General features: G+C 41.9%; 2 protein-coding genes across 6 annotated transcripts; both read right to left on the reverse strand.

Annotated features, from left to right (window-relative positions):
- Window positions 1-45,691: 45,691 nt before the first annotated feature.
- Arhgef12 (Rho guanine nucleotide exchange factor 12) lies at window positions 45,692-180,949 on the reverse strand. 3 transcript variants are annotated; one of them, XM_038321724.2, is made up of 41 exons: window positions 180,289-180,949; window positions 125,291-125,314; window positions 124,153-124,238; window positions 121,977-122,033; window positions 106,957-107,055; window positions 106,128-106,177; window positions 102,769-102,826; window positions 100,427-100,605; window positions 99,162-99,239; window positions 98,865-98,984; window positions 96,634-96,774; window positions 90,688-90,762; window positions 88,408-88,500; window positions 86,195-86,305; window positions 85,891-85,989; window positions 82,150-82,192; window positions 81,779-81,884; window positions 81,088-81,225; window positions 80,118-80,150; window positions 79,730-79,844; window positions 78,860-78,965; window positions 77,095-77,307; window positions 73,443-73,575; window positions 73,123-73,158; window positions 72,473-72,627; window positions 71,058-71,204; window positions 70,036-70,121; window positions 67,177-67,302; window positions 65,695-65,809; window positions 63,385-63,485; window positions 59,833-59,910; window positions 58,528-58,603; window positions 57,909-58,076; window positions 55,917-56,004; window positions 55,116-55,202; window positions 54,934-55,007; window positions 54,440-54,673; window positions 52,345-52,815; window positions 51,315-51,631; window positions 49,926-49,995; window positions 45,692-49,396 (listed from the first exon to the last, which is right to left on the reverse strand). In XM_038321724.2, the coding sequence occupies exons 1-41, from the start codon at window positions 180,318-180,320 to the stop codon at window positions 49,386-49,388; spliced, it is 4,629 nt and encodes a 1,542-aa protein (XP_038177652.1). In that variant the 5' UTR covers window positions 180,321-180,949; the 3' UTR covers window positions 45,692-49,385. The 3 variants fall into 3 exon arrangements, with proteins under 3 accessions (XP_038177652.1, XP_038177653.1, XP_041910584.1); XM_038321725.2 differs by lacking the exon at window positions 121,977-122,033; XM_042054650.1 differs by lacking the exons at window positions 106,128-106,177; window positions 106,957-107,055; window positions 121,977-122,033; ... (1 more) ...; window positions 125,291-125,314; window positions 180,289-180,949 and having other exon boundaries at window positions 102,765-102,783.
- Window positions 180,950-186,261: 5,312 nt separating this feature from the next.
- On the reverse strand, window positions 186,262-188,813 carry Tlcd5 (TLC domain containing 5). Of its 3 annotated transcripts, XM_038323894.1 has the most exons (3): window positions 188,600-188,813; window positions 186,823-186,895; window positions 186,262-186,465 (listed from the first exon to the last, which is right to left on the reverse strand). In XM_038323894.1, exons 1-3 carry the CDS (start codon window positions 188,796-188,798, stop codon window positions 186,357-186,359), a joined length of 381 nt encoding a protein of 126 aa, XP_038179822.1. In that variant the 5' UTR covers window positions 188,799-188,813; the 3' UTR covers window positions 186,262-186,356. The 3 variants fall into 3 exon arrangements, with proteins under 3 accessions (XP_038179822.1, XP_038179821.1, XP_038179820.1); XM_038323893.1 differs by having other exon boundaries at window positions 186,262-186,895; XM_038323892.1 differs by lacking the exon at window positions 188,600-188,813 and adding an exon at window positions 187,360-187,480 and having other exon boundaries at window positions 186,262-186,895.
- Between the last annotated feature and the right edge of the window lie 14,337 nt (window positions 188,814-203,150).

A 203,150-nucleotide genomic window follows, 5' to 3' on the forward strand; every position in this document is an offset into this window, starting at 1 on the left:
AGCGAGGAAGGATGACGCCCCAGCTTTGTTCTTGCTACTCAAGATTACATCTGAAGTTTTTTATGGCTGTCTGCAAATTTTAGGACAACACTAATTCTTCTACTCTCTGAACACAAGATATCCGTCCCATATATTTTTCAACCAAACACCATTTTCCCTGGTACCTACATGCTGTGGCTCTCCTGGGGGAAACAGTTTATTCAGGTCAATTTAGCAAATGCCCCTGAGGCTTTCCTCAGAGGGCTGGCTTGCAGATGAGCCGGACTGCCTGCCTTCAAGAAGCACCAGCTCCTGTGGGTGAAACAGACACAGAGATAAAAGCCTCACGGTGCCACGGTAAACGCATGTTAAGGCTGTGCAAGGCTTGACGCTGGCAAAAGGGAAGGCAGCTTGGAGGAGCTCGCTCTGTCATGGAGGACTGGGAGGAAGTCAACAAGGCAAATGCAAAGGTAGCACAGCCACCAAAATGGGTCCCACAGCATCTCCTTCACACAGGTTAATCAGGCCCCTGGCTGGCAGTGGAGAGGGAGGAGTGACATATGCTGCAGAGACGGGTTAGACAGCAGGCACAAACCAGATCCTGTGTACTCTGTGAAAGCACAGACCTCTTGGAGAGTCTGAAGAACGTTGTTGACCTTGCACTCGGAACACAGATAATCATGATTCCGTGCAGAGCTCTGGCCTCTATGCTCACCATCACTAACCCCAGGTCTAAATTTTCTTGAGCATCCTCAGGAAAAAGAATGGAACGCCACTCCTTCCTTCTCCCAGACTCTTCAGATGGCTCAGACCGTGCCCTCAGGACCTTGATTCTGAATCTCTTACACAGTACATATTAGGACTTGTTTTTTCAAATCCAAACAGCCTGGCCCTTCGTCAGTCACTTGCTGGTGCTGTGAACCCTCACTGTGTAGGATCCCTCCTCTAGAGTACTGGAGCTCTCCTGAAGGCCTGCGGGAGGCACTATGGGTATCTTCCCCTTCAATCTTTCCCCATCCATCCTCCACTTGGCCCCCTTGTCACCAGACAGCTCCTCTACCTGTGACAAACCTTTGCCCCAGCGCCACTTCCAAAGTACTGCTGGTATGCAACCTGAGAGGGGCTCCGAGGGCCAAGCAGATAGAGTTGCTGGCTCCCCTTTAACTGGCCTCCCTCTCTCTCCTCCAGGAGCCCCCTCAGGACATGAGGCTCTGTACAGAAACCCACCATCCAGCTCCTGCAGGGGCAATTTGCTTATGTGTTTGGTAACCCTGTGCAGCTGAGAAACGCTGACGTTGTTTTAACTATTTAATCATTTTAAATACCATGGTAATGATAACTTTGCTGGTAGTAGCTCAAATTAAGGTCCAGATCAAATAAGACTCGTTGAACCTAAAACACTTCTAATTAACTCCCTGGCCAGTTTCCTTAGCAACAGATGGCCACAAGGGACAGCTGGGGTTCCTGGGAAAATCACAGGACTGGGAGTCCATCTGGAAAGAGGAACAGTAAAGAGCACTTGCCCTGTTGCAAGAAGCACAGAGTGAGGCCACATTGCCACAGTACACCTTTCTGTGACCTGTTACCGAGTAGCCACAAGTGTGAAGGAAACACACTTAACCTGGACAAGGAAAACTGGCTGCAGCTTGCCTTCAGGATGTCCTAGATTTTGACACACTTCTTACACAGAGGTAGTTCAGGACAAAGGGGACCAAATGGGATGACAGGCCAACGAGAGCTCCACAAGCCCCAAAGGATCCCCCAGCTTCAGCATGTGAGGGAGCTGGTCTTCCAAGAGCTCCCATCACCAGGAGTAATCCTTCATGGCTGCCTTCTGGAGTGTCCCTGACAACTGCCCCTCACCTGCTCTGGAAAGAGAATGGTCTATGGTTCACTCAGAAGCTTCCGTGTCAGGCATCAGGGACCCTTATCCTCCCTTGCATCAAACTGCCCCATGTAGAGATGGAGGAGAGATGCCCTGGCCCAGGGAGGACACTGGTCCTAGGGAGAGATCGTCCTATCACTGTCAGCCATGCAGGAATCTGCAGCCCTCCAGAAAACAATGGCAGAACTATCCTGCTGCAAGAGGCCACTTGTTTATTTTCCCGGATGCCCAAACTCCTGGAATAATCACACAGACGTGCAGGACCCACAGAGAAATCGCTGCTGAACTTGCCTAAAGGTGATATGGGTCATCAGGGTTCCTGCTTCATGAAAGAGACTGCCAGACATTCTACAGGACACAGAAGTAGGTGACTGACAAACTGCCAATATATATATAGGCGGAACTGTCTTTGAAACTTCCTGCTTCATGGAAAAGTCTGCTGGATACTATGGGCCCATATACTGAAGATGGATGCCCCAATGGTACAGAAGAACTTTGGGTAACTGTCCAGGCAGCAAGATGTCTCTGTCAATTCTAGAATTTTGGAAGTTGCATACAATGCACTTCTTGTTTACTTAGCTAATATTATATACTTCTGGAGCCTTTGATGGAGTTGAAGAATATATAATTAAAGTTTCCCTTAGTTATGATAAAGATAATATATATATAGCAACTATAATTCTTCCTTGATAACTGTTTTGTTGTATGTAATTTTACTATGTTAAAGTTAAAATTTTCCTTTTTATTTAAACAGAAAAGGGGAGGTAATATGGGATTTCCCTCTGTATGCTGTGAATACCATTGGCGAATAAAGAAACTGCCTTGGCTTGTTGATAGAGCAAGGTAGAGCTAGGTGGGGAAAACTAAACTGAATGCTGGGAGAAAGGAGGTGAAGTCAGAGAGAAGTCATGGACCCACCGCCGGAGATAGATGCACAGGAACCTTGCTGGTAGGCCACAAGCCTTGTGGTAAAATATAAAATACTGGAAATGGGTTAATACTAGATGTAAGAGTTAGTTAGCAATACGCTTAAGTGATTGGCCAAGCAGTGATTTAATTAATACAGTTTCTCTGTGGTTATTTCAGGGCTGAGCAGCCAGAAACTAACAAGCGGCCTCCTACTACACTATCCTGCAAACTTTCCTGTTAATGTATGATCCCAAAGAACCTGTCTCTAAAATACCTGACTATTTTGGACTTTTTCCGGATTTTATATTTGCCTTGTCACAATAAGATATTTGAGGGAGAGGACCCAAGTCTACATGTGAAATTTAGTTACGGTTTGTATACAGCTTACACACACAGCCCACAGGCAGGGAATTTTATACAATATTTCTAATAATCTTGTGTGTTTGGCTGCATCACATCAACGATCCAGGGCAGAATTTCCAGCCTGGACTGTTGTGTTAGCATTTCAAATAGTCCTGGATTTGCAGGTTAAAAGACGTTTAATATTGACTTGGCCAGTCGAGGAAACTAACTTTTTTCCTCCTGACCTCCCTGCTCTCTAGGAACAGGAGTGGCATTAATCAGAAGGACTGCCTGTTTCAAAGTCTCACACAAGCAACGAATTTGAGTCCCTGGCCCATCTCTGCACTTGAGACTGAGAAGGGCTAGAGGCAGTCTGCCCAGGCAGCCTGAAGCCACAAGGAAGTAATGGCTAATGCAATACACACAATTTCATTACTGATGTGAAAAGTGATTCTAACTCACAGAAAAAGAAAAAGGAGATTTGACCGGAATGCTCAGTCCTGAGGAGATGGGATGGTTGGATCCCACGCTGTGCTCTTTACCGGGAAGTTACAGGCAGGGTATCAAACACTCAGAGTGAGAGCTGCCTGGACATTTTCAACTCTCCTAAGCATGCACTGCCTTATCAACTAGCTCAGAAACCCGCCCTTTCTCATTGCCCTGGTGTAAAAGAATGGGCCTTCCCAATTGGAAGAGGCAGCTTCTGGCTTCTTATGAGAAGGTACAGCATGGAACCAGTGTCTTTCTGACTCTGTAGACGGGCTTTTAGTGTTCTATATGGAAGTTTGTTTGTGACACCAAAGCCCACATTTGCTTACTAAAGCTAGTTAATGTAGCCGCTTTATTTAAACATTGGCCTTGACTGTCAATCGCAGGCTTGCAGTTTAGAGATACACACCTTTGCTCTCTACTGCAAGTCTGCCATCCCAAAAGGGAAAACTCACTTGAAGCTTTCTTGCTTTGTGATTTTTTTTTAAGAACAAGTGAGTGTGTGTTCCAGCAAACATGGAAGAGTATGTATTTATCCTACAACAGATGCACTCATTCATTATTGAGCATCTACTTTGTGTGTGGTACGGAGCCAAGGCTGAGACTGTGAACAGCTCCCTGGAGCTCCCCGGTACAGCAGGGAAGAAGGCGCACACTTTGAAAATACCCATCTATAATGCACATGGGTGAGAGAGCTAATAGAGACAGGGACTAAGTGCCTAGAGAGGAAAGAAACACAAGATTACTTCTGTTCTGGTCTGGGGAGAGCTTCCAGGGAGTGTGTATGGTGAATGGCTTTGTATAGGGCTCCCCTAGGCAATGCAACCTGGAGAAACCCTAGTCAAACCCACCTGCCTTCCCCTCACATCCAACAAAAAAGTGGCAAGACATCCCCACCCTTCTAACCCTCCTGGATGGCTGCGGCGCTTCATAGAACCGAAACATCTCTAGCCCAGCTGCCCCAGCCACCACCCACATACTGCCCTGCTTCCCCTGCTGTCGCCCGCTATTCACTTGGAAACCAAGCCAGAAAAGGCTAATGAGAAGAGAAAGGGGTTCTGCGTATGCACTGATGGGGCAGAAGCAGGAGACAATCATTCAGGACAGACTGCTGCCGCCACCTGCCCTCAGACATACCAAGGCTCCCCTACCATCTTGCCAATGCTCTCCTCTCAAGAAATGTGGGTTTTGTCACAGGTCTCAGCATGGAGTGGCCCTGGACACAGTACCTATTCAAGCATGAGATGCTCAAACTGCAGTGGCACAAACCTTCGGGTCTCCTTCAGCTAGCACCAATGTTCAAGTCACCTGCCTTAGTGAAGCTGAGTGAGGGCCTCCCGTCCTGGGTTTATACAATTGGTGTGTGTGTGTGTGTGTGTGTGTGTGTGTGTGTGTGTGTGTGTGTGTCCATGCACATGCCAGTGGTTAGCATCATGTGTCTTCTTCGATCACGTTCTATCTTAACTGGAGCCTGCCAGTTCAACTACACTGGTTGGCCAGTGAGTTCCAGGAATTCTCCACCATCTTCACCGTTTCAGCACTGGGATACAAGTGCACAACGCCACACTGTTCCTCATGATTCTATGGCAAACAATATCCATCGGTCTCTGCGGCTGATTTTTGAAACTCAGATACAAAGCTCTCTATGTGCTGGAAGCTAATCCCATCTTGTATGTTGGGACCCTTTGTTCTGCCCGTCTACTCTACATATTGATGATGTCATCCTTCAGTCTTGCCGGCCTGGCATCATGTGAAGTGGATAGTCAGCTCATCCAAGACATCAACAAATGTGTCAAACATCACATGCCCAAGGATGACTCCTTGTGGCTCCCAGGACCTACAGGAAGAATCTAGTTAGTGTCTGCCACAAGGAGATGCAAATGAAATTCTGCCTTTCTATATCAGATGTCTATCCACCTCAGGTTGGTCATAGTTCTTCTTTTTCTCACAGATGGCATGGCTCATATGGGACTCTAAAACTGGGGTGCCAGATTTGAAGATGCTTAGATACAGCAGGCTTTCAAAAGACAAAGGAGTCAATGAGTTGACCCAACCTGACCTCCGGGAACTGCTGTCTGCCTTACTGTGCCCTGCTGTGTTTTGCAGGTGATGCAAACTCATCTGCTTCCAATTCTCTTGTGAGGCGTTGGGAGAAAACAGCCTCACTCTTGCCGCTTTAGAGTATTTTTTAATCTACCTTTTTCTTTATTGCAACAACATCTGCCTGCCTCCGGCTTTCTGGTGTGCCTCACCCTCTCCACAGCTTCTCAACAATCCACACAATGCGTGCAGAATTGCATTCATCACCTACTGCTGCTGCCCGGGGGGATGCCTGCATAGTTACCTTTGTTTGTCCTGGCCTTGGTCTGTGGGTCTGGCTTTGGCCCACTGTGGTCCGAACACAGCTCTGTAGCCAGGAGGGACCAGGCAAGCGTGCCATGGTATCTGAGTACACTCAGTTCAAACCGTGCCCACCAACAGAAGGCAGGGTCCTGCCTCTCCTCCCCCTCCTTCCTTCTGTAAGGACTGCTCTGCTGTGGATGCCGGGCAGAAATGTGTGTTTATGCAAATGTGCAAGTGTGTATGCACAGAGGTATAAAAAGTCCAGTGGGCGGCGAGTGGCGGCTATAATCATAATAGAGTTTATGTCACCTGCTACACTCGGGAGTAAGTGCTTCATATAGTTAACCTATCTAATCCTCACTAGAGTCCTGTGTGGCAGGGACGGCCATCCTCCCAGTTTGCAACCAGCAGAAAAATGCCCTCAGCCACAGTGAGTCTTCGCTAGTGTGCCTACCCACAACAGCGAGACCCCATCCCAAGCTTTCCCCCTCCCTCCTTCTAGCCCTCCAGCAGACCCTACATTCTCTTCACAGCCCTGTCCTTCTCAATATTCTCCGAAAAGTTCCAGGGGCTTTCATACCACTGCACCTCTCTGTTCGTGATACTGGCTCTGCCTAGAACATTCTTTTTCATCTTGTGCACACAGAAAACTCCCTACTCATACTTCAAAACTTAGTCACTGCTACCTGCCTCGTGAAGCATGCCCATGCCTATGTCAAGGAGAATGCTCTGTTCCCTCCCTTCTGGGTCCTATAGAAAATTGTTTGTACTATTAGGTTAAAATCAGCTTTGTAAACAATAGAAGTTTCTGGAACAAGGATCAAGAGGCCAGGAAACTGGCATAAAGTAGCAAGAAAAAAAGTATGCAGGGCCTTTCATTTTATCATGAAAGTATTTGATGCCTTCTGTATACCCTGTATACTAGGCACCATCCTAGACACTGGGGACAAAGGAGTCAATAAACACATTCTCACAAAGCCTATGCCATGTCAGGAGAGATGGAGAAAACATAACAGGTAAGAAACACTTAGAATGCACCAAAAAGTGGTGTGTGCCCTAGGGAGGAACAAAAGAGGCCCAGAGCCGAGGAGAGGGTCAGGCTTGCTTTGACATTAGATCCTGAACTCTGAGTCTTAGGCTCAGTTCCTAGTGAGGTACCAACCATGGCTCCTCCTATCACCCCAAGAACTTCCAGGACTTCAGAGAACACACAGGGTCATTCTGCTGCCCAGTGTTTACCTTTACCTGTGGTGGCAATGAGCAAGGTCCATCACACGAGGACACGTAGACACAGTGGGGCTGACGACACAGCCAGAGTGCACTCACATCCACGGTGATCATGAGCACCTGTCCCTCAGTCACATCTAGGCACATGGCATGGTGCCCACCCCTTCCCACAGGCTGTACATCTATATCTAATCTAGCTCTCCCCCTCCGTGGATGAAAACCCTACGGTTTGAAGAGGCTCTGCACCTTGACCAGTAGCCTGCAGAGCTTTAATCGCGAGCCCAGGACTCGGCTAAGTCTGCTTGACACTGGACCCACAGGTGGACCTCCATTAAGCCCCTGTAACTGGTTTACTAGTGAGTAGTGTTGTCTGAGTCCTCCCTAATCCACTGGGAACTTAGAGCCCTGTGTGAAAAGGCGAGGCAGCCTGGAGGGAAGCCTCGCTCCGCCGGGCAGCCGAGGAGCCTGCAGTGAAACTGGGAAAGACCTCATCTTAGCTTTCTCAGCAAGAACGGAGCTCAGGACACAGGGGACTTAGCTGAGGGCTCAGGCTCCAAACCTGGCACCTGGTCCAGCCTGGCCCTTCCCTCCCAGAGCTGACTCATGCCTTTCCTGCTGGTCCTGGTACCTTCCTCCTCTTCAGTTCCTGCCCCACCTACTCTACTCTTCTGCTGAGCAGAGCCTCCGACACCCTCCCCATAGGTCTTAAGTCTACAGCCAATGGCTGAGCCATCCTGCTTCAGGCTCTTTGATCACTCCTGCCTCTAGCCTTGCAGTATGGGGACCATAATGCTGAAGGTTGGGAATAGGTCCTAGCCTGCTCCCTTCCCTTACTGCCCCTTTAAGCCCCAAAGTCTCCCTTTTATCATCAATGCCATGGGATGGCCATGTCCTCAATGTCACCTATCACCCAGCATGGTCCGCATTGGTCCACCATGCGCTTGTCCCTCTGCTCTCCATACAGGGGACCCTCCTACCTCCAGAACACCTAACCTGACCCCTCTGCTCTGACTGCAAACTGTCCAGCAGGGCTCGGCCAAGCTGGCACAGGGCTCAAAGCAGGTGGCAAATCTCGTCCTAGCTCTGCATTTAGTGAGGTACGTTGTTGGCTGAAGGCCGACTGTAGATGTCAGTCAGATACCACATGAGAGCTCACCACACACAGGGGGGCTGCACGCCTAGGCTGGTTAGCCTCAGCTCCGCCTTGGGTCAGCCTGGCTCAGCACAAGAGCAAGGAAGAGTCCTGCATCCGAAGCCTCTCCATCCCGGGCAAACAGGAAAATGACTCACCCCACCCTTCAACCCTACTGAGTATCCCCTTGTTCTATAAACTGCTTTCCTTCCCCCCTCACTGCTGAGATAAACCCCCCCCCAGGTTTCTCCTAGTCTCTACCCAGCCCATCTATCTGCCTGATGTGCCCTCCAGGCCTTCCCGCCATTGCCCAAGCCATTGGTGTCAAGCATTATTAAAATCTGTTTAAAAACTCTGTCTGCACTAACAATAAGTTTTTTTAAGTATTTCTTTGTGAACACTCCTCATGTTTTCCTACAAATAAACAAAGTGTTGTGGCCGGGACAATCTAACTTGTCAGTGGCTGCTGGACCTACTCTCGCTGCTGAGGCCATCTTTCAGCAGAAAAATTGTCAGTCAAACAGCCAACCGCTATCCTTAAGCCAGCATCAGCAGTACTGAACATTCCATGGACACCTTGAAACAACTCTACAGAGCTGAGCACCCTGGCTCCTGAGCACACAGCTCCAGCCAGAGTTATTTCAAGCACTCTGCACTGTCACAAGCTTCCATGAACTCTAGATGACCCTGCAACCATTTCTATCTTGACCAAAGGGGACTGCTTCCCCTGGTGGTCGGATTGCTGGGACTAAAAGGCAAGGCAGTATTGGTCCAAAACACAAGGCTCGGTGTGCTTGGTGCTAAGAGGCAAGCCTGCAATTGGTCCAGACAAGTATCCCTTCTCCAGCTATCTAAACAAGCTGCTGAGCTCACTCAGGTTCAGGGGCACTCTCCCGTGGACCTCCCTTGGGTTTGTAACATCAGGTGGGATAAAGCCCAGGGGCTCTTCTGTGCCTATCTTCAGTAGCCGGGCTACCCTGATACAAGGCAGCAGCAGATGCAGTGGAAAGCTCAGAATTCAGGAGCTGCAAAGGCCGCCATCACAACAAAGAAAATAGTAGTGGCAGCTTGACTGCTGAAGAAGTCCCAGTGGCCCGAGAAGAGGTCCCAACGGCTCTCACCTGGCATCTAATACCTAACACCAGGCTGGCATCTGGTGTCTAGTTTTCAAATCTCAGCCAAGACGTCGGGGCCCAGCCTACTGGGAATGACAGTCTGACAGCTGAAGCCCCCTGGCAGCCCCCACGGCCCATGCCTTCCCAGCATTCCTAGGGGCAGCTATAGACTTGAATACATGCAGGGGCGGAAGGTGAGGCTGCCCACCTGGTGCTGGGTGCCCCATCTCTGTGATTCCCACCTATGCCTGGTACTCTTTCTCCTAAAGGGTCTCTTGGGTCTTGAGTGGCACTGGCCACCCAGGCTCCCAAACTCAGCCCCAGGAGAGGCAGACACCACCAAGTCATCTCCATAGCATCCACTGAGCTGGTAGCACAGGTGAGTGTCTCCCAACCTATCACTGCAAGAGCCCCAGCACCCTGTTGATGTAGCCTGAGAAAGGGTAGGATTTGGATCAATCAAGGTCTTTTGTTTAGGCCAATCACAGTCAGGAAAAGCAGCTGAACAATTCCAAAGCAGCCAGGGCAGACCAGGAGAAAAGACAGGGCACTTACTCAAGAAGCAGAAAGACCTCAAGGATACAGAGACAAGAACCCCTAAATCCTAGAAGCCAAAGGCATGTCAAGTCCACGGGCCCAAAGGTCTGAGATTCCAAGCTGATGTCCACTGCAAAGGACTCAGGGTCTCAATAGCAGAGACCTGAATAGGAATAGAACACCGGGCAGCACCGATTGCCTCTGTTTCTGCCTGCCCACTGCCTCTGACAGCTTGCTACTGCCAAACCTGGGGGGAAATGAAGCATAGAGAAGAGCTTTCTTGCATGTCTACAACTTACATCCGGGGAAACGAAAAGAACCCTTGAGCCAGCTGATTGCTGACAGAGTCACACATCCCTGTACTCAAGAGTAAGAGGCAACCATTGCCTCTTAGTAGCCAAATTCACAGACAGTGTGCTGTCCCAGTCTATCTACCAGGCCCGACCGTAGCATCTCACCCTCGGATTTAACGCCCACATCCTCCACCATCCTCCTCTTCCCTGGGCTCCTATGGTGCCTCCATCCCCTGGCTTTCCTATTGCAGTTACTACTTCTGGCATCTTTGGAGTTTGTTTTGTTTCGTGACAGGCTCACTATGTAGCCCAGGCTGGTCTCCAACTTGCCATCCTCCTGCCTCGGCCTTAGCATCCCAAATGCTAGAGTTATGGGTATGTGCCACTACGCATGGCTCGTCCAGTCTCTAGTGAACTCAGACCCCAAGCCTGAGCGGTAGGAGAGCTCTATGAGCAGTTCAGTTCTGACAGCCAACTTCACTCCGCTGCATCCCAGCTCCATCTACCCTCATTCTAGAATTTGCCTTCTCACTGAGTATGTTTCTTGGGCTGTGGCATGAATTCAGTTCCAGGTGGATGTCCCCCAGTTGCATCAAACTCAACCAATCTTAATCAAAACCGAATCTGCCACCTTTTGCTGTTACCTAGGTCCCCAACTATCCTGTCTTAGGTACTGAGCGTCAGCTGCTCACAGGAAGAATCTGAGAAGCATTTAAGGCTGGCCTAACACCCACCACTCTCAACAGCACCTAATAGAGCCCCTGTCCTGAAGGTTCTCCCTCCTTCCTGACTCCCAGGGCTACAGTCCTCTGTGCGCCTCGACACAGGCTTACCCTCTCCCCTGCAGGATCATACCAGAGCCCCAATCCCTGCCTCCAGCCTGCATTAGTCTTGCCTTGTCTTCCAGACAACACATCCACTCAAGTTAGCTCTGCTTAAAGCCTCCCAGTGGCTGCTTTCAGGATGAAGCTAAAACATTTGGCGCACACATGGACAAAACCTTTGGCGTCACTTCTTTGGGACACACGAGAACTGTGTGGTGGAAAGGGAGATGGGCGAGCCAGCACCTCTGAATTCAATAGCCTGAGATCATACCTCTAGTCCTCCACCAAAGAGACTTCCTGAGTTCTGCCAACAGAGCTTGCATGTGACAAGGAGCAAACCAGACCACACAAGAAAAGCCCCTAGAGTAAAGACCTGTGTTTGGCAAGGGTGAGCATGCAGTATACTGCCCTTCTGATAAACACTGCTAGTTGAATCGCATTCTCTACTACATCTGATTCTGGAGGTGAGTTAGTCACATGACTGCAGCTTCATCTTTGCTAGGAAGGTGCCTCTGCTGGGGCAGCTCCATCTTTTCCTCTCAGACTTAACCCAAGCCTTCCCAGGGCACCATGCCTCCTCCGGGAAGTCTGTCCTGTTGCCCTGCTGAGGTGAATGCCCTCTTCCATGTCCCCATGTCCTTTACATTGATCCCTCCATGCCACACAGCTTCATCTATCCACTTCTTGGTTAAATTCAGGAATTTTTCCTTGATGCTGAACACAGAGCCTGGCAGAGAAGTGCTCCCACCCTCCCCTTACCCACCCCCAGAAAAAAAAAATCCCACAGACTAGATGAATTAATGAAGCCAGCAGCACAACCTGATGCATTCTGGGCCACTGCCCTTCCCATACCCTTCCAAGAAACACTCAGAACACTACCATCCCCCCATAGAAAGGCAGTGGCCACTTCTGGTTTTTGTCCTTGTACCCCAAGACCTCAGAAAACTCTGTTTAAGGAACAGCTCATGGGACTCTACTTGGGACCATTGCTGCAGGGAAGCCAAGGCTGGAGCGGGGAAACAAAAGGCATTAATTACAAAGCTGGTGGAATGAAGCGGAAGTTCACAGGTGCAAAGCCAGAGTCCACATTAGAAGAGAAACAGGGCAGAGCCAGCAAGCTTTTCAGTGTCTTGGGCTCCAGGGGAAGGACAGAGTAAATCAAACCTCTGACAGACGATCAATGGACATCCAATTAACCGTCACAATATTACTAATTTACACAAAATGTCTAAACAATACTCTTTCTTCCTTGGAGGAGACCTTGGTTCAATGCCTCCCAGCTGTTGGGACAGTCCCTCCTTGCTAATGCTGAAAAGCTATTGGAACTGTGCCCCAATCCAGGGGAGGCCCAGGGACTCAGGCAGTCGAAGGTATAGAGCCAGGCACCGGACAGACCCAAGTGCCTACCAGAAGCTCAGTCAGGGCATGGGAAGGAAGGCCAGAGCAACCAGACTGAGTCACTGGGGCCACCAGGGGGGGCCACTGAGGATTCAAAGAGGCCACAGTCAAGAGCAGTCGCTCATTCTGACATGAGGAACCCAGGGGTTCCAGTGGCCAGTGATGCCCTAGCATACGTTTTGGGGGTGTCGCTCCCTTCATTCAGCAGCTCATAGAAGGTAAAGTGCCTTCTGGGTGGTCTGAGGTTATCCATGAAAGCAGCCAGAGACGGAGGTGGGGGATGGTCTCCACTTGGGAGTAAAGGGGAAGGATGGCATGACACTTGATCAGTAGTGACACCCAAAAATTACTGGCTAACCAACCTCCTGTGACATCCAGGGACCAAAACTATCAGCTAGCAGGGACCCCCGAGAAGCTAAGCTGAACTCGGTTCTAACAGTGACTTTGGACTGACCTGCTCCTTGCTTCTGTAAAATGTGATGGCACCGGCATTCAAAGAGAGCCTGGTGCTCATACAGGAGGACTGAGGTCTGCGCAGGTGTAAGGGAAAGGTGAGAACGCTTTGCCTTCTTCCCGCCTTCTTCCACAGACAAACCACACAGGAGCCACAGCTTGGCGGTGCAGCCCTGACAACAGAACACGTTCAAGGATGCTGCAGGTCCCTTCGCCACAGATCCTTCTCCCAGTGCCATCTGAACACCAAGCTCTAGGCAAAGTCAAAGCTGGAGGGGAGCAAGGGCACTGCCTTCCGGTATCTGGAGGGATATCAAGCCAGACAGTGCGATCTCCTAATCTAGAAATGCACCAGGCATTTCTCACCATCATCGGTTCACAAGCAAACTAAGGCACCAGGAGCTGAATTGCCTCCCCCAGCTACCCAGCAGCAGGTCCCTTCTCTTGTTTGAGGAACCAGAGTCTCGTGTATCCTAGGCTGGCCTCAAACTTCCTATACAGATAAGGGTGACCTCAGGTTTCTATTTCTCCTGCCTCCACCTCTCAAGTACTAGGATTACAGGCAAGGCATCACCATACCTGATGACTGAGGATCAGGATGCTGGGGACTGAACCCAGGGCTGTGCCACCTAAGTGCCCACCAGCAACCATCATCCTATTTACATGGATATTCATCCCAGTCCACGATACTCCAGCTGGCAAAGTGCTGTCTGCTATAGGCAAAAGCGTGTAGCAGTGCCCCTCAGTCTCGTACCCTGCACTTCCAATCTTCCTGTATCATGGAACCCACAGAGCATTCTTGATTTCCTGTGACCCTTACTAGATCTCCGAATGGCATTCTCTACCCTGTGTGGCAGAGCCCAGTCTGTCCTAGAAGCCTGTCACGGCAAAGCAAAGGAGCTTTCTGGTGCACAGGGACAGACTTCGGAGGAAACTGCTTCCCGAATTAAGGATTTTAAGCACAGATGTCTGAAATAGATATTCGGGAGCTATTCACCCAGACAACAGCCACCTCCTCAGCCTGCATATACGCAGCCACCATTGGCAAATATGCTTTCCAGCAAGTTCTGCCCTGCCAATGAACTACTCCCCATTCTAGACATTTAGGGGAGCTGTTCCCCCAAAGAAGCCATGGCAGACTCTGCAACAGCCAGGTCCCCCGCCACTCTGTTCATGAAACATCCTTCCCCTGGCTCCTCTCCCCGCAGGCTATCCACCGATTCATTTACTCCCCATTATTTTCAAAACTCAAATTGTATTCGCAGTGGAGCACGAGTAATAAATACTAATACACTGTTTGCACTTGAATTAGCCTGCATGTCCTGGGACCACAGAGCGATTTGTCAAAGGCAGACGTCCCACCCCACCTGCATCTACAGGCTCTTTCAAGGTCAGACTCTTTGAGCCGTAGCAAGGATAAGGCGTGGAAGGCTCTAGAGACTCACACTTAGGGTCCCCTGATTCCTAAGAAGGCCACTGAGCTGCCGGGAAGGATAGGTGACATTAGGAAACGCTCCATAACCTGGGCCCACAGGCCTAGCCCTGGCCTCTAAACTTATGCCCAATACCCAGCAACTGCAAAGCAGGGTGACCAGCAGTCCAAGGGGGGAAGGGCTGGTAGTTTCTGGAAAGGGATTCGAGTAGGATGGGGGAGGAGCCTTAGGAAAGTAAAGTCACAGGAACGCCAGAGCGGGAGGGGAGATGGAATGAAGGATCCCCAGCTGTCTGAAAGGATTCTGAGTCAGAAATCCAAAGCTACCCTGGGAGCCAGAGTCAGCACTGCGGATGGGTTCTTTTTCTGTTTGTTTGTTTTTTGTTTTTTCCAGACAGAGTTTCTCTGTGTAACAGCCTTGAATGTTCTGGAACTCGCTCTGTAGAGCAGACTGGCCTCGAACTCACAGAGATCCACCCGCCTCTGCCTCCAGAGTGCTGGGATTAAAGGCGTGTGCCGCCACCACCCGACTACAGGTTCTTGCCCAACGGATGAGACCCCTTCACAAGAGAGGTCGTTAGAGTGTGTGGAGTGCGTGTAGTCAGCCAGCCTCCAGCCAAACAGGAGCGATCAGAGTAATAAACAGAACTTAAGCCTAAGACATAAACAGAACTTAAGCCTAAGACATAGACCACCGTACACAAGCAAGATTGCTTGTCACACAGCATTGTGTGTTCCTGCTGAGGGCTGGGGTTCGAGACACCCAGAGTGAAGGGGTGAAGAGAGGCAGGCCTCTCAGGCAAGGTGAAGTGAGGCTGCCTTAGCGGGGGGGGGGGGGGGGGGGGGGGTTTCTCCAGCACCAGCCCCCCCCACACACACACCTTTTCCCACCTGCCCAGGAATCTGGAATAACAATGCAACATGCAGCGTTGCTTGCTCTGCTAGTTGCATACAAACACAAGATACAATGCCACCACCTCTTGCCAGACAAGGCCAAACATCAAATGTGCCTTTGTGTGGGTGTGAGAAAGGTAGGTGCCATGCTCCTCCCAACCCCAGCCCTGCCCCCACCATCTCCAGGTGACATGCTAGGTGTCTGTAAGCTGTAAATCCCCACGCAGCAAAGCTCTGGAAGACAGTGAGGGAACCCACAGAGGGAGGCAGCAGCTTCCTCCCTGCCCCAACCCCTCCCCCATGGGATAAACACTACAAGTCTTCCTCCCTCACCTGGTAGGATCTGCCTAGATGGTTACAGTTGAGCATCCTTAGGTACCTACAGCCTCTTCCAACTCCAGAGACCCCCACACCTGGTTTAGTGTGCACACTCCCTCCTGGCTCCTGCTTCTCAACAGTTCCATTCTGGAAGTATCTCCGGATTGGGAACAGTACAGGAACTCAGGATACCCCACACTTTCCAGGAAAGCTGCAACTGCGCAGGACCTGGAGCCAGGACTGCAAAGATGGCGCAGATGTGGGGAGAAACACCAGTTACCCAAGCAAGGGGTCAAGCCCATGCTACACGGCAAACCGCCCTGCAGACTCCACTGGGTTGAGAATGCCAGCTCTCTGGGGCAGGTCTAGCCTGAGCCACACCTCTGCCATCGGCTGGGTAGGTGACTTTCAGCAAACTCCCTGAGTCACACTTTCCCCACTTGTCAATGTGGTTTGCTCTAGGATGGAATAAGAAAATGCATGTGACCCACTGCATAAAATGTTCAAAAACTACCACCTAGTGTTTTTATTAGTGCCATCTCATGTCTCCTCTTGAGTATTCTGTCAAGTGACCATACTTCAGCAATAAGGCCCTGGCCATTATAATAATTATAAGCACTTAAGTCTCAATTTTTGAAACTGAAGTAGAAGGCAGGGGCAGAAAAGCCCACCTAAGTGTCAAGCCAGCTAATGAGTGCCCATGTTAGCCATGCTCAGATCACAAAATGGGGCACGGCTAGCATTCCAGCAGATCTCGAGGGCCCCTCCACGAGTATCAGCTACCCTGGCTTCTGTTACCACACTTTGATATTTATGTGAATAAAATCATACCTGATGTTCTGAATGAACTTTATGATTTAAAGAGGCTTGTCATCTTCATTCCTCCCTTTGGATGTGACCACCGGCTTATCCTAGGCTGCAACGTAGGCAAAAAGAGGCTCTTGTACGGGATGTCCAGGCCTCTCTTTGTGATTCTCATGGGATGAGGACCACACCTCCCAGAAGGATCAGTTTCACCCCGTGGACTGGAAGACTACATTTCCCAGAAACACCACAACGGACAACCACGCCTACGCAGATTCTTATATATACCAGTGTTAAGTCCATCTCCTTCCCTTTTTCCTCCCTCCCTTGACCCGTCCCACCCGCACTGTGGAGCACCCCCTTCCCTTAATAAACAATCCTCCCACGCACATGGTCGCGTCCTGGGTCTCCCTTCCTCCGACTCCGCGATACACACCACGCGGAAAAGAACAGCGCTCTTGTCTCCTCACACACGTACCAAACAGCTCCCTACAAATCAAGCCTGCCCCTCCCAAGGAAACGAAGTCCTCCCTTTCCACGGGTCCACTTGCTTTTGGAAGTTTCTTTGGATTGGCTAGAAGAGAACCATCAGCTTGTCCTGCCCTGCCCATTCCAACCCAGAGGGCACAGCCAAGCGGGGCTCGGATCTGATGAGTGTTTCTGTTGCCTAGGTGGATTTATACATGTCCTATAGTCTCTTCTCCATGTGCCTCTCAGAGGCTGGCTAGCAGCTGGGTTCTGATGGGTAGAAAACAATGCAGCCAGGCAGGCAGGAGCAGGGTGGCGGGTCTCGGGCCCTCTCTTTTTTCATGAAAGGTTATATGGGAATAAATCTGATGCAATGTATGGAATCCTGATTCTCCAGAAGGCAAGTTACTTCCCCGCTCTGAGCCTCAGTTTCCCCGTTCAGAGGAGAAACAAAGAATGGCACTCTGGGCTCAGGTCAGATAGCACAAGGTGACCTTTGCTGACCCATGGTGCCTACACTAGATCCCAGGCTTCCTTCAACCCCGCCCTGCAGGCATCCACATCAACCAGCCTGAAAGGGTAAAGGAGGGGAGCCAATCGTAGCCTTGAGTAGTGCCAGGAGCATTGCATTGTCCACAAGGAGAGTCACGGTACAGGCCCACTGGGCTCAGGACTAGACGATGAAAGGTGACACCAGACGAGCAGTCTTCCTAGATCCCTGAGCCTTGTGTTCCTGTACTGATGGGCCTTTCTCCTAGGACTCTGCTCCTCTGGTGCCCAGTCCCCATGCTGCCAATGACCTTCATATAACCAACTAGGCTCTAACTAACTAACTGGAGTGCACATAGGCCCATGTTACACCAATCACTTGTACTAACACCCCTAGATGTGGCTTCTGTCCCCAGAGCCTACTCAGGACTCCTGGAAGCTGTGGACCCCATCTTGATCTATAACCACAGCTGTCACCCCAGATGCCATCTCTGCCCTCCCTAACCTCCCTTGAGTCCCTGGTGCCAGGACCAGTTGGGTCAAGATCCAGGCAGACCCAGGATCACCCCTGTACTGGTTTATCTCACTTAGGGCTGGGCTAACCTGTGAATGACAGCACCATGAAAGATGAGAAAGGCACTTGGAGATCTACACAGTGGACTTCGAACCCCACACGCCTGTGTGCTGAAGTTCACCTGGGCACCCCCAGGCTCACTGATCATCAGGGGTCCTAGAATATGGCTTCTACCGACAAGCACCTCCCAAGGAAGCTGCTCGCTCACTAAGCGCCTGTCCCCTGCTGGCACTGGCCTCAATGTAGATGGCAGGACATTGAGTACACCCCACATCTACAGGGTTGACAGATAATCCGTGGACCCCCTCCTGAAGCTGGCCTCCCCCTGCCACCATCCTCCTGGCTACACCGAGATATCCAGTCCCTGCCTCCTGGGAGGTTGTGTCTCCAATACACACCCCCCCCCCAGCTCTCCAGAGAGGTCAGGGTGGTGACACAGAGGTAGAGCAAACGGGGTGGCATTGCAGTTCAGCTATGTGACCTTGTACAAGGGCCCAAAGGAGGGCTAACAGCGACAATGTGGGGCAGCTGTGCGGGAGCACACGGTAACATTTCAGGATAGAAGTAGGGAACAAGAAAAACACTGACCTGGGAGACAGGTCAAAGGTCAGCTCTACCCTCACCCCTCATGTCTGAGGTCAAGCTCTGGACATCTGAGGGGAAATGAAAGCCCCCCACCATACTAGCTGATCTGTCCTGCCGGTGGCCCAATTGTTTTGTTTATGTCCATGCACCCCACCTGCAGAAGTGTCCAGCCACCTCTTCTTTTTCTAAAAATGGGTGGGGCTGTTTTAGCTCGAATAGACTGGTGGTCTTTCTGCCCTAGTTGTCCCATTCTGGTGCTCTTAGATTTGGGATATCTGAATTTGGAACCCTTAGATGGGGTGTGTGCAGCATCTCCTAACTACAAGAAGCTCACAGAGCTGTGGTCCTTCTGCCCAGGACTTTAGGCCCGATGAGGAACCTAGAAGATCTAGCAGTTTGTAGGACCCCGCCTTGGAATGTACCTTCCTGCCCCACTGCATGTCCAGAAACTTATGGTTGTAAATGGACACATGGCATCCTTGGCATAGCCCCGAGGGATCAAGGATCAAGCAACTATGGCCTCCATCAGGTAAGTATATGCCTTCAGTATGTCTCATCCTCCTATCTCCCACAACCGCTGTCACCTTCCTGGCCAAGGTGTTGCAGTGTAAGGGGAAAAGCCTTGGAATTTCCAAGTGGAATGAAACAGAATGCTGGCTCCATTTCTTGCATATTGGGAATCTTCACATCCCAGTGGGTTCCCATGGAGGGAGGTGGAATAAGGACCCAAAGCACAAAGACTTGGTTGAGCATAAGGTAAAACCTAGTAAATTTAGAAGTCATTTGCACTGACTGAGCATGCACCTTATGCTAGGCAGTTGGAGAGGGGACCTGTCACATCTTCCACATTTGCAACCACCCAGCAAGGTATTTTGGCCTCATGAAGACCAGGAACATGGACCAAGCTTTATCGAACTTGTATTCTGGCTCGAATCGCTGCTGGGTGCCATCTGGGGCAAGCGATATACCTATGGGTCTGCTCATAGGGAAGAGCACAGCAGCACCGACTTCCCAGGATCCGGAGGCCAGCTCAGGACACACTGTGCACGCACAGCACCACCCAAGACACGCGGGGACTCAACGATGGTGGTTCTCAGAAAATGAGGAGCGGGCAGTGGCTGGATAGTCATCCACAGCAGCACAGCCTCAAGACATTCCAGGAACCAGATCCTGGGATTTGTTTAACCTCCTGACTTTAGGGTTTCCAGGCCATGAAACAAGCAGATGCTGCTTTGTTCTGCATAAGATCCTCAGCTTCGTGAGGAGCAGGTGCTCCTGACGACCACTGTCTCACCCTTGGGGCAGATGTTAGGTGGCCTTTCATCTTGGTCCTCAGACAGAGACTAGGCCCAGGGCAGGAGTCCTGACCCTGACCCAGCTTACACTCAGATGACCTGTGCTCACCGGATAATGGCTGCCATCTAAGCCCATGATTCCTTCTGGATCAGTCGACAAGTCCTGCGTGTACCTTAAACAGGTGGCTCCTTGGACCCCAGGGCCCTCCATTCTCCGTCTCTTTGAGTCTAAATCCATTGGTTTAAAAAATTAAGGAAAGGAGAAAGGAAGGACAAATGGAGAAGCTCCATCACCTGAGTCTAAATCCAATGTAGACTCCATTGGTTTAAAAAATTAAGGAAAGGAGAAAGGAAGGACAAATGGAGAAGCTCCATCACCTTCCCAAAGAGAATCGCAGGCCACCCTCCTGTCAACCTTGCTAGGGACACTGCACCTGCAGTCTTGAGTGACAAGCTCTGAAATGGAAATATGATCACCCTGCTACTGAGGACAAGTGCAGCCACTGCTGGGCACCTCCCTCACCTGCTGAGGCCCCAGGGGCCACTTCAGAGCTGATTCGGACTCTGCCCCCTGCACCCCATTGCTGAACCTGGAAGATAGACACTGTCAGCTGCAGTGCTAATCACTGTACTGCCAAGCCTTAACGGGGCAAGGGAGGCCTCCAGACTTCCTAACCCCCAGAGAGCCAGCAGATGGCTGCCCCTCACCTTGGGACCAGAACCTCCATGCCTCCACCAGGAAAGAGTAGGGCATTCAGTCTAGTTCTCCGCCCGGCTGTTCCTCCATCTTCCCATCATCTGAAACTTTTCTTTTTTATTAAGTGTGCCCTGCAGCCGGCCTCTCACTTACACATCTTAACCTCCTCCGGGCTATTGATTTCTCATTCTATTAAATCCTCCTCTTTAACGCCAGCCCTTAAACTCCTTTTCTAAACATGTATTTACTGCTAGTCACCTCGTCTCAGGCCAGCACTAGGCTCCCCAGTCCTGAGAGGTGGGCTTCTCCTTATTTCCTCTGGATGAAGGGCTGGGGTGGGGCTGTGGGAGGTCCTCTACCGTCCCTAGCAATCCTCCTTCCCCTAGATGCTCTGGGTGACCCTAGGGGTACCCCAACTTCCTTATCGGTCTCTCCATATCCAAAACACCACACAGGATTCTAAACACAGCCTGAAGGACAATACCATAGCTGTCTGGTCTTCCTTCTCCCACTGAGAAAACTGCTTCCTGAGATACAGATGAGGAGGGGGAAACACCCAGAGAGGAGGAGGGCTTACGGGGCTCACAGTGACAGGGTGGACTTCTCTCACAGGCTTTCTACTCCAGCCGTTAGATACAGCCCCGAACTCAGGAGTGAGAACCTGAGGGCCAGCTTGGGGGTCTGGCAGCCCTTGGGGCTCTTGTCTGCACAAACCAAGACCTTCTGACTGGTGACAAATAAGAGGAAAATCAACAATCAGGAAGTGTGGCCCAAGTATCGAAGCCTCAGCACCGCGGCCCATGCATTCTTCTCTGTGGCAAACACTGAATCAGCCTGAGCTGAAGCCCCTTAAGTAGGACAAATATTTACTTGTACCTGGTCTGTCACACTTAGGGACATCTCAATGAGCAAAGATATAGTGACTCCGGCCTGCACAGACAGAAACTCCACTTGGTTCCAGGAAGTAACAGATACTGAGATGAGCTAGCACGGGACACAGGGCCCATGGGTCATGAAGGGATGCAGCAGAGTTGGCAGGAGGAGGGAGGGTGAGATCCTGGCATCAAACCTGCTATGTGACAGTCCCCTGCTATGTGACAGTCCCCTGGCAACACACGGTCAAGGCCCAGCTCTGCCCTGGACTGCTCAGCTGCTAGCTATCCAGGAACTCCATGGGCCACCCAACCCAGTCCCCAAATGCTCCACACAGTCTGGGCAAAGCCGGTCCCCTTCTGGCTTTCTTATTTCTAAAAGCTGCATCATCCTTCTCTCCGGGCTCCCGGGCTAGAAATCTCAAAGTTATCCCAACACTTCCTGCTCTTTCATCTGCTGTTACCAATCTGTCCGCACGTACTGCTGCGCCTTGGAAATGTCATTCAAGTTCCCCCTTCCTGTCGCCATCACCCCCGCTTAGCCCTCAACCCCCTTTTCGGCATAACACTCTCTGCCCAAGAATCTTCAACAACTCCCCCAGGCCCGCGGCAATCACCTGAGTCTTTTTTCCCTCCTTTTTTCCCCCCTTTTTTCAAGGACTTCTTGGAGTCAGTTAAAGTCTCCAATAGCCACACCTTCTCCACCAGCCCTGTTCTCTCTCCCCTTGCTCTGCCTGCAGGGTTCCTGCTCAGTCTCCTTACAGTGAAGTCCTCCAATCCCTGAGCCCCCTGTCGGCTCCAACCTGCACTCACCTGCACACAGCTTCACACGGTTCTACACACTCACAATCAGGTACCTGGACCGCTTTCCACCCAGATCCTATATGGGTGGAAAGAAGGGTGGCTGGAGCCCCGCCCCGCATGAAGGGACTCTTCCAGAACCCCAGGGATGCAAGGAAGTCAATGGAGTTGTTCAGCTATTCCTGCTTTTGGAAGTACATGTTGCTCAAGTGTAGGGAGGAAGGTGGCGTCTGAAGCTGTCACTGGTTCATGTCACAGGAGAGAGGATGGAACATCGTAAAACCCCCTGGGACCTCAGCCCTCATTTGTAAAGACCCAAACGCTCAGATCTAACTCACAGGGCAGCTGGGTGATTGAGTGAAACAAGCAAGTTCTCAGCTAATACAATATTAAATTGATTCCTTCCTTCCTTCCCAGAATTGAGCCAGCCTGGTTCTGTGGGATAATCCTGTTTTTTTGTGTTGGATTTGTTCAACATTAGGTGTCCTCTATTTTACATAGCAGAATGTTATAATCAAGTACCATCCAATTCTTATGTCCACACTATGAACAGAGCCAGGTAACGGGGGCTGCTCTGCTGGAGGATGGAGAATGGGAACAGGTGTCAGGCAAAGGCTTTGCCCCTCAAGGGAGTCACTGTCTGGGTGGGGACACTTACAAGGCAGATCACTTTCAATACCAGGCAGGGCTAAGAGCTGACCCAACCCACCAAGAGAAAGTGAAGAAGGGGCCACACAGGGAATACACCCTAGATTCCCACCTGAGCTCATGACAAATCACAGCCCCGTGTCCTCACGTCCCATGGTATCAGGCCTCTGAAGCGGAGACTATCCTACTTTTACAGGGGAGGAAAGTCAGGCTTAGAGAGGTGAGGCGGCCCAGCCAAGGTCATGCAGGGAATGATGTGGGGCTAGGAACTCAGGTGTTTCTGGATAGCAGCTGGAACATGCACCCTTCCCTGCTTTGGATGCTTCTAGCTGCTCCATGAAGGCTGCTCAGGAGGTTGTGCAGAGCAAAAAGGAGGAAGGGCATGAACATGAGGTGCCTGTGCTGAGGGGCAGGCAGTTCACTCTAGAGGCCATGGCATGACAAGATGCTGGGAGCCATATACCGAGGGCCTTCATTCCAAGCAAAGTCCTTGGGTGCCAAGAGCTCCGGAGATGGAACAATCTGTGAGAACCGCACTGTGGGAAGCCCAAGTGGTCAGCTATGTTGATGCCAAAGAGAGTATTAACAAAAGGGTGAAGAGAAAGAACATATGCTGGGGAGCGGGGGAGGAGCTTTCAGAGCAGCTAAGAACAAGGCAACAGGAACTTGCCCAAGAGCAGGGTGCTGCAAACCAGAGTCTGGGAAACATGTATATCTCCGCACCCAGGTTCCTGTGGGTCAATCCATAGGCCTTTTCCCGGGGCTGTTGGCAGACACAGCAAAAGCTGCTGAGGCTGAAGTGGGCCCCGTGTGCTGCACTCAGAGGCCTGCAGAAGTCTGCCACTCAGAAGACATGAGTTCTCTGAGGCAGCACACGAGTGCTCTCTTCCCAGGCACAGCACACAGACACCCTCCTCAACAACCACTCTAGCCTCCTTCTGGGCTTTCCATTTCACCCAGGTCCCCTGGGAGCAGCTGAGCTCCCCAAGATCTCCCACATCTCCGAGAGAAGAATCCATTTCTCTGGAGCATACAAAAGTTCCCTCTGCATTCTAAAGGAAGCCAGACTGGAAAGCAAGAGCTTTAGAACAAACTTTCAGAGCCAGAAAGGCTTCAGTTAATGATTGAGATGTCTAGAGGAGAGGGTGGGAAAAACACAAAAACTCACACACACACACACACACACACACACACACACACCCATCAGATCTGCTGCCTTCTCTCCACTCCTAGAACTAGCCCTGCCTCGAGGTCTCAAGTGACAGATTCAGTCAGACACGGGGGACGGAGCTGGAGAGACAAGCGCAAAACTGGTGGGCAAGCCCAGGCCACAAAAAATGAATATAATCTGGAAAATTAAACAAAGCCAGTCACTGTAACGTGTGCGTATTAGATTAACTCTCTAAAGGGTCACGACCTTGAGGAACACATCCAGCCAGTGAGGAAAATAATAAACCTGATTAACGATGAGGCATGAGCTGCTGCTTCTGCAAATAAAGCCAGCCTGAGGATGCCCCGTGGAATTCCAGGGGCTTCCTTCCCTGGTGGAGCTGGAACAGAGCCCACCTCTTCAGCCCCTCGCCACCACTAGGACATTCCAGGACTAAGGCAGAGCAGGGTTGCTCCCTTCCAAGCCACACCCCTGCAGCTCCATCCCAGGGGATGCAAGTCTAGCCAGGTGCTCCAGGAAGGGTCACTACTACCAGATGACTGGTGGGAGCCAAAGAGAAGGTAGTTCTCTTTGTCCCTGGCAAGGTTCAACCCTCTTGGCCAATCCTTAGCTCTCCTGTTCTGGTCTTTAAGAGATGTCTACTTGCCAGGAACAGTGGCCAGGCCCAGCCAGAGTTCCCCTCCTGTTTCCAGACAACCCAGGCCCCTGGGAGACATGCCCAGAAGAGCCACTGGAGGGAGGCAGGGAGGTGGCACCGCGTGGCATCACCAGACAACAGCACCAGGAGGAAGATGGCAGCATCAAGTACAGATGCCAAGAACCATACAGCCCAAGGTCCAGGCGGGGACCAGCTCAGCCTGCATGGCCCGGCCACTGCCAGGCAGCCTGGCTAGAGGGCCTTTACCAAAATCCCCTTGGTCGCGCCTTCCCCCCACCCCAAAGCCCTAGGCCAACTCTCCCCAGGCTCCACCTCCTCCCTCACTTTCCTCAGCTCCAGGGAGCCGGGGGAGGGAGGCACAGGTGCTCTTGGCGCCTTGGACGAACCCCCGTCCCAGCCGTCACCAGAGCGCCCTCAACCCCCAGCCAGGTCGTAGCCACTCAGGCACTGCCGGGTCCTCACTGAAGAACATTTCCTGAGCTCCCCTCCCCCTCTACCTAGCCCCTTTCCCCCTCCAGCGCCCAATGCAGGTCTCCAGAGTTTCTCCCTCACTTCCCACTCGGGTGAACTAGGGTGGGATGGCTAAGAGACCCATTAGTTGCAGGAAGGAGGGTCATTTCTGATAGGACGTTGGCTTGGCCCAAAGCAAGACGGCGTTCAGGGTTGGGGGTGTGGTGGTAGCCAGAGTCCAGGGCCCGGGCAGGGGCGGTCAAGACAGATGGCAAAGGGGGAAGAGGGAAGGGGACTCGAGAGTCAGGCTGGTCTAACCGGGAACTGTGACAGGGAAGAGCGGCCCGCAGGAGAAGCCGAGGGTGACGAGGCAGGGGAGAATCGCCAGTGTCAGGAAGGGGCCGTCATCCCTGCAGGGGGCAGAGGCTGGGCTGATAGTTGGACTGGGAAGAGGGAGGATCACAGCGGGAGGGTCGGAACCGAGGAGAGGTTGCGCAGGGGCGGGGGGGGGGGAAGCAGGTGGGGAGCAAGCGAGACTAGAGGAAGTACGGGGCAGGGTGGCGGGGTCTAGGTAGAGAATCGGGGGACACAGGCATCGGAGTGCAGGGGACTGGGCAGCTGGAGGCGGGAGCGGGGCCAGGCAGGGTGCGGGCCGCGGCCCGGAGGGAGCGAGCGGCGGAGACGTCAGAAGTCGGGGTGCGGCGCAGCCCCGGGGGGCGCTGGGGACAGCGCAGGGCGCGGGCCGGGGGCGGCGCGGGGGCCGCTGCCCTTACCTGGGCGGCTCCGCACTCCGGGCGCCGAGCCGGGGACCCGACGCTGCTGCTCGGCCCGCGGCCGGGCTGTTGTTTTCCTTTTTTTTTTTTTTTTCTTCTTCCGCAGCAGCGGCGGTGGCTCCAGCTCGATCCGCCAGCAGCCGAAGGCAGAGTCTGTGTCCGGCTGCGAGCGAGCCGGGAGCGGGCAGCGCGGGAGGCGCGCGGAGAGGCACTGGGGCGCCGCCCGGCGGGCAACGAAGGAACTGCGGCGGCCCCGCAAGCGGCGGGCCGGGGAGGGGGCGTCCCTTCGGGGCTGCGGTCGCCAGTGTCTCTGCTCGCTGGCGAGGGCTCTCGCTGGAGACCGGGGCCTAGGTACCTGGGCAGCGGAGCGGCGGGAGACCGAGCAGCACGGGTCAAACTTGCAGCTGCCCTGGTCGGGTCGAGCAAGAGACGGCCGGCCGGGGATAGGAGCTCCGGGTGGGCGTTGCAGAGGACTGACCCCAAGAGGGGAACTGGAATACACTCCAGAGCCCTGCGCCAAGGGGCAGCCCGCCCCGGTCCGGAGGAGTTATTAGTCTGGCCCGCTTCCGCGGGCAAAGGGCGACTCCTGGTGGCGTTTTAGGGACCAGACGAAGGACGAAGTGTAGAGAAGGTGGCCTTGGTGGTGGCGCGGACCCGGGGAGGCTTTGCTTTAGAAATACCAAATAAACCACAGCGTTTCCGGAGGCCGAAGAGCAACAGCTCACGTTTGGTAGACCGCCAGTTTAGGCACACACACCTCCTGGGAGGAGTTGGCGCTTCGTGCTGCACACAAGGAAATCCCGACCAGGAAAGGCGAAGGGCCCAACCTTCACCTGGAGCAGGGGCAGGACCAAGAGGTAACCGAACATCTTGGTTCGGGGACCATTTAACTACATCACAGCTGCTTGCAAAAGAAGGCTAGAAAAGGCGAGGACAGAATAGAAGGCCTAGGATCACGTGACTTCCTCAAACCCAATGTCTCAGCTTTGGACAAAACCAGAATTCATCCATGCCAGTTTTCCCATCTTCTACCCTCAGCTCTGACACTCAACCACTAGCATATCCCAAAGTCTTTGTGAGGGGGTCGTTCTAGAGCAGTGGTTCTCAACCTTCCTATTGCTGCGACCCTTTAAAAGATTTCCTCACGCTGTGGTGACTCCCAACCATAAAATTATTTTCATTGCTACTTCATAACTGTAATTTTGCTGCTGTTATAGATTGTAATGTAAAAATACGTGTTTTCTCAAGTCTTGGGAGACCCTTGCCCCCTTCCCCCAAGGGTTGCGGACCCACAGGTTGAGAACCACTGTTGTTGACCTACTTGACTGGTTCTTGGGACTACTAGGACAATACACAATACACAGACTGCCTATGTTGAGAGAGCAGCAGGGCTGAATCAGCCCCGAATTACCTGCCAGCTGGGAGAAATGTGGTTACAAGATCCTGTTTCTCCCTCCTCCTCTTCCAGAGCAAGCTTTATGCGTGCTCTTTTGGCATGAGAGCCACCATATTGGACAGGAGTTTCCACGTTGGATAGGGTTCTATTTCTCTAGTCCAGTATTATTTAAAACTTACTGTATGTCAAGACTACACTACTCAAATATCATTTCCACAACCCAAAAGCTTTTTTTTTATCAGCTTTGCAAGGTAGATAAGGTAGATGTCAAGGTGAACCTAACCCCATCTTTCTTTCTTTCTTTTCTTTTTTTTTTTTTTTCAGGAGGGGAAGTTCGAGACAGGGTTTCTCTGTGCTTCCTTGGCTGTCCTGGAATTTGCTCTGTAAACCAGACTAAGCTTGAATTCATAGAGATCCATCTGCCTCTGCCTCTCAAGAGCTGGGATTAAAGGTGTTCACCACCGCTGCCCAGGAGACCCTAACACCACCTTATGAATGACCTGTGGGACATTCCCATACTGAGGTGAATGGACTCCAAAGACCTGAGCTTTAACTCCAGCGCCTTTCCCTGCCTTGGAATGTTAGAACTGGTTTGCGTGGCTGGCAGGACAGTAACCTATGCAGTACCTGCCCTGGGATGACAATAGTGAAGGGCATCCCTGTGACCAGGACAAGCCACTTCACAAGCCCATGGCTTCCAGTTCCCTCTTTAAAAACAAGGGAAGCGGACTGGGTGACATCTGGTGACTTCAGAGTGACATGCATGGTCTACTGGAAGAACTCAAGACCAGCACAGTAGACACTGTGAATGAGGAAAGGAAAATACTAGGCATGAGAAATGTTTCTTCTGATTCTTTGGCTTTGGAAGCTCATTTTATGAGCCAAGGAAGGTGTGATGCAGGGGGAGGATCTTTGGCACAGTTCCACAGCTATTGGTGGCTAGAGGTAACCGTAGTTGTCGCCTTGTGAAAACCCCAATCTCTTCACTTCTTGCAAATGTGGATTGTCTTTTTTAAGTCTTCGCCTAGAAGGAAGGAGCCCTGCAAATTGGTGCGGAGAATCCTGCCCTTAGCATTACCTTGGCTACCCTCCCAACAGCCCCACCCCCAGGATTAGCTGAGGAGGTGAGATACTCAATATTCCTACTCCATCCATATCCCTCATAGCCAGTGCCGCTTGTGCAGACTCAGCCCCACACAAGGTAACTTCTAGAAGTTGGGAGAGATCAGAAGACAAGAGCGAGCCTCTCATCTTAAAGGGTAGCGCAGAGGAGACTGGAAATGGGGCCCTCTTGCCTGAAGCATCTCTCGCAGCCAGCTCCCATGCTGTCCTAGACAGACAGGACTCTGTGTACCTGGCTATCATGATTAGCTGGTGGATCCAAGTTCTCTGGTTGCTGGAGCTTGCACACATTTGCTCTCCTGTGTTTATTTTTAGCTCATCTCGTTTTGTATTGGCCGCAGGTACAGCCACAAGAAGTGCTTGCTTTGCATCACCTAGTGCATCTATTCCAAAATCACCTGGGAAGATTCAGAGCAAGTCGGTGATAACCTGCTTGCAAAACTGGAGCCAACTGAGATGCCCAGCCACCAAGTGACTTGTGCATACATCACCTGCCACTCATGCCTACTGGCTCCAGGCCTGAGGGACTGGCTCCCTTCAGTCTTTTTTCAATCAACCGCCAGAAGGATGGTGATAACGTGGGTTACCTTTCGTTCCACTGACCCCATATGACCCATAAGGTAAAACTGAGTCCAAACTGCCTTAGCATGGGTCAAAGGTCCCTGCTACCACATCTTCCCACTGCATTCTTCAATACCAAAGTAATTTGAAGCTGGGGATACTACTCAATTGGTAGAGGGCTTGCCTCAATCCCCAGTACCCCATAAACGGGGTATGATGGCTCATGCCTGTAACTCCACCATTAGAGGAAAGTTAAGTAAGTAGAGAAGAGAGGAGAAGTTCCAAAGTTAACCTTGGCAGCACAACTAAGTTTGAGTCCAAGTTCTGCACCACATGAATTCCTGACCCAAAACAAGACAACAGTGTTCTGATCCCTCTGTTCACCTTATTTTATGCCACCAAGTCTTAGCACCCTGAAATCTGCCTGGAATTCCCCATAGACACACAAGTACATGGGGTGAGTGTGTGTGTGTGTGTGTGTGTGTGTGTGTGTGTGTGCGCGCATGTGTGCAGTTGCCATCTCCCCACCCCACAAGTGTGTCTTTACCATTCAGGGGCTCCTCCGACCTCACCGTCTGATCCCTTCCCAGCAGAACTGTTTCATCTGGTCTTCTCTTGTACTCATTAGAGTTTGTGCTCACTCTTTGTTTCGTGTCTGCTCTAACAGCCTATAATCGTGTTCTCTCATACTTACATTCTCGCCTCTCTCCCCTCTTGGTATCTTGCCTCAGCTATACCCATGAAGGAAGCAGAATATTTTATCTTCAGTGGGAGATATTGGTTTCTCCTGTCTCCAACTGGGTTCTTGTCTTGCCCCCTTCCCAAAAATGGCGTGGGTAGACAGTGAAGGGTAAACAAATATGGGGGAATTTATTAACATAGGCATAACCCTTGGAATAGGATAGAGGGTTACCACACAGGAGTGACAGAAAAATGCAAGATCCAAACTTCTTGATGATAGCCCAGTACCAACCAAGAGGTTGCCAGGAGGGGTTACAGATCCAGGCTCCAGCAAGCCTTGGAATCCAGCCGAGAGCAGTGACCTGAAGGCCAAGTCTGTGGAAAGCAGGTGTCAGGTGTGACGGGTCTTGGACACAGTAGGTCAGTCCCTAAAGCTGGAGTCTTGAAGTAGACTGTCCCTGTGGATCTTACGGGCAAAAGCAGTTCCTCCTTTCTTCTCCCGTCTGGTTTGACAACAGATAGCTCATGAACCTGAGTTATAGAGAACAAAGTGGGTTCTGATTGGTTGGTTGTGTCTATGCAAATGAGGCATAAAATAAGGACCAATTGGTGGGGGAGCTGACAAATCTGGTGGACAGGACAGAGCAAAAGCCAAGCCTGAAGAGTTTCCAATTGAGTCAGGGGCTCTGACCCCTTTCTTTCCACACAGGCTATCAGGAAGTCATGTCTTGGCTGGCAGATGCTCACAACAGAACAGCTTGCACCTGGGCTCTTGATTCTGTTTCTTGCTACTGAGGATCTTCACATGTGTTTCTGGCAGCTGCCACCTTTGCCTGGCGTCATCCGGTGGTGGATGCCACTGCCTGTTGCCGGTTCTGATTGTCAGTCATCTCTGGAGAGTTGCTCAGCACAACCTCTTCTCTGCTCCTTGCTCCTTAGGCTTGAGCTGGCAGCTGCACCAGTGAAACTCCTAACCTTGCTGGGAGCTACTCCTACACCTATCAAATGTACCTGCAGTTTATTTCCCCAAGGTTCCTGTGGAGGTTTGTCACACGTTCACGAAGAGAGTACAAGCTATATAGGATAGGAGTTAGTGAGGGGGATCATAATTCTGGCATATTAGACTGGCCCTGGGTCAGATGAAAACTATCTACCCAGCAACCATGGCGTAATGGGCACTTGCTACATTTGATGTCTTTGCAAAAATCTAGGTTTGAAGTTGTTCACATTGAAGAACTTGAGGTTGGAGGAAGCAACATCCATATTGTGGTGTTGTCTATTGACCCTATCAGAGCGTAGCTCTCAAATCCCAGATGGAAAGAAATCCTGTGACCTTGCTACCTGTTGGAAGGAGACATGGTTCACTGGAAAAAGATACTGTCTAACAAAACTAGTTTGTGAACAGAATTGCTGTTGGAAAAAAATATTCTTTAACTTTTACTCAAGCTTTAAAAACAAGTACTGGCCAAGAACAAATGCATGTGGCATGTAAGGTGGACACGTGTAGTTCCCACGCCTCATGCCACCACTTGGCTCAGCCGAGCTGGCTGCAGAGGCTCCGTGGAGTGCTAGAGAGATTCTCCCCACACTTGACAGCTGTATTAGAATGCAGCTCACTTCCCCCAGCACCTCTTATCTCCATTTCATTAGCCTGGGCATAAAGATTGCTGCTCACACTAAAATAAAAATGAAAACCCAAATTGCCCTCCAGAGATGCCCAAGTGTCTCAGCTCCGTGGCCCGGCTCTGGCCGTCAGTGTGAAGCCCTGACTTACCCCCATTACGGGTCTCACTTTTTATTTCTACTCAGCCAAAGAGAGGAACTGTCATGGCCATTAGCTCTTCAAGAAAGCCCTTGCACTGCTCGGCAGTTCAGAGTGCATCCTGCTCTTCCAGAGGACTCCAGCTTGGTTCCCAGTGCTCACACCAAGCAGTTCTCAACTGCGGGGTACCTCAGTTCCGGGAATCTGACCTCTCTGGCCTCCTTGGGACCTGCACTTGCACACATACACACATAATTTAAACATTTCTAAAACAGAATTTTTAAAGGGTTTTTAAAATTAGCCAGGCGGTGGTGGTGTACACCTTTAATCACAGCTCTTGGGAGGTAGAGGCAGATGGATCTCTGAGTCTGAGGCCAACCTGGTCTACAAATTGAGTTCCAGGACAGCCAGGCTACACAGAGAAACCCTGTCTCATAAAACAAAATAAAACAACAAAAACAAACAAACAAACAAGCAAGTTAATCTTTTGCCAGGATCGGAAGTAAAGCAGAACCAAGGCAGAGCCCTAAATTGCCCTATGGAGTTGGTCATGGGTACTGTAGATGGAGCGTCACTCCATTCCGGCTTCAGATGTTTGATCTGCTGTGTCCCGTGCGCAGCTAACTTGGGTGCATGATGTCAGGTGGCTACTTCCTTGCAAAGACTCAGAAAACAAGCAGAATCTAAAAGGCTCAGGAAACACACAACCTTTAAAAGGAAGTCCTAAAATGCACACGTTTCATCTGCTCTGCCCTGGATTGGGTAGCGATTGCCAAAGGGAGGAAATTCTGATAGGTTACATGTTGTTCACCTCGCTCCAGGGATGCCGTTTTGTGGGTCGGGGTGACACTCGTGGGGTGATACCACATAAGTAACCCTCACAAACTCACTAGAATCATTTCTTCAGTCTGTCTGGAGTGGGTATTTGTTCACATTTACTGAAGAAAAGTCACACGGACACAGGGCCATTGTCCAGGCTGGGAGGATGGGCAAGAGTCGGGAAGGGGAAAGCTATTTATGGAATTCAACATTGTGGCTGAGGGGTTTTAGCATATGGCACGGTGGGTTAAAAACTCAGAATCCCCTTCTGCCCTGGGGCTGGAGGTCTACTGCACAGCTGTGCTGGTCTGGGAACAGGATGCTAGTCCATCTAGTACCACCGTCAAAGGGGTCTTTTGTCACAGCAACCTCTCCTGATGCCATGTCCCTCCTCATTGGTTCCATTAGGCTAGTGATTCTGCCCCATTAAAGAAATAAATTACCCCAAAAGGAAGTGACAGAACTGGCCTAAGACTCGGACTGTCTGATTTTTGGCCCAGGAAAGAAGCCCAGCGCCTGAAGTGAGCTGGGCAATAGTCACAGTGAAGTAGCGGGTGATCTTAGCTCTGATGGGGTAAAATGTGAGCACGGATTAAAGAAGCTCCATCTCCCCGGCCTCTGCTGTCTTCTTTCTCAATTCTCCAGATTGAGAGGAGAGGCTTCACACTTGACCAGGACCAGGAGGTAAGACGGTGAAGAGCTGGGCAGCATTTCTACCCAGCAGCAAAGCTTGTCACTTGAACAGAGGCCAGGGTCTGTCATCCCTATGCAATGACCTGTCCCAGGATATCAAAAATAAGATGACAGTTCCTTTATTACCCAAGGGAGTTGGCATCTTGAATTTATGCAGGTTACAGTTCAGTCTGAGTGGTAGCATTAAGTCTTCCTGGAAGTGACACGGGGCTGTTAGGAAATTATTTGAAGGTTTGTAGTGCTCAAATGTGCATAGCAGGCTAGAGATTATCACTCACTTGGTGGAATGCCTGCCTAACACACACCAAGGCCTGGACTTGATCCCCATCACTGCATACATCAGGGATGCTGGTGCTCACTACAACCCCAACACTTGGCTGGTAGATGAGGGAGGATCAGAAGTTCAAGGCCATGGGGCTTTATCTTTTCTTTAAAAATGTGACGGTACATATATTATATATATATGTGCATGTGTATGCATTGGATATATGTATCTCCTTACATTTCACATGGACATTTTCCTACATGTTTGTGTATGTCAACAGAATGCTGGCCAGTCCTTTCCGTCAGCTGCTCTGAGCATCTGGGTAAGGTGTTAGGCACTAGGAGACAGAAGGAAAAGGTGGGCATGCTTTCTGCTTCCAGAAAACATAATGGGGTGCGACACCCCAGAGAACTGAGAACAGCAGAAAAAAAAGGACAGTTGGACTTCTCTTCACCTGGCCAGACCTGTTCATCCTAGCTGAAGGGAGGACCACTGAGCTGTTAGGTATTGGGCAGTGCCCAGCTTTGACATGCTAAGAGATACTTCACCAGCTAGCTGAGCCTGCAGCAAAAGCTTCATGTTCAGTGTTATAGAGTCTAACGTGCAATCATTCCTGCACTTGTCCTTTTAGATTCCAGCTCCCCCCAACACACAAAAAATCTCAATTTTCAAAGAAGTTAATTACCTAAATTTGGAAAGAAAAAGTCACATTAAAATATTTAAGATCTTCCTGACCATGCTCCAAACCAGGACCAATAAATCAAAGCCATAGAGGGACTCATTTTAGCTCAAATAAGAAAGAATTTATGAGTTGTCTAGGAAGATAATGAGCTCCCCAGCACTGGGAGTATACAAGCAGATGGATGGCCATCTGCCAGGACTGTCTGAGGAACAGGGCATTCCAGAGAAGTAGGAGGTTGCATGGAGCATCTTCCATCTTGAACTCTTGGATTCCCAGTTTCTCCTTAGCCCAAGACTAAAAAGCATATGAATCTTTGGAAAATATGACACTTCTTGTGGAAAGTCAAAAACAAACAAAAAAATCCAAAAAAACAAACAAACAAAAAAACCTCCTCTATATGGCCCTGGCTTATATTCCCAACATCCCTCTCTCCGAAACACCAGCAGCAGCCACTCACTTGTGTGTTTGGACCTTGTTTTGAGATACATAGGTACTTTTCCTTAAGTACAGTGAAGATGCTCAATACTAGAGCACGCAATAATTACCTAAGTGCTCTATTGACCAAAGCAATAGTATTGACAAACTCAAGTGTTACCAGGAAAATAGCATTAATGGCCTTGTTGAGAAAGATCACATATCCACAAAAGAGGATGACAGTTCTAAAATAAGACCAGTGTTCATTTTTAAAATGACACTTTACAGGACTGGGGTGATGGCTCACTCAGTAAAGTGTTTGCCCTGTAAGAACGAGAGCCTGAGTTAAATCCCTGGAACTCATGACAAAAATAAAATTGGGTTGTGATTGGCATTGGAAAGGTGGAGATGGTCAGGTCCATTGGCTTTTTGGTCAACTGGTCTAGCCAAATCAGCAAGCTCCAGACTCAGTGAGAGAACCTGTTTCAGAAAAATAAGGTAGACAGTGATGGAGGGAGATACCCAGGGCTGAGCTCTGACCTTTGCAGGCATACATATACACATGCACACACACGCATACACACACAAACATATACATACACACAAGGAAGGAAGGATAAAAGGACCCCTTACAAACACTCATGAATACACACATGTGCACAGTCTCACACATATGCAAACATGTGCATACATACATGCACACATGAAGAGACCTCTGAGGAGAGAAGAAATCATGTAAATGGATCAGGGAGAAAGGAACAAGTGAGGGTAATGAGGGGTAAAACACAAGAACATTAATAAAAGTGGACTAGAAGACAGAGTCACCCAGTGGGAGCATGTACTTACCATGGGACAGGCCCTGAATCCAATGCCCAGCACTAAGTCTATATGGCTCCCACAAGAAAGTGTTCAGATGGAACAGCAAGAGTTCTCAGGTAAGGACTTTTTGGCTGTCCTTGTGTTATCCCAGCTCCATCTCTGTGCTGGATAAAATTTTATGACAGCTTGACATATGTTAAAGTCATCTGACAGGAGGGGACCCCAAATGAGAAAATGCCTCCATAAAACTGGGCTGTAGGCAGGCCTGTAGGGCATCCTCTTAATTAGTGATTGATGGGGGAAGGCCCAGCCCACTGCCAGTGGTACCATCCTTGGGCTGGCAGTCCTGGGTTCTGTAAGAAAGCAGGCTGAGCAATCGATACTGGGCCACGAGGAGCAAGTCAGTAAGCAGCATCCTCCGTGGCCTCTGCATCAGCTCCTACCCCCAGGTTCCTTTCCTGTTTGGTTTCCTGTCCTGACTTCCTTTGGTGACGGACTACAATGTAGAAGCATAAGCCATGTAAACGCTTTCCTCCCAGCTTGTTTTTGGTCATGGTGTTTCCTCACAGCAATCATTGCCTGACTGGGACACTCTAACATCTAACCTCCATGGCACTGCACGGTTTACGAAGGGCTTTCACAGACACCGCCATATGTGGCCCCATCTATTGCCATGGTAGGGAAGTACCTCACTTAGTCAATTGAGAGTCTTGGAGCGGCATCTTCTGCCTGTAGGTGAGAATGGTCTGCTTGAAACGCAGTTCCACTCCACCAGCAGTTGCCAACCCAGTGCACACACAGGCTCCAGAATGCCAAGTGCCACATGGAACCAAGCTGTACCACTGCTTTTAGTGACCCAAAACCCCAGCTCTAGCTCTTTAGGTTCCTGGTCCCTTTCTGGAGACAGAGCCATGTCTCCAGCCTCACTTGGTGCCAAATGAAAAGATCAAGACCATCTTAGAGGCATGAAAAGTATAGTAAAACCCAAACAGCTGGAAAATCTAACCCCATAGTGGAGGTCAAACACAGGTGTGTGTGTGTGTGTGTGTGTGTGTGTGTGTGTGTGTATGTGGGGCATCCTGCCATATCTTTCTTCATAGATGCTTTATTTTGTTTGCACCTAGTTTCAGAATCAGCTGCCCTATGGGCAGGATCTCATCTTAATAAAGTAAGAGAAAATATTTGGAAAATCATCTCCAGGATGAAGCACACCACCCATGTTGTTTCTAGTTGTTCGCGGACTCAAACTTAGTCCAGACGGAATCACGCTGTGTTTAATAGAGCACATGGTTGGCATTTAATAAATGCTGGATAATAAAAAGAGATGAAGTGCTTCAAGCTCACAGTGTCTGTAAAGTCTCATCAAGCACAAAGTAGGGTAAACAAGCCGCCATCACCCTTCTGCACCATACCGGAAGGTTCCTTCCTCTGGGCTGTCATTAAAAACATGGCTCCCATTTCTAACCGGATACAGAAACGCCGAATGGCGAGTCTCACCAACACCATGGTGAGAGAAACGGGGAAGAGAGCTCTTTTGTTCGGCCCCTTCCTCAATTATAGCTTGAATCTAAATAATGAAAATAAAGCACATGGGATCTGAAATAAATTTAGAGTAAATGAAAAGCCATAGGGTGGGGGCGCTAATCACATTATCGGAAGCAGGATCAGACAGATGAAAGCCCCAAATTACCAGCAGATGAGCAGGACAGGAGAGATGTATCCAGAAATTAAGCCCGGTTTCCATGCTAATTCGGAACTGTTTGTTTGGGGGCTGGAGGAGGAAGGAAGCAATGTAGTTTCCAGTAGAGAAACCGCTCATTAATACCCGAGCAAAGCAACAACCTCAGCTAATGGGAAATATTGTGATGTCTCCAGAGAACAGAGGGGAAATTCAGATTTACTCTCCCCTCCACGCAGCTCAGTGTAATACAATATATTCAACAGAGTTGAATAAATACCAACGAGAAGGTTAAAACATTGATTAGGAGAACTATTTCACCGAGCTGACATCTGGAAGCAGCAAGACAGACCAGGCCGGGACATGGAGGTTGTTTGATTTCTATGAGGTTTCACTGCTGATCTGTGGCTGCCCCACAGGGAGTGAGGCCCGGTGGGGAGTGGGAAACCAGGAAGTCAAGGAAGGAGGGGCAGCCCTTGGTGCAAAGCTACAGAGGGCCGTTTCCATTGGGTTTATCACAGTGCTTTATGAAGCACTACAAGAGACATCTTCAGCCAACACCAGGATTGTAAGAGACACATAATATAACAAATGGCTTATAAAAGGTTATGGAATCTTCTAGATGACTGAACCTAAATAAATTGTCTCCTGTCTGGGCTTCTGGTATCATATCATTTCATAGTGTTTGTCTAGTCAGTCCAACCAAGGAAAAGATATTAAAGGTTAGGATGACAATCGGCGGAAACAGCTCCTTGCTACTTTTGCACTTTACAGACTGGGTTCTAGTTGTACTTTCCAGTTGGAAGGCTCACCTGATGCTGAGCAAAACTACCCTTGACTCCCTGAGTAGCATTGGATCTTGGTTGGGGATGGGGGCTACAGGAAGCTCCCGGGGCTCCTGGCTGGCTAGCATGAGTCTGTCCACATCCAAGAGTACCTTGGATCTCTTGCCACACGGTGCACCTGCCTTTTACAGGGCAAAACAAAGTCACTGGCAAACTGACCTAAAGTAACTGCATCCGTAGATCTTAATGAGATCCTTAAAAAGCAAAACAAGCCACACATTTTCATAGCTTACTCCAATTCCATTGTTACCTGTGCTCCTCACCTTGGTGCAATAGACTTTTGAGGCTCTCTGGCAATTAAGAAAATGGGCATAATTGAGCTCTCAAAAGGTATTTTGTGCTGGGAGGAGTAGGTAGGAAATAATAGAATGCTAACTGCTGCCATTCGTCAAGCAGTACTCTGTGCGCGGCTCTGCACACTTCCAGCGCGTCGCTGATGCTTCAGAACTCAGCCAGCAAGGTGGCTGCTGTTCCGTCTCCCCGCCGTGCAGAGGACGCAATTAAATCTTAGTGAAGTTACCGCCCTGCCCCATGTCACACGTTAGGAAGTACCAAAGTCAAGACTGTCTGGTGTCCACAACCTAGAATCTTTATACAACTGGAGGCCTTGAGACAATGGAATTGCCTGCTGTGCTGTGCTGTGTGAGTGTCAAGTTGGCAGCTCAGCAACCCCAGTGTCACAGATAAAGGGTGGAACACTGAGTCGTCACTTGGGTTTGGGTCAGAGAAATCCTTTCTTTTCCTCCAGATTTTCCCCTTCATGCTGGAGTTAAACAGGGGCTCTCACACACGATAAACAGGTACTTTGCCACTGAGTAATGTCCCTCAGAACCAGTGTTGTTTACTCACCTGCTGGTTTTCTTATGCTGACTCTCATTATTCTGCCCGGGCTGGTCTCAAACTTCTGGACTCAACTCAGGTAATTATGTCTCAGCCTCCCAAGTAGCTGAGCCTGCAGACATATGCCACTGAACCTGGCTCCAGCTTAATTCATGTGCACACACTCACAGATACACACACGCATATGTGCATTCCCTCACATACATATACTCACACATGCACATACACACACCCTCACACACAAATACATATACTTGCACAAGCACATGCACTCACACAAGCCCACACTCTCATGCAAACACACATACATATACACATACACTCACAGACACATATTCACACATGCACGCACACAGACACATACATACACTCACACATGCACACATTCACATATATACACACACTCATGCACACATAGACACTCACACATGCACACCCTCACACATACTAATACATACACTCACACATGCACACTCTCACTCATATACATATACTCACACAAGCATGTAAGCATGCACACACACACACACACACACACACACACACACACACACAGTCTTACAAGACAAGTACCTGCTTTACTTTCCTGCCATCCTTCCTCCCTCATCTGCTGCTATCTAACCAGAAATTGGTTAGAAATCCTTAACTTTCCACTTCATCCCAAGCATCTGATCTTGGGACTGGCACAGCTAGACTTTAGGAAGATTGACTGAGCAGCTGGATCCTGCTGAGTAGGACAGAACGGAAAAGGAGAATGAAGAGGAGACCCATGGACGGTTACGGTAGCATCTAAACCAGAACTTTAAATTTGGCAGAGTGAGGAAAAGTAGCAGGTAATCCCAGGACATAGGCACAGAGGCTGACGCAGCATAGTGGAGAGGAAGGGGCTGAAACTAACTCAAAAACCCAAGAGGATGAGCTTGCCATTAAGAGGAAGGAAGAGTGGTGGGGGAGGCCTTGAAGGTAAATACAGTTCATTTATGGCCAACTTGAGGTCCCGTTAGCAGTGCTGAATCAATTCAGGTATGCCCATCAGGAAGCTGAGAATATAGCAGCAGGTGGAGAACCACGTGGCGCGTTGGTCTACACATTCCAGCTGGACTCTCGCTAGGAGCGTTGGGATTCACAGAAATCCGCAGCTGCAAGGGCTGTATAGAATCAGTAGGTGAAGGGGGCCAGAATGTGGTGTATCCATACAATGGCATATTAGTGAGCTGAAAAGAGAGTGACATACTGATACATGAAATATGAACCTTGATAACTTTATGCTGGGAAGCTAGTCATGAAAGGTCACAGAGTATGTGATCCATCTGCATGAAATACAAATAGGTCAGTCTGTGGGCAGAAAGCAGTTGCTAGAGGCTGAGAGAAGAGGAAAGGAGAGGGGAGGGGAGGGGAGGAGAAGAGAGGGGAGGGGAGGGGAGGAGAGGAGACGGGAGGAGGGGAGGGGAGGAGAGAAGAGGCTAGTGGGATGTGGAGAGGAAATGACCTAGAATTGCTATTATAGTTGGAAATACGAGAGTATATAAAGAGCATTGAAATTTCTACTTCTAAGTAGTGAACTTTATGGAACATGGTGTATGAGTGTGTATGCGAGTGTGTGTGCATGTGTGTGTATGCATACATACAAGTCTGTGTGTGACACACATGCCTGTGTGTGCTAGTATACATACCTCTGTGCACATGGCATCTTCCTCTATTGATTTCTACTTTTTTTTTCTCTTTTGTTTCTTACTCTCACTGTTGTGTGTTTGTTGTGCTAACATTGGGGAATGTCAGAAAACCACCCTGTGAAGTGCAGGACTGAACTGAGGTCACCAGACTTAGCAGGCTGACTACATTTATCTGCTGAGTCAAGAGCTCCACATTTTTTTTTTTTTTTTTTTTTGAGACACGTTGACTCAGTGAACCCCGGGCTTGCCATTTTAGCTAAACTGGCTGGCCGGCAAGACTCTAGGATCTGCCTGCCCCACAACCCCCAGCACCAGGATCACACATGCCACCAGATCTAGCTTTTACATGGGTGTTGGGGATCTGAATTCAGGTCCTTATGCTAGAGAAACAAGCACTTCACCCAGCCAGTCACTTGCCCAGCCTCGCAGGACATTTGATTTGCAAACACTTCAGTTGTTTTTAAAGGCTGGGTGGCTCAGGCTAGCCTCATGATTCTCCTGCCTCAGTCTTTGGAGGGTTGAGATTATAGGCTTAGTGCACTAGTGTTTAACTGGCTGTACATTCTTTTAAGGAAGAAACCATTTCCACAGCCAGTAGCAAGGACAAAGTCCTGAACCCTGCTTCCATTAGGGTGTACATCAGAATCGCTACTAGCTTCAGGAGTCTTATCTGTGAAAAAGGTGATATGCACTTGCCTCCAGGTCCCAAAAAAGATGACAGGTAGTGTCTGTCAAATGTACAGTACCTGAAACATTTTATACTCAGTAAGTTGGAACTGATATTTTTCATTCTTGTGTCTGAGTCCTCTACAAAAATGTGATTAGTTACCTTTCACAGAATAAGCACCCAAAAATACTAAGAAGAGGGTGTCAGAAGGATCACAAGGAAGACACACGCAAAGAGGGCAGTAACTGGTGGTGACAGGAAAAGTCTGAGCAGGACCTTGACAGCTGGAAGGAAGCGGTGCATTCAGATTTTGGGACACGTGGAGTGGAGGCAGGCAGGACCTGAAAAGTCAGGCCAGGGAGACAGGAGGCGGCTAAATTTCCTCCAGAGAGATCACAATGGGATGTGGAAGAAAATAAAGCTGGCTCGGTAAATTAGAAACCTGTCAGAGACTGAGCAATTCAGTCTCACTAGAGTGGTAACCAGCGTCTGTGTAGTTTCTTGGGCAGGCAAGTGGCATGGTAAAGGCTGGGCCTTTGGCACAGTCAAATGGGTAGTCGCATGTGTGGCAGACTGGAGAGCAGAGGAAGCAATTTATGCAGATGTTAGTGTGGAGCTGTGTGGGAAAGTGACCTGGTTCCACAGGAAATATAGCAACGGGAACCTCAGGCAGTTGAAGAGAAAGATCATAGGGCCTGGTAACAAACACTCCAAGGATCCCGAGGCCCATGTTTCTTTTTCCTTTCCTTTTTTACCTTCTTCAAGCTATCATCAAACACTCAGCAAGCCCTTGTTTTCAAGAACAAAGCTAGGAATAAGTTAGCCAATTAATCAATGGCCTCTTTAGTCACTGCTGCCCAGCTATTCTGGCTCCAGATAACAAGATTTTTATTTCCATTTCCTAGGTCTGCCGGGCCTTGATTGCAATTCCGCTCAATGTATCTTTGAAGAGAGATGAAGGAAAAAAAGTTGAGCATGTAAGTTAATCATAACTCATGTTTAAAGATCCTGAACCTTCCCCCACATGATCCCATTAGAAAGCAAATCCCCCCCACAGGGAGCAAACATTAGACTCCAAATGTATTATAGCTGAATAAATGTCACTGACTGCCCGAGTTAGAATGTATTCACAAAAGAAGTTTCTAAAAAGGCAGCTTGGGAACATAAGACTTGAGTCTTTGCTTTCAGGAGCAGGACATTAAAAAAAAAAAAAGTTTATCCCTCGCCCGAGCTGTAAGTTTGTAAATACATGGTGGTTTTCTGAGTTCCCTGGGGCTTATTCTCCACGCCAGAACCATCATTATGGTGGCACATCAGCTGGCCAACTCAGCAATCCAGCTAGCTCATATTCTGGGGGCTCAGAGTTTAACCCCTGCATTCCAAAAAGGCCATGGCTGAGGACAGAGCTGGGAGGGAGACGGGACTTCACTGTTCCTCCTCAGACAATGCTCGACCATCCTCCCAGGAACCAGCAATCAGCTCTTCTTCCGCTAACCTGCCAGCCTTTCATACAAGTGTAAAATAACTTGGGTCCTCATGTTTATCAGACTGTCATTTACTGAGCCATCCTCCCAATCCTAGTAAACTGTGTTTTTTTTTTTTTTTTTTTTTTTGTTATTTTGAAACAGGTTCTATGAAGGCCCACAACTCACTATGTAGAGCAGACTGACCTTGAACCTACAGATTCTATCTTCCTACCCCTCCCTCCTGGTGCTGGGATTAAAGGTGTGTGCCACTACACCTGATATAAACTGAATTTTTAAAAATAAAATTACCCTGTAGGTTTGTATTTAACTCTACCTTTTCCAGTTATGCGTGTATATTTTATTTCCATCAATAAATTCTAAATTGCAAGTGTTAAAGCAAACCTCCTACTTTACTAAGCATATAAACTACATTCTGGGACACAAGACTCATTGAGGTGGTACATACTTGTAAGCCCAGTTTGGGGATCGGAGGATCATTAGGGCTCACTCACCAACCAGCAGTTCTAGGCTGAAGATAAAACATGTCTCAAAGGAGATGGCCAGAGTTTATGATACCCAAAGTTGTCCTCTGGCATCCACACACATATGCACTGCACATATGAACACGAACATACATAGGCACATTTTTGAAAAAAGATACCAGATGTGTTGATTGGAAAGCCACTATAGTTCCCCTTTCCCAGTCTCCTGATTGATGAAGTGTGTCTGCATGCATGCGGAGCTTGACAGTGGAATTATCGCCAATCATTCCTCTACCTTACTTACCGCAGCAAGGGCTCTCAATCAAGACCAGAACTGTGATATGGCTAGTCTTGCTAGCCAGCTTGCTCCGGCACATGTCTCTGCCTAAGGCTGAAATCACAAGCAGACTGCTAGCCCTCTTGGCATTTATGTGGGTTCTCAGAAGCCAAACTTTGGTCTTCATACTTGGCCAGCAACTGCTTAATCCAAGCCATCTCCCCAGCCATCTTACTGCATGTGTGTACCGACTGTGCATACTTAGTTGATTGTCTTTTAAGGTTTTTTGTTTGTTTATTGGACTTGAGTTTAAGACTGAGTATCAAAAACCTGCATGAGGTCACAGAAATGGAATTTGGTAGATTTTAATTTTCCATATAGAGAGAGTTGTATGAAATTTTAATGCTTTTACAGTTTGTATTGCCTTACCTGGTAAGGGAAATCTTCTTTGAATGTATAATAAATTGGCTTTTTGATTCAATATTACATAGGCAGTTGTTCCATGTGAGAAAAGAGGAAACCTGAGGGTTACCCAGTCAAGATCATGTGACAAAGATGAAGATGGGGTGGAACTGGATCCTGATGCTGTGTACCTCTTGATCATGTCAAGGAGTCAACAGTTCCACCCTGCTGACATCTGCACTGATGACAAGAAGCAATGGTGAGTGGTAGTCTTGGTGAGGGAAGACAGGGCCCCTAACTACAGTCAGTGGTTCCTCAAGGCTGCTCACTGCAGCGCAGGCTAGCTTCCCTCAAGAATGCCCCGGATGACCAGCTGAAAACCTGTCACTTTATGAAGCCTCAATCCTTGACATATATCACCACCCACACACCTACACCCACACATACGCAGGTGATGACAGGGACTGAACCCAGAGCCTCGAGTGACACCCGGTCTAGACATCTTACCTTTTATATCAATATTAAATATTTGCTGAAATAATCATAGGGTATGGAAGAGGAATGTAAAAAGCACACCTAAGTGTTTATATGACAATTGTTTCGTTTTCTGTATTTTGAAAAGAAAGCTGGTTGGGAGCAAGTGGGGATGGTGTTCAAGTTATGTCCTGATGCATGCATGTTTGCCACTGGAGACAGGAGTAAGGACTTATTTCTTTTTAAGACAAAAATTTACGTATGGGGGAGGCTCTTCCATGAACACATGTTTAGTGCCCACGAAGGCCAGAAGAGGGAGTCAGATCCCCTGGAGCTGGAGTTACAGATGGTGACAAGCTTTCTAGAACGGTTCCCAGGAACTGAACTCCAGTCCTCCAGAAAAGCAGTACACGGTCTTCAACTGAGCAGTCTCTGTAGCCCCTGTCGTTGATTTCAAACAAGGCTTAGAGTATAGTGAACTTTTATTTGGAGAGTCTAATTTCCAAAAGGTTTAAAAAATACTTCAAAATACTAATCAAATTTTGTTAAGCATCTTAATAGGCTTTTCAGCTGCTGTACCCCAGAATATTTGTAACTACTCTCCCATGAATAAGTGAAATTACACCTATACTTCAAAATACAGAAAACAGCAAAAGCCAGTCAGCATTCTGAATGAACAGCATCTCTGAACAATCAAAACTGCTGCCCCTCAGAAAGTCAGCACTGGCATGAGAGATAGAAGACATCTTTTCACCCAGGACAACAGTAAGTCACTTTCTCTAAGTAAAAAGCTCGTGCAAGAACCTCACCACTCAAAAATAGCAAAAAAACCTGCCAGCTTTTACCAGGCGAAACACTGCACACACCTTTAATCTCAGCACCTGGAAGGCAGAGGCAGGCAGATCTCTGTGAGTTTGAGGCCAGCCTGGTCTACAGAATGAGTTCCAGGACAGCCAGGACTACCTAGAGAAACTCTGCCTCAAAACAAACAAACAAACAAACAAACAAACAAAAAATGGTGAAAACAGCAAAATTAATATGTATAAGAGTTAAAAAAAAAAAAAAGACAGGGTCTCACCATGTAGCCCAGGCTGACCAGAGCTCACTGTGAGGACTAGGCTGCCTTTAAACTCAATAGATGTACTTGCCTCTGCCTCCCAAGTGCCAAGTGGTATCAAAAGTATGTGCTGTCATGCCCAACCCACCACTGCTTAAAATCCAGGGACAAGGCCTCGTTACCTGTTGGGGCAGCTGGCCCAATCCCTGCGTTCAGGGGTGTGGCTGCTCCAGAGGAGTAGCATTCCCCTTAAATAGGATCGGGGCGCCGGAAGGAGCCCCGTCTTGATTCTCCCCTGCGTACCTTCTGCTCCACTGGACCCTTGGATCTGTAAGTTCCCTTATTTTCCCTTGTATTAAAATTGATTTATTATAAAGGAATACCATGGTTATTTCCCTAAACCCTATAACCGCTGGTACCTTGCCGGTACAGTTACCAGGGGGATGTCAGCCGCCTGCACCGTTGCAGAGGTTTGCACTTGACAATGATCCAAAGACCCGTCCACCAGTAAAGATGTCACAAGAAACAGGACAGACATGTGAGCCACTGCCAGGGAGACTAGTTAATGGCTCCTCGTCCACTCAATTTCTCAAAAATAACTTGTTTAGCCAGGTGTGGTGGTGACACCTGTAATCTCAGCACTTGGGAGGCACAGGCAGGGAGGGACTCGAGGCCAGGCCAGAACGAGACCCTGTCTCAAAAAATGAACAATTTGCACAAGAAAAATTGGAATTCATACAAATAAAAAGTCACATACTTGGTTCTTTTAAGCTTATTTAATATTTGAACTCTTATTTTCTATTTTCCCAGACCCCAGAAAACAGAAAGTTTTAGATGACCCAATATTTTGTTCCAGAAACATACAGCCTTATCAGCTAATTCATAAAAGAGCTTTTTACAAAGGTACATCTGGATAATTAGAGCAATAAAGTCTTTTAGGCATTTCAAAATGTGATCAGTAAAAATACATGATTATTAATAAGGTTTTTTTTTAAGATAGTTCCAGATTTCTTTTAAAAGCAATTTCTGTTAAAGAGTACATGATTGTATGGTGAACGAGGAAAGTGAGACGCTCTAGTGGGAAAGAGGCTCATTAAAAACCAACAGTGTGCACACTATGGTCACCATGCTGTAGTGTCTGCTTAGCGGGTGGCACCTGGAAATGGCGGGGAGGAATTGGTTTCTAGGAGTCCCCCTTTTTCCTGATCAGTTTATTACCCAAACCCTCAGTCCCCGTGGGGAAGGCAAACAGGCAGAACAAGAAAGCTCCTTTCTTGAAGAAAGAACAATTTTATAGATCACACTAAATGGGGGTGAAGTGTCAGAAAAACAAAACCATGGTCTACGAAATACTTCTGCAAAGTCTTACTAATGTTGTAGTTTAAGGTCCTATGGTGCCTTCTGCAATAAGGAGGGAAGGAAGTACAGAGCATGCATAAGTGGCTCTAAGCATGTTCCCACACCTGCAGAGAGGAGACTGCTTGGCTGGAATACAGGCGAAGGCACCAGGCCATCGCCACTGCCAAGGAGCAGAGCAGAGAGGAAACTGCCGCATCTTAGGAAGCATACTTACAGTTTTTTGCTCCTAAAAATAGGCAAAGAAGGACTTTTCTCTTCCTCCCTCCCCCAAAGACAGAGAAACAAAACACTTTCTAAAAGAGGGCTTGTTCTTTCTAGAGGTCATTAGAAGGTGTTTGGAGAAGACAAAGGCGAAAACACTCATGTAATAACCTCCCATGTGATACAATAAATAGTTACAATTTGGGTTGTGAAAGCAGCAGAACTCCAACAGTCCAGTTAGCTGCTTTGAAACTATACAAAATACATGGCCAAAGCCATCCTTTTAAATTACAGTACTTTGAAGGTTTGCTGGTTTGGCTTGATTACAGCTTTTCTCTGGAAAGGAGACACTCCACACATAATCTGCCACTTAGCGACAGAAGAGCCACTAAGCTCACAAGAGAGCAGTGTCAGGGGTTGTGCCCATGGCACACACGACTTTCTGGCTCTGCAACAAGATGCTGTGCTCCTCTTGCTGGCCTAGTACTCCTCAGGACAGAAACAGACTGCACCTTCTCGTCACCCAACTCGGAGATAACTATGACGATGATAACCTCATTCCAGAAGAGGAGGAATACCTACTGTCACCTCCATGGAAAGGATATGTAATGCCAAAGTCAAACGGATGTGATTATAATGGCCAAAATGAAATGGAAGGCACGGGAGGCCAAAAACGGAGGGACAGGCAAGAAGTAAGGCTGGTAAGAAAAAGGAACTCTCAAAAAAGCGGGTTTTTGTTTTTCTTTTCAGATTTCACTTGGTTTTGAGGTTTCACCTGAAGATGTAATAAATACACATTTATTTGGAAGTACTGGAACAATGCCAAAGTACCTTTCCAGTTAGCCCTGCTGTAACCCTAAGAGAGGCTGAGAGTCAGGAAAAGGAGAGCAAGCAACCAGGAGAGCAGAGTTCAAGTTGAGCTGTGCTAGAGGACCATGGAAGGACCTGTAGCGTTGGAAGCCAGCAGAGCGCTGCTGTCTGGCTTTCTCCTGATGAGCTGCCCAGATGGTGTAGTGTGAGAGACTGCCTGGAAGACGGCAGAACCGTTTGGTCTCTACTTGCTTCTCCTAAGAGATACGGGGAGTTCAGATCCAAACTTCACTTATAATGTTCCACATCAACATTTCAAAGCCCATTCTGAGCTATGCTTGACCTATGACTCAAAATACAATTCCAATTTAGAGATGAGGTACAAGGATCCAAGCTGATCGATCTAAGAACATAGAGGAGTCCTCAAAGGGCAGAAACGGGACTCTGGACCCAGACAGACAAACTTGTTAAGTTGTAGGGGTGTTCATAAAAGCAGCTGGGGGACCATCCACAGTGAGAAAAACCTGGGTTTGAGGGATACTAAGGGGAGAATAAAATTACATCCTGACTGCCCCCAGACTTCAGGGGGCCCTCCTGCAAGATGTGAGTAACATGTGAACTCCTTGTTTATTAACAGAATTTAGATTTGACAAATGATTTTTTTTTTTTTTACAGAACACTTCAAAAACATATTTACCAAATACACAAAAAAAAAAAAAAACACTGAAAGCCAACACAAGTAAGGAGTTCTCAGGCCACAGTTCTGACTAGCTCACCCTCCACAGGTGCTGCCTGCACTGCAGCTATCACCAGCACCTTGGTGGCTGCACTGCTCACCTCTGGTCTCAGTTCCCAAGGCCAGTCACAGCACCATGCAGGCAGGGCTGTGGCAGTGGGGTGATGTGAGCAACTCTCCGCCACACCTTCCTCTGCCCACTCTTGGCTCTGCTTGTGACTTTGAAGAGCCCTTTGGCACAATCAGTGCAAAAAATTAGAGTCAAACATCCAGGTACTCATTTTTTACTGGCCTTATAATCAGCAGTACCCGTGGCTAGTGACAGCCATGGTTCAACTCAGTAGTGATTCAGTTTAGAAAACCAGAAGACTCTCCCCCCACCCCTCCCCTCCGCAGCACCCCACCACCACTGAAGCATTCCGTTTCTTTGTTCTTATGTCCTGCTCACTCTGCAGGGAACATTTCATACAAGTGCCAGTCAATATATAATTATACAAATTCAACAATACCAAGAATAACAAATTTATAATCAAGAAAATAAAAATTTGTTTTCTTCTCTCCCAAATCCCAACTATCAACAGAAAAGACAACAAAGGAAATACACCCATTTTCAAGTGCCTGCCATTTAGTGTATTGAGGATTCCTGTTAATTGGGGTGGAGGCCAGTTATACAGAAGAGATGCTTGTCTTGGGATGGGAAGAGGTTCACCTGCTCTGACCAACTGCACAGCACATAGCTCATGTCATCTGCATCCGCACACAGGAGTCATGTAGCATGGCTGAGATGACCCCCAGAAAGGCAGTCTTCTGGACAGAGAGGCTGGGGTTACAGGTTAGTGAAGGTCAGGTATTCCTCTCTCTTCTGCATTGCCTCTCTGCTAACTTCCCCATCCCCCACTGACCTTGGTTTCAGGAACAATTGATCCTTGGGTGTGCTAAATACAAAGGGCTAAAACTCCCACTACTCAATTAAAACAAAACAAGGCAAAGTAAAAATTAAAGTGTGCTTTCAAATATGGAATGAAATCAAATAAATACATCTGATTTTCTCTTTGTCTTACCTACGTACAATTTTATATCCTACACCCAAAGCTCTATACATTTGGTTTTTATTCTGAATCAAAATGCATTTCTGATAGTGAGGAGAGGAGAGCACTGACAGACTTGTGCAGCTGCCAAACTGAAGAACTAGTCCCACTCGGGACACCCTGGGGCATGGCCGAGCCCAGGTGGTTCCAGGCAGATCCTCTGTCACACTCTCTCTGTGTCCACACTGGAGCCGGGATGTGGTTGATATAGGACCGACACTCAAAATCCAACAGCCTGCAGTCACCTCCAGGACACGGGCTCTAACTTTTATCTGAGAAGAATGAAGATATGTGGAAGTCCAATTAAGAGAAAAATTAATATTGTGAAGAACACGTGTACAACCGCAGACATGGTCCTGTCCACTTCTAAACCATAAAGCATACCCTCCAAGTACACAAACAAATGAGTATGAGCTGGTCCATGAACAAAGGCTGAGCTGCACCAGGGGCCCTGCTGGCCTCGGTGTCAGAAGAGGCACAAAGTATGGCAGGGCTCTTCACAAGGGAATTGAAGCAGCACAGCACAGGTTCTACTACTGAATTTATGGTTCACCAGGCTTCCTTCCACTCTGCCTTCAGCCTGGAAAAGGTGAAGAGAGAGAGGAGGGGCTGGCACAGGAGCTGACAACCACAGCTCTTCTGAGAGCAGGAAGGGCAAAGTCAGCAGCCTTGATATATGATGTTTAGAAACAAGCAGTTTCTATGGACAGGAAAGAAAATAAATCACAGATTTTCATATTAAAAAATAATAAATCACATGTCCATGAGCTGTTAAGCAAGACGAGCCACCATTTCACATACCTGAGAGCTTGTCAGGGAGGGCTGAGCTAGCCAGCCTTTGGCAAAGAAGGGCGTAACTTTCTTCCACCTTCTGCAACGTCCAAGATTTTCCGTGGGGACGGCACAAGAAAAATAAAATTAGTTAAAAATGGGGATGAAGGTATTCTCTGTTATAGGTGCATGACCCTAAATTTCAGCATTAACACTGAACACTGAAGATGCTGCTAGCCAAGAAGGAGGTAAATTTCCTTCTCCCATTTCTCACCTGAACAAGTAACAACTTCCTATGTAAAATACTGGAGAAGCAAGTAAAGGTGACTTGCTCATGGTGGAAGTCACCCAAGAAATGGTCTCACATCATGTGACAGATGAACACAGAGGCCTTTTAGATACCCCACCTCGCTAGCCACATAACGATAATATGTGAAATAGACTGAAAAGGGGAAAATCTATTTATTATGTGGAGTTGAAAGAAAACCAAGGGAGCAAAGTCTTGAACACTACATCTCTCAACTAAATGATGTCATGAACAAAGTGCGTGGGCTCTAGTAGCTGAGTCTACCAGAGCCAACGTTTTTACCTTACTGGTCTTTCGCTTCTGTTATGGTTTCCAATTTTGTGTTCATGGGTTTTGTTTGTGTTTCTCTTGCTTTTGTTTGTTTGTTGTTGTTATTGCCTTTGCTTATTCTGGGTTTGGTTTTGCTTTTAGAAAATTGCCTACTTGTTTTCTAATGTGAGAGAGAGAGAGAGAAAGAGAGAGAGACAGAGACAGAGAGAGACAGAGAGAGAAAAAGACAGAAAGACAGAGAGAGAGAAAGAAGGTGTGGAGTTGGATGAATGGTGAGGTAGGGAAAAGCTGTGAGAAGTTAGAGGAAGAGAAACCATAATCAGAACATTTCATAGAAACCACCACAGTTTGGTCTTTAATGACCAATTTCCAAAACACTCCATTCATACTCATGTGTCTGGATAACAGAAATTGGCCACTGGAGCCAATTTCTACCTGTCATGGCCTCTGGGCAACTACCAACACTACTCCACGAGTCACAGATAATTAATAAGCTACAGCAAGTCACAGCATTACCTGGTCTTGATTCACACCCACTTAACTCACTCCACATCATCCAACATGATGGAGACCAACTTCCCCGAGTACTTTTAGGTTAAAATTAAAAAACCCAAACAGACATGTAATTAGCTACATACCTACAACTTTCCTGGTCTTGTAATTTTGTCACAAGACAAATAGTGTCACTACCAGCTTTTAACCAGGCCTATTCATGACTAATGGCCAAAAGAATTAAAATAGGTAGACACAGAACCTGGACATCAGGATTCAGGATTCCATCACTCCAAACACTCTGCTGTGCTCTTAGGATCAAGTGCTAAGGAGACTGAAACATGACATACCTTTAAGTGTTCGAGGTCAGCCTCTATTTTATGAATATACTCCAGGATTTGGCTTTGTGAATCTGTACAAGAAGAGGGACTCTGGATCTCAAAACAGGTATCCTCCATAGCTCTCCAGCGTCGATGGACCAGGACTTCTGGGGTGAATGGTGAAACTGCCCCATCAGAATGAGCATTCTGAGGGGAGTATTGCTGCTGGTGGGTGGAGTCCACAGAAGGGATGCCTGCTACAGAGTGCAGGGTGAATGAGGAGGCAACCTCCTCATCTGTGGAGCTCTCCTGCACTGCATCATAGCCATCAAGGATCAAACAGTTTCCTATTGGTGGAGACAGGACAGTCTGATGAGATTAGCACTGCCAGCAGAATGGGGTCATGTGACAACTTGAAAAGCAACTACAGTGGGGAGCCACCAGCTCCCAAGTTTAGCTTCAACTCCACCAGAGTTTACTTCAGATTAAAGCCAACCTCAGTAAACTTTCACAATAACTCCTGACTAACTTCATATTAGTCAACGCTTACATAACAACCGGATTCCACTTCACTACCAAATACCCTTTCCGCCTTTGTCCCCTAACGACAACAGCACTCTTTCCAGTGCTCGCTGCTGAACACTCTCTCCAGGTATCCACAGAGCCTCTCCCTGCACTTCATTCGCTTCTTCTTAGACCGATCACCACACGTGCCCTCAGTGTTCTGCTCTGGCCATAGCTGCCCTTATTTTCTTCCTAATCCGTCTGACCATCTGACGCTTACCACTTGCTTTTTATTCTCCATTACTCTTTCCCTTCAGGCACTTAAGCTTCTTAACAACAATGGAGTTTCCGGCATTTTTCACTGTTCAATCTCCCAGTCCCTATGACAGGGTCTGGCAAAGAACAGATTCAGTATTTATTGTTATGAAGGAATAAACACACACACACACACACACACACACACGCACGCAATTTAGATATTGAAACAACATTCATTCCAGCAAATAAGACAGTTGACAATAACCAAAACCAAAGTTGAAATGTGAAAGCCACTTGCCTGAGATGCGTAAATTAACATCCTTCTCTTCCTTTTTAACTGCTCCATCACCTTCTGATGGATTATCATCACTATGTGCTTCACGGGCATCAAAAAAGTGCTCTCCACTGTCATCCAGACCCCCTTCTGGCTCTGCAGTAGGCATCTCTGGGGTCAGGATCATGTGGTCCATTACTAAAATGTTACTTGCCTGGCTGTCTTGGGATGCCAGTATCACTGAATCTTGTGTAGCACAAGACTCAGTTGAAGTCCGTGGACTGTCACAAGTTGCAAAGTCACCAGTTCCAGTTTTAAAAGGCATCTGTCCTTCCCCGGCATGACAAGCCTTAACATTTTCAGAGTCCTGGATGCCACTCTCTGCCTGCCCCTCTTCAGAAGCTGACCCGTATCTTGAGAAGGACTGCCAGTCTTCCTGGGTGCTCTTCTCAGTCAGACCAAACTGCTGGGCCAGCAGCTGCTTCAACAAGCCCACTAAGAGTCACAGTGGGGTGAAGAGAACAGAAAGGAAACTGACTATCACAGACTGACTGCCAGCTGGAATCAGGCAGCTGTTTAACATCATTTCTAAAACTAAGGACACATAACAACATACAACCAAAATATGAATCCTACACAATTTTTTGCTGTTTTGGTTTTTGAAGACAAGGTTTCTCTGTATAACAGCCGTGGCTGTCCTTGAACTCTCTCTAATAGACAAGACAGGCCACAAACTCACAGAGATCCTCCTGCCTCTGTCTCCTGAGTGCTGGGATTAAAGGTGTACACCACTACATCCAGCCTACATAATCATTTTTATCTTGAAAAATGCAATAAAAATATGATATTCTACACAATATAACATTAAATTACACAATATAAAATTAAATTAAATTACATGTGACCAGAGCTAAGCATTCTGAGTAGCGAGGCCCTCCTATTTAAAAGTTCTAAATACAATTAATACCAGGTGTCCACTCCAGCAGTTAGACCAGCAAAGCTAAATGTTATGCTTTTTCTTCTCAAGAATAGACAGTATTTTTTTCTAATAAGTTTCCTATATGGTAAAGACAATAAAATTGCATAATAAACTGAAACTCCAATAATTTGGTGGTAGTATATATAAGTTCAAAGGAAAATATTAATTAGGTTTTAAAATTACCTTATTCACTATTGGCATGGCCTCTTTAGGATGTTAAAAGTTAGATCCAGTTCACCCCTGGGCTAAATTTATGCTGAACTCATGCAGGTGGTGGCAGTTCTAGGACCATGCAGTAAACTACCAGACATCACTAAGTCTGCCACTTTAGAAGAATCCAGAACAAATGATTTTAAATAACTGTAACTCCCTACTTCCACCACAGGCTGACCCTCTTCTTCTCCAAGTAGAGTTCAGGTCTAAGAAGATCTCCCTCTTTCTCAAGTACCTTAATCTCTCCCCAAAATGGCAGTATAACGCCACCTCCCACTACCGCGTCCCCTAGGATGGTTGGCATGTAAGAAGCTATTGTGAAGAATATTAAATCTCTACATAAAACACAGAACATATATAATTTGGGAAAGCTCCTAAAATTCTGTGATGTGTCTGTCCATCAAATATGGAGGATGCAACCTGGCATTTAAAATTCATAACAGCAAGACTTCTCAGTCCATCTTCCTGATTCCTAAATCGATCTCCTACATTCCTCTAAGCTGTACTGTGTGTGCAGGCCAGTTGTCCATTCACTGTTCTCCAAGCACCCTGGGCCCTGCATTCACTTTGCATCCTGCTATTGCTTTTGTCTGAGTGGTTCTATTTTACACATTTATTTCAATTATTTATAATCACCCTTCAAGATGACAAGCACATCTGTCTTCTCTCTACAGCTTCCCTTCTCTGACCATGCCAACCCAGACAGATCTGACAAAAAAAGCCTATTACTCCTGGAATGTTTGCTTTTAAAAGTGGCAGGGGGGTGAGACGAGGTTCATATCCCCTTCTGAATAAGACCATAAATTTCTTAAAGGGAAGATATCCATAGTTTAGACTTTTTTTTTTCATGAAAACATGTTGCTTTTTCTCTCTAAAAGGCTTTCCAGTACACCATGCACTCTGCCAAAAGTTAGGAATAAAACTTACAATTTCTCAGTGCGTCTAACGCCCACCGCTCCTCTGACACAGGCAAGTGTGGCTCTGGGACTGGGATTGGATAACTGCCATTATCTTCCTTCAGTGTCCCATTTGCATGCTGCTCCTTTGCAAACTGTGTTGCAGTCACAAAGAGATGTTCTGCCTCTGATTTGCCAGGGGTACTCAGTGAACGAGACTGAGGTTTTGATGAAATTAAGGGCGATTCTAATCCCAAAACTCTGTCTGTCAGTGGAACAGAAAAGGTAGAGTATACCTTAGTGGACATTTCATTCTCAACATGAGACAATCAGGAAACTCTGGGAGCAGTGTAAACCACGTAAGCTACAGAGATCACGCACTGAAGAAAGCACTCAGCACAAAGCAATGCAACACTGGCACAGAGGGCTCACAGGCAGCACTGTTAAAGCTGGTGCCAGCACAGAGCCTTCATGCTCACAGGCAGCGGAGTACATCCTCCAGGAAGCCTTGCCTCAGCAGCTCACCTGGGCTCTGTAGACCAGTGACTGAAAGGCCATGGTGCTCCACTTTTGATGGTTCTTCGTCGTCATTGTCTCCTCTGCAGAAAAAAAGAAAGAACCCCTGAGCATCAAAAGATGTCCAAACTCCATGGCATTCTAATGAAGAGCTTCACATGTTTTCCCAACAAGCACAACAGTGCACTTACTCGCAAGGTGGCGACTGTGGCAGAGGAATGGGCTTTGTGGACTGCTCCTTCACTGAAGCAGCCATTCGACAGATGAGGTCCTGCCAGCTTCAGGGGGTGAGAGGGGCCCAGAAGGCAGGAGGAAAGCAGAAACACCCCATCAATACACTCAAGGAAAAGGAGAAAACACCCAAACACCACCCATGCTGCCAGAGAACATCTTTATTTTGGCACCACCACTCATGTAGAGACTCTAAAATATACTTCAAAGAAAACTCTAGCAAGAACACAGTACTCATTTAAAAGAGTAATTTGGCACTTCTGAGAATTTTTCTTTAGAAAATTTATTTTCAGTAGAATAAAATAAAAAACCATCAATTTCAAAAGAAACAAATTCTTAGAGGAATATTTGCAAGAGTACAAGAGGAATTACTTGATTTCTAGAGTGGTTTTCATAATCTTAGTACAAAGGCAAGTTGCAGGCTGGAGAGATGGCTCAGCAGTTAGGGAACATTCTTGCTCCTCCAGAGGACAACCATCCAGTTCCCAGAACCCTTGTCAGTCAGCTCACAACACCTATAACACCTATAACATTAGCTCCAGGGGATCTGACACCTTCTTCTGGCTTCTGCAGGCACCTGGACACATGTGCACAACTCTCTCTGTCTCTCTCTCTGTCTCTTTCTCTCTCTCTCACACACACACACACACACAAGTACACAAACAATGAAATAAATCTTAGTAAAACAAAGTTTGTGAAACATTTATACTTTGAATAATAGAATATCAATCAGGAAAAAAGTAATTAAATCTGATACATACACCGTCTTTTCAGAAACTGTCTGTGCTACCAATTCATAAATTTGGGCTCCGTTATCTGACATAGAGATGACAAATAAAGCTTTGTTATCTAGAAAAGAAGAAAACAAATCTTATTCTACCACTATGACCAAGGAAGCTATGAGATATTTCCAGATGCAGATACAAATATTCTACATCTTAATTTAGATAAAAGTTATATATGTTCACTTTACAAAACTTCATCAAGTTTATAAATTTAAATTTTGTGAAACTCACTGTAAGCTACATTATCTATCACTTAAATAAACTAATTTATAAAAGTCAACACAGTATTTCATTAGTAACAAAAATAAGTCATAGTTTACTGGACTCAATGAGTTAAAAAAAAAGGAAAAACACATTAAGTTGAGACAGAAAATTAGTGGAGGAGACATGGAGTGTATTAAACCAAAACTTTATATTATATACATATATGAAATTCTCAAACAATAAAAAATAATTGGCCTCATACAAGTTCTGTCTTAATAACGATTATGTTCTGCTCAAGTAGAATGTGCTTTGGAGTTCTATCAAGCCTATAATTCTGAAATTAAATGCATACATGAAAACACACACACACACACACTACCAACCCCAATGCTATTCCTTTCACATTTATTTTAAACTGCTGTTTTTCCAAGTTGTTAAGATTATTTGAGAAACACTGCAAAAAAGAGGTTACAAAGTTTGCTGTCACGAAATTAAGTTACATAAAGGATCTCATCCTAATACAACTAAACTATAACTTGTCAACCTAAACTGCTAGAAAAAGCCCAAACTCGGAACTGAGAGATGGTGCAGCAGTTAAGAAAACTAGTTCCCAGCACCTGCACAGCAGCTCAGAACTGTATGTTACTCCAGTCCCAGAGATCCAATACCTTCTTCTGGCCTCCAAGGGCATCAGACTCAAATGTGGTTCAGAGACATACATATATGCAGCCAAAAAAACCCATACACATAAAATAATAAAATTAAATAAAACAAAAAAAATTCACCGACCTCTTCAATTTTTACTTTTTCCCCAACAAACAAACATGCCATTTTAAAGAGGCAGACTTCTCACTAGGGTTACCCTCAAAGTATTCACTACCTTTCCTGACATCTATCACCAATTTGAACAGAATAAACACAAAAGTAAATGTATTGAAATTTTTAAATGCAGAAAACCACTGAGTGTAGCATGATTAATAAAAACCCAGAGGCAGATATTGGGGTTCAAGTTGAAAATCAGAAAAGCAAAGCAGCCAAGTCACTAGAGAGTCCTCACCTCTACCAAGGCTCAGACAAACAAAGGGGCGATTCTGTCCTAGCAAGACTATAGACTGTAATGCTCTCCACCAAACCTCAGACTGCACCGAAACTGGGATTAGGGCGCATCATCCCAAGTGCTAGAATCAATGTGTGAAATGTGTTTCTCTTGTAGACTGATTCACTCTCACGTAGCCCAGAGTGGCCTTGAGTCCTGGGGCTAAAGGTGTGTGCCACTACTCCCTGGCCTCTAGTGGCTTAGTTCTGCACTCTTATCTTCAGGCAAGCTTTATTTATGAAAACACAAATAATATACCACTATAACTGAGCTAGTCTAACTGTCTTTAAATAATTTGGTGGTGTGAAATTTCAATTAGATGTCTAAACAATAAGCAAATTTCACTTAAGTTTCTACACATATAAACAACTAGGGTTTATACTATAAATAAACTAGGGTTTATATAAATAAACTATATAAATATATAGTTTATAAATATATATAGTTTATATAAATATAAATATATATAAATATAAATATAATATATATAAAATATAAATATATATAAATATAAATATAGTTTATATAAATATAAATATATAGTTTATAAATAAACTAGGGTTTATACTGAAAAACTACTGAAATCGCTGTGCTGCTTGCGCAACACCGAGTATCCTGTAGTTTCCCAGTCTACCTGGAAGCTAGCATCCTTCAGTAGACACACCCACCTGTTGCCACCTGTCGAACCAACACTGTGCTCAGCTTAATGACAGGACTGAATGTGTGTTTGCTGTCGGCTGTGGATGCCAGAATCTTACTATGGCACCGTAACACCAGTTTGTCATCCTGTTTTTGCAACAGTACAAGAATGTCTTCCAGTAGCAGTGTGTAAAGATCTAGAAATAAAAATGTAGAGAATCCGTTAAGTACAGAAATTTAAAATAAAGGAAATTATTTCTGGAAAACCTAGCTAATTTTAAAAACTGATCTGCAAACTATCCTCTTTAATTTCATTTTTAATAATTCATTTTAGTATGCTTTGTGGAAATATCATCTGAGAGTTACAAGAACTAAAAGTAATGCCCCCTCACTGCAAGAACTCAAAGGATGCTAGTCCACAGAAAGCTCACTGCAAAGACTCCTCAGGAGGTGACGACAGAACTCAAGTGGGATAGTTTTCTGCTACATTCCTAGATGAATATGTAACATGGTTTACACTTAACAAGCACACAAGCAGAGCTTCCACAAATGCTCAGATATTGTAGAATCGCACTGCTAACTGAAAACTGTGAACGAGTCTGCTTCCTACCGGCAGACTTCTCCACTCTCTTCTCTCCAGAGACTTACCGATGCTTTTATCTCGATTCACCTTCCAAACCAAAGGCCCTTCATGAATCATCTTTCTTTTTGTTAAATCCAAATTCTGCCAAAGTAAAAAGAAGAGTACGTAAATTACTTCCAAGATTATTTTATCGGTGGGGTTACAGCCAACACAACTAGTATCTTTACAAAACAGTCTTAATACAAAAGATATCATTTACATTCAGACACAGTATTGCTATGTCTTGAAAATGAAACAGTCCGTGTTAAAACAGCCTGAACAAAACCTTCTTAAAGAGAAGAATTCTACAGAAAAGCAACCCTGCATATTCTCTGCAAACTCTCCAGATGGGTAAAAGCTTATGGACGGCATTACAAAGAACCACAACATGTCCCCACTCCTTAGCTGCAATAAACCAGAAGCAGATGGTGGGTGCTGTGTGTGTGTGTGTGTATCTGAACAAGGCTTCTGAGTTCTAGGGCCCTAATTCCTAACATTTTCCAGCTTCCCAAAGAAAGTTTTAAATGGCAGTATTTATTAGGAAAATGCCAATTACTGTCTGTGCCAGCAACTTATTTATTGTTTAGAAACGCCATGTTTTAGCATTAGCATCTTGAGGGGAACTCTCATGCTTTGGCAGGTAAGGAAATACATACATTAGCATGTTTTCTGATAAAACTATTATATATGGTATACAACTATCAGTAAACTGGTATTTAAAAAAAAGAGTTAAGGCTGGTGGTAGCTCATGACTTTTATCCCAACACTTGGGAGGCAGAGGCAGGTGGTGAATCTCTGAGTTCAAGGTCAGCCTGATCTACAGAGTGAGTTCCAGAACAGTCAAAACTATACAAAGAAACCCTGTCTCAGGAAAAAAAAAAAAGACTTAATATACTAAAAGGTTATTAATACTAAAGCCTAGGCATAGGAAATAACAATTTAATAAAAAGTTAACTATTCTTATATTGGTTTTACCCCTCATGCTTTTCAAAAGTGTCATGGAAAAATTATCTTGACTCAGTGATCTGAAAAGTTCTTATAATAAAACAGTAAAAAGTATACAGCAATTAAAATCTGGTAATAGCTAGTGTTCCCAAGTCTTCTAACAATTCCTGCCACACAGTTACAGGATCTCACAAAATAATCTCTGATAAAAATGAAACACCCTTGACACAGATCAGACATCAACAAGCAGAATGTAATCATAAATGTAGACATCTACAACACAGAACTCCTTCAAGGATGGCTATTCCTATTGAGAAGTTAATTGCCTGCCAGGTCTTTAACACATTTTAGTGTATGTTTTTAATTATGATTAGAACATCTCTCACCCTGAGTTCATCAACATTTGGGTACTCGGACATCTTGAGATTGGAGGTGTCAAGGCGACGCTGATAATCTTCTAAACGCTGAAAATTAAACAGGATAGAGCCAGGATTAAGGCTTTGGGCATCAATGACCTCTTTGTTTCTAAATCACAGAGATGTCTTGAATCTGCATTTTATCAAAGTCACTGCAATATCAGACATAACAGACAGCCCACTCTTCCTTAGCACACCTTTTCCCATCATTATCCCAGTTTCCCCTTCATCTCCAGCTGTCCCTTCTCAATATTCTTTTCAAACTTGGTGACCTCTAAGTACGCGTATACCTATTTTCTGAATATGTAAACCATGTACAGAGTACAAAATTCAGAAGGGAGTATGTACATAATAAAAAGTATGTCTCCTCCCACTCTTGGCTCCCCTCCTGTTTTCTTTAAAGAGTAATTATTAATGTTCATTTCTTGGGTGACTTTTGAGAAAATCCTATGCAAACAGAATACACATGTATATGAGTATGCTTGTCTCTGTGTGTGTTGTGTGTATATATAAATCCCTTAAAGACAAGATGTGGGAGCACAACACTGGCATTCCTTTAGCCTCCAGTATACAACCCTCTTATCTGTCCATATGATATACTGACTGTTGGCTTTGTTTTTTGTCAACTTGACACATCTGGAATCTAAATTGAGAATATGCCTCCATCAGACTATAGACAAGTCTGTGGGGCATTGATCTGACTAATTATTGATGCAGGAGGGCCCAGACCACTGCAAGTAGTGCCACTCTTGGGCACTGGGTAGTATCTGAAGGCAGGTTGAACAAGTCATGAGGAGTAAGCGAGGAAGCTACCTCCATGATCTCTGCTTCAGATCCTGCCTCCAGGTTCCTGCCTTGGCTTCCCTCACTAATGGACTGTAATATGGAAATGCAAGCCAAATAAACCTTTTCCTCACCAAGATGATTCTGGTCAGTGTTTTATCAGAGCAAGAAAGAAACCAACTAGGACACATAGGTATTCCTCTTTCTCTGGGTACAGGATTTACCAGTATATTTTGGAGATTGTTTTACAGTAGCATATAGAGAGATGAGTTTTCAATAGCCACACAGCATTCAAACTTCAAACTCTGTGAATCAACTATAGTTTATATCTTACTAATGGGGACTGTGGTTACTTCCAATGTTAAGCAGTAATAAATAATACTGTAATAAATGGCTTTAATCATATATGTTGAACACCTTTATAGATATATATGTAAGATAAATTTCTAAAAGAACTATTGCTTCAAAGGGTTTGAGCATTTTTCTTTATCATAAAAGTTCCAAATATAAATTTGTACACCACACTCCACAACCAACGTTCACCATCTATTACAGGCTGTCCATTTTTACAGACTGTCTCTTCATCTCCCATCTACTATCAGTCCACCTTATGCTGTAGATGCGTTTCTAAATAATCAAGTATGAGCACATGTCCCACTAAATACTGCAGTATGCATATCATTAAGTTCAATATTTATTAATGATGTCTACGTTTAAGCTTGTGTATGCAGAAGTGTGTGTGTATGACTCTGCACACAGTAGGATCCTCATGTGGCAGTCGGGGAAAGCTGTGGTGGATCTGTTCTCTCCTTCCACTGTGTGGGTGCTAGGGGCTGAACTCAGGTTGTCAGGCTTGTGCAGCAGGTCCTTCATCTGTTAAGCAATCCTCCCAAACACTGGTTCTTTTTAAAAACTTTACACATAGTAAGACGCATGCATTTTAAGTGTGCTTTTCCATGAATGTGGACAAATACACTTGTATAACTCAAACTCCTACCAAAACATTATTAGTATGGTCTCAGAAAGGTTCCTTGTATTTTTTCCCAGTTTATCTCTACACTATGTCCCCAATGGCAATTGCTTTTCTTATTTGTTTTCCTATCACAAATCAGTTTAGTTTCTTACAAGTTTACACAAATAGAATTATGTGTGTGTGTTCTTTTGTGTCTGGTTTCTTTCACTCATTATAATGTTAATTAGATCCATTCTTGTATATGTCTGGTAGCCTAAGTTATATTCTACGAGGTTTACCTACTCTCCTGCTGAATTCTTGAGTTGTTTTCAGTTTGAGAAGACCAAGAATAAAGTTACCATAAAAAAAATTCTTGAACAAGTTTGTTTGTAGGTATACATCTTCATATCTCTTCATTAAATTGCTACAATCAGAACTTCCAGGCCAAAGGACAGAAGTACAGGTACAGGCCCTTTTATACATAGACAGTGCCATATTCCTCCTGTGGGCTCACCATTTTGGACTCCAAACAATATTTTTGAGTTGTACAGTTTTTCTAAAGCCTCTCCAATAAAGCTGTCACACTCAGTTCCTAAGAAATAAAAACCATGTCCACAAATGTGAAGAGCCTCTCTATGTGCACAATATCACATTCTATCTTCAGCTGACTCTAATTAGAGTTGGGTCCCTCTAGGAAACTGCTCACTACATATCTCCACCTGCTGCTCCAAACTGAATTCAACTTTTCCACAAGCCTGTGGCTTCCCCATGCCTCTTCTCTATCCACACATGCAAGCAAGAAACCTGAGCATCTCTGCTGGCCATCATCTCCCTTCACGCCCTTCTCAGTCAGTTAACAAGTTTTGCTAATTGCGCTCAAAAGTACTTCTCCAGATCCCACCTTGCTCTACACCCTTGTTCCACCACTGTTGATCTTGAACTACCTTCTTCCTTCAGCCCACTCTTCAGAGAGCAATTTGATTCATGCCTTTAGAAACAAGGTCCTATCGCTTTTAAACAAAACTTCAAGTTTTTAAAGAACATCAAACTAGCAACCATGACATATATGCAGAGGTCAGACCCACACAGGGTCTATGACTGTCAGTGGAGTCTCTGTGAGCCCCTATGAACCCTACTTAATTGATTCTGTAATGTATGTGAGAATAATTTTTAAAAATTTTTTTAAAGAAAACAAAACCTCAAACCTTTAATATGGCAGGAAAAGCCCTGTATGATTTAATCCTCATCTAATCTTTTAATTACTCCTATTGCTCCTTCTGCATCTACCTTGCTCTTCACACTGTTTTTGGTTCATTTCTGTTCTTTGTTCAGAGTATATGTGGTTCAATTGTTAATTCTTCAAACAGTCTTTTTCTGAGAGCCACCACCTGACATGTCCAAACTAGGCTTGGCCACAATCAGACGCTCACAGCACCTGAAGCTCTCCTTTCTAACACATACTCACAGCCAACACGAGACATGACTATTGTAACCTCCTGCTTTTAGAAAACAAGCTCCATTCTCTCACGCACCCAGTCCTCTACAGTTGGCATACAGTACATTTCCCACAAATACCTGCTAAGTAAACAGAACATATGAGCAAAGGGAGCTCGAGATGATCAGCAGTCAAATGCATCTCTGATCATCTGGACCCAGCTACTACATTAATAGCAAACAAATGTTCTGCATATCAACTGTATAATGATACTTTCAGTTACTTCAGATTTCAGATATACTACTTTAATTTTCTCCAATCCCATCCTGCATATCTTGTTTTTCCTTTTTACCTGCTTGTTTTCTGCCTCCTTGACAGCCTGATTTACATAATTTAAGATCTGACGACAATGATCTGCAGCTTTCTTCACCTTTTCCTTTTCTGGTGGCCATTCTAAATATGGCGAAGAGACAGAAAATGGAGAAAATCAGGGAAAAAATATACACATGCACATACATGTGCACGCACACACACGCACACACACTTCCATTTTATTCAAATGAATGTAAGAAGACATATACTACTGCCTTGGACATTTCTATAACATGTTTAACCTATGGCATAGCCTCTATTCAGATAGTTTTTGAACAAGCATGGAAGTACATGCTACTTACAAAATGAGGCATGAGGATTGCAAGCTTGAGGCTAGCCTTGGCTACATGCTAAGACCTGTCTCAAAATAATTTTTTAAAGGGATTGGCAGTGGGAATGATTGGTAGAGTTCATGCCTAACATGTGCAAAACCCAAGTCCAATCCCCAATACAGAAAGGATGAAAAAAGAAGAAATCACAATACTGAACGCTAGATGCACAAATGCTACCTTGTACAATGAATTAAAACCCCAATGTTAGACACTTCCAAGAAAGGCCTCTGTAAACTGAACAAAGAAGGGGCCTCTCCTCCCCCTGGAACTGCAGTGCATAACCTAGATGATTATGACCACTGGGTTTCATATGCAGTCTTCTCATATAATAATTCTGAAGAATCCCAGAATAAGTTTTGTATTTGGAACCATATTTAAAGGAAGGAACGATTACAATGCTAGTGGTGCTAAAAGATTAAGTTCACCAACACCATAGATGTTATCATCTCTACACTAAAAAGAACAAAACTAGAGTCAAAGCAGTAATCTTCAAATGGTGTGACAGCTTTATTTGACAGATACACTCAGAGTAAAACTCAATGAATAAAATGCAAAGCTACATTTCTGCCAGGTAGCATAGTTAGTGGCCCCCAGCATGCATTCCTAGTCTCAGGTGTTAAGAAACAGGGGTGTGACCAGGCAGTGGTGGCACGTGCCTTTCATTCCAGCTCTTGGGAAGCAGAGGTAGGCATATCTCTGTGAGTTCAAGGACAGCCTGGTCTACAAAGCGGGTTTTAGGACAGCCACGGCTGTTACACAGAGAAACCCTGTATTAAGAAACTAAAAAAAAAAGAAAAGAAAAGAAAAAGAAACACAGGAGTTTGGGACATAAAACTCAGAAATCATTTCATGTTTCAAGATGAGAAAGCTGGAATGATAATTCATTTGGCTTCATAAAAGTACTTTCAGATACAAAACATTTGACCAAGTAAGAAGCCTCCTCAAAGCAATTACACATGCTGAAACAAAAGTGGGTGGATTTTTTTCTATGCAGGGTCAGATGACAATACTACATACTCTGCAGGCCAAATGACCTCTACTCCAAATTCTCAGTTCAAAAGCTGGCGGTGTGGCGCACACATCTTTAATCCCAGTACTTGGGTGGCAGAGGCAGGCAGATCTTAGTGAGTTCAAGGCCAACCCGGTCTACAAAGAGAGTTTCAGGACAGCTAGAACTGTTACACAGAAAAATCCTGTCTTGGAAAGAGAGAGAAAGAGGGAGAGAGAGAGAGGGAGAGGGAAAGAGGGAGGGGAGAGGGGAGAGGGGAGGGGGAGGGGGAGGAGAGGGAGGAGAGAGGAGAGAGAGGAGAGGAGGATGAGAGGAGAGAAGACGACCGATACCGGAGAGAGCAACGGAGGAGAGAGAGAGAGAGGAGAGAGACTAACTGTACAGAAACAAACATGTCTGCAATCCCCTCACCTAGGAGGTGAGGAAAGAGGAGTGTCAGGGGTCCAAGGCAACCACTAGCCACATGGAGTTTCAGCATGAGCCTGGATCTCTGGGAGACATTTTTTTTTAAAGAAGATAGTATTTGAGATTAAAAAGCAGGCAGTGACCTTAATGCGTCCTGTGCAGCACAGTATGCCAAATTCCACGCCTAAACCACTACTAGAGGACATAGTGAAAACAGGTCAGAGAAGACTGCACTATGTCTAGTCAGAGAATTTCTGCCTGATCACTAACAGAAATCAATTCTACACACCAAGATGCTACGAAAGATTACTTATTTAGCAGGACATATTCTTATCTTTTGTTCTTGACTTTAAGAAAAACACATGTGTGTATATCTGTATAAGAGTCTATACATGTGGGTGTGCAGAGGCCAGAAAGGGTGTTGTCGGATCTCATGGAGTTGAAGTTGTGAGCCACAAGTGTGGGTGTTAGGTCCTTGCAAAAGCACTTAACCACACAGCCATTTCTCTGATCCCCTATTTTTGTTTCAGCAAAAATATTGTACCTGTGTATTTGGCAATATTATCCAAAAGAAGTGGGTACTTGGTGAGCCTCTGCATTTGGGTGGGAATGATATCTTTCAGCTGAAGGCGACGACACAGGGGGTTACTCTCAGCATCCTAAAATCAAAGAGAAAGAAGTTACCCAACTAGCTTGGAAAAAAAGCAAAAAAATCCATCAACCACCTGTCTGAGAGGCTACAAGGAAGGGAGATGGGGTATTCCCCAGAAGCTGGGACTAGTTCCTAGCCAACAATAAGCAAGAAAGTAGGACCTTGTCTTGCAATTACCAAAAAAATAGGAGAAGGAAGAGGAGGAGGAGGAGGAGGAGGAGGAGGAGGAGGAGGAGGAGGAGGAGGAGGAGGAGGAGGAGGAGGAGGAGGAGGAGGAGGAGGAGGAGGAGGAAGAGGAAGGAAGGAAGGAAAAAAGGAAGGAAGGAAGGAAGGAAGGAAGGAAGGAAGGAAGGAAGGAAGGAAGGAAGGAAGGAAGGAAGGAAGGAAGGAAAAAGAATTCTAACAAGCACCACTGGGCTTAGATGAGCTTCAGGTGAGACTGCAACTCAACTCTACATTTTGATAAAATACAAGGGAGAGGATCCTGTTAAACTGTAGCCATACTCTCTTAAAACTACAAAGGCCACGACTGCCACTTAACAATGCAGCAAAAGAAAATGAATTTATTGTGTCCAAATAACTTTATAAATCAGGCAGGTGGATGGAAAAGGCCTGGGAACCACAGTTTCAGACTCTTACCTATTCCTATCCCTACCTCAGCACTGCTGAAATCTTCCCAAGCCTCATAAAAACCCATCTCAAACTTGAGCAATATGCTAAGTGAATATGAGCCAGGCCTGGTGGCACAGGCCTGTAAACTCAAGGCCAGCATGGCTACAGAGCAATGAGCAATGTAATGAACCTGGGCAATTTAATAAGCCCTTGCCTCAAAAGACTATAAAAAGGGCTACAGATCACTGGAAAATGCCCAAAGAACAACTGAATATGGCTTTTTCCTAATTAAAGCTGCTATGGCAAAGTGGATATCTATGTCAAGTATTTCAGTCTTTATATGTGTTTTTTTATTATTCATCATTTCCAAATCATCTTTATTCCTTCCAGTAATTTAGGAACTAATGTAAAGCTTTTTTAAAATGTCAATATATCGGGTGGGGCTGGAGAGATGGCTCAGTAGATAGAGCACTGACTGCTCTTTGAGGACCCAGGTTTGATTTCTAGCACCCACATGGTAGCAACTCATATCTATCTGTACCTCCAGCCTCAAGGGATTCTTTTGGCCTCTGAGGATGGTGCACATATTTGGTAAGAAAAACATCCATATTCATAAAATAAAAACATAAACAAAGGGGAAAAATTAATGTTAACTTAGATGAAACATTGTAAACCAGAATTCTTCAAGTTTATTCTATAATTGATATAAAATTTGTGGCTTTTTTTTTTTTTTTGAGGGGGCACATAACTTCCTCAACTTACCTGCACAAAAGTCTGGAATCGAGAATCCTTTTTCTGACGAGACTTGATCATTTCCAGAGCAAAAGGCTGGTTACTGCAGAATGTAGCAGCAGCATGTTTCAACTTCTCTTCTCCTGGTCCACTGAACTGTGCCAAGAAAGCAAAAGAGACAAAAGAATAAACTCCTGGGTATTCTTAAGGCCAAGTAAGATGATAGACAACTGCAGTCCTTTAGACATTTCAGGAAGCATTCTCAAAGGACAAGAGACAAACCTTTGTACGTATATGCAATATCAATGATGCCCAGTCCCAGTTGGTATACCTACAATACAACACCTGCACCAAAGGTCAGCGATTGAAGGTGGGGGAACAGATTATAAGAGAATCATGACACCTGCTACTAAACATAGTCTTTTAGACATCAAAGGGATGCTGTATCCATAAAATCACAACAATATTATTACCTAAACAAGACCTATATAGTGACACTACCAGTTGACAGGCCAAGCCAGATAGGGAAAATATCATAAAGCCCCTACCCTAGATGAAGAGCTATGGACAATCAATGGCTACTGAAAACAGGGAGAATCTGTTTGCTCCACATGTAAGACTCTTAAAGCTTTATTAAATCCCAAGTGTTCATCCCAAACACATGTAAGAGCAACATTAAATGGGCTCAGTAGGTTAGTGTGTGTGCACGTGTGTATGTGTTCCTGAGAGAGGAAGAAAGAGAGGGTGTATGTAACAAAATCATTATAAAAGGAGTCATGAATTTGAGAGGAAATAGGGGAAGACACAGGCGTTGGAAATAATGTAAATACAGTACTCACAGAGAAAACTCTCAAATTTAAAAACAAAACAAAATAATAGGAGAGGGGCTGGTGAGATGGCTCAGCAGGTAAAGTGCTTGCCATGCAAGCCTGACACATGAGTTTGACCTCCAGAACTCACTGGGAAGGAATGAGTCAACTCCCAAGGAGCTGTCCACTGACCTCCACATATGCACTACGACACGTGCCTGCCCTCCCCCACAATTATAAGAGATAAGTACGTTTTAAAGATACAAAGAGAGGCGATCGAGGCATAGCTCAGAGCTGGCACACAAGCTTAGTATACGTACAAGGCCCTGGCCACAAAGCCAAGCACCACAAAAAGTAGGTAAACCAAAAACTGGGAATATTAAATACAAATCTAAAGACCTACTGCTGTTCTTACTTTTAGTTTTCATGATTACTATTTTGTCCTAAATCAACCCTTGAGGCTTTTGGGATCCTATTCTCTTGGGATTCATACCTTGCTCAACCTGGATGAAGTAGGGAGGACCTTGGACTTTCCACAGGGCGGGGTGCCTTGCCCTCTCTTAGGATTGGAGGGGGTGGGTGGGAGGGTGTGTGGAGGGAGTGGAAAGAGAGGAGGGAGTGGGAATTTGGATTGGTATTTTTTTTAATAAGATAAAATAAAATAAAAATAAATCAACCCTTGATATACAACAGATAATAAATCAGACTGGTTTGTTAATTCTGCTTTCCTTTCAGTTATTTTTAATACAATATTGGTTAAAAATACACTCTTGGGACTGGAAATGGTACAATGCTTGCCTCACATATGTAAAGCCCTGGGTTCTATTCTCAGCACTGAAAAACAAAAACAAAAGGACACCTTTCTGTGTGTGTTTTAAAAGAAATATTTGGAATCAAGGAGGATATTAATCCCAGCATTCGGGAGGCTGGGGCAGGTAGATCTCTGTGAGTTCAAGGCCAGCCTGGTCTATAGAGTGAGATACAAGACAGTCAGAGCTGTTATACAGAGAAACCCTGTCTTGAAAAAACACAACAAGGAAGGAAAGAAAAACAAACAAAACACACAAACACACACACAGAGAGAGAGAGAGAGAGAGAGAGAGAGAGAGAGAGAGAGAGAGAGAGAGAGAGAGAGAGAGAAAGAGAGAGAGAGAGAGTTTAAAACAATGGCTAGGCATTGTATGGTATACCTTTAACTCAGCACATGAGAACAGAGGCAGGCTGATCAACTTGGGCTACACAATAAAACCTTGTTTCAAAAACAAAAACAAAAACACTGGGTTCCAGACCAGCCAGGGTTAACTACTGAGACCCTGTCTAAAACAAAGCAGAACTACACAGTTTTTCCACTGTAAGTTCTGTGGGAGCAGAAGTCACCGTCCCCCAGAACTATACACAGCTTTGTTGCATATAAACTGACAGCTGGGGCTGAAGAAATGACTGAGCGATTAAGAGCACTTGCTGCTCTTGCAGAGGACCAGGGTTTGGTTCCCAGCACCTACATGGTGGTTCCCAACTATCTATAATTACAGTTCCAGAGAATCCAGACTGGATCTGATGCATTCTTTTTACTTCTGTGGGCACGAGACACTTATGTATGCACACACATACAATCAAGTATGTACTATAAAATAAATCTGTACAGACAGATGGAAAAATAGACAGAATTTGAGAGTTACTACAGCCTCTGGATTCTTTCCTTATATTAGAAACAAAATTAAGTAATTTTCACTACTGACACATATGATCTATACTTGCCTAATACTGTACAGTACATGTCTAAGATTTGAACAGAAGATGATACAAATTCTGGATCACTTAAATTAGTAAGACACATTACTCTTTAGCCTTCAAAACATAAAGAACCAGTGTATTCATATCTCAATAAAATCAAGCACTTAGCCCGACTGCATGTTGATTAGAATGAACTAACCAATGAAATAATGCTCTGGACCCCTTTTAGTTCTGCATATTAACTCTGCAAAATGGATGTGTTTACAGTTTGGAAGCATTTATTACTTACCCCTAAATTCAATCAAGTGTCTGTAAAAGTATTAAAAGAAATTCTCAACTTCCTTACCCAGACAAGCAGATCTTCCCCAATATGATCAATAACAGAGGTCTCATTCCTCTTCCGGACAGTTTTCATTTGCTCATTCAACCCAACTATGGGAGGGAAAAGAAAAAGAAAAAAGAAAGTCCATGTTTATTTTAGTCAGAACTACTGGTAGTACTAAGTAATTGACTTTTTAAAAATTTTATTTTAATTTTCAGAATAGCAGAGCTGCTCTGATCTCTGAGAACATAATATGCACACTGTCCTTACACAGCTAGATTCCAAAAGTTCCTCCTGGAAACGGGTCTTAAAGCACTAAACCCTGTATTTTAGGAACTAGCATATTGCCTACAGTGTGGCTACTTCAAGTACGTATTTACCCTCAAGGACTCATTCCATAGCCGAGCTCAGAAAGACCCTGGATGTATACAATACACTGCACGTTGCTGACATCTAAAATCACCCACAAAAGGCATTGCTTTGGTGGACAACTAATAATTCCTTTGACCAAGAAAGACTGAAAACCAAGGGTCATAGAGAAGCTGTGACTTGCAGAGACAAGAGTGTCTTACCACTACCTGCAGTTGAGATACAGGTTACTCAACTGGGGCAAGACACAAAAAAAATGTGTCCTAAGCAACAAAGCTATAACTGTGTCTGAAAATTATCCAAACATGGGATTAATATTAGCCTTACTATTTACAAAATATATGCATATTATTACAGAGGATATATATTTTAAAACTACAAATATATACTGTAATAGGAAATTTTCAAAAGTAATTATGACTACTCATATTTTTCACTGTAAGTACTAACTTTAGACAAAAAAATCCCAATGTTAATATTTTGTTGATTATGGGGAAAAGATTTAAGATCAAAGATCTGATCATCCCTCTTTGTAGGATATATTCACATACAATGTCAGGTCAGATATGCATAAAATTATACTTAACTATCTGTCATGTGTTATAGAGGTACCTTTACATAGTCATAGTCTTTACTTAGAAATACAGACACAATGATCACAAGTCAATTTCTCTTACCATGAAGTTGAAGAATATCTTCCAAGTTTGAAAAAATCTTGCGTAGTTCTGAAGGTGATAGAATTCCTTCTCTGGATACACGCTGATAGAATACTTGGTCAAGAACCTTCAGTGTTCGGACATGAGCTCTTTCAGTGTAGAACAATTCTAGGCAGGAAGGGGAAAAGGAGGCACAGAATGTTGCTTTATTTAGACTAAATATAGTATTCCATTGTTATTAAGCAGCAAATGCATTATATAATAAACTATTTAACATTTAGAAAGGATGGTAGCCTCTAAAAAAAAATCACACTGATTCCATGAAATTTTCCTACACACAGACTAATGAACAGTATCATCAAAACAATTTTATATTTAAAAGCTAATTAAGTTACCCCCAAATCATCCATTTACAATATGAACTTATCACACCAGAATATAATAAATTCTAATAACATATAGCCTTGAGCATTCTTCAGAAGTAACAGTAGATTTAGTTTTCCATATTTACCCATAAAACCTCATTTCTGGAGTCATAGTGTAACTAGCTCAATGTCGTCAACAATAATATATTTATTGAAATTAAATCATAGGGACAGTAGAAGGTACAGCATACATGTCACATACTTGTTACGTACATGTTAGGTTAACTGTGATGCCAACTTGCCACAACTTAGAATCACCTGGGAAAAGAGTCTCAATTGAGTAAAGTAACAGGTTGGTCTGTGAGTGTATCTGGGGTGGGGTTGTCTTGTTAAAGACATAGGAAAACCCAATGCATCATGGGCAACACTATTCCCTAGGCAGGGGATCTGGGACCATATAGGGCAGGAGAAGGCTAGTTGTGAGACGGCACAGGAGCAGTCATCCTCTATGCTCCACTGTAGATGTGATGTGACTGGCTTCTCTGAGTTCCTGCTTCGATTCTCCCTCAGTAATGGCTGTGACCTGGAATTCTAAGCCAGTCTTCATCAGAGTATTTGTCACAGCAACATAAATGAAACTACGACAGGAACTAAAGAGCACTACACCTGGACAATCTAAATCTGACTTTTGCTCTCATTACTCACTGCCTATTGCTCAACTAATCTCTTAAATTTAGCTTACTCTTGACAATCTATGCCTACGATACAACCTTGAGGCAGTTCAGGGCTAGTGTCCTACTGGTTTTTTTTTTTTTTTTTAAAAATTCCATACCTATAATGCTATGGATCTTCAGTATCCTGAAAGCTAAACACCCTTTCCTTTATATTATAAATACAATAGTACACTTGTACTGCTTATGTTTAATGGCTCACGAATAACCCATCTAGTTTAATTCTGTCTTTATGTAAAAGAAAAGGCCAAAAGAAAACAAAGCAAATTCAAAGGCTAAGAGACGTGCTTCATTCTAGAAGTCTCAGTGTATATGGCCAACAACAGATGATTAAACTTACCATTAATCACTTCCTGTCTTTTGATCTCGGAAGGTTTCAGTCCCAGTAAGACCTCTCTGCTAACAAGCTGCTGCCAGTTGGGAGGGTCCGTCTCCAGGTCATTCTCAAACTGCTCATCTTCACTCTGACTCTCTCCAAAGGCGATGCTGTCAAACCTAAGAAAACAAACAAACAGATGGCGAATTGTTTGAGAGCTTCAAGTGGACAACGGAAGACTTGCAAATCTTCTGTGTATGTTCATATATGCATGGATGCACACAGATATGTGTGCATATGCATACGGAGGCCAGAGGTTGGCTTTAGGTATCTTCCTTGACTGTTCTTCACTTTATTCTTTTTGACATGACCTTGTCAAAAAGACATGGCTTTTTACATGGGTACTGAGCATCTGAACCGTGGTCCTCATACTTGTGGGGCAAACATTTTTACCAGCTCAACTGTTACCCAGCCCCAGGTGGATTTCTGCATCTGATCAGCACTGAGTCTCTCTTACACACAGCTTGTACCTGTGTGCATACTCCATCATGTGACCTGGTTACTACGACCCTCCTTTATACTCACAGACTATGTAGAGTGTATCTTCCCCTTTAAGACTAGGACTTAGAGAGAAAAGGCTCTATTTCAATGAAAGCTACTTTAGATGTACTTACTTTCTAAAGGGTTTTGGGGTTCCATGTTCTGCCATCCTAAAACAATAAAGGATTAAGAATCATAGGTGAACAAAATGGAGATCAAGAAAGATATATCCAGGGTACCCCAAACTGGGCTAAATCCCAATAGTTGGATAAGTAATTGCCCAGATACAGGAGTTATTTAACACAAAATAAAAGATTCAGTAGGATTTAATATTTACTACCAACCAGACGTCTTTCAAAACATTATATGACAGAAAGTGCTGCCAGATATAAAAAGTGATAGTTCAAGGCACTTTAAGCGATATACAAAGCTCTCTAGCTCTCGCTGGAATTACCTCTCTACTTCACATTCCTCCTCCTGCACTTGATCTAACAGAGGAGGTGGGAAGTCAAAAACAGTATTGGAGACACGAGGTGTGCTGTCCAAGCAGTCTCCAGGCACCGGTGCTTCTCCAACTTGTTTTGATCCTAAAAGGACAAACGCCAGTCACTAACTGTTTAAAATAAAACAGTAACATCAATAACCAAAAAAAAAGAACCCCATGAATCAATCCCCAGAAAAAGTTCGACTTAATTCATAGCCACATTCTATTTAAATAGGCTAGATAGAATCAAAAATTTAATATATAAAATTCTCCAATGCACTAAAACTTAAATGGGAAAACATTTTCTAATTTTATTTACTTACATTTTATGTATGAGTGCTCTGCATATAAATCTGCATGCCAGAGAGAGCATCAGACCTATTATAGATGATTGTGAGCCACCATGTGATTGTTGGGCATCAAACTCAAGTGCTCTTAACCCTTGAGCTCTCTCTAACCCCCCAAAAACTTTTTTTTTTTTTTTGGAAACACTATGCAACCCTTGGTTGGCTTTGAATTCTCAGAGACCTGCCAGCTTCTGCCTTTTGAGCACTAGGAGTAAAAGGTGTGTCCCACCACGCCTGGAAAGAGAATCATTTTTAAAGTATTCTCATAACCAACAGTGAAAAAGAACCCTGACTTCTGCAAGCTCCCTGATTTTCACACACACCCTTTATTGACTATTGGTAGATTCTGGGAGAGGTGGAATCACTGTCTTTAGGTGTATAACCTCTGCTGAGCTGCCCAGGCCCAACGACAGCTCTAAGCCATGGTCATGCAGGTGACCCTGATTAAGCTTGAGTCACAAAACAAAATGAGTAAACATAACAAGAGATGTGGGAAGGGGAGATGGAAGGGAGAGAGGTAGGAAATAAGAGTGGTCAGTAAGCAAGACATAAATAAAATTATAAAAATTAATGAAAATTAGTTATAAAAAAAATCAAGGCAAGACAAGGCACCATGTCAGTTGAGAAACTGTAATGAGGAGCAGCTTCCTCCCACTTAACTTTTCTCATTTCTATTACCAACCATTAGAGTGGACTGATGTAGGAGGGTCTTCTATCTATCTGTTGCTTTCATCAGTTAATTAATAAAGAAAACTGCTTGGCCTGATAGGTCAGAACATAGGTAGGTGGGGAAGACAGAACAGAATGCTGGGAGGAAGAAGGCAGTGAGGCAGACACCATAGCTCTCCTCTCTGAGATGGACGCAGGTTAGAATCTTTCTGGTAAGCCACCACCTCGTGGTGCTACACACATTAATAGAAATGGGTTAATCAAGATGTGAGAGTTAGCCAGTAAGAGGCTAGAGCTAATGGGCCAAGCAGTGTTTAAATGAATACAATTTGTGTGTTGTTATTTCGGGTGTAATGACAGCTGTGCAGGAGCCGGGTAGGATGAAAAGCAGGCCTGCTCGCCTCCTCACTACAGTGGACCAATTACAAATAACACTTTCTCTTGATTTATCATCTATCTGTACATAGTATCTCTTTCTGTAGAGATTCTTCTCATATTTCTGCCTTCCCTTTCTGCTACTCCCAATATCTGATAGATATACTATTATTAATTGGGTTATGAGACATTACAGAAATTCTCAGAAGCCAATTAGTAACAAATCCAAATATGGATCCATTTTATTCCATCCAGGAGAACGTTAACTCTCTTGTTTGTCAGGCTAGGGATTTAGTACCCATATATTTCCTTCTCGTATTCTTACATCTCTGATCTGTGGTCACAATGCAATATCTATTCTATACTTTGCCTAGTAGAATGATTCTAAGTGTCTGAAAACCAATCAAATATGTTTGCATTGCTATGACCATACATCTATTGTCAAATACAACCTACAGCATACATGCATACTGTTCCCGTCAGGTTAAGAAGTGTGCTGATTTGAACAGTTTCTTTCTTATTGCCCCCAATTATGCAACTCTGTGGTCATGTAAAACAGAGTGCTTAGTATATCAAATCTCACACTCCATCAGCTGCTTCATGATCAGGACACTTGTTTCCTTTTTTAATTAAAAACATTTATTTATTTTGTGAATGTGTGTGCAAGTCAGAAGACAACTTGCAGAAGCTTCTCTCATTCAACCACTTGTGGCCTAGCGATATAGCTCAGGTTGCCAGGCTTGATGGCAAGCACCTTACCTGCTGAGCCATCTTACCAGCCCTCATTTTGTTAGAGAGACAGGGTCTCACTATTTAGCCCAAACTGGCCTGCAACTTGCAACCCATGTCCCAAGTTCTAGGAGTAGACCCATGTGCCAACACATCCAGTTTTCCTCATGTTTCAAGTATAGCTTACTTTCCTGAACAATTGTTTTTCCTTGCACTCCTAAATCTTTTCTGATTGGCAAAGTAATATCATTTTATCAAGTCTCAATTTTTTCTCCTTCTGCTACCTCATACTACCAACTGCTTAAAAACCCTCTTTCACTTTTTGTGTGTGTAGTGTATGTGTGAGTGTGTGTCCCTATGTGTAGACTACAGAACAACACAGCACATTTTCCTTGATAGTTCTCCATCTTCTATTTTTGAAAGAGGATCTCTCAATGAACTAAGAAATTACCTACTAGCTAGACTGGCTAGCTAATGAGCTTTAAGGATTCATCTGTCTGCACCCCCGCCCCCCCACACACACCCCGCTCCCGCACACACTAGAGATGTGTCCTGCTACATCCAGCTTCTATGTAGCTGCTGAAGACCCTAACCCTGTCCTCACGCTCTCACAACAGACACCTGACTGACTAAACCATCTTCCGGCTCCCCTCTCTTGTCTCCTTCCCATTCCTGGCTTGCGATGTTGAGCCCTGATCTGGAGTCATGGCTCCCTGACCTGTCACTGCCTTCTGCTGCCATGTCCTTACCCCATGACTTACTTCTGCTTTTTCTCTCACATTGCAGAAGTATAGCCTCAAACAATGTTCAATGACTGAGGAGTTTTAGGTAAACTTTAGATTATTACACATCTGAAAATGTCTTTATCCATTCTTCCTACTTAGCAGATAATTTAAGATACACAACTCAAAGCAAAAGACATTTTCTTTCAGAAAGCTGAAAGCCCTATTCTCTTCTATTCCATCATTCACTGTTACAAGGAGCAGTACGATGCGTCACCATCTCATTTCTAACTCTTACAAGTCTTCAAGATGTCCTCGGCATTAGTTGACACACATGGTGGCTGTTTTTCGTTTATGAACAGGGTCTCACTATGTATCCCTGGCTGGCCTTGAACTTGTGATCCTTCTGCTTCTGACTCCTGAGGAATAAGACTCTAGGTGTACTACCACACCAGCGTCTCCAATGTGAATTTTTAATTTTGTGACGCTCTGTGTGCGACTTATAAGCTTCAAATGGCATTCATCTGTGCATCATTAATGTGTGCCAGCCCCAGGACAAAGCTAACATCTCAAGAGTTCAGTGAGTGTCGTTTTGTTGTTTTCATTTTTTGAAAACTACGAACTATCACTCAGCATATGTTCTTCACAGACACTAAATTATTTAATCAAAGTAAACTGGGATTCAGTTTCAATTAAAATACTCTGTCTCTCCAGTGTTTGCTCAGTGTGCTTGCATCCAAATCTTGACCCCAAATTAGGCTGAACTACAGCCAGACTCACCTGCATCATGTTCTTTCCCTCCCTCTTGGGAAAGAGCAGCTCCTGAAGTGGCAGAGGATATGGTACTGGCAGGCAGGTATCCAGTGTCTGTTCCTTCACTGGCTAGTCCACTCTGGCGCAACTTGGCAGGGTCCTGAGGCTCAGGACTCACAGACGAGGGTGCAGATAAGTGCTTCGGGTGACGTAGTTTCTGTATCTCCATGGCCCTGCCAACTAAACAGAAAGCCATGGTTAGCAGCCTGTGTTACCGGTGAATCAGCTTAGAGATGAGAGAAAGGGGCAGATGAAAATATCTGAAAAAGGGTCTGCAATTATTACACACTGCAAGGGACAGACACAGAGCGGGAGATGGAAAGATGGGGAGATGAAAGAAAGTTAAAGGGGTAAAGGAAGAAGAAGGTAGATGAGAAAACTAAGAGGGGTGGAGCAGGGGAAGAAAGGATATAAAAGGAGGAGGTGGAGAGGGCAGCGGTAGTGAAGGCTTCCCTCTACTTCACGATGTCACCATAATAAGGTGTCAAAGACCATCCTGCTCACTACTCTTGTTGACACCAGGTACTTTCAGAAACTATAGATACTCGGGTGCCTTCTGCTACTTTACACATTCTCACATGGCTCTGTAAACCCCAAATTTAAGTTCATCCCCGAAATTCTTTTGACATCCTTCATTCAGTCAAGGTCCACGCTCCTTTCTGAGACAAACCCAGAAAGTAGGACAAGTTAGCAGGCCATGGATCCATCTGTCTCTGGCATGAAGTCAAGTGAGCAACTGTGAAATCCTCCCTCTCCTCTCCCTCTCTCTGAAGACTTCCTCTACCTGCCACAACTTCCCCATCTGTGCTCCTGGCATTTTGCATGAGGACTCCTCATGGTCTGGAGATGTGGCATCACTGTTCCTCAGCCGCACTGTCATCACAGCATGCCAGGATCTCCAAATGTACAGCACGGACTGGCTACTTCCCCACAGTACCACACTTCTACCTCTGCTGCAGTCCTGTCTACTAGCCTCGTCTCTCTCTCTCTCCTCTCTCTCTCTCTCTCTCTTTCTCTCTCTCTCTCAGGACGGAAGTGATAGGATATTAGAAAAAATACAGTCAACAGGCAGAAACTATAAAAGTGCAAAGAGTGAGTAACAGTAAATACAAAGAGATTAAATGAGTTACGGTGGAGGTGTGGGATGTCCCCGTGTCTACGTGTGCAGGTGGACATGCGTGTGCAAATCTGAATGTGTAGAGGCCAGATGACTACTCTAGGTGTCATTTTCATTCTTCAGTCAAGGTCCACGCTTCTTTCTGAGACAAACTAAGTAAACAGGCCAGGCTAGCAGGCCAGGAATCCATTTGTCTCTGGTTCCCCAGTGGTGGTGTTACAGATATAAGCCACCCCATTAGGCCTGTTTTTTTTTTTTTTTAATTTATTTTTTTACCTTCAACATTGGGTCTACAGAACTAGCTCCCTAGCTCCCTGGCCCAAAACTTTTTCCCCCTCAAATTTAACCAACATAGTGTAAAAACATATGCATAAAACCAGAATTAGAAAGTAAGTCGTGACGGTCGTGAGTGGCACACTGTCAGTGATGAAGATGTTTACAACAATTAACACAGCAACACAGGGGAACTTATTTTAGGAATAGCACTGAAGGGAAGCAAGGCACAGTGGAGCATCAGCAACATTATCTCCAGAGCAACCACTTCCTGCAATGCATCCTGGCCAAATGAACTTCCGAGTAAAGGCAGCAGGAACAACGCTTCAAGTGTCAACGTACTTGCACTGTTGTCATGGCGGCTTGGTCTCCTTGGGGGTCCCAAAATGCTGGGGAATCCTCTTCGCTTCCCTTTGTCTTCACCCTCTCTATCTTTCTTCATGCTTTGCTAAATTTGAGGTACAATAAGATAAGAGACATCAAACAGTAAGTTTTGTTGTTGTTCCTTTCAAATACAGTAATGTGATTCTGATGGTTAGTTGACAGGTACTGGTGAAATACAACTAATAAGCACCGCTGGACCTTGGCAAGTCATATGTGAACCTCACATTCAAGATGCCTTGTTTTTCATTTTTGCATCTTTTGGTTTGAGACAGCATCTGATGTAGTCTAGGCTGGGTCCTCTTGCTTGTACCTCCCAAATACTGGTAGTACAGATTGTAACTACCATGCCCAGCTTTCAAAATTTTTCAACAGAAACAATACTTTTAGAAAAAGAAAAAAGGGATAATTTTACCAGAAGCTTATTGATAAAATTTACACATTTGTCAGGAGACTGCGTCACAGCATTTGTCCATCCACTCATCACTTCATAACATTGGAAGACATCGTGCTAAAAACTGCGGACATACTAATGAAGAATATGCTGGCCTTCATAGGTCTTTACAATTTAACAAACATTAAATAGAACCAAAATATTATGAACTGAGACAGGCACCCTGAGGCATAACGCACTATGTTGTCAATGGCAGGCATATGAACTCTTTTCACATTATCTAACGATAATAAGCTTATATATGTGTTTCACAAGATTTCTCACTAGATGTCTATTTAGAGAAAAAGTTAGACCTATGACTTAGTGTTAATATGCTAGTTTGTAAACACTGTAACCAAATGTGAAGAAGGAGCACTCTATCATTTTCCCAGCCTTACCTTGATCTTTGGAAGGAATCCAATTCGACCCCGCTTGTGCTCCAAGTTTCGAGGTTCTTTCACTTTTACTCCCAAATGCTTCATGTACATGAGAATCACATACTGCATTGTGGAACTGGAGGAGAAATGATTAAGTAAAATAAGAGTTCTGATGTGGGAAGTGCGGTCAGAAAAAAAGAGATCAAATGATTTCTAGAGCCCCAATGCTGGAAATTAATTAAGGCAGAAACTAAAGATATGCACACAGAAACTGATTCTATCCATGACACTAGAGTGCTAATCAAACAAAAAACAGGCCACCAGAGGGAGCTGACAACCCACAGAAGTTAAAAGAAATTGTCAGTTAAGGTAGATAGAAAATAGCTCTAGTGGGGTAAGATTCTATTACCTCCTTTCTTCCTCCACAGGCTGAGCAGTCATCCTAAAAATAAAAATATTTTAAGATGAAATATATACATCTGAAGATGATCTACAACCCAGGGGCAGAATGTTTGCCTAGTATGGTACAAGGTTCAGTACCATAAAAAAAAAAAGGAAGGAAGGAAGGAAGGAAGGAAGGAAGGAAGGAAGGAAGGAAGGAAGGAAGGAAGGAAGGAAGGAAGGAAGGAAAAGAAAAACAAAACAAAACAAAACAGAGAAAAACATTTAATCAGAGGCCTGAAACAATAAACTAAATGATTTGGGTCCCAGCTACATCTAGAATAACACGATTTCACAGCTATGCTGTAGTTTAACATGCTTTACAGCAACAAGTATTTCCAAAGCCTGTGAAATTAGCAGTGAAAGTATTCACCTGACTTTGATCAAGGATTACATTTGGTGTTATGCATTAGCCAACACTCAAAAGAAAGATGTGGATGGAGCGGTGGGCTGTGTTCCCGCCACCTGGCTAGCTTTACAGCCGAAATAATTACACGGAAACTGTATTCATTTAAACACTGACTGGCCCATTAGTTTTAGCCTCTTATTAGTTAATTCTCACATCTTGCTTTAACCCATATTTAGTAATCTGTGTAGCACCACGAGGTGGGTAGCTTACCAGAAGAGATCATAACCTGCGTCTGTCTTGGAGAGGAGAGGCATGGCGACCGCCTAGGGAGACTGCCTGAAGCGTCTGCCTTCTCTCTCCCAGCATCCCGTTCTGTCTACTCCACCCACCTATGTTCTGACCTATTGGGCCAGGCAGTTTCTTTATTAATTAACCAATAAAAGTCCTCCATCAGAAAGAAGGCAAGAACTTTAATTACCAAGAAAAATCCTGTTTCCAAGTGTTATGACAAATAGCTCCACATGTATAACCTGCCAGTGAGATCTGCTCAAAGCAAAACCAGCTTTCCGCACACAGTTTTCTCACTTACAATACTTCTTCAATTTTGGTAACGATCTGTTCCGCACATGCTCGCTCCTTCTCCAGAGTAACCCGGTCCTTGTCTCTCTCTGCATCAAGCTTAGTCAGCTCACTCTCCGCCAAGGTTAGTCCCATGTTACGTTTCTGTCTAAAAGGGTTGGGGGAAAATCTCAGTTAGCAGAGAATAAAACATCTCGTTCTAGCGGTCTAGACAGTCCTAGCTACAAGTTTCTAGGACAGGTAGAATGTCATGTTTCCTTGAGACCTAGTCAAATGGGGTTCTAGCTAAAGACACATTTCTTGAAGGAACACGGCACAGATATAGCACTGAACTTGACTCCTGAAAGAGCATGAATGGAGACTGTGGACTCTTAGCTCTCATCCAACCCTTGATTACAGGTGCCTATTATGTTTAATAACAGGGATAAGACCACATAGTTTACCTAGTAATGAATGTAGTATTTTATATAACTTTTTCCTATTTAGAACAATAAGGAAAATATTGTTTGTTTTTGTTTGTTATGATTTTTTGAGATAGGGTTTCTCTATGTAGTCCTGGCTGTCCTGGAACTCTCTCTATAGACCAGGCTGGCCTTGAACTCACAGAGATCCTCCTGTCTCTGCCTCCCAAGTGCTGGGATTAAAGGTGTACACCACCTCCACCCAGAAAGTCTGTCAAGTTTTATCTAATACAAACTTACCGAAAATCCTCTAAATGCCTCTGAACTTCAGGGTGGACTCTCTCCTGCATAGTTTGAATGTAGTGCCGATGCAGGTCCTCAGGAATAAGCTCGGGTCTTCTCTTTTCTGCACAAAGAAAAGGAATGATTTGATCTAAACACTATGAGATCTGATCCTACACAGAAAACACACCAGACAAGTTACTTAGTGCAGTTAACATACTTCCTGTCAGAATTCAGAGTTCATTTTTTCAATGTAGTAGACTCTCTTTCTGCTGTAATTCATGTGATTTACTCTTTCTAAACAGACTAACAAATAATATCGGAACAGAAAAGCAAGTTACATTTCTATGGAGATGTTAATCATCTTGATGTGAGTGCTCCAAACTTACCTAGATCCAGTGAGATTTCCTCGGGAACAGGAACTTTCAGATGCTGAAACAGAATGCAAAGGAAAGTTAAAACAACACCACAGACTTCCGTGGTGTGCAGAAGAACGTGTGTAAGTTTCTTAAGGTGTGTTTTGTAATCCAGCCTCATGCAGCAAAGTGTCATAGTCCTGGACTAGTCTATTAATTAACACAGAAATAAACTCTTTCCCGGTGTTCTGCTACGAAGGAAATAGCTATAGTCATTTTACTACACAGCAGAGCAAATGCTTCCATATTACTCCAAATAAATGTCTGACATTGGCTTACTAGAAATACTGGTCAATATAATCAGTTATCCACTACTTGAAAAATACAAATAAAACCTAAACTATGTGTATATTACACAGGAAAAACTGACTCATATGTAAGCATGATTTTCATTTCTGAATCTCAGTATTATCCAAAAGATCATGCCAGTCTCATAATTTTCTTAGGTGAATGTTTAGAAATCTCAATGAGGGAGTACTGGATGTTGCATTGAGTTTTTAAGTTAAAATCTCTAGTAACCATTTGTAGTTCCTGCTGTAAAATAAAGGCAACCATCTTTGGATTAATTTCTTTCTATGCAGGGACTCTCCCAGTAAGAAGCATGTAGACTTCTGTTACATTGTCAGACTGCAATGTTCTTCACCCAACAGTTTGAAAGAAAATCTTATTATTTTGTATTCAGAGGAAGTAACTTAGTTCTTATACTTATTTTGTACTTAACACCTATTAAAGTCATATACTTCCTAAATTTAAATAATTCCTGTAAAGATCTGAAGCTTAAATTTGAAAATAAGTCAGTATTAAAGTATTATGAGATGCTTACATTATTTACTTTGTGTGTGTATGCGGTGTGTGCACATATGGGTGGGTATGCTTGCCTAGGCATGACTCTGTGAAGGCCGATATTAGTCTCCCTATTACTCTCTTTTGAGATAGGGCTCATCACTGAACCTGGTTCTTGATGATTCCATTGGACTAACTGGCTGGAGAGCCCCTGAGACCCTTGTCTCTACCTCTTCCCTTCTAGCCCTGGGATTACAAGTGTGCACAGCCATGCATGGCTTTTTATGTGGGTGCAAACATCTAATTCAGGTGCTTATACTTTCACAACAAGCACTTAACCCACTGAGTGGGCCATCTCTTTGGCCCCTTATGTTCATGTTAAGAAAAGTGATATGGCAAGACATGTTCATGAATGTCTGTAATCCCAACATTTGGGAATCAGATGGGAGAATATAGAAGCCCAAGGTCTGCCTGGACTGTCATGAGTCCCTGTTTCAAGGAAAAGGAAAAAGAAAAGATGTGAAAAACAGTAAAAAAGAGAAAAGCATTTTTAGCACGAATGCAAAAAGGACATGCGGGATGGTGATATAGCTCAGTAATAGAGCCTTTTTTGGCATATCAAGACAAAGATTTAATTCCCAGCAACACAAAATAAAAACTCATATATATGGGCATGGATGAAATAATTATGATTTGTCACATAAAAGAATCAGCATGTCAATATGGATTTTTCTTATTCTTGCTGCTAACACGAATCCTGAGAACAAATGAGCAGATGTACAGTGTGATGGGGGGGCTGCTATATCCACTTTTCTTTCTCTCCACACTATACCAGCGGTTCTCAACCTGTGAAGGGAGGGCGGTGGAACAACCTTTCACAGGGGTTACATATCAGATATTTACATTATGATTCATAACAGTATCAAAATGGTAGTTATGAAGTAGCAATGAAAGTAATTTTACATTTGGGGGTCACCACAAGAGGAGGAACCGTGTTAAAAGGGTCACAGCATTAGGAATGTTGAGGACCACTGTTTTACACACTTTCCAGGAAAACAGCAAGGTCAGGGCTGGGCTGGAAAGATGGCTTGGTGGTTTAAGAGCACTTACTGATCTTACAGAGGACCAGAGTTCAGCTAAGGGCCTGGCCCTCTCTTCTGGAATCCAGTCATTGGCACACAGTTGGCACATACCCACACAGACAACAAATATATATGTAAATAAAAAGCAAAGTCTTCAGATGAGAAAATCCTAGGAGAGGAAGTGATGGAGATCAGAGAGTCTGAAGCAGTCATCTAAAGAAGATCAAATGTAAGGACGAGGGCTGGAAACATGGCAGAGTGCTTACCTAGCACTCTGAAAGCCATGGGTGTCATCTTAGCATCTCATAAAACCAGATATGGTAGCACATGCTTTAATCACTGCAACTAGGAAATAGAGGCAGGAGAGGATGTTTAAGGTCATCTTCAGTGACATACTGAATTCATGACTGGCCTGTAACCCTATGCAAAAGTAACAGAGGTAAGTAACGGGAGGGGAGGGATGACTGGAGAGATGGCATGGGGGTGTGTGACTACAATCTAGCTATGAGGAGGAAGACACAGGAGGATCCCTGGAACACACTGGTCAGTTAGTCTAATCTCAGTTAATCTCTAGTTAATCACACTGAACTGAGATTCAGTGAGAAACATGCTCTCAAAAAATAAGGTGATGAGCCAGGGATACGGCTACACAGTAAGGCACTCAATCAAGCCTAAACCTGAATTTAATCCCTGGGACGCACACTGTGGAAGAAGGGACTTCTGCAGACTGCCCTCTGATCTCCCTGTTCACATCTTAGCACAAATGTGCCCACACACACCAACAAACCAATAAATAAATTTAATTATAACAAAATAAGGTGAAAGCAGTAGAGAAAGACACCTGATGTTGACCTCTGGCCTCCACATGTTCATGCAGATGTGTGTGCACACACATATACAAAGGAAACATTTTTTTTTTTTGAAGATCAACCAAACAAAAAAAAAAAGTGAAGATGGATAAGGGCAAGCAATAAGACCATCCAAAGAAGTACTATGAGCTATTATTTACCTTACTTAGTAATGCTAGTGATAAAATTCAGCTTAAAAATAAAAGACTTGTAAACAACCTTACTAGCATTGTGTGTGTGTGTGTGTGTGTGTGTGTTTATGCATGTGCACGCACATGTACTATGCATATAAAAGCACATGAGTGGAGGCCAAATATTCTCTACCTTACTGTTTGTGACAGAATCTCTAACCAAACATGGAGCTCAAAGGCTTGGCTAGATGGCCAGCAAGGCCCCAGGATCTCCCTATCTCTGCCTTTGCATGTGGATGTGGGGGGTCAAACTCGGGTCTTCATGATTTTGTACCAAGCCCTTTAATCACTGAGCCACTTCCCTTGCATTGCTACTAATAAAAGAAAGTGCTGTTATCATTGAGTTCAGTGTGTGACCTTTTCCACCATTTTTTAGTTAAATCTGTATCTCTAATGTTCAAGGGGGTCACTTAGAAGTCAATTATTCAAGCATTATCCTTTGGGTTTTAATACACATGTCTATCATTTATATTATCTTTTTTTAGCCCCCATTCTAATCATACACATAAATTTCCAAATATACATGTGTGTATATGTACATAAGTGTATACATACACACACATATACATATGTACATACACACATGCATATACACATATATTCCCTAAAATCAATTGTAAGAATTCATATATCCAAAACTAATTTAGAAATTACTTTTAAGTCAGCCAAGCATAATCAAGAACTGAGATAATAATATGGATGCTGAAAAGCATGATACACTTCAACAGCATGGTTAGGGGACAGGAATCAGGGTCACTAAGACAATGAATGCACTGAAGGAAAGATTCCAGCATTAACTTGTTAACTTACTGCAGATCGGTCCAGGAAGAACTGATGAAACTCAAGGAAGACACGCCGAGTCTCCTTGGAGTTGGTCTGCTTATACAGGTCTGAATAGAGATAACAGAGCTGTCATGGAGAAAGAAATGGAAAAAGACACAGTGAAAAAAAACACAAAGGGTAGTAATTTAATTAATAACATTTGAAGTGTCCTGCATGCCTATCCTTATATGTTTAGAAAACAAGTCTGTTTATTCATTTTACAGATGAAAAGTTCTCCAGCACATGAATCACTATGCAGAACCTGAATCACGTGAACTATAAAGTATATTACCAATGTTGCAGGATCAAACTGTGAAACTACATGGTGCAAGAAAACAGCCAAGTGAGCAGGGCGTGATTTCAGCAATTCAATGCTCTGGAAACAGCTGCACTGCCCATTGATCTAGAAGAAGAAATGGTTGTAGATCAGTAACTCTTGATAATTAAAAGCTGTACTGTAAGATCAGCTGAACACACCATCAGAACTTCCCTTGACCTCCTGCTGCAGTTTCGGCCTAGAATGTCCCTCACAGGCTCATGTGTTGAGGGCTGAGTGCCCACCAGGAGATGCACTTGGAAAGTGGTGGGAATTTGAAGAGGTGGCCTCGGTGGAGGACAGAGGTCACTGCAGAGTTGCCTCTGAAGAGGTCTGTTTTGTCAAGGGTCCCTTCCTGTTTCTGTTTCTCTTCATTTTTTCCTAAGTTGTTTTTTGTTTTTGTTTGTTTGTTTTTTAGCCTGTCAACCTGTCTTGTTCTGGTTTTATTCTTGCTATGTACCCTTGGCTGGCTTGAACTCACAAAGCTGCCCAAGTTAACAAACTAAGAGTTCTCCTGCCTCTGTCTCCCGAGTGCTGGACTTGTGCTTATGGGCTTGTTTGTTTTTAAATAAAAATTGAGACATGGGAGCTAGAGAGATGACTCAGCAGTTAGGAGCACTGGCTGCTCTTGCAGAAGACCTGGGTTCCCAGCACACACATGGTGACTCACAACAGTCTATTAACTCCAATTGAGAGGTTCTGGAGCCTTCTTCCAGCCTCCACAGGCACTAGGCACACATAAAGTACACAAACACATATGCAGGTCAAACATTCATACACATAAGATAAAAATAAGCAAATTGAAAATTAAAACCTTCCAGATGCTGGTGCATTTATCTGTAATTCCAGCACTCCTATAGCCAGATGGGAGGAGGTAGAAGGTGGAGAATGGGCCAGAAACTGCACAGGCAGCACAGTGGCAGAAGCAGTAAGAGAGACTGCCTCAAAACAGTGTGAGGAGAAAACCAACCCCCAAAAGATTTCTCTGACCTATATTTGTGTGGTGTGTCATATGTACACATGTGAATACACATTTCCACATGCATACACAACACTAAATAAATCCTAAATAAAATTAAAAGGTGATAATATGCCATGACTGGTTGGGGGTCATTCTAGTAATGCAAGGCCAGTTTAATACTCTAATACTAATCAGTGCAATCTGTCTTATTAAGAGAATAAAACAGAAAAAAAAACAATAAAAATAAATCATCCTAAGTCATTCAACACAATTCAACATCCAGTCAAGATTTAAAGAAGGAAAGAAGAAAACTCTCGTTAAGCTAGGACTATTCTTCAGCTTATATCTCGTAGCCTAATCAGGAACATCTACAAAAACACCTGTCAGTCACATGCTTAAGCATAAAGGACTGAGCATTTTCTGCCTAAGAGGGCTTTCTAAAGCAAGGATGCCTCCAAAATGACTAGCCTCCTACAGAAGACCAGCCACACAATAAAGCAAGAACGAGAAACAAGAGATACATATAGTGATTGAAGGAAGTAAAGCCACATCTCTAAGAAACAGTTATATAGAGATTATGAAAGTATTTTTTGTTATTTTTGTTTATTAAAATAAACTGAGACAGGACCTCATAATGTAGTCAGTACAGGTTAGATACAAACTTGTGGTCCGTAGCGGCTCCAAAAACTTCTCTGAAAAAACTACTAAAGAGTGGGCAGGGTAGTGCACACCAGGTATCCCAGCATTTGGAGATGAAGAAACACAGATGAGGGGCTCAAAGCCATCCTCAGCTACACTGAGCATTTCAGGACAGCCTGGTCTAAGGAGACACTGCCTCAAAAATCTTCCTAATATAAAAACTTCCTAAAAATATCCACTGAATTTAGCAAGACGACAGGGTAAAAAGACAAGAATTAGGCTAACAATATTCCTTCCATCAATGAATAACTGGAATTTGTAAAGTTTATTTTTAGGTATCATATTCAGTAACATCCCACCCCCAAAATAAAATGAAATATTCAAGTACTCATAAAATGACCTCATATCTGCAGTCTGCAGAGTTAATTTCTACTATTCAAAGATAAAATAAGCAACTAACCCAAGTCATTTGCTTTTAAGATTTAGGCTCACATCATTAACAAGTTTTATTTCCACTTCCAAAGAATATTTACCAAATCAGACATCTTAGAAAGTTGATAATTTAGTATTTTATAGCAAGAGCCATTACCTGCTCATGTTCAGTACCAAAGTCATCATCCTCTGCTCCAATGATATGAGGTGCTCCACGGGTGGAGGGACTGCCGACGAGCGATTGTGTGTCCTGGTAACATCAGGGAAGAGCAACAGAAAAACAATCTGATGATCAAAGGCAAAGATAGAATACAACCAAACTACTGGAAAGAAGAGGCTCACTGGATCTGGTGGGCTGACACCTCTGAGTAAGACACAATGTAAAACAGACAAGCACACAGCTCACTTCATCAGTAAGGTCCATTTTATTATCTTCTTTGAAGTGCTTTATTTTCAAAGTATCTGTTCTCAAATGTTCAAAGTCACATGTCCACAAGAGCACTGGTTGCTTTCAGAAGGGCAAAGGGGGGGGGGGGGTCAACATTTCATAGGACTAATAAACCATCTGTGCTCACTACACAACTTTGGTTTGTAACATTTTGGTTTTTGTTTGCTTTTTTTTTTTTTTTTTTTGGTTTTTCGAGACAGGGTTTCTCTGTGGCTTTGGAGCCTGTCCTGGAACTAGCTCTTGTAGACCAGGCTGGTCTCGAACTCACAGAGATCTGCCTGCCTCTGCCTCCCGAGTGCTAGGATTAAAGGCGTGCGCCAGCACCGCCCGGCTTTTTTTTTGTTTTGTTTTGTTTTTTTTTTGTTTTTTTTGTTGTTGTTGTTGTTGTTTGCTTTTTGTTTTTTTGGAGACAAGGTTTCTCTGTAGCTTTGGAGTCTGTCCTGGAACTTGCTCTATAGACCAGTCTGGCCTTGAACTCACAGAATTCCGCCTGTCTCTGTTCCTTTCCGAGTGCTGGGATTAAAGGAGTGTGCCACTACTGCCCAGTGAGTCCTAACATTTTTCATTCACACATGCTTATACCTTGTAATGAACGGACATGAAACTGGGTTACATCTTTTTTCTTTTTTGTGATACTAGGAATAAAATACAGGGCCTTGGTCATTCTAGGGAAGGGTCCAATCCCTACTCAATCTCTACTTAAAAATTGCTTTTATTTTCTCTAACCTCAAATTTTAAAATTTTAAAAACTATGTGAAACAATAGACATTTATTTTCAACAATGGTCAAGTTTTCATTTTGTAACTTAACTGATGTCTCTTGACTACTCAGAACATGTTGCTAATAATATCACGAAATTCTGTTAAGTCTTTTACAAGAAAACTTCAAGTACATTTATTAAAAACTAAAGTCATAGGGCTAGAAAGATGACTCAGTAGTTAATGAGTACTTTCTGTTCTTGCAGAGGATTTGGGTTCAGGTTTTGTATCCACATGGTGGTCTACAACCACCACCTGTAGGGGGGTTCTGACACCCTCTTCTGGCCACTTGCAGGCACTGCACATATGTGCACAGAAATACATACAAGCAAAACACCAAAACATTTAAAATATCAAATAAAATCATAATGCTAAAGCATCCAGTTGTGAGTATGTAAAATCCAGGGCCACTGGGAACTCAGAAAGTAAATACACTTGATAACACAGCCTAGAACCTGAGCGTGGAAAGGTGGAAGGATATACTGATTCGACATCATACACATACACAATACAAATGAGTATTTTTAATCTTATTAAAGAGTTTGAAAATCCAGCAATTGCACATCTAAGTAGATATCAAAAAGGGCTGGAAGTATCACAAAGGTACATGAGTGAGCACACACATGGAAGGGGTTTAAATTCCTTACGTCTATATATTACATTCTGTTTAATATATGCACTGAGAGGATACAGGAGAAGAGTATTATTCAGTCCTAAAAGAGAAGACAATTCTGGCACATGCTCCAACAAGGACAAACTTGAAGACATCATGTTACTTGATATAAGTCAAGCACAAAAGAAAAAATATGATGTGATTCTGTTCCCGTGAACAGGTCATGAAAACAGAAAGTATGGTGACTGCCAGGGCTGAAGACAGCAGACACAGAGATTGAACATTCAATGGGCACCAAATTTTAGTTGAGGAAGACAAACTACTCTGGAGACATAAAGCGGTGATAGTTGCAAACAGTATGAATATACTTGTTTTTAGATTTTAAAAATAGTTAATGGTAAATTTTATGATATATTTAATAATGCTATGAACTTCTTTCCTACTTATTCCAATCTTTCACACCCTCCCTCCTGGAACAGCACTCGAATGAGACCTTCCTAGCGTTGCTCAGCTATGATGCACTTGCCAGCAGGTGCTCATGCTGTATTTACTCCCCAAACATGCAAACTGAAAAACAAAAAGCAAAGACAACACACACTGCATAGATGTCATACTCACAGTGTCCTGAATTCCTTCACTTTTCTCTGGGGTTTCCTCTAGATAAATTCTTTCTTTCAGACTACTCTTGGGACTCTAATGAAAAGAGAACACATACACACATGTACCAATTCATTTCAGTAAGCAACAAATGAAAATGAGGAAGGGAGAAAGTTCTGCACTGCTGATGTGTATTTAAAACGAAGCATCCTTCATATAATACGTGCCTGTTATTCTTGTTCCTGCCTCTAGTCAGTCACTTATTCTGTCAGCTTTTCCATTTAATACTGAAAATAATACAGGACCACTGAAACTGTTTCATCTAATCTTCAGCCTGGAAGCAACTTACCTTGTTCATGAGTATGAACATATTCCATACCTTAAACTTATTATTTCAAATAAAACTCTAACTTTATCATCTTTCTTAGCCTATGCCTTATCAAACTATCGCTACCTCTCTCCCAGTGACCAAAATCAGATTATTCACATTAGTACTGATGGTTCACATTAGCAACTGTAAGTTCAAAAATATTACAACCATAGTCGTACAACCCTCACTGATCAACTTCGGAATTTCTTAAGAATTTGGACTCTTTGAAAAAAGTCAAGAAGTGTTTATCCTGCATGCAATGTAGCCATTCCCTCAAACAGAAATGTCCCTTCTGGGGGAAGCAAGGACTGAGGAGGCTCAGGAAACTCAGGAGAAATTTAGAGCACTCCGACTGTCTTTGTGTGAGGATAGTATCAGCAAAACCAAATTGCTGGGACACAGGCATAGCTCTCTGTGGTGTCACTGCTTGCAAGCCGTGCAAAGGACTGCCACAATACAGGTTTCCTGAGTCATCAAAAAGGCAGGGGTAGGCTTATTTGGTGATACAACCGCCTGAGTCACCCAATTGTCTGTAAGCAGACTCAATAAGCTGATTCACCAAGCAAGTCTCTGGCTTGCCTCTGTCTCTCTGTATGGGGTGATAGAAACAGTGTCCCCAGGAAAGTATCACAATGTTGCATTTTTACACAAGCTCTATTTTAGGGTGAATTAATCCTTCAGCTACTACATATAGAAAAGAAACAAACTATGCTTTTGAAAGACCTAACTAATCAAAGGATCTAGGCATTTTATATCTAGGGATATAAAAACAAAATTATATAGCAGACTGATAGGAAACTTTATAATAAAAAAAATCAAGCATTAACACCTTAAACAGCCACTCACCTCCTGGTGCGACAGGACAAGAGGCATCCAGTACTACCCATGAATTGCTTCCACTAAACAATAACTACTAAACCTTAATCTGACCGAGACTCTAGCTCTAACTAGAAGTTTTCAGGAAACAAAGATAGGGGAACAAGTTATAAAACACCATGAAAGGACAGTCAGAAAGTGGACTATTTAACTGGATATATGACCCAATTTATTTCAAACAAAATATATCAAGAAAAAGAAGGGAAGGGAAGGGAGAGAAAAGAAAGGAGGTGATGAATTACATATCACCCAAAGGCTATAAAGACCTTGCTGGGATCTTGATTCAAATCAACAAACTAGAACTGGGATTGTATTAATGAGGGACTCAAGCATCACAGTCCTGGGTTTGATACCCAGCACCACAAAACAAACCAAATAAACAAAATACAAAGAGATCGTTATAAGACAATTAGGGTAATCCAACTATATGTGAGAAAGTGTTAATTCATAAGGTTTGACAGTACTGAAGTTCTGTTTTAGAGTATCGCACCTCTTAAAGCCACAGTAACGAAATAGTCTGAGATTTGAGGATCCAGAGTCACAGACAGCAATTTTGAGCTGAGACTGATTATGAGAGTGTGATGGGGCTCACTTTACTTTCTCTCTATTTTTAAATACATCTGACAACTTTTTATCTTTACTAATGGTTTATGATTAAAATACCTGCAAATAAGAAAATCATATAGCAAGATCATCTAGAAACAGAGTTTACCCATTTCAATGAACTTCTATACAGTTAAGCATTATGAAGAACTTTTCAAAATAATTTTTTTAAAAAAAATTAAAGCCGGGCAGTGGTGGCGCACGCCTTTAATCCCAGCACTTGGGAGGCAGAGGCAGGCGGATCTCTGTGAGTTCGAGACCAGCCTGGTCTACAAGAGCTAGCTCCAGGACAGGCTCTAAAGCTGCAGAGAAACCCTGTCTCGAAAAACCAAAAAAAAAAAAAAAAAGAAAAGAAAAAAGAAAAAAGAAAAAGAAAAAATTAAAACAGGGAATTAGAAAGATGGCTCAGAGGTTAAGAGGGCTGTTCTTCCAGAGGACCTGAGTTCAATTCCCGGCAACCACATGGTGGCCCACTACCATCTTTAATGAGATCTGGTGCCCTCCTCTGGTGGGCAGGCATACATGATGCAGGCAGAACTGTATACATAATAAATAAATAAATCTTAAAAAAAGAAAACAGAAACAGATGACATGTAAGTCATGTCTGAGGAAACTGGTTTGTGACATTCTTTTAAGCCTTCACCAAACTGAGCAATAGTGGGATTTTTTAAATCACAAGCACTAGCAGATTATTTTATAAAACTGAGAAGAGGGTTAGGGAGACGACTCGGTGAGTGAAGTGCTTGCTCCATATCTATTCCACCAGCCCAGCAGCCATGCAAAAGCTGAGCAAAGATGACTATAACCCTGGTACTAGGATGCAAGACAGACAGATCCTAGGAGCTCACTGGCTCGCCAGGTGAACCAGCTGGTAAGATCCAGGTTCAGTGAAAGATTTGTCTCAAAAAATAAGATGGATGGCAATACGAGAAAGACCTGATTTTTGACTTTTTTGCACCCAAATGCACACGTGAATGTGTTCCCACCAGACAAACAGACACAAACACACAAACACACACACACACACACACACACACACACACACACAGAACAAATTTTACAAACCAAAAATGCTAACTCAGAAGACAAATCTCTCCAAACTTACTGTGGTACAGTTCAAAGGAATATGGAAATTCATAAGCTGCTTTTAGTCTAAAACGTGTCAGTTTAAATTAAACAAATTTGTGGGAATTATACAAGTTTGCTATGTGTTCAGCGGGTAACTCTGAATTACATTATTTCTCAGGGTTTTCACAATGTTTGTTTCTAGTTTCTTTATATAATGGTAGTACTACTTAAGATATTGTGAAAATAAAAAGAGTATCTCAAATCATTAGTATAATCTCTGGCACATAGTAAGCATTCACTAAATGGTAACTGTTAACCATTCAACACACATCTTTGAAATTCCTATTAAGTCAGTCTCCTTTTCTTATAGATATCCTCCCCACCCCATTCCATCTCTTTATCCCAATTTGTTTCCTACACTGACATTTCTGATAATGCTTCTTGACTATGTATACATGATAAAGCCTAGATACTTTAGTGAAACATTCTACTATTTGTCCTGGCTAGAGTCATCTGAGAGAAAGAAACATCGATGGAGAAAATGCCTCCATAAGATCAGGCTGCAGGTAAGTCTACAGGGTATTTTCTTAACTAGTGATTGACAGGAGAGGGCCCAGGCCATTGTGGGTGGTGCCATTCCTGGGCTGGTAGTTTTGGGTTTTATAAGAGACCCGAGCAAGCCAGAAAAAAATACCCCACCCCTTCTATGGCCTCTGCATCAGCTCTTGCCTCCAGGTTCTGGCCTCTGAATTCCTGAACTAACTTCCTTTAGTAATGAATGGTGATATGAAGTGTAAGCCAAATAAACACTTTCTTCCCCAACTTGCCTTCTGGTCACAATGTTTCAACACAACAATAGCAATCCTAACTAGGACATTATTTATTCTAATTCTTACCAATTACATGTCAGAATTAATTTGTTGTAATGCCTAATTCTACACTCATCAATTAACTCCATTTTATAAAGCTGTATTTGAAAAGCACAGATTTTGACTGTAACATTTCCTTAAATACAAAATAAAATTCCAATTTCTCATCAATACCACTTGCTCTGAATGCCCGCACAGTGGCTAGCAGCAGATAATCATACAGAAGGCAGAGTAACAGTGCGGCATCACAAACCAGGGGCAGATGAACCCAAGCCGTGCTGCTGGGACAAGCAGGGCAGCCCTCACACCTGCCTCCAATCTGCCTCATTTCATCTCCAGCCTTTCCCTCACAGTCCTGATATTTTAGGTTGTTCTAACCTTCACTCTCTTAAAGTTTGTTCTCATGAATCAGTACCTCTGTGTATATTTTTGAGGATCAGCCTTGTGTGTGGTGGAAGCAAATCACTTATTACATGGCTTCCCTTTGGCCTCAGATTTTTCTTTTGTAAAGTGACAGTAGCAATACTTCATAAAGATGTTTTCAGAATTAACTAATATAAAAATATTAATATTTACCATCATTGTAGTATAATACTTGATAAATATTAGCTATAATTTTTCTTGAAGAATCAAACTTTTAAAAACATTATCATAATCTTTTTTAAAAAACTAATTTATTGGGCTGGAGAGATGGCTCCTCTTCCAAAGGTCCTGAGTTCAATTCCCAGCAACCACATGGTGGCTCACAACCATCTGTAATGAGGTCTGGTGCCCTCTTCTGACCTTCAGGCATACACACAGACAGAATATTGTATACATAATCAGTCAATCAATAAATCAATCAATAAATAAATATTTTTTAAAAAATAATTTATTTTTATTTTACATTCATTGGTGTTTTTGCCTGCATTAATGTATGTCTATGTGAGAGTGTCAGAAACCCTGGAAATGGAGTTACAAACAGCTGTGAGCTGTGAGTACTGGGAATTAAACTCAGTTCTTAGGAAGAGCAGCCAGTGCTCTTAATTACTGAGCCATCTTTCCAGCCCCCATTGTCATCTTTCAAAAATTAAAAAAAAAAAAAAAAAAGAAAAAAGTTCTCAAATTTTTCCTTGCCTGAGAAACTGAATCAGTGAGTCAAGCCTCAAAGGTAGCCTAGGTAATAGCTTAGACCACAGCTCTCAGATCCTCATCTTTAGCAATGCAGAAACATTACATAAAGAAACATTACACTGTTCACCAGTACTCGTGTGTACACAAGTCATGAGTTGCAGCACCTCTTCTACACACATAGCACCCTAATGTGCTGTGCTTGTCTTAAAAACAGTCACAACTCACTGACTTGATTCCATTGCCCACAGACACAAAACACTACCCTCAGACTATGACCTCATCGTCCTTAGAGGAGATGATGATCTATTTCTACACCTATCAGCATATACTATATATAAAATAATGTTGCATAAGCAATGCTAATAGCCTTTTTCTTTTCTTTTTTGTTTTGGAGACAGAGTCTTACAACGAAGCCCTAGAAGGCCTGAAATTCTCCATGCAGACCAGGCTAGCCTTAAACTCACAGAGATCCTCCTGTTTCTGCCTTCCAAATGCTAGGATTAAAGTTTATGTGCTACCATGCTTGCCTGATTTAGCTTTTAATAGTCATGAAATTATGACTCTATATCATATTTAATCTAACATGTTTTTTATAAACAAATACCTGTATTCATCTGGTAATCTCTGTGTGAATCAGGATGAAGCTGTCGTAAACCCAGGCTACTAGCTGGAGTCTAACAGGATAAAGGCCGCTTCTCTTTGTCATGGCAAAGTGCCTCATAATTCAAGACTGAGTCATTCTGACCACAACAGGAATATTAACATGCTCTTAAAGATACCAACAGTTGGCCTCTCATTTGAGCAAAAAAGCACAGGCATTAGCTTCTCAATCCACAAGCAGCCTGCTGGGAAATTCCATCCCTACAACAAACACTTGGCAGTGAATGCCTGAGGGAAAAGTGACCTCTGGAATTAAAAGCTCACATTTAACAATGTTCAGAACTTTGTTCATCAAACTACTATATAAAAACCCTTACTATAAAAGATAACATTTTGAATGCACATAACTTAAGAAAGGGACTGTGAGGAGAATGCAAGAAAATACAGACTTAGAAGATCAATACTTACATCTGCATTGTCACTACTAGGCCGAGAAGCATCTCCACTGCTCCCATCAGTCCTGCACGGGCCATCTCCAGGATCTGCTTCTGCCTCACTGACTGTTAGGGCATCACCTAACGGCCTAGAGGGTGCAATTACAGTGCCATCCTAAAACAGATTAAAGAATTACACACAGACACAATCAAAGAAGAGAATGGTGATTAATGACTGCATCAGTAACAATACCTACTACACGGATGCAGCTAAAGGCTGGTTACTAATGGGACCAAAAGTACTTAAGGTAGAAATACATAAAAAACAAGTAATTATGAGTTTTAGAAACCTAAAATGAACAACCATAAAGATAGAGAAGCAATATTTTTAACAGAATAAAAAATTCCAACAGCAAATAGCAGCATAAACATATGTACAATAGCATTAACTAAACTAACTTTTAGATTATCTGCCCATTAGTGAAGATTATTACACTACTTCTATTCAAATGCCTTCCACTGCTTCAGAATTTCATCAAATGTCTAATATTTGAATACACACTGTTAAGGTAAATTACTGAAACTACATTTTTCTGTTCTTACTGAATAAATACATTATTTCTGTTTAATAATAAAAAAAGGGTTCCTAATATAGCTCAGTGGTATAGCTTGACTAATATTCATGAGGCAACAAGTTCAATCCCCAGTATTACCAAATACGTATGTATGAGCATACGCATAGACATGTATGCATGCACACACAACACACATACAGATACCAATACTAGAGCATAATAATCAAAATGAAAAAATATGTAATAAAAAGAACACTAACCAGGAGACCTGACATACCATGTCACCTTCACTATGTCATTTAACCAGCTTAAGCCCTAGTTTTTCCAACAACTTAGTATTTTACTTTAAAATTAGCAAAAATAAATTATCTCAAAGAATTCTTGTCAGTTCTGTGAAGATATGACTTGTACTAACTCAAAACCAGTAACAACTCATCAGCTTTTACATATTTTAAGTCATTCCACAGGCATCTTCCTTTGAGATGAAGTACACAAAGCCCTGTGCATCTCAAATAAGAATGTTATAGGACGTCCGCTGACATTAACCACAAGTCCATCAGCTCCATAACTTACATCTTGACAGCAAGTCTATTAAAACCTACTTTAAAATTACAATAAAAATTAGGGATATTAAGACCATAAATATGAAACTGAGTATGGCGGGACATGCCTGTGACTCTAGCGCTCAGGAGGCTAAGGCTGTAGGATTGCTGTAAATTCAAGGCCAGCCTGGGCTACATAGCCAAGTGTAAGGCTAGTCAGGACAATACAGTAAGACCCTGCATCCATAAAGAAAAACAAAGAATATAAACATGGCTAGTTATGGTAAGAGCACATCAGTAATCCCAGCATTTGGAAGGATAAGGCAGGAAGGACTATAAAAGTTACATCCTGCCTATAAAAAAAAATACTAGGGGGCTAGAGAGATGGCTCAGAGGTTAAGAGCATTGCCTGCTCTTCCAAAGGTCCTGAGTTCAATTCCCAGCAACCACATGGTGGCTCACAACCATCTGTAATGGGGTCTGGTGCTCTCTTCTGGCTTGCAGGCATACACACAGACAGAATATTGTATATAATAAATAAATAAATGAATGAATGAATGAATGAATGAATAAATAAATAAATAAATATTTTTTAGAAATGCTACAAAGCAGTGGTGGTTCATGCCTTTAATCCCAGCACTCAGGAAGCAGAGGCAGAAGGATCTCTGTAAGTTTGAGCCCAGCCCGGTCTACAGAGCTAGTTCTAAGACAGCCAAGGCTACACAAAGAAACCCTGTCTCGAATAACCAAATAGACTGGATGGATGGATGGATGGATGGATGGATGGATGGATGGATGGATGGATGGATGGATGGATCTCACATCCCTACATAAAAACATATCAGTTTTCATCGTGACAAGGTAAACTACAGAAATGCAACTATTTTCAACTACATTTTTGTTTTGTCACATCAAAGCAAAAGTATTCAACCCTTTCTTAAAATTACAATGGAATAAAAGCAAGTAAACAATCACAAGTCCACATTTACTTTTGTTAATCATTGGGTCCATAACATCCTACATAGAACATCATGTTATTCTAAGCTGGAAAAAACACTTTAAAAGGCAACTATGAAATTCTCTGACACATTCCCAGAAAAAAAAAAATTCCTATAAACACTGGGTAGAACTTCCAGAAATGCCACTACCTGAGCAGAGCCTGTGGCTTTGGACAGCTGCTCCTGCAGCTGAGAAATGTGCTTCTTGGTCTCCTGGATCTCCTTGAGCAATCTTGGGGTACCTGTTCGGTTGTATTCTTCCTGCAGTAACTGAAAATTATAAAGATATTTTAGAAATTAATTACTTACGTCATGAAAATAGAGAAGGCCACTGCTAGCATAGCAGTTGGTGGGATCAGTACAATCTTTTTGACTGAAAATGGAAAACAGCAATTCTACAAGCACTCAGTTTCCTTGGCCTGAAAAGAATACATTCTAACTCCGTACCTGCAGCCGCTCCTGTTCTTTCTGTAACATTTTCCTCAGAATCTCTACTTTCTGGTTATGGACCACATTGTTTTCCTCCTAGAAAAGGATAAGAATACAATACAAGGGAAATGAGGCTAAAATTGAAGGACAAGAGAGATGGTATTCTGTGTCAGCTACAACCCTCAGTGTTCTTTAGGATTTTCTTACTCCTGGCACTTATGAATGAAGATGGCTCATTTCATTAAGAAAGTACAGACACAGTTCTACCTTTTCATTTTGCCTTTACTAGACTATGTTCAAGAGAATATTAAATGTGGGTATTGGCTGGAGAACTGGATTTACAGAAGTACAAATCTGTTATTGCTACTTCTCTCAAGTGAGGAATTACTAGCAGTCCCCAGGACTGGTTCTAGTTTCCAGTCTAGCCTGCCCAAACTCTGAGACAACTCCCAATTCATTGCTCCTTGTTTTACAAATTCCTGTGTGTCTCCTTATAATCCTGCTATAATCACATCACTCTCCCGTTCACAACAGTGTTGAATGGATTCTCACTGCTTATTCAGTAACTTGTGAACTTTCTCAGCAACTGCAAATGCATAGGTGACCTCCTTTTGATAAACCATCTCCCACCACGTACCTCCTTAACCAGCACAAGCTAAACAAAAGTCTTGCTTTTCTGACAGTACTGGTATTTTCCTGGCTCTCCAGCTAGGTTTATTCTGTGTCCTCCATTTCCTCTCCATGGTCACCACTGTTAGCCATTACAAAAGGCTAAATTCAAACACACTTATTCTATGAAGACCTTTATCACAACTGGATACCCTTTGTCCTCACACAAACTAGCATTTTTCTCTTATGCCTACATTCTGTCTCTTTTGGTTACTTAGAGTCTTAACCACAGTCAGTAAAGATTTATTAAACATCTCCAATATGTCAAGCAGTATTTCAGGCATCAGGGACACAATAGTAAACAAAATAAACAAACTCCTATCTTCATACACTGTTAAGATATCTAAAGTGTTTGAATATAACCTAAAAAATATAATCATATATTTGTGAATAGTACATTGTTTTGTACATGGCAGATGTCTAATAGTTGTTCAAATAAGTCTGCTACAACAACAATTATTCCAAATAACTATGTAGCTTCTATGCTAAACAGGTATTTCTTAGATTCTTGAATGGAAGCTTGCTAATCAATTTAATGCATCAAAATTCTTCATATAAAAGCAAAGGCATCTTTATCTAATTGAGCATGTACTGAGATGATGTTCTGGTCTTACCCCCATGAGCACAGGACTAGTAATTCTCTCCATATTCCCAGCTGCTCCAGGGGAATGAGGGGATGTCATAATGGGAGACATATGTCCAATGACTGAGGGTTCTACTTCAGAGTCAGCAAGTGGAATCTGGGGCGACCCAGGTGGGCGTCCCTGGACAGTGAGAGCTACATAGGAACCAGCTTGAGGTGGGGAGGTGGGAGAAAAAGAAGAAAAGGAAAAATAACAGCGTTGAGAATCTTTTTAAAACTTTTTTCATTTTTTTTTTCTTTAACTGGGGTAGTGAGGATTGTACCAAGGGAATGTATGCTAATCAAGAGACTTATCCCTAAGCTAAATCTGTATCCTTTCAAAATACTTTTTATCTCGAGAGGGCCTCACTGAGTTGCCAAGACTAACCTTGAACTCATTCTGCAGCAAGGCAACCTTTGAACTTGTCATGATCTTGCCTCAGCCTCCTATACACTGGCATCACAACTGTGCACCACAATGCCCAATAAGTATATCTTGCAAGGCTTTCAGCATTATGCTCTCTGTGAAAGTCATTCGTTCCATCTTACTAGTCCGTATGCTTATCTCGCTTCAGAAGCTCTTTCTCACCTTCTTTAACTGGTTCAAGGAAATCAGAATTCAGTCACTCTGATAATGTTTGGAATGCACATTAAAAAGTAGGCCACAAGATAGCTCATTAGTGTAAGTGTGATTCCCAGGGTTACTTAAATGAGGCAAACAGCCAGGACACAGTCTTTAAAAGAGATCATCATTAGGGCTGGTGATATAGTTAAGTTTGCAGAGAGCTTGCCTACCATGCATTATCCTTGGGTTCCAACCCTGGCAGTGTATAAACTAGTTATGAGGTTTAAGCTTATATATTGGCACTAGGAAGGTAAAGACAATAGTATCAGAATTTTAAGGTCAGTCTTGGCTATACAATGGGCTCAAGGCCAGCCTAGGCTATATAAGACTCTGTCCAAATCCCCACTCCCATCCACATTCCCCCAAAAAAAGGCCTTTTAAAACTCCAGTATTTTGTTTTTCAAAAGAACTCAGATAGTTGACTAAGCTGGACATTGTACACACATGTAATTCCATCTTTGAAGAAGCTGAGGCAGGAAGGCTCAAGTTCAATGCCAGCCTAGGCTATCTAGCAAGTACTAGTCAAGCCTAAACTATACAGTATAACCCAGTTCACTGAATTTATTCCAAAAAACATCTGTCTACTCAGTAACAACAATTAAATAATTCTGGTTGGCCATAAATAACTAGTGTACTTACTATGAAACTATATGACATAATCATACATCCTTTTCTATGACATGCCATTTATTTTCAGCTTTCTCTTAGAACTTTTATTTTTCTTTAAAAACATGACAAATACCTAATACCCAAGCCAGATCAGAACAAAGAAAACAGAGTTGTTAGGATTGTGAGATTCGTGTCTTCTTTCTCTACTGCTGCTGCAACAGTCATGATGTCACTGGTGCAAAGAATGAATCTGGGGCTTCAGGTGTACAGCATGTCATTCAGACCACTCAATTCCAATAACCCAAGTCCCACCCCATCCACTTATAAGCAAAACTCACAAAACCACTGAACCTTCTCTTGAACCTGTAAATATAGAGAAACTGCAGCCCAAGTGCTGGAGCTTGGCCTGCCTCCCTATCAGCTTAGAGAAACACCAGCCACTTAGACTCCACATTACATGAGTACTGTCAGTTGCTAATGGACGTAGGTGAAAGCAGTCCATAACTTTGCACTTCTCCAAGAGATTTTCTTGAATGACACAATAATTTACTGATTGAGGTAAGGGACTACATATTTCTAAAGTTCTTCAGGGCATTCTATCTGATTCTCAACCTCCTTACTGTCAGGTGACTCATATATGCCTTTCAAATACATGTATTGGAGCAGTAAGTTGACATAAGATAATTACTAGCCGGGCAGTGGTAGTACACACTTTTAATCACAGCATTCAGGAGGCAGAGGCAGGTAGAACTCTGTGAGCCTGGTCTACAGAGTAAGTTCCAGGATAGTCAAGGCTACACAATGAAACCTTGTCTCAAAAAATCAAAAGAAAAAAAATTACTAGTAAGTTTTTACTTAGACATTCCAATGTGTGTATATGGGGAAGGGGGTAAAAAAACACCAGTCATGAAGTTATATCTAGTTTACAGACTGTTTTGCCAAATGAAGTTTTATTAGAACCTATGCTACAACAAGTTCCAGTAGTAACTATGTAGTCCACAAAGCCTAAAATATTTGCTATTTGGCCAGTGTCAGAAAAATACTTGGTGACCCTTTTAAGAGTTTGAGAAAACAATTAAAAAGAAATAACATTCACCTACATCTGATTAGTTTCACCACCTCCAGATGGTTTGAATGAGTCACCAGAGTCCCATTCACCTGTGAGAAAATGAAAAAAGTATGCATCAGACAGATCTGATTAAAACAATAGCTATATAGTGACTTTAGGAATTACTGTGTACTACTTATAATAAACATTTGATCCAAATTAATTTTTAACACTATATATTCAGCAACAAAATGAACTTGAAACAAAACAAGACCTTCATTTAAAGGTGGTGGTACATCCAACCTGTGGCCACCTGGCTACATGCATCTTAGGATAGCTAGGAAGGCAAGCCAATACATTTACAGATGACAATATCATATTGCAATGTGAAAGGGGTGAACATCCATAATTTAAAAAAAGTTTCAACTTAGTCAAAATGGTAAATACAAAATATACTTGAAAAAAGATTTACAAATTCTTCACAATGGGACTAGAGAGAGATAGCTTGGAGTTTAAGAAAACTATATCACTCTTCCAGAGGACCCAGGTTCAATTCCTAGCACCCACATGGTAGCCCACAATTATCTGTAACTCCAACTCCAAGGAATCCATCCAACGCCCTCTTCAGATCTCCATGGGCATCAGGCTCCAGTGTGGTGTGCAGCATACAGGAGGGCAAAATATCCATATATTTAAAAAAAAATTAAGTTAAAAAAAGCCAACAACAACAAATCCTTCACAGATTTGTTGACATACTCCAAGTCAAAAAGATGTCTTTAGGGCTGGGGATGTAGCTCAGTTGGCAGTGTTTGCTTAACACGCATGAAGTCCTGGGTCCTATTCCCAAGACTATATAAACTGGGCACTGGTGATACATGACTGTAATTCCAGCACAGGGGAGGAGGAGACAGAGAATCACCTACAATAGCATTAGGCCAGCCTAACCTATACAACAAGAATCTATCAACAAATAAAAATTTTCTTTGCCTTTAATTATTAACAATTGAATGATTTTTCAAAATTATAATAAAAAGTAAAAATACAGATTATGTAACAACACTCATTTTACTTTTTTCCAAATACAATGTAATCTTTATAAAGAAACTTAATTTTCAGACAAATTGGGTATAAAAATGCTATCCAAGGTCTCCATTAAATGACAGTGTCAGACACTTACAGTCCTAGTGCTGGGGAGATGGAGCAAGCCCTGAACCTTGCAGGCTAGGCAGCCCAGTCTAATAGGCAAGCTCCAGACCAATGAATGAGCCTGTCTAAAAATCAGGTTAACAGCACCTGAGTAACACCACTAGAAGTTGTCCTCTGGCTTCTACACACATATGCATGTATGTGTACATGTACATACATGCATGTACAACATATACACAATACGCATACAAGGAAAAAATACAACAGTATGCTCATCATGTCTCCTGGAGGTGCTGCTGCTAACTACAACATTAACATCTGAGATAACCTTGCAAACATGGGATGCTCCACTTTTCTTCTACCATACTGTCATCTCTCAGCACTGATACTGGAACCTTCTTAAACCAGTCTTCCAACTGTTGTTATTCTTTGAGAGGTCTTACTATACACATGGCTATGAACTCCTGATCCTCCTGCCTCGTCCCAAGCACTGGGATTGCAGTGTTAGTGCCAGGCCACTTTAATCTAGCCTTTCTTAAAGCCATGGGTCTTCTGCTCTATCCTCAGTTCATGCATACTTAGGCTGTGGGTTACTGACAAGTTTTCAGTGTGTAACAAATCTCATGGAGCCCATCTGTACAAAAATTTCCTTTGATATATCTAAAAATAACTGGCTGATCAAAGGTTGTACATTTAGCCGGGCGGTGGTGGCGCACGCCTTTAATCCCAGCACTCGAGAGGCAGAGGCAGGCGGATCTCTGTGAGTTCGAGACCAGCCTGGTCTACAAGAGCTAGCTCCAGGACAGGCTCCAAAGCCACAAACCCTGTCTCAAAAAAAAAAAAAAAAAAAAAGGTTGTACATTTAAAAATTTTAATACATATTTACAAATTTCTACCAAACAGATTTTACCTAACTGATGCTGAAACCTATGAAAGAAGCCATTCTACTATATCTATTATATGCCGAGTGTAAATCATTAATCATTAAACAATGACAATGAAATACATTTTTCATATATCATTTCTCCTTCACTTATCAATTCTACTGACCATATTTCATAAAAATGTCATTTACCTCAATTACTCTGGGGAATTGTCTGATAAAACTATTTGCTAATTTTTCTATCAGAATTATTATTTTATTAGTAATTTATTCATTTAATTTTTTGTGATAGAACCTGCTAGATAGATCAGGCTGGCCTCAAATTTGTAAATATCCTCCCGCCTCTGTTTTCCCAGAGTCTGGATTACAGATGTGCCCCACCAAGTAAGTTTATTTTTTTTGTAATTAAAAGGTACTCTTGGGTTGGGAAAACAGCACAGTAGGTAAGAGTGTTTGCTGCACAGGTTTGGAACCCTAGGCTCCATGAAAAATCTTAGAGTGGCTTCCCAGACCTCTATGCCAGGCAGGAGGAAAGGTTTGAGGAGAAGGACAAGAAGTAGAAACAGAAGGATTTCTGGGGATTCATCACTGCAAACCAGCAGAGGGGTAGGAGCACAATGGGCAACAAGTTCAGTGAGAGACTCTGTTAGGGCATTGCTAGAGGAGGACTCCTCTGATCTTCACACATGTGCATATACATATACATATACATATACATATACCTGCAACATGTGGACCTACATGCATATACTATGCGCAAACACAAGTGCTCTTTACAATGAAGGGTATCATGCTCTTAATGCATTCAAATACTTTCAAGAATATTCTCTTTCCCTATATAATTACCTTTAGGTAATCAAATTATTTAACTGGTATATAGAAATTACTGAGAAATCCATTCCTCTTCTAATGATCAGAGTTCACAGTTTGGGCCAAGGATATTGTTCAGCAGGTAAAATGCTTGGCTAGCAGGCTTCAGCTACTCATTTCCTGCATTTTTACTTTTTGTTCTTGGTCTGGTGCTGGAGATCAAAGCCAGGCCTGGAGTATGCTAGGACTCTATACCAGCCCTCTTTAAAAAGCTCATCTGCAACAACCATCAATTCGCAAGAAACAATGCACCAGCACAATCCTATTTGTATGAGTGTTTCTTGCTAACAGATTAATTTGGACAGAACTGAGTTTTAAAAGGTGAACTTCCTACTCAAGAACAAATACGATTCCGTATATACAAGCCTTTTATGGTGCCTTTAAGTAAACAGTTAACTTTAAAACAAATGAAATAAAAGAGCTGGTTTTATAAAAATCTAGATAGAAAAAGGAACATAGACGATGCATGTTATGCAATCATATCATGAGTTCCACAGTAGACTTCACTTTACCTTGATGATTCGGTCACCTGTTTGTACTCCAGCCCGCATGGCTGCTCCATCTGTATAAGAAATGAATTGTTTAACATGCCATTCACTGATAAGCTTTCTTGAAAGAGAAGTAATGTAACAACAATTAAAACATGGACTGTAAAGTATAGCAGACTTGGGTTCAAATCCTCCTCCTACCACCCACTGCTGTGTGAATGAAACTTGTTTTATGATTTTTTTACGTCAAAACTCAATATCATTTATAAAGTGTTATCACCTTTATACAATATAATCTACCTGAAATCACAGTACCCAAAACAAAACAATCCAATGTATTATAATAACAAAAGATATGACTACTATTTGGAACAAACATCCAAATGTCTTTATTTCTATTAAAGTATCACTTTAATGCTACAAAGAAATCAAGTTGTAGAAATGCCTGTTAAGTGATGACATGTAAAACATCATGACCAAGAAATCGTGTGGTTTCTATAGCTACAGAGGAACTGTTTTCTTTCTATAAAGTCACCTGAGACAAATCAATTCTATAACCCCGCAGACAAATACAGCACAAAGGTCCACACCAGGCAGTCTGTGTAAGTCTACTCTGAGCAAGAGACATCATTTAAGCTTTGTTATGCTACCCTGTTTGCTCTCCAAGTGACAAAATTGGTTTCTGTTTATGAGACAGAGTCTCACTCTGCAGCCTGGGCTAGCCTGGAACTCACTATGTATATCAGGCTGTCTGAGTAATCAGAGATCACCCTGCCTCTGCTTTCTGAGTGCAAAGATTAAAAGCAACGTGCAATCATGCTGCGAAACAAAACTATTTTTTTTAATGTCTTGCCTTCTTTGACAGATTGTACGAAGACTGGATTGTCTCCACTGACTGTCAGCCCAAATCCATTGTCGTCTTTCTGGATGATCACACAGCGTTGAACAAGGCCTGCAGAACAACCACACAGTAAAGGAAGAAGGAAGAAAAAAAAAAGAATGAAAGACAATGATTATGTATTAGTGATGAACTATTCTCTACCTGGAGAAATAAAGGGTAACTCATGAAACCCCTATGAACACTAATCCCATAAAACAAATGTAAAAATATCACAAAGCACCATGGGTACCAGTGTCAATGGAGAACAGAGTGGACTATCAAGGACAAGGGACAACAAACTGAAATGGATGGATTTTATAGATGGGACAACTAAAAGGAAAGGCAATTCACAGCTATGCTATTAATATATAATAAAATTCTTCCCCCCGCTCTGTGCTTAAAGAGCAAGGTACTAACCCCCTCCCTCCCAAAAAAACAAAAACAAAAAAACAAATAGGCTTGTTGGTTAGGAATATCATATGAAAAATTTCAGAGAAATCCAATCTTAATCTCATAAAAATATACTGAAGACTGTACAAAGACAGGAGGTGTGTGCGCAATACCTGCAGCTATTCTCCCAGGGGCTATGGGAAGGGAAAGCAGACACGGAAGTACCTGTGAACTCAGCTATTTCATCTCCAGCACATACTTAGCTAGTTTCTTCTATCTAAATAACAAACCGACACCATGAAGGCAAGATAAGAAAAATAAGAACCCTGCAGGATGGATAGATGGCTCATGGTTAAGAGCACTTGCTGCTCTTCCCAGAACTATTGTCAGGAGGCTCATAAAGGCCTGTAACCCCCAGTTCCAGGGGACCTAATTAATACCTTCTTCTCACCTTCATGGGGTACCCACACACATATGTGACATATACTTACACAGACATATGCACATATATACAAAAGAAAAGAAAAAATATTTTTAAAAGAGAGAAAATGGAACTCAACCAAAGAAAGAATAATAACTCTAGGGTAGCCTGAGACTTAATGTATGCTTTCAGCTTCACAGGCATAGAGCAATTCATCCAAAGCCAAAGTATATGACATATAAAACAACACAAAAATAATGATGATCAGAAAACCAAAGCTTCTAATAAAGAGTTTATAAATAATCTTTAGTAAGTCTAATGTATAAAAGATATGTGAATGATTGTATAATAATGACATAATCTTGTCATTTATACTTTCTGATGTAAGACACTAACATCAAAAAGTGGAGAGAGCAAATCTCCACACAGAAGGCATGAATCTGAGCATGCACCTCACACAAATCTACTGTTAAACCCCAAGGGCTGAGGACACACGGCATTGTTCTTCCTGCATAAATCCTTGAGCTTAAATCAGAAAGGGATGGGATCGTCACAATAATGGGCCAAAGGCCTAAATATAAGACCAAAATTTTAGCACTGGCCTGGTGGTGCACACCTGTCATCTAGCCTCTCTCTGGAGGCAGAAGCAGGAAAATCTAGTGAGTTTCAAGACCAGCCTGGTTGAGCTACACAGTAAGTTCCAAGTCTTCTAAAAAAGAAAAGAAAAAAAAAAAAAAAAAAAAAAAAACTAAAGGGCTGGAGAGATGGCTCAGTGGTTAAGAGCATTGCCTGCTCTTCCAAAGGTCCTGAGTTCAATTCCCGGCAACCACACGGTGGCTCACAACCATCTGTAATGATGTCTGGTGCCCTCTTCTGGCCTGCAGGCATACAGAGAGAATATTGTATACATAATAAATAAATATTTAAAATAAATAAATAAATAAACTAAAACTTAAAAAAATAAAATAAAAATACTTAGAAGACACGAAAGAAAAAAATTCAAGATTTTAGGACAGTGGTTCACAACCTTCCTAATGCTTCAACCCTTTCATACAGTTCCTCATGTTGTGGTGACCCCCAACTACAAAATTATTTCGTTGCTACTTCACAATTGTAACTGTGCTACTGCTACAAATCATAATGTAAACATCTGATATGCAGAATATCTGATATACAACCCCACATGTTGAGAAATGCTGCCTTAGGAGGTAAGCACAAATTTCATAAGACACAAAATGTATCATCAAAGAAAAAAACTTATAAAGAAACTGTAGCAATGAAAAGGTAAGCCATACACAATGGAGTATAAAATCTAGTAAAAGTCAGGTAGTGTGGTGCATGCCTTTAATCCCAGCACTAGCAGCAGAACCAAGCTGATCTCTGAATTCGTGGATAGCCAAGAATACACAGAGAATCAAAATAATAAATAAAATAAAAATAAAATCTAGAAAAACTCTGTGCTCTGTGTCCAACTTATGCTTTAAAAGCAACTCCAGGGGCTGCAGAGCTGGCTCAGCAGTCTAGAGCCCTGGCTACTCTTGCAGAGGACCCGGGTTCAATTCCCAGTACTCAAATGGCAGCTCACAACCTCCTGTAATCCCAGTTTCAGAGGATCAGAAACCTTCTTCTGGCCTCCAAGGGCACCAGGAATATATGTGTACATACACATACCATAGGCAAAGAATTCATTCACATAATATAAAAATACATCTTAAAAAATAAATGTCTTCTTTTAAAATCTAATTCAATAATGAAAGCCATATTAAAAGGAATAAAGTATGTAAATGAGCATAAGAAAGACACACTGATAGTTAAAAAGCACATGCAAGGTACTGCAACACTGAGGAAAGTCTGAGTTCAAACCAGAGTAGAACTACTATGCACCAATCAGAATGGCTAACAATGGAAAGACTGAGCACACCAAGTGCTGGCAAAGATGCAGGTGACTGGAATTCTCTTAACATTGTCAGTGGGAGTGTATAAACTCTTGGGACAACAATTTGGGAACTTCCTATAAACACATCAAGTAACATTTACATATGAAAACAATTCAAATGTCCATACAGATGGGAGTTATGACACAGTCATACAATGGACAAGAGGGGGGATGTTTTCATGCATATAGCAAACATGGATGAATAACAGAAGCATCATGCTAACTACATGAGCGCACACCATCCAAGAATGAGTAAGAGAGGCTAAGCTACAGCAGCAGGAAGCAGAAGAGCGATCACCAGGGATGAATGCAGCTGCAGAGGAACAGGGAACTTTCTGAGTGATGCACATGATCTATGCTTCAATTAGTATAATGGCTACATGAGGATATTCAGTTGCCAAACTGCTCCAAGCCACAGTCAAAAGAGTAGTCTTATTTTTTTGTAATAATACCTCAATAAAATCAGCTTTCAACATTAAGAAATATTATAATCTTTCAATTCTACTAATTATTCAATAGTAAACAGTATTTGTTTTTTCACAAACACACCATCCATACAAAACATTAAATTGTAATGAGGGCAGAATAAAAATAACCCATCAGAGGCCAACCTTTTTCTTTTAAATGTCTATGAGTGTTTTGCACTCCCAATCTACAAAGTCCAGAAGAACTGGAGGTGGAGGCGGTCACTTAACTGACATTAGAGCTGGGTCCCTTAGAAGAGAGAGGTTTTCTTAACTACTGAGCCATCTCTCCAGCCCCAGAATTAAACCTTTTAAGATTTGATATGGTATTGCAATATAAGCCAAGAAGCTGTGACAAGAAGATAAACAAGTTCAGGACCAGTCTGGGATATATAGCAAGACCTTAATTTCTGCTCCCACCACCACCCAAAAAGAAAAAGTGGGCTGTGGAGGCCCCTTTAATTGCCAGAAAGCTAAGGCAGAAGACTCTTGAGCTGTGAGGAAAAGGATGGATTCAATCTTTTTCACATGCTCTGTATTGTTTCTTTCCTGCAGCAGAAAAGGGTGGATATGAATACATGAAGTTGAAAGCATTCTCTGTGTTCTTTCTGTTTCTATTGTGTGGAACAATTTGAGAAGTATTGGTATCAGTTGTTCTTTGACAGCATTCTCTGCAAATCTCTAGTAAACAAGATCAAAGAGTAAGGGCATAGCAGGGCTGGAGGGATGACCCAGTGTGTTAAGACCATTTACTGTTCTTCTAACAGACCAAGTTCAGTTCCCAGCACCCACACCAAGAAGTGGAGCTGAGGTTACAGGGGACCCAAGGGTCTGGCCTATGAAGACCCCTTGTACGAACCACAAGTTGGCACATACATAATTAAAAACAAAAATAAAGCCGGGCAGTGGTGGCGCACGCCTTTAATCCCAGCACTTGGGAGGCAGAGGCAGGCGGATCTCTGTGAGTTCGAGGCCAGCCTGGTCTACAAGAGCTAGTTCCAGGACAGGCTCTAAAAAAGCTGCAGAGAAACCCTGTCTCGAAAAAAAAAAAAATAATTATTTTTTAAAAAGAGTAGGGGTTAGAGAGATGGCTCAGAGGATAAGAGCACTTGTTGTTTTTGCCAGAGAACTTGGGTTTGCTCCCTAGCACCCACATGGTGGTTCACAACCATACTTAATTCCAGTTCAATGGGATCCAATGATCTCTTATGACCCCTGATGGCCATGAGGCATACATGTGGTACACATGCAGGAAAAATACATACATAAAATAAAATAATCCAAATAAAATAAAAATTAAAAAGGAGTCAGCAGCATTTTGTAGAAATTTTCTAAACCCCATGCTGTTTTTTTGTAAATATAAACATCTGTTGCCTCAACATTATTCAAAACTTCAAAGCTGGCATTGTGACTTTAAAAATAAAATTCAGCTGCTTCCAAGCCGGGCGGTGGTGGCGCACGCCTTTAATCGCAGCACTCGGGAGGCAGAGGCAGGCGGATCTCTGTGAGTTCGAGGCCAGCCTGGTCTACAAGAGCTAGTTCCAGGACAGGCTCTAAAAAAGCTGCAGAGAAACCCTGTCTCGAAAAACCAAAACAAAAAAAAAAAAAAAAAATTCAGCTGCTTCCCTGTTTTTGCATACTGTTTTATAAGAGCTGAAAAACATGGTATAAAAGGCGTCTTCTCTGTGTGTGGCATAAGCATGTGTGCTTACACATGTATGCACATGTGGGAAGCTCAGAATACAGTGTCAGGTTACATTATTCTTTAAGACAGAGTTTCTCACTGAACCCAGAACTCACCATTCAGTAAGACTAGCTGGCCTGCAAGGCCCAAAGATCTTCCTGTCTCTGTCGCCTCAGCTTTACAAGTACACTAATACACTCATACCATTAATATAAATGATCCTCAAGGGGAGTAACCTCTTTATATCTTTGTCTACGTGTTTACTGTTGTTTTAAGACATGGTCTCAAAATACACCATGTAGCCAAGGATAGTCTTGAACACCTGATCCTCCTGCCTCTACCACCAGGTGCTGGGATTTCAGGTGTGGGCTACCATGCTCCAACTACCTTTTGTTTAAACAAGGCAATTAGCTGTCAATAATGAAGAGAGAAGGAAATTGTCAAAGAACAGGGCTTCTTATTACAGGCAGTTTTAGAAAATGAGACAACAGGAAGTCCCCAAGAAACAAATGCCTTAAAAGCTTTCTCTAAATACCCCAACCAAAAAGTTTTTCCTGGTATCCTGGTAAAAGACAGAGTCTATAGACTCCCACTACGCCCTCTGTTTATTCCTAAAATTCATTACTGCTCCACACAGACATGTATTTGTTTTTATTCTATTACTGTTACATGTCCCAAGGATAGGGATATTCTACCTACTTCAGAACCTGGTGTACAGTCTACTTGGTAAAAAAAAAGAAAATTCTTTAAAAATTGATTAAGTAATTAATAAAATTCCAAAAAGCAGAAGAGTCTCAAGATGGACAGAAGCTCAGAAGGGAAGATAAACAGTCATGGGAAAACAAAAGTGTCTACTGTGCACAGTGAACTTTATAAACATGATTAGGACCCCAGCAGACTGCTAAGGGCTGGTATGTCAGGATGCTGTAGAAAGGCAAAGTCTGCTTCCTCCCTTTAAGTGGCTTCTGCCTAACACACTTCCTTTTTAAATTTTTGTTTGGGTTTTAGAGTTGTTTGCTTTTGGTTTTGTGTTGTTGCTGTTTTTACTGTTTATTTGTTTTGTTCTTTAAGATGAGATCTCACTATGCAGCACAAATAGTCTCCCACTTAGAATTCTTCAATGCTGGAATCATAGGCCTGTGTCCCCTACACCTGGCTCTTCCATTCTACACCTAAAGAAGATGATAGATAGATAGATAGATAGATAGATAGATAGATAGATAGATAGATAGATAGATAAGAAAGAGGTGGAAGAAGAGCAGCCCACACATCCTACTTCTTTCTCTTCTGCCATTTCTTCTATATTACTCACTTTGGTGATTCTGTGTACCTTTGCAGATGAGGATTTAGTTCAGTGGAAGGCCATGTACTTAGCAGGCGTGAAGCCCTGGATAAGATACCCTGCACTCTCCCCACCTAAATCTCTAGCTGCTAATCTGAGATGCTGGTGTTTTTTTTTAATATGTAAGAAATAGGTCACTGCAAAATGCAAGTAAGTCTTACCCATACAGCCAATTCAGAAGCAACTGAATCCAAATTACCAGTAATACTGTCCAATCCTATGTGTTATCTGCACACAATTAGATTTGTGGCAATAACAAACTGAACCTCTGATCTCCACATTCAATACCCTGGCCTTTAAAAGTGTGTATGTATGTGTGTGCAAACATACACACACAAAAAAAACCACACACACTAATTTTTTAATGTACTATGGGGCTGAAGAGATGGCTAGAGGTAAAGCATGCTTGTTCAGTCATAAAGAATAGAGCTTGAATCCCAGCATCCCTATCACAAGCACACATAACTATAGTTTCAAGAAGTCCAATTCCCTCTTCTGGCCTCTGTGGGCACTCGTGTGTGCACACACACAGACACAAACAAAATAAATCCAAATCTTTGAAAAAGTAATAAAAGTTTTAGTCTGAATTTTTTTCCACAAGGGAAATTTAAATAACACTCAACATTTTTAATAAGAAAATCAGAGCCGGGAGGTGGTGGCGCACGCCTTTAATCCCAGCACTCGGGAGGCAGAGGCAGGCGGATCTCTGTGAGTTCGAGACCAGCCTGGTCTACAAGAGCTAGCTCCAGGACAGGCTCTAAAAAAAAAAGCTGCAGAGAAACCCTGTCGAAAGAAAGAAAGAAAGAAAGAAAGAAAGAAAGAAAGAAAGAAAGAAAGAAAGAAAGAAAGAAAGAAAGAAAGAAAGACAGACAGACAGACAGACAGACAGACAGACAGACAATCATAGCCCTGAAGATTATTCACAGTAGAAAAACAACTTAAGGGCATGGTAATGAATGATCTGCCTGGTAACTCTCCAGCTGTAACAATTTAATTCCCCACCTGTCCCTAACTAATAATACCTCTACTGATAAAGTTTTCTTTATTTCCTGTCTTGATTTTGAGCTTTCACCTCAAAGCTAATCAGCTGGGATCAGACTTATTCACTTAATGAAGCAAAGATGCTCTATCAAATTTACACAAAAAGCCTTTCCTAAGTTGTATTTTGTCATAATAACAAAGAACACAGTTTTCTGATATAACAATATAGACATAAAACCAACATAAAAACTGCTTTTGGAAGCTGGGCAGTGGTGGCACAGCTATAATCCCAGCACTAGGGAAGCAGATCTCTGTAAATTCCAGGCCAGCCTGGTCTACAAGGCAAGTTCCAAGACAGCCACAGCTATACAGAGAAATCCTATCTCAAACAAAACAAAACAAACAAACAAACAAAAATTACTTTTTTGTTTGTAGCTTCCTTTTTTTTGAGACAGGTCTTGCTAGGTGGCTCAGGAGGTCGGCATTGAACTCACTATCTGTGGTCCTCCTCTGCTGGGCTTACAAGAGCACACTGCCATACCCATCTAAAACTGCATCTTACTCAACAGGTAACTACCAATGAGAGTATTTTGAAAGTGAAAAAAAAAAACAACTTAATCTCTGGAATGCTTTGCAGGGGGGGAAAGCAGTAAAAGATCCGAAAATTGCTGAGAAGGCATGCTCAAATTCTACTATAAATATATTCCTAAAAGAGGGTTACAACTATAGTGCCAGATAGTAAATTTAAAGAAACTGAAGTGTTAAACATGGAAGGCAATATGCTAAGCCTTCCATACTACATTTGCTTTTAAAAGCATACATTAGTCTCTCTTCACCTTTTATTTTATTGCATGAACAAACTTCTCTAAGTCTCACCTCTTAAGAATTAGCTGCAGGGAAGGGTGTGGAGAAAAACCATGTGCAACCTAATAAAAACAGCTCAGTTTTAAACTGCTGCCAGACGTACGTGTTTTATGAGTAAGACCTCTGATAATCCTTTGATTAAGAAGCTTCTGCCTTCTAAATGTACAAAACTGCCAACACGAGGAACCTCAAGCTCCAAGTACACTGACTTCATTCTTTCAGACGCCCACCAGAAACAAATCCTTTTTCTACACTACATTTTCCTCTCAAAGTTTTTTGGAAGAGAAGAAAAGAGCCAATTAAGATGAGTCTAGATTTTATTCCATCTATTCTCTCTACTAAAATACATCATCTTGATGTCAACAATGGTTCATTCAAAAACTCACTTCCAGCAAGTCAGGCATTATGGGATTTGCAACAATGAGTACAGATGTAAGCAACTCCACACAAAGCTAAACGCCAATGTTCAGAAACAACAAATGTAGCTAGGCAATCCTAGAAAAGCATTGCGAGGGAGGTAGTATTTAATTTTCAATTGACAAAATTTTGTGTTATTTTCTGTCTATAATATAATGTTCTGAAGTGCACACACACTACAGAATGGCTAAATATAGCTAATTAATCAATATTTTCCTTCATATGATTCTTATTATTCTGATAAGAATACTTAATTCACTCTTTTTACAGCTCAAGAATATAACACATCCTCCTAAGGCATGAAGGACAACTGCTACCTCTAACTTACTCCTCTTATCTAACTGCATGAAAATGATGTATCAGAAACTGCAGAAGGAAAACTAAATACTCAAGACAACAGGAATTGCACTGAGCAAAACAAGAAGACCAGGACATACTCAGGAAATAAACATCTGGAAGCAGCCTGGTACTCTGATGTGAGCAAAAGATTAGAGCAGAATGATAAATTGGAAACAATGTACAGTATACATTAGTATTTATCTGTGCTTGCCTAGCAAGTGAATAACAAAACCATTATTTTAGTAATATTAACCTGACAGGTCAAAACAGACTATAGAATCAACATGAAATTGAAGTGCACAAAGTTATGAATCTAAAGCTGGACATGGTAACAGAGGTCTTTAATCTCAAACACATGCACATACACAGGATCATGGGCACAAACACAAATGTATACATACATGGGCACAAAACAGGCAAAAACACACACGTGTATACACACACAGGAACAGAGATACAAACACACATGCACACACATACAAAAACCGGTAGGGTTAAAGTGAGCTGCCAATCATATAAACAGACAACACAATAACAAAAGGAAAAGAATCATATCAAAGAAATGTTCCAGAGAGCAAGAAAAGGTTTCTGCACTGCTGAGTAGTTGAGATGAGGTGTGAACGCAGACAACACTAACAGGTTCTCAAACAGGATATTTTGATTTACCTTTAAAATAGTGTGAGTTCAGAAGCCAGATTTCAAGGAAGAAGAGAAAAGAGTAAGAGAGTCTGGATTCTGTATATTATTGTTTTCTTTAAAGTTTTTTACTGTAAAGGAGTTAAGTACAGAGAGACATTTCATTGTATGGGCTGCTAAGCTAAACCAACATATATGATCTAAAGGTATCATGACTTCCAAATGTTGCTTTGAAAAAGAGGTTCTTCTTTTGTTTTCACAGAAGATGAGAACCTGTGGATGGCCTCCAGGCAAATATGGTTTCATAGAACACACCCTCCTGAAAGGTCGCCATGAACATCCTCAAAAAATTACTTTGCGAGGCTGGAGAGATGGTTCAGCAGTTAAGAGCATTGCCTGCTCTTCCAAAGGTCCTGAGTTCAATTCCCAGCAACCACATGGTGGCTCACAACCATCTGTAATGAGGTCTGGTGCCCTCTTCTGGCCTTCAGGCATACATGTAGAGAGAATAATGTATACATAATAAATAAATAAATATTTTTTAAAAATTACTTTGCCCAACTGCTGACTGAGATGAACCTAGCACACAGGATACACCCACCATAAAAGACCTGATTAACAGAGCCCCCAATCAGCACAAGGCAGTATGGATAAATCTACGCCCATATTCTCAAATATTGTTTATAAATGTTCTTTTACATTTAAAGGGGGATATGATATAGATATGAATAATTTGCATTGGTATAAATCTTGATTTATTGATACAAATTTAAGGTCAGTTTTGTTATGTATATATGTATTTCTGATCTTAAGGTATTGTAATTGTGTAGCTCATTTAAAAATGTAATGTATAATTAAAAATATAGATTAAAAGATAATCATTTATAATAGTCAAGTTTGTAGTCATGTTAGATTTTCTAGATGTGCATAGATATATTTCAGATAGGCATTCTTCATATCTTTCAAAGACTACAAAATATGGCATTTAAATTGTTTTAATAACTTAGGACTTGTCATGACAATGAGACGCATATGCTCGTGACAGCATCAGCTACTTCAAGAGGAAGAGGGACATCAAAGAGGCTCCTTATGGAGTTTGCTAGCCATTTGGGCAAGAAACTGCTCTTACCTGGACTACTTCACTGGACATATAGTACCCACAGAGAGATGACTGCTAAACTTGCCTAAAGGTGAGATGATCCTTAGGGGTTCCTGCTTCATAAAAAAAGTCTGTAAGACATTCTGCAGGATACAGAAAAAAGTGACTGGCAAACAGCCAATATAAACAAAACTGTCTTTGAAATTTCATGCTTCATGGAAAAGTGTGCTGGATACTATGGGCCTGTAGGCTGAAGATGGATGCCCCAACACTACAGAAAAATTTTGGGTAACTGTCCAGGCAGTGAGATGTCTCTGTCAATTTTAGAGTTTTGGAAGTTGCTTACAATGCACTTCCAGTTTACTTAGGTAATACTATATCCTTCTGGAGTCTTTGATGGAGTTGAAGAATTTATAGTTATAGTTTTCCTTAGTTATGATAAAAGATAAAGCAAATACAAGTATTATAACTGTAATTCTTATTTGATACCTGTTTAGTTATATGTAATTTTACTATGTTAAAGTTAAAGCCTTCCTTTTTGTTTAAACAGAAAAGGGGAAATGTGTAGGAGGTTCTTCTGTTCATGTCTTGCTTTCATTGGTTAATGAATAAAGAAACTGCTTTGCTCCTGATAGGGCAGAACTTAGGTAGGCAGAGAAGACAGAATTGAATGCTGGGAAGAAGGGCAGAGTGGGAGAAACCATGGATCTTCTGCGTGAGACAGATGCTGGTTAGAATATTGCCAGTAAGCCACAGTCACATGGCAATACACAGATTAATAGAAATGGGTTAAATTAAGATGTAAGAATTAGCCAATAAGAAACTAGAGCTAATAGTCCAAGCAGTGTTTTAATGAATACAGTTTCTGTGTGATTATTTCGGGTGTAAGCTAGCTGGGTGAAATGTTCTTTGCAAAGCTGAAGGACAGAGAAAAAAATAAGTTGGTGGGAGCAAGAGTCAAACCAAGAGTTTTCCTTTTAAAGATATGGGAAACTTGAATGAGAGAAAAACATGATATTTAAAAATTACTCTCTGAAATACACAAACCATATCGAGGCACAGGTTGATCATTTCTAGTACAAAAATTTGAATTCTATATTCCAAAACTCTGAAATATCTTGAATGCCAGCATGATATCACAGTAAAAAGCTTCACATTAACTACACATGATAAACCTCAATCGACCATTCACAATTACTAAAACTACTACCTTCAGACTATGTATATTTAGTGTATGTATATATATATATATACATATATATACACACACACATATATATAATGTAGGAAATACAAGCAAAGTTTATGCCAGGATTTCGATTCCACCCCTACAAATGCACTGTATATATGAAAGTATTTCAAAATCCTAAATACACCTGGTCTCAAGCAGTTCAAGTAAGGAAGGGATACGTGTGCTAACAATTTGCTTCTAGTATGGTCTAAATGTTCATCTCCCTTCAAAACTTATATTGCTACCCTACCTCCTAACGTGATAGTATCTGCAGGCAGGCTTTTGGAGGTAGGCAGAGTAAGAGGAGGTGATGAGGGTGAGACTCTCATGACAGAATGAGAAGAGACACCAGAATCTCGGTGTCCAGAAGGTCCACGTAAAGGGGGAATAAGAAAGCAGTCATCTGCAACCCCACCAGCCTACAGCAGCACTTATATATTAAACTTCCAGCTTCTAGAACGCTCAAAAAATAAAATTTCTATTCTCTAAGCCACACAGACTATGGTATTTTGCCCAAGTATGTTTGCCAAGTATGTTAAGACGGCTTTTAAAAGACATGGTTTATTCTTACAGACTCCCTCATATCACATAGCAGCCCACCAAGTTCTTCCTTACAGTATTAGACATATGCCTTCAATCCCAATTCTCAAAAAGTTATGTTGAGCTTAGGGTCAATCTGGACTACTATTGAGTTCAAGGCCAGCCAGAGTCACAGAGAAAGACTGTCTCACAGCAACAACATCCCAGAATGGTGCTGTAGACCTGTAAGTTCAGCACTCAAGAGGTGGTTGCAGAGATCAGGAATTGAAGGCCATATAGGGCTATATGAGCACCTATCTTCAAAAAAAAAAAGACTACATACAATAAGAAATCGGGCATATTAAAATTACAGTTCAGAAAATATATCCATATACATGCAATGGACTCCAAAAGGTACAGGAGAACAATGGAATATTGACCAAACTACACTGGAGTTTTACAAAGTTTGCTTTCCTCTTCAAATGGGCAAAGTCAATCTAACCCTCAAATCAGCTCTAAGAATGGCAAAGTGGGTTTGAAATTATGAGTGACATCTACACCGGGCACCCAACTAAAGAATTTGATTCCAAGAGAACAGAATGTACACTCTCCACAGCTTGAAGTGGGCTTCTAACAAGACCCTCACTGAGCAGGACGCCCTTGGCGGCTGGGACTCTACTTAGTCATGCCCTATTTTCCAGTCTTTCCATGACTCCCTAGTGTGCACTCTTCACCTAAGCTAACTGCACACACCATGTTCACAGAGAGGCTAGCATTCGCATGCCAGCTGTCTTAATTAACTCATCTCTCTAATGAATGTTTATTGAGGAGTCATAGTTCAATTCCTTCAACAACAATCAAAAAAGGAATTTCAAGGGTTCTCAAGGGACAAATGCACTAAGAGGCCACACCCTACTTCCTGAGCACCACTCAAAATGCTTCTGTTCCCCGGGGCAATGGCGCGTCTGGACTAGTATAAAACTCCTATCACTAGAAGAAAATTATTGGCACAATATTTTCTGTCAGACTCCTAAATCATTAATCCTCATCCAACATGAACAAGCTCCTACACACACTGCAAAGACCTAGAAAACTGGTGAGCAAAGTGAACTGCAACCCCGAACAGGCTGCTGGGAAGGACGGAGACACACAGATGACGTTTGCAATCCTCAGCAAAGAAAAAGTACAGGAAGAGTCTTACTTACAATAGAAACACAGAATATTTAAAGACTACTTTAGCCAGGCGGTGGTGGCGCACGCCTTTAATCCCAACACTCAGGAGACAGAGGCAGGTGGATCTCTGTGAGTTCAAGGTCAGGCTGGTGACAAAGCAAGACCCAGGACAGGTTCCAAGGCTAAACAGAGAAACCCTATCTCAAAAGACAAACAAACAAAAAAAAACAAACAAAAAAAAAAAACTTGGGAGGAAAAATGCGATATGCCACAAGGCTTGGTAAACAATTCCTTTTGAACTTCACAACAGAGAAAAGCGTTATGAACATATACCTAACATAAAGTTCTAACTGTTTCAAAACCAAATACTAAGGTTTCATGGCACTAAGTGGTATTAAATGCCAGCAGGCATCAATTGTCAAATATTCTCAAGGAAGTATGGACAATTAATTTCATACATTTTTTCCTCATATAGGATCAAGTAAGAAACAAATACACCTAAGTAAACTTCCACCCGACAGATTTTGGCTCTGTTAGAGAAGACTTCATCTGCTTAGTCTTCCATTGAGGATTTTCGGAGTTTTGTTCCAAACAATGCCTTACCTACTTACTTCCCTTAACAACCTAACTAGGGAGTGTTGGTGCAGGCCTACCATCCCAGTGCTCAGGAAGCAGTGGCAGGAGGACACTGCAAGTCTGAAGTCAACTGAACTACAAAGAGTGTTGCAGAGCAGCCTGGGGCTGCACGATAAAACCCTGCTCCAATGAGCTTCAAAAAACAAAGAGGAAAAATCTACATGAACTTCTTAATGGTTTGGTGTATTTAGGACAGCAGGACAGAGTCTGGAAACACTTGGATTTTCATTGTGTTCACTCATCATTCAGGTTAGACTTACTCTTTATGTTTTTAAAGGTATTTTGAAATTTTCCTATTCAGACTAAGTTTCAGGAAAACTTTCAGAAAGAAGGAACACATATTTTAAGCCTAAAAATAAAATACTTAAAAATTTTTGCAATTAGGGATACATTTTATAAGGATGACTTTTCCAGGTGATAAAACAATTAAAAATTATAAATAAAAGATAAAAAACAAAAACTTCAAAGAACTGCTAACACATTTAAATAATGTCAGAACTCTTCTTCTAAGAAATGACTGAATTGCTTAAATTATACATAATTCAAAACCTATGAATGAGACCAGAGAGGCTGGCAATAATTCAAAACCCATCCACGCTATTCAGAGGCTCCTGACCCCATTCATTTTCCTAAGATAAACAAGGGGGAAATGGGTAACACGGCCTATCCTCAACCTATCATGTTAGTTTCTTATCATCTTAAGCTTCCATATTACAGCCACATCGAACCCCAGGCTCCCTTTCCCTGCAGAAGATCATGCCATGCAGAGCAGACAAGAAAGGCTGCAGTTACCAAAAACAAAATGAGACAGAATGAAGCAAGCTGCAAAGGTGCAAGGCCGCATTAGCTACATCAGCTTACCATAGATCTCGGATCTACTTTCCTCTGAACTAGACTTTGTCTTCTTGGAGGAGCTATCTGCACAAGAGCGGGAGAAAAGGAGAGATATAGAAAATATGGAGACCAATGGAAGGGGGAAACTTTATGGGGAATAAAAGAATGAGTCATGATCAAGTTAAATCGTGCAAACATGAAGTATGAACATCACAGGTGATAGAACTTAGAAGTCAGTCATGAACAGCACAGGTAATGACATATCTACAGATTATGGAAGAAAAGACAGTGAATAAAAAATACAAACAAAACAACACATGAATAGTCTACACAATATCTCATCTGATAATTGTAGAGTTGGCAAAAGCACTTCAAGCTATACTCAGTTCACCATGAAGTATGGTACCTCTTAGAGAGATCTGTCTTTGGAAATGGGTATCTCATAGACAAGCGTACAGAATATATTTAACAAGACTAAAAGGATCATGACAGTTTCATGAATTGGGGAAGAAATTGTGAACATTATTAAAGACAATAACTGGCTATAGAAATAACTATAAGCCTCTGGGTCCATGACCTGGAATCTGGGCATGAGAAGCACAGAGCTTCCATGGAGATCTCTGACATGTTACTATTCTCACCACCAAAGCCACCTAAATTAACTATTAATTTCTTTACTACTACCCAAGATGTAAAGCAAATAATTCATTACTTACTTCTTAGTTTTCCCTTCTTAGACAAATGCTCATAATATTTTCTCAAAATTAAGAAAACTATGCTAAAACACATGAAATATTTCAACTATTCACACAAAAAATCAACACTCTATTAAATATTTAAAATTAATATTTCTAAGTAAAAAAATTTTTTTTGCCTTTTGAGACAGGGTTTCTCTGTGTAGAACTTGCTTTGTAGACCAGGATGGCCTCAAATTCATAGAAAGAAGCCTGTCTCTGCCTCCTGAGTACTGAGATTAGAGGCATGTGCTATCATGACTGGTAATAGTAAGAATTCTTTAAGAAACATATTTATGCATCTCAGAATGGATTATCTTTTGCCACAGGGACATGCAACTAAATAAAATAATATATGCTCAAAGAACATATAAATTTCAAATAGAAAAACCAAACACTAAGATTACAAGGAGAAAGAAAATAAAAACAGCAGAATTCAATGTTGGGTATAATATAAAAATATTAATTATGGGCCAGGTGGTGGTGGCACACACCTTTAATCCCAGCACTCAGGAGTCAGAAGCAGGCAGATCTCTGTGAGCTTGAGGCTGGCCTGGTCTACAAGAGTTAGTTCCAGGACAGTTAGGGCTGTTACACAGGGAAATCCTATCTTGAAAAACCAAAAGAAAAGAATATAAATTACGTTGGCTGACATGAAAATTCTAGGAAAACTCAGCATGATGGAGGCTGTGAAACGACTGAGTTCAGAAAACTTGAAGAAAAGTAAGGATTTCTGCTAGGCACCGTGACACATGCCTATGGAGGCTGAAGCAGGAAGATCATAAATTTAAGGCCTGCCTGGCCTACAGAAGAAGACTGTCTCAAAAAACAAAAACAAAAACATCACAAGTCGAGCAGTGATGGTGCATGCCTTTAGTCCCAGCAATTGAGGCAGGTAAGGTGGATCTTTAAGTTTGAAGCCAGCCTAGTCTACAGAACAAGTTCCAGGACAGCCAGAGGTACATAAAGAAACCCTATCTCAAAAATTAAAAACAAACAAAAAAAATGGTGGGTAGGAAAGATGAAATAAAGGGATTTCTATTCATTTGCTTATTCAAAATGTGGTAATTATAATTTTTTCAAGTTGCATTGCAGCTACATAATTCACAACAATAACAGCTGAATTCTAAAAGAATGCACAAGTTCCCAGTTGTTAACATCCTTCATTTTATGACACACTAGTAGTACTTATGCCATGACTCATCTTGACTCTAAGACCTCAGTGTACCCTCAATTTCCAATCATTACACCACTATTTCTATGACTTTCATGATTCCTACAGTGATGCTTCCCTTGTGGCGTCTACAATGCTGAGTTCAACATGCATTCATTCCTGTAGACTGCAGCAATATTATACAATTGCAGGGCATGACCGAGGGGTAGAAACAACCACACCTGAGTGCTTCAATTCACTTAAGTTGTATGATTCGGAATTTCACTATTCTTTGGAAAAACAAGAGTATTTTTACCTGTGGGATCAAAATCATGGGATGTACTGCGTTCAACTTTCTGTTTCTTATCTGTTGGTGACTCTCGATTCAAAATACTTCCATGCCTAAGTTAAAACAATCAAATATTTACTGTAAAATAAAGCATAACAATAAAACTTCATGTAAAAACTACACAAATGTATATTTTTATGGTGTGTGTGTGTGTGTGTGTGTTTATTTGCACACGTGTATGCAGGTACCCATGAAAGTCAGAAAAGAGTATTAGGTCTCTTGCAATTGGTATTTGGCCAATGTGGGTGATGGAGACCAAAATCTGATCCTCCACAAGAGCAGCAAGCCCCTTTAAACCACTGAACCATCTTCTTAGCCCCAAACAAACAAAAAAACTAAAAACGAAGTTTATCTTATAATAGCATAGGTCTCATATTATTTTTTCAAAGATCTTTAAAATTCCACCTATGCCATATGTACTATACAATCTATTTTTTTGATTATGAAAGGTCCTCAAGTAGTAGCAGTATTTATCATTAATTTTATTCTCAAGAATAACAGCCTACAGTTTACTGACAGTTCCTTTTAACAACCAGAAAACAGTGCCTCAAAGAATTCAGCACAGGGCTGGATAGACGGGCTCAGAAGTCCTGAGCTCAATTCCCAGCAATCACATGGTGGCTCACAGTGTGTGCAACAGCCACAGGCACAAACAAATCTGAGTCTTTTCAACATTTTTCCCATTATTGTCTTAAAATAATTAAAACTAAACCAGTGCCAAAGTTCATTAAAGGAAGCAACAGGCACTCCAGTGACAACACATACCCAAACTAGCGCTCTATTTTCACCTCCCCAGCAATTCACAATTCAAAACACTCACAGGCTTTAAAATTAAATTTCTTCATAGGGAGTGACCTTAAAGTGTCAATTTGAATAAACTTTTAAAATGCTTATATTAAAAACATTGAAAATATTATCAAAACAAGGCTGTGTTCCAGAAAAAATATGCAACACCTGTTGTATTTGAAATCTGTGAAGCATTATGAAAGTTTGTACTACTTAAATCCACGTTCTCAAAAACCACAAAAATCCCCATCATTTCAAAGGAATGCTTCTAATTAAAGTCTAACTCCAACTTCCGTATAAAAGTAACTGAACAACTTACCTTATAGGTTTTTTGAGGGGAAACCTGAAAGAAAGAGAAAACAAGAACAAATATTCATCATTAATTTACCTTGTAAAGATCCTATTATTACAGCTACTGACTGCACTAAGGCATTACAATCTTATACTAACTTTCCCAAAGCAAGATGACAACAGGGTCAGAGGTCCCGCTCTGTTTTTCAACCTGATCTTTCAATCTCATTCTCATTTATTTTTAGCTTTTATAACAGAAATTTGGGGGGAAAAATACCTTTGGAGTATTATTAGTTACTAAAAATATGTTCCTCAAGTAGAAAACAAAAGGATAAGTTTGGTTTTGCTTTGTTCTTCTGGGTTCTAAAGCTCAAAGAGCCAAGTGTTTCCCCCTGATTGTCTTTTTTTAAAGAAATATTATATATTATATAATATATAGCTAGGCATGGCAGCACAAGCCTTCAGCTTGGGAGGAAGAGTCAAGGCAGTTCCAAATACAAAGCTAGTGTGGACCACATAACATGTCCTGGGCCAGCCTGGGCTACAGAGTAAGACACGGTCTTTAGAAGAGGAAGTGGGTTGATTTTTCTGTTTGGTTGATTTCTTTGAGGGTGGGAGAGTTGAGACAGAGTCTTCTTACACAGCCCAGGCTATTCTTAAACCCATGATTCTTCTGCTATGGCCTTTATCATGCTGGGGATAAGAGGCCTATATACTATACCCCTAGCCAGAGAGGCTTCTTGGTGAATACCTGCAATTCATTTATCATAGAAGCAGTTTGGTTTCCAAACAAACCCTAATAGACGAGTTTAATTACAAAGTCACTTCACCTCTTAATTAAAAAACTGATCCACAGAAAGAGTCAAGCATCTACAAATCTCCACACATGCTAACATATATGACATGTTAACATAAAGAGAGTCATACTGATGACAGTTTACGCTGGAGAGGATGTGGGGTTAGGGGTATACGCCTCCATTGCTGGTGGGAAGGCAAGCTTGTACAGCCACTTTAGAAATCAGTATGGCGATTCTCAGAAAATTAGAAAACAATCTACCTCAAGACCCAACAATACCACTGTTGGGTATATACCTAAAAGACACTCAATCATACCACAAGGACATGTGCTCAACTATGTGCACAGCAGCACTATTTGTCATAGCCAGATCCTGGAAACAACCTAGATGCCTCTCAACCAAAGAATGGATAAAGGAAATGTAGTACATTTCCATAATGGAATACTACACAGCAGTAAAAAAATAATGACATCTTGAAATTTGCAGACAAATGAATGGATCCAGAAAAAACGAGTGAGGTAACCCAGGCCCAGAAAGACAAATATAAATATGTATTCACTCATAAGTGACTTTTAGACATAAAACAAGGAAAAATCAGCCTACAGGCCACAACCCCAGAGAACCTAGACAACAAAGAGACATACATGGATCTACATAGGAAGGTGAAAAAGACAAGATCCTCTGAGCAAATTTGGGGGCATGGAGGTCACAAGAGAGGGGAAAAGGGAAGAGGGGAAGAAGGGAGTGGAGAAAAATATATAGCTCAGTAGAGAATTTTTTTTTTTTTTTTTGGTTTTTCGAGACAGGGTTTCTCTTACAGCTTTAGAGCCTGTCCTGGAGCTAGCTCTTGTAGAGCAGGCTGGTCTCGAACTCACAGAGATCCGCCTGCCTCTGCCTCCCTAGTGCTGGGATTAAAGGCGTGCGCCACCACCGCCCGGCCAAAAAAAACTTTTCAAAAAAAAGACAGTGAAAAATGGAAAAGGATTCTGAATCAAGAGGACACTGTTCTAGAAAACAGGTAATCCCAAAAGGACAACCCAGGGGTAAATGTTCTTGTGTCACCTGATAATCCTTTTAGGAGAAGGAGGAGGGACTGTCAGCAGAGTGCCTGCTAAGGATAACACCTACAGTCTATTAACCAAAGGAAATGCTTTGGTTCTTGGCACTTCAGAATGGCAGAACAAAACAAAGCAAAACTTATGCATTGTTTTCTACTATCAACAGTAGCCACTGTCCAGAGGACTATAAAGATTCCAAGCAATGATGGTTACTGTCTGGACCTGCAGCATCCAGAGATGCTGGCAAAGAATTCTAGAATTTCCCAGACAGCATGATCATTAACAAGTTTTCAGGGCTATTTTCTCTCAGAAGAAAATGGGAAAGAATGAAGAGGACAGAAAGGATGGAGAAACAGAAGAAAAGAAGCACAGGGCAACACCCACCTCACCATCTACTTACTATACTCACAAAGTACAAAGAAAAACTCACACCTTTTAAAATCACATCATTTGTTTTAAAGCAAAGATGGTGGTCCTGTATTATTTTAGAACATGGGTTGAGCAAACCATGACAGCAAGGCAGCAAGCAGCACTCCAGCATGGCCTCTGTATTCAGTTTCCGCCTCCATGCCATTTGAGCTCCCACTCGGACATCCTCAGATGAGCTGTGATGGAGAACTGAAATGGAAACACCCTTCCCTCCCCTAGTTGCTGTGGTAATGATGTTTCATCACAGCAACAGAAACCCTGAGACAATGGATTTAGCTCAGCAAGTACCAAGGGTCACAGGGGAAGGAGCCTTTATTCCTAAAGTCTTAGGAGATGGAAAAGCAGCTCGTTTACACTCACTTCAAATCACAGAGCATTAAGAGATCTCCACTCCTCTGGTGCTGAACTTAGCTTCAATACCTACCCAGACACATGAATACCTACCCAGACACTTAAAATTCATAGACCATTAATTCTATTTTCTCTCTCTTAGCTACTAAAAATGAAACTTATTCTAATACACTTTATGCATAAGACTACAATGCTAATATCACTAAACAAATTATATTACATATCAATATTAAATAACAATCAAGAGAATTTCACTTCCAAGTGAGTTAGAAATGAGATTAGATCCTTTCCAAAATGTAAAGCCTCCTAAGACTCTCTTCTCTGTAATAGAATGATTTCTTTTGCTCTCTACATGGATTTCTACATGTAATACAAAACTCTTTTATGAAAATTAAAGCACACTAAACATACCACCTGGTAACTCTCACTTAGTAAAACATCACACTGGGCATGATTGCACATGCCACTGTGATCCCAGCTAATTGGGAGGCTGACTTGGATCATCTGAACCCAGGAATTTAAGACCTGCCTGGGAACCACTGGCAGACTCACTCTCTAAGCAAACAAATAATACATTCTAGCCATATCCTTAGCAAATTAAAGACTCATGTGCTCAAAAAAGAGAGATATACAATAGAGATAGATTCAAAGAAGAAGAGAACCTCTAAATGGTTTACAGTGCATTTAAAAATATATGTGGGCTTGGGGGAAAAGAGAAAACAAAATAAAAAGTTTGGATGTGGTGGCACACGCCTTTAATCCCAGCACTTGGGAGGCAGAGGCAGGCAGATCTCTGTGAATTCAAGGACAGCCTGGTCTACGGAGTGAGTTCCAGGACAGCCAAAGATATACAGAGAAATCCTATTTCAAAAAGCCAAAAATTGAAAATAAAAATAAAAGAAATAGAGTTTAAAATAAAGCCATGTAAAGAAGAAAATACAAAGGGAGTCTGGATACTGTATGTTATTGTGTTGTCTTTAAATGGTTTAATGGCTGAGGAAGGAACAACAGCTGCTAAAAGTCATCTGATTACAAATGCTGCTGGATTAATACAGCATATATATTTTTAAAATGCTTTGACTTCAAAATTTAAGTCAAAAGGTATGTTACTTTGGAGAAGAGGTTTTTGCTTTTGTTTCCACAGGAAATAAGGAGCTGTGGATTCATTATGGGCTAAGAAAAATCAGGTTTGACCAAGGAAGTCTCCCCTGAAGAATCTCCAATAGAAGCAGATGGTCCAGATGATCCAACATTTCAGAGTTTCCTCTGAGTTCTGCGTCCAGAACAGTTTCAAGACTGCTGCCAGAGATGATCAAGCCTCACAAAATACTCCAGTCAGAACTTGACCATAACCTTAAATTTTCTTTAGGTCCCCATAAGATTATCAGCGCCCCCAGTCAGCAGGAAATAGTCTGGAAAACTACACCCACATTCCCAAAATATAGATTATGGATGTTTGTCTTTGTTTAGAGTGTTAATTATAAGTTGTATGGATAATGGTCAGGAAGAAAGCTAAACAAGCAAGATTCAATTCAGAGTTCTTGTTTTGAAAAAAAGGGGGGGGGGGTGCTGTGGGACAATGGTCTGTACCCTGTCAATGGTATTTTAATAAAAATACCAGTAGCCAGGCAGGAAATATAGGTGGGGCAACAAGGCAGGAAGAATAGGCAGGATAAGAACAGGAGAATTCTGGGAAGAGGGAAGTTTCAGTCTGCAGTCGTCACCCAGACACAGAGGAAGCCAGACATAGAGTAAACAAGATGTGAATGCCTCATCAAAAAAGGTACCAAGCCACATGGCTAACACAGACAAGAATAATGGGTTAATGTAAGATGTAAGAATTAATAAGAAGCCTGAACTAATAGGCCAATCAGTTTATTAATTAATATTATCTTTGTATTTCTTTGGAGCTGAATGACTGGGACCGGGTGGGACAGAAAACTCAGTCAACAAACATATCATATTTTACATCATTAACGTTTCATTACAGCACTGGCTTTAACCTAAGACCCTCAGAGTTCATACGAGGTCTACCAGGGATGAAGAGAGGGGAAGAACTCTAAGCTCCTCATACATTAGATGGCTTGGCTTTTGTTTCAGATAGAGCCTCAAAATAAATGAAAATCTGAAAAGGAGAATTCTAAATTCTTTTTTTTCATTACTGAAAACCGAATCCTACAACATAATTATTTCAAAGTATCTGTTCTATAATATGGCTACTTAACTTAGTTCCTTTATAAATATTTAGGCTAGGTACAGTTTTTCAGTACAGTGACAGCACTGTAACAATACACACTTAACTCCAAGCCGAAACTCCCCCTTGTAGTTTCAGGATGAACTCATTAACAGGAAGGAATCCACACGGGAGTTTAGACTAGAGATAAAGGCAGTTAGCCTGAGTCCTGGAGAAACAGAAAAGGAATGGCAACAGCTCCTCTGGCCGCATTAATCCCATGCATTCATTCATGTCTACCTTTAATGGAAAGGACACAGCAGCAGGGACTTTTCTAACAATAGATCTTATAAGGCAAATAACCAGATAGCATTACTTTGCTGCCCAAGTGACTGACTGTATGTGGGCGAGAGAATCCCTGCTTGTTTTAAGCAAAACAAACGAAGTAAGCACACAACAGCAGTCACAGGTTAGATGCTACACAAACTGGTAAATGATAAAGAGTGGTAACAAAGAAGTAACATTTTCAGACGAAAGTGTATTTTACTAACCCTATCAATATATCAGGAATGAGGAAATGATAAAAATTTCTTAACAAGTCTGTGAAAAGAATTATGTACAAAGAGAGTCTCGGATTAACTGAACTAAAGGTGAAATGATGGAAAGTTTAAAAATCATTACATTTGTTTTGCGTTGAATGTGTGTGCCTCAGAGACACACTAAACTCCTAAGCCCTGGTCTCTCTGAGCATGCCTCAATTTAGAAGCTGGGCCTTTGTACACATTTTGCTCACACTTCCAAGAAATCTTTGCCAAACCCCAAGTTACAAATGCTTTATATTTTCTTCTGATAGTTTAACAAATTTGTTTTACTTTTATGTGTACTTTGTGTTTATAATTTTTACAGGAGACATTACAGACAAATGTTTGTCTTTTTTCACATAGACAGCCCACTGTTCTAGCACACTGCAGAAAAGACTACCTCTACTGAATTGCTTTTGGACTGCCATTGAAAAACAGTTGTTCATGTATGTATGTACTGGCTATTTTTGGAAGAATATGGAGATGAAATGTCCATTTCATCACCTAACAAAGTGCATTTCTTTACTTCATCAGGGGGTACAGGTTACCAACATGTTAAGCTGATGACAAGATATACAAATGACAAGCTTTGGTCATTTGTTAAGGTGGTATCTTACAGGCTTTTCCCTGTAACACTACTGATATTAGCTTGTCATACTTTACACTTTAAAAAAAATCAAAAATCCAACCTGAGTTGGTAAGATGGCTTTTGGGGGTAAAGGACCTTGCAGCACAAGCCTGACAGTTTGAGTTTGATTCCCAGAACCCACGTTCCCACATTAAGGTGGAAGAAAACCAACTTCTCCAATCTCCACACAGGAACACTCTCTCTCTCTCTCTCTCTCTCTCTCTCTCTCTCTCTCTCTCTCTCTCTCTCTCTCTCTCTCTCTCTCTCTCTCTCTCTCTCTCTCACGCGCAGCACACACACAACACACACACAATAAGTTTGAAAATTTTAAAGTCTTGTTTTGTTTTGTTTTAATCCAACCCCTATTAGGAGTTGAAGGCATTAAGCTCAATTTCTAGACAAAGAAGAATCTACATGTTCTGGAATTTTCTGGAAGAACTGAGTTTCTGTGATCTCCCATCTACCAGTGTGGACTCTGTATGTTTATTATACTCTGAGATCAAATCCAATACTGCAATACTTATTTCCAGGTTCAAGTTGCTCTAGTTTAAGTCACTGAATGCTCTTTCCAGTTGGCACTTATATCACTCTGACATGCCCCTCCCTTCTGTATTGAGTATTTCTTTGTTTCTGGCACTATATGGTACTCCAGGCTCCTTAGCACACTGTAAAATATAAGAACATTTTCCTACTCAAATGTTGTAAGCCAGGGAATAAAAACTACAGATAAAAAAGATGTTTTCCTCCTTTTTATGTAGTAAAATTGTTACATGCTTTCATATTATATATATAATTACAATGTATAAAAGCCCAAACACCACATTTCATTTCAATTGAACTTCCTTGCATAAAGCTATTCCTAATGTTCTTACTGTCATTATAGCTGTAGTGGTGTCCCTTTCAACCCTGGTATTGGTAATGTTTGTCTCATCTCTCGATTCCATCACCTTGCAGCTACTCGAGCTACATAGCTAAAGGTAGCATTTTAGTAATCTCAGAACCAGCTTCTGGGGTACTAATCTGTTGTTTTCTCCTTCATTGACCCTTGCTTCAATCTTCATTATTTTTCTTCTCTACTTACTTTGAATTTGGTGAGCTCTTCTTTGTCTAGTTTTTTCTAGTTTCTTAAGACGGAAGTTGATGCTACTGGTTTTAGAAGTTTCTTCTTTTCTAACACATCTTTAATATCCACAAAGCTCTAAGTAATGCTTCAATGTCATCCTCCAAATTCTGGTGTGTTGTGTTTAATTTTTCTTTCAATTCAAAATACCTCTCATGTCCCTCTTGATTTCTTCTTTGACCCATGAGATATTTAGAATTGTGCTATTTCATCTCCAAATATTCGGAGATTTGAGATCTTTTATTCATTTCTATCTCACTTCACATGATCAGACAGCATACTCTGTATGACTGACATCCATTCACTTTACTTTACTTATAGACTGAAACACAGTCTACCTTCACAAAAGCTCCACATGCACATACAAGATAGATGCATCAAGCTGTTATCTGTAGTGTTACCAATAAATGCAAACAGATAAACTGGCCAATAGTGTTAATATTCTATACCTGTACTGAGTTTATTTTGACCAATCATTGACAGAATACTGAATCATTATCATGACACTGACTATCGATCTGTATGTGTGTCCTTAAGTTTATGTTGTTCATTTGTCATGAATTTTGAAGCTCTTTTATTGATGCACAAACACTTATAAATGAAGGGAGCATTTTTCTTTGTTTTTGTTTTTATAAGGTCCTGAGAACTTTACAAAGCTTTACAAGCTACGCAAGTAATCTGCCACTGAAATGTGTTTCTATTCTTTTTAAATTAATTTTTAAATTTTAAGACAGTCTCTCTAAATCACCCAGTCTGAACTCAGCCTCCCAATTAATTGAGATTACAGGTGAATAAAACTTAACTAGGCTATGTTCTTTTTAAATTGTTCCTTTTATCCTTATAAAATGGTTTTCTTAAGCCCAAAATAATAGTTCACATCAGTAATGCCAACACTCAGGAGGCAAAAGCAGAAGGATCAGGAGTTCAAGGCTATTTTTGACTATACAATGAGTTCAAGGCCAGCCTTGGCTACGTGAGACTCTATCTCATTAAAAAAGGGAGGTCAGAGGAGCAAGGAAATAGGGAGATAGCTCATCCATAAACTGCGTACCACAAAAGCATGAGGACCTGGATGTAAAAGTAAAGCCTGGAGACACCTGTAATCCCAACACCGCGGATGGTAGAGAAAGGCAGTTTCCTGGGACTCATCAACCAGTAATCCTAGACTAGTCCCACACCAATAAGAGACCCTGTCTCGAAAGACAAGTAGATGGAAAATGAAAAGCGCACAGGGTTGACCTTCAGTTCCCACATGCACAAGTACACATGTGTCACCAGCATGAACCTAAACACATGAGGAAGGACTTCTTAACCACTAGTAATAGTCTATGTTTGTAAATCTACTTTACAACGATATTAATGTAGTCACTTCAGCTTTCTATTGATTAATGTTATTACAGTGTACCTTTCCCTCAAAATTCAAAATGTATTTTTTTTATTTATTTATTTTTTTTTTGGTTTTTCGAGACAGAGTTTCTCTGTGGCTTTTGGAGCCTGTCCTGGAACTAGCTCTTGTAGACCAGGCTGGCCTCGAACTCACAGAGATCCGTCTGCCTCTGCCTCCCGAGTGCTGGGATTAAAGGCGTGCGCCACCACCGCCCGGCTCAAAATATATTTTTAAGATCGATCCTTCCTTCCTTCCTCCCTCCCTCTCTCCCTCTCTCCCTCCCTTCCTTCCTTCCTTTTCCAGACAGTTTCTCTGTGTAATACTCTGACTTTCTGGGAATTCGTTTTGTAGACTAGGTTGGACTCGAACTCAGAGATCCACCTGCCTCAGACTCCCAAGTGCTGCAATTAAAGGTATGCACCACCATCGCCCACCTTAAGATGTGTTTCCTAAAGCCAGCACACAGTTGGGTTTGGTCTTTCATTTAATCTGATAACTTCTGCCTTAACTGGTTTTCTTTATGGTGAGATTGAACATGTTGACCAAGCACTGTATCACTGAGCTAGCCTTAAATTAACTTTTATTTTATAGTCTTACTCAGTAGGCCATGTTGATCTAAAATTTATGATCCACCCACCTGAGACTCCCCAATGCAAGAATTACAGGCATTCCTTAGCATATTGATTTTAATTGGCATTTTTTTGAGGTTGCTGACATAGGCAGATTCACCATCCTATTGGGTTTCTCAGCTCTTGTTTCCTACAGTCTCTTCCTTCTATTGGATTACATTATTTAAACCAATTAACTGACTTAGAATAATTTTAATATTCTGTTAATTCATCTCTTCCCATACTTTAAGTTATTAGAAGTTCTAGCTAGAGCAATAAGACAACAAAACGAGACCAAGAGGCTACAAATTGGAAAAAAAGACATCAAACACTCACTATTTGCTGATGATATGATAGTTTACATAAATGATTCCAAAAATTCTACCAGGGAACTCCTACAATTCACAAAGAACTTCAGTAATGTAGCAGGATACAAGATTAACTCAAAAAACCAGTAGCCGTCCTTTATACAGATGATAAACAGCTGAGAAAGAAATCAGAGAAACATCACTCTTCACAATAGCCACAAATAACAAAATCTTGGAGTAACTCTAACCAAACAAGTGAAAGACCTATATGACAAGAACTTTAAACCTTTGAAGAAAAAATTGAAGACACCAGAAAATGGAAAGATCTCCAATGTTCTTGGGTAAGTAGAATTAACATGATAAAAATGGCAATCTTATTAAAAGCAATCTACAGATTCAACGCAATGCCCAGCAAAATTCTTCACAAACCTCAAAAGAACAATACTCAACTTAATACCAAAAAAAAAAAAAAAACAAAAAACAGGATAGCTAAAGCAACCCTGTACAATAAAGGAACTTCTGGAGGCATCACCATTCCTAACTTGAAACTCTACTATAGTGCTACAGTAATGAAAACAGCCTGGTATTGGCATAAAAACAGACAGAGACACCAATGGAATCTAATCAAAGACCCAGATATCAATCCACACATCTACAAACACCTGATCTTTGACAAAGAAGCTAAAAATATAAAATGGAAAAAAAGAAAACAAATTAAATGAATGGTGCTGGCATAACTGGATATCAACATGCAGAAGAATTAAAATAGATCCATATCTATCCCCATGCACAAAACTCAAGTCCAAATGGATCAAAGACCTCAACATAAAACCAATCACACTGAACCTAACAGAAGAGAAAGTGGGGAAGTACACTTGAATGGACTGGCACAAGAGACAACTTCCTAAACATAACCCTAGTAGCACAGACACTGAGAGCAACAATTTATAAATGGGATCTCCTGAAACTGAGAAGCTTCTGTAAAGCAAAGGATATGGTCAACAAGATAAAACAGCAGCCTACAGATTGGGAGAAGATCTTCACCAACCTCACATTGGACAGAAGACTGATCTCCAAAATATACAAAGAACTCAATAAACTTGACATCAAAAAGACAAGTAATCCAATTTTTAAAAATGGGGTACAGACCTGAACAGAGAACTCTCAACAAATGAATCTGAAATAGCTGAAAGACACTTAAGGAACTGTTCAACATCCTTAGCCATCAGAGAAATGCAAATCAAAATAACTCTGAGATTCCATCTTATACCTGTGAGAATGGCCAAGATCAAAAACACTTGATGGGAACTTATGTTGGAAAGGATGTGGGCTAAGAGGAACACTCCTCCATTGCTGATGGGAGTGCAAACTGGTACAGCCGCTTTGAATTTCAGTATTTCTCAGAAAATTAGAAAACAATCTACCTCGAGACCCAACGTATATACCACTGTTGGGTATATACCCAAAAGATACTCAATCATACCACAAGGACATGTGCTCAACTATGTTCACAGCAGCATTGTTTGTCATAGTCAGATCCTGGAAACAAACTAGACGTTGCTCAACCAAAGAATGGATAAAGAAAATGTGGTACATTTACACAATGGAGTACTGCACAGCAGCAAAAAATAATGACATCTTGAAATTTGCAGGCAAATGGATGGATCTAGAAAAAAACACAGTGAGTGAGGTAACCCAGGCCCAGAAAGACAAATATAATATGTATTCACTCATAAGTGGCTTTTAGACATAAAGCAGAGAAAAATCAGCATACATTCAGTCCACAACCCCAGAGAAACCAAAGACCAAAGAGGACCCTAAGACAGACACAGGAGGATCTATATAGGGAGGAGAAAAGACAAGATCTCCTGAGTAAATTGGGAGCACGGAGGTCATGAAAGAGGGAAGAAGGGGAGAGAGAATGAAGGGAGGGGAACAGAGAAAACTGTTCAGCGCAACAAAAACAATTAAAAAATTATTTGAAGAACTGTTCCACGTATTTGATTTTATAGACTAATTAACAAGCATAGTTCTGAGAATACACTTAAGACTATGACATGTTTTCTACACAAATTTATTCAATAAATTTTCACTGAGAACAGAAGACAAGACATAAGCTATTCTTGACCCTAGGAAATATAGTCATCCTTATAAAAAATTTAATTCAGTGGTTTACTATTCCCCCTCAAAGACCAGTGACCAAAGAACAGCAGATTTAGCTGTAGCAACAACCTTTTGGCCTAATGGTAGCATTATTATCTGGTGAGTGAACTGACTGGCATAGACAGAGCAATGAAAAGAGAAATTATGTCCACAGGAAATACAAATGAAAGAAACTTCTTTCCTCTTATGAGAGAACCATGTGGCATATCTTCCCTCTCCCACTGGTATGTGACTGTGACTAAATGGAGTCATTAAATGTATTCAAAGACCTTGAAGGTATGTAACCTAAGACAGTAAGGTAAGAGTGGAAGCCATGAGATGATCTAGGGCCCAGAACTAGTCACGGGTAATAAAAATAAAAATAACTAGGACAAAGGTCTGCAAGGATAATTTGAGAACTACAATGTCTACTGTGACCTGAGGGTAGAGAATGGCCTAGAAAGTAGTACTGAGATGACATAAACAATAGAGAGAAGCCAAAAATGTAAGAAATTTATTCATGGTGGCTAGAGAGATGGTTCAGCAGTTGAGAGCACTGTCTGCTCTTCCAAGGGACCTGGGTTCAATTCCTGGCACCCTGCTGCTCATACCTGTCTGGAACTCCAGTTCCAGGGCTTCTAACAGGCACCCTCACACAGACATACATGCAAGCAATACACTAATGAACATAAAATAAAAATAAAGTTATAAAAAGAAACTTATTCACAATGTAAGACAACGAGAAAGTTTTAATCCCAATCTGATTTATGTTTAAAAGAACACTAGAGTTAGGCACAGTAGCAAACACCTATAATCCCAGCAACTAAGAAGAGGCTGAAGATACAAGATTGCCTGAAGTTCAAAGCCAGCCTGGGCTGTATAGCAAAACTCTGTCCTCAAAAACTAAACAGGGAAATGGGGGTGGATATGCTTAAAATACATTATATACATGCATGGAATTCTCAAATCAGAAATAAAAACATTATATAAAAACTAAAAAAAAAATAAATAAGTTATTTTAATAAAATAAAGGGCAGCTGTTTCTCTGGTCCTTAAAATATTAAGAAATAATGATAAAACTTCACAATCTACAAACTGAATACTAAGAAAGCCAAGTGTAGTTTATGCTTACAGTAACAGTGCATTTCACCCCAAATTATCAAATACCTAAGAAGCGCTTAATAGGTAGAAATAAAACACACAAAGTTTACAATGTTGATGGTTTTCCTAGCCCCTCAAGAAAGAACTCTAAATTACAGGGTTCTCACTCTATAGCCCAGGTTGGCCCAGAACACTATGTATCCCAGGATGGCCACATGGTGATCCTCCTACCTAAGCCACCCAAGTGCTGGGATCACAGGTGAGTCATTATGCCCAGCTTGGTCTACACTGAAGGTAGACTGTTATTCAAAACTAAGTATTAAGAAGAAATTAGCAATGGGGGGGGGAGTACTAAATTTAAAGATATAACTTTTTTTTATAAAGATTTTCAAGTATATTATATGCTGAGAGATGTCTGATAACTTGAAATTGTAACACAGTCATTAGTCACTGTCCAGGCAAGTGTTTCTGCGCTCTTCCAAGACAAGTATTTGGATTTTTCCAAGAGCTGATGTCAGGGCTTTTTAGAGACAGAACAGCATTTACAGGCCAGAGAAGGAAAAAGGTTTCCCCAGTAGCTATGCTCAATGTGGCCTTTGTACTGCTCCACTGCCAAAGCCAGGAAGACCCTGCTAGATAAAGCTATTCAGTTCTTGTGAGTTAGGGGATACAACTTACCCTGGGAGGCTGGAGGACTGTGAATGGCGAAACTTACAATCACAGGAGCTCAATTTAATTTTCCACCAGTGCTGAAACCCAAATTCTAATGGAGTAATCGTCATAACATGGGTTTCTTAACTCTTTCAAGAAAAATACCACATAATAAATATCTCTCTCTCTCTCTCTCTCTCTCTCTCTCTCTCTCTCTCTCTCTCTCTCTCTCTCTCTCTCTCTGTGTGTGTGTGTGTGTGTGTGTGTGTGTGTGTGTGTGTGTGTAGGATATTTAACTTAAAAGGTATTCATATAATTTTTCCTAGTTTCAAAGAAGAGATAGGCCAATATCAAAGAGTTACAAGAGATCACCTGCAACTTCCAGTCCTAAAAGCTCAGTGAAGAATTAACCCAGTGGAGTTCATAGCAATTCACCAGGTGGGCAACTTGCCAGCTGTACATCTAAAAGATCACGCTGCCACTTGAACAGCAATTGCTTGTTTCTAAACATGTATTCAGTTCCAGATAAAGATGGAAGAAAGCAAAAACAATTCTACCACAGTAGTGTTCCTCAGCACTAAACAGCAAAGACTCATCTTTCAAGAAAGGACATGATTATAGCCTCCAGTCACTAACAACAAAATTACTTTGCCACATCTGTTAGGTTTGAGATCTACACCAAAGAGGTCTTAGTAGACTCTAAACAAGAATCAGATTGCCTAAGCATAAGGATCATAGACTTGAAATGCAGATTCAACTCTCCTTGGATTTGTAAGGCAATATCTAAGCATGTAGAAGGAACATGTGAATAGGAGAGTCTACTGGAGAGATTCAGAATTGGCACAGTCCAAGATTTAGGATGTTGCTGGAGGTAAAAATGGAGATGTGAAAAGACAAAGCAACTGTCACCAATCACAACACAGAAAACAATGACCTCAAATGCTCTGTTATTTGAACAATGACAGAAAAATGAAAATGCTAATAATAGCAGCTAACACTGCTTAGCACATGCCAGTAACCATTATAGCCACATTATATGCATTACTTCACTGAATCTTCAGCAAACACCATTATTACACATATTTTATGGTTGAAAAAAATACTACACAGAAAAGAAGGGGACTGGAGAGATGGCTCAGAGGTTAAGAGCATTGCCTGCTTTTCCAAAGGTCCTGAATTCAATTCCCAGCAACCACATGGTGGCTCATACCACCTGTAGTAGGGTCTGGTGCCCTCTTCTGGCATGCAGGCATATACATAGACAGAATATTGTATACATAATAAATAAATAAATAAATTTTAAAAAGAAAAAAAAAGAAAAGGAACTTGTCTACAGTCCAACAATAAGCACAGAAGCTGACATAAACTTACAGTTCTAGACTCTTTTACAATGTATTTATTTTTATCTTATTTTATGTTTTATATATATATATATATATATATATATATATATATATATATATGGGTGTTCTGCCTGCATTATATCTGTGTACCACATGTGTGCCTGATGCCCACAGAAGCCAGAAGTGGTCATCAGATTCCCAGAACTGGAGTTACAGAGCAATCAATTGAACCTGGGTCCTCTGCAAGAGCATCAAGTACTCTTAACCCCTGAGTCAACTATCCACCCCCTAGACTCTTATTTTTAACCACTGGGTTTTACAGGAATTGTTTTTAAATTTTAAGACTTATGTGTATGAGTGTTTTCCCTGCATATACACATGTGAACCATGTGTGTGCCTGGTGCCTTTGGAGGTCAGAAGAGGCCACCAGATCCCCTGGAACTGGAATTATGGGTGTTTATAAACCACCTTATAGTTTTGGGAACCAAACCCAGGTTCTCTGCAAGAGGAATAAGTATTCTTTACTGCTGAGCCATCTTTCCATTCCCTTAACAGGATTTTTTGAGTCAAAAACATAGTAAACAGCTAGCAAGATGGCTCAGCAGGTAAGAGTACTTACTACCAAGACAAACAAGTTCACTCCCCTGGACTCATGTGGTAGGGTGAATTAGTTGACATCTGACCTCCACATATGGCACATATTGATGTGGGATTCCCCTCTGTATGCTGTGAATATGTTTTAAATATCACTGATTAATAAAGAAACTGCTTTGGCTTATGACATGGCAGAATATAGCCAAGCTGGAAGAGCTATATAGACAGTAGGCGGAGCCAAAGAGACACCATGTAGCTGCAGAAGGAGACAGACACTGGAACCTTACCAGTAGGCCACAGCCTTGTGGCAATACATAGACGAATAGAAATGGGTTAATTTAAAATGTAAGAGCTAATTAGGAATACATCTAAGTAACTGGCCAAACAGTGTTGTAATTAATATAGTTTCTATGTAATTATTTGGATCTGGGCAGTCAGGAAACATAATAAATATTTACACACACACATATTACAGAGATTACATATATATCTACAGAGAGAGTTCTAGGACAGCCAGGGCTACACAGGTTATCCAAAAAGCTTGTTTTGTCAAGATTTTGCTATGTAACCCAGCCTAACCTCAAAAATCATGACAATCTTTCTACAACAGTATCTGGGAACTAGGTTTCAGGTATATACCACTACACTCAGCTTACAATGCCACATTCTACTTTCAATTCTAAAATACAAAAATGTATGAGCATCAAGACAAAGAAAGAAAGGAAAGAAAAAGAAAAAAATCAAAACCCTCATGTGTAACTGGGCAAGAAGAAGCTAACCTTAGTACTTTTTCACAGTGAGAACCCATATGTCAAAAGTCCAATGTAAATTTCTTTATCTTTTCTTTTCTCACACTGGAATTTGAGAGATTTAAGAAAGCCACTTGCTCTTTGAGACAGTCTTATGTAGCCCAGGCTGGCCTATAGCTTGTGATTGAGTCTCCTGCTCAAGTCTGGAGTGTTGAAAGTACAGGTGTGTGTCATCACTCCCAGGTGAAATATTAGAAATCTTTAAAGAAATAAGCACTCACAAGCCCTTCCTTCTAATGGGGGAGAGGGAACTACTTAAAGATAAAATCCTTACAATGGAAAATTAAAATAACTCAAACATAGAGGATAAAAGGATGGAAGGCAAGCACTGAATCAAATAACAGAGATCTAATAAAATCTCTGACAAAAGCCATTTCTACTCTATTAAACAAAGCACAAGTATTTCCTCACTGAAGAACTAATCCTAACTTCACACCCACACTTCTGCACACAGTAAGCACTAAACAAATGCATTTCTCTTTCTAAGGAGTCTAAGAATTCAGAGGTTCATGGAAGAGGCTGGCATCAAGCATAAGGACCTGGGTTCAATCCCCAAACCTATACGGTAGAAGGAAGAACTGATTCTCACAAGTAGTCATCTGACCTCCACCCACATGCACATTGTGGCATGCCTGGCCCCCAGACTATATACAATAAATAAATATATGTGATTTGTTTTTAAAGAGAATCTTCCTATTCTCATCCAATCACTGGAATGTAAGCTCTAGGGTAACAGGGTCCTAGGGCTCACTGCTGCATTCTAGCAAAGTACTAGACAGGAAAGGTACCCAATAAATGTACCTTTACATAGGCAGGTTGATATATCTATCTTCAGAGTTCCAACCAATAGTTGTTCTAGGCATATTAGTTAGATTTACCATTGGGATCTCAAGTTCAACACAACTAACTTTGATCCCCACAAAATTACTTTTCTGTCTTAACAAATAGACCTTCATCCACATAGATGGTCTAGAGAATCTAGAATTTGAGCTGAAGAGATGGCTCCAATGGCTGCTCTTGCAAAGGACCCAGATTCAATTCCCAGCATATAGAATACAGCTTGGATTCTGTAATTCTAAGGAATCAGACACCCTCTTCTGGCTTCCACAGGCACAAGACACACATGCAGTACACATCTATACAAATGGGCTAAACACATACATAAAATTTTTCACTTTTAAATTAGAAATTTGGAAGTCTTTAATGACATCCAGTTTCCCTCTGCTCCACAACTATATTTATCTATCTGATAGCCATTCCTGAACCTCTACTGTACACCAGCAATTACAGAGTCAGAATTACACAATACTAAGGCAATGTCTCTGTGCAGTTTGTATCTCCCATCACATTCAAATGCTTCATTACTAATGAATACCTTGAATTCATCTACTTCTGGCCTTCTCCATTACTAGTTTAAAGTGACCCATTCTGCCAAGCCTGGTGCCTGCAATAATGTAGGACTTTCAGTCCTGCGTAGTTCCTTTTCTGTTAAGTAGCCACAGACTTTCAAGCCACAAGTCTTGTGTCCCTCTCATGTGCTTGTCACATGAGAATATGGACCTGAGTTTGGTCCCCAAATCCATATAAATAGCCAGGCATGAGAGTTGTCCTTAGAATCCCAGTACTGGGAAGGAAAAGACAGGTGTATCCACAGGGCTTGCTAGCCAGCCAGCCTGGCCCTATCTTAAAACAAAGGGTGGGGGGGGGGGGTTTCAAGAAATAGCACACAAAGTTGATCTCTGAATCCAGAGCCATGTACACACGCATGCAAACACACACACACACACACACACACACACACAGAGAGAGAGAGAGAGAGAGAGAGAGAGAGAGAGAGAGAGAGAGAGAGAGCGCACATGTACACAGGAACATTTAAAGCTTATTACACATCAGTTGTACTTCAACAAAGCTTTTAGACTTTACAAACAAAACTGATGTTTAAATGAAACAATACTACCCATAAAGCCAGATGCAAATGGTACACCCCTAAAATCCCAGCATTTAGGATGCTAAGGAAAAAGAACCCCCCGAGTTTAAGACAAGATTCATAACATGAGATACGTTCTTAAAAATAAATGTGGCTGGAGAGATGGCTCAGCAATTAAGAACATTTGTTGATCTTGGAGAGGATCCAGGTTCAGTTCCCAGGACCTACATGCTGGCTCACAACCATCTGTAACTCCAATTCCAATGCTCTCTTCTGACCTTCCTGAGCACTGCATACACATGGTACACACGCGTGCGCACATACACACACACAGGCAAAACACCAACACATAAAATTAAAATAAATAAATCTTTAAAAAGAAATAAAAAATAAATACACCTTGGATGGAAAACCGGCTCATTCAGTAAAGTGCATTCTATGCAAGGCCTAAATTCAGAGCCCAGCACCCACACAAAAATAATTAAACTAATTAATTAAAATTAATTTAATTTTAAAAGCCAGACAAAGTAAGGCACTGCTCTGACCCTAGTGCTGGTGGGGGTGGAGTCAGGAGCACAGACAGAATCAGGGTGGTCCCCAAAGCTTGTTGAGCAGCCAATCTAAAATCAGTACCAGGCTCACAGAAACACCCTATCTCAAAAGACAGGCAGAGAATAGGGCTGTGAAATGGTTCAGCAAGTACAGTTCTTGCCACGTTAAGTGTTAGGAGAAGATTTAGATCTCCAGCACCCATGTAACCCTGGATAGATGTGGTGTCCCACCTGAAATCCTGCTGATCAAGAGGCCAGACCAGCTGAGTAAGTGAACTCTGGGCTCACGCGCCTCATATATATGTGGTGAAGAGCAATTCAACAAGACTCCCAACATCAAGCCATATGAACCCACAAACATGGACACACCCCACACAGGGCTTGCTAGCCAGCCAGCCTGGCCCTATCTTAAAACAAAGGGTGGGGGGGGGTTCAAGAAATAGCACACAAAGTTGATCTCTGAATCCAGAGCCATGTACACACGCATGCAAACACACACACACACACACACAGATCAAAATACACCTGGAGAGCTGAACACTGGAAACACCTAAGTATACCTTTAACCTCCACACTAAACACAGGTACATGCATGTGTACCCACACACACAATCATACACACATATATATACACACAAAAGTTAAGCAATTGCAGAACCTATTGTCCATAAACATTGTTATATTTATGAAATGTAAAAGACTCAATAGTCTGAATATTTTCCTCTTACTATGAATTTTAAACTATTCATAATTATGCAAGGGAAAAGTCCAGCAATTTAAGATACTTGTTCTGTAACTTTAAGATTTTAAACTTATGAATCCCTTAAAGAATTATGTGATAGTGAAATGAATAATGTCGGCGCCAAGAGAATCTTTTGGTGTTTGGGGCTAGGTTAGTTATTTATTCTTTGGTCTTCCTTCATCCACCCACTCAGAAAATTCATTTAAAACAGCACACACTGTGTAGTCAGGCAATATACAGGCCCTTGAAATCTATGTGGAAGAAAGAGAAAAGACAATCAATAGACAACAATGGTCTTAACCAATAAATGAATATCCTATGTAGTAAGTTAGAAGGCTATACACATTCTAGATGTCCCCTCATACCATAAAGTCATGGCTATGAAGGATCAGTAAGAAAGCTAAATGTAACTAAATGTAACAGCAGTGGAAACCCTAAACAGACTGTCTCAGTAAGTCACACAAGGAATACACAAAAGTCAGAGCAGAGTATTAAGTCCAAGTCCAGTCCTTACCCTATACCACTGAGCGGTGGCTCTGTTCACTCAGCTTTTGGCAGCCCACAATCCCTATGTCTTAGTTGTTCCTTTTTTGTGATGTCAATAAGTTCTAGAAAATGTTTTAATATGTTCAGATGGAAACAGTGGAAAGATCTTTTACAGTCTGGCTGGCCTTTACTTCATTATTTCATGATTACTAATTCAGTAACTACTAATTTTGTGGTTACTAACTTATTTCTCATCTATAAAAAAGATGAGATAAGAAAATAAAAAGAAGCTATTACTATACATAAAGTATGATTTGAAAGAGATAAGGGTAATTTTAATAGTAAATGAAAAATCTAGCATTTAATGAAAAACACCTACATGTCAGTATATAAATACATAAATAATGCTTATTATATAATTTCCACCAAAGTGGTACATCATCTGCATGAGTTTCTTATATCTTCCATTCAGTTATAAACTCTGTGTCTATGTACAGTTCAAGGTATAATGTAAATGCCCAATAAGCATGTTAATTTGCTAATACTCCTGAGGGGGTCATTCTTCAAAATGTAACAAATAGTACAGGAACTCATCTCACTGTAAAAAAGATGAGCAAATGAACCAAAAGCTTTACAGTATGCTCCAAAGTATGAGCCTAATCTGTCTATAAAGAAATCTGCAGTATCAAACATTTCAGAGTTATAAATTATAGTACTAAGGCTTTTTGTCTACCAAAAATAAATCAATCAATAAATAAAATAACTTCTAACATGATCAACACCTTTAGAAGAAAGAAGACCTGGGCTAGGGATATAGTTCAGTGGTAAAATACTTGCCTAGAATACAAGAGGTCCTGGGTTCAAATGCCAGTAAAACCCTAAGAAGAGAAAATCATTTTACAGCACTTCTATTTTTCACACTCAGGCCTCTGTTCCAGCACTCACAGACAGCACTGGAAGGGAAGGCAGAATGCCATCCTAATGCCATCACTGCAATTCAGCAGCAGCTTTATAGTTATAATCAACATTTTAGCTGACACAAGCAAAAATACCAGTAACTGAACAAAGGATAAAATAATTCAAACTGATACAAGAGTTCCTGGTACTATGGCTAGCACCTTTTCTAAATAACTATAGATCTCAATTTATGGGAAAAATAAACTAGAAAATAGTCACAAAGATTACTCTGTAAAAACATTCCCTTCCCCCACTGAAAGATGAATCCCTGCCCCCATGCCCCATTCATAGTCTCTTGGGTATCAAAGGGAGACAACCATCAGAAAAATTCAAGATGATTAAATCACAATTCACAGAATAATAATTCAGCATCCCTCGCTAAGATTCAAGAGCCATTATGACAGCTCAATTCTACAAAGGTAACAGAAGGGTGATGCTTCCAGTCCTCTGGATAAAGATATCCCTGCATGCTGGATGTTAAAACCTTTGTTCTCAAGCGAAGTCATTAAAGCATGGGTTTTCAAAACTAGAAATTTCCTTTCTTAAGGTCAAGTTATGCTTTTTAAAGCAAGAAGAAAAAAATAAAAAATGCTATTTTAAGAAATAATGATGATATACAAATATTCTTTTCCTTGTTCATTCCATTCTTTTATAGATATATTCCCTTTACTGAAGAAGCTATTTTTCAATCATTGTGTCTTATATTTTCACTACAGAGAAAACAAAGACTGCCATAGATTACCTGGATAACCGCACAAATCAGCAGGCAAGTAGAAGCTCAAAAGGCTTGTTTCTTGTTTCCATGGAGCACAGGAGAGGGAGATCTTCACCTAACGCCACTCCCCTAGCAATCCTAGGCTTTTCCTTTATCCATACATTCCACAGCCTTGGAGGGCATTTGTCAATAATTTTACTGACCACAAGAGGGAAGATAAGAAGAAACCCCACCTCTTCTCTACCCCCAATCATTTGCCATCATCATCTGAAGCCCAACACTGCACAGCTAATGGAAAGGCAGAGCACAGCGACCACGCACATCCCCCTGCATTATACCATACAATGCATATAGATGACAGAGAGCAAGTTAGCTCAGCTGACAGTTTTGAAAACAGCAAGCCAAGAGCTCCCATAAAATCACAAAGATATGTACAAGATCTAATTATAGAACCACAAAAAAAATTCTTTCTCAATACAGAATTTTTAAAGAATTTCCTGAAAGGAGTACCACAAATGGAGTCTTATATATATGCATTTTGTTGTCATTTTTTGTTTTCTCCTAATAAGCCAAAAAAAACCAAGATAGGATTAAAAACAAACAAACAAAAAGACTCCCTTTGTTAGCAATATGACCCCCACAAAGAGAATGAGAAACTAAACAGGAAGGAGGTGGGAGTGGAGGAGAAACAGATAAAAAATTGGGGAGGGAGAAAGAAAAATATTTTCTGCCCCAATAAGCCTTATTAAGTTTGTAAGCTAGTCTGGGAGGACTGAAATTTCTTCATGCTATTCTGTCTGTTTGTGTTTGACTACTGTAAATCTTCCCAGGTCCCCAACTATGCCCCAGGCACTATGATGTCTGGCACACTGTTAACTAGCACCCTTGCCACTTCCAGTGGAATGGAGAGGGTAAGAGACACACTCATCCATTCTAATCCCTAGAAGCAATTTGATTTTGTTACGACAGTAATGTGTCAAACATTTCCCTAACGAAAGCACACTAAGCATTATTAGCCTCTACTTTCCTGTTCTGAAGCATCAACCAAAACTGACAACCGTTTACATGCACATAACTTCTAGGATCACTATATCAGTACTAAGTGAAAGTTATACATTCTTATTATAAAACATATAATAATACATCTCTTAGATCAACCCTAAAAACCCTTTATCTGCATAAATTATAGTTCAAGTTTCTTTGAATTTATAAAAACCTCAGAACAATAGTTAATGATCTAAGAATCAGGTTACAAAAAACCCACATCTTGGCAAATGTAGTTTATAAATGTACATTATCTATAGTCTTTATGCATGTATATACATTTAAATTTTGTGGTTCTTCAAAACAAGGCTAATGACTTTTAACACCCTTGAATATTAACATACAGATGCACTAACTGGTTTCTATGCACTTAATAAGTTAACAGTTAGTGAGCAAAGAAACTATCTTTGACCAGCAAAAGAAATCAGTCAAAGGAGGTGGCTGCCTACTAACTGCTAGTCCTACTAAACCTCCTCCACCTGGCCTTCGGGCTCCTGCTTCAGGCTTAGCACTTTCCCACCAATCTTATCGACCCTAAAAGCCATCAAGTCCCCCTTGCCTAGGTCTTCATAGGTCTACACTGCTGAAGTAGGTCCACAGCATATGTCAATTTAGAACCTGAACCAGTTAATTCCATATCTTAGCAGTTTGCACCACAGGTTACTAGGAACAATTTTAGTCATCTACAGATCAAGAAACATCTTTTTGATCAAAATGTCTACAGTTCCTCCTTCCTATATAATAAACCAAACCCCTCAACAATCTCAGCTTTCTCATAGACATACTTCAATTTCCAGGACTTAACTTGGCTTCCCAACTGTCTCTCTTACTGACCTTATTTATGGACACCACCCCTTCTTTCAAAATCTTGTGTCCAGAAAGTACATAATTCAAAGTCCAAAGGAAGTACATAATTTTCTCAACTTCATTGAAAATCCAAATAACCAGTCCACACACTAAAAAGGTGCTGAGGCCGGTCAGATGGCTCACGGGATAAAGGTTACTGGGACTGATCCTCAGGATGCACATGATGGGAGAAAACAACTCTCACAAACTGTCCCCTGAACTCTGTGTGTAATAAGCACACACAATAAATAAAAGTAATAAATATGTTTAACTTTAGAGAGAGATAAATGGGAGGATGACAATGAAAATGAATATGTAGAGTATTCATAGATATAAAGGATAGGGCTGGGCACTTAGGAGGTGGAGACAGGAAGATCTCTGTGAGTTCAAAGCAAACAAACCATGCCAGGCAGGGCTACACAGTGAGAGGGTTCTCATAAAGAGCACATGAATTACAACTTAGATATGTACTTAAATGATCTGAAAATTTACGTCTACAGTGAGATGGCTCAGTGGGTCCAAGTGCTAGCCACCAAACCTAATAAGCTGAGTTTGGTCCTCAGGACTCACATGGTGGAAGGAGAGAAGTGATCCAACAAGCTGTCCTCTGATCTAAATATGCACAATATGGCACATGAATATATGTATGTGTGCTTGCACCTGTTAATAAATTTAGAAAATAAAAATAACAAAAATAACTGCCCATGAACAGCTAGAGAAAATTTATTCATAATTACCAATAGAGAAATAGAAAAACAAACTATGATTCAATCCACACAAAGGAAGACCATTCAACAATTTTAAAGGAATGAACAATTAATTCATGAATCACAGATGAATCTTAAATGTATTTCATTATGTCAAAGAAGTCATATGCAAATCTAAGCATTGTAACTGTTCCATTCATTCCACACTCTGGAAAATGTTAAAGTACAGTGTAGAAGCAGATTGCTGGTAGCTAGGACTTAGAGGAGTGTGGGCAACTATAAAGGAAGACCACAGAAGAGTGTTTGCAATGCAGAATCTATTCTGTGATATTACAATGGTGGATACATGATCTGTACTCTGTCTAAACCCACAGAAATACACATCATCAAGTGTTAACCAAACGATAGAAGAAGCAATCTCCCTAGCTGGGCCTCATGGCACAGGCCTATGATCCCTGTTGTTCAACGATAAGGCAAAAGGATCAAAAACTATGGATTGCATTCGCTACAGAAAGAGTTTAAAACCAACCTCGGTAACTCATTGAGACCCTGTCTCAAAAAATTAAAATATAAAATAAAATTACAAAGGACATAGCTGGGAGGAAGTGTACATGCCTAGCATCACAAGGACCTAGGTTCAATCCCCAGTATCAAAATAAATCTAAAAATTAAGAAAGCTAACCTAAATTTTTGAAAATTAACATTATTACTTGAAACTGTATGGCTAATAACAAAGAAAATTATACATAAATACTGCATTTTAGTTGGAAATGCTATATCATACAGATTACAGGTTAGCAATTCTGACTAGGGAAGCTAGGGGTATATTACTGAGGGTGTCTCTCTAGCCTCTCCGTCTGTCTTTCTCCCATACTTTTAGTAAGTATCTACCTACCTACTTGTGTCTCTCCCCAGCTACCTGGAGGTGAGCAGACTGCTCTGCCATATCCTCACACCACCATGAAGCTGTTCTCAGCACAGGCTCATAGCAATGGAGCAAGCCAATCAAGTCCCAATACCTCCGAAAGTGTGAGTCAAATCTATCTTCCCTTCTTTAAATGGTTTCTCTCCTTTCTCTTGTTCTAGCAACAAGAAATTGCCACATCCAGAATGGTTTCTCCATTTCTGTATATATGCAGGTATGTGTATGCACATACAGGTGTATGCACTCACATGTGCACCTGTATGTGCATCTGGTGTATGTGCATGTTGGGGGAAGGAAGTACCAAGGCAAAGGGGGGTAATTAAGTGGCTCAAGCCAGCCTAGAACTCACTATATAGCTTGAACTCTTATCCTGTCTCTGACATGCTATGTTAACACTTCCACCCCTGAGCCACACTACAGCCTCAGCCCTACAGGTAACTCCAGTCTATTCATGAGGAAAGCACTACACAAAATCCTAAAATATGTCTATCCAGAGTTCCTGAGAAATGTCAAGACCATCAAAAACAAAGTCTCTCACAATTGAGAAGAACCTAAGAAGACATGATGACTAAATTTAAAATGGTATCCTGGACAGAAACAGAGCAATGGCTTAAAAAAAAAAAAAACCCACCAACAACAAAAAGAAAAAAAATGCTAGAAAATCTGAATAAACTATGACCTTAATTTGAATAACTTATGAATTTAGTCTGAAATCTGAATAAACCATGAACTTAACATCATTGTTGATCCATTAATGCTACAAATGTACCATACTAATATAACATGTTAATAGTTGAGGAACATGACTACCTGAATGGGTTATCCAATATCATCTTCAGTGTCTCGAGCTATAAATCTCTTTCTAAAAAACAACTTTTTAGGAAAAAGTTCTCATCATCTCATCACAATGGCTTGTGCAGAAAAAGAAAGGGAAGCTCAAGGGAAGAGAGGAGCTGTACAAGCTAAAGCAAAAACAGCCAGTGAGGCTCATCAGAGCGCTGTAAAGCTGCTCTATACACTGTCGGAGAAGAAAGAACAAAAGGAGGGCCAGTGATGGCCTAACAGGGATGTTAGACATACTCTTCCAACTGCTTAGACAGCTGCACCGTGTGTTGACATCAATCTCAAGACTCCCATGGATTACAGCAACAATTCACTGTGTAAGTTTCAAAGTGAAACAAACTAGCTGTTCCAGGAGGAGCAGAAAGCCCTGCTTCTAACCTGAGACACACAGTGGCTAGTCATAGGGAGGACAGGAAGACAGGGTTTTTCTGGGCACACTTATTTGATTGTCTTCACTCACTTTTTAATCCTTATTGGGAAATTACAATTGAAATATCAATCTCTTCCATTTCTTTCTCTAAAAAGGACTGTGCATGGAATCAAGCTATCATTCTTCTAAGCCAATAACTGATATTCAACAGTTTAGAAATTCGAAGGTACAAAGTAGGTAGATCTAGAGTAACAGAGCTATGACAGTGACTTGAGTCACGAATGTGTGACTAAATGCAATCACTCATACCTGGAGGGAGGAATACATATTGAAAAATGAAATTTCAAGTTGCACACAATTCATGAGACAAGATCATCATGTCCAGCAGCTGAATGGTGGTGGCTGCTAGAAAATCAGATTAGACAAGCGGAGCGAGGAAGGAAAGCTGCGGCTATGCACTGACTGGGAAAGGCCATGATGTGGTTTTATTACTACAGTGGGCAACAGAATCACTGCTTTGCTAATTTTAAGTATGTTTGAAATTTTAGGTAGTGGAGACTTTCAAGTATTGCTGTACTTTCAGAAACTACTTCTTTGGCACACACCTATGATCCTAGCACTCCGAGAGCCGAAGCAAGACCACAGGATCATCAATCTGGAGCTGGCTTACAAAGCAAGTTGCAGAACAGCCTGATCAAAATGAGATTATGCCACCAAAAACAAACAAAAACAAAATCAACCCACCCACATACTTCTATTAAAATACTATTTTGGACCAGATTCATACTGGATCATTTTCCTGGTCTATATTTATTTCTAAACCTAGGGGTGGGTCCCTCAAACAGACTACTCTTAAATAAAAACTCAAAAAGCTACAATTTAGTAATTTAAATATATTTAACATAACATTTATTTATTTAATATAAATATGTATATTTAAATTGTCTTCTCTCACTGTTTAATCTTTACAGCAACAGGGAAAGTGACTAAGGCCTAGCTCTAGGTTATAATCCAAGTTACATCCTCAGTGGAACATCAGCTTAGTTCTCCCAGTTGATGTATGACTTTTCCTAGGGAGACTGTTCACCCCAGATAGACTAGGTATGGACAGAGCCGGAAAAAGATCTATCCAAGTCCAGGCTGGTGAACCAGTGAGCTTAGTGGGGTTACTTACAGGAAGACGCAAAGGCACTTACAGGAAGACACCACCAGGAAGTCCCTTGGGCGACTTAGAGACTACCAGAAGTCAACTGTTTACTTCTTACATATGAAGGAGGGGGTGGTGAGATGAGGTGAGCCTCTCCCTCCCTGCACAAGGGAATTTTCTTTATCAATTTTTGAGACAGGATATGACTCTCTCTCTCTCTCTCTCTCTCTCTGTCTGTATTCAAGTTTAACCTGATATATAAATATATTAAATTTGAATTTACAATCTTGCTGTCATTGGTGGTATAAGCCACAATCTCCAACAATTAATCACAAAGTAATGTTAATAGGTCACATCTGGTGAGGGTGCCATGCATGTGACCACAGCTGCTCTGATTGAAGAGAGCAATCAGTGAGCATGTCCAACCCAGAGGAATGAGCCACACAACACTAAGTTTCACTTTCTGTTACCTCTCAGTCTAAGAGCTGTAGAGACACTCATCTGTGAGACACTGTTAACAGGCACTGTCTCCATTATCAGTCTCTTGAAACACACGTGACCAAAATGTTGCATAAGCATTTAGTATCAGGGCCAGAGAGATGAGTGAGTAAAGATGCTTGCCACCAACCTGATGATCTGAGTTTGATCCCCTAGTCTCACATGGTGGAAGGAAAGAACTGATTCCTGAGAAAGTTATCCTCTGACCACATGTACTGCGATGTACACATACAGACACACAAGACAGACAGACAGACAGACAGACAGACAGACAGATAAATGTAATAAAGAATTTAGTATACATGGGCCAGGTGTTGGGGCCAAACTTAAAATCAAGCACTCAGGAGATTAAGACTGGAAAAACACAAATTTTAGACCAGTCTAAAGTTAAAAAACGTGCCATTTAATAGCAGTAAAATTAGGTTTCTTCATTACAAAGAAGGAAATACACTCACCAATATATCAGAATCTTAAATATTTTTCCCACAGCATCTCCCAAACAGGGGGGCTTAGCCACAATGTCTTTATTAACCCTCATAATTATACTTGCATTAACTTCACCTTAATAACTTGATTTTCTATTTGTGTGTGTGCTGTTGAGCCTTGTATATATTAAGCACATGTTCTATCATTAAGCACAAACTTTCAAGACTTAATTTTATCATCTTTAATTGGAGTGTGTCTGTATATTTGCTGTTAAAAGCACCATACAGCCGGGCGGTGGTGGCGCACACCTTTAATCCCAGCACTCGGGAGGCAGAGGCAGACTGATCTCTGTGAGTTCGAGGCCAGCCTGGTCTACAAGAGATAGTTCCAGGACAGGCTCCAAAGCCACAGAGAAACTCTGTCTCAAAACAACAACAACAAAAAAAGCACCATACATGCTTTGTTTTATAATGCTGACTGCAGTTTTTTTATGACTTAGTGCTGAGAGAAACCAGGGCCTTGGGTATTAGGCAAGCATTCCATCACTAAGTCACACACATACATCTAGCCCTTGCATGAGAACTTTTAATTAGGTAAAAACCACCTCACACACATGTCATGAGTCTCAGATAATTTTTTTAATTTTACAAAAACAGTACTATCCTCCCTATGTTGGAGAAAAGTTCAGCTCAGAAAAGCTGACTTAATTATCTGTGTGATCTTTGAGAAACAAAGCAGGGACTCAGTTCCAGCAATCCTGTGATATATATATCACTAAAGTACTACATGTATAAAAAGCATTAAATTATACATGCAATGTATACAATGACAATTTTTTAAAACCTCATTAAGACTCTACATGAAATCTGGCAGTTAATCTCAAAATTTATAAAGACCAAAAATATCAATGAAACTTTTTTTTCAAACAAACTTTTGAAGAAGAAAAACTAAACAAGGAGTCCTATTGTTGGCAGAATATATAATTGTATTGTGAATCCCAAGTTTACATTTGCATTAATTAAATAAAATTAACTTTGATCAGAAGGCTGTGTTATCAATTAGTTAACAGAAAGTAATCACAAAGGATCAGAGGGCATCTGGAAGAGATAGAGATGCACCAGAAGGAGTAGGGAGGGATTTGGAGTAGCATAGCTTTTTTTGTTGGTGGAGCAGAATGATATTCTTTGGGAGACATCAGCAAGGAAAAGGTTAGCTAGGTACTACTCAACCTCTCTGAGGTAGCAGGTTTTCACTCCTGGCTTTGAAACTCGAGTCTTATTTAGAAACAGAATGATAGAGATTTAGTTAAAGCCACCTCTAGTGGCAGTCACAAAACCAGTACCTGCAGAAATAAAATTCCAACCAGGCTGTAGTCTGAACATTCAGCCCCTAGTAACTGTGGAGTTGCAATTGCTGACTGAAATAGCAGTAAATTAAGGTACAGCCACTATGACAAAGATAAAAAGATATTTGGTGCTTCAACACATGGCACAACCACACGGACAAAGAAGTCATATCACCTAGCTGTGTCTGGGCCTCTCCTCTCGAGCAGTTACAACAGGCAGCTGCTACTTGCTGGACTCCAGAAAGCAGGCTCATACTTGGAAATTGGAGAGGGGGGGCACTTGAGTTAACTGCCAACACCATGGACAAACTAAGAAGTCAGCAGATTTGGTGAGATACTGGGGAAGTCCTTTAGGAGACGGAACATCACAATGCAGGGCACTAGAACCCTCTATGGTGCTACTATGGATGGTTTGAAAATGGTAAATTTAAATGAGGGGATAAATGACTTAGACAGGATTAACGTAATATTGATGGAAGTTACTATCAGTTTGGAAATTAACATTTTATTCTTCAAAAAGTGGTTTGAATAACTGTTTGAATATAACATAACTGTGCCAGATATAATTAGACTGATATATAGAAACCTTAAAAAGACTTCCTATTGATAAGATATGAGCTTTAAAAAAACTTACTACCGATAAGATACAAGATTTAGAAAGACTCACCAAGGAAAATAAGAAAATTTTGATAAGATATAAGCTTGAGAAGGACTTACTATTGATAAGATACAAAAGCTTTCAAAAGACCTACTGATGAAAATAAGAAAATACTCAGACACACAGAGGCATTTAGAGCAGAACCCACCACCCCATTACATTACGATACTGAAGAGGAGCAGCTGACAGTGATTAGAAGACCAACCTTAATTTATCCAGTTACCACACAAGAACAAGCCCCAGGTAATAGGCACCCCCAAGGCCATGCAGAAGTTCACTGGAGTCCTATAGAAATGTTAGATTTAAAGAGATTTAAGAAGGAAGTCATTTCAAATAGTATGAATTCATCCTTTGAGGAGCAGATGTTAAACTCATGGGCAACGAGGAATAGAATTATTTCACAACACTAAAAGATTTAGTTACAGCAATATTGGAAGCTGGTCCTTGGTTACAATGTAAAACATGGTGGAAAGAGGAAGCTAGGGTCTCAAGTAAAACAATGTGCAAGATAGGTCCAGTGTATAGGGCCAGAAGTACAGAGAGAAAAATTAAAGTCATATATGGCTAATATAGCAATGAATTTATGGAACATGATTAGCAATGAATTTATGGGAACATGATTTGTTGCAGCAATGGAAAACACAAATTAACATCCTTCCAACCTAAGAAACAAATGTGATTCTTTTTTTAGTCACTTGGCAATAAGCCAAAGAAATTATAAGGAACTGTCCTACTTGTTCTTTATATAATCAAACACCATTACCTGCAGGAAGTAACCTAATTCAAAAGGTACTCAAAGAAATGAAATTTGGCAAATGGATGTTTTTCATTTTGCAGGGTTTGATAAATCAAAGTATGTCCACCATACTATATTTACATATTCAGGATGTCAATGAGCAACTGCTTTAAGTTCTGAAAAGGCTGATTCTGTAATTGCACATTTAGTGAAAGCCATGGCCATTATGAAGACGCATGTACAAATTAAGACTGACAATGTTCCAGCACATATCACTAGTAAAATAAAAGTTTTTTGCATATTACAACATAAAGCATATTAAGATATACCACATAATCCTACAGGACAAGCATTTACAGAAAGATCTAATTGCACTTTAATTTAAAAGATATTCTGAATAAAAAGAAAGAGGTAATAGATTCCCAGAGATAGATTATGCAATGCTTTATTGACTTTAAATTTTGTAAATGCTAATAAAAAGGGAACAATGGATGCAGAGACACTGGACAATAAAAAAAACTGCTGAATTAAATCAGCCTATATATTTTAAAGATGTGTTGTTCTCAGAATGGAAACCAGGATATGTGTTATGTTGGGGAAGGTTTTGCTTTTGTTTCCACAGAAGAAGAAAAAAAGCTATGGATATCATCAAGATTGATAAAGATTAGAATCAAACAGGACAGACCTCTTGGTTATGAAAAGTAATCGTTTATTGAACAGTGTAGCCATTCGATCTAAACTAACTTCTAAGGCCAAAAAATGCCTTTCACTTGATCAAGTATGAAAATAATAGTAATAATTTTTATTAAATAGTAATAATATTATTAAAATAATAGTAATAGTAGTAATTTTTATTAAAAGAATACTTTTTCTGTTTGCAAAAATTTATTTTGTCTTAATAAAGATAGAACCTGACCAAAAAAAAAAAAAAAAAAAAAAAGGAATTCCCCAAAGTTAGGGTTGGGGAAGGGTTTTGTTTGTCTTTCCAGGAGAATAAAAAAAAAAATCCAACTAAGGAATCTGAAAACCACTGGACAAATGAGTGAATCATCTGAAGAACGGAGAGTCATCCAGAGAAAATGTCGCAAGGAAAAGAGTGAAATTGACCTAATGGTATAACACATTTCCAACAGGATAAACTTTCATGAATCTTCCCAAATGTTTGTTACTCCTTCTCTCTACAAATATAAAAGGGAAATGGTCTTTTCATGGTCCCAACTCAATTAAAAATTGAAGCTGGAGTATGACTCTCTCCCTCTCTAAACCTCTCTAAACAAGCATGCTTGTTAAAGAAAATTCAAAGTCTGTCTCATGTCAGAAGAGCCACCTGATATAGGACAGAAGAAAAACCAAAATTAAGCAATTATTCTCTTGTCATGAATCTCATAATCACTTGGTTTTGACTCTTTAAAACTTTTCTTAAAAATAAAAATACATATATGTATTTCTGTCATGGTACTAATGGCTATTTTAGAATTAGTTAATAAAACTAATTCTAAAAATAGACTTTATCTAGCTTCCTGTATATGACTTTGGGCTTGAGTCTGAAGCAGGAAACTAGGAACTAAGTTTATGTACCCCAGATATACTTAATAGACTGTGGTCCTTTAACCTCTCTGAAATCTGCTGCATATAACATTTAAAATGTTTAAGTTTTCTGCAGTGAACCATGAACATTTCTAACAGCTATCTTTGAAGTCTTCAAAAGGATGATGGGGCCCCACCATGAGGATTCCACCTGGAGTGTGATAACGCCACTAAGCTGACAAATATCACCCAAAGATCAGCTTTGAACTACAAACTGCTTAGGACAAGTTTAAGGTGGTCCAGCCTCACAGATTACTCCAGCCAGGACTTCAGAGAAGCCCTGCACTTTCCCCATCTCACACAGACTGGACAACCAATGTTACAGCTAGTTCTCCAAGGACTTGATCATTATGTCAATTTTCTCAAGGTTCCCTAAAGATGAAGACAACAGGAAGCAATTTCGAGAATACGACACCCACATTCACAAGAGGTGGGGTGGGTTTCTGGTCATTTGGTGGGTTATGAATGTTTGCAATCACTTACAGGGGTTAGTTGCAAATTGTTACTGGTCACAGTAAGGGAGAAAACTAAGCAAGGGAGGTTGGATTTAAGGATCTCTTTCTGAAGAAAAAAAAGGAGGGAATATGGAAAGGATTAAATAAAAGGGTAGATTATTGAATCTACTTTAAACTAAAAAGCAACTATTAATCTTGAATATTTTATATTAGTATGGATTTTTGTATACTGATACAAATTTAAGGTTATTTTTGTTAGAACATACTCTTATATATGTTTCTGCTCTTGTTTAAGTTATTTTTGTAGCTGGGTAGTGGTGATGCCAGCCTTTAATTCCAGCACTCAGGAGGAAGAGGCAGGAGGATCTCTGTGACTTGGAGGCCAGCCTGATCTACAAGAGCTAGTTCCAGGACAGGCTCCAAAACTACAGAGAAATCCTGTCTTAAAAAGCCAGAAAGATATTTTTGTATACTGATACAAATTTAAGGTTACTTTTGTTATACTGTATGTATGTATGTATGTATGTATGTATGTATGTGTGTGTGTGTGTATGTATGTCTACTCTTGTTTAAGGTATGTATTTATGCAGCTCATTTTAAAATGTATAACTAAGGAATACAGGTTAGTAATTAGTCATCTATTATAATCAAACTTGTAGTTATGTTAGGTATGTTTTCAAGGTTAAACAGTTATGTTTTAGATAGATAGGTGGTCTTCACATACTTCAGATACCTACAGAATATGATATTTAAGATGTCTCAATAACCTAAGGCTTTTCATGACAATGAGAAATGTCTCCTTTCAGCAGCACCAACTCACCAAAAAAAAAAAAAAAAAAAAAAGATAATGGGCATCAAAGAACCTCCATATGGAGTTTGCTTTTGTTGTGGCAAAGTTAGCCACTGGGCAAGAAACTTCCCTTGCCTTGACACAGTATGCTATCCAAAATGGACGTACAGGACACAAAAAGATGACTGTCAAACTTTGCGAGGACTAGGTAGGAAAGTCCTTCAAAATTCCTGCTTCACAGAAAAGTCCATTAGATATTCTAGGTCTATAGGCAGAAGATGAATGCCCCAATGTTGCAGAGAAACGCTCAGTTGACAACTGCTTTCTGTCATTTCTATAGTTTTGGAAGTTGTCTGCTCTACACTTCCTGTTTACCCTGGTAATATTATACCCTTCTAAGGTTGCTGATGGGGCTGAAGAATAAGTAATTATAGTTATAGTCTTCCTTGTTATCAAATTCAGAAAAGAATTCACAAAGGAAGTATAAAGTATATAAGCTTGAAACATAAAAGCTTAAATTGCTTATCTAAGAAAAATGTTTTGAAGGTCTAAAACCATATCTTGGGTTGGTAATACAAGACAGAATAGATAATAGAACAGTTTCTCTAAATTTGACAAATACAAATGGGCTGAACATTGTGAATATAATCTACTTGATAATTCTTCTTATTGTATATAGTTTTACTATGTTAGCATTAAAACCTTTCTTTTTATTTAGACATTACCTGATCATTGTTCTTTTTGTATATAGCTTTGCTGTGTTAGAGTTAAAACCTGACCCTGAGCAGGTTACTGAACCTCAAAATTGATTAAATACTTTGCTCTAGAGAAATGTTGTCAGGATAAAGAAAGCCAAGTACAAAACCGTATAGTCAGGCATCTCAGGTAATAAGCAGATGTTGGTTCCCGTTAATAAAATGGCTACTCACTGAGAAGCAGACCTGTAATCCCAGGACTCAGGAGGCAAGGTAGGATGATAGAGTTGAAGGCCAGCCTGGCTTAAAAAGACTTGGAAAACAAGGGCTGGGGATGACACACAGCAGTGGGGTATTTGCACAAGATCCTGTGTCCAATCCACAGCACTGGAGGAGGGGGGGATAGTACATGTAGTTCAGGTTACTCTGCTATAGCAGAGGATAATGACCTTGAACTCAAGTTCTTCTACCTCCTGAAATGCCAGCATTTCATTTTATTTATTTACTCACTTGTTTGTTATTTATTCACTTATTTTGAAGGTAGGGCCTCACTTCACCAACCTGTGCTGACTTGGAACTCACTATGTCAACCAAGCTATTCTTCACCTTTACATTCTTCTGCCAAAGATCCATTTTCTTCTCCATTCCACAAAGGAACCTTTGGGCCATTTGTTCCTTTTGAAGCTTGAGAATCAAGTGACAGGCAATAATGTATTATCAGCTCTTTTCTGGAGCTCTTTGCCATCAGTGTCCAAGCCCATCTCTTCAGAGGTACCAAAGCCACCAGTGCCAACAATAGCATCATTGTTTTTAATATTTTATAGGCTTTATTCTCTTCATGTCTTGAGATAATATCCCAAAACTGGCATTACTAGATCAAAACATTTAAACATTTCTTATGCTTCTAAGCTATACTTTCAAATCATTTTATGCAATGTTTAAACTTATTTAGATGTCCTACTTCAGATAAGAAACACTACTCCAAGTCTCCCTTCGAATTAAGAATTAGTTTCAACTGCTTTGAGCTTATAGCAGGACAGAACAGAGCTAGGTGGGGAAAACTAAACTGAATGCTGAGAGAAAGAAGGTGGAATCAGGAGAAGCCATGTAGCCCTGCTAGAGGCAAATGCCAGTAAGCCACAGCCACGTGCGATACACAGATTAATAGAAAGAAATGGGTTAAATTAAGATGTAAGAGCTAGCCAATAAGAAGCTAGAGCTAAAGCCGGGCGATGGTGGCGCACGCCTTTAATCCCAGCACTCGGGAGGCAGAGGCAGGCGGATCTCTGTGAGTTCGAGACCAGCCTGGTCTACAAGAGCTAGTTCCAGGACAGGCTCCAAAGCCACAGAGAAACCCTGTCTCGAAAAACCAAAAAAAAAAAAAAAAAAAAAAAAAAAAAGGCAAGAAGCTAGAGCTAATAGGCCAAGCAGTGATAAATTAAAAAAAAAAAAGAATTAGTTTCAAGCTGGACATGGTGGCACACATCTTTAATCCCAGTAATTAGAAGGCAGAGGCAGGAAGATCGCTGTGAGTTTGAGGCCAGTCTGGTCTATTGAGTGAGTTCCAGTACAGCCAGGGCTATGTAGAAAGACTTGTTTAAAAAAAAAAAAAGTAGTAACAATTTGCTTGCTTCAATTGGTATAGTAATAAACAACAACAAAAGATAACATTCCCAGTGCAGCATGGATGGGAATTCTCAACTTTTTGCCAGGTGTCCAATCTGGCCTTATGCTAATGTATCTCTTACTTGGCTTCATCTGTTCATTCACTAGCCTAATTCAATACTTGCATTTTTCCAAGTACTAAGAACAGAAAAGTAAAGACAGGAAAATCAATAAATCTGGAAAATTGAAGTTCTAAGATTCCTCTAACCAAAACACTGTCCTCCAAGCTTTTCAAATGTTCTGTGCCAATCACCTAACCCTAGTCTGAGGCCTGTACTGGATAAGAAGAAGGCCTATCTGGTGTCTATACAGACCCAGTGATTTGCCACAGCAGAGCCTTGAACCATTAGGTACTTATCCTTTAACATTGTCATTTCCAAAGAAACTTTATTCACTACTCTAGAAAAAAAAATAGCATTATTTGTCAAAAAAGAAAGTAACACTAGAAAAAAAATATATGAACAAAATTATATTTGAAAATACTAGCAATAAAATCCAAGTCGATGTTTCTGAGAAAACAGCATTAACTCAGTCAGCACAACTACAACCTGGTCATTACCTCAAGTAGGAGGCATTTCATACTTCTTTCTTTTCACACCTTCTGAATTCATGATGTTCCCCTTAGCCATACAACAAAGTCTGTCTTAGCCCATCTACCAGTACCAGTGGCTGGTCACTTAATGGAAAAGAGTAGTTACATCAAGAAGGTATTAAACGACACTTGGAGAGATCTTAAACTCTATTTCAACCTAGAATATATAAATGTGTATTCATCTGCCAATTCTTAGATATGGGATAAAACCTTTCTCTTTAACAAGATAATCATGAGTGACTGTATCTTTTTCATATAAGCTATACCAAATTCAGTTTACATACAGAGGAACAAGAAGCAGGATATATACAAAACATACACTAAATCTTTCCATAAATAAGTTATTTTTATTCCCATCCAATTTGACAGCATTTTTTCAGTGGGTCTACTTCACATTTCCAAATCATATAAATTTTTTCACAGATATACTTGAATTTTATAATGATATTTCATCTGTTTTCATAACATCATCAAAAATAATTCCAATATAAGTACAAGACTGGGATTACACCATTCAAGTAGAAGGAGTCTTCAGATATACAAAACTGCCTAATGCACAAGCACTTCGCCTACGGGTGAAGTCCTGGTCTACAGAACAGAATGAATCCACTAAATTCATTAGCTATCTCAGCTACTGCACACCTCCTACTTCTTAAATAAATTGGCTACCTCTTCTGTTAAGGTTCTAAGACTCCAAGAAACCCTAAGTGTCTACCCATCTTTATTATGTTACCTCTAAATAGGTCCTGAAATACATGCCACCACCTACAGGCATCCTTAGACTTTTAACTTCAAGTATAATGTCCTTTCTCAATACTTTCATGACATTTATTTTAGTTGTGCTTTTTCTTTGTCAGCCATTACAATCTTATGAAAGAGCTGGATGTAGGCCAGCTAGATAGCCCAGCCAGTAGAGGCATTTGCCACTAAGCCTGATGACCTGAGAGTGAATCCCAGAAACCACACAGTGAGAGAAGAACCATTCCCTTGAGTTGTCCTCTGAATTCTTCATGTGTATGCTTGAGAGAGAGAGAGAGAGAGAGAGAGAGAGAGACTTGGGTATGGTAGCCCACACCTATGAAGGTAAGGCAGGAGGATGGGAAGTTAGAGGCAGCCAACCTGGAGTATATGAGATCCTGTCTATACAAGGGGTGGGGGGCCCTTCTAAAGGTATTCATTATCTAACTTCAAAATTAGAGCTACATACAGAGTTTGACAGAAAGAATGGAAAACTCTTCACACATCCATTCCAGCTTCAAGAAGAATTTCAAATATTTCTGGGAGAAATCTTTCATTTGCAAGACTGTATGCACATGACTAAGACAAGTTTTGCAATCACCTTATCTTGACAAATATATCTATTCATGTGAACAACTTAAATTATCTTGACAATTATAAGTATTCTGTGAACAAAACAAAATGGAGATGAATGCAAAAATAGAACTATAAAATATGAGTAAAATATAAATATGATTTTGAATGTTTTTATCAAACTTCCTAATTTTTATTAGTGTTTAACCACAGACTAAGGAGGACCATTAACTATATTAGTCTTTCCAACTATAAGCCTGAAAATTAGGATTCTTGGTTCTTACTACCATAAAAATTTAAAAATATAACTCTCTAAATACCTTAACATCCTAAGTTGCTGAAGTAGGCAGCCTCCAAAATGACCCCAACTGATTCTGAGCTCCCAGACACCAATGCCCTTGAACAGTTCCCTGCCAGGGAACAAAGCTGACCTATAAACCAATAGAAGAATACAGAAATGACAGAGTAACTTCTGAGGTCACCTCATAAAATTTACTACAGCTTCCATTCTGCTCTCTCATCAAGCAAAGCAGACTGCCTTAAGTGTCCCTAAAGAGGTCTCAGAAATGAAAAATGAACCATTGTCTTCTATTAATAATCATCAGTCTCTTGCCCAGCGTAAGTGAACAACCTCAAGAGTAGCCCTATCAGCTCCAGCCAAGTCTTCAGATACCTGAAGTCTCTGCTCCAGTGGGCAGACATTTGGACAACAACCTCATGAGGAACCTTGAACCAGAACCACTCAGTTAAATGACTCCAAGGTTTCTGATCATAATTGTATGAGATAATATTTGGTAGCTCTGTCCAAACTTTTTTTTTTTTCAAAACAGGCATGGCAGCACAGCTCTATAATCCCAAATATTTCTGGAAGCCGGAAGCAAAAGAAGATCACAAGTTTAAGGCATGTCTGTCTCAAAAATGAAAAGGTCTGGAGACATGGCTCACCAGTTAAGAGTTGGCACTGCTCTTGCAGAAGACCTGATTTTGGTTCCCAGAACTAAGGTTAAATGACTCGTAACTGCCTGTAACTGCACCTCTAAAATCCAATGCTCTCTTCTGGTCTCCACAGGCACTGTACTCATGTGCACAAACCCCAAAAGAAATATATACAAACACATAATTAAAAAGTAAAAATAAAATATTCAATAGTAAATAAGATAAAAAAGACACTAAGCTCATGCATGTAATCCCAACACCTGGGGTATTGAGGCAGGAGGGGTGTTCAAGGTCAGCTTAAGCCAGCTAAAACTACAAAGACCTTATCTCAAAACAGAAACCTTTTTGAATTAAAAGAGAGCTAGGGTGTTTGCCTAACACATGTGAAACCCTAGATACAATCTCTAATACCATCAAAATACATACTTTTTGCACTTTTTTTGTTTTGACTTTTTGCACTTTTAAATGCCCTATGATAATGAACAACTAATACAATGGCTACTGAACACTAAAAATGTGGTTAGTATAACCAAGGAACTAAATTTTCCATTTTTGTAAATTAATTTAAGCAGCCAAATTAGTCTTGGGTATCTACTGTACTAGAGAATGAAGGTTTATGGCTCTGGGTATCATGTTGTTACCCTTGTTATTTTCCTATTTGAATTTTTGTTTTGGTTTTTTTCCTGGGGATTGAAGCTAAGGCCTTGCACATGCTAGGCAGGAGCCAAGCTCTACAACAGAGTTATATCCACAGCCCTCCAATTTGACTATTTGACTTCTCAGTCCTTCAAGATAACAGAACATTCTCCAGATTATCGATATTGATAACAATAAAGTTTCCAAGTTGGATAAGCAAAGTTCTTCTTGTTGCTTACAGTGTGAGGAAGCTATGCTAGCTAAAATGAGATATGGTAAATATTTATGCAAAATTAACAGACCTTTACCCCATAAAGGGGCTGTAAGCATGGGAAAAAGCAGTTTCCCAGAATCCTGCAGGCAGAGGTCTGCAGTTCTTCCTCTGGGCTATGATGTCTCCCCATGTGTAACAATACTTTCAAGAATACCACTTTGTCCATATAATTTCTTATAAATACATTTTAGACCTAGAAAGATTCTAAACAATTCTGTAGACTTTCATTACCTAGAACCTTTTACTTATTCAGTAAAAAGACTTTGTTTAGGGGCTTATATTTTTTAAAACAGCTGTATTTTTATATATTAAAAAAACTAATTTTTCTGGTGCTACTAAAATATAAACTAAACAACAAAAAAGGAGATAATTATGCTAACAAGACATTTTTAATGTAGAGTCTAAGAAAAAGCGGGGGGAGGGGGAATGCCAACTTGCTTCTACTACTTATGCTCCACAAAAGCCCTATCATCAGCCAAGCTGGTAAGCAACACTCCTTCAATCCAAGCCCTCCACAGGCAGAGACGCTACAGTTCAAGGTCAGCCTGTGGCAACAGTGAGACCCTGTTTCAAAAAGAAAAAAAAATCGAGGCAATGATAGCATTTACCAAGAAAGTACAAGGCCCTGGTTCAAGTCCCAGGACCATAAAACAAGCAATCATATTCTATTAAAAGGCATGTGTTGCTTTGTATTTTATTTGCTGTCAGTATAATATATTATGGAGTTCTTTCTTATTGTTTTCTGTCTTCTAACACCAAAAAATATTTCTATCAAACAGATCATAAACATATTAAAAGAACTTAAGAATAACTGTGACAGAAAATGATTTACAAGCAAGGATTAGGCTTCAAATAATAAGGAGGAGGAGGAGGAAGAAGAGGAGGAGGAGGAGAAAGAAGAGGAAAAGGAGGAGAAGGAGGAGGAAGAGGAGGAGGAGGAGGAAAAGGAGAAGAAGAAGAAGAAGAAGAAGAAGAAGAAGAAGAAGAAGAAGAAGAAGAAGAAGAAGAAGAAGAAGAAGAAGAAGAAGAAGCAGCAGCAGCAGCAGCAGCAGCAGCAGCAGCAGCAGCAGCAGCAGCAGCAGCAGCAGCAGCAGCAGCAGCAGCAGAACAGGGTGTGGTGGTGCACATCTATAATCCCAGTCTTTACGAGACAACGAATTACTGACTTTTCTAGGATAACCTAGTCTACATATCAAATTCCAGACCAGTTAGGACTACACAGCAAGATCCTGTCTCTCAAAACACCAACCGAAGTACCAACGGCAAATATCAAGAATCCTAAATGTGCTGGGTGTGGCGGCTCATACCTGCAATCTTAAGACTGGACTGCAGACTCAGACCCTGTCTCAGAAACCCAAAAGCAGAGATCAACCCTTCACCTACACTGATGCTATTTCAGTTCTTCTAAAGACTAGGTAATGCGCACACTATGTAGTGAGAGTGAAAAGTAAAGAAAACAAAAGAGCAATGTACAATAGAAAGTAACCATAGTAACATTTTTAACTTGGGAAGTAAAATCAATTTAATCATTATTACTTTGCACTACTTGCCCCAAATAAAAATTACTTCTTGAGTCAGGTATGTACCTGAACCTGAGAGGAATTGCCCAGGAGGCCAAGCCAGCATGAACAACATGACAAGATCTCATCTGACAAAACAAAATAAACTGACTTCTTGCTATAATGTTCAGCATAAATCAATAAATATCATTATTACAGGTAACCTCCTTAATATGAATTATAAATTTAAGTTTTTAAATATAAAATTAAAAAACTATTATTTAGCAAGGGAAAACAGCTGAAATTATGCATAAATTCAAAATCATTTTACAATCATTAAAAAACAGTTTAGGAAACAATTATTTCTAAGATTTAAGAGTCACAGTCAAGGCCGGGCGGTGGTGGCACACGCCTTTAATCCCAGCACTCCCAGCGGATCTCTGTGAGTTCGAGGCCAGCCTGGTCTACAAGAGCTAGTTCCAGGACAGGCTCCAAAGCTGCAGAGAAACCCTGTCTTGAAAAAAAAAACCAAAAAAAAGAGTCACAGTCAAGGAGCTGGAGAGAGCTGGGACTGGAGCAATGGCTCAGTGGTTAAAAGTTGTAGCTGTTCTTCCAGAGGTCCTGAGTTCAATTCCCAGCAACCACATGGTGACTCACAGCCATCTCTAATAGGATCTGATGCCCTCTTCTGGCATGCAGGTATTCATACAGACCACTAATACATAAAGTATAACTAAATAAAATGTATAAAAGAGTCAGAGTCAATAACTTACTGGCCTCTTGTTATATACACTAGCACTTTTTCTTCTTTTTAGTTTGTTGAGACAAGATATGGCTACATAGTCCTGGCTGTCCTGGAACTAACTATATAGACCAGGCTGGCCTTGAACTCTGAGAGATCCACCTGCCTCTGCCTCCCAAGTGCTGGGATTAAAGACATGTATTTACCATGCCCAGTTCAATACAACAGAACTTAAATAGATTCTCTTGCAGTCTTCACAGTATATCTCAAAAAAAGTCACTCTTGTCTCTGTCTCTCTCTTCTCACTAAGTAACACAAGACGGACTGAACTTACCAAGTAGCCCAGGTTGGCTGGGTTGGCTGAAAATTCGTACCAATCCTTCTGCTTCCTGAGTGCTGGGATTGTAGGCATAAATCATCACACCCACCTGATTTAGTACCATCACACTCACCTTATCTAGCACTTTTACAGAGCTACTCAACAAAGTAAATTTGCCCAAGGTATCCTGGCTCGTATAGAACAAGCCTAACACACCAAAACTTAAGACTCTTTTCAACTTCAGCGTCACTCAGTTTTCCAATACTGAACCTCTAACATAGACAAAAATAAAGTAAATATTACACACATTAAATACAGGATTGACATATCTATTCTTCTAAAAGTTACTTTAAAAAAAAGATACTGGGTGTGATGGTGCACGAACTTGATCCCAGCACTTGGGAAACAGAGGCAGGTAGATCCCTGAGGTCAAGGCCAGCCTGGTCTACAGAGAGAGTTCCAGGACAGCCAGGGCTAAAACCTGTCACAGGAAAAAAAAGGAGGGGGGGAGGAGGAGGAGGAAGAGGAGGAGGAGGAGGAAGAGGAGAGGAACAAGAAGAGGAGGAAGAAGATATGATTACTACTTCTCACACGTAATAGACCTACTCCTATTCTTAGAAACAAACCGCTCCCTCACCATTGCACTGAGTAGCCCTGGGGAGGACTTCTTTTCCCTGCTGTTTCCATCCAGGCAACAGAGCCTCTTTTCCTTTAAACACTGTCTCAAGAATTCTAAGCAGGTAGAATTGCTGGGTAAATAAAGTAACAAAAAAAAACCACAAACCCTTTCTAAATTGGCAACAGCATACACAACTAAAATGCAACCAAAGTACTACTGTCCTGACAGGGACGGAACAAGTATTTATCTCTGAAAACTAGTGTTTTCAATTGTGAGTTAACACTACAAATAATAAGAACAGCACAAAGAATTATTCACCATGGAAAATTTACTCATTTTAAATAGAATATGTTGCTCTGAGCAACCAAAACCAGAACCAACTCAACAGCAAGAAAAACCCAAATTTAAATAATTTTATTTAAGCTGACAAAAGTTATTTGCAACTGTAGTTTGTATCTCCTACATGGACTCTGAAATTAGATTAACAACAATTTAATTAAAGGAACCAAGAGCTATTTCAATACCTAAGTATCTACAAAGAAGCCAGTTAAAATTATTTTTCAATAATGGTATTATACTAAAATATTTCCATCATAACAAATATATTACCTTAATTGTTCACTAAACACTGCAAACTCTCTTTGTTAGCACCACTGTCACATGCCAAGTACAAATTTTAAAAAGGGGTTCTCTCTTTGATTTGTTCTCCACTGTTCCCCAAAACTAAATACTCCTACATGTATAACATATGCCCCTTACTCCCTACAGAGAAATAACAAATATATTGCCTGCACTGATATTCTGAGTCACAATGAAGGCTTGAAGGCCCATAGATTCATTTGCCTGAGCAGCTACAAGTGGCATTGATTTCTAAACTAAAATTAGACTCCCTTTACTCTTACTATGTTATCATTGTGACACTCTCAGGATGATAGCTCTTTTCTCTGACAATATAGGTGAACATAGGGCTTTTATAAGTGATTCTGATACTCTTCTCCACATTAAATAACATCACTGACTGAGCTCCCAGAAGACTTGGAGCCATTAAAAGCTGGGAATCCTTTCAATTGGCATTATTCCAACAGAAGCTCAGTAAGAAATGAAACCTTCTGCAAATCAAATCTGTTGCAATGTTATTTTTTTCCAGAGGTTAATTACCTGCTTCTGACACACACACACACACACACACACACACACACACACACACACACTAAAGTCGAGTAAAGAGGTTGGGAAAGTCAATCATGTTGTAAAGCCTCCTCCAGGAACACTCCATGAAATCAAAACAAGATCTGGCTGTCAAACTCTACACACTCCATGAACATCCTCTCCAAATGACAGTGCTCTAGAGTTCTCAGTACCACTGTCTCAAACCACTAGGCAGTGAGGATTTAATATAAGAGGTCATGGTCCAAACTAAACAGTCTCAGTGAGACACTCATTGGTGATATCAGGATATCCAGAAGCTTCACTGTAATCCCCTGAGGAGAAGCAAGGGAAACAAACAGATAAACCAAGACAGACATACACTGATCACTGTTGAAGCTAATGACAGGAACACAGAGGCTCAACATAGCACTTTTCGTACTTCTGTATGGAAATAAACCTCTCGCATACTCTAAACAACCTATATGATAAGCATTTACTGAACAACTCCTTTGGGAGACTGTACTATTGTCCCTACTTAATTCGGCCTCCACATTCCTTCCTTAGAAGGAGTTCACAGTCTTATCGATGATCACATGCCTTGCAATGCCACCTGTAGGAGAGATTGCATCCCTACCCCACTGACAATAAACCTTATCTTGTTCTAGCCTATGTCCTATGAGCTAATGTGATGTACGCATAATTGAACAAAAGCTTTAACGGTCATCCTATGTGGCCTGGTATAGTGGTCACACCTTTAATCTCAGCACTCCAGGAGGCAGAGTCAAGTGGATCTCTGATGTTTGAGGCCAGCGTGGTCTACAAATTGAGTTTCAGGACAACCAGGGCTAGAAAGAGAAACCCTGTCTTGAAACAAAAGCAAGAGTCAGAATAATGCTTCTATCAATGTCCTTGTTCTTTGTCTCTGCCACAGTAACCATGAATTTCAGATGGGGACATTCCTTCAGCCAGGTTCCAAAATAAGACCCAGGAAGTGATGGTGCAGCCACTCCACACCTGACATTGTAATCCTGAAGTTTGCTTGCTCTAACAGCATAACCTGAAGATATTTGCAGATGACACCCACCATTTTGGGACATGTGCACAGAATCTTAAAATGATAGGCGGCTGTGTTTTGTGGTATTTTTGAAAGGTGATAAACATTTCTAATTACAGCACTCAGGAGGCAGAGATGAGAGAATTTTGAATTCAAGATTACCCTGAACTACATAGCAAGACCTTTTCTTCAAAACAGGAACAGTTTTAAACATAGTTACTTCTGAGTAGTGTGTATGAGAACCAATGGAGGCGTGGAAATTGAAGAAAAGAGCAGGAAAAGTTACTTTACTTTACGGCATGAATTCATAATATTTATTCTTTCTTGGTATCTCTGCCACACGCAGAGTTACTTAGACCATTTGCTTCTTCCTTATGCTTTTCCATACCAAGAATATAGCAGAGCTAGTATCCAGCACTTAAAAGTGAACAAGCATCTTTCTGGTCTGGAGGACTGACAATTAGATTTAAATTTAAACTTATGTAAACATTCCTCATTCCAAATATTGTTTCCTTTTTAAGTATGGACTAAAGGGAAAAAAAATAAAGTGTAACATTTAATTCTATCAGTTTGCTCACTTTTAGGTTTCAGGAAAGTAAAAATTTTTTCTTATGGATGATGAAGCTATTGATCAAAAGGAAATTCTCTCCATTTCATTGTTTTAGCTTTTCATTTACTCCACTGATGAAGTAGCTTGTTCTAAGTGTTAAATTCTGTGAACAGGACTTCATCAGTACTATAGACAAGGTGTCTACAGCTTCCTTATGTTTCCTCGTGTAAAGGCCAGGAGTGGTGGAATCACTGAGGTAGAAGTAGAAATAGGTAGATCTCAGTGAGTTCAGGGCTAGCCTGGTATACATAGAGCAGAGTTATATACTAAAATACTGTCTTTAGGGGCTGGAGAGATGGCTCAGTGGTTAAGAGCACTGACTGTTCTTCCACAGACCGGGTTTCAATTCCCAGCACCGACATGGCAGCTCACATCTGTCTGTGATTCCAGTTCCAGGGGACCTGACATCCATGGCAAATGCTAATGCACATTTAAAAAAATACTCTATATGAAAGAGAGAGAGAGAGAGAGAGAGAGAGAGAGAGAGGAGAGCAGGAAGGGAAAAATTCTTTCCATGGGTGGTGTATGTGGGTACATATGTGTGTGCTGTGGCTGCTTAAGCATGTGGAGATCAGAAGTCAATTTTTTGATGTCTTTATTGCTTTCCACCTTTTTTTTGAGACAAAGTCTCTAACTTTGTAAATTTTACATCTGTGTGTGTGTGTGTACACATGAAGTGTCACAACACTTGGGGGCACGAGCGCCACAGCACTGGTGTGTGTTAGCAGAGTGTTATGGCACTGATGAGGAGGCTGGAGGACAACTCTTGGGATACAGTTCTCAACTTCCATCATGTGGGTCCCAGGGTTGTTGACAAGCACCTTTACCCATTGCTATCTCATAGGCCCAGAGACAAGATCTGTTACTGAACCTGTAACTCACTCATTGGCTAGGATGGCTGACAAATGAACTCCAATGGGGGGGCTAGAGAGATGGCTCAGTGGTTAAGAGCATTGCCTGCTCTTCCAAAGGTCCTGAGTTCAATTCCCAGCAACCACATGGTGGCTCACAACCATCTGTAATGAGGTCTGGTGCCCTCTTCTGGCCTGCAGGCATACATGCAGAAAGAATATTGTATACATAATAAATAAATAAATATAAAAAATGAACTCCAATGGATCTGCCTATCTCCACCCCTCCCCACTGCTGGAGTTACAGATTTCCACTGTGCTCCCCCAGCTTTTACATCAGTGCTAGAGATCCACACTCAGGTCCTCATGAATACATGGCATGTACCTTACCAACTAAGCCATTTCCCTAGTCCCAGAGAGAAAAAATTCTAACCATGATTCTGGTGGTGATTAGAAACCACTTAAATGGCTACAGAAATCCGTTCCACAAATAACACTGTATTGCACCACCATGTTTTTACTTCGGCTCAACAATATCTGAACATCACAATACCCTGCAAATACAATTAGAAACAATGTCTGTACTTCCCATCCTAGACTCTCAAAGACCTTTATAAACATCAGTTTAACCCTCACATCACCTGAGCAATGGGTGTTACACAACATTGTAACCAGCTATCCTGCTACCATAAAATATTCGGATACCCCTTCAACAGTAGTCACCCTAAGAAGTCTGGCCCAAGCAGCCAATAAAACAGGAAATATGCTGACAGTGCATATGCCACCAACAATCTGCAAGAAGACCAGATCTTCACCCACAATAACCACTTCCTCTGAGTAAACCACAGAGAGACACCAGACAAACCACAGCAGATCATCGTGTGTGTTGAACACAGGCAAGACAGATAACCCATCTAAAATCTATACAAAAACATAAGTGAGCTACATGTATTTACATATTATTTAGTGACATTTTATTCTACTAATAGGTACTGTCTGCATTAAGTGATTGACTTCAGGGTAAGTGCCTTCAGATGCTCTGGGTTTTATATGAAAATAAATATTTTCTGAATCCATGGAAGATCTACAAAAAAGCTTCTGACATATTAATTATACAAACTGAAAAAGTTTATATTTAATACTATATTATAGTTCAAAAGTAGCATCTTTAATAACTACAATATACTTTACAATGTCAAAATAAATAGCAGTGTGATCAGTGGCTAACAGTAAGACATCTTCCTCTGTCCTCCCTTCTAGCATTCTTTTTCTTTGAAACAGAATCTCACTATGCAGCCCATGCAGGTCTAGAACTAAAGATCCTCCTGCGTTAGCCACCAAGGGCTGGAACTAGAGGCATGTCACTACCATATTTTTAATTGTTTGCTATATGCTTGCTATTCATAGTCCCAAGCCAGAAAGACTTTTTTCTTTTTTTTTTCTGGCTAGTAAACTTGTCTCTAAACACAAGGAACCCACCTAGGCCTGACACATGACCAAGACTTTAAAGACCAAGAGTCAGCACTTGAATCCATTAAAAATCATTTAGGGTGTGAGTCTGCACTCTCAGCTGCACTGAGGCGTGTCAGTTTAATACAGGAACCATAATAAGGTTCTTCCACTAAGAGTCAAAAACACATGCTTATGCACTTGGAGAACAGCTCATCTTCAGCACCATTACATACTACTCAGCAAGACCACAGTCTACACAGTATTCCAGGAATCAGCTCCACAAGCATCATACAGACATCTCACACATGGTTATCTTGATACCCCAGACATCCTGAGTCAAAAACATAAAACTCATATTTTCCAAATTCCAAAACTTACTAGTAAAACCCCAAAGATCAAGAATAGCTACTTAAATAACATTAGGCTAAGTATCAAAGGAGAAAGTCTACTAAAAAAAAATTGAAGAGTTCTATAATCTTAGATGTTTTACAGTAATGGAAATAAACACTTTTTCCTGTTGCTATCTTGTCAGTAATAATTCTCACAAATATAAGGAAATAAAATGGCTTTCTGAGATTCATTTTAATTACATATTTTAATTATATGTGTCCTTATTGGAGGGTGCCTGCTTATGAATGCAAGTGCCTATAAAGTTAGGGGCAATTCATCCCCCTGGAGCCGGACCTGCGATTTATTAAGAGCCTCCTGATGTGGGTGCTGGGAACTGAACTTGGGTCCTCTACAATAGTAGTACATACTCCTGAGCCATCTCTCCAGATGGAAGAAAGCATTATTTAAATTTTAACACTAATCTATTCTAACAGGAAATTACTACTAAGCAAGCATTGCAAAGCTATTTCTTAAAATTAATATGAAGATATAAAGGAGGTAACATTTTAAGTAACAGACTGAACCAAACCACTAGAAGAATAACAATTTCCATATGACTCTTACCATACTACCTTAAAGCTACAGTTGTGTTTCTTCATCCCTAGCAGTACTTTGTCTTCACTTCTGACTAATTAGAATCAGCAAAAGCTCCAGACAGTATTTCTACATTCTACTTTTTGATGTATTAGGGGAACTACATTTGAAAGAATCACTTTATAAAGAAGTCTTCTAAAACATGAGTAATTGTTTAATTAGCTGATTTGGTAATTATGTTATTTGTATATGTTTGTTTCATTTGGTTGCTACAATCTCTTACACCTATTCTAAATGCTACCTAAAATAAACATAGAACCAGAGAATATAGCTGTTTGCCCAGCAAGCCTGAGGCCCTGGATTTAATCACATACACACATACATTTATCTATCTACATTTCTTCTAAGAATCTCTCCACACGTAATTTGGGGGCTAGGGCTGGAGAAAAATCAAAGAGTTCAGAATCACAGTAAAAATAAGTTGTAACTTGTTTCTGTAGAATATAAATCATATAGAATATCACATTTTGTACCAAGAGACCAACTAAGAAATGTACTAGGATAGCAAGTCAGGCAACGCTAATAAAATATTAAGAGAGACAGACTGACATTTAGACAATGGAACAAGAAGAAACATAACTTGACTAAAAAACAAAATATTAAGGGGAAGAGAACCATAAAGAAAGCAGCAGCTAACCACGAGAACCAATACAAGCATGCAAACTCAAAACGGCTGGAGAGCATCATTTGGCCTTGTACAGCAAGAAGACACAAGTTACCAGGTCAACTTAAAAAGAAAAACTTGAGCCGGAGATCAGGAAAAGCTTCCTGACTACAAGACCTATCAGCGGCGTTGTTCAGTCTCCTGAGGAAGTGACAAAAGCTTTATTCTCTAGAGATATTTAAAGTTAGCATAGATAAGGGACCAGGAAGAAAGCATCCTGTGAGAAAAAAATACCCTATTCTTTTTTGGTGAGGTTGGAAAGCTACTAAACAATGGTGAACAGAAAAAAAAAATAATATATGCAAAAAGAAAACAATTTAAGGTTTTAAAAAAAAGAGCTAGGTAGTGGTGGCACATGCCTTTAATCCCAGCACTTGGGAGGCAGAGGCAGGTGAATGTCTGTGAGTTTGAGGCCAGCCTGGTCTACAGTGGGAGTTCCAGGACAACCATGGCTACACAGAGAAACCCTGTCTGGAAAAACAAACAAATAAACAAAAATGAAAAGGACAACTTGAATCCAGAAAATCCAGATTCAAGCAGTTTTCTAAGAATTATACTACCATAGAATATCACTGCATACACAAAAGAGTATTTTATTCAAAAGGAGTTATGTCACTATTCTGAAGATTCCTAATTAAGAGAAGGGATCATATCTCCATGTTAATCAAATCATCAGATCCAAATTTTAACAGAGGAGACAAAATTAAGTTAAGCCTCCTATTCCTGAAAACATCATCCCAGTCTACTTCTGGGAGATAATTATGTAGTAAGACCTGTTTGTGGCTGCTTTGCTGGAGAAGGAACGCCAGCACTGTCACTGCCCTACAACCCCACCATTAAGCAGCATTTCTGATAACTGTCAGACAAGCACAGCTAAAAATCCTTCCATCACCTGTGCAGAACCATTAGAACAGTTAACACTGCAGTGCTAACATGGGAACAACCAGAAATCACTAACACATCAAGTGGTATCAGCAGGCTAATACACTTTTTATGATTTCAAATAAGGCATCCTTTGTCTGCTCATGAAACAAATACAAGTACAATGTAAGTGCGCTTTTAATAAGGAAGACTACAACTCCGAATTTTTTAAAAAGGTTAATTTGGATTCTCCATGTTGACTGATAAAACTATAGGAGTACATATACTATATTGCAGATTTATACGAATCAGGACTTTATTCTGAACTTAGAAAAGACAAAACATTATGAAGCTGGTAGTATGACCCTCCTTATTCTCAATTTCAAGTCGGTATTTGAAATGGAGCCATTTCATAAGAAAATGTTACAAATAATTACATCTTACAGATAATGACTCATGCAACCTTGAAAATAACACACAACACTAAGAGGGTAGGTTGCTTGTTTTGTTATTAACTAGAACTTATAAGACAACTTTGACAGAAAAAAAATGAATGATAGCTCTACTTTATATATGAATGTAAAAGTATAGGTCTCAATGTTCACTTTAAAACCTTGCTTAAAAGTTAACCTTAAAGCTAAATTCAGTGCTAAGTAAATTCCAACACATCAAAACCTTTTGCCAATCTACAAATCAAAAATGGCAAGATCTGCAGGACCAAACAAAGTCCATGGAGCTCAAGGAAGACCCTGCTGACTTTCCAACCTGCACCACCCTTAAAACTTGCTGTTACAGAATGGCCTGAAATCATTCACTGGATCCCCTGGAAAAAACATTCTCTCCCCTCTACTTTTAAATGAAATGTCAATCACCACAGCATCTTCTACTCTAAGAACAGAAGCAAGCCAGGGAGCACTGAAAGTTATTAGAATATTTTAGGGCTAAAGACAGCAACCAATGCAGATAGAAAAAATGGCAATCGGACATCTCTATCACTTTTTTAGTCTTCTGATCTCACAACAGTTACAAAGCCAAGTGACCAGAAAGCATCCATAAAATATTTAATTTTAAAAAAGGCTTTTCAGATATACTACATAAAAACAACAGCCTTTATAAACATACTTCATAAGTTTGAAGGTTTAAAAAGCAGTGGGTGCCCGGGTTTAAAAAGAGAAAGAAAAGGAAACAAATGAATGTGTGAATTTAACTCCAAAATAATAACAGGATGTAACAGAGTTCTGAGTATCCAAAGTGACCAATCAGAGCCTAAACATAGCTGAATTCCATCCCAGCCCCAGCACGTCCCTAACACAAGAATAAAACCCTTCTTATCTTGTTCAGCCATGTGTCGCCTGCCACAAACTGCAAAACAGAACAACGCCCAAAACCAGCTAGTCTGATTTCAACTGAGGACAGACAGACTCTGTAGTCAGGAGCACCACAATGAAAGAACTCCAACTCACACAGCTGGCCTGGTGGTTCTGCACACTCTACAGAACAAAGCCATGCCACATACAGTACTTCAAACTTGAAAGGGTCTCTGAAAAGCTACATTGGCACTATTAATTTGCCAACAGTCCTAGAGTCGGCAAAGTCTATCTACTGTACACTGGAGTCATGAGAGAAGATATACATAAAGCTGAGGGGAAGCTAGGTTTTACATGAAGAACTTTGCTAAGGCACTCTGGCATACAAGCATTACTAAACCAGTACTTCCAGATTTCACCTCAACATATATTCAAACCAGGAACTACTCTCTTAAAGAGAAAGGGCTGCCTCACATTTGCAGAAACGTTTAGAAGAAAAAGTAGTTGTCACATACTAATTTTATTTTTGAAGAAAGGAAGAGAAAAAAGAAAAGCCAAACCCCAGTGTCTGACAAAGATCAGGATTTCAATCAGCTTTAAAATAAACCTTCTATAATCTTATTTTATATGACTCAGTTGTCTAAAGCAACCTAGTAAAGGTTTACATTGAAAAGACATAATTTAGGCCCACAAAGCATTAGCATATTGAGACTTCTTCCCTTCACCAATGTCAGCTTTATTTCCTCTGTGTTTTGATACAATATGCCTTTAAGCATGCTGGGAGGAAGAGGCAAGCAGAGCTCTATAAGTTCGAGGCTAGCCTGGTCTACAGAGTGAATTCCATGACAGTCAGGGCTGTTACACAGAGAAACCCTGTCTGAGGGAGAAAAAAATAGAAAAAAAAAGGGTACAACACTCGATTTCATAGGATGTGCATCCACTGTTCACACATAAATACATAAGAGCAAGAATCCGGCAGGGAAGGAGCCCATCTCTTCAATCCCCAGCACTCTAGAAGCTGAGGCAGGGGACTGAATGTCTTGAGCTGGAGGCTATAGACTATGCTACAAGTACAGCCAAAGACATGCAGCAAAAATCTGACTCAAAAAAACAAAACAAAATAAAACAACATTGGGCTACGGAGGTGGTTGAGCACTTCAGAGCAGAGGACCCAAGTTAGATCTCCATTACCTAGGGTAGACAGCTCACCATCACCCTGGGAATCCTAAAGCCACTCCTAGCTCTGAGGCACCTGCACTCAAATGTATATACCCACACAGAGAAACACATATGCAGAAGTAAAAATACAAAAATAAATCTTTAAAAACTGCATGTTTATAGTTCATATGTTCAATTACGTTATTAAAAAGATCCAAATTTCAATATTTTCTTTCCAAGAAAGAGAACAAAAAACGCTGAGAAGCAAAGTTGGAAAAAAAAAAACCTTACATGGGTGCTTTTGTGTGACTTTTGTATGCAATGAGTCAGTGACTCTAAATTCTGTTTCTACAAATTAAACTCCGCAGCATCTTAATGAAAACCAGGACTCCATCAGTTTCTGGAAGTCTGCTTATCTACAGGCTCAACTGACAAGACAGGAATTGAACGAACCAGCAAAACAATTATCTGGACACCTGTGAGTGATTTCTCAGAAGCAAACACCATGAAAGGAAAAGGAGCAAGGATGGGGAGGCAGGAAGACACAAAACAACTGTCTCTACATATACGTAAAGTGTATTTGCAGGAAAACTGAAAATGAAATTCTGCCTAGCAAAGTACACAAACAAAGGGTAAACATAAGTAGTTTAAATATTTAAGGGCATCTTTTAGGTGAACGCTCATGTGATACTGCAAAGCATCAACAGGAAAAGGAAGTTCTGTCTCTGGAGGAACTGTTATGGTATGATAATGGAATTTGGCCCCTTTAAAAATCAACAAGTAAGTCTCACAATTGGGCGAGACTCTCTCAGAAATTAAACTGCTTTCTGCAGGAGCATTACTGTTGCACTTAAAGACTCTGCTTCAATTATTTGGATTTTGTTTTGTTTTGTTTTTGTAACAATATTTAGGTTAACTTAAAAAAATAGCAAGCTAAAATTTAGAAGTAACATACAATGTCATAATTAAATTGAGAAATAAATATGCTCAAGAAACCAACTTGCTTTCACTGAAAAGTACTCAAAGGAACTCTAAAGTGTCAGAGAATGACACTTGGCCACATCTTCTATACACAACGCCATGCAACCCTGATTAAAAAACAAGATCCACCTGCCATGCCTAAACCAGACTTGGGGTTTACATCTTTAAATGCTAGAGCGTCTTGAAGATGAAATATAAAAAAGAATAATTAGAAGCAGGCCCCATGATTTTCCCTCATTTCCTTCAGCTCCTGGAAACTGTCCCCAGCAAGAGCCCGTGATTTACTGGTAGTGTCAACATTCTGGAAAATTAGGTAATTAATAATTAAACACTGTGCAGGTCACGTAAAAAGAGATCAGATTCACAAATCACCAAGCTCAGATTCACAAATCACCATGCAGCAGAATGAAAATTAAGTTCACCCACAGAAACTACTAAAATGAAGAGTCTAGAACTACCACAGGACAGGAATCAACCTGATGATGCACCAATACCCACCGACCTCGGGCTCTGACCTTCACCCAAAATGACCTTCCTCTGGCTCCAAAATGAGCACACAATCCTAATGCACCCGACAGAAAACCACAATCATGGCTTTACTTCATTTCCTCTGAGAATATGGGGAAAGTTTCTGTCCAAAAAAACTGCATTTCCAAATTCAATCAACCGGATAACTTGGCAGCAACCCTAGACTAATTGCACAGCTCCGAAACAACCTTCTTTCCTATGCCTGTCAATTGCACCGGTTGAAGGCAAATCTGCGATCACCGACTCCCCTGCTGCGTGGGGCCAAATCCAAGGAAGGTTAGCGACCGAGGAACTTCATACCCACCTGTCCGTGATAGTAGACTGTGTGCCACTCATTGGGGCCCTTGGCGAGAGGTCTTCTTTTTATCCAACTTGCATTTTACAGTAACACCTCCACACCCCACCCCCAGTACTCTGGGATCAGGCTCAATTTCGGCAGGGACACAAAAGTCCAACTCAAAACTCCATTCAGTCATCTAGAACATCCGATTGCAAGGGGTCAAGGAAAGGGGATGCGGGTTGAAGCAAAACAAGTTATCTCCCCCAAACAAACCGAGCAAGTCGGCCACAAGGCGAGTTCTAGAATTAGGAATGATCCTCAGCAAGGCACGAAGAGGAAAACTTCGTCAGAGGGAAGTCGCCAGACGGGATCCCAGATCCCTCCGGGGCTGTGGTAGGATCGGCTCGAGGACGGGCGTCGCCTCCTGTCCCGAGTCGGAGGGGCCCGGCCCTCGGGTCCCCGCTCTATCTGGGGCTGCCGGCCGCTCGTGGCCGCAGACTCCGCCGCGTCTTGCGCCGTCCCGCGACCGGCTCGCGCCGCCCCATGTCCCCGGGCCGGGGCCCTGAGCTGCTCCGCGCCGCCCCCACCCGGCACCGGCCGCCGCGCTGACAGGGTCCCCGTCTCAGCGACGCGGGCAGCTCCCCATCCCTCGGAGGCCCCCGCGCTTCTTCCGCAGTGGCACGACGGCTCCTCCCCGACGCTCTGGTAGGCGGCGGCTCCCGCGAGGAGCGGGAGGTCCCGGCCCGGCCCGGAAGCCCGGCCCCCGAACAGCGGCGGCGCGGCGGTGGCTGCTCCGCGCGGAGGGCCGCTCGCCGGGTCCTCAGGGGCACTCGCGGGAGCGCGCGCAGGGCGGGAGGGGGGGGTCGCCGGCGGGGATGGGCCTTGCGACCACCGCGGGCACGCGCGCGGGTTCCGGTTCCGGTTCTGTCTCCTCGACCCGGCGCAGCTGGAGCGCGCCGAGCCGTCCCCTCCCCCGCCGACTTTTTGGGCCCTTCTCCCTGGGACTTCGGGAAGCCGCTTCACCCGGGATCCCTCCGCTTCTGGACTCTCCAAACTTGCGCGGATACCTCCGCGCAACGCTGTCAAGGGGGGTGGAAGGGAGCGAAAAGTAGTTCTGCGGGGCAGAAGCAAGCTGCTTCTCTCTCCGCCGCCAGCCGCTGTCCTCACTGTCCCTGAATGCCCTCGAAGTCCAGTCCAGAGTGTAGCTTCCTCCCGGACAGCAAACGAGCCATTCTACAATCCCGGAGTTCACATCTAAAGGGTCTTCTGGGAACTCTCCGCCTCTCTCGAGCTGGAAACTTTTATTCTTTAAGGGAATGTACTCGTTCCCGGTGTCAAGTGCTTTTGATGGCTGCACACGAGCCCGGGTCCACGTGCCCCGACAGTGTTAGGCAAACCCGCACACAGACAGGTTTGGGGGTGGTCCACTCACCTGGGACACCTGCTGGCCTAGCCCTGCATCCGGGGGTGGCCAGGAAAGACTGAGAAGAAAGGATCTGGGCCCACACTGAAGCCAGGAGTTCCTGATATAAATATTGCTTTTAGGCTGTTTTGCCTTGGCAAAATGCACTGTATTATTTGCCAAATTGAGAAAGCATGGTGCTTTCCACAGCAAGTTAATAAGCTTGCTGTGAAAAGAGATGGGAGAAGAAATACATGTGTCCAGTAAACAGCATTAGGGATCTCTTTGAAGAGTTCCCAAAGGTTGTTTTCCGGTTTCTTTTTCGATGGGGTAGAGACATTCAGCTATCCATGCAGTTTTATAATTGAATAATTCTGTCCCTGAAGAAATGAAGTACCACGACACAACAGAGTTCTCCAATTCTGCCTGCACACATCAAGTGGCTATTCCTTTTATACAATTATCTTTAGACTTCGGAGCTTCAAGCCGTGTCAGTGGGAAGAGACTTCGGCCATTTTGTGGAAATCAAATCTAATAAACTGCATGTGGAGAGGAAACAGTTACCTCTTAATAATGCTGTTTCCAAGTCATTCCACAACAGTTCGTGGAAGGATCATTATCCCTGAATAGATGCATGAGCTCAAGGTGACGTGAGAACAGGGTACAAAGGGGGGAAGATAAACAGGCGCCTGAAATGACTCTCTTGCTGGATTTTTTTTTTTAAGTTCAGGGCACAGCCAGCTAATTTTGTAATGTTTATTTTTGGAAAGAATAGAAGCAGATTCGAGTTCAAGCCACTTTCCTAATGACCAGACCTGGACACGTTGCCATCTGCTGGTAAATCCCAACATGGCAATTTATCCTGAAGACGCCACTTGTTTCTACCTATAGCTGGAAAAAGTTCCATAAATCTATATACAATAACCAAAATGCAGACCTTATCTTTGAGCTTTCTCAAGTTGTCTCGAGTGTGCTGTCCTCCTCGCCTTGCTCTAATTGTGTTACAATGCAAGCTTCAAATGAATGGAGTCTGATGACTCATCAAATCATGCACTTTAAAAATAAGTTCCCATCTTCCTGTCCAGTCTGCCTCAATGCTTAAGTTTCAGGAATAAAACAAACTGGGAACATTTCCTAATTCACCTTCTCTTCCTTGCATACAAAACCTTTTGGCAAGCTGCTTTCCACATCTTTCCAAATTTAACAAACCCCAAGGTTCTAGCTGTGAGCAGAGAAGGCATTTTGCTGTGGGAAAGCTTCAGAAGATGGTCAGCAAAGGGCTGAATAGCCAGCAGTCACTCACTCCAGAACTGCTGTTTCAATAAGGAGAATCTCTAATCACTAGCAAGGCCTTGGTTTTATCTAATTAGCCTGAAAGCCTGGTTGTAGCTGTTGGCTGTTCCACTGTCCAAAAAAAAAAAAAAAAAAATCTACCTATAGAATGCATTTATCAGAGCCAAGCAAACCAAGGCCCACTCCCTAGGTCATACATTGCCCTTTACCTAGGAAGGTGACAGCAGTGACCCAATCACTGGACATGCACTTTTCCAGTGAGACTTCCTCTAAGCCACATTTGTTCTCTGATCCATTGTTTCAATGTGTTTATTAAAGACCTACTGTGTCCAAGACTGTTCTAAATATTAGAAATCCCATCGAGCTGAATATGGTAGCTTATACCTATAATCCCAGCACTTGGGAGGCTGAGGCGGGAGGATTACTTTGACTTTGGAGGTAGTCTACATAGTGAGTTTCAGGCTAGCCTGTCTACAGAGTGAGGTCCTGTGACCCTGTAGGGGTCACCCCTGACAGGGGTGAGGGACTCAGTGGTAGAGTGCTTGCCTAGCAACCCTAACGTGGGGTGGGGTGGGGGAGGTGTTCAGGGCAACTGCTCAAACAGGTGGCAAAATCAGAATGATATTCTTCCTCTTTAGGCAAACTATTTTCTGTATGCTGATTGCTATCTTCCATATAAAAAAGTAGGAATGATTAATGCCTAAGAGCAGATTACTGTCACCACGAAGTTGAATAGATGTCAACATTTCTACAAGCCAAAGGCTGTTTTTCTTGGCAAAGTCACAACCAAGATACAAAGGCAGACTCCGGGTTTATAAAAGTTACTTTATTTTTTATAAAATTTAGTACAAATTGTATTGAAATATAAATCCTTCTTGAGCATATCAGTGATGATTGCACAGTAATTCAAATGTAAGTATTTCCTTTTGTCTGGGGACACATCACAGGCCAACCTGCCCTTCATTTACCTAGGTTGTAAAGAACAGACAACCTTTTAACTGCTGAGTCATCTTCACATTGTTCTCTGAGAGAGCTGTCTTCATAGTTACTAGTTAGAACATCAAGAAAAGCTGAGATGAGGAATTCCTCCCCACCCCACCCCCTTATCACTTGTTCAGGTGTCTTGTTATCAAAACATAAATATAAAACCTGCAGACATTCCCTGGAGTTCGCCTCAAACAGAAAGATCTACAATCTTTACTTCTGAGGGGTAAGGGAGAAAAGAGCCAGTATTGGATTAAGCCTGCTCACTTGTCTGGTCTGGAGCAGGTTGCACGGTGCCAAAATAAAAAAGCCAGTTTTGTTTTGTTTTTCCTTTCCGCTCGTGTGCCAAGCCACTCTTTTTGACGACGCTTTTGCTGAAATCAGCACTCCCCAGTTTCCAATTCTGCCCACAGTTTTGCTGGAAAGGAACACACGGGCATATCTGGGACACAAATCACAAAAAGGGGGGGGGGGCATGGTTTTGTCTTTCCAAAAAACAAAAAGGAAAGTCCAAGAGCCAAAAGCCACCTCTTCATCTATAGAACAGCCACCTTAAAGGTCCACAGTTAAAGTGCCTTTCCATTTGCAAGAACGTCTACATGTTTCCAGCCTCTCCCCCACGACTGGTTTTTGTGGCCAATACCATCGATCGTAAGGTCACTCACTGGGTCAGTGTCACCAGTGACTATAGAATGAATGGACACTACTTGCTGACCTTTACAGCCTTGCTTCAGTAGCACCATTTCCTGGCTCACCAACTGAATTAGCCAATCATTATTGATCTAAATAACAGTAAAAATACCAAATAAACTAATAATACTTTTTTTTCCATTAAAGCCCTATATTAGAGCCAGGCATGGTGGCACAAGAGTGTAATCCTAGCACTGAGACTTAAGAAGAAAGGATAGAGTTCAATGCTAGCCTGAGCTGTGCAAGCAAAACCATATCTCAGGAGAGGGAGAAAAAGTGATTAAAAGGGAATGTATCGGCAACAAAGAAAAAGGAGGAAAGAAGGGAAGGAGAAGAAGGAAGGAAGGAAGAAAGGAAGGAAGGAAGGAAGGAAGGAAGGAAAGAAGGAAGGAAGAAAGGAAGGAAGGCCAATACGTACACTGAAATCTTTGGTTCTAGTTTGCAGTATATACCAGGAGCTGAAACCTGAACTCCATCTCAAGTACAGTGGAATCCGCATGGTAAATCCCCATGGAATTTAGCCATGGCCTCTCATGCCTAGCAGATTAATTCACAAAAGCCCTGAGAACTGGCGTACTTTTCCTGGTAGGGCAGAACCCGTACAACAGGACTAAGGAAATCTAAATCTACCCACACCTCATTCATCTTGCATCCAAAGCATTAGCTCTACGGTTTTTTTGCACACACAAGAGTTAATGTAGCGAGCCTGAACTGCTATCCTTGAAAAGGCCTGCTTGCAATGCTGGCCCTTGGCTGGCACCTAGGAACTGAACTTAGAATGGGCTCCCACCAGAAACTGTAAAGACTGGCACACTGCTCCTAAACTGTTTCTGAAGCAATTTGGCTTATGCTGAATGCCTGCTGTGGGGAATCTTGAATTTTGCCTTGTGTTAGGAAGGTTCCTCCGTGACCTATTGCCAGTAAAAAGCTCTGGGCACCAAGTCTTTGATGACTTTCATGTGTGTTGACATGAATCACTTCTGTATATCCAAATAGGAGACTTTAGAAACTCATACTTAGATCCCACAGGCTCTGACAAAGGTTCCTTTTCCCTTTGCTGAGTCTTCCCTGTATCCTTTCATTATCATAAGTCAAAGCTGTGAGACTCTATGCTAAGCCCTGAGTCTTCTTGATGAATCATGGAACCCAAGGGTGTCCTTGGGAACCTCTGACACAGTCAGTGCAGGGAGGCTCGGTGGGAAGTGTCTGCCATTGCTAATTTCACTTCCATCCTTCTGTCTCTCTTTACATGACAGATCGCATTCACAGATGCCTGAATGTCAAACGTGTGTCCCTTCCTGCAAGTCCCTCCCTTTATAGCACATGGGCCAAACATAGTTAAACTGTCTCGTGGAACTCAGGAGTTATTTCCAAAGGAACAAGAGACAGCACTGATTTCATTCAAGTTCTTTTCAAAGCTGTCTGAATATCCATCAGGCCTCCCGTGAACATGGGGGCCCAAAAACAAGTGGCAACGGTCCACACTATACAATGCCACTTGCCAGTCACCAGTGAGGATGTGCAAGTACCACTGTAGGAGTGAGTGTCCCAACAGTGCATATGCTTAGCTCGAGAACCGACTAAAGCGATGGATACATTGAGCCCTTTTTCTAAACCTAGTACCCTACAAGCTCAGCTCTTAAGCACTATAAGCTCAGTTCTGTTTCTGCCTCTAGTCCCACGGCCAAGTCAACCCAGCCCATTTACCAGGAGCAAGCCTTGGCTAGTGTGCCTTGAGATGCCCATTGTGTCTTAGCTGTCGCTCCTCATTCCTCCTGCTCCTCCACGCATGGTACTTCTTGATGCTCTTCTTCCACGCAAAGCGCCAAATGCTAACCATAAAGCACCAAGACACAGCATACATTGCTATTCCCCCAACCTTCACAAACCACTTGGGTGTGGGTGAGACCATTTCACAGAAAAGGAGATGGGCGCCTACACCAATCCTCACACCAGTGAACAGAGCCACAAAGAGGAAGTCTACCACATCTCCAGTGAAACTGTGGTAGTGCCCGGTTTCACGGAGAAACCAGCGAATCTGGAGCAACGGGTTGGTGATCTCACTTCCAAAGAGGACCGCGTTGACCTCTGTGCCCGACTCCCCAAGTGCTAGGGCCATGATGATCCCCAAGATGCTCAGTGTGTGGTGAGCCAGCATCAAAGCACCCTCGGACTGGAAATAGATGCACCAGCCCAAGTCGAAGATGAAGTAGCCCAAGGTAAGACACAGAATGTGAACTTGGAGAGGTGTGTTCGGTGAGCCTGAAACAAACCAAGACAGAAAAAGACAACATGGCTGGGAATTGGGTCACCCGCATTGGAGCCTCTATCTTTGAAATCTTTCTGAACCACTAAAGAGGGCAAAAACAATGACAGACACAAACTTGCTTTTTTTTTTTTTTTTTTTGGTTATGGTTTCTCTATGTAGCCCTGGCTGCCCTGAAACTCTCTCTGTAGACCAGGCTGGCCTCAAACTTAGAGATCTGCCTGCTTCTGCCTCCCAAGTGCTGGGATTAAAGGTGTGCTCCACCACTTCCCAGCATAACGCTTTTAAAAATGATAACAACAACAACAAAAAAAAAACACTAAAATCCACCCTTATTTATAATCCCAGCACTTGGATGGTGGAAGGAGGAAGATCAGGACACGGCCAGCCTTGGCTACACAGGGAGTCAGGGTCAGCCTGGGTTACATAAAAGCCTGTCTCAAAAGACAAACCAACAAACCTTAAGTCTAAAACCGTGGTCTTTCTTGTTTTGCGTTTTTGCTTTTGCTTTCTGAGACAGGGTCTTCCTAGTACGTCTTCGGTAGCTGAGGCTGGCCTGGACTTCTAACGCTCTACCTGGTTCATCCTCCAAAGGTGTGGGTCCCAGACAAGGGCTGCAGAGTAAACTCAAGGCAAGCCTGTCTCAAAACAATATCAGGAAAAATACTAAAATAGTAATAAACCTCAAAGCCTTCAGTGAGTGATATGACTGTTCAACCACAGTGTTCTTCCTGTGGAAGAACATAGAAGTTGTCGTGTGGTTTCTGTGAATGTTCTATCTTCCTCCCTTTTAACCAGACTCTTGTTCCCAGACTCTTAGGTCACTCTGGCATGTCCATCAGATTTTTTTTTTTTGAGACCTTAACTGTGTGGCCTTAACTGCCCTGGAACTCAGTCTGCAGTCCAGGCTGGCCTTGAATTCACAGAGATCTACCTGCCTCTACCTCTGAGTGCTGGGATTAAAGGAGTGCACTACTACCACCCAACTCAGACACATAGATTAACCTAGAGGACTGGGTTATTGGACACTGGCAGTTCGAACTCATCCTGAAAGCAGACTCCGGAGAGAACTCCCAGAGTGTCTTCATGTCCAAGCACATCAGGTACAATAACCTGACATATTTAAAATCATTAAGAACCTTGAAAATGAAACACAAAACTGAAGAATTTATTTCATTTCAGTTTGATAGAAAGATTAGGAATTCGAGGCCAGCCTGGACTATAAAACATGAACTTGCCTCAAAGAAAATCAACAACAAAGTCACAAGAGCCTATAATCCCAGCTACTTGGCAGGCTAAAGCAGAAGGATCATAAATTCAAGGCCAGTTTTGACTACCAAGTGAGTAGTCAGGTCAGCCTGGTCAACTTAGTGAGACCCTCATATATATATATATATATATATATATATATATATATATATATATATATATAGAGAGAGAGAGAGAGAGAGAGAGAGAGAGAGAGAGAATAGAAGAGAGTGGGGACACATTCATAGCTCTAGATTCAATGATCCCCAGTAGCACAAAGAATCATGAAAAGCAGAAGCTAGACATACACAATATCAAAATTAACAATGAAGACTGCAATACAAATCATTAGAATGAAAATTATTCTTCAATATTATTCAAATCTATTTTTTCAAATGCTCCAAATCATAAATTCCTAAGGAAAAACAATCTTTATTGTCCCCTCTACCTACCTGGGTGGGTAAAAGGCCAAGGGCCATCAATGAAGCCAATATAAGCAGACAGGCCTATAGAGAGGACTCCATGGGTGAAGGTCACCAGCCGGCAGCTCCACTCATAGCTTCGGTGCTTATTCAGGCGGCAGAAAGACGTATAGAGTGAGAGCCAGCCACCCAGGCTGCACAGCACCTGCAGACACAGACCTAATGCCATCCTATGACAGAAGAGACCAAAACCAGGAAAACAAAGGATGTACCCTAAGAAAAGAGCAGCGGGTAATTTTTTGCATATGCCCAAACTGCTACTATAAAATAACATGAAAACGTCACCTTTTCTGAAATTCTTTACCATATACGTATCCAAGCCTCTTGTAGATAAATGCGGCTGCTGTATTTATGACTGCAAGTCCCCTTGAGATACTGTGTCAAGCACTTGATAAAAGCTGTGTCTTGGAAGCCAGCAACAGCCCTCTGGATTACTAAGCTAACTGCACACTTAACTAACAACCCAATGTCAATAAGGACCTTTCAGAGACCCCTGACTTTGGATAGTGATACAAAGGTAAGAAACCACCTGTACCTGATAATGCAGCCACACTTCACAGATGCCAGCACTACCCAGGTAGAGTGGTGTGTACCTGTAATCTCAGCTACTCAGGAGGCTGAGTTCGGAGGATGTCAAGTTGAAAGTCAGCTCGGTCTACAGAGCAGGTTCAAGTCTAGCCTGGGGTATTTACAGAAGCCATGCCTCAAAACAGCACGAGAAAGGACTAGGGGGTACAGATCAGTGATAGAGCACTTGACTTTCATGTGTGAAGCCTTGGGTTCAATTCCCAGTACCAGAAACAAAAAGAGAAGGGAGCGAAGACAGTTCAGTTGGTGGTAAACATGAGAACCTGAGTCTCAGACCCATGTAAAAAGCCAAGCGTGACAGTGCATGCTAGTAATCTCAGTGTTGAGAGATGGAGAAGATGAATTCCTGTGGAGAAACCCTATCTCAAAAAACAAGGTCAACGGGGACAGAGGAATACCACCAGAGTTCGTGTGTGTGTGTGTGTGTGTGTGTGTGTGTGTGTGTGTGGTGTGTGTTCGCATGTGCACTGCAGCACACAGAGGCAAAGCTCTCATAAAAAAATAATAAAATAAATAAATAAAATACCACTTTGGTTTCTGTTAGAAGTCATGTGATACCAGGCATCTTAATGTGGTTAAGCTGAAACTAAATTTGACTGAGGTCTGGATTTGGGTCATAGGTTTATCAGACAAGATCAAAACTTGAGGCAAATGTAAACAGAGAGCCAAACAAAGACTCCAGACCTCTTGGAAGATATCCCAACTCTATCATTTATCAACAAGGAAGCAAAAGGATTTTTAAATAAATGTTGAGATACAAAAATATCCTTAAGGCAATTATTCAGTTAAAAGTGAAGCAACGTAGCTGGTAAGGGCCTATAATCCGAGCACTGGGGCAGCAGAGGCAGGAGGATCACCTAGAGTAGGAGCTCAGACTCATCAACACAGTGAGTTCCAGGCCTGCTAGGGCTACACAGACCTTGTCTCAAAATGATAGATGAAGGGCACAGGGATGGATAGATAGATAGATAGATAGATAGATAGATAGATAGATAGATAGATAGATAGATAGAGATGGTAAAGTCAGAAAACTTACAGTTTTTAATTTTTGCTGATATATTTAAACAAGAATAGTCAACACTAAGTTATGTTGGTCATATAAAAGTAGACCCTAAAAAGGACTAAGATGTCCTTGCTAATATCCATTAGCTCCTCTATTGAAAATACAAACAAAAAAGAAATCCCAAACACGTCAACTTCCAGCTACACCTCTCATCTCTGCGGGAATTCTCTGCATGACTTAACAGCTCACCCTTTTCTGACAAATGCAGACCAACACCCCTCAACACACAGGCCACTCCCAGGAATGCTATCCAGAGAGAGCTTGGGCAAAGGGCAACTTTTGCCCAGCTTGCATGAGAAATCAGGTTTCCATTCAAGAAAACAGTAGGTGTTCATCAGAAACCTGTAAGTAGGGAAATCACTTTAACCTGAAGAATGAGTTTAAACTAAAATTAAAGAACAGAAAAAGGGCAGAAAGGGGGGGGAAAGGGTCAGTTCAGTTCTAAGACAATTTTTCTGAAACTTCTAGGCCAATCTTCAGAGTAAGGGCCAGACATACAAAGTACCCGAGTGAAAAGCGCTGTCCCTCTTACTTCCTTTGAAAGGCCAGGGTCACTGGCCAGTAAGACGGATCAGCTGATTGGGACTCGGCGATTAGTATTTTTAGAGTCCTCTTCTCTGAATCCTAATTCCCTGGCCCAAGAGAGGAAACAGTGGCCCATTTACAAACACTCCAGTTAAAAGCAGGCATTTGTAAACGGCAGACGCAGGCAGCTCTGTGACCTTGAGCCTTCGTGTCTGATGTGGGTCTGGGAGGTTCCCAGGCCCTCACAGCTCGGTGCCCAGGCTCCCCCATCCCAGAGAGCAGCGGCGCTGGGCGGGAGCCTGGCTCCAGGCCTCGGTCAAGCTGCAGCCGGAGGCTCCGAGCCAGCAGCAAGATCGCATCCCGAGGAGGGACGTGCCCGAAGGCCTCGGCCACGCCCGGCGTCCAGCCCGGATCACCCCATCTTGGACCGTTATCTAGGCATCCAGCCGGGTGCCCAGAGCTTGGCGCAGAGAGGCCCCGGCGCCCCGGGGCAGAAGAGCCCGAGCGCACCTGGCCGCCCGCCCGCCTTCTTCCCCGCCTGCGCCAAGGGCAAGCCGGTGCCCATTCCGCCGGCGAGCTCTGTTACCTGGCCGAGCGCACCGGGAAGCCTCGGGCGCCCGGGCGCCCACAGCCCAGGGCCCGGATCGTGGCGACAGGAAGCTGTAGAGGGAGGGGGAGGCCGTGACGGCGGAGGAGGAGGAGCCGGGGGTCTAGGGGCACCTGCTGGCTGGGAGGACGGAACGCAGAGTGGATGCTGGGCCAAGGAAGGGAGAGGAATGGAGGGTCCTACTTTGGGCAGGGAAGGGAAGGGTGTTGTATTGCGCTTATTTATTGGTCTGTTTAAATCCTCGTGGAGCTGTGAATGTAGTATCTGTCGGGCTTTTTAGTGATAGAACGTTTGCCATAACACGCGTGAGGTCCTGGATTCAACCCCCAATGCTCTGCCCCGGTAGAGTATCCTGATCCATTCCGCAGTCTGCGAGCTTTTTCACTAAGCATTTGCTGACACCTACTAAGCACCTACAATTTACACTATCCTATAGGTGATGCAATAGCCCATCTTCGATCTCCTGCTTGAATCTGAGTGGGGAAAGAAGCACACTGAATGCCAGAAAAGTACTTAGGCCTGGGAATTATGGCGTTCTTTTTTCAGAACTGTCCTATAAGGTTTAAAAGGAGCTGGAGAAGCCTGGAGATGGTGGCGCACACCTTTAATCCCAGCACTCGGGAGGCAGAGGCAGGAAGATCTCTGAGTTTGAAGCCAGTCTGGTCTACAGAGCTAGTTCTAGGACAGTTAGGGCTGTTACACAAAGAAACCCTGTCTCGAAAAAAATAAAATAAAATGAAATGAAAAAGGAGCTGGAAAGATGGCTTTGCTGCTCTTGCACAGGACTGGAGTTCAGTTTCCTGCACCCATGTCAGGCAGCTCACAACTGCCTCTAACTCTAGCTCGGAGGATCTACCGCCCTCTTCTGGCCTCTGGTAGCACCACATTTAAGTGCACCCAACGTGCAAACTTTTATTTTTAAACGTTAATTCTACTTGGTCTGCAGCTGGGCAAGTTAAGTCTATGCCTCCTTCCTCATCACAGAATGGGGAGAGTGATGCCTCGCTCATAGATTATTGTGAAAATGTGAAAGGTTCACATTAATGAGTACATAGAACAATTGGCGGTACCTGGAAGTCCCTATAAAAAACCATCTATTGTCTTTGTTTAATTTTGGAGTATTTCCTCCCCAATACTGGGATTAAATCAGAGGCCTCAATCATGCTAGACAAATGCTCCGCCACTGAGTTGTATTCTCAGGCCTTTATTTTATCTTGAGACAAATTCTCTCTGGGTCTGAGGATAGTGAGTTTTGAGAAGTCTGAGCGTAATGTAGTGGTGTGAGCCTGTAATCCCAGCACTTGGGATGCTGAGGCAGGAGGCTTGTAAATTAGAAGCTAGCATGTATATTTTGTTTCAAAATTAAAACACACACATATACATGGGAGGTGTCAACTAGAATGATGGGGTAGGGAGGGGGGAGTCTGGCTTGTTGATCAAGGCTGACAACATCATATCTGGGTGCTAAGGACCCCAGAAGTAAAGCTCTTTAGAAGAGATGTATTTAGTCCATGTCTAGGAATTGTAAATGTTCTTATTTTAGTCGTTTATCATGCTAACCAAGATTACACTCTTCATCTGTTTCCCCAGAACCTCATATGGGGCAGGTATAACGAATGTTGGTTGCATTATCGAAAGAGTAAGTCAGCTGGGATGGTTCACCCCTGTAATCCCAGCACTGACGAGGTGGAAGCAGGAAGATCAGGAACTCTTGTCATTCTCAGCAATGTAGAAAATTCAGTGTGGGCTACAGGAAGCCTCCCCAAAAGGAAGAGAAACCAGAATTACTAGGAAACTACATGAGAAACAACAGAGATGACTTTCCAGAGCTTGTTGATCATCTGCATTACTTGGAAAGTGATTTCAAAACACACATACAGACTGCATCTCGAATGCTGTGATTCAGTAGGCCTGATATAGTACAGGCAGAAGTGTGTTTTAAAATCTGCCTGGGGGGGGCAAGGCCACAAGTGGAGGGATTGGGACATCAACCCAGCCACAAAACCTTCGACCTACAGTTTGTCCTGCCTGCAGAGTGTTCTAGGACCAGAGCCTAGCAGAGTTCTCATCAAAGACCAGAGACACTTCATCCAGCAACTAATGAGTGCAGATAAAGAGCCCCACAGCCAAACACTAGGTAGTACCTGGGGTGTTCTGAAGAAGGAGAGAAAGGAGCCAGAGGGGTTAAGGACACTGCAAGAAAGCCCACAGAATCAACCGACCTGAACTCATAGGGGTTCACAGAGACTAAACCAACATCCAGAGAACCTGCATAAGACTGGCCTAGGCACTCGACATATATGTGACAGTTGTGTAGCTCAGTTTTCTTGTGAGACTCATAACAATGGGAACAGGGACTGTCTCTGACTCCTTTACAGGCTTTTGGGACCCTAATTCTCATACTTAGTTGCCTTGCCCAGTTTTAATACATGGGGAGGTGCTTAGTCTTACTGTAACTTAATATGCCTTGGGAGACCTGTCCTAGGAGGAGAGGATTGGGGTGGGGCTAACAGAGAGGGTGGGGTGGGAGGGTGGGACTGGGAGAAGAGGAGGGGAAACTGTGGCCAGGATAAGAAAGAAAAAGGAAAGAAAGAAAGAAAGAAAGAAAGAAAGAAAGAAAGAAAGAAAGAAAAGGGGAGATGGAGGAAGGGGGAAGGAAGGGAGAGAGAGATTTTTTAAAGTGTGTTGAGACAGACCAGATAACAAAGAGTGAAGGCCTAGGAAATGGTGACAATGAAATCTGAGCCACAAAAGGACTCTAAGTAACTTCAATTCCTTGTTTGTTTTTGCTTCAGCATTTTGTTTTCATTCCAATCTCTTGATCTGGGACTTTCTTCTTGCTGCCTCTATTTCCCACAAATGAACAGACTATTTAAGACTTAAAGCTACAGGTTTGGGGGTGAGGAAGTGTCTTTCCTTCCAAGGATAATGGACCTTTATACAAAAGTGACTGGGGTTCTGAAATCAGCCTCATTATTTGAGATGAACTAGTACTGATTTATCTTTTTAAAGATAGTTCGTGCATATGGGTGCTTTGCCTGCAAGTATTTCTGTGCACTACATTCATGCAGTGCCCAAAGAAGCCAGAGGATGGAGTCAGATTCTCTAGAACTGGAGTTACAGACAGTTATGAGCCAATGTGTGGGGCTGGGGATCAAACCTGGATCCTCTGCAAGAGCAGTCAGTGTTCTTAACCCACTGAGTCATCTCTCCAGGCCCTTAAACTTTAGAGTAAGCCTAGCACAGAAGCTCTCCATTAACATCATCACAATGACAATAATGATCACAGGTGACATCTGTATTGTGTTGTATTACTGCACAAGCCATTGTCCCAAGTCCTCTGACTGTGATAATTTATATAGACTGGAGTCTACTTTTAGGTACAATTTAAGAGTTGAGAAATTAAGGCACAGAGCAGTCCAGAAGGTTCCCAAGATGACATGGTCAGTGGAAAGGAGCTGGGCATGAACTCAGACAAAATGATTAAGGAAACATGCTGAAATATACTACATGGAGTCAGTGTGGTGGCATAGGATGATTGGGAGAACAAGGCTATTCTCAGCTACATTATGAGTTATCATCCAGCGTGGGCCAACTGGATCAATTCATAACTGTCCTGTTATGAATTACAATGTTTTTATCGTACACAGAGATTTCTCTATTTTTATCAAGACTCTGTCTCAAAGAACCAAAAAGCAACATTAATGACAACAGCTGCTCCGGGTCTTTCCTGCTCTGCTCCTGTTACCACCGCCACTGCTGCTGCTGCCACTGCCGCTGCTCCGAATGGATGGACGCCCGAGTTAACTTGCAATGAAGACTCTGCTTTTGCATCTGAGCCAGTCTCATGGTGATATATCAGGGATTCAGACTTCGGGCCTAACAGAACTCAGGTCCTCAGGCTTGGCAGCAAGCACCTTTACCTGCTGAACTATCTTGCAGAACCAGAATGTTTTGTGTTTTTTTAATGGTGTTTTGAACCCCTTTAAAGCCTGCCCAGCAACTCCAGACTGCACACACCTGCCTCCCAATCTCTGCAACCCCAACTCAATATCCGGGTCTACAACTTCAGAAGGCTTCTGCTTTATCAGAGGCCAGGTGGGATCCAGCAACCCCAGGCCTACAACTTCAAAAGAAGACCTCTGCTTTACCAGAGGTCAGGCAGGATCTAGGGACCTCATTCCACACCCACTCCCCTGGGATCCATACCCTAATCTAAAACTTCAGAGGAAGACTTCAGCTTTACAAGAGGTCAGGATGGATCTAGGGACCCTTAGCCCCCAAAATCCCAGAGGGGACACCCTACTGGACCTGAAGACTTCCTAGTCACAAGAACTCTTGGCCATTTAGGCCAGAAGACCAGAAAGGAAAGAGAAACCAAGGGACAAAAGACCCACTTAACAAACACAAATGCAGGAATCAACACCTAGACCTAAAATCACCCCAAATCAGGATGCCTAAATACCAGTGTAAGAACACAATAACAGGCCGGGCGGTGGTGGCGCACGCCTTTAATCCCAGCACTCGGGAGGCAGAGGCAGGCGGATCTCTGTGAGTTCGAGGCCAGCCTGGTCTACAAGAGCTAGGTCTAGGACAGGCTCTAAAAAAAAAAGCTGCAGAGAAACCCTGTCTTGAAAAACCAAAAAAAAAAAAAAAAAAAGAACACAATAACAGAAACGGCACATGGCACCATCAGAGTCCAGCTATCCTACAACAGCAAGATGTGAACAATCCAATATAGCTGAAGCTCTAGAAAATAACCTTAAAATTACTTTATAAAGATGATGGGGTCCTTACAGAGGATATGAACAAATCCCTTAAAGAAATTGAGGAAACAAATTGACAAACAAAAAGTTGGAAGAAATCAATAACTAGCTAAAAGAAAACCACGAAAAAAATAACAGATAAAGGAAACTGTTCAAGACCTGAAAACAGAGATAGAAGCAATTAAAATACACACACACACACACACACACACAAATGGAGAGAATCCTAAAATTGGAACATCTCAGTGGGTGAACAGGAACTACAGATGCATCACTAATAGGATACAAGAGGTGGAAGAGAGAATCTCAGGCATTGAAGTCACAATAAAGGAAATAGATTCATCAGTCAAAGAAAATATTAAGAATAATAGGAATAATAGAAGAAACTGAACTCAAAAACCCAGAGAACATATTTAACGAAATCATAGAAGAAAATTTCCCTAACCTAAAGAAGGATATACCCTCACCAAAAAACAAAGAATATTAAAAGCAGCAAGGGGAAAAGCCCAAGTAACATATAAAGGCAGACTTATCAGAATCACACCCAACTTCTCAATACATAGCCTAAAATCCAGAAGGGCCTAAACTGATATCTTGCAGATTATAAGAGACCACGGATGCCCATTGAGACTACTATACCCAGAAAAACTGTCCATCACCACAGGTAAGAGAAAACAAGATATTTTATGACAAAGTAAAATTTAAACAATATCTATCACCAAACCCAACCCTACAGAAGGTACTCCAGCCCCAGGAAGTTAATTACACAAAAACCACAGACAATAGATAATCTCACACCTACAAAACCCAAAGAAATGAAACACACACACACACACTACCACAACCAACAACAAAATAACAGTTAACAATCATTGGCCATTAATATCCTTCAATATCAATGGGCTCAATTCATCAATAAAAAGACACAGGGTAACAGATTGGATACTAAAACAGTATCCCTTATATGATGTTGCATACAAGGAACATACCACAACACTGAAGACAGACATATAACTCACAGTAACGGGTTGGAAAAATATTTTTCAATCAAATGGACCTAAGAAGCAAGCTTGTGTAGCTATCCTAATATCTAAGAAAATAGACTTCCAACCAAAATTAAAGAGACAGAGGAGGACATTTCATATTCAAAGGAATTATCCACCAAGATGATGTCTCACTTTTGAACATCTATGCCCCAAATTCAAGAGCACCCACATTTGTAAAGAAACATTACTAAAGCTTAAATTGCACATAGAACCCCACACAACAATAGTGGGAGACTTTAAAACCCCACTCTTACCAATGGACAGGTCATCCAGACAGAAACTAAACAGAAATCATGAAACAGATGTTATGGCTCAAATGGACCTAACAGATACTACAGAACATTTCATACGAACACAAAAGAATATACCTTCTTCTTCATGTTGCATAGAACCTTCTTCAAAATTGACCATATACTTGACCACAAAGCAAGTCTCAATAGATACAAAAAAATTGAAATAACCTCTCTTTATCTTATTATACCACCATAGATTAAAACTGGATTTCTACTGGGATTTAAAAATGGGGTACAATTCTAAACAGATAATTCCCAATAGAAGACTCTCAAACAACCGAGAAACACTTAAGATGTTCAACGTCCCTAGCCATCAGGGAAATGCAAATCAAAATGGCTCTGAGATTCCATCTTACACCTGTCACAATGGCTAAGATCAAAAGCACAAGTGACTGTTCATGCTGGTGAGGATGTGTGTAGTGGCATTTCATTTGTATTTAATAAATAAAGCTTGCCTGAGAATCAGAAAAGTAAAACAGCCACACTGGCCAGCCTTACACAGACCATGCAGCAATGACACACACCTTTAATCCCAGTAGCCACACTAGCTTTCCACAGAAACCAGGCAGTAGTGGTACATACCCTTAATCTCAGAACTAGAGAGGATTATAAAACGGGAGGAGACAGCCCCATGGAGGCTAGGTAACAGGAAGGGTTTAAGGAGAGGGCAGACCTTCCTGGGAAGGGGAAATAGAAGAGATTTTGTGAGTGGACTGAGGGTGGGTGGGGATGGGAACATGATGATCAGGTTATGGGGGGGCTGGAGAGGGAAAGTACTGAAAGAGACTCCTGGAAAGGAGGGGGCATTTCTGGGTTGGGTAAAAACCTGGCACAAAGGAATCTACAAGGAAGACCCCAGCTTAGACTCCTAGCAATAGCAGCTACATAGCCTGAACTGGCCATCACCTGTGACCAGGGTAGTGCCTAGCTCAGCTGTCATCAGAGAGGCTTCATCCAACAATGGATGGAAACAGATGCAGAGACTTACAACCAAACATTAGGTGGAATTTGGGGAATCCTGCAGAAGAGGAGAAAGGTTTATAGGAGCCAGAGGGATCAAAAACATCACAAGAAAACTCATAGAATCTACTAACCTGGGCTCATAGGGGCTCACAGAGACAGAACCAACAACCAAGGAGCCTGCATGGAACTGACCTAGGCCCTCTGTATATATGTGACAGTTGTGTAGCTTGTCCTCTTGTGGGACTCTTAACAGTGGGAACAGGGGTTATCTATGACTCTTTTACTGGCTTTTGAGACCCTGCTCCCCTATACTGGGTCACCTTACCCAGCCTTAATACATGGGAAGGTGCTTAGTCTTACTGCAACTTGATATGCCATGTTTTGTTGATACTCACCGGAGACCTGCCCTTTCCTAAATGGAAACGAAGGAGGGATGGATTGAGAGTGGGAACAGAGGGGGTGGGATGCGGGGAGGGTCTGGGAGGAAAGGAGGGAGGGGAAACTGCGGCAGAGGTGTAAAATAAATAAGTAAATAAATGAAAATTTTTAAAATGGTGTTTTTGAGTAGCTGATTGAGTAGCAGTAGGTTTCATACATTTTGTTATATGAACTTAGACTTGGGATCAGGGCAAAATTCAACAGTTTGTTGAATGGCCCTCAACATACTTGTGCCGTTTTTTGTACCACATATTTAAGTGAAACAGTATTCTCAGCATTGAAGATCATAAAGTCAGAACATTGATCAACCTTGCAAAATTTTGAAAATGCTCTATATCCTATAGCATCGGATATTCAGCTAAGCCTGGTGTGATGGCACAAACCTCCACAAACCTCCCAGCACTCAGGAGGCAAAAGCAAGTGGATCTTTGTGAGTTTGAAGTCAGCCTGGTCTACACGGCAAGTTTAAGCCATCTAGGGCTACATAGTGAGAGCTTAAATTAAAAAAAATATCAGGACTGGAGAGATGGCTCAGAGGTTAAGAGCATTGCCTGCTCTTCCGAAGGTCCTGAGTTCAATTCCCAGCAACCACATGGTGGCCCACAACCATCTGTAATGGGGTCTGGTGCCCTCTTCTGGCCTGCAGGCATACACACAGACAGAATATTGTATACATAATAAATAAATAAATAAATAAATAATTTTTTTTAAATCAGCCAAGATTTAAGCTTTTTGTAAAAATAAACAAGCAGATCCATTTCATGAGTATGCAGACTTGATTATGTGTTTTCTAACTGGTAAAATTATATTTACATCGAAGAATTGTCCTAAAATAAAATTCTCTGTGATTTTTTTTCTACCAGAAAATGTAAAAATATATATAATGCGAGGTGTCTTGTAAGAATTTCTCTCCTGAAAGGGGGTTGTAAGTAGAAAAGTTTACAGTTTCCTAGTTCAGAGAGAAAAAAAGGAAATCCACTTTAAAATTCCTTTTTCTTGCATTTAGCAGTGTTTGAGACAAGACCTCATCCTAGCCCAGGCTTGCCTTGAGCTCACTATTGTAGCCAAGGCTGGCTTGGAACTCCTGATTCCGCCTGTGTTGTGAATACAGGCACGTGCTACCATGCCTGGGTTTAAACCTCTTAAATGTCCTAGTATATGCAAGTAACAATGCAAGCCGTTAGAGACAACAGAGGATAAAACGATCCAGGGGACAGGGAAGTCCCAGAGATATGCCAGAGGATCCTGTGCCCAGACACCTGGGGCTAGAGGCAGGTTCCCTGACTCAAATCATCCCCTGGTTGGACCCAAAGCTCTTCCTTTGCTTTGGAAGCTGGGCAAAGCTGCGCAGGCCTGTAATCCCAGTAATTGAGAGGCAGAGGCAGAAAGGTCAGCAGCTCAGGATCATCTTGATCTTCATAGTGAGTTTCGGGCTAACCTGTACCACAAGGGGTCCAACAAACAAACAAAAACTCTGGCAGAATCTGAGCCACATTGGAGTACCAGGCCAGCTAAAGGCAAGACCCTACTGTAAATATATAAGCAGACAGACAGACAGACAGACAGACAGTATGAAACAAGCAGCAGCCACAATCTTTTCCTCTTTCTTTACCTCCCGCACCGGCTCGTGTTGCTCTTAGGTGCTTGTAGATGGCAAAGCAGCTAAAATGAATTTCTATTAAACATCTTTGGATTATGAATTCTACAGAATCCTACAGATATGAATGCTGAATCCATGCCCACCTGCAAATTTGGTTCTGCTCAGTGAATGCCCCAGTCAATGGGCAGCAGGAGCTATTAGAGGCCAAGCAGTTAGGCTACCCTTGTATTTACTTTTGTTTTTGAGTCACAGTCTCTCTTTGTAACCCTGTCTGGCCAGGAACTCACTATATAGATCAAGCTAGCCTTTAACTCACAGTGATCCACCTGCCTCCACCATTCTGTCTATTTTTTAGACAAAATATGGACCAGTGAGTGAAAATCAGAGTTTTGGATGGTGCTAGAGATTGTTTTCAGGTACTTACCTGGGCAGGATGTCAAAGTGGGCATCGCTGAGCAGGAAAGGGTCAGCTCTGATGTCAGTAACACACGTGGATGTGCAGTGATAGACACAGACATGCTTGTATGGCAAATATACTTTTTGGGGGCACTTAAATCACTGCTGCTGGCTCCTTCTGCTGTCTCTCTGCTACATATCCAGCCTCCTACATGCACTTTCTTTTTGAAACTGGGCCTCATTATGCTGCAAAGGCTAGCCCAGAATTCCTAGACTCAAGCAACCTTCCTGTGTCTGGTGTAGCCTGCAGGTACACGTTAGTGTTCTCAGCTCACCTTTTAACTACATCTTTTTTCTTTCAAAAGTCACCACCACGAACAGGACTTTCCCCCACTTTATAGCACCAAACAGGAGTCTGAATTTGAGTCCCATTGAAACCCCAGGTACACAGACCCATGTTGATTGGTGTATAGGTTTCCCATGTTGTTGCTGTTATTATTTGCAACAGATGTTAAATTCTGAGATGGCTAATTTTGACTTGAAAGTTGACTGGGTTTTGAGACACCTGGAACATTGGCAAGGCACACCCCTACCTTTAGAGCTATTTCCAGATGAGGTCATAAGGGGTGTGGCCTAAGGAGTGGAACAGTCTTCTCAGAGACTCATAATGTGATGGCATTATGGGGTGTGAGGCCCACTTAGGGGAAGGTCTTCGAGGCTATCAAGCCATGACGAGCCCTTCCTGAAAACCTTTTGTTGCTTCCTCAATGGAGTGCTGAGAATTACTTCCCTCTGCTATGCCCTTCCAGCTATGATAGACATCTCTGAAACCGTAAGCAAAAAGAAATCTTTCCTGCCTCAAGTTGTTCTGTCGGGCATTTTGACAGCAGCTATGTAAAAGCAGCACAGATCCCGGTCTTTGTTTTTCTGCACCAACTGTAACACGAAAAGGCCTTTCTTCCACACAGATCAATATTTACCTCAAGTACTGCCAACTATTTAAATTTTTATTAAAATGTGGTGCCTTCCTGGCCCATGATCCTAACACTTAGGAGATTGAAGCAGGAGGACTGCAGTGAGATTAAGGTCAACCTGGCTAAATAACGAGCTTGAGGCCAGCCTGGGCAACAGAGTGAGACCCTACCTCAAAGCCAAAAAACAACAATAAAAAAACCTTTCACCAATAAATGTTAACCTAATAAAAAGCTCAATAATAGCTTCTCTATCCTTCAACGTCTCACTAGGTGGAGACGTCTTCATGAAATAAATAGCATCATGAAATTATTCTGTTAAACACCTTTTGCTTTCCATTGTATTTAACAACAGTTGAGTAGTTAATATTTAGGATATGCAAGATAGATTTGTCTTGGCCTCCACCTCTTTAAGTGACATGACTTTAAATATTCACCATACTCCCCTTCTTATAAATTGGGGAATAGTCTCTCACTCAGTTCCCAAAGTAGTTCTGTCCCACAGAGTAGAACATGGAGAAGTTCAGGACCCTGTGTCAATAAGGCCACCGCCAGTACCTACTTCATGTTCCAAATGGAGCGCCTTTGCCCCACCCCATTTCCAATATCTGCACAGAAAGGCATGGTACCCTCCTTGGAGGCGCTTATTAACATGGAACAGTTACGTCAGTGCTATACAAATATATTTAGAAACAGATTCCTTTGAGTCTCAACAGTTTCCTGGATATTCAGTCTTTAAAAAACAAACAAAAAAAAGTAACCAATTCCTGGGATGGCTTCATGTGACAGCTTAACACACAGGCCCACAGAAGGAGACTCCACATATAATGTTCCCCACAACGTCAGCAGAGCCCCAGCCATGTGGGAACTCTGTAGAAGTATCCCACACTTTGTTATCCCCCCTCCTTTTCTAATAGAAGATAAAATATTACAGAGACATCATCAAAATTCACACCTGAGTTAGACATTTTGCTGGAAAATTACACATTGAAGAGGAAAGATCACAGTGCAGAACAGGAAAAGGCCTTGTATAAGAGCATGGCCAGTATCTTAGGCATGGCGCTCCCTCTCCCTTCGTTTCTCTCTCTCTCTCTCTCTCTCTCTCTCTCTCTCTCTCTCTCTCTCTCTCTCTCTCTCTCTCTCTCTCTCTCTCTCTCTCTCTCTTTCCTCAATTTATTGTGCTCAAGAGAAAGGAGAGGGGGCAGGACAAGCAGAAACACAGGGAGCAAGGAAAAGGCAAGTATTTTTGAACTTGGGTGTTATGT

This window comes from Arvicola amphibius, chromosome 3 (genome assembly GCF_903992535.2).
Source record: "Arvicola amphibius chromosome 3, mArvAmp1.2, whole genome shotgun sequence".
Lineage (NCBI taxonomy): Eukaryota > Metazoa > Chordata > Mammalia > Rodentia > Cricetidae > Arvicola > Arvicola amphibius.

Excerpts from the sequence above, each read along its gene's own strand:
- Tlcd5 (XM_038323893.1), bottom strand. The coding sequence starts at position 188,798 with ATGGCATTAGGTCTGTGTCTGCAGGTGCTGTGCAGCCTGGGTGGCTGG. Across the intron at positions 186,896-188,599 it reads TTGGCCTTTTACCCACCCAG|GCTCACCGAACACACCTCTC; the intron begins GTAGGTAGAGGG and ends GGTTTGTTTCAG.
- Arhgef12 (XM_038321724.2), bottom strand. The coding sequence starts at position 180,320 with ATGAGTGGCACACAGTCTACTATCACGGACAG. Across the intron at positions 124,239-125,290 it reads CCCCTCAAAAAACCTATAAG|GCATGGAAGTATTTTGAATC; the intron begins GTAAGTTGTTCA and ends GTTTTAACTTAG. Across the intron at positions 98,985-99,161 it reads AAGAACAGGAGCGGCTGCAG|TTACTGCAGGAAGAATACAA; the intron begins GTACGGAGTTAG and ends TATAATTTTCAG.